Source organism: Ahaetulla prasina, chromosome 4 (assembly GCF_028640845.1).
Source record: "Ahaetulla prasina isolate Xishuangbanna chromosome 4, ASM2864084v1, whole genome shotgun sequence".
NCBI classification, from domain to species: Eukaryota; Metazoa; Chordata; class Lepidosauria; order Squamata; family Colubridae; genus Ahaetulla; species Ahaetulla prasina.
This window is the reverse complement of record NC_080542.1, coordinates 48743637-49031994: the sequence shown is the minus strand read 5'-3', so window position 1 is coordinate 49031994 and position 288358 is coordinate 48743637. Positions and strand designations below refer to the sequence as shown.

The following is a 288358-nucleotide window of genomic DNA, read 5'->3' as shown; positions in this document are numbered from 1 at the left end:
GAATGTTTGTCCAGGGGGTTGTATTGTTTTTTCTGATGGAAAACATCACTCTTGCCAGATCATTTTGACCTGTCACAGTGACTGGCTGGTAATGAAATGGTAACTATACAGTGACAATATATCCTGAACAAACAGCAGTTGCCTTGGCACCATAGCAAGAAAAGTGGATGGATGAAGTTGAAAACACCAATTTAGTTAAGTGATAATAAGGATTTGGTTCAATAACTTAACTTTGGTTCAGTTAAGTGAGAGAGGATTTTATGAACAAGAAAGATGATTGGAGAACCTTTTGTGAGAATTAATGCTGAATAAACTTACTACGGTTGATTCACCTGAGACTCTATGTTTTTAAGTCCTCTCTTAATGCCAGTGAGAATCTGGAATTTTCATTGTTGGGAATTTTAGCATTGGCTTTGCCTATCCAGCTTTTCCTTACCTGACTACCTCTTCTGCGAAATGTTTAAATGTTTCTTAATATCTGAATCTGCTGATGGATTTTCATTGTATGCCTAATAAAGCCGAAGCCCATCTCCTGTTCTCTGGAGATATGCTATTGTGGCTGCCAGCTCTGGATAGTGTCCCACTCACTAACAATGCTGTATTGGCTTAGTGCTGGCACTGTGCCTACTCATGAGGCAGACTGTTGTTTTAATATAATAATCGTCTTGTTGCACAGTGTTTAAGTAACGGTCACCTGCACTAGCTTGCTCAGCTGTTTCTTTCAGAGTTGGCTGCTTTAGCAACAACCCCTAGCCTGAGAGAACTCACTATTTAATTTTAAAGAGAAGTGGTAGAGTTCGATTTTTCTGATTTCTTCTAATCTTTCTTCCAAACCGAAACTGGAAATTGGTATCTTATGTTGTTTTTTATATTTTGATAGCTGCCAAAAGTTGTTTCTCCCTCTTCACTCTTTATCTTATATTTCTTGTAGCGAGGCTGAGACCACCATTTGTGAAAATTGAAGACCATAGCAGGTAAAGGGAGCTTAGTAAAATTTCATCTTCTGGCTTTCTAAAGTTGAATACATCAGAGTTTGGCACACCCTAATGCACATAAGTTTGTCTGTCTTTAGGGAATGCATAGACTGGGCATCTGTTGCAGGTAGAATGGTTGCAGAGATGCAGCCTAAGGCTTTTCATCTTGTCTTTCAAAAGTTTAGAGAGGCCTTTGCTCTTCTCTGGAACCTCATTTCTCATAATTCATTGAATCTCATAATTCATAGTCCATTTTTTACAAGTCTAGAAGGGCACAGAGTAAATTGGTTTTTTTCCAGGAGTGAGTGTGGTGAAAGGTTCTTTCCAGGTTTCAGCAGACTGGATAGGGATGGTTAATGGACCATATCGGACTCACAGGTTGAAATTGTCTACTCCTTTCATCATCTCTTATTTTGAGATAATTATGATAGTCTCCTGTAATTAAAAGCACAGTTCTCTTTAATGACAGTAACTCTGGAATTACAATTGATTTTAGAGCTTTAATTTATTGACAAGTTATATCTATTTTTATCCTGCCTTTTTTTTAAATCTAATAAACCTTCAGACATTTAAAGAGGTGGAAATTTTGTGAAAGATTTTTAAAAGTGATCTTAAGAATTGGGGCAGAAACTGATGAAGGATCTTTAATGCCAAAAACAATCCCTTGAAACAGCTAACGAATAATAATACTGAAGCTTCAGTGAAACATGATCATAAAAACCCAACCCTATTTCATATAGTCATTCTGTTGCTACAGTTTTATTTAGTTATTTATCAAAGATCAAACTACATATAATGCATTATGTAAGGTAATTTAAACTAGAGATTACAGGAGATTTGTTGTTTATTAAATTTTATCCCACCTTTATTACTTTTATAAGTAATTCAAGGTGGTTAACATATATAATATTCCTATCTTTTCCTCTTTATCTCCACAACAAGAACTTTGTGAAAGGGGTTGGGCTGAGAGAGAATGACTGGTCAAAGTTACCCAGTCAGCTTTCATGCTTAAGGCAAGACTAGAATAGAATAGAATTTTTTTTAATTGGCCAAGTGTGATTGGACACACAAGGAATTTGTCTTGGTGCATATGCTCTCAAGTGTACATAAAAGAAAAGATACCTTCATCAAGGTACAACACTTACAAAACTTAACGATAATCATAGGGTACAAATTTAATACTTAATGATACAACACTTAATGATAGTCATAGGCTACAAATAAGCAATCAGGAAACAATCAATATCAATATAAATCATAAGGATACAAATAAGTTACAGTCATACAGTCGTAAGTGGGAGGAGATGGGTGATAGGAATGATGAGAAGATTAATAGTAATGCAGACCTAGTAACTAGTTTAGCAGTGTTGAGGGAATTATTTGTTTAGCGGAGTGATGGCGTTCAGGAAAAAACTGTTCTTGTGTCTAGTTGTTCTGGTGTTCAGTGCTCTATAGCGTTGTTTTGAGGGTAGGAGTTGAAACAGTTTATGTCCAGGATGTGAGAGGTCTGTAAATATTTTCACAGCCCTCTTTTTCACTCATGCAGTATACAGGTCCTCAGTGGAAGGCAGGTTGGTAGCAATTGTTTTTTCTGCGGTTCTAATTATTCTCTGAAGTCTGTGTCTGTCTTGTTGGGTTGCAGAACCAAACAGGACAGTTATAGACAGTCTCCTGATTTGTAGGCCAGCACCTTAACCACTACAAGCTGGCTGTACAAGCAGGCTGTAACATTTATTTTCATAAGTAGCCATAGTCATTTGGACAGATAAACTATACCTATAAACACTTCAAGTTGCCTAGAATGAGTCCCAGTCATTTTGACTTCACCCAGCTAATTCTGTAGCCAGAAACTAATTTAAACCATTTTCTGTCTCGCCTAAATTAGCCAAAAAGTATATTGATGTTTCCTCGTTGTTGATTTCACTCAATGGTTTGTACAACTCTTTATAAATCTTCATAGAGCATGCATGATAAAAGTGAGCCTACAAAATAAATAATAAGAGTTTCAAACAACAATTTCTTAGCTTACCTTCTGGAATTACCATCCAAATAAAATGTAAAAATTATTACATAAAATGTTTAATTTCTGGCTATCTATGCTAGAAATTAAACATTTCATGTGATGATTTAGTTATTTAATTATTTATCTGGAAGAATACCACTTCCAGCATTTTTTTTGTTTTTTATTCTTGTTTTATTTTAAAGCTAAATATTTAGCTAAAAATCTTTAGCTATAAATTTTATTAAAATTTATAATATTTATTTTAAAGCTAAAAATTTAGCTAAAAAATAAGCTAAATGTCTATTCTTTTTCAGGATATTGTAAGCCACAAGACATTCAAGAATTTTAACAGGATTGTGCTGTCCCTGACTGACCTCTGGTTAGTCTTGTATACTGACTCCGAATTGGTCTAATATTTATGGAGTTCACCATGGCTGGGGAAAATGGCTGTTCCTAATTTTCTCCCCAAGATTCAGTTTATTTATTTTATTTATTTTTTATTAATCACATTTATATACCGCCCTATCTCCCAAGGGACTCAGGGCGGTTCACAGGCAAGTAAAAAGCACATATAAATACAGACTAAAATAACAATTAAAAAACTTATTCTAGAAGGCCGAATTATTAAAAAACAATATAAATAATAAAACCCATTTAAAACCAATACAAATTTAAAATCTAATCCAGTCCTGCGCAGATGAATAAATGTGTTTTAAGCTCGCGACGGAAGGTTCGGAGGTCCGGAAGTTGACGAAGTCCTGGGGGGAGTTTGTTCCAGAGGGTGGGAGCCCCCACAGAGAAGACCCTTCCCCTGGGTGTCGCCAGACGACACTGCCTAGCTGACGGCACCCTGAGGAGTCCCTCTCTGTGAGAGCGCACGGGTCGGTGAGAGGTATTCGGTAGCAGTAGGCGGTCCCGTAAGTAACCCGGCCCTATGCCATGGAGCGCTTTAAAGATGGTTACCAAAACCTTGAAGCGCACCCGGAAGGCCACAGGTAGCCAGTGCAGTCTGTGCAGGATAGGTGTCACACGGGAGCCACGAGGGGCTCCCTCTATCCCTCTATTATTTTTCTCCTTTTTATCTAGCCAATTCCAACCATTTCTTAAAGTGTTCAAGAATTTTCCTCAATTATATTTCCCATTATCAAGAACATGTAGCATATTTGAACCCAATTCAAAGTAAGTATACATATTGGAATTGGGGAAGGAATAAAATCTATTTAGGAAAGATTTAAACACAATAAACACAACCCAAACTTCATGTGTGGTTTAGAAGCAAGGAAGAATACTACCTCCAGTAGTATTTCTCCTCACTATGTGCTCAGATTAAAATTTTTAGAAATTTTAATAAGTGGAGCTCCCTATTTTCATATTCAAAAAGTAGCTTGGATCTAGATGAGGATCATAGATTGTGCACACAAAAAACCCCATGAGATTGGTTCATAGTTGTAATGAACAAAAAGCAAGATAGAGATTTGGATTTATATGAGGGAAAATGGGAGTTCTTATATATGACTCTTTCTGTCTCTGCAGAGAATCCAAAACCAGACCCACTAAGCCAAGAACTCTCTTTATCGTTCTCAACACACAGAAAGGCTACTGTGAGTGTTGTGCAGAAGATTTCACAGATTTACAGACGGTAAGAAAACACCCTGTCATCTAGAATTGCTGTAGACATTTTTAGGCTTTATTGATGACAGCATCTGTTATTCCTGGACTGGATGCATAAAACCTGAATTTCATGTAGTTAAAATAGTTGCTATACTGAATGGTGTTGAGATTAGTGGGAGACTATCTCTACATTTATTGCTTCAGAAATTATAAAATCTGGTAGTTTTCTTCGTATCTTCTCACTTTACATTCCTCAAACAGAATGAGTTGCTGGACATCATGGAAACAGAATGGAACTTGAAAACCAGACCCATTTTGAGATGATTTGAATGAATGCCTTTGGGTAATTTAAATAGGCTATTCAATTGTTTTGCTTTGTCAGTTAAGTTCCGGAGCTCAAAGTCTTCTACTTGCCTTTTCACAGAAGAATTTTCCTTTCTTTGTCTGATTGATAGATCTAATGAGACGGAACAAGGTGTTTTTTCATGTTTTGGTTTAATATTATTGTTTTTTCCCCTTTTATACATTTTGCTCATTTTATTAACTTTCTGATGGCATTGTCTTCACAGCATCTTCAAAGCTTGCAACATCAGGAATTTGTCCTGTATTTCACCCAGTATGCTTTCTTAGATAGCATCATCTCCCAATTGAACAGTGACTTTATGCCTTCCTGCACTCCACTGCTGAGGTATAAGTATGATCCACAGGTAGAGAAGAAGAGTATTAAAGATGATACTGCTTCAAAGTATGAGAATTTCTGACTTCCTTTTGCTTACTGAAGATTTTGTTTCCCCCCCACAAAGATTTCCCCCCCCCTACAACTAGCAAAACATGTAGGCAGAAGAGAGAGAGAGAGAAGAATAGATCTTTAGTGAGAAATTATGTCCAGAATTTATCCTGGTTTTGAAAGCAAATTAAGGATTCTTATTCTTCAGATCAATGCAAGATGCCCACACAATAAAGCCAAAATTCTGTGTATGTATCTGGATTAAGCTTCCACCCCCCTCTCTCCCGCTCCCCCCTCCCTCTCTCCCTCTTTCTCTCCCGTGTATGTGTGCGTTAGTGAGCACAAGATTGTATGGAAAGAATAGTAAAACAGGACTAGAGGAATTTGATAATTGATTGATTGATTGATTGATTGATTGAATCAATCAATCAATCACTCACTCACTCACTCAATCACTTGATTATTTGCTATTAAGTCATTTTTGATTCCTAATGACTAAACTGCTAGGTTTACTCCATGATAATGCCTGGTTCGAGCTCATGGAGAAAATCTTGCTGATTTGTGTAGAAGCTAAGTACTATTTTTGTGGCAGCGCAGGACAGTAACATAGGCAGAACACTTGTGATAGTTGAAAGCTTTACATTGATATCTCCCTGTTTTTATTTTCAGTATATGTAATGATATTTCTTCTGAATTTGAAACAGAGGCTGCTGAACGTGTCAAAGTACCATTTTCAGGTCAGGTAGTGGAAAGTCAGATACTATTTATTTATTTATTTATTTATTTAGTCACAACAATATACATAAGCATCACACAAAAAGATTATATAGTATATAAACATATATATGAAGAAATATAAGGAGGTATAAGCATATATATATATATAAGAAGAAAAAAGAAAAACAATAGGATAGGAATGGTAGGCACGTTTGTGCTCTTATGCACACAGATCATCTTGTTAGCTTGGGGGATCCACCATGCTTGCTTAAGGAGCAAAATTTCCTTCACCTGATAGTAACATCCATGGAGATGACCACCACATTGGTACCATTTGCCTCTGACACCCATGAAAAAGGCAGAGTGGTTGCAGACACTTGCCTAAAGACTGCAGTCTCCGTTGAATGCAAATTTGGTGTTTCTCCTCAGGAGGGGAAATTCCCAACACAAGCTGGCATGTTACCTTGCAAACGCAAGCACCCTTATGGGCAATATGGACAGGTGAAAAAAAAGACAAACGTTGTTATCAGATAAAAGCCTGTCTAATAAGAATTTGTTCCCTAAAGACCAACAAATTGAAACAACAGGACACTTACTTCCTACTCAACTCAATTTGCCTGCAATTCCATCATACACCCCCGGCTCTTATTGTGTTCCCCCACAGTTACCTCAGAAAGTCCTGCACTGTCAGTCTTGCAAGCCTGTTGCTATAGACACGAGCTATTTCAAAAATCCAATGCAACAGCTAGACCAGAAGGAGGTGGCTACAATCTCTCCCTGTAAGGAATGGGAAATGCACAATTCTTGCAACTTTTCCAGTATTGATAATACATTGAGCAGCCTACCTAGATTCCATGAGGACAAACAAGTACCCTGAAACTGGTGGACTGTGAGCTGGAGTGCTGCTCATCTTGCATGGATGTATTTGAGCTAGCATGAATATGTTGCCACAGCAACCAGGTTCAGGGCCCGACCTTTCCTTTCTTACCCACTGACTAGTCCTTCAACAGAAGCAAAGGTATCTTCCACCATGTCTGAATGAGATGAAACGCTACTTTGGGTGCTGGCAGGTGCATCCCATCTCTCTTTGGAGAGTCTGAATGATGCTACATTGCCCGGGAACTGATTAGCTTGCAAGATAGTAACTATGAATCCCATCTCTATTCTGTACTCCAGTAGACATCTGAGCAGGGAGAGATGAGCAGAGCAACCTTAAATGAGCAGAGCAACCTTCTGGAGATAGAAAGGACTTCCTTTACTAGAGTTGAGAATTGCCTGAAAAATGGCCCCTAGTTAAGACTTTTCTCATCAGCCTCTGGCTGCCTGTTTTTTTATATGTATTTAAAATTTCCATGTAAAATCCTGAGCTTCTTTACCTATGTTGCAGGAAGAAGCCATCTGCCATTTTGTGTGGGCTGATTTGAGTGCATGCTGCATTTCTCCAAAGACTCCCAAATATCTTTGTGTGTAAGAGAGAGAAGTAGAGATGACACGCTTGAGCATTTTCAGAAATTAAGCAAGAATATTAATCTATGTAGGTGCCTCTATTAGAATTGTTACAACAGTCCTAATTGGATGTCCTAATGGGAGTGTTACTTGTTCATTTATTAGCGAGGAAAGTAGTTAAAGTAATATTCTTCCCTCTCTTCAGCTTTGACACAGCTTAGTGTTGAGGTCAAACCAGCACAAGAATTTGTGAACAGCAATAGAGGATGGCAAGCGCTGAGTGTTCACTTTCACTAATCAACCAGGTTGGAGTAGGGGACATTTATGCTCCCTTCTGTCCCCCTCTCCAGACAGCTTTGTTTCTGGGCCTTTTAATGGAGGGAAGTGGGAGTAGAAAAGCTGCTTGTACATTTTGCAATGATCTAGTTTCAATAGCCCATCCTTTCCAAGTCTCACAACATTTTTGTGTCTGCATATCAAAATGTTTTTTAATTAATGATATTTTTCTTCTTCAGCTTCTTTAAAGATAACTGAACATATTCTCTATTATAAACTAAATTTATGTATATCACTATATCCGATGTGTAGAGTTAAAGAGATTATTAACATTTTTGTTCATTGCTACTTGATCAGTGTATCTACTGCAGCCAGTCTAACTCACAAAAAAAATGTTTATGCACAGAAGACTATGGTAATAAAAGTAATGTTATTAATAAAGCACCTAACATTTTTCAGAAAAACACATCTCCTTGTAGTACTACTACATCAGTTACCAATACCTAAATATTTCTTTTTCCTTTTTTAAACTCCATTTTTTTTATAAGAGGTACAGAATCATAAGTATACAGAACTAGTAGTTTGTATTCTGGAAATCTCTTCTGCAACCAAAGACTCAGGTTGCACAGAAGCTTTGGCATGGCGGAGACATTGCTTTTTGACTCACAGTTGTTTGAAAAATTAACATGGTAATTCCATATTATATATAATGACTGGGTCCACACATCACTCTAAAATGGTAACTTGGTTAAATGAAGGAGTGTAGCGAGGTGAATTTCTTGCCCACTCCTGTGTTTCTTTTTCAACTTAATGATGACATACCGAAACCCATTCTTCTCTCTGTACATAGCAAAAACATACATTTGAGATGCATGTCACTCATATTTCAGTCCCTGGAAATATTTAGCAACTTTTACCAGAAGCTTCTACTGTTTGCATTATAAATAATGCCTTAGTAGTTGCCATGGTCTGTCTTTATTCATTTTTGTTCTTCACAGTAAAGACTTCTTTTCTCTCACAAATTTTAATTTTCTAATGAAATTGGTGGCATAAATAATAAAAACAACAAGAACACAATAGTGCTTTTAATGAATTGAAACTACTGAAAGCTCTTTCACTCTTTTCCAAACACCAGGAATTTACATAGTAAAAGATAATTAAATCTAGTTTTTAAACAAAAACAACTACAGGGAAAAGATTCTAATTAAAATTAGGAGACCTGGACATTCTCTATAGCTTCTTGATTAACCTCAAACAGGTTGATACAGCAAAATACAAATGGAGGAAATTATCCTCAAATGTTTTTTTTTTTAAAATGGGGTGATAATACAGAAATCATTATAATGTAACAGAAGGTCAGTCTTTGTGTCCTTTACAAAATTTGTACTAATAAAAGAACAACTCCAGACTATTGTAGAAGCAATCATATTCTGGTTTTAAGCAGAAGTGAGAAAAAAGTTATAAAGAACACGAGAGTCATGACTTAAAAAAAATGACTGCTATTTTAATTATAGTAATCATAAAACAATCTAGTATGTTTGGGTACTTAGCATTTTATGATAAAAAGGCCTACATGTGGTTATGGAGAGAATTTAGAAAGCTGATAATCCATTAAAGAACAAAAAGATGGTCCCCTTGGTATTTAGATAATAGGTGATCTCAAAAAATGCATCTTGCAGATGTAAATTTGCATCTCTAAGCCTGATCAAAATCCTTGTTCTTAAATATGCCATTCATGTAACTTAAAGGTAGGGCAGGGTACTTGAAACAATGAACAAATAACATAATATAATAACAGAGTTGGAAGGGACCTTGGAGGTCTTCTAGTCCAACCCCCTGCCGAGGCAGGAAACCCTACACCATTTCAGACAAATGGCTGTCCAACATTTTCTTAAAAATTTCCAGTGTTGGAGCATTCACAACTTCTGCAGGCAAGTTGTTCCACTTATTAATTGTTCTAACTGTCTGGAAATTTCTCCTTAGTTCTAAGTTGCTTCTTTCCTTGATCAGTTTCTACCCATTGCTTCTTGTTCCACCCTCAGGTGCTGTGGAGAATAGCTTGACCCCCTCTTCTCTGTGGCAACCCCTGAGATATTGGAACACTGCTATCATGTCTCCCCTAGTCCTTCTTTTCATTAAACTAGACATACCGAGTTCCTGCAACTGTTCTTCATATGTTTTGCAGCAATTACTTTAGAGTTATTAAAAGGTTGGAACACAGTTTGGAACATAGCCACAGTTTATTTGCCTATATCAACTGACTACTAAATCAAGTTTTATAAAAACTGAATTAATTCAGAAAAGAGAAAAAGCAAGAACAAGTTAGTTGAGCTGCTTCGCATCCTTCATTGCCAGTTTCCTCATTGAGTTTGCATATGAGACATGTGGGGAAGGTTACAAATGGCGATCACATCACTATGGCTCTTTGCAGTGTACAGTAATTACACGCGGGACACACAAATGCCCTGATAGTGATCATATGACTGCAGGATGTTACTACAACTGTTACTTGGAAGACCAGTTTTATGTCCATTTTTTTCAGTGATACTGTAACTTCGAATAACCATTCAAATTTATGGTATCACTGAAAAAAATGGACACAAAACTGGTCCTCCAAGTAACAGCTGAGCAAACAGACATAAACTGAGGGCTACCTATAGTTGGTGACTCAGACTTGTGAATGGAAGTGCATGGAGTGCCCTATGCACAATCTTCATGGTGTACCATGTTTGCTGGTCAGTTTGCTTTAATGTTGCCTTCTATATAGAAATGCTATCTGTACAAAATTGCACATTGCTGGCTGGCTTGGTGTGACTTACTAAATAAGATTTAATTTTATCTAAATAGGTCAGGCTTATTCTTCTGACCTGAGTAAAGGGGATGGAATTAAGCATAATCTCCCTGGTAATAGTGGAAGGCACTCTGAGCCTTTTGGAAGACAAAATCTTTGACTTTAAACTCAATAAAATTGAGAATCTGGGCAATCTCCAAAGGTGGCAGCTCTTTATTATATAAATGATCAATGTTTGTGCCTGGGATAAATTTTATTGTGACTTGACTGATTGTCAACAATCAGTTTATGTCTGCTGATATATATATGTATATGACACCCCTCTCCTTTTGTGATTTTTACTGCCTTCTCTCATGCTTGTCCATACAGAAAGTCTGTGTATGGAGCTGGAGAGCAAGCGAGCACCAGAGACGGCTCTTCCATGCTAAAAAGGCAGGAGGAGGGATCTTTGTAGCTCACGTGTCCCTTTTCTCTCTTGCTCCCCCCCACCCCCCCGCAATTCTCCACAGTTCTCCCTCACATCATGTTAGGCTCTTCTATCCATCACTGCATAATCAAGAGGAAGAAATTTTTGTCTTTCTCCTGCCTGTTTCCAACTCTTTGCTGGTTCTGATTTGCCTCTGCAAAAGATTCCCATCGCCTGCCCTGAACTGCTTTTTCTTCCACTCCTCTTCTTCCACCCTTCTCTTTCTCAGAAATAATCCAGAGGGAAGAGCAAAGAGGAAAAGCAAGGAGAGGCAAGGCAAGGACCAGTAAGAATCCCAGACTTTCAATGCAAAGCAAAAGAAAACGAAGAAAGGGCATCACAATCTGCCTCCCTTGCATGCCAGACAGCTGGTGCCAACTCTGGTTCCGATTATGAAGGCATTATGAGCTGCTCGCTCCAGAACTGGGTGTTGACAGCTTTCTGCTGCTTGCTGCTTTGTCATTCAGGTGAGGGAAAAAACTCTCTTTGCTTTGGCCTCCTAACTTTCCCCCCTTACCCCACCCCCCTTCTCTCTTTGTATTGCTTTGGAGTAGTGAGCACTGTATGAGGTAGGAAGCTGGGTACAGGCACTGGAGTACCAATCAAGCAGTGGGAGTTACATTGCATACATTTCTCAAAGTGACAGGGAGCACCATATTCCAATAGTGTCTCCTTTCTCCCCCCCTCCCCTCCAGCAATAGCTTTCGCTACTCACCTTTTGGAATGGGGCACATGGGGAAGGAGATGCTGCAATTTTCTGTTTGTAAATATATCTCTTGTTTAAAATCTATCCCTTTTTTATAGACACATTTTTACATTCTATCAGCGCTGGGACTGCAGTCTTTTCTGCTGCATCAACACATTTTCTGCAGTTCCTTTCTGAGATGGAGATGGTTAAGCAACAGCTGGGGAGGGTGTCTGAAATTGCCTGTCAGGTTTACCTGGTAATGGGGCAGTGGCTGGAGGATTCCTCTGGCATTTGCCGTTCAAGCTTAAACGGGTGACAGCTATGCTCATAGATTTCTTGATAAACATGAATGAATTGGATGAAAGAAGCTGGGAAAATGGGAAAAATACTGAAATGCTTGGAAATGCAGTAACCCAGAGTTCAGCTTAAGTATTTTAGATTTTGGGGCCAGTCGAAAAATACATGTGATTATAACAAACAAAAGGAGACACAGTCCTTGAATACATGCAGAGTGCATTCCCTTCATTGTCCAGTGGCCTGGAGCATATCCAGGATTGAAAGGTAGTAAATGTCGATTCCAGGAAAGGTTTAACCTCAGCACCTGTCATTTTTAGAATGTAAAGTAGTGTGCACGCCCAAAAGAAAGTGAATCAGGCCTAAGGTTGTGTGAAAGGGCACTGAGATGGCCGTTTTCAATATGGACTGGTTTTTCTTTATACTAGCTATGTGCAAGTGTTCCTGCTAAATTGACTTTTAGTATACACCAAGGTTTGGCTTAGCTTAGTTTAACTGAGAATGCATTAGAATTTAGCCCTCAGATGTCTTCTGGAGCTCAGCCTACAATCTAGAACAGCTTATCTGAGTATATTCAGATTTTTGCCTTCTCCACTGATATCAAAATGACCTGTTTCCCTTCCACACCAGAATTTATGCACAAGGACTTTCGCTTCCAAGTAGACTGAACCCCTTTGCTGATATTCCAGCTACTCTTTTCTCTTTGCTTTGATTGCACTTTGCACGACAATTGTTGATTTTGTTCTGTTTTTCATTTTGGAGGTTTTGTGAAGGCAGATCCACAACCTGGTGATTTACGGAGGTGGGTCCCAAATTCCAGTTGGCGCAAAAGATGGGGTATTTCAGAAATCACATATCCCACTAGGCTGGTGAAACACAACTCTGGGGGAGAGATCCAGAAGTATCAGCTGGACACAAGAGTAAGAAAAGAGACTGGTGGCAGCAGAGGAGGCGACAGAAAAGGAGGAAGCCCTGTAAGTGATTCCAAGAAGCTTCTCCCACACACCATTTCATAAGCTGGTTTTGTTTTTCTTCTCACAGCTTTGTACTAAGGTTCCTACCAATAAGGCACAGGTGGCTGTGGGAGGAAAGAGCAGACTCCAAGCTGTTCTTTGAAGCCAGATGGTATACACATGTAATGGCTGGGTAGCAATAGTTACTTCCAACTTTTTAACTGGATACTAATATTCAGTGGTGCAGCACTTTGGCTGGCAGTTTTAGACAACTCAAGCATTTTTTTCAGGACAAGAAGTGAAATGTCTCAGCTGGCATTCCATCTCCTGCCCCCTGTTACTAAAGCCAGTTCTTGCCAGCATTCTGAGTTAGATATGTCCATGGGAAGGGACTTTGGACAAGAAAGGGGAAGGGGAAGGGGAAGGGGAAGGAAGGAAGGAGGAAAAGGGGAAGGAAGGAAAGGGAGGGGGGAGGGGAAGAAGGGGAAGGGGAAGGAAGGAAGGAAGGAAGGAAGGAAGGAAGGAAGGAAGAAAAAGGCGAAGGGAAAGGGAAAGCAAAATATATTTTCATCCCAAAACATCACTTATATTTATCTTTCCTATGGAATCAGTAGCAATAATAGCTAAGTTCATATATTCTGCTAAGCTATGATTTACTGAATCATAACTTATTAAAGTACTATTATTTGGATTTACATGGTACAGTGTACCATAAACCAATGGTTTTCCTTTCTGCAGACCATTAAATTGTCATAAAAAACATTGAGAACTACTACATATGCCAAGGCTGGCAACATACTGACTTTATGCCAGGGGTGAAATCTAAAAATTTTCTCTACCGGTTCTGTGGGCGTGGCTTAATTGGTGGGCATAGCTTGGTGGTCAGATGACTGGGTTGGCATGGCCAATAACAATAAATAATAAAAATAATAAACAAAGTATACAAAACAATAAGAGGTACCAAAAACCAACTTTCACATTTTACACACACATAACACAATTGACTCACACACAATGTAAAAGCAGCTGCACTTCACACTTCACATACTTCACACAGCCACAAAAAGCTCAAAAACCAACTTTCACACTTTACACACACAACACAAAACAACACAACTGACTCATACACAATGTAAAAGCAGCTGCACTTCACACTCCACACACTTCACACAATCACAAAAAGCTCAAAAACCAACTTTCACACTTTACACACACACAACACAACACAACTCACACACTCAGAAACACACATAAAATGCCACATACAGCTTTCTGAGATTTTGTGTGTTTGTGTAGTTAGAGTGAAACACTACAGAAACACACCAAATCTCAGAAAGCTGCACAAATATTTTATTTTATTATTTTATTTATATTTTTTAGATCAGGGATCTAACTTTAAGGTACTAAACTTAGTAACTTTAAGGTTTGTGGACTTCAACTCCTAGAGTTCCTCAGCCAGCAAAGCAGTTGCTGACTGAGCAGATGGATTTCAGGCAAGCGGCTGCTACTGATGCAATAGATCTAAAGCATGGCTTTCGCAGCTGGAAAGGAGCAAATAAGGTAAGTGCTTTATCGCAGCCCAGAATCTCTTAAAAGGAGGTTTTCTACAAGCTCTTAGGCTGAAGATCTTGTAGAAAACATGTTTTTTTACTTTTAAAGGCATGTTTTTGGCTGAAGAAAAACTGCTTTAAAAGTCAAAAAAACCCAAAAACCTCATGCCGTGGCTCGGCAGAGGCAGGGGGCGGGGCCAGGGATTTTTGCTACTGGTCCTCTGAACCATCTGCTGCGATCGCTACCGGATCGGGTGAGCCTGTCCGGACTGGGAGCATTTCACCCCTGCTTTATGCTCTATAGTACATGCATTCTCCAGATGGTACCCCTAAGAGCCCAAATTAAATAAAAAATAATCAAAGAATGGCCATATCTCATGATATTTTGGTGCTCTGACTTAAAGCACTGTAAGAAATTTGCCAAAACTACTACACTCTTGATAATCTCTTGAGACTGATAGTGTATAAATATGTGAAAGATCATGGAGGTGGTGGGGGTGGTAAGTGATATACACTGCAATATTGTGGCACAAATCCTGCCCCTTGTATTTTTTTATGCAATGCAAGTTCAAAAGCCAAAGCTTGTGTCATGATCTCACAACTCAATCATTTTGACATCCTTACTGGTTGCAAATGCTTGTGTGTATTTCTGTAATTTATTAGAATGATCTCAATCTTTTGTTCAGGAACAGTAATGGACGATAATTAATAAACATAATGAGACTTTTAATTATTATGTGCGTGGCCCACCTATGGTCCCTAATTATAGATTGAGATCACTGACAATCAATCATGGTTTAAAAAGCATACTATAGGCAAATTCTAAACCCAAGCTAACCAAAATATACTTGCAAGACTTGCACTGCTCTATTAGAATTTGCTCAACTGATTTGATTGTGTCTGGAAAAGCACCCGATTGTTCCCCAGTTGGATGAGGTCAAGCAGGAAGCATTGCTTTTCCATGGTAGAGACAGCCCTCAGGAAGACTTTTCCCACCCATCTTTTTCCACTTGGCAGAAGATGAAGATGAAATTCTTTTAAGAGGGCATTTAGAAAACAAGCCCACTTGAGAATTGTTAGTAGGTTTTGCAGTATTTTGTTTCTGTATTCTTATATATTCTGTGATTTATTCCTTTTTGTAAGCTGCTATGTATCTGTTTAGATCAGTGTCTCTCAACCTTGGAAACTTGAATATGTGTGGACTTTAACTCCCAGAATTCCCCAGCCAGTATGGTTTAGATTTAGATTGTGGTGAGATATAAATAAATAAACCACAATTGCTATATTCCCACAACAAGCTTTGTCTCCTCCAATAAATTGTATCATAGCTGAAGGCGATGGCTATATTTTTATAACCCTCTGAAGCACAAACTTGCCAACCTGTTTTTATCTAGCCTAATGTGTTATGTGAACTTGAGGTGATGATGCACTGCAGCTAACCTCATTTACCCAAAAGAAAGTAATATTGTGTGAATAATGGGATCTGGGATTTTTTCACCTTTTGGGTAGATGATAGACCATAGGGCCGTGGTGGCTCAGGCTGTAAGATAGCCTGTTATTAAAAAAAACACAGCAGCCTGCAATTACTGCAGGCTCGAATCCCACCAGGCCCAAGGTTGACTCAGCCTTCCATCCTTTATAAGGTAGGTAAAATGAGGACCCAGATTGTTGGGGGGGCAATAAGTTGACTTTGTAAATATACAAATAGAATGAGACTATTGCCTTACACACTGTAAGCCGCCCTGAGTCTTCGGAGAAGGGCGGGATATAAATGTAAATTAAAAAAAAAATAGACACTGCTCTAGAATCCAATCTGAAGAATTCAAATTATGGAGATCATGGAGAGACATCAGAACAGTATAATATCTAAGGAAGTTAAAATTGCAACTCTTTTAAATAGAAAGTATCAGTAGTTTAGGATTACTTCCACTTTCCTATTTTCTTTATTAGTTAATTTCATCTTTGTCAGATTTCCTTGAAGTAGTACTGTTGGTAATTAAAGATGAGCTTTACATACTGAACACAATATAAAAGCAAAATATTTCACAATTAGTTCTCAGTTTGTGTCCATGACAAAAAGAAATGATGAAAGGCTAAAACTGCTAGAAAATAGAAGAATTATTGTACTTGCAAGATGTCTCAGCCACCCTTACTCCTTTTTAAAAATTCTTTAAATCTGAGTTTCCAGATTCCTGGATTCCAAGATTTTAAAAGCAGGGTATTACAAGTTCATCATTTATGTAGGAGCATAGCTGATCAGATATGCAGTATGTAGTTTCTGATTTAGCATTCATGTAGATCAATTAATGCTTAATATTAATACAGCCATCTTGATTGCTGGTTGTGCTTGCAGACGCACTATTCAGTTAACCAAACCATAGTTTACTGAATCCACCCAACTCTCTATGATGGCACAATGCATGGAGTCCAAAGCTAGCCAAACATTTTTTAATATGCAAATCCAGTTTTCGGACTATAGAAAGAAAAAACAGACAGAAATCACAGAACATTTGCAGCAAAGCAATAATATGTTGTGTAGCAGTCTTAAGTCATTATGGACCTTCCACTATCCCACTTTTGATGCTTGCCTCTGAAATGAGAACTTTTTTTTAAATGAAAAATTTAATAATCACATTTACCTTCACTCTCTTGCCCATACCTTTTCTAGCATTGTTGGATTACAACTCTCATCATACCTAGCTAATTATATTGTGCTTCATATCTGGAAAGCAGCAAGTTAGGAAAAATATTATTAATTATTTTCACCCTTTTGTGTTCTGCTATCTCTGCTTTCTGTTCCTTTCTCAAAGGCTGTGCTCACATAGAACCCTGAGCCCCATCTGACCACATTTTAACTTTGCATACATACCTATCCAAGTTGTTGTGTGAACTCATACTGGGTTCACTAAGAACTCATACTGGGTTCACTAAGAAAAAAAGAAAAAGTTGATAAATTGCAATTAATTGTGCCACACAAGCTCAGCCAGTGAGAATTATGACATTGCTGATTTTGAATTCAGAAAGGTGGGAGCCTAGATAAGATTGTAATACCTGCATTATGTTGCTATGATTCAAATGGTGTGATTTACATTTTTGCTTCATGAACGTTTCATTTGTGTATATTGATGTTATGATGCACAAGTCAATATTCTGATGCACAGAGCCTGTTATGGACATGTATGGCTGTCATAGATAGTTTCTTCAGGAAAGATATGCCTGACCTTTGTAAGGATACTTGCATAGCTATTTATAATACAGTGATAGATTTTTATAATGTCTCAAAACATAAAGCATCATTAGTTAAATATTTGTGGGAAATTTGTGCATTCCTATTGGATCTCTTAATCTCATCTGCTCACATTTTCATCTTTCTCTTGTTCTACTGACCTCAGTATGCCAACTACATACTGTAGATAAAATTAGAGATCTTAAAGCAATTGAGGGAAGGCTTATTTGCAGAGCTGCCTTAGTTTTAAAAATGCTGCCAAGCAGAAGAGGCCAGGGGATGAAGCTTCAGGGAGAATTGGATATTTTTGATAGTTTTTCTTCTTTCTAAAAAAATAATTAATTAATTTCAAAATTTTAGATAATAGCTACTTCAACTACTAAGTTCAGAAAGTTGCTACACTCTTAATAATTTCAGAGGGGAAACAAGTTGTTATACATAGGGAATTGTTTTTTTAACTGAACATTCACAATTCAGTAAAGAATTAAAAATTCTTCTTTGTCTCCAGAGTAAAGATATGTTAATGGATATGGTCTGTTTTTAATATATCTTGTTAGATATTCTAGGTAAATGAACGCCGTTGCTGTTATTAATTTATCCAGCCTTTTTAAATATATATATAGGTATATGTCAGACATATTGTGGGTTTGGTTATAGATCATAGAAAATGGATATTTCAATAGAGTAAAAAAAAATTTTTGTTTTTCAAGTGCATATATAATTACACCATACTGTACTGTGCTGTACTATTAAATGTGCAATAGCATTGTATCTGAAAATATACATACCTTAAGTAGAAATGCTTGATTGCTAAAATGCTAATAATCTGAGCTTTAGCAAGTTCTAATCTTTTTCTGATGGAGGGTAAAAAAAGAAATGCAGTATCTGTGAAGTGCAATAAAGCAAAGCATAATATTATGAGGTATGTCTGTATAACTCAAGAAGCTGAACGTATTTAATAGTTCTGCTCCTATATTCCACACAACAACCCTGTGAAGGCTGAGAGAGAATGACTGCTCCAAAATCATCCAGCTGCCTTTCATGCCTAAGGGAGACCTAGAACTCACAGTCTCCTGGTTTTTAACCCCTCACTTTAACTATTACACCAAAGTTAAGTGGATAGGAGAAATTCTCACTCAAATTCACACATTTTAGAAATTGATGCCTGGCCATTTTTCATCTCAAAATACATATTTCCTATTCTGATGACTTCCTATATTTAAAATATTTGCACAATATTATTTCTATGCTGTTGTAGGATCTCAGTGTCTTTTATATCATATCTTCTATGGCAGCATGATAGTTTTGTTAGATAGGATGTAGAATTGTCCCCAAGAATAGAATCTGCAAAAAGACCCACTTGCAAAATTTAGAGAATTTTTGTTTCCTTTGGCTCTGCCTTCCTTAAGCAGGAAGAAATAGAAGAAAAAGCATTGGTCACACAGATTATTTTGCTTTGCTGCATTTTAATTCTGGTTCTAACCACTGTGAAATCCCCTGGAGTTGTGATAGGAATTAACAGTTGGCGGCATTCTGGGAATTTAATTTCAAAGAAGAATATTAGAGATGGACAGTGAAGTATTTTCTGGCAGGACCTGCAGAACTGGCTCACTTCCCTATGCAAAAAGACCCACTTGCAAAATTAGAGTGCTTCCAGATGGACTGCTCAATGTGCTGCTAATCGAAAAACATTGTAGAGGTAGTCTATCTGTGGTAAGAATAAAAAAAGAAGGGTTATACTACAAGAGACAGGAAGATTGTGCAACGAAAGCTTTGTCAAGAAACATTTGTGAGACTGCTGGAGAGGTAGTCTCAGAGTGGGAAAATTATTTCCTTCACCCCATGAATGTAGTGTATTATGTTTTCCATATTTCACTAACTTGAGGCCCTCTTTATAAAGACTTTATTTTTTAAAAAATAAAATAACATTTACCATCCTTCAATATTAAATGCATCATATAGAGTCCAGTTTTCAATTAATTCAGTGTGACAGACTTACCATTGATTTCCTTGTAAAATATATTTAGCTAGCTTAGTTTGTCAGCCAGTTTGGGAGAGTTGTTAAGTTCTAATCCTTCCTGAAGCACAAAGCCAGATGTGTGACTCTAGGCCAGTCAATTTTCTCAGCCCTAGGGAGAAGGCAGTGGCAAATCACTTGGAAAATTGCAGGAACTACACCATTCGCCAGGAGGCAACAGTGACACAAAGGCACAAAATAAACCTATAATAAACAATTACCTTAATTTGGACCTGTCAGTGTAAAAAAGCAAAAACATCCAGGTTTTGAAACAATAGTCCCCAACCTTTCATGGACTGGCAGTGGTGGCAGTTGGGGTTTGTGGGAGGGAGGGGATGGTTTCTCGTGCAAGTCCACTGCTTGTGCACATGGAGATCTGTCATTTGTACGGCTTGCTTCCCAACATGGCAGGGATTGGGGAACCCTGTTTTAGAAGGTACCTATTCTATTTCATTCTGGCATCTCTATCCAAATTTTGGGCATGTCATTGTCATATATCAGTTACAAACTGAACATTCAGATCCTATTAATACAAAATAACTCTAAAGGAGGCAGGGTAGAACAGTAATTCATGCGGCAGCCTCTTTCTTCTGAAGATGAATGTATGGCAATAATAACATGATCACATGTCATTGCATAATAACTGTTCCTGTAGGCATATAACTTGCCAATTACTTAGTGTCAAACTAAATAAGACCACAAAGATTTATTATTGCCTTTCCCAATGTTTCTGGGTATTTAGAGACAAAGTGGAGTAAAGTAGACTACAACTAGAAAGACCCAAGGAAGCTCTACATGTGGCTTTGGACCAATTTCACAGGTTGCTAGGTGGGAAAATAGCTGTTGGGTTAAAAGAATGGTATGAATATTAATAATAATAATAAAATATACTTTACTTAATTGATACTCAAGATTACCATCCTACCAAGTCATTCATTTTAGAAAAATAAACTGAAATAGAACAAGTAGAAGCTAAATAACACAACTTAAAAATTTAGCCTCTCCAAACATTTAAGAGCAGGAAGATTTTATAGAATCATTGAAAAGATGGGAAATTGTCAAAAACTGGCAGAAGAATGTAGTTAAAGTTAGTCACTGGGAGGTCTGTCTCCCCACTGTTTCCATTCTGTTCTGTAAGAAAATTCCAGCTCTAATTTTTTTCTGATCTACTTTTGCCTTCTACACTTTCTTTCATCAAAACCTCTTTAATGGATTCCATTAAACTCTATTGTAGGTGTATGTTAAACTAGATTTAATTGAAGGTGCGCGGAAGATCTCATCCATAATGAATTAGATAATCACTCTGCCACGATGGGAGCAAAGGTAGAATTGCTGCTGCTGCAGCTGGATGTGGGGGTGTCACACAATTTATATAACAATATATGCAGTACATGGCCAATTATAGTGGGTAGGTGATTCAATCTACAGATCCTCCTTTATGTTTTTCATTCTGTCTGTAGTTCCCTCAGAGGATAGTTTATTCCAGAGTTAATCTGTTGTCCAGAGTTAATCTGTTGTCTAGATAAATAAATGGGCAGAGGACAAGTTGGGCAAGGCAGGACAGTATTAAAAATTCTAATTCTGCATAGTGCCCGTTTTATGATAAAGCTTGTGAGATGTTTCATAAGCTTTTCTGGGATTTTCTGGCATTATTTTGTTTTACATTCTGACAGGTTTACATTTCCAAATTTCCAAATTTAAGCAAATCTAGAATTGCTCCCGAACATTTTTTCATTCTACATTTTTATGAAAGTTCACATGATTTCATTGTAGAATGGTTGTATTTCAAAGTTGTATCTGTAGTCTTCTGGTCTTTTTTAGGCCACATTTGTGCAATAAAATGTCATCCTCTGTAAAACCTGGAAAAAAGTACTGATTGTTTTCAATATCAATAGTGTCTTAAATTAAAACTAGTTGCATATTCCTTTGAATCAGCATGGTTGGCTTGATACTGGTGGACAGCTGATTAATTAATCAGGTACTGGTTTTGTATGAACATGGAACTGATCATTAATTTGCTACAAAAGAAATAAAATGAGATCAGTAATTAAAGCCTTCTTCATAGGAACGGGAACTGATCAATTAAGAAGTAATTCAATGTTCTGAACAAAAGCACAAAAAACAAAACAAAACAAAAACAGAAGAGGTGGAAACTGAAGAAAACTGATAATTTCATCAATGTAGGGAAACAAGCTTGTGATTTATTAATTGTTATAGAATAAACTTAATTATGGAAAAAGGGAATTGTAGAATTATATAGCATTATACTGACTATTATATGGATCTATCATTTAATTCCAAATGTGATAAAAGACTGAAATATAGAATGAACAGTATAGTATCTATCCCAGATTATTTTTGTAGTTTATTATAATGAACTGAAAAATTTCTATAGGTAAATATGAATTTCATTTTGAAGTGGAGATTTCAAGGTTTGTAATTTTATTTCATTTTTTTTGTATAGTAAGATTAAAACATAATAAAGATGAATATAGCAAATTAAATGCTATATATATATATATATATATAGCATATATATATATATATATATATATATGAACATGACTTCCCCCTTCAAGTTTAAATAATTTTAATACATCATCTCCTTCTAAAATACAAGAAATATTCCAGGTCACTTTCTTGGTTTATTATTTGTATATCCCTTTTTATTATATGGACATCAGACAGTTTTTTTATGTGTCCTGTGTTGCATCTCTTTTGATTTTATTCTTGTAGCATTTTATTTTTGAATTCTTTTTCAATCAGTCTCAGCCTTGTCTAGTAAACCTGTTCCGTAACATCTTTTAAACACAGACGATCTACAGAGGCAGACACTTTTAAAATTATTGTATATATCCATTGTTCAAAAATACCCTTCAGTATGTCCAATTTTAAAATATTTTGCACCATTCTCTTTTAATAAATCTTTAGTTCCTTCTAGTTCCCTCTAGTGTCCAATCTTCAAAATATCATCCCAAACAACAACATTTACTGATAAAAGAGATTATTGTAATTAATTCCAAAATCATATTTCAAATTTAGCTGGACTCTTAGTCCATTTATAGGTTTTCAAAATCAAAGTTCTAATTACTCTTCTGCTGTTTATTTCTTCCCCATCCTAAACACACATTTTAAGTCCTTAAACTTGTATATTAAAAATTCTTTCTCTAAGAATTGAAGGAAACTGACCTAGTGTTTTCAGACTTATTGATCCAAAGATTCCTAATAACTGAAAACCAGTTATTAAGCAATTCCTGAAAGTGCTTAGAAAAAGAAATATGGAAAACCAATCTCCTTTTAAAGACACCAAGCATGTTTTGAGCAAGATGGCTATTCTTTTGCCTCAGAGCCCTAAACACATTAGAGACTGTTGTCTTGCTGTCTTCCTATGAGAAGCAACTGCCTGTAGCACTTGTGGGCAATCTCAAGGCTTCTTCTTGTCCAGAGATGAATTACAAAGATCCGGTACTTGCCTTTTTTTGTCCATTTCTTCACCATTTCTTTCCTCAGGGTCCAGAGATATCATTGTTTATAATGTATATTCAAAAATGTTGGTTGTAACATGCATGATGAATTTATTTCTAATATTCCTGCCGGACCATATATAACCCAAGTATTAAATTTCTGAACTCAAATGAATCAGTGCAGTGTAGAGAGTTCAGAATTTCTAAAAATCCAGCAAAGCATGCAGGGACACTTTACTACACTTTACTACCAGTTAACAAATAATACATATAAAGTGATACATGTACCACCATGAATACCATTTATACTTGCTTGCAATGACCTATAACTACCATTTGGTACACGTTAATCGGCGAGATACATTTGGATCTCCTTAGGGTTTTTTTGCCTTTTGGTTTTCTTTAATTTTAGTTTTCACTATTTCGATATCATTTGCATGTGATTGCTTCACTGTATATCTTTTTAGAAATACTTTTTTTTATTTACTTCATCGACACCAAGAACCCCAATCTTCTCATCGTGTATAACAGGCTTGCCATTTCTGGGGTGAAATATCTAGCCAAACCTAAATAGTGCCAAAGAGAAATAGAAAATTCTAGATCATATCAGTAGTTGGTAATTTTATTTTTTTTGTAGTAAGATGCGATTAAGCATTTGATATTTTGGAATTTATTGTAAATGAGAAAAATGGGTGTCACATATGTGTTTTACTACAGATGATTGTCAAGAAGTTTTAAAATATTACAAAAGAATTTGGGATTTTTTTTCATGGCAGTATTTTGGAACAAATTGCTATTGGACATGTACAAAATTTAGATTACCAATTGATGGCAGAAAGAAGATGCAAAAAAGACTGGCTTTTTGCAGGCCTGGTTTATAATTGAGTAATAGAATTTATCTTTTCATTAAGACTTCTAGAGTTTGTTATTTTGCTGAGTATGCTACTTTAACATTTAAAATTTTGTAAGCTTCCCAGAATAATCCAGAAGTTGATGGCGTATCAGTTTGTGAAATCAAGTGACAATTAATTAGCAAGAGAACTGTTAATATCAATCCCTGAAATTCTTTTGTGATCCCAATTTACCTTTATTTTTTTTTCCTGAGCAGTAAAATCCTGGCTGTTTTATTTCATTATTTTTGTCTCATGCCTGTGGGATATGCGATACACATAAAAAGTGAGGGGTGGGGCCTTGATTGCACCTTGCAACCGCCCTATTAGCATTCTCGACACCCTCTCCCATGAATGCCCTATCAGCTGGTAATCTATAGTGTTACTCCATGAGTACTAAGGTTCTTCATAAGCTTTGCAGGACAGACTTTTTTCAAATATTTTTGAAAATATTGAATATATTTTAACCATCCAATTTGTTTATATGACTGTATCCTTTGTGGGGAAGAGAAAGGGAGACTTTCAATTTTCTTCTCCTACTGTAGCCTTTAAATCAGCTCCTCACCATGACTCAATGTGAGCAAAAGGAGTCACTATCTAAACTGAAATTTGGAGTGACCTTTTCCTCTGCTTAAATATGTTGTAAATACCAACCAGAAGGAAGCATTACATATGTTCCTTCTCTTTGCAATATATTCTGAACTTATCTTGTCTTTTATGTTGAACCTTCTATAGTGTTTTCTTGGAAATCATGTTTTTCAGCCCTTGAAATATTCTCACCACTTCACGCCACAATTGTCCTGTCTTCTGCAGGAAAAGGAATGAGCAAATCACAAACCAGAACTAACTCTCATGTTTGAGTAAATTTCTTTTTCTTAGCCCTTATTTTTAGCCTTAGCCCTTCCTTCCTCCTCTATTATAAAGCCAAAAATTGCATTAATTCAATATGCCGCAGCAGCATTTTAGCAGGGTTAAATCTGAGCCAGGATTTAGTCCCAGAAGCTTTTAGACTGTTGTCTACATTTCTCCCATTGTTCCAACCACTCTGATGATCCATTTGATTTCACATTCCATTACCAAACCTCCTCCCATTAGCACGCTGTTGCTCTGCTTGTTTATGGGCATTCTCTGATATAATTTAAATCCCAATATTGAAGAAGTTGTCCTCAGAACACATGCAATTGGTGCTAATACACTCTCAACTGAAGGGAAAAAAGCATGTCACAAAATGTATTTTTTGCTTATGGAACTCTTTGCCACAAGCTTTTATTGATCATTGCTGACAGAAGGCTTTATAAAGGAGTGGACTTATTTTTTGAGGACACTAGCAGCGGCCAACTTCCATCCATAGTTGCAGGCTTTTATAAAGCAACTTTTAGTTTTATGTGCAACATTTTAAGACGAATGCTAATTTAAAAAGGTGAGAGAGAAGGAGGAAGCGAGTATGATGCAGCAGCTTAAACTTCCTTCTGACATGCAAGGCCATACCCTGTGAGAAATACAACAGAACATTACAAACTTAAAGTAGTACCATGTTTCTCTGAAAATAAGACCCGGACTTAAGTTTTTTTTGAATCCTGAAATAGGCAGTTGGCCTTATTGCCATGCGCTCAAAAGCCCGATTGGGCTTATTATATCAGGGGATGTCTTATTTTGGGGGAAATGGTATTCCAATTTATGATTTCATGCATTTTATATTGAGCTTTAGTACAGTGAAAACCTTTATACTGCATATAATTGAAACTTTGAAATTCACTGCCACAAACTATTTCTGGCTGTTATTTTATCTGGGTTCAAAACAGGGTTGGAACAATTCACAGAAATCATGACTATTAGCCTTGATGGCCATCCACCTGGCAGACTAGTGGGCTTCCTTGTATAGTTGGTTGGCTGCTGGTTAGCTATTGGTTGGCAACTGTGAGAACAGACTGCGGGACTAAATGGGCCACGGGTCCAATTCAGTGGGCCATACACATTCCTATGTTTCTGAATCCAGACTTTGTGCAGTAGGAACATATGTCTGTTGTTGACTAAAAGTGTTACTTGTTTGTTTCTGCCCAAATTCCTGCCAGTTTCCATTTCCTGACCAAGCTGCGTGAAACTATGTTTATGAACATGAATGTACTCAGGGAATTGTGTGAGAAATATATACACAAAAGTTTGAGGTATATGCAGACTGTAGAAGAAACTTAAGGAAAAAAAAACTAATAAAAGCTGGAAGGAAAGCAAACATCTCCTTTGGCTAGACACTGCTGTTCTAAATACCGCACATATTTGCAAAGTGCAGTTCCCTAAGCCATTACGTTGCAGATCTTACAATTCTAGTACATTCCAATAAGCACATTATATATTGATATTTTGTCTTATTAATGTTCAAGCAAAAGTGAAATCAGAGTGCTAGAGTGCAAAATGGTGCAAAGATTTAGATGCCAAGTAGCTATCCTTATAATCCAGGGTTTCAGTTGTGCTACTGCATAGAATACAGTAAATACTGCTTCATTCTCTGAACTGACACCAGAACTCATATTGGCTCCTGTGTCTTGCAAAAATCTTTTGGAAAAAATAATCATAATATTGACTCTGTGTCAATGTTGGTTTGTGCCTGCTTTAATTAGTCCTTGCAGGTGGTCAGCTGCAGCAGCTCAGTTCAACTTCATTCACTGAGCTTCCTCTTTCCTAAAGATCCACGTGTTGAGGTGTCGTAACAAACGGTCTGTAGTTTCCTGCAGTTCCAGGGAAGGAACGAGGCTGGGTTTGTATATAAATTGGTTGTGGTATCCAGAAATCACTTATGTCCACCATTCTTTAATTTTTAAACGTTAATGAAATTCAGAGTTGTGCAGAAGTTTAATTGTATCAATTATATTGTCATATTTGTATTTTCTATAAAAAAATAACATTATAATTGGAACGGCTTCATTATCTATCTGCAGGTAGTCCTTGGTTAACAGCTAATCATTCAGCAACTGTTCAAAGTTACAGTAGCACTAAACAAGTGGAGTTTATGACTCGTCCCCAAAGTTCTGACCATCCTTCCATCCCTGTGGTCATAAACCGGCCCACATTTATGACAGTTGCAGCTTGATGTAGTCATATGGATTACAATTTGTGACTTTTCCTGCCAGCTTCCCACAAGAAAACTTGGTAGGGAAGCCAACAGGGAAGGTCACAAGTTGCTCTGGTAAGTCTTCCGCATCTTGAATCTTCCCTGAGCCTCGTTATGCTTGTATCATGCTAACTGGGCTACTTGTGCTCTCTCTCCCACTCAGCTGCTTACTTACCTATTGGTCTGCTCGCAAGTCCTCTGGGACTTCAACTTTGGCTGTTAGAAGCTGGCAGGAAGTAGCAAGGAAGTGCTTACCTGATGACATATGATCCTCATTTAACTACAGCAACAGAACTGCAGGGGTTGCTCTTGCTATGCAATGAAGTCATGGACATTGCACTTTATGACCACATCAGTTAGCAATGGAAATTATGGTTCCAATTCCCATAGTAATTCAAAAACTATCTGGGTCTCTTTCTCTAGTCAAAAGTTGCCAAATATCCATTCCCAGAAGCTCATATCATTCTGTTTTTCAAATAGTTTGTCCTCCTTAACAACCACAATTGGGATCAGCAAATCTATCATTAAGTAACATGGTCATTAAACGAGACATCATGTAACTTCAATGCCTCATGATCTCACTTTTGCTGTGGTTATTATATTATTAAGTTAAGCAAATCGCTGCTGTCATTAAGCAAGAAATAACGTGGTCGCAACTTGCAATTTTACTGCTGGCTTTTGCATTGTTTCTGCTTCTTGGAAGCCATCTGTGAAGTGTCCAAGTAATAACCATGTGACCTTGGGATTCTGAGATAGTTGTAAACTCCATCAGTTGTGCGCTGCCCTGATCTCGGATGCATGGACGCTGCAATGGTTTTAAGTGCAAGGACTGTTGTAAAGTTATTTTTCAGCACTGTCATAACTTCAAATAGTTGCTGGATAGGGCATTTGTTAAACATGAACTATCTGTATTGCACTTTCATTTGAGTTTTTATAAGATTCAAGGGGGAAAAAACCCCATGAGATTTACCAGGTGATGATGGGAAGTCCTATTCTCATCTTTTAATATATGATAGGCAGTTTTGAGTTGACTCTTATCCAAGCTGGTTGTAAAAACAGGATTTGAAAGCTGCGGAGTAGTGAATAAGCTACTCATTGGTTAGCCAAGATGGTTGAAGTAAACTTTTATGCAAAAAGATGTGTACTGTTCAAGATCGGAGTCAGAATCACACTCAATTAAAATTCGCTGAAGAAGCTTTGCTTGGCTGCACTAAAACATTGACTTGAGCTCTAAGCCAAGCATAGGGTTTGGTTATTTCCCACCCCCCCCTGCATTGTGGATAGAACTTGCCTGATTACTTAGATCAATAAAAGGCTTTATGAAGGTGATCCCACTGCAAGATGGTTAGATATCCGATATTCAAAAGAAAGTCTTTTTCTATTGGGCTCCCAGTTGTTGAATGCTTTCTTCAGGGAGGAGTGCTGGTTTTACCAAGTTTTAACTGTGAATTAATTTAATTGGATTGATTTCATTACGCTGTTTTATAATTTAACTTTAACTTTTGTTTTAAACATAAAAATTCCTATCAACAGAAGGGGATAGCTTAACAAACAAACAAACAACAAACAAGACATTAATAATTTGGGATGTTTGGCATTGGGGTATAGTATCCTGCAAATAATAAGTCAGAATTAACTGGAACATGTTTAGCAGCATGGAATTCAGGTCCATCAGCACTAAAAGCCAGTTTTTTTGGGGAGGGGCTGCTATTCCCTAACTAGTAAGAAGGAAATGTTTTATCTCACTATTCTGCTATTTCTATTTTGTCCAAGCTTGTTTGGGGTTCCAGAAGCAGGAAGTCAGCACCTAAGAAACCAGAGTTGTGCCTTTTGCTAGTCTTTGGGGTTTTGAGGTCTCCAGATTTTTCCCACTGCAGAGGTAATACAGATGGGAATGCCTTTTTCCCAGGGTCCTGAAGTTTGAAGAACTTGGATCTGTGTACTTTTCTGACTCTCACATGTACTCCCTGAGCCTGTGAAATCAGGGCAACATACAATTAACCAGGGAGAAATGCAATTTCTGACTGTTCTCTCATGCCATCTTTGCCATAAGATAAGGTGTGACCTTAACCAGGAAACAATTCATTTTTCTTTGCTCCATCATGATCCATTTTTCCTACTGTATAGGCACACAAGATCAACCCTTGGGACTGCAGCTACCTCAGAGCAAGTGGTTCCTTGTTCCTAGGACCTAGGTCATTCTCAGGCTAGGGTATGACAGAACTGAAAAAGCATAATGAAGGGCATATCTGAGGAAAACCTGCCCTACGGGATCCTTCCTCCTTTTCTCCCTCACTCCCTCCCTTCAAATTTTTTATATCACGCCCTCATATAGATTCTGGGCAGTTGACAAAGTAAAAACATTGAGCATGAAATGTTCTCCAAACCACAGCTCTTACCCCTCAAAGTAACATCAGGACAAAACCATAAATGGTTCCCAATGACCCTCAGTCAGCAAATCCTGCTGAGAATAATCTTCAGTGCCTTTTCAATGCAAGGAGCACTCATCTCTGTGGGTCACATATTGTACATCAGGGAGGCCACTGCTGTAGAGTCCAGCTTCTTGCCCACCTATCGCACAACAGAACTGGAGCATAAGGAGTCTTTCTTTAGATGACCTCATAGAACAGGCAGAATCATTTTGAGCAAGTAAGGTGGTTGCTCAAAATTAATTTTATATTAATTCTATATTCTTCTCTTTAGTATCAGATGTATTGGATATGGTGGTTGTGAATTCAAATTCAGTGATGAGGTATTCTGTATTTTTATAAAGGGACCTGTGTCTTTTGTCTTATGTATGTGATGATTGCAATAGATTAATTTCTTGCTGGATGCATATGAAGGGAATGGAAGGAAAGGAGAGTTAAGTTTAAGAGGGAATATGTGTGATCAGACACAATTGGTTGCATAAACAGTATTGCAGAACAACTCTGTTACAATAATATGCAATGGATAAGAGCTTATTTGATATTACCATAGGTTCCCCCTCGCACCTATGTGCTAGTCGTTCCCGACTCTAGGGGGCAGTGCTCATCTCTGTTTCAAAGCTGAAGAGGCAGCGCTGTCCGAAGACGTCTCCGTGGTCATATGGCCAGGATGACTAAATGGCAAAGGCGCACGTAACACTGTTACCTTCCCACCAAAGGTGGTGCCTATTTTTCTACTTGCATTTTTTACATTCTTTTGAATGCTAGGTTGGCAAAAGCTGAGACGAGTAATGGGAGCTCACCCCGTAACACAGCACTAAGGATTTGCTGACCTTTCGATTGACAAGCTCATCATCTTAGCCCCTTTTGCTATTACTATAGATGAAGGCAAAAGTCAAAGAAGAATCTGCCTTAATTTGTTTTTGTTCTTTTAGGTTATCCATCTGGCCCAAGTGAGTTTCCTCATCCCTGCCTTTGGTTCAACTTTCACTTTGGATCTTGAGCTGAACCAGTAAGTATTTACTGCCAAAATAATTGTTCTTGTGATTCAAATGTAAGATTCCATTTTTCGATTTGGAGCCTCTCTGATAATTGGAGCCAAGAAATACATTCAGCAAAATTATATATAGAACTGTAAATCTTGAGGAAAATCACAAAGAATAAATAAGGAAGTAGTAAAAGATGTCCACATTTAAAAAAGAAAGAAATCTTGGCCATGTGTGTCATCTCAATGCTAAACTAGGATTCTTCTTTATGATAAACTGCTTCTTATAGTATAATGGAGAACATTTGGGTGTATATTGTCAACATATGTAATAAAATGCATTCATATAAAAGGATGAAGAATATTGAACAGCAGAGTTTTAAAAATACCTGAGATTTGCTATCAAAGTACAATAAATAATGCTGGTTAGATAGTGTATGCGTGTTTTATGTTTTATGTGATAGCAGGACTTATAGGGGACAGAGCCACAGTTTGCTCAGAGTCACATCAGGAAATCTTGTCATTCTGTAAGGTGCATCTTTTCACTGCCATAATGGTCTCAACATCTTTTTTTTTAAAATGGACTCTGATCACAGACAAAATAGACTCCATTATGGAAAACTGAGTAATTTGGGTTAATACACCATGTTAAACCACAAGTTATTTGTTAGGTTTGGGTTTCAAACATAGGTGATCCCAGCTGTTGTGATTTATACATCATGGATTATAGCATAATGTGTGTATCAAGCCATTGTGACATGTTTAGTAAATTGTTATCAAATTCTGATTTAGCATTCCACATGTCCAGTGTAACAATTAGTTAAGTAAGATAACAAAAGGTATACTGTCCTCAATTTTTATCAAATTGAAATAATAAACAATTATTGTAAGTGCTGCAGGTTATGTATTTTTTAATAGTTTAATCTGGTCTATTTATGTCTGTTTATTTATTTTCATGTGGTTTTTTTTTTAATTCTGTAAGCCAAGAAGAATCATGTGAGATATTCAACTATGTGAATTGAATAAACAAAAATAAATAATTATCATTCTGGAAAAGACAATCAAGTATCCAAATTAGTTTATACTTTTACCTGTTATCTTATATGTGATCGACAAAATAAATAAATAAAAATAAATAACACCTAGTGACAAAGCTAACATGGGTTTGTCAAAAACAGATCATGCCAGATAAATCCTATTGCATTCTTTGACAAAGTGACGAAATTAGTGGACCAGAGGAATGCTGTTGATTTAATCAATTTGGACTTCAATAAGGCATTTGATAAAGTTGACCAGAACCTACTACTTGATAAAATAGAAAAATGTGGATTTGACAGCATCACCACCAGATAGATTCGTAATTGGCTGATCAACCACATTCAACATCTAGTCCTCAATGGAACTGCATCTACTTGGAGGGAACTATGCAGTAGGGTACTCCAAGGCTCTGTTTTAGGCCCAGTACTCTTCAAAATCTTCCTCAATGATTCGGACAAGGGGTTAGATGGGGAATTCATCAGATTTGCAGATGACACCAAGCTGGCAGGAATAGCCAATACTCAGGAAGATAGGTTTAAGATACAGAAGGATTTTGACAGACTTGAACATTGGGAGCTATCTAACAAAATAAAATTCTATGATGAAAAAAGTAAGGTTCTACATTTAGGCAAGAAAAACAGAATGCACAGGTACAGTATTGGTAGTACTTTGCTCAATAGTAGTAACTGTGTGAGAGGGATTTTAGAGTCATAGTGGACAACCATTTAAATATGAGCCAGCAGTGTGCTACAGCTGCTAAAAAAGCCAACACAGTTCTAGGCTGCATTAACAGAGGGATAGAATCAAGCTCACATGAAGTGTTAATACCATTTTATAACGCCTTGGTAAGGCCACATTTGGAATACTGAATCAAGTTTTGATCTCCAAGATGTAAAAAAGATGTTGAGACTGTAGAAAGAGTGCAGAGAAGAGCAACAAAGATGATTAGGGACTGGAGGCTAAAACATATAAAGTATGGTTGCTGGAATTGGATATGTTTAGTTTAATGAAAAGAAGGATTAGGGGGTGACATGATCCAATATCTCAGGAGTTGCCACAAAAATGAGGGGGTCAAGCTATTCTCCAAAGCACCTGAGGGCAGAATAAGAAGCAATGGATGGAAGCAACTTAGAACTAAGGAGAAATTTCCTGACAGAACCATTAATCAGTGGAACAACTTGCCTTGTGAGTGCTCCAACACTGGAAGTTTTTAAGAAGAGATTGGACAGCCATTTGTCTGAAATTTGTATAAGCAGGAGGTTGGACTAGAAGACCTCCAAGGTCCCTTCCGGTCTGTTACTCTATTCTATCATTGTACAAATCTAGAGAGTGATCCTATGTAAAATATTTTTTATCCAATCCTTTTTTCATATACAACTTAAGGCAGCAAACATACAATATTCCTTCTTCCTCCTATTTTCCCCACAACAGCAACCCTGTAAAGTAGATTGGGCTGAGAGAGAATGAGTGGCCCAGAGTCACTCAGCTGACTTTCATGACTAAGGCAGGATTAGAACTCATAGTCTCCTAGTTTCTAGGCTAGCATTACACCAAACTGGTTCTCCAGTTATTCAATCATAATACTCTTATTAAACTTTTCATAATATAAAGATCTAGAAAAGAAATAGAAATAAATAAGGATTACTGACAGAAAAAATGAATTGATTTCCATTTAAGCATAGACTATAAAATAAATTTGGTAACAAATTCAGGACAATCAAAGGAAAGCATGTCTTCATACAATACAAATAAATGTGTATAATTCATTGCCACTATATCTAATGCCCATTAAAAGTGATGCCTGATTTATGATGGATAAGTTCATCAACGATTCTTAGTTCCAGTAGCAAAATATTCAGGAGAAGTGTATCTCTGCATAATAGATTCTGGGACAAATTGCAAGAGATTCTTGTGAATGTGTCGTACCCCAAATGTAGAAAGAGAAAGCTGAATTAGGTGGACTTGTACAAAATATGTTTCATTCAAATGATCCTTCAAGCATATAAATAAGCAGAAATTAATAAATTAACCTCTTCGATTACACAGAAAAATATCTATATTAGTGACAGTCTGGTGACCCCTTAGAGACTTTTTGCATGAAACAGAAAAAAGGCAAACATGACTTCTGATTTTGATGAGTAGAAAGAACTGGATAATAGAAAAAAGTTAGCCTTTTTTGGAATCATAGTGTAAGTCAATATTGTTCTTGTATTAGCTGCAGAAGAAATTGGAAGTTTCTTTCTATTTCTTTTGATTTTTTCTTTATGCATTTTTCCTCTTTTTTCTTCTTTTCTTCTTATTATTTTGGGTTAGCTTTTATGTTCTTCGCAAAACTTTTAATGATAGATAGATAATGATAGATAAATGGATGGATGGATGGATGGATAATGGAACAATGGTCATTTGGGCAAGTTTCTGAATATTTTATTCCATGATATCTTAAAGAGGAAATAATATATTAAGGTATAAACTTTCATCAGCTGTAAGATTCTTATGTCAAGTAGCAGATTTATGTATATAAGAGTAGAGAAAATAATAGAAAAATGTAATATATTTTTTGGGCAGGAGATAAAGTCTGTAATTATCTACAAATATGACAAATTATTACAGACTTTATCTCATAGTGACTATTCAGAGTGCAATAATAGATGATAATACAATTATCATAGTTTTAATTTGTTAATTAACAAATTTAATTTGTTCAATCTCAATAATGAGATTGAACAACGCTGTTATCTCAATTCAGGTATTTATTTTAAAAAACTGCATATGGAATAAGCCATGTCTTAGCTTAAATTATACATCATGTTCTTCTCTCCAAAAGAAGAGACCAAGATCTCATGGATGAATTGCAATATGGGAGGTGTGAAATTTTTAACGTGGGAGTCTTCACATATGTCAGCATCTCCCAATTTGGTGACTTCCAGTATGTAGATTTCCAATACTCTTTTAATTCTCAGAATCTTGGCTGGGAGTTGTTAGAACTGAAATTTAAGGCTTCTTTATTGGCAAAATCTGAGGTGGTGGTAGGCAAATTCATAGGCAAGGATGTGGGTGCATACTTTTCCTTAACATATGGTTGTAACAGAGTGTTTGACAGGATAGGAGTTACAATGTGTTGATTTTGTATTTCTGATGGCAAGCCAAGATATGTGGCAGCAAATGTGTAAGAAGGTGTGCTTGTCTTCCTGTTTGTTTATGTAGGTGGGTATGCATATGTTTGCGTGATAAGACTGAATGCTTGTTATGAGTGGAAAGGGCCACTGCAGTTATACGAGCTTTGTCCCATCTGCTTTTATTAAACAATTATGAAACATACTTGTAACTGAACACAGCTAAAAAAAGAAGAAATGGAAATGTCTAGTTCCAGAGAATTTTCTAGATACATTGATTATGTTGATCTATGACTGTATTAAAGATTTGTTTTAATTTATATTTGTTGATAATTCTTGTGCTAATTAAAATATTGAGATATGGAAGGGGAAACACAGTTTTTTATTTCTAAAAAGGAGTTTCAATACTGAAGTATGCATCTCCTGCATATGCTTCATCTGATGAATTTGGAAATGTTATAACTACATAACAATGAGAGAAAGTCACTCTGTACTTGCTTAGTGACACTCTACACTTGTTATTTATAACTTCCAGAGATGTCTTGTCAATGAAAAACAGTTTTACTGCTTTTGTTGTAGTCAAATTTCAGTCCTTCTATCTCAGAAACTATTTTGCAGTATTACATCAGTATTTGTCAGAGGTTTTTTATTTGTGGGTGCATGTGTACAAATGGGAAACAATGCAAGCAAACTATTGACTACGACTGACACCATATTTGCTCATTTTGTGCATGTGATTATAGTCATAATTAATTCCATTCAGATCCCAGTGTTTGTTCATTTATTATTATTCATTTAAATTTACTAACCACCTAACTTCAGGGGACTCGTGAAAATATGATTATGTGCATAATGTATATCAATATATAAACTTCTGTGTACATATTGCAAGTTTAAATAGGATATAAATAGGGGCGTGGCTGTGAGAAACCAGCAATTTTTTTTCATGCAGTGATTTATTATTATATGAGCCATGAAATATTGTAAAGATATTTGGCTTTTTTTGACATTATCTCCTAAATTTGTGTCTAAATATATATCTGGGGTGAATGTAGTTCGAAGCACTATGCTTGAAGGGTGTGATTAGGTGAGTGCCTTTTAATATTTAATAAGGCATCTGGAAACATTTCTGTTCATCTGTCCTTCTGCTCTATCCTGCAAATAAATTAAGTTCAGGGTTAGGCACTGGATTGCTGTAAGATGAGGTTGCTGGTGATGAGTCTTAGTCCGTAACTAGATATGGTGTGGTAAATGAGCAGGTCAGGTAACTGAGTTTCACCCCTGGACTGTGCCTGCTTTTACCCAGGAGTCCAGATGCCCTGAAAAATGACCTGAGCAAAGCTCAATGTTCATTTTCTGTGTTGGAATTTGCTGGGGCTATAGAACTAAAGGAAATATGAAGGGCTATTTGCCAGGGACTAATATCTGCTAATAATAGTGCATCTGGGAAGAATGTTTGTAGAATGCTACAGATATGTGGATTTCAATCATGAAATCAACACATCTGTATTGAGGAAAGGCAAGCTTTGTTATTTGCCAAATTAGATTTGCCAAATAATGAATTCTAGTTCCTTGCTCAGTTAATCCATTTCTTTTTCATCCAAGGAATCTTCTCATGCAAGTCTTTGCAGAGAAGATCTGCATTCAGAAGCTAAGTTGAGAGATCCTAGAAGAAAAACAATGTGGGAATCATTGGAGACCAACAGCAAGAGATTGTTCATGCCAGTCTGGAGAGCTCACAATGTAGCTCATGCTTTGCAAGATAAAGCCCCGGTCACAATAGTGATTCAAGAAATTTCTTATGACATGCACCCATACAAGTGCCATGACTGTCTACTAGAAGATAGTTTAGAGTAGTTATACTGAGCAAAGGAGAGTGGGCAAACAGGGATAGGATCGGTCACACAAAAGAAATGACAAAAGTTTAGTGTCCTCAATCCTGTTAATTTTATAAGAATGGTTTAGGAAAACAGGAGAAAAATGAGGCAGATTTGATCTCAAATATAAGATGAAAGTGTTTATATAACTTTCATCCTTTGTCTTCTCCTATCAGCCATCTCTTGTCCTTAAATTATGTGGAACGTCATTTTGGACAGGATGGAAATGCCAGCCACACCACGGTAAGGAATCTAAAGATCTATATCTGTATTGCTTGACTTAATATTTGAAAATGTGTAGAGTGCCTTTGCATCCAGAGGGAGGGGAGGGAGTGGAGGGAAGAGGGAGAAGGAGAAGACTGCTACAAGACCTTGACCTGAATTTATTTCAGGCTAATTCTCCCATCAGTTAAACATGAAAGAACTAACTGGGTGGGGCAGTGGGAAGATTGTGGATGGGAGGAGTGCTGGTTGTACTTTGCAGCTGCTAGAGCAAAGATGTAGATTGCAGATGCTGAGTCCGAAAAAGAATGAATGGATGATCCAGAAATAGCCCTGCTATCCCGGCAAAAGGAAGCTTCACAAGTAGAGCATCAATAATACTAAGTGCTTGCTAAGTGGTTGGTCACACACAGCCTCCCAAGCAGCTGCAGCCAATCCTTGAGTCCATCCACTTTATTTCCCTGCTTTGCCAGAAGCGATGGCTTCCCCCATTCTTGTCTAAGCTAACCTGAACCATGCTGTTTTCTATAAATAGTCATGAGAGGGAGGTCGTTGCTTGCTCATGCTGCAACAACCTTGAGCACAACAGGCAGTGCAGGGACACTTGTGAACTGTTTCATAGAAAAATGCAAGCAGGCAAAAGAAGGTCAGCAGACAGGCATGCCTTTGCACAGAGGGTATAGCTGGGTATTGGTGTGCCAATGTCATTTCGAGTATCATTTATCGTTCTTCACTGCTGCTGGTATTGTTCAAGGGCAGTATTATCCACACTGATTTTTCATTTTAAACGCCATGCTTCTTTCAGCTGTACGTTCAACATCACCATGTCATACCTGAAAAATAACATTTTGCCCTCTGTCATTCTCCAATAGTGCTGAACTATTGTTGATATTAAATTAAGTAATGCTGAATATGATAGGAGTTATAGGGTAGAAAACCACATCTGGAGGTTACTGGATAGTAGAAAACTAGAACATCAGGAATCCATATTTGGAGAGTGGAAAATAGTGGAAAGTCTTATGAGAGTCTGCCTGTCCACGTATGTTCTGATTTATTCTCTGGTCATCTCTTGCCTTGGTTCCTGTAATCATCTCTTTTTCACCATAATTTCAGAAGACTTTAGCTAATTTCCTTAGTCCTCTGCCTGACGTCTGCATAGTTTATATCTCTACATAGCCATCCTACACTAATCCTTTCCTTATTATCTCCCCAAAAGCTGAAATATCAAGATCTGAATTATACAGGACAGGGAAGACAGTTCCCATTCAAATGAGATGGTCATGCAATCCACACAGAGAGAACATGTAAAAATGTTTTGTTTAACAGATGTCAGGACCAGATTTTTGATATTTTAAAGGCCATGAACATGAAAGGAGTTCAAGGGATTTGAAGTCATCTTTCAACAGTGGACTTGACTGAACAAATATTATGATAATCTGGTAATAGTTTTTCCGCTATGATGAGAAGTATTTTGCTTCCAAATTTGTATTAAGCTTGTAAATTATCATATGCAGGCAGCTCTGAAAAATTTGTTCTCTTTTTGGCTATGCAAAGATGTGTAAGTGTAACTATAACAACAAAGAAATTGAATTTCTTCCACTTTACCTTGCTATTTTTTGTCATTTTTTCATGCCTATTTATTTTTTATATTAGAGCAGTAGTAGTATTTTTTATTTGATTAATGACCAACTAATTTAAAACAATAATAGCAAAATGAAACCATTTTAGTTCAAAGTTTATTTAGCATATACTAAAAGACAAATCACACATTAATTTATATCTCTACTGCTGTAATGTTATATCCAAATAATGATAATGTAATTTAAAAAACCCACCAATTTCTTTTAGCTATTTGCTTTAGAGCAAGTTCTGAAAAAAGAGCTACCTAAAATAGTAACATGCAAAAAAGCAAAGGGTATGATCTTCTAAAAATAATTAAGAAAACAAAACCTAGTGCCAGAAAAATACAACTGAACACTCACACATCTTTGATGTAACAAAGCATAAATCATTAAATTTGTTTACCTTATCCATAGGAGGAGCCATTGTCCAACAGCAAAGTGCACCCATTTTTATTTGGAAGGCCTCAAGATCGGTTTATTGCTTATTTTCATAGCAATTTTATAACAAATTACAGCAACAAAAAACTAAAAAAACTAAAAAAGGGAAAAATTAGATGAAAAGAAAAAAGAAAAGAAAAAAAAAAGACTATAATAAAGAAAAAAGACATATAGAAAGGAATGGCTTCCCTCTTTATCACAAGCATAAATAATTTTAATAACTTATTAAAGGTAAAGGTAAAGATTTCTCCCTGTCTGAGTTGTGCCTGACTCTAGGGTCAGAAATGCTTATTTCCATTTCTTAGCCAAGGGAGTCAGGGTTTTCTGAAGACATTTCCGTGGTCATGTAGCCAGCAGAACTATACATTGAAGTGCACAAAACACTGTTACCTTCCCACCAAAGTGGTACCTATTTATCTACTCATATTTGCATGCTTTCAAATTGCTAGGTCGTGCAGGATTCGAATCTAGGTTGTATATATCCAGCGTCCCCAATAACTTATTACCTTCTCTTAACATAAAGAAATGATCTCTCCTTCCCATATCCCATCTGTTATTTAGAAATAAATTCCTAAAACCTCATCATTTCAACTCCAATCATCAAAAGTGCATGAGTCATTATAGAAATAACAAAATATATGTTTTAACCTTGATCAACAAAACCAACTCTATATTTCTTAGATTTATTTCTAACTTTCTGATGTTTAGTCACTTCAGATAGTGTCATAGATCTAGAAGTTTATTTCTTTTCATTTTTTTTCTTTGTCCCTTCTCATAAATGTTTTCAAATCTTCATAAAATATTTATCTGGGCTTACTCTCTTGATTTGTTATTTGTATATCCCTTTTAATTATGACTATATCATCTAGTTTCTTTTGTATGTTCATGTAACATTGTTTCTTATAGCATGCTATTTTTAAACCCACTTTTAAATTGGTCTCAGTATTGTCTGATAAAAGTTGTTCCTTTTCCATATTATCTTTTAAATAAAGTCTATCTATAGAGGCAGTCATTATTAAAATTACCTTCTGGGTCCATTGTTGAAAAATATGCTTCAGTATATCCAGTATTAAAATATTTTGCTCCATTCTGTATTTGTAAGTCAAATTTAAATATTTGTTTCTTTTAATTGTAACCTTATTTGCTTCTATTTCATTTAGTGTCCAATTTTTAAAATCCTATGGTTAAAAAAAAAGAATGAAAAACAAAAGTATTTTCCTAGGGGAAGGATTTTTTATAATTAATTCCAAACTCATATTTCAAATTTATCTGGACTCTTAGTCCATCCGTAACTTTCTAAATAATATTTTCGCTCTTTGTTTCAAATAGTTTTTAAGTCCTTAAACTTAAACATATTTCTTTATTCCCCCCCTTCCCCCCCAAAAAATATTTCCATTCTTCCTGCTCTGTTGGATACTCTATTTCTCTGATCTCCAATAAACCAACTGCACACACTTTATGCCACCCATCCTTTGAGTGACTGATGACATCAACCACTATGCTTCTGGAGTAGCATAGAGAATCTGAATGGTAGTGCTGTGGTGGAGAGGTTTTATTTGTCCCTTGCTAGTTGGTTGCTTATTTTGCTTCCTGTATTGAAGAACAAGCCAATTCGCATTACAAGAACTTAAGCAGATAAAAGAAAACATGATGTTTTTTACATCTCTTTTAGGGAACAAGTGAGCACTGTTACTATCAAGGCAATCTCCGTGGAGAAGCCAACTCCTTTGTGGCTTTATCTACCTGCCATGGCCTACAGTAAGTAAGGAATGGTAAAATGGGAAAAGGAACCAAGACAAAAAGCCTGGTTTCCATCAAGGCAAAGTCAGTTGTGTTTTTTTTAATTGACTGTTAGATATGGTCATGTTTTGATCTTTTGTAGATAAGTAGAAGTTTAGACATTTAAAAATTAATAACTCTGATAACAGACATTTAAAAAATAATAATTTTGATCAATCAGAAACCTGATTAAAGTTGCTACTTCAATGCTGAGTGGCCTTGGGGGTGATGTCAGCATGGTGCAATTGTGGCTTCTATCATACTGAAAAGGTCAGTTTAGTGCCTGTGAATAATATTTCCTAATCATTCTTAAAGGCATATAATCTGCATATAGACATTTCTTGGTCCAGATTCTAATTTTATTTCCCTGAGTGAGAGGAATAAGTAATGTCAACTATGGAAATGCTTAGAATGCAACTGTTTAGAAACCGTGCAACTTTGTTCTAATGAAGTTACTGATGCCTGCCTGAATATTGTTTATTAATTTTTTCCTCCTAATGTAAATACAGTTGCTTTTGTGTTTTATGTAACCTCTTCATATTTCTTTGCGCTTCTTCAGTGGTGTTTTCTCTGATGGAAAAGATGTGTACCTCCTGAAGCCTCATGATTCACTCGAACATCAAGCGGTAAGGAAAGCTTGGCCCGGGCTGTAATTCCATCACTGCCATGGAGATACTTCACTTGTGTTTCATCCCCAGAGGTGAAAGGAAGTTCGTCTTGGCTCCCTTCCCTCCTGTAAACTGTAAACTTCTGTAGATATTGGAAGTCTGTTCTAAGGCAGGGTCAGTGTCAAAGTGAGGTGTCTGGGCAAAATTACTGGCATTGAATTGCAGAGGCCCGGATTCAAATCTCTCTTCAGCCAGAAAGCTCACTTGAAGGATATCAGCAACCATTGTCTATCAGACCAACCGACATCACTAGGTTGTTCCTAGGATAAATGATAACAATTACAAGGTACACAGTTGCTTTAAGCAATAGTGACATATAAGTATAATACACATAAATTCTATTTAGACTTTCTTGGCATAGTAACAGAAAGAGAAAAAAATGCCAGCTTTAAAACTGTGAAGTCAGACCCATGCAGGGCTAATTAACTCCAACCTTTATCAAGAAATTGTTGCGTGTTTTATTTTTCTCAACACTTTTTGTTGTACACTACAATCAGTGTATTGATTTTAAAATTACCTTTCTTTCTCCCAAAGGGATATTATGGTTGCAAATCCTCCAGAAGTTGCTAAAGTAAATACCATATTCAGATTCTAAAATTTCTGCTCCAATATGAAGCTATATCATATCTGCTTCCAAAGAATTAGGGATTTTCTATAGTGCTAGATGGCTTAGGTAGCTTCTAAATCTGCTCTCCCCACCCCCCTCCACAACTTGGCCTAACGTATTTCCAGAAGCCACTCTTCTGTAAAAGCCATGATAAGAAGTTTTCCAAGGTGCTTTCCTTGAATGTTGTTACCATAGCAGCAAAGGGAAGGAGATTGCATTTCCCACCCACCCCTCCGGATAACCTGCTTCCTCTACCTTCTTACTTCTCATCTACCTCAATTTGCAGACATGTTTTACTTTATTCCAATTGATCATTTTAGAGATTGCTCGATGAAAAACATGGTAGGGGAACGTTATAATATTTTACCCAAAAAGTATTGGAGAAAAAAGAAATTGCGATAACATAAACACGAACTCCAACTTAACATAAGAAACTGATTTTCAACATTAGGGTGTTTGAATATTGTAATAGGTGAACCATTAAGTAAGAAACAATTTTTAAGCATGAACAGGCTGTTCTTCAGTCTTGAAAAACATAACACCTTAGTATATACGGCACTTCTATACAGAATCTTTTCAACAGTTTAGAAACAGTTCCAAAGCTGTGAGATCTCACAATATTGGCTAACAGAGAACTGACTCATGCTTCTTTTGGCTTTTCACCAGTTTATCTAAAATTGGGGCAAAGCTGATGTTTTTCTTTGCAAAGTTTCAGATATCTAAAACATGTAAATGATTTTATCTCTCATAGATGGAATTCTTGCTTCCACCCTTTGACTATTCTTATCCTATATGTGCATGCTATTAATTCTCAGGTCCTTTAAGAGAAAAGGATAAAAAAGATGTTGAGACTCTAGAAAGAGTGCAGAGAAGAGCAACAAAGATGATTAGGGGACTGGAGGATAAAACATATGAAGAACGGTTGCAGGAACTGGGTATGTCTAGTTTAACAAAAAGAAGGACTAGGGGAGACATGATAGCTGTGTTCCAATATCTTAGGGGCTGCCACAAAGAAGAGGGAGTCAGGCTGTTCACCAAAGCACCTGAGGGTAGAACAAGAAGCAATGGGTGGAAACTGGTCAAAGAAAGAAGCAACTTAGAACTAAGGAGAAATTTCCTGACAGTTAGAACAATTAATAAGTGGAACGACTTGCCTTCAGAAGTTGTGAATGCTCCAACACTGGAAATTTTTAAGAAAATGTTGGATAACCATCTGACTGAGATGGTATAGGGTTTCCTGCCTGGGCAGGGGGTTGGACTAGAAGGCCTCCAAGGTCCCTTCCAACTCTGATGTTATGTTATGTAAAAGATGGCTTAGTAACTTTGTGGCTTTCATAACATCACAGGGGTTGTTTTGCACACAACTGAACATAAAAATGAAAGCAAGAACAGGGGTAGTGATGCTAGCAATTATTTCTTTTTACACATACCCTGTAAAAGTTTTAAAAAATATTTTTTATCATATAAGCTTCTCCAGGTAATATAAAGAGGAATAACAGAAGAATAAAGATACAAAAAGCAAAGTAGAAGAAAAACTACTAATAAAACTTACAGTAGTGGCCAAAACTATGGAAACTTTTTGAGAAAATTGTATTTTTGAGATTTGATGGCTAATAACACCACTTTTTTTTAAAGTAGTACCATAAAATTATATATCAATGGAAAGATAATTTAATCAAGAATGTAATACAACAAAGATTGTTCAATTATCTGTATTCTATGAAACGTTATAGCCACATAACCAGCAAAAGGAAGCACAACTTGCTTAGGTTGATATCTGGTAGCTTTCCTTCATCTGATTGTAGCCAATGAGCATGAGTGTGTAGAGAGCCAATTAGGTGTCATCCTGTTTTGCCAATGGGCCAATCAGATCACAGTAGGATTCAGTTATTGATGTCATCCTGTTGAAGGTGAGAGGAGGACATTTGTCAGTGTGTTATGTGATCGCTATCACGTTGGTTAGGTTTTCTTGTGTTCTTTCATTTAGTGAGCTTGTAAAATGTAATAAAATTAAAGTAATGGTGCAAAGAGTTGACTGGTTGCCCAGAAAGTGATGTAAAAACTTGTTCACTTATTAAGTGAACAAGGCTACAGTTATAAAAAAATTAGAAGAAAAATTGATGGAAACTTAACCAAAGGTGGCATTTCTAAGTTTTGAAGAGGTTTAAGGAGACTCAATCACTACAAACCCACACTGGTAAAGGCAGGAAAAGGTGCACAACAGCAAGTGATAATAGAAGAATTAAGAGACTGTGCCTACGTGACAGAAGAAAATCATCTGGGTGTATACAAGATAAAATGGCGCAATGTAATGTGAAGTTGAGTGCAAGGACTATTCGGTGCAGATGGCAGGAATTTGGCCTAAAATCCAGACTTGCATGAAAAAAGCTGCTATTCTAATAGCATATCCTTCATAAAAGTTATTGCATTACATTCTTGATTAAATTATTTTTCTATTGATATATAGTTTTATGATATGACTCAAAAAAGTGGTGTTACTAGCCATGAAACCTCAAAAATAATGTACACTTTCCCCACTTTTCCCAGAAGGTTTCCACAATTTTGGCCACTAAGTAAAAATATAATAATAATAAACAACTTTTAGCAGTGCCTTTACTCATTCCCTTCCATTTATTTTCCCAACCACTACCTAGATATTTTTTTGCTATGGAAATGCACATCAATAGTTGAAAAATTAATGAGAGAACAATCAAAGAGAGCTTTGTAGCAGAACATCTATTTATATGTGGATATTCCACATTCTTTCCCTGTCACCCATGTTAAAAGGTTTTTGAATGATCAGGAAGACTTAAGACACTGAAGAGCTGTCAGAATATGTGATGGTAGTTGTAATGTTATGTTAGCTCTAGTACAGCAATGGCTGTTTTCCAGACTGAGTGTCCAAAGCACATGTGCGAATGTGCGCCCAACTCCCAAAATGCAATGCATGTGCGCCCCCCGTTCATGCGCCCTACCCCCGCACATTTGTATGCCCCCCCACATGCAGCCTGCCCCCCCCACATCTGTGCATGGCCCCCTGCCTGCCCCTGCACATGTGCACGCATGCACCCCGCCCCCTCCGTGTGCAGCAGAGACTCGAAGACCAGCTGGCCAGCAGGAGGCACATGGGCATGCACGGTAGAGCTGAACTGGGGTGACAGCTTGCGTGCCCACAGAGAGGGCACTGCGTGCCACCCCTGGCACACATGCCATACGTTCGCCATCACAACTTTAGTATGATGCAGTTTGTTGTAAATGGACCTATGAGGCTTTGAAAAATAAAATAATGCTATGTGGTATAGAACTGATGGGGTAGCATGGCAGGCAGAAGCCAATGTATGGGAGGGGGAGGATGAAATTAGCTAAGGGATGGAATCCTGAAAAAGGAAATCTATGCCATACATAGAGGAGAAGTCTGAAAAATGAGATTGTAAAAAAAAAATAAATGAGGAGACGCAGTGGCTCAGGGGCTAGGATGTTGAGCTTGTTGATCGAAAGCTCGGCAGCTCAGTGGTTCGAATCCCTAGTGCTGCCGTGTAATGGAGTGAGCTCCCGTTACTTGTCCCAGCTTCTGCCAACCTAGCAGTTTTGAAAGCACGTAAAAATGCAAATAGAAAAAATAGGGACCACCTTTGGTGGGAAGGTAACAGCTTTCCGTGCGCCTTTGGCGTTGAGTCGTGCCGACCACACGACCACAGAGATGTCTTTGGACAGCGCTGGCTCTTCGGCTTTGAAACGGAGATGAGCACCATCCCCTAGAGTCTGCAACAACTAGCACATATGTGCGAGGGGAACCTTTACCTTTTAAAAAAATGAGGCAGTAGCAATCTTTATTGTACACAGAAAAATTGAAAAAGAAAAAGAAAAGAAAAGCAGTTTTGCATTATGTGATTAAAAAAACAAACAAATGCTGTCTGGTGTGGAGAAATTCAGAGAGGAGAGCTAAAAGGAGACGCCCAGAGAAAGAGGTGGTTAATTGCTAAATAGGGGCCTTTTTACAACACCATGGTTCCATTGCCCAATCCTTCAAAAGCAACCTGAGCTGATTTGCAGTAATTTTCACTTCTACCCGAACTCAAAATGCTGAACACAGCATGAGCCAATCAGTTCTTCCTACCAGTTGTCCGCTAGAAGGCTCGGGTTAATGGCATTCAATCAGTACAATACCAGCAGGTTGCACTCATGCTTGGTGATATAAAGAAAAAAACAGTTGTTGCTGTTTCTCTATGAGAAGCAGGGATAATTTAGTTTGAGCAGGACCTTAGAGTCAAGGTGAGGTACATTCTCACTGATAGAAAATGGCATGCCTGTAAATTCTTCAGAGTTCTATCAGTGCAAATGGAAAATTTGCCTTTGACCGATTCTAGATATGGTAGCAACTGAGCCAAAAATAAATCAGTTTAGCTGCTGCATACAGCATGAGAGTATACACCTGGAGGCATCTTCTGAAACAAGGCAAAGACACTATGTGGAACACAGATTACAAAAAAGTCTTCCATGGTTACTGTGGCTATGTGGGGCACTAGAATTGGCCCTCACATTTGGCTTTTCAGCTCAAGATTATAGTGTAATGAACATCAATGTAGAGACTGGAACTATGGTAGTAACTTACGTTATCTTTTCAAACAATATACATTTGTCTGGAGAACTGAAGGTACTTTAAAAGCAAAGAATCCTTCAGTGTGATTTTAAATTCCTGCTTGTTTGGAGTACAAGTAATATGAATGAATTACACGTAAGCACATTTTCTTTAGGCCTTCAAATTTGTTGTTGTTGTTAGTTACGAAGTCATGTCCGACCCATCGTGACCCCATGGACAACATTCCTCCAGGCCTTCCTGTCCTCTACCATCTTCTGGAGTCCATTTAAGCTCATGCTGACTGCTTCAGTGACTCCATCCAGCCACCTCATATTCTCTATCATCCCTTTCTTCTTTCGCCTTCAATCTTCCCCAGCATTAGGCTCTTCTCCAGTGAGTCCTTCCTTCTCATTAGGTGGCCAAAGTATTTGAGTTTCATCTTCAGGATCTGGCCTTCTAAAGAGCAGTCAGAGTTCAACTCCTCTAGGACTGACCAGTTTGTTCGCCTTGCAGTCCAAAGGATTTGCAAGAGTCTTCTCCAGCACCATAGTTCAAAGGCCTCGATTCTTTCGTGCTCAGCCTTTCTTATGGTCCAATTTCCACAGCCATATATTGCAACTTGGAAAACCATAGCCTTGACTATTCACACTTTTGTTGGCAGGGTGATGTCTCTGCTCTTTAGTAAGCTATCTAGATTTGCCATAGCTTCCTCCTCAGGAGCAAGCGTCTTTTAATTTTTGGCTGCAGTCCCCATCTCTTGGAGCCCAGGAAAATAATATCTGTCACTACCTCCATTTCTTCACCACCTATTTGCCAGTAATTGAGAGGGCTGGATGCCATGATCTTAGTTTTCTTACTGTTGAGTTTCAAGCCAATTTTTGCACTCTCCTCCTTCACCCGTATCAAGAGGCTCTTTAGTTCCTTTTCGCTTTCTGCCATTAGAGTAGTATCATCTGCATATCTGAGGTTGTTGATATTTCTCCCGGCAATCTTAACTTCAACTTTTGATTCATCTAGCCCTGCCTTTCTCATGATGTGTTCTTCATATAAGTTAAATAGGCAGGGTGATAGTATACAGCCTTACTGGACTCCTTTCCCAATTTTGAACCAATCAGTGATTCGCTGTCCAATTCTCACTGTTCTTGACCCACATATAGGTTTCTCAAGAGACAAATAAGATGGTCTGGTACTCCCATCTCTATAAGAACTTACCACAATTTGTTGTGATCCACACAATCAAAGGCTTTATTAGCATAGTCAATGAAGCAGAAGTAGATGTTTTTCTGGAACTCCCTAGCTTTCTCCATGAACCAGCATATGTTGGCAATTTGATCTCTAGTTCCTCTGCCTCTTTGAAATCCTGCCTGTACTTCTGGAAGTTCTCGATCCACATACTGCTGGGCCTAGTTTGTAGAATTTTGAGCATAACTTTACTAGCATGTGATATGAGTGCAATGGTGTGATATTTTGAACATTCTTTGGCATTGCCTTTTTTTGAAATTGGAATGTAAACTGACCTTTTCCAATCCTGTGGCCATTGTTGAGTTTTTCAAATTTGCTGGCAAATTGGGTGTAGCAATTTTGCTGCACTTTTAAGATTTTGAATAGCTCAGCTGGAATACTGTCACCTCCACTACTTTGTTGTTGCTCAGATTTCCTAAGGCCCCTTTGACTTCACATTCTAGGATGTCTGGCTCAAGGTCAGTGACTACCTCATCTTGGTTATCAGGGACATTAAGTTCATTCTTATATAGTTCTGTGTAATTTTTGATCTTCTTAATCTCTTCTGCCTCTGTTAGGTCTTTACCATTTTGCTCTTTTATCATGCCCATCTTTGCATGAAACATTCCCTTCATATCTCCAGTTTTCTTGAAGAGATCTCTGGATTTCCCTATTCTATTGTTTTCTTCTATTTCTTTGCACTGTTCATTTAAGAAGGCATTCTTATCTCTTCTAGCTCTTCTCTGGAATTCTGCATTCAATTGGGTGCATTTTTCTCCCTTGCCTCCCCTTCTTTCCTCAGCTATTTGCAAAGCTTCCTCAGATAGCCGTTTTGGTTTCTTGCATTTCTTTTTCTTTGGGATGGTTTTAGTTTCTACCTCTTGTACAGTGTTGCGAACCTCTGTCCATAGTTCTTCAGGCACTCTGTCTATCAGATCTAATTCCTTAAATCTATTTGTCACTTCTACTGTATATTCATCAGGGATATGATTTAGTTCATACCTGAGTGGCATAGTGCTTCCCCTAGTTTCTTCAATTTAAGCCTAAATTTTGCAACGAGAAGCTCATGATCTGAGCCACAGTCAGTTCCTGGTCTTGTTTTTACTGACTGCATAGAACTTCTCCATCTTTGGCTGCAGAACATATAGTCAATCTGATTTCTGTGTTAACCGTCTGATGATGTCCATGTGTAGAGTCATCTCTTGGGTTGTTAAAAAAGAGTGCTATGACCATCATATTCTCTTGGCAAAATTCTATCAGCCTGTACTCCAAGGCCAAATTTGCCTGTTATTCCGGTTATCTTTTGGCTTCCTACTTTAGCATTCCAATCCTCCATCATTTTTTGGTGTTAATTCTATAAGGTGCTGTAGGGCTTCATAGAACTGATCAGTTTCATTCACTTCAGCACCAGTGGTTGGGGCATAGACTTGGACTACTGCAGTGATGAAATCCAAATTTTTTTACTACTGGTTCTGTGGGCATGGCTTGGAGGACGTGGTGGACTTGGTGGGCGTGGGTTGGTGGGCCTGGCAGGGGAAGGATATTGCAAAATCTCCATTCCCACCCCACTCCAGGGGAAGGATACTGCAAAATCCCCATTCCCACCCCACTGTGGGGCCAGCCAGAAGTGGTATTTGTCTGTTCTCTAAACTACTCAAAAATCTACTGCCAATTCTCCGAACTGCTCAAAATTCCCACTACCAGTTCTCCAGAAACTGTCAGAACCTGCTGGATTTCACCCTTGGACTACTGTGATATTGAATGGTTTGCCTTGGATTCGAACTGAGAGCATTCTGACATTTTGAGGATTGTATCCCAGTATTGCTTTTCCTATTCTTTTATTGACTATGAAGGCTACTCCATTTCTTCTGAGGCATTCTTGCCCGCAGTAGTATATCATCTGAATTAAATTCACCCATTCCTGTCCATTTTAGTTCGCTGATTTCTAAGATGTCGATGTTCAGTCTTGTCATCTCTTGTTTGACCATGTGCAGCTTGCCTTGATTCATGGATCTTACATTCTAGATTCCTATGGAGAAAAGATCTTTGCAGCATCAAACTTTCCTTTCACCATCAGATATATCCACAGCTGAGCGTCCTTTCGGCTTTTTTGCTTCATTCTTTCTGGCGCCACTAGTACTAGCCCTCTGCTCTTCCCCAGTAGCATATTGGACACCTTCTGACCTGAGGGGCTCATCTTCTGGCATCATCTCTTTTCTTCGTTTGGTATTATCCATGGGGTTTTCATAGCAAAGATACTGGAATGGATTGCCATTTCCTTCTCCAGTGGATCACATTTTGTCAGAGCTCTCTGCTATGACCTGTCCCTCTTGAGTTGCCCTGCATGGCATAGCTCATAGCTTCATTGAGCTCCGCAAGCCCCTTCGCCACGACAAGGCAGTAATCCGTGAAAGGGGGGGCTTCAAATAAATATATGTAAAGGAAGAAACTTGCTATCATGATCCTTCCTATTCTGTGATTAATTAATTCAACTCTCACAGATTGTCTGAAAAATTATCTTAATAGAGACCCAAGAGTGAATGAAATTGCAATGAATGGCGTAGTGGCCTAGTGGTGGAGACTTTTGCCTCCCATTTGGAAGGTTGAGAGTTCAGTCCTTGGGAGTTGGCAGATGTTTGTCTCTTAAGGTAGAAGGGGAAAAAAAGTTAATCTCTATCCAGTCGCCCAAACTCTACCTTGAATTAAGGGATTATAGGGTCATAAAAAGGGAGTTTAATGAATGAAATTGCACAATTCTGACATAAGAATGTAGGCAGCCTGGTTTTAGTCTTCCTATCCATTAGTAAAAAAAGGTAAAGGATTTTAAATAAATAACAATACTATGAACATTTTAATTAAACTGAAGTGAATTAAGTATTGCCTGATACCAATGTAAATACATGCTTTTTGTGGCAATATTTTTTTTCTTTTTTTAATCCCCTGCAGCAGGAGCCACTTCCTCACCAGATCAACCAGACACCAGTACCTCACATGTCCCGTGGTTGCACAGAACCAGGTAAACATGCCTTTATATCAAGAGGTTTTGGTGCCTTGTAATTAATTTTGAAATTGGGGTAAATAAGTTTCCAGCTTTTATCTCTGCATTCCTTTAAATTTTTAGAATTCTGTTCTTACCATAGTCCCAATAAATTACATGTATTCTATTGCAAATCTGCTGCATTTAATTTCTTTAATTTGTTGAGTACTGAGATACAAATGTATCCTCAATGAATCTTTCATTACCAATCTTTCCCCCTGACTTATGTGTATTTTATTTTCACCTATTTTCTTTTCCTTTGGGGGTACTTAAGGTGGGTAATTAAAAAAAAACAATTAAAAACCTAGATTAAACTTCCTAATAAAATAGATGGCATAATCGTCTAATAGTTGAAAGCCTGTTTAAAGAAATGATATGATTTTCAAAGGAATATGTTTCATGGTCTGAAAGAAACACAAGAAGTCTTCTCCTGCATTTAAAGTGGAGAATAGATTTGATATTTTATTTTATTATTTTATTTTATTATTTTAATTTTTTATTTTATTTATTTTTTATTTTATTCAATTTATGTAGCCAACCATTTGTGACTGAGTAACACAATATTTCAAAACAACCAATAAACAAAATATAGGAAAACAGTAAAAACAAAATAATCTTTAAAATCAAATAAAAAACTTAAAACTAAAATTATCTCCCCCCCACACATTAAAAAAAAAACCTCCATAAAAGGTAGGCAAGTGCAAGTCGTGGATCAATCATAGCCACTTCTTTGCTATATTTTACTCCAGTTGCAACTGCTAAACAGTCTTCAAAGAATAGCCTGAACCTTTTCTCCCCAATGTCTAATGAAATATGTAACCAGTTGAAAAATTTCCTTTGTGGCTGGATAACCTTGGTTTTAACTCAGAAGTCACAGTATTGGTTCTCAGTATAGACCTTGAGCTATTTGCTATTTTATTAAATTATCTGAAATGCCATTCTCATGCATATAGAATCCAATACTAAGTTTACTTTAACACGTGAAGACTGTCCAGAGTCTTCTATGCTTCTTGCAAACAGGAAATTTCCTATTTAGGTTTCTATCACATATTACCCCAGGATTCTTCAGAATTCAGGCCATTTTCCAGCTGGAGAAAAAAAAATTCTCAATTTTGATGTTCATTTTGGAATGGAGAAACTGCATTTTTTTTCCTGGTAACACCCCAAAGTATAATTGGAGTTTATTGTATCTTACTGGAGATACAGTAAATCTTTTGTTCAGAAAGAAATGGTTTTCCTTTGCCTGATATTGTGAAAAACAAATAGAGTTAAGAATTCCTGGAGACAACTTTCTGAAAATGAACAGTGTGTATGGTGTGTGAAAAGTTATGCAAAATTATAATAAATGGAGATACCACCAACACCTTCCAAATAACCAAAGGTGTACGCCAAGGATGTCCATTGTCGCCACTTCTTTTTATCCTAATATTAGAAGTATTTCTAAATAGCATAAGAGCAAATTGAGGAATAAAAGGAACAAAAGTTAAAGGAGAAGAGTTTAAAATATAGGCCTTCGCGGATGATATAGTATTCATCATTGAAGAGCCTTTGGAATCCGGTCCCACCCTAATACAAGAAATAGAAAGATATGGGGAAGTGTCTGACTTAAAATCAATAAAGGGAAAACTAAAATGATAGTTAAAAATTTAATAACCAAACGGAAGGAAGAATTGGAAATGGAAATGGGTTTACAAATTGTAAAAAAAATCAAATATTTAGGGATATGGCTAACAGCAAAATGTTCATCACTTAAGGAGGACAACTATATGGCTTTAGCTCAAAAATTAAAGATCGATTTGGAAAGATGGGTTAGGTTACAGCTATCACTTTTAGGTAGGATAGCAGTTATTAAGATGAATGTCCTACCTAAATTACTATACTTATTCCAGACAGTCCCCATATTATTAGACAGAAAATTCTTTGGAGAACTTAATAAAATTACCACAAAATTTGTCTGGGCAGGAAAGAAGGCAAGAATTAAATTATCCACTCTTCAAGATAGTAGAGATAAGGTGGCTTTGGACTTCCAGCATGGGAACTTTACCATAAGGGGGCATCTTTGGTTTGGATAAGGGAATGGGTCAATTTAAATAATAGAAGAATTATAGCATTGGAAGGCCATGATTTACAAAAGGGGTGGCACGCCTTCAGGTGTGATAAAGGAAGTTAGACACATTCATATTTTTACAGACATAGAATAAGAAATGCATTGGTACGGAATTGGCAAAACACAAGGAAAAAACACTATATGAAAATTCCTGGCTGGTTATCCACTATGGAGACGATGATCCCCCCCCAATACACTAGACATAAGTAAGATGCCAAGATATTAGGAAATATTAGACAAACAGGGAAAATTTAAAAACATTCAGACATTAAAGGAACAGGGAATATTGATAGATTGGTGGCCATATTTACAATTGCAATCCAGATATAAGAAAGACATGGAAGAATTTGGAATTGATTTGGAACCAAACCAATTAGACAAATTATTGATAGGCCCAGAAGGAAAATTAATATCTAAATTATATAAATACCTACTAGAGTTTGATAGAATGGAAGAGGTGATAAAAGAACTGATGATTGCATGCAAAGAATATAGGGCACAATATAGATTTAGATAATTGGGAATTAATCTGGAATAAAAATTTAAAATTAACCAAATCTACTGCTTATAAAGAAAATCAATATAAAATGCTTCACCGCTGGCACCTAGCACCAGATATGTTGGCCAAAATGTACCCGAATCTAAGTCCAAAGTCTTGGAAATGTAATCAACATCAAGGTACCCTCTTTCATGCCTGGTGGACATGCCCAAGAAAAAGTACTGGATTAAGATACAGGGATGGTTACAGGATATAACAAAATGCCAAATTGAACTGAATCACCTATGAGCAACCCAGGTAGTGTTTCGTAGCCAGAGTGCTCTTGACAATAAATAGGTTTAGTCTGTAATGTCTTTAAGTGTCCAGTGATAGAGATTTATCTATGGAATTTTGAAAACTTCAGGGACAGACTATTCTAGAAGATTTCTGTTAATTGAAATGAAGCTCTGCTTTGCATACACTGAGATTCCATGAAAACATATAGCCAATTATTTTTTGGCAGGATTTTTTCTTACCAAAGAAGGAGATAAGTTGAGATGATTACGTGTCTCAGGTACCCAGCAGACCTGATATAGATAGCTCTGACACTGAGCTGTAATTTCTAAGACATGTTTTCTGAAAGGAGGATGACAACTATCTCTTGTGTTTTGCACGAGTTTGAATAGAAAGCAGCAAAATATTTCTTCCAGTAGGTGGTGAGCATTAAGATGATTTCTTCTCTCAGACATCTCAATTGGTATGCATTGGAAGAAATATCATAAATTGGTAGCAGGTAGTTATGCTAGATATTTTAGTATAATTGTATCAGAATGGTACCATAAGATTATAAATCAGCATATATAGATTACTATACTATACTGTTCCTTGTCTGATCACATCTTTTGTCTCAGTTTAAATATCTGAAAATCTGATTACCTATTTTTCCATATATGATATCCCTCTCCAATAAATAATATGTATTCTTTTCTCCCAGGGTGTTTATTTTCTGCATTGAACTACTACATTCCTCCTGGGCTTCCTAAACTGCGTCGGCGAAGACAGGTAAATTTACTAAATGACAGTAATCATCAGTTTTAAAAGCAGAAGACCCAAGAATGTGAATTTACTATACCTGAAAAACAGCACAATTTTTTAATGCATAGATTCCTAGAATGACCTGTTATGCTGGGATGGCCTTTCTATACAATCTTTATCTGAAATTGAGAATCAAGATCATGTGAAGTATTAGTACCACTTTATAATGCCTTGGTAAGACCATACTTGGAATAGTACATCCAGTTTTGGTTGTCACAATATTAAAAAAATGTTGAGATTCTGGAAGGAGTGCAGAGAAGAGCAACAAAGATAATTAGGGGTCTGAAGGCTAAAACATATGAAGAATAGTTACAGAAATTGGTTATACCTAGACTAGTGAAAAGAAGGACTAGGGATGAGATGAAAGCAAGTCTTCCAATATCTGAGGGCCTGTCACAAAGAAGAGGGGGTCAAGCTATTCTCCAAAGCATCTGAAGGCAGAACAAGAAGTAATCAATGGAAATTAATCAAGGAAAGAATCAATCTAGAACTAAAGAGAAATTTCCTATTTAGGTTTCTATCACATACTACCCCAGGATTCTTCAGAATTCAGGCCATTTTCCAGCTGGAGAAAAAAAAAATTCTCAATTTTGATGAAGTTCATTTTGGAATGGAGAAACTGCATTTTTTTTCCTGGTAACACCCCAAAGTATAATTGGAGTTTATTGTATCTTACTGGAGATACAGTAAATCTTTTGTTCAGAAAGAAATGGTTTTCCTTTGCCTGATATTGTGAAAAACAAATAGAGTTAAGAATTCCTGGAGACAACTTTCTGAAAATGAACAGTGTGTATGGTGTGTGAAAAGTTATGCAAAATTAAAACTAAATATGTAGGTAAATTGAAAAGAAGATCTAATTAAATAATAATTGTTGGCTGTATTTTAAAACTTTAAAGGGAAAAGAATCTAATTCATCAATGCCCACCATGCCTATTCTCACCTCTCAGGAAAATGCTTTTCACCTATGAGCAACCCAGGTAGTGTTTCATAGCCAGAGTGCTCTTGACAATAAATAGGTTTAATCTGTAATGTCTTTAAGTGTCCAGTGATAGAGATTTATCTATGGAATTTTGAAAACTTCAGGGACAGACTATTCTAGAAGATTTATGTTAATTGAAATGAAGCTCTGCTTTGCATACACTGAGATTCCATGAAAACATATAGCCAATTATTTTTTGGCAGGATTTTTTCTTACCAAAGAAGGGAGATAAGTTGAGATGATTACGTGTCTCAGGTACCCAGCAGACCTGATATAGATAGCTCTGACACTGAGCTGTAATTTCTAAGACATGTTTTCTGAAAGGAGGATGACAACTATCTCTTGTGTTTTGCACGAGTTTGAATAGAAAGCAGCAAAATATTTCTTCCAGTAGGTGGTGAGCATTAAGATGATTTCTTCTCAGACATCTCAATTGGTATGCATTGGAAGAAATATCATAAATTGGTAGCAGGTAGTTATGCTAGATATTTTAGTATAATTGTATCAGAATGGTACCATAAGATTATAAATCAGCATATATAGATTACTATACTATACTGTTCCTTGTCTGATCACATCTTTTGTCTCAGTTTAAAATATAGGCCTTCGCGGATGATATAGTATTCATCATTGAAGAGCCTTTGGAATCCGGTCCCACCCTAATACAAGAAATAGAAAGATATGGGGAAGTGTCTGACTTAAAATCAATAAAGGGAAAACTAAAATGATAGTTAAAAATTTAATAACCAAACGGAAGGAAGAATTGGAAATGGAAATGGGTTTACAAATTGTAAAAAAAATCAAATATTTAGGGATATGGCTAACAGCAAAATGTTCATCACTTAAAGAGGACAACTATATAGCTTTAGCTCAAAAATTAAAGATCGATTTGGAAAGATGGGTTAGGTTACAGCTATCACTTTTAGATAGGATAGCAGTTATTAAGATGAATGTCCTACCTAAATTACTATATTATTCTATATAATAGACTATTATTCCAGACAGTCCCCATATTATTAGACAGAAAATTCTTTGGAGAACTTAATAAAATTACCACAAAATTTGTCTGGGCAGGAAAGAAGGCAAGAATTAAATTATCCACTCTTCAAGATAGTAGAGATGGGGTGGCTTTGGACTTCCAGCATGGGAACTTTACCATAAGGGGGCATCTTTGGTTTGGATAAGGGAATGGGTCAATTTAAATAATAGAAGAATTATAGCATTGGAAGACCATGATTTACAAAAGGGGTGGCACGCCTTCAGGTGTGATAAAGGAAGTTAGACACATTCATATTTTTACAGACATAGAATAAGAAATGCATTGGTACGGAATTGGCAAAACACAAGGAAAAAACACTATATGAAAATTCCTGGTTGGTTATCCACTATGGAGACGATGATCCCCCCCCCCAATACACTAGACATAAGTAAGATGCCAAGATATTAGGAAATATTAGACAAACAGGGAAAACTTAAAAACATTCAGACATTAAAGGAACACCAACAATAGATTGGTGGCCATATTTACAATTGCAATCCAGATATAAGAAAGTCATGGAAGAATTTGGAATTAATTTGGAACCAAATCAACTAGACAAATTATTGATAAGCCCAAAAGGAAAATTAATATCTAAATTATATAAATACCTACTAGAGTTTGATAGAATGGAAGAGGTGATAAAAGAACTGATGATTGCATGCAAAGAATATAGGGCACAATATAGATTTAGATAATTGGGAATTAATCTGGAATAAAAATTTAAAATTAACCAAATCTACTGCTTACAAAGAAAATCAATATAAAATGCTTTACCGCTGGCACCTAGCGCCAGATAGATTGGCCAAAGTGTACCCGAACCTAAGTCCAAAGTGCTGGAAATGTAATCAACATCAAGGTACCTTCTTTCATGCCTGGTGGACGTGCTCCGAAGCGAAAAAATACTGGATTAAGATACAGGGATGATTACTGGATATAACAAAATGCCAAATTGAACTGAATCACCTATGAGCAACCCAGGTAGTGTTTCGTAGCCAGAGTGCTCTTGACAATAAATAGGTTTAGTCTGTAATGTCTTTAAGTGTCCAGTGATAGAGATTTATCTATGGAATTTTGAAAACTTCAGGGACAGACTATTCTAGAAGATTTCTGTTAATTGAAATGAAGCTCTGCTTTGCATACACTGAGATTCCATGAAAACATATAGCCAATTATTTTTTGGCAGGATTTTTTCTTACCAAAGAAGGGAGATAAGTTGAGATGATTACGTGTCTCAGGTACCCAGCAGACCTGATATAGATAGCTCTGACACTGAGCTGTAATTTCTAAGACATGTTTTCTGAAAGGAGGATGACAACTATCTCTTGTGTTTTTGCACCGAGTTTGAATAGAAAGCAGCAAAAATATTTCTTCCAGTAGGTGGTGAGCATTAAGATGATTTCTTCTCTCAGACATCTCAACTGGTATGCATTGGAAGAAATATCATAAATTGGTAGCAGGTAGTTATGCTAGATATTTTAGTATAATTGTATCAGAATGGTACCATAAGATTATAAATCAGCATATATAGATTACTATACTATACTGTTCCTTGTCTGATCACATCTTTTGTCTCAGTTTAAATATCTGAAAATCTGATTACCTATTTTTCCATATATGATATCCCTCTCCAATAAATAATATGTATTCTTTTCTCCCAGGGTGTTTATTTTCTGCATTGAACTACTACATTCCTCCTGGGCTTCCTAAACTGCGTCGGCGAAGACAGGTAAATTTACTAAATGACAGTAATCATCAGTTTTAAAAGCAGAAGACCCAAGAATGTGAATTTACTATACCTGAAAAACAGAGCAGAATTTTTTAATGCATAGATTCCTAGCATGACCTGTTATGCTGGGATGGCCTTTCTATACAATCTTTTTCTGAAATTGAGAATCAAGATCATGTGAAGTATTAGTACCACTTTATAATGCCTTGGTAAGACCATACTTGGAATAGTACATCCAGTTTTGGTTGCCACAATATTAAAAAAATGTTGAGATTCTGGAAGGAGTGCAGAGAAGAGCAACAAAGTTAATTAGGGGTCTGAAGGCTAAAACATATGAAGAATAGTTACAGAAATTGGTTATACCTAGACTAGTGAAAAGAAGGACTAGGGATGAGATGAAAGCAAGTCTTCCAATATCTGAGGGCCTGTCACAAAGAAGAGGGGGTCAAGCTATTCTCCAAAGCACCTGAAGGCAGGACAAGAAGCAATGGATGGAAACTAATCAAGGAAAGAATCAATCTAGAACTAAGGAGAAATTTCCTAACAGAACAGAATAGAATTTTTTATTGGCCAAGTGTGATTGGACACACTTTATCCAATTTGTCTTGGTGCATATGCTCTCAGTGTACATAAAAGAAAAGATACCTTCATCAAGGTACAACACTTACAACACTTAATGATAGTCATAGGGTACAAATTTAACATTTAATGATACAACACTTAATGATAGTCATACACTTAAGCAATCAGGAAACAATTAATTACAGTATAAATTGTAAGGATATAAGCAACGAAGTTACAGTCATAAGTGGAAGGAGATGGGTGATGGGAACGATGAGAAGATTAATAGTGCAGATTTAGTAAACAGTTTGACAGTGCTGAGAGAATTATTTGTTTAGCAGAGTGATGGCTTTCGGGGAAAAAACTGTTCTTGTGTCTAGTTGTTCTGGTGTGTAGTGCTCTATAGCATCATTTTGAGGGTAGGAGTTGAAACAGTTTATGTCCAGGATGTGAGGGATCTGTAAATATTTTCACAGCCCTCTTTTTGATTGATGCAGTATACAGGTCCTCAATGGAAGGCAGGTTGGTAGCCATTGTTTTTTCTGCAGTTCTAATTATCCTCTGAAGTCTGTGTCTGTCTTATTGGGTTGCAGAACCAAACCAGACAGTTATAGAGGTGCAGATGACAGACTCAATAATTCCTCCATAGAACTGGATCGGCAGCTCCTTGGGCAGTTTGAGCTTTCTGAGTTGGCAAACAATTAATCAGTGCAACGATTTGCCTCCAGAACTTGTGGTTGTCCCATCACTGAAGGTTTTTAAGAAGAGATTGGATAGCCATTTATCCAAAATTGTATGGTCTTCTGCTTGAGCAGGGGATTGAACTAGAATAGCGGTCCCCAACCTTTCCACCTTCGCAGCCCAGCCTGGCATGAGCAGAAGGTGCTTGTGTTCACGTATGAAGCTCCACTTGTGCAAGCTGAAAGTGCTTGCATGCAAAGCTCTGTTCATATGCAAGTGGAGCTTTGTGTGTACATGCTTGCCCACTGCTCGCGTGAGTGGAGCTTTGTACACATGCTTGCCCATTGCATGTGCAGTCTGGTTTTAAACAGGCCGCCGCCTGGCAATAGGCTGTGGCCTAAGGATTGGGGACCCCTGGAAGACCTCAAAGATCTCTTCCAATTCTGTTATCTTCATGGAGTTTGCTTCCCATTAGTGTAGAGCAGACATAAGCAGCATTAATCTAAAAATCTAAAAATCAATCACACATCAATCTAAAAATCTCAGAGCCCCCATACTCAATGAACTGTCACAAAATTTTCAAAATATAGGGAAGACCCCATGTTTTCATTCTCCCATGGAAGCAATACTATGCTAAGCAATCTGTTACTGGCCACTTACGCTTTTCAAAGAAAGAGGAAATGTTTCATAAGAATAGAAGTTATTTATTTGCATTCATGCTTTATAGGTACTGGTAAACTGCCTATCCAAACTAAGCACTGTTTTTTGGAAAATTTTGAAAGTCTTAAGTTGTCTAACTTGGCCCATTTATTTATTCTTTTAAATCAGGGGTAGTCAATCTTTTTATACCTATCACCCACTTTTGTATCTCTGTTAGTAGTAACATTTTCTAACCGCCCACCAGTTTGGGGGGGAGATGCGTGAGCTATTCTGGGACGAGGCTCTTTTGTTTGCGGTTGCACTATAGCACAATTTAGTTTCACTTACATAATGTGAACTAAACTTATGCACGAGCGATACAAATAGTATATTTTCAGAAATTTAAATTGTCACAGGGAATTTTATGAAAATTTAAATGAAAATGTTTTTAAATAATGCTATGAATTTTTTTTAAAAAGTCTATTAAATTAAAAAAAAGGAAAGTGCTTCAGTATCGGACAAAACCCCTACCGCCCACCATGAAAGCTGGAACGCCCACTTGTGGGCGATAGGGACCAGGTTGACTAAAACTGTTTTAAATATAGGCCTCTGGTGGCTCAACAGACTAATGCAGTCTGTTATTAACAGCAGCTGCTTGCAATTACTGCAGGTTCAAGTCCCACCAGGCCCAAGGTTGACTCAGCCTTCCATCCTTTATAAGGTAGGTAAAATGAGGACCCAGATTGTTGGGGGCAATGTTGACTTTGTATATAATATACAAATGGATGAAGACTATTGCTTGACATAGTGTAAACCGAGTCTGAGTCTTCGGAGAGGGGCGGGATATAAATGCTAATGCTAATGCTAATGCTAATGCTAATGCTAATAATAATAATAATAATAATAATAATAATAATAATAATAATAATAATAATAATAATAATAATAATAATAATAATAATAAAAAAAAAAATGGATCACACAAAGCAGGTTAACTTCTCTTCCCCTACATTTTTGTATATTATTAAGGGTGTTTATCAGAGTTGGTTGCAAAAATAAAATCCAGAAAGCACACACAGGTAACTGATTCAGCAGGATTCATTAACTTCTCTTTATATATAAAATAACACATACAATACCAAGAGCAGATTTTTCCAACGTGGTAGAGAGGTACAGGCAAAAAATATAGGCAGAGGAGAGAAGCAGTTTCAGTTTCAATTCTCAGCATATCACTCAGAGCTACAGAGCCACGCCCAGACTCCCTCCTGTCTCAACTCCTATTGGCTGACCCAGTTGCTATGCCTATTCATTGGCTGACCTTGTTAACATGTCTCCATTCCAGTTCATGAATATTCTGACAGTGCTGGTCTAGAAACCAGGAGACTGTAAATTCTAGTCCTGTTTTAGCCATGAAAACACAGGTGGGTGATTGCCTTGAATTACTTTATAATATTACTTTATTACTTTATAATAAAGGCAAGATAAAAATCTAATAAATAAGATAAACAAATTAGATCTTTGTTTATTTTGGTTGAAAACATTATTGGAAGACATTCCTTTACTACTTTGGGATTGTAGTTAAATTTTTATTTTATTTTATTTTAGAATAATAAATGGCAGCTAGATAAATTCTCACATATCAAGCAGCAAGGCGTGCATGTATCCCAATTAGTGTACTATAGTGTCATGTTTAACGTGTTGGACTAAAACTGGGAAAATCTAGGTTCAAATCCACTCTCAGATCATTAAGTATATGAAGATAATCTCTTACTTAGCTCAACCTATGTCACAGAGTTATTCTAGGGATGGAATATATGCCTGAGTTCCCAGAGGAAAGAGAACAAAAACAATGCAATAATAAAATATTAATTACACTGGCTATTGCATAATTGCTGTTGAAAAGAGAGGTATGAAAATGCTGTGTGATTAAACCAATGTTTTGACTGACTATATACAACACCTTAAAGTTTTATAGCATTTCACAACTTAGAAAGCTTAATGTGTAATATATACTAACTTTCTCCAATTGCTCTTTGGATGTATTGACTTCTCTTAATCCTTAACAACCTGCAGGAATTAAGCTGTGCCTAAGTAGCACTAGGTTATGGAAGATTGGTGGAATCCAATCTTCTGATTGAGCTTCCTTACTATAAAATGCAAGGAGAAAGAATATCGGAACATACAAAGGCCTGTATATGAAATATGTTCCTGGGCACAAATGGGGAGATCCTTCTTAGAACAGGAGAGTTACCAATGTAAATGTGTCTTCTTCCCATCCCAGGTTCACCGAGGTCATCGGACTGTCCACAGTGAGACCAAGTTCATTGAATTGATAATTGTTAATGACCACCAACTGGTGAGTACTGATAATAGCTTAGAAAGACAAATATGGGTGGGTTTGTTATTGCAGATCCTTTAAAATGCTTTGTGGAGAAAAGCAAATGAATTGCCTGCCAGGCCTGTTTCTTTGAGCAATTTGGCAAAGAATCATCAGAAAATTTTTCCTTTCAGTGTCTTAAGTCTGATTTCTTTTCTTTTTCTTGTTTTTAAATTGGTCATATATCCTCTGTTAGGATTTCTTCCATAATGCCATTTGCAATTCAGATAAACTGTCCATCAGCTGAGCTTGCTGGATCAATATAATTGTCAGTATGACCAGTGTAGATTGATAAAGTACACTCAGAGCTTTCCAAACTCTATTGTGTCTTCCATTGATAATTTGTTTATTTTGTTGCAGTTCTTACATCGGAGTTCAGTGCTATGCATTCAGAGCAGTTACCAATGAATCCATGATAATTGCTGTTAAATAGACAATTATTCCAAATTGTGATAGGGGCCTTTAATTTATGATTTTATGATTTTCTTTTCATTTTTAAAATGCAAAATGATGTTATTCTTCGCTATCCTGTTCAAATAACAATGATGAAATAACATGTATAATGAAAAGTTATTTCTCAATATTGAACAGAAACTGGCAAATTGAAGACTACTAAGAGATGATTCATCAATAATGTTGCTATTAATCTGAGTTCTTAATGACATTATGGATTCCTCCATAAGGGGCAACTATGAAATATTTATTAATTAAATGTATATACCTCCATTTCATTATCAAAGCGATTCAGTTCAAATGGTTTGACCCTGCCTTCTTTCAAGTTATTATTATGACATCCCAATCCAGTCTATATCCTTGGCCTATCTTACTGAATTAATTAGTAATTAATTAAATAATTATACTACCAGGAAATACTTGAGTTGAAGACCAGACTGAGACATTTAAAAATATCTGATATGTCCCCAAAGTTATCAACATTCAAGCAGGAGTTGGCTTTTTATCAACAGCAGTTGAGCTTGATTCAAATGAAACTTCTTTATTCCAAGCAAAAACTGGATCAGTGCTTGAACACTTGCTCAGCTAAAGATGTGATCAAAGAGTACTGCTTTGGTTAGAGAAGGTGCTTTGGCTAGAAAATCTTGGAATTATTAAGTTAAAGAGAATCAATAACCTGATTCTCTATAGGAGGCTGCCATTTAAATATATTCAGAAGCTACAATTGATACTGAATACAGCGGCATAGGCAGTCCTGGAGCCTCTTTGATGGACCATCTCACAGCACTATTTGCAAGCTGCACTGATTGCAATCTTCTTCTGGATCTAGTTTAAGGAGTCAGTTATCATCTTCAAAGGCCTTTGTATCTAAGATGATGACTCTTCCAATGGGGTTGGCCTATCCTACTTATTCCAGCAGAAGATGCCTTTTGAATCCTATGTATGGTTGTTGGGGTCCAGAAGAAAAGAGAAGAAAGAGCCTTTGGGGTTTTTTAGACAGGGTATTTTTAAGGGGTGGGAGGGTTAGGGCGGGTGATGGGGGTAGCCCGTCGGGAAACCAGTTCCAGCGCATGCTCGTGGCGACTATCAAATGGGTTCGGAGGTTATGGGGGGGGTATGTTCCTTTGTGTGAGGGTGAGTCTATTTGCACGGTAAGTGGGAGGGGCAGATATGGCGGAAGGGGGGGATCATATCGACGTAGGGGGTCACGCGTTCGATGTATGCAGGTGATCGCGTGCCCCGATCCCCCTGACTTTTCCCGTTCCCTGGAGGGTCAAGACCCTCAGAGCCTGGGCCTTCGTCTGATGTTATGCAACGCACGGTCCGTGGCCAATAAGGCCCCCCTAATACATGATCTGATTCAGGGGGGTGCCGCGGATATTATAGGCGTTACGGAGACCTGGTTGAGCACTGAAGGGGGTGTGCCCCTGGTTGAGATGTGCCCACCGGGTTTCCGCGCATTCCATCAGCCGAGGGCCCAGGGTAGGGGTGGAGGGGTGGCGGTTGTTATTAAAGAGAGTCTAGAGCTGAGGGAGACCACTGTACCTCAGATTGCCGGGTGTGAATCCCTCTTTGTGAGGTGGGGTCATAGATGTCAGATGGGCTTGCTGGTCGCGTACCTGGCTCCTTGCTGCGTGACAGCCGCCCTGCCCGAGCTCCTGGAGGTGCTTGCCGGGGTGGCAGTGGAGACCCCCAGACTTTTAGTCATGGGGGACTTTAACTTGCCATCTGCCGGCTCATCATCGACAGTAGCTCGGGAGTTCTTGGCCTCCATGACGGCCTTGGACCTGACTCAAGTAGTGGATGGCCCCACTCACATCGGGGGAGGCACACTGGACCTGATTTTGTCTCTGGTCAGTGGTTGAGAGATCTGGACTTAAAGGAAATAGTCATTGAACCTTTGTCATGGTCAGATCACTCTCTCCTTCGCCTGGACTTTCTGACCGCTACCCAACACCGCAGGGAGACGGAACCATTACGTTGGTACCGTCCCAGGCGCCTGATGGACCCAGAGAGGTTTCGGACGGAGCTTGGGCCACTTCCTGAGGGTCTGGCTCACGGCACGGCAGAGGAACTAGCTGCAGCCTGGGAACGGGCTGCGGCTGGGGCTTTAGACCGTGTCGTGCCTTTGCAGCCTCTGACCCGGCGCAGATCCCAACCGCCCTTGGTTCTCCGAGGAGCTGAGGGGATGAAACGCCGGAGAAGACGCCTAGAGAGTTCCTGGAGGTCCAGCCGCTCAGAGGTTGATCGGACACTAGTTAGATCCTATACTAGGACCTACCTAGTGGCACTGAGGAAGCGGCGTTGCTCGCCTCCTCCCTCATTGCGCCGGCAGATAACCGCCCAGCTGCCCTGTTGGTGACCCGCCTCCTTCACCAGGGGAGCGGGATGACCCGCTGCAGGGACGTGCTGAGGAGTTTAACGTTATCTATACGATAAAATCGCTCAGCTTAGGGACGGTCTGGACCAAAATTGTGGCGATTCGGACGGGGCATCTGAGGCGGTCTTGGTGATGTTGTCTGGGATGAGTTTGACCCTGTGACTCCGAGGACATGGACAGGTTGCTGGGTAGATTGAATGCCACCACGTGTTTACTGGACCCGTGCCCCTCCTGGCTGGTGCTGGCCACTCAGGAGGTGACACGAGGCTGGCTCCAGGGATTACGAGTGCTTCCTTGTTGGAGGAGTCTTTCCGGCCGCCTTGAAAGAGGCGGTGGTGAGGCCCTCCTCAAGAAGCCTTCCTGACCCGCTGTTTTAGGTAATTATCGTCTCCAACCCGCCTGGCGAAGGTTGTAGAGAGTATGGTGGCATATCAGTTTCCCCTGCACCTGGAGGAAACTGTCTATCTGGACCTGCTCCAGTCCGGCTTCGGCCCGGTTACAGCACTGAGGCGGCTTTGGTCGCGTTGGTGGATGATCTCTGGAGGGCCAGGGATAGGGGTTGTTCCTCTGCCCTGGTCCTATTAGACCTCTCAGCGGCTTTTGATACCATCGACCATGGTATCCTGCTGCGCCGGTTGGAGGATTGGGAGTGGGAGGCACCGTTTATCGGTGGTTCTCCTCCTATCTCTCCGACCGTCGCAGACGGTGTTGACGGGCAGAGGTCGGCCCCGAGGCGCCTCACTTGTGGGTGCCGCAGGGCCGATTCTCTCGCCTTCTGTTCAACATCTATATGAAGCCGCTGGGTGAGATCATCAGTGGCTTCGTGTGAGGTACCAGCTGTACGCTGATGACACCCAGCTGTACTTTTCCACACGGGCCACCCCAATGAAGCTATCAAGTGCTGTCCCGGTGTTTGGAAGCCGACGGGTCTGGATGGGGAGAAACAGGCTCAAGCTCAATCCTCCAAGACGGAGTGGCTGTGGATGCGGCATCCCGGTACAGTCAGCTGAGTCCGCGCTGACTGTCGGGAGCGAGTCATTGGCCCCGATGGAGAGGGTGCGCAATTTGGGCGTTCTCCTGGATGAACGGCTGTCTTTTGAAGACCATTTGACGGCCGCCTCCAGGAGAGCTTTCCACCAGGTTCGCCTGGTGCGCCAGTTGCGCCTTTCTAGACCGGGATGCCTTGTGCACAGTCACTCACGCCCTTGTGACGCCTCGCCTGGATTACTGCAATGCTCTCTACATGGGGCTCCCTTGAGGGGCATCCGGAGGCTACAGTTAGTCCAGAATGCAGCTGCGCGGGTGATAGAGGGAGCCCCTCGTGGCTCCCGAGTGACACCTATCCTGCGCAGGCTGCACTGGCTACCTGTGGCCTTCCGGGTGCGCTTCAAGGTGTTGGTGAACGTCTTTAAAGCGCTCCATGGCATAGGGCCGGGTTATTTACGGGACCGCCTGCTGCTACCGAATACCTCTCACCGACCCGTGCGCTCTCACAGAGAGGGACTCCTCAGGGTGCCGTCGGCGCGACAGTGTCGTCTGGCGGCGCCCAGGGGAAGGGCCTTCTCTGTGGGGGCCCCCGCCCTCTGGAACGAACTCCCCCCAGGACTCCGTCAACTTCCGGACCTCCGAACCTTTCGCCGCGAGCTTAAAACTCACTTATTCATCTGCGCTGGACTGGGTTAGTTTTTTAAGTCTATGGGTTTTTAATGGGTTTTTATCTTAAATTTTTAATTGTGGCCAATTTAATAAGTTTTTTAATTGTATTTTAATCGTATTTATAGTATTGGGTATTTTTTACCTGGCTGTGAACCGCCCTGAGTCCTTCGGGAGAAGGGCGGTATACAAATTTAAATAATAAAATAAAATAAATAAATAAATAAAAGCCTTTTGTGGCCCCTGTCCTTTGGAATATTCTCCTGCCAGAGTTGAGGTGGCCTACATCCTCTTGGCCTTTTAAGAAAAGCTTTAAAACCTGGCTCTGCTGGGGGACCGAATGCCTTATACTGGGGATGGCTGGCAGGGTAGAGAGAAAATATCCACCCCTGTTTTGCCTATCCACTCGATTTTTAACCTCCAATTATTTGTTCTTAATTTTAATCATTTAATATTATCTTTTTTACATTTTTAAAGTTTCCTGGGGTTACTGCAACAGTAAGATGAGTGGCATATGAAATAAAACAAACAAACAAACAATTCAGTGCAAGTTTCAGGAAATTATTTACATGGACTTATTCCTGTGCAAACATGATAAAAGTTCATGCCTAAAAAAATAATCATTTCCAAGAATGTATAGATGTGTTAAGAGTGGAATTGACCTTATGGCTGCTTTTTTAAGTTGGGGAAAGTCACTTCATGAAGAAAGAGGTGGAGAAGGGGAAGACCCTCACTAGACTGCTTCAGCTTCAAGTTTCATCAGATGACAAGTGAGTTTCCTGAAACTATTTATTCTATATCTATTCTCTTCCAGTTTGAGCAAATGCGTCGCTCTGTCAGCCTTACCAGCAACTTTGCAAAATCTGTGGTAAACCTTGCTGATGTGGTAAGTGTGGAGTACATTGTAGTTTTTTTCCAAAAATTACATGTAAAAATAAATTGAGAATGAAAGAAAGAAAAATCTGGCCCGATGCAAAGGTTTCCATGGTGGGCCCCTTCTATAGGTCACTATCAGGTACAACTAAGTGACTCAGTCTATTGAGTTCTAGATCACTCTCACATATATGTAGTCTTAAATCCTAGCATCTCATTTCCACAACACACTGCAGCTAAACGTGTAAGCACATATAACCATTGGCTTTTAAGTATCCATAATAATTTTTAGACAATGTTTCCCTGACACAGATGTTTTCATACTTAGTACATGCCAATATATACTTGTGAAACGTGGAAATGTACAATCAGAATGATTAAACAGTTAAATATTTTCCAATAACGCTGCTTGAGAAAAATCCTCTGTGCCTCATATTGTGACCACATTTCTAATAAAGAGGTACTACAAAGATTAGTTTTAAAACATCTATTGAGAACTGTGAATGAACGCCAAATGCAACTTATTGTTGATGTCTTATGTATGCCTAAAGACCAGCATCCAAAAATTGTACTATGTTGGATATCTCCTGGAAGAAAGACGGAACAAAACTGGCCTCAGGGTTTTAAGAAGATTTTAAGATTATTACTGTCCCTAGGGATGATGCCAAAGATGCGGCAAATGATTGAAAACCTTTGGAAAACTCTTACTGTCCAGTGTGTTCTACACAGGACCTAATGATGATGATGATGATGATGACATGCCAAAGGACAACTATTTTAATTCTCATAATTAGCTTAAGAAATGTAGATTTAGTATTCTACACTCACTCATCTTGTTTTTCTTTTTAAATCAGTAAGTTTAAAGGAAGACTCATAGACAAGAAAAGATAAAATATGTGTTAAATGGGTAAAGGGTAGGTAAGCAAAATACTAATAGCAAGATACAAATAAGTAAATGACATCTAAATTGCATTGGAGACTACAATTCTTACATAAAATACTTATTTATAAAATTACAAAATGTATCAGTTTTTAAAGAAAAAATTAAGAATAACTATTAAGCTTGTATAAGCTTAATAGTAGATTGTAAACTGTAGTAAACTATAGGCTATAGTAGATTGAATTTAATTTCCCAAATATAGACTCTCTCCATAAAAAACCCTCACATTTTATATGCCTTTGATTCCTTGAGTGAAAGAATGGCTAGCCAAATTGTGAGAGAGTGCTTTGATGTCTAGAATAGATTTGTTTTTTTAAAAAAATAATTTTATTAAAATTTATTTCTTACATTTAAATATTTAGACTTAATCTTAAACAATATTATTCAAGATTTCTTCTTTCTTTGTTTCCAATGAGAAGAATATAATTTCCTCGTATCAGCTGACACATACAAAACTAATTCAGTATGCTTTGAAGGATTGAATGTATTGGTAAAATTTAATACAAATGTCTCAAATTGCAACTACGAATTCAACTTTTATAATTTGTGTAATTTTAATGGGAATTATTTCCTCAAAATGCTGAGTTTTCAGTATTACTGAATATTAGTATGTCAATATGTCAAATATGAAACAATCATCTTCACAACAGAAATCATCTTATTTTCAACATTTTAGTAAATGAGAGAAATATGTCAATAATAAAACAACAATTATAATATTACAATATTCAAAGTAATTTTAATCCCCCCCACTAAAAATAAATATGAAAATAAATTGTGCAAAGGAAATAAATTGCTTTAATCTTCATTTGACTTCAAGGGTATATTTGGAAAATTATGGCTGCTTTGGAAAATGGGAAGGATACCAAATATATGGAAGGGGGAAAGTCCCCACCTTTAAAAAAAAATCTATGTTGGGTCACAGATTTTTAAGGAGCAGTTGAACACTCGTATCGTGTTGGTTGCCATGGAAACATGGGCATCAGGGGATAAGATCCAGACTGATGAAGATTCCCTAGAGACACTGAGAGAGTTTATGAAGTATCGTCAAGAATCTCTTCCTGAACACAGTGATGCTGCCCATCTCTTCTCGTGAGTTTTAAATGGGAATGTGATCCCTTTTATGCTAGAAAGATGCAAAATTAACTATTATAGTTCTGATAGTAAGAATAGGCTGAAATAATTTGTAAGGGATGTTAAGAAAATCTATGCACATAATGAAACTTTTCTTTTGCTGAACAAATTGGCCAGAAGACTGCTCTGCTGGTAAGCATACATAATATACCTCCTGGTATAATAGCAGATGCAATATGGTTTCTATTTTATATGTTCTCTTCTATTTATATTCCGTTTTAGACCTTTAGAATAAAATAAGAGACATTCTTTGCTGGTGAAGAGTATTAACTAATATAGTAGAAATAAAATGTTGGCAAAAAAAGAAAACTTTTTATACAGATAGTCTTCATTCAGCAACTGTTTCATTTAGCAATTGTTCAAAGTTAAAATAGCACTTAGCACTTAGACTTATATACTGCTTCATAATGCTTTATAGTCCTCTCTAAGCAGTTTACAGAGTCAGCATATTGGCCCCAACAATCTGGGACCTCATTTTACTGGAGAATGGTAATGAAAAAATGACTTTATGACCCATAATCACATTTACAGCCTTTACAGGTAGGTAAAGCAAGGGAAAGCTGAAGTAAGATTACAAACTCAGGTGTGCTTTCACTTAACAATTGCTTCACTTAATGTCTGAGTTGCTGGTCACTAAACAAGGACTACATGTACTAGATAAAAACAGTATTACATGTTAAAATTATATAAGAGGCTCCCTGATATCTCTAATTAGTATACCACTAAAGTTAATGCCAGTTCTAGAAAGCATGGTTTTTAAAATAACAATTGCTTCTGACTCGTGATTAAAATAAATAAATTCATTTTATCAAATCTCAACAAAACAACAAGTTTGAATTAATGTAGATCATTAAAATATGGCACAGCAGTGTCCATTTGGACTTAGTGCTAAAGTCAGAATTTCTAACTGAAATAGAAATAGCTTTTGTCCTGGAATATTGCTAGGAATAGCTTTTGTCCTGGAATATACAAACATGCCTTCTCTCTCCTCTGTAGTTCACTAGAACTAATGAGCCCACAACTATCATAGTGAGGAACAAAGGTAACGGGCTGATGCAAAGAAATGAATTCCCTGATCAATTCATACTCTTGTCCTATTTTGATAGTTTTCATTGTTCTAGATTTACTAAGTGAATGCCAAGAGGACAAAAAAATCTAACAGGTCAAGGTTTTTAGCTTGTCCTTTACCTGCATAGTAAATCTTCCTTCTTACTCTCCCAGAGGGCACACTTTTAGAAGCAGCCGCAGTGGTACAGCTTATGTTGGAGGAATCTGCTCAGTTGCTAGAGGCGGAGGTGTGAATGAGGTGAGTTGGATTATGATGACTGGGGAGTTTAAAGGTACAGAATTAAAGCCTGCATGCTCTTCCAGCCGTATCAAATTTGTCTATTCAAAGATCTCAAGATCATTTAGATTTCTTCTCTCATCTTGCAACTCCTGAGGCTTTGAAGGTCTCTTTGAAGGCAGAAGAGATACTACTCTTCTGCCCTTTAAAACCCTTTCAGAATCTCTTACTTTCTGTGAAGTCTTGTCTCCACACACTAACTGAAATAATATCTATGGTTTTTGCCACTGCATTTGCTGACATACATCCCTTATGCGTCCGCCTCTTTTTCCCCCCTTCAGTCAACTAAATTTATATTAGAATGCCTCTCTTGTTTCTTTGCATGATTCTACAAAGTAGCTGATGTACTTGTCATTTGTCTGAAGTGGTGTAGGGTTTCCTGCCTAAACAGGGTTGGACTAGAAGACCTCCAAGGTCCCTTCCAATTCTGTTATTCTGTTCTGTGTGGGTGACTGAAACATTGACATGTTTATCAAGGTTGATTAAACACAGTTTTTTCCCCAAAGAAAAATCTATAGCTGATTCTGTGTTCTATCCATACCATTTCTAGAGACTTCTTCAACCAAGAAGAATGGCAAGTGGGCTGCTCTCTGTTGCACATCTTCCAGCATTTGTTGCTCTGAAGCAACCATCTCATTCTAGTTTCACATGAACTGAAATGGTATAGGGTTCCCTGCTTGAGAGGGAGTTGGACTAGAAGACCTCCAAGGTCCCTTCTAACTCTGATATTCTATGAACTGATAGGGCTTTTTACATGTCAATCATAGCCAGGAATTCATTATTCTTTGCAGGGTGAGGATATGTCAACAGAGTGAAAGGGCGGGGTGGGTTAACTTCCATGGGACCTATGAATAATCTGGGAAAGATCTGCCCTCAGAAATGTAACATTTTTATGATAGTTGACTCCATATCACTCCATACTCAGCCTACCCAATAATTTGTTGTCCTCCTTCCCAAAGTATGGTACCGTTGGAGCGATGGCAGTAACATTAGCCCAGACCTTGGGGCAAAACATTGGCATGATGTGGAACAAACACCGTGCTTCTGCAGGTAAGTAACTGTGTGATGGGCCAAGTGTTTTCCTAATCTCAAGGCATAATGAGAACCTGAGAATTGCTTAGACCAGTAGTTCTCAATCTTTTCTTCACCACAGCCCCCCTTTAAATACCTTTTGTAGCTATGAACTATGGCCACAGACCTCCAAGATTTCACTCAAGATTTAAATTATAACATTTCTTCAAGCCTTCGTGGACTTCATATGATAATATTGCGGCTCCCTAGCGGTCCACAGACCATAGATTGAGAACCACTGGCTTAGTCCAACAATAATTTTGAGACTATGTTTTGCCTAAAGATCTTGTTTCAAAGAGATCTGTAGCCCAACAGGCACTTTTATTCCAATAAATTTAAGAACTATTCCATTCTCAAGCTTTATCTCCTGTTCTGGAGAAACTTGAAAAAGTAATTCTTAGGCTTCTAATTTAGTACTCCATTATTTATGTTGGGCTTGATATTTTTCATGCATCATGAACATTTTAGTATAGGCTGAGATTGTTTCTTTCAGATCAGGGGTTACTTTATTCTGGTTTCCAATTTGGAAATCTGTACTTTAAAAGATTCTAAGTGGATAAGCCAAAACTGATGTTGGAGCCTGAATGGAGCCTGAGTTCACTATGGCTGTGATTTATGTTGTCAATCCTCCCGATCTAATTTGCTTTTCTTCCACATTCTCTTTGTCAGTGTTTTGGCTGCTTCTTAAGGTCATGGTCATGATAGTAGAATGGGTGAGCAAGGGCAGTTCTTTTAAGGTTAATAAGATGAACTTGGCTAAAGAATAAAATGTAACTGCAAAAAATTGCAGATGATCATCCTGGAGATTAGTAGTAAAATTTTTCAACTAATTAACAGGTTTTGCATATGCATGTGATATGTGATAGATTATAAGTACCTTATCAATTATCAATTTACATTTTTGGGGATCTCCTGAGATTGCCTGAAACATTCTCTAATCTGTCTGGTATGTAACCTTCATCTGCATATTGAACCTGCCTTCCCCCCCTTCTCTTCATTTCAGTTTAAAACTACATTGGACTATCTATTAATAAATACTATTAAGTCACCTGCAGCATTTTTTTTTACTCAACATTATAAGCAATTAATAATAATAGCTGGATATTGGAGGAAGTATATTTGTGAAATAATACATAGAGACCAACAGGTTACATTCTCATGAGGAAAATGAAGAACAATATATTAAAAATAAATGCACTAGAATACACCATTACTTAAAAAAGGAGAGCATTAATATTTGTACATGCAGAAAAAGCCTTTGATAAGTTGGAGTGGGCTTTTTATTAGCCGTTTTAAAACAAAATGAATGCAAGACAAGAATTTAAAAAGTTGGACAGATAACAAACCAACAACAAGAGCAAGGATTATTGCATATGGAACATTTTCCACAAGTTTTCTAGTAAGGAAACCCACTGGGTTAGGGTGTTTACTTTCTCCATTTGTAATTGGTTTAGAAGTTTTGGGAGACAAAAGTTGGCAAGACAAACAAGCACTTGAAATTAAAATTCAGGGAGAGGAATACAAGTTGAAATGCTATGTAGGTGATGTAGTATCAACCATTATGCAACCATCAGAAGAGAACTGTCAACGTTTGTTAGGAAAGACTATCTGACTCTTCTTGATATTTTTGCCAACAAAGATTAACATGGCCATCTTCCAACAACATCTAGTTCAGATTTTATAGAAATATAACGGTTTAAGGCTTAATCTTAGAATAGGATATTTTATCAAGGACAGTGAGAAAATAAATAGTACTTGATTATTTCAGCTTTAGGAATATACAATTCTGGGTTATAATTTGAAATAGGGGATTTGGACACAATAAATGTGAACTAGGAATAGAGAATGTACATTTCCCATAATTCTTTGAGAAGATATTTCTATTTTTTTTATTGCTCCTTTTCTCTATAGGAGATTGTCGCTGTCCTGACTTATGGCTGGGTTGTATTATGGAAGATACTGGGTAAGTTGTAGAAGTGAGGATCATATAAGGCCAAGGCATTGGGTTAATATTTGAGATCAGGAACCAAGGATTTATTAAAGTATCCCCAAACTGTTTAGATCTTAAATTTACATCTTTCTGGCAACAGAAAACTCTCTTTGATTGATTATTGTTAAGTTCATCTATTTCCCTCTCTAGTTGACTTCAGAAGAAAGCAGGTAGCATTTTATGTATAGGGAAAAAAAAGATGCATCTGTTCAATTTTCCTTTTTTAGTAATCTGACATCCGCTACATCTGGTTATCTTGTCAGTTTTTAAATTCAGTTTTCAATCAACCTTCCCCCTACCCTCCACCCGATGTCTTTTTCAAAGAAAGGAAAGGGAATTTAATGTGTCACTAATAGACCCTTTCATGGGTCAAAGAACAACTCAGCTTAAGCCTCTGGCATCAACTGAAAACAAATTCAAGATGCAGATGTGTGGTTATATTAATGATTTTACATCTAGCCATATTGAGCTTACAAAAATTTTAAAATAATCTTTATTAGTGATTACAACCATACAGATAAAAATTAATAGAAACTATAAAAATTAAGATCAAAAAATAAAAAAAATAAAGTGCAAGAGAAAAGAAAAAATGTAATTATAGCAGGAAAAAAATAATAAAGAAATAGCTTCATCCCTTGACACAACAACTATAAAAAATATTTCTAACAGATCATCATTTTCTCTTAACAATAACCAACTGTAAGTGGACACTAGGATTCCTAGTGCCCAACCATTGAAATATAAACCAGCATTGCTGCAGCTGCCAAAAAACCCCAATGCAGTCTTAGACTGCATCAACAGATCAAAATCACAGAAGTATTAGTACTGTTTTATAATGCCTTGGTAAGACCACACTTGGACTAATGTATCCTGTTTTAATCACCACGATGCAAAAAAGATGTTTTTCGTATATATGTTGTGACTCTAGAAAAAATGGTGAGAAAAGCAACAAAGATGATTAAGGGACTGGAAGCTAAATTTATGGTGTATGGTTGCAAGATTTAGGTTTGTCTAATCTAATGAAGAGAATGACATGCTAGCAGTCTTCAATATTTGAATGGTTGTCACAGAATAGGAGGTCAACCTATTTTCCTAAGCACTTGAAAGCAGGACAAGAAGCAATGGATGAAAACTAATCAAGAAGAGATCAAACCTAGAACTAAGGGGAAATTTCCTATCAGTGAGAGCAATTCATCAGTGGAATGGCTTGTCTCCAGAAGTTGTGGGTGCTCCATCGCTTTTTAAGAGATTGGACAGCCATTTATCCAGAATGGTATCACTTCATATCTTCAAAATCTCTTCAAAAAGTTTTTTTTCTGAGTCTTTTGTATTTAATTTTTTTTTTGCTATGGATTGAAGGTGACTCACCCTGTGTGATATTCCAAGGGTTCTTAATATTTAAAAAAACAGTAAAAATAATTTCAGAAATTATTAAGAGATGAGGATTCTAATCAGCAAAAGACAATTGAAGGTTACCAGAAAGACCAATGTATCTATTTTAAATAATCCAAAAACACACTTTATAACACCCCTTTTCCTTCTGTATCTCATGCTTTATCTATAAAGAAATCCCCCCAATCCTTATTATCCAATCACAATAAATGAAAACCCATTAGTTTTATTTTATCTTGCTTTTATTATTTTTATAAATAACTCAAGGTGACAAAGATATAATATTCCTTTCTCATATTTTCCCACAACCACCCTGAGAGGAAAGTTGAATTAAGAGAGAATAACTGACCCAAATATACCCACACTTAAGACTGGGTGAAGGAAAAGACCACATACTTATATTAACATTACTTAAAATAAATAAAATACAAAATAAATTATTTTCCCCTATCTGTCATCTAGAATAGAAACTTAAAATCTCTTTATGCAGTCCTAATTAGCAACAGTCAATTAATGATTTTCAGACAATGCATTTGTTTTAACCCTGATCAATAAACCTACTTTATATTTGTTCTGTTTCAGTTTAGCTTACAAACACAGGCAGGCCGTTGCTATGGAGATAAGCAGTTAATAGCAGACCAGATTGTAAATCAGGGTCTGTGCAAAGAGACCTTGCCTGAATAAATTGCTTTGAAGTTTAAGAAGCAATAGAGTGATCCAAATTCATTCCAGTCAGGTAGACAACCGGTCCAAAAGTCAAAAGTTCAAGAATAAGTTACATGGGAATTTTTTTCACAAACTAAAAATTCAAATTGTTGTTTCCAATGAAGACTAAAGGGAAAGCAGTTACATAAATCTATATACAGTTGGCTGCAATTACTCAGGCTTTGTCCTTTACTTAGTGAAAAGCCTAATCGAGTGGCTTTGATCTACTGGGGCTTGAAGATCATGTCTCATCATCTGACTGCTCCGTCTGATCAGGAGATTCCTATGATTGCTCAGCCTCTTCAAATGAATCCTGGTTTGAAGAATCTTGAGGCTAACAACCCAAAAGACTCAGCTGGACCAACAGTATCAGTTTGAATCTGAATCGTGGCCCATGACAATGTTCCTTCCCCTTATTCTGTACAATTTTAGTTTTTAGTCCCCTCAAATAATGTCCTAGAACATTTTTTCCCCTCTCCTCAGAAAACATTGAAACTTTAATAGCTCTCTTTCTTAAGGGTTTGATTCCCCCCCCCATTTTTGCTTTGTCCTTTATCACAGAATTTATATATTCGATATTTCATCTCCTTCCCTTTCATTCTTGTAACATTTCATTTCCAGATCCAGATCCAAATTTAAATCAGTTTCAGTTTTATCTAGCAAAACTCATTCCTCTTCCACAATATCATTTATATAAAAACGAAAACTACTCACACCGCAGTTACAAAATCTCCAGAACCGTAAAATCTACAAACTTGAAATTTGTCACATATGTTCCTCTTGGCTTCTATTATTATTATTATTATTATTAATCAAATTTATATACCGCCCTATCTCCCGAAGGACTCAGGGCGGTTCACAGGCAAATAAAAACACAGATTAAAACCACAATTAAAAAACTTATTTTACAAGGCCGAATATTTAAAAACAATATAAATAATAAAACCCATTTAAAACCAATAAATTTAAAATCTAATCCAGTCCTGCGCAGATGAATAAGTGTGTTTTAAGCTCGCGACGGAAGGTTCGGAGGTCCGGAAGTTGACGAAGTCCTGGGGGTAGTTCGTTCCAGAGGTGGGAGCCCCCACAGAGAAGGCCCTTCCTGGCCGCCAGACGACACTGCCACGCTGACGGTACCCTGAGGAGTCCCTGTCTGTGAGAGCGCACGGGACGGTGAGAGGTATTCGGTAGCAGTAGGCGGTCCCGTAAATAACCCGGCCCTATGCCATGGAGCGCTTTAAAGGTGGTTACCAAGACCTTGAAGCGCACCCGAAGGCCACAGGTAGCCAGTGCAGTCTGCGCAGGATAGGTGTCATCACGGGAGCCACGAGGGCTCCTCTATCACCCGCAGCCGCATTCTGACTAACTGCAGCCTCCAGATGCCCTTCAAGGAGCCCCATGTAGAGAGCATTGCAATAATCCAGGCGAAACATCACGAGGCGTGAGTGACTGTGCATAGGGCATCCCGGTTCAGAAAGGCGCAACTGGCGCACCAGGCGAACCTGGTAAACGCTCTCCTGGAGACGGCCGTCAAATGATCTTCCAGAGACAGCCGTTCATCCAGAGGTGGGAGCCCCCACAGAGAAGGCCCTTCCTGGCCGCCAGACGACACTGCCTCGCTGACGGTACCCTGAGGAGTCCCTCTCTGTGAGAGCGCACGGGTCGGTGAGAGGTATTCGGTAGCAGTAGGCGGTCCCGTAAATAACCCGGCCCTATGCCATGGAGCGCTTTAAAGGTGGTTACCAAGACCTTGAAGCGCACCCGGAAGGCCACAGGTAGCCAGTGCAGTCTGCGCAGGATAGGTGTCATACGGGAGCCACGAGGGGCTCCCTCTATCACCCGCGCAGCCGCATTCTGGACTAACTGCAGCCTCCGGATGCCCTTCAAGGGGAGCCCCATGTAGAGAGCATTGCAATAATCCAGGCGAAACATCACGAGGGCGTGAGTGACTGTGCATAGGGCATCCCGGTCTAGAAAGGGGCGCAACTGGCGCACCAGGCGAACCTGGTAAAACGCTCTCCTGGAGACGGCCGTCAAATGATCTTCCAGAGACAGCCGTTCATCCAGGAGGACGCCCAAGTTGCGCACCCTCTCCATCGGGGCCAATGACTCGCCTCCAACAGTCAGCTGTGGACTCAGCTGACTGTACCGGGATGCCGGCATCCACAGCCACTCTGTCTTGGAGGGATTGAGCTTGAGCCTGTTTCTCCCCATCCAGACCCGTACGGCTTCCAGACACCGGGACAGCACTTCGATTGCTTCGTTGGGGTGGCCCGGTGTGGAAAAGTACAGCTGGGTGTCATCCACGTACAGCTGGTACCTCACACCGAAGCCACTGATGATCTCACCCAGCGGCTTCATATAGATGTTGAACAGAAGGGGCGAGAGAATCGACCCCTGCGGCACCCCACAAGTGAGGCGCCTCGGAGCCGACCTCTTCCCCCCTGTCAACACCGTCTGCGACCGATCGGAGAGATAGGAGGAGAACCACCGATAAACGGTGCCTCCCACTCCCAATCCCTCCAACCGGCGCAGCAGGATACCATGGTCGATGGTATCGAAAGCCGCTGAGAGGTCTAATAGGACCAGGGCAGAGGAACAACCCCTATCCCTGGCCCTCCAGAGATCATCCACCAACGCGACCAAAGCCGTCTCCGTGCTGTAACCGGGCCGGAAACCAGACTGGAACGGGTCTAGATAGACAGTTTCATCCAGGTGTAAGGGAAACTGATATGCCACCATACTCTCTACAACCTTCGCTGCGAAGCGAAGGTTGGAGACCGGACGATAATTACCTAAAACAGCCGGGTCCAGGGAAGGCTTCTTGAGGAGGGGCCTCACCACCGCCTCTTTCAAGGCTGCCGGAAAGACACCCTCCACCAAAGAAGCACTCGTAATCGCCTGGAGCCAGCCTCGTGTCACCTCCTGAGTGGCCAGCACCAGCCAGGAGGGGCACGGGTCCAGTAAACACGTGGTGGCATTCAACCTACCCAACAACCTGTTCATGTCCTAGGTGCTCGCTAAGAAAGGATTTTTCAAAATGACAATCAGATCATTAGTATTTCTTATATTATTATTATTATTAACACGCTCTGGTGCTAAGGAGTTCTACTCCCCCTCCACACCTGAAAATAACTGGAGAGAATGGGATAGTATAAGAAAGGCTTTTGTGGGGCAAGCCTAAAGGAGAGAAGGGAATAGGCTAGGGAGACTTCTGTGGGGCAAGGCTGAGGGAGAGAAGGGAGGCTTCTGTGGGGCAAGCCTGAGGGAGACAAGGGGATAGAATAGGAGAGGCTTCTGTGGGGCAAGGCTGAGGGAGAGAAGGGAGGCTTCTGTGGGGCAAGCCTGAGGGAGACAAGGGGATAGAATAGGAGAGGCTTCTGTGGGGCAAGGCTGAGGGAGAGAAGAGAATAGGTGAGAGAGGCTTCTGTGGGGCAAGGCTGAGGGAAAGAAGGGAGGCTTCTGTGGGGCAAGCCTGAGGGAAACAAGGGGATAGGATAGGGGAGGCTTCTGTGGGATAAGGCTGAGGGAGAGGAGGGGAGAGGAGAGGCTGATCATAACTATTCATTAATTTTCAAGCTGTAAGTGTCAATTCTGATCACATAGTTTCGTAGCGGAGCACGGGTATTCAGCTAGTCTGTTTATAATAGTCAATATTTTTAAATTAATTTGAGTTCATTATTCCCAAATATCTTAAATTCATCTATGTTAAAATATTTTGTTTCATTCTTGGCAAGTAATTTAGATATTCTCCTTTATGTGTAATTTTTAGTACCTTCTGTTTTGCGCTATGATTTGTCCAATAAAAGGTTACAGACACGAGCTTTAGTAGTATATACAATTAGAAATCTTATTTTACATCTATCTGGACTTTCAAGCTGTTTATAACTTTCCAAAATAAACACTCTAATCCCTCTTTTGCTATTTACTCCAAAACAGAATTTTTAAATTTATATTTTAAAATTCTTTGAATTGAAAGAGACCAACCGGTGAATTCCATGAAATTTCTGTACCATTCCAAGAGTTATAAATATTTAAAAAAATAGTAAAAAAAAATTCCACAACTGGTTAAGAAAGGAAGATCGGTCAAACTTAAAAGTCCTTAAAGACAATATTACATTTGTGAGCCTGATGAACTCCCTTGACTCCCAGTTGCATTATACATAAGTGACCATACAAACATTGATTCCTGCTGTCTATACACCAGTAACAGCTATCTGGAGTATGTATGGGCAATCTCACAATCTCTTCTTTCTCCAGAGAGATTTCAGTCGCTCAGATCCAGCAGTAAGCTCCCAATTCAGCTGTAATATTGTCCCCCTGTTCAGGAACATCCATTTCTCACTGGAAGTCTCTGGACCAAGGAAAACGTTTTACCTCCTTTGACATTTCATTGGCTTTTAATCTTCTATTGGCTCTCTTCCTGATACACAGATACTACCTGCCACGGAAATTTTCACGCTGCAGTGTTGATGAATACAATCAATTTCTGGCTGAAGGAGGAGGAAGCTGTCTCTTTAACAAGCCTTTGAAGGTAACATTAAAACACTTTCATTTGATCACAATTATAAATAAGAATTATTTCCAGACAATATTTTCCATCTTTTATCTTATATCTTGGCAATTCATAGGACTATAGTGAAACCAAATTCTTGTTTTGTGATTAAAATATCAGCCAAAGATCTAGGTAAGGTAAGACCATATCTTTCTTATGGTACTTTAATAGGTGGTACTATCTCTCAGCTAACCTCACAGTATTGTTGAAAAGATCAGTTTCAATTTTTAGAAAAAAGACAACAATTAACTCATGCTGCATTTCATAACTGTTTTCTTGTCAACAATATGAAAGTAATTTGCAATTTGGAGTTTTTTTCATTTTCCTAATCTGCTCTGCAGTTATATGATTTTTGGGAGGGGGGCAATCTAAGCCCCATTTATTTTTTTGAAGACTTGTCATCAACATGTGTTGCATAGACTTCAGTCAATGCATTTTACATGTGTCTGCTTTAGGCAAGCTTGAGTGACTTGCATAAAAATACAGGATTGACTACTGTAAAGTAGATGCACTAAGGCATCCTATAGAGAATATTCTCTTGAACATACTTTAATTAAGTTAATATTTTCAGTATTTCAGTTGGTTTTAAGTTTATGAATATATAATATTGAAAGTCATTACTAAAATTCAAGCAATATTTGTGCCAATATCAATAGTCTGTTCTATATGAATCATAATATATGTTTAAAAGTTACAATAAATTCTATCCAAGATAATAATAATAATAATAATAATAATAATAATAATTATTATTATTATTATTATTATTATTATTATTATTATTATTATTATTATTATTATTATTATTATTATTTAATTTGTATACCGCCCTTCTCCCGAAGGACTCAGGGCAGTTTACAGCCAGATAAAAATAGCATTCATAAATACAATACAATAAAATCAGAATTAAAAAACTTATTCAAATTGGCTGATAATTCAAATATAAAATAGATAACAACATAAAAACCCCATTAAAATCCTAATAAAACCCATTTTATGCCAGTCCCGCGTGGAAGAATAGATACGTCTTCAGCTCACGGCGGAAGGTCCGGAGGTCAGGAAGTTGACGAAGTCCTGGAAGAAGCTCATTCCAGAGAGCAGGTGCCCCCACAGAGAAGGCTCTCGCCCTGGGGGTCGCCAGCCAGCATTGTTTGGCTGATATTGTTTGGCTGATATTTAGATATTGACGAACTATTCTGATTTAATACACCTTGTACAATATTAAATCTTTGCTAACAAGAAAACCCAAATTTTGAATATTCTTGAGGTCTATTGTATGTATAGAACTCTAGTTCAAAAATCTTTCAAAGTAGAATTAGGTTTTGTATGAGATTTACTTCTGAGATGCAAAGTTATTTGGAACGTCAAGGCATACTCCCACCAATTAATTAGCCAGTCTTTGGCTTAATTAGCTGTGTATTTTCTTTCCAGCAGGATGTATAAAGAATCTTTGCTGCACTTACCAATATTAGCTTCATATATTTTGTGGGAATATAAATTTAACAATATTTAATAAGAAAATAGATTGGAAAGACATTAGTTTCATTCTAGTTTAAATAGTTTTCCAATTGCTAAACTTTATAACAATGCCACAAAATATGAAAAAAAAATTGACCTGGTCATTAAAATTTCTAAAAAGTGTTAGAGAATAAGATTTTGTTTTAGTAATCAGTATTGGAATAATATATCAACAATAAACATCTTACATCATGTATATGGTATTTGATGTAAATATAACGCTTTTGTTTAATTGAAATTCCCATGATTATTTATTAAAGATTGATGTATTCAACTATATCACCATTTTAGTTGTATTAACAAAGCTTAACATAGATGATCTTTATCTATACTAACGTCATGCGGCTATTTAAATAGTGCATTATGTTGTTTTTAATTATTTATTTTGTTTTAATTCTATTTTTACTTTGATTGTTAGTGTCCCAGAGTAAATTTATTACATTAATAAATAAGTGTTAGTAAACTATTAATTTTACATTCTCTAGCATATAGAAACAAATATTGAACACACACACACACACTCCCAAGTTTGCTGTCTTTCCCTGTCAATTTTATACATACCTTCTTCAGTAAGAAAGCAATTAAAAAACTTTAAGTTTCTTAGTCACAGTGCTTAAGTTGGGCGATGTAAACGGAATAAATAACTGGAGCTAGCAAGTAATCTAAACCTTATTCAAGGCTCTCTCTCTCTCTCTCTTTTTTAAAATAAAAAAAAGTAACATATCCTATACATCTCAATGATCCCTGCCTCACCCAGAAGCCTCAAGATTTTAAAATGACATTCAAAGCAAACTCATACACAGTTTGGTACCCAACCTGGGGAAATAAGAAAATCCTTTCCATCCCAGAGAGACATAGGACATTTTTTCCTTCCCAGACATAATCAGTGTAATTCAAGTATTTTTATTTATTTATTTTTTGTTCTATAAAGAGCTTTAAATTAGGACAATCTTTTTTCTACATTAAAAAATACTAGATTCATAATGAAGGCATGACCTTTTTCTTGACTGGTCAAAGACCCCGGAATTCCAAGTTATTTTGGTACCTTTTTCTGTTCCTTAGATGCAAATAGATTGTACTATTTCAGGGGTCTCCAACCTTGGCAACTTTATGACTTGTGGACTTCAACTCCCAGAATTCCTCAGCCAGCGCAGAGACCCCTGGGATAGAATAATCAAGGTTGTAAATTAAGATCAAGGTTGTAACATAACTAAATAGGTGAAATGTTGACAGTTTTATATTCCAAAGATCAAGATCCCCAACTTTTAAAACCTCATTGGTATAATAGCTTTGCTTGAATGGTATTGTGCCTACTTTGCCCTGAATAAGCCAATAAATTGATACATCTATGGGAAGGGAACCATCCAGCATATATAGATATTGGAGAAGAAGCAATTTCTCTTAACTGCTACTCTACTTTAGGAAAGATATCATAATTTTAGGCATTTATGAAGTACTATATAACAAATTGGTTTCCTAATAGATACATGGCATATTAAATCCCAAAATTTCTATTATAAGTTTGAATAGCATTTTATCATAAATAGTATAGTGTCATTCTGAGTTCCGTTTATTTAAATTATGGTCCTGTATCAGGTGCCAATTGGTAAAACAATGGAGGAACTTACCTCGAAATTATTGTTTACCTTTAAAAAATTGCTTTCACTTTCATTGTTGATTCCTTAAATCTACCCCCTCCCAAAATGGAACATAAAAAGATGAAATTTCAAGAAGGTTTCTTCATTTCTATTGTCAAGTGCCAGTGAGTGATGTAGATGAAAATGTTATTAGGCGATGACATGAAACCTTCTAATGATTCCATTTCGTTCACCACTATCTCCTTAACACAGCTCCTTGACCCTCCTGAATGCGGTAATGGATTTGTTGAAGCAGGAGAAGAATGTGACTGTGGGTCCTTTGCGGTAAGCAACAACTGGGGCTTAAAAAAGGTGCCATCTGACTAAAAATAATATTACTAGTGTGTGATTGGAATGCTATTGCCAGTCTTTGACTTCTGACTTCTGTTTTATGCATGCTGAAGAATATCTGTTATTTTATCAGAGCCTCGAGTAGTTTAGAATCAGAACCCCAACAGAACCCTCTTATCAAAGGACAAATTTCTCTTTCTTCAGAATGTTTTTTTCAGATCCATAAATGTTGGGATAACCCGTCATTAATGCTGGATAAGATCAACCAGCATCTTTTTGTTTTGCTTTGGTGGTGTTCAAAATCCACGAAAACAAGTACCGTCTGTTTATGAGATATGTGTCCCCCCCAAAAAAAATGTTAGTAAAAATTAGCAACAAACATTATGGAAATTGATGTTATAAACAATATAGTTATCTCAATTGGTAAAAGGAAAAAAGAGCTTTTTTGAGACTTGATTACATATGCAACATTTGTAAAATAAAGCAACATATATTAGGAAAACTTTCAAATTCAAGTTTTCATATTGGAAACTTCATATTCCTAATGTATTCAAATGGTAGGTGGTGGTGAGTTTGAAAATAAAACCCAAATCTCTAAAACAATGTTAGGTAAAGGTAAAGGTTCCCCTCGCACATACATGCTAGTTGTTGCCGACTCTAGGGGGCGGTGCTCATCTCCGTTTCAAAGCCGAAGAGCCAGCGCTGTCCGAAGACGTCTCCGTGGTCATGTGGCCGGCATGACTCAACGCCAAAGGCGCACGGAACACTGTTACCTTCCCACCAAGGTGGTCCCTATTTTTTCTACTTGCATTTTTACGGACTTTCGAAACTGTTAGGTTGGCAGAAGCTGGGACAAGTAACGGGAGCTCACCCCGTTACACGGCAACACTAGGGATTCGAACCGCTGAGCTGCCGACCTTTCGATCGACAAGCTCAACGTCCTAGCCCCTAAGCCACCGCGTCCCTATTGTTAACTTGTAGTTAGCGCTTATTAGGGAAGTGCTAGGAGTGGGGAGTTGTTCAGGAAAAGACAGAACTCAAAAAGTAAACAGGGCAATATTTGATTTTAAGGCTATGCCTGCCAGATAGAGGAACAAAAGAAGAACACGTCCTCCTTTTATTAGAGATCTGGTAACACTAAAACTACATCAATCCTAGTTATTTTCATAAATTGAAATTGAGCTGAGCTGCTGACCTTTCAATCAACAAGATGAACGTCCTAGCCCCTGAGCCACCGCGTCCCTCAAAACAATGTCAGTTAAGGTCTAAAAAAACCTGAAGCTGTACTTTTCTTGTTCCAACTTTGACCTAATCAAAATTAAATATATTGGGGTTTTTTTTCTCAAAGGAGTGTTCCAAAAGTGGGGGAAACTGCTGCAAGAAATGTACCCTTACGCATGATGCCATGTGCAGTGATGGGTTGTGTTGTCGAGAGTGCAAGGTAAACAAGTTGGAATGGGACGTCTGTCATTTGATTCTGTGCCCATCTCTCACCAGTTTTAAGCAAAGCTATCTTTCTTGGAAGTTACACAGCAGGGCATCATCTGTGCTTCCATGTCAATACTGCCCACAGAAAACAAATTGTAGTCAGGCCAAACCGCAATTGGGTACTAGGTGTCAGCTCACATATTTTGAGGTGGCTCAGATATGCATGGTTTTCTACAAAATATTTGTGAACAGTTCAGAGCATTATAGTTTGCATAAATCGTGGGAGTGAAGGGGTGAATGGGATTCAGCAGTCTCCCCCTTGAGTAAATCTTCACCTGCTTAATTCCTGCAGCTTTACAGTGTCAGGTATCCCCAACTCATGGATGGAGCCCTGTGCATCTATGTCTGTGCATGTTTAATATTTACAGCACAAATCTGTGGATGGATTTAATAAAATGCTGAGACATGCTTTTTCTCTTTTGTTGCAAGGATGAAGTTGAGGAAACTAGGATTATATAGAGCAGTAAGCCCTGTTGCTCCTTGCATGTTGCTAGAGATAATTTGGTTCTCCTCTTTTCCTGCACTGACAGTGGAAAAAAAGGAGAAAGTTAGAGAAAGACCTCACCCGACACATTCTTTGTTTTAGTTTTTCCTTGCCAGCTTAATATTAAAGTCCACTTTTATTTTTCTCCCATTTTCTCCCATGAAGTATGAGCCACGGGGTGTAACTTGTCGAGAAGCTGTGAATGAATGTGATGTCCCAGAAACTTGTACTGGGGACTCCAGTCAGGTGAGTTGGGGGAATTATAAGGAATATGATTTACGAGTAGATGGGGGTGGAGTGGGGGATAGCACTGTAACCTACTGGTCAAAACACCCATGTTTTGGTGGCTTCTCTGTACAACAGCCAACATAGATTGTCTTTATTACTGAAAAGTTCATCCAGAATTTTAATCTCTAAAAAAGAGATGTTGTGAATAAAATTGAAAGCATATTCCTTTAAAATGGGTCCCTACTTTTTCTAGCCTTCTGCATTTGGAGTGTACTAGGCTGGGGAAAAGAGCCTTTTACCAGTTTTCCTGAGTTGTATTTATCTATATTTTGTCCTTCCTGATACAATTCTCTTTTTGTCTCTCCATAGTGTCCACCTAATGTACACAAGCAGGACGGCTATTTTTGTGAGAATGAACAGGTATAGTTGGTATCTCAGTTTCATAACTAGGATTCCTGGAACTGCAGGAAATATGGGGGGAAAGGTTAATTGCAGTTGGATCCATCTGTCAATCTCAGTAAAAGGAGTATCCTTGGAAAATTCTAATTAAATCAGATTGAACAAGGAATGAGTTTCTCAATGGTTATTTAAACAAACAAACAAACAAACAAACAAACAAACAAATAAAGGTTAAGCCAGATCTGGATTCTCAAATCCCATAAACTGGGTATATTACACTTCTCTGTAAAACATGCAAGCTGAGAGGTTCTTGCATGACCCTCTAACAAGTCCCATTTTTTGCTTTGTAGGGCCGGTGTTATGGAGGCCGTTGTAAAACCAGGGATCACCAGTGCAATGCATTGTGGGGGCGAGGTAAGTAGCTATTCACTCTTAAAAAAGAATCATCATAACTAATGATTGCAAAATCTAAATAGCCAGTATGCCATATAGAAGTTTTTTTTAATCTCTTTGCTGCCATCTAGTGGTAATGCAAACCTTTGTAGATGTGCTTATAACTTAGCTGTAATATTTGAATGACATCCAGTAACATTCGTACTGGAGATGGAATTGTCCTCAGGTTAGGGAAAACATATTAATTCTATTGTTACTTAATTTAGGTACAGTTTTATTCTCTTCTTTTATATATAGCAGTTTGCAAAGCAGACTGCTTGAACTCTGTTCTGGAGGTTTTTTGGTAGCAGCTTTTTCTGGAGATAGTTAATTGCTTAAATTAGTGAGGGGAACAGGAGATGCCCCTATAACCATTTTTAGGGCTGATTGTAATCACCCATTATTAGCAAATCACTTACCAGCAAACACCAGCATTTTGTTTGTTTTTCCATCATTGTTTTCAAACAACGCAAACTATTTAATCTAGAGAAAGAGGTGGGTTTGAGATGAAAAAAACAACAACGTTTTCTTCAAAACTCATCCAGACCTAGTTTTTAGTAACGCCAGGCAATTTCATTCTGAATAGTTATGCTTGGCTTTTGTTCTTTCTTGCATTCATCTTCTGATTTTTCCAGTGCCAAATGAAGAAACCAGAGGCGTGAACTTTGCATTATTTCAAGGAATTAGAAAATCATAGTGTGGGAAGGACCACTAAGGCCAATTCTCTACTTGGGTCAGGAATTCAAATTAAAATATCTCTACCAGATGACTCACTTTCAGACAAGCAGATGGAATGAATGGGAACTCTCTGGATAATTGGCTTCACTATCAAACTGCTTCTTACTGTTAAGTTTTTAATCATCTGGTTTTCCATTACTTTTAATTCATTATTTCATGTCCTGCATTCTGAAAGAACAGAGAACAAGTTTTCACCTTCTGCTGACATACTTTCAAATATTTGAAAGGAGATATCTTATGCTGTCTCACCTCCACTTCTCAAGGTTAAGCATGTATAGTTCCTTCAATTTCACTTCATAGGAGTTAATTTTAGTCTCCTTTTAATCCTCTTTGTGCTTTTATGAACCTGTTTCTGTTTTATCTGAAGTCTTCTTAAAGTGTGGTATCCAGAACTGAACACAATATGTAAACATTGGGGTTTGGCCAATGTTTCAGAATGAAGTGGAGCTTTGATTGTTATTACTTGGAAACTATACTTTAATAAATGCAACCTAAAACTGCATTTACTTTTCCTTTTTGGTGGGCTGCACTAACATTATGCTGCATATTCATATTTGGATTACAATCAATTATCACTGAAGTGTATACTAAGATCAAGCAGGTATCCAACATTCTATAGCTATGCTTCCTAACTTAAAGAAGTTCTGTTTCCTAACTTAATATACATTAAGTTTCATATTCTTATTTTTAGTCATTTCTTTAAACTATCAATATTATTTTTGAATTTTATTTCTGTGTTTTAGGGCATTATTTCCCAGTTTTATGCAAATTTGATCAGTATTTCTTCATCCCTTGATAAATAAAAATATAATACAGGGCCTAAGACTGGTCTTACAACATATGTCTTGCTATTTTGGTGAGGTATCATTGATGAGCACTCTTCGAGCAATCTATGTACTTAATTGCCATGTCATCCATACTGTGGTTTACCAGTTTGTTAATTAAATATAGTACTTTGTCAAGTACTTTGTTGAAATAATGTACATTAACTCTGCAATATTCCCAAAACCACTTATGAATTTATCCAATAAAAGTGAGATTTATCTGGCAAGAAAAATAAGTAATTATCACACGGTTTTGAAGTGCTCACAGATTCATTATTTCATTGTCTGCTTTAAATTCTCCTATATTAGTGTCAGAATGACTTTTATGTAATCCTTTCCCTCCTTCTTGAAGGAAGCAAAACATGTTCTTTTCCAGCCATATGGCACTTCACCTGTTTTCCAAGATCTCTCAAAGATAATGGATTGGCCAGACTTTCAGTAAGTTCCTTTAATATCCTAGGATGCAATTTATCTGGTCCTGGAGACTTAATGCAAAGTAATAAATAATGCCAGACTGTGCTTTCATTAGTCTCATGCCTCGGTCCTCCCTCTGCATTCTGCTCTTCACAATTTTCTGGGTCAAAATATACCTTCTTGCTGGAGAAGATGAAGACAAATGAGCAACTGGTCTGTTGATTCTTCTTTTCTTATTATGGCTATAGAAACATATTTTTTTTTGTTCTCAGACTTCTTCATTCACCTCAGCATGTTCTGAGTTTTAGCTTTCCTAACCCACTTTCTTGAGTTCCAGACTACTAGAATTGTTTGCAGTTGTGCATTGAGTACATCCCTTTTTAAGGAAAATCTGTTCAATTTGTGCTTTTCCCATTAATTTCTCTTACGGTAGAGTTCTATTTATAATTTATTTGAGTGTATTATTTTGTTCTTTTGCACCTAGTGTTTACAGGAAAAGAGGGTGGTCTGAAAGATACTGACTTTCCAATTGCCCAGACCAGAATAGCCCTAGAGGACAATGTCCATGGATGGGGATTTTGTGTGTTTGTGTGCGTGTGCATATGTTGTATGTGCATGTTCCTGAAGTGACCCATAGAAACTTGACTGATTCCACACATTAAAGATCACCTGGTTTTGCCCATAAGAGAATGGTCAGTGAAGTATGTCATTTATATATGTGGCCAAAAAATAAAAAAAGTATCAGGATATGATGGAAAGCATAGCTTAAATACCAGAAGATTGAATGTTGCTGGGGATTGACCAGACCTTCAGTATGTTCCTTTAAGGAAGATTGCATGTTGCCTGGAATAGGGGCTGGGGATCAAATGAAGACCATGCCATGATTACAAAGTAATAACAAGAATTGTCAGAGCTTATTTGTATTGCAGTTACATAAAGGGAAAAACGCCCTAAGTCTTCCCTACCGCTTAATGAATCTTATGGAAGTAATTCAGTAGAAAAAAAATGAAAGAAAAAGTCCATAACCATGCCACAGCTGTAGATATAATGCTAATGGACTAAATTTGAAGCTAACAATTTGGGTCCCTCAATTTGGCTACTAATTGAAATTGGCACTTGCTATGCACTGTTGCTTTATTCTAAATTAACACAGAAATTCCCAACTGAACTGTAATCTTGCAAGAGCCTAGCCCTGTTCTTTGCCTGTGCCAGAGATATTCACCATTATTCACTTTGTCTATTTCAACTTCTGCCAACCATTTTAACTACCAACAGAAATTAAAGCCAACAGCCAAAAACACCAATTAATCTGACTGTTTGTGTATTTACCATATTTAACATCATGTACATATGCTCTGCTTTATAGAAAACTGGAATTTCTGTTCCAGCAGTAATCTAATCTAATTTAATTTAAAACACCCATGCACATTCAGGGAAAGGACTGGAAAAGGCAGGGGAAGAACAGGCAATTATTTCAGTGACATCAACTTTGTCTTGATAAGGCTTCTTTCAGAACCCAATAACTTCCACGTGAGTTGGATACCAATTCCTACCATTTATCAGGAGAGGACAGGAACTAGTTTTAATTTACAGTATCTGGAGATCTCAGATTATGACAGGTTGAATAAAATATAGCAGTTAGAGATTCTGCAAATGTTGAAGATGCATTTAAACAGAAGAGGATACGTACCATGAACCCAAAAGCAGTAGAAGAGAAGAACAGGAAGAAAAAGATGGGGGAGAAAAAGAGGCAAAACAAAAACCAACCATATCAGTGCCAATCCTTAAGGATCACGGGATAATCTGCCTTCTTATCCCCCTGAATTTGGCTCATGACTCCCGACAATCCAGACTCTTCTTCTGGCTGTTGCTAAAAAATTTTTTTTTAATTTGCATTTATATCCCGCCCTTCTCCGAAGACTCAGGGCGGCTTACACTATGTCAAGCAATAGTCTTCATCCATTTGTATATTATATACAAAGTCAACTTTTATTGCCCCCAACAATCTGGGTCCTCATTTTACCTACCTTATAAAGGAGGGAAGGCTGAGTCAACCTTGGGCCTGGTGGGACTTGAACCTGCAGTAATTGCAAGCAGCTGCTGTTAATAACAGACTGCATTAGTCTGTTGAGCCACCATAGGCCCTATGCAAATGAGGAGAGAAGGATAGGAACTTGATTTGGCACCACAGAAGTATTATTTGTCCATTATTTACTGAAGCAATTTTTACTCATTCTTTCAAACTGAAAAGACTTGGTGAGGTTTGAAGCTCAATAAAAAGCAAAATGTTTTCATCTTAGATAGCAAAATGAACCTTATAAATAATTCCAACTAAGGAATCTGGCCTTTCAATTCTGAAAGTTTAAACCTTCAAATGTTAACACAAAGCCCCACAGATCAGGTTTGCATATGGCATAGCTTGAACGTTCTATTATTTTCTTGGCATTGTTTGCACATTTCCCTTTTTAAGGATAGAAATCTTTTACTTGAAAATATTGTTTTTAAAATCTTAAGCACTTTTGGAGTTGGCCAAACCTTATACATCAAAAGCTAGGTCAGTAGAAGACTTCCGGATGTATAGTAAATAAATTATTTAATTAACTGAATTCCTTCCTAAGCTTCTCCATGCACCGGCATCACTGCTGACCTAGGGATAGAATTTATTCTCTTCATTGTCAAATATAGGATATTCTTCAGTATTCAATATGTGAAATCTATGGTTGTTATGCTCTTTGGCTTGCTCTTATTCTCTTTCTCACTTTTCTTCCTGAAAAATCAAGCTTCAGCTGAAAGGTTTTGCTACGAGAAACTCAATGTTGAAGGCACTGAGCGTGGGAACTGTGGGCATGAGGGGAGCCGCTGGGTGCCCTGTATCAAGCAGTGAGTAATATGAGATTTCTCCTTTTTCCATAATATCCTTTCCCATAGTGATGCTGAATCAAACCACACAGAGGGAAGTCACTAGAATGCCACAACCAGTAAGTTGAGGCAGAAGCCAGTCTTTTTAAAAGTATGTTATGTTCCTCTCCTCCCATTCCAATTAGGGATGTGTTGTGTGGATATCTTCTCTGTGCCAATGCGACAGGATCTCCACGTATTGGTGAACTACTAGGCGAGATCACAACAATGACATTCTATCACCAGAAGAGATATATCGATTGCCGGTAAGTCTGGCGCTCTAAGATCCACCTTCTTCATTCATGCCAACTTGCTGGAGAATTTGAGAGATGAAAATAGGAATGTTCTGGGCTGCAGATTGATCCCCTCCCACCATAGAATAAGTTTCCAAATAATTTTGGGGAATGTCTGCCTGCCAGCCCCAATCCTGAAGGCACAGAATCACAGATTCCTTAGGGATGTGATGTAATGCAATATAATGAAGGGGGCTATGAAAAAAAAAAGTGCCTATTGTCCTTTCTTCCTCAAACTTTTCATCGTTGTCGGCATGAACAAAGAGATTTTAAAGGGCATTGAAATATTCCTTCACTCAATGGAGCTTTTTTTCCTCCCCCCACGCAGGGGTGGCCATGTGCAGTTGGTGGATGGCACAGATCTGAGCTACGTAGAAGATGGGACACCCTGTGGGCCCAACATGTTGTGTCTTGATCACAAATGCCTTCCCGTCTCTGCCTTTAACTTCAGTATCTGCCCTGGCAGCTGGGGTGGCCAGATCTGCTTTGACCATGGGGTAAAAATTATAAATAAAAAAGTTGTGTTTTCTGTTTTCATTAAATAATAATGCAAAAAAGAGAAAGAAATGTATTATTTAGCAACTACCTTGCCAGGTATGAACTATATAAATGCCAATATTGTGCCATCTGCATTTTTTTCTTGGCTTTCTTGTGGATTAAATATTAAAGATAAAATAGGAACATTCAAAATAGGAGCATGTCTATCTTAAATATTCCTGAAGTGTATTAATTTATTAAATTTGTTAGCCTCCCATCTTTTCACAAGTTGGCAAGTAATGATGGGCCATAGAAAAAGCTGATTATGATTTAGTAATTACATATAGTGAACATGACCTACCTACATTATGGGGTGCCAACAAAAAATGATTATTGCATTGAGAAACAGTCATTCTTCAGCATTATTAAATAATATAGAATTATTTTTGGTGTATTGTAGGAATTTCTACTTTTCTCTTGAAAGCTTTAATTTTTGTCAATTCATTGTGTAATGGTGCCTGTTGAAGAAAGAAATGTAGCTCAAGTGAAAACATACAAGTTTCTGGAAAAATGTCACTGGAATGGGTTTGAGGAGCCCCACAAAAATAATCTTGCTTAATTACAGGTCTGCAGCAATGAGGGCCAGTGCATCTGCTATTCAGACTGGACAGGAAAAGACTGCAGTGTCTATGATCCTATCCCAGACCCTAAACCTACTGGAGAAACAGAAAAATACAAGGGTAAGTTGCGGGAGGCCCAGAACACTTTGCAGACAGCCAAAACACTCAATTAATTAATTAAGTAAAGGTTTCTTGCAGAAATCTTATTCTGTCTGAAAAGCCCTTCAGGCATTTTCCATTTTGGATCAACTCCTGCATGCCTTTTATCTGTCCTGGTATTTCCTGATTTTTCTGAGAAAGGGAATAAGGAATGCAAGAATCTTCCAGGACTGGAGAAACTTGCAATATATATTGCAAGACGAGTGACGTGGCAATCTACTGTTCGAATAGCCTTCTTTTCACCCTTCTTCTTTACTTCGTGGAAACTCTTCTAATATTTTCCTGTTCCTTTTTTCCTATTTAAAAACAATCTCTTTTTCTGATTGCCAGAAGTTTCATGTTATATATTCTTACTGTAATTATTAAAACATTCCTGTTGTACAGCTAGGTTCTGCCCATTGTGCTGCATATCAAGAACACACATAATTGTGTGTTCCTTTTTTTGTCTCCTCTTTCTCCACAGGTCCCAGTGGTACCAACATCATTATTGGTTCCATTGCTGGAGCCATCTTGGTGGCTGCTATTGTTCTTGGTGGCACTGGATGGGGATTTAAGTAAGCAGCGTCAACATGCGCATACTGTGCTTCTCAAATCGCTAGATTGCCTTGAGGACTTCCTCTCTGTTGCATGTATTCCAGGTGCCTTTTGCAGTGGCACTTATTTGGGGAAAGGGGAATTGAGCCCAGGTATGGCCCATCCATCCCAACTTAGTTTTGGGCTGAAGGGGAGGATCCTCTTCAGGGTGGAGTCATATGAGATATTCCACAGGTAGTCCTTGACTTACAATATTTCACTTAATGACCATTTTGAAGTTACAGTGGGCTTTCCCAGAGCTACGTACGAGCCATTTTAAAGTTACAAAGTTGCACTCAACCCCATGGTCATTGTGATTGCAGTTTTGAGTGCACAATAAGTGGTTCAACTTTTTAATTGTTTGCACTGATCACATGACCATGATTTCTGAGTTGTTGTTTTTTTTGGTGTGTGTGTGTGTGTTTTTTTAGCTGGTTTCTTGCATTTACTTTTGGTTCCCAGCAAAAAAAGTGCCAGTTGAGGAAAATGGATTTGCTTAGTGACAGCCACATTTGCTTAATGACTGCAGTGTTCTATGAATGACCAATACCAAAAGAGTAGAAAAAAATCAGAGCTGGTCATATAATGCCTTGAGTTGCTAATGCAGTGACCTCTGGCTGAAATTCCAGGCTCAATTATAATTATAAGTCAAGGACTAGCTGTACTGAAGGTGTCATGCAACAAAAACGGTATTTGCAAGCTTGTTTCTATGATGCAAAACCTTCTTATGATAGTACAGCAAAAGCATGGATATTTTTGAACTAGCTATGTCTGACTACATGCCTGGACTGGAAACAGGGAGCAGGCTTGGATGATGGGTTGAGTCTTTGCTGCATTTTAAGCTGAAGTTGGTATTAAGAATCACTGGAAGGAACCATCATTGGATAGAGAGTGGTGGCAAAGGAAGATGTATGCAAATAAGATGTTGGTCAATAGTCTGAATAGATTTCAGCAAAACAAGGATTGGCTGCTATAGGAAAATGTGACAAGTTGAGCTATAGGTCTGAAAAAGGTGAAGAGAGACAGAAGGTGTACAGTATTCTGGAGACACAAACTAATACTTAGTTGTATTTCCAGGCATGTATGATACTTGATAGACAGACCAAAGCCACCCTCTTGTGGTGAGAGTTCATATTTACATATCTGAGGATAGAACTGGGGAAAATACAAAAATGGTTTTTGCTTAAATGTGGTAAATTTCAGTTATTATCACAAGATGTTATAGTGGAACAAAAAGTTCCAAGAAGCGTGATGTGTTAAAATTGCATTCTGGTGTTTTTCCTCTAATAAAAATAATATATGGTAAGTTTTAGGATACTTCCTAGTGGCATTAGAGAGAGCAACAGTAAACTGAACTGGAAGAATTTCATAGTGATCTACTTGCAAATATTGGCTGGTATTGTTGTAATTTTGTCATAAAATTTCTTCTCCTCTTAAGATGCTAACTTGCTGGTCTCACAACAATTAAAGCAGGATTTCTCCTTCTTCTTATCTGGAACATAATAAGAGAAGTATTAACTGGAAGGGGACTACAAAGTGTTCTCATTACTTCTCTCCCCCACCCCCCACCAGTTTCCTAGATATTAATGTTGCTGGTTTATGAAAGTTCAGCCAGAACCTTTTCTATTCTGGTTGTATGTATAATTGGTTTTGGATTTTTTGTTTGCCTTGGGTAAAAGTGCCATTTGGTTTTTAGTACATCAAGTTGGGTTAATACTGTTGGCTTAGTGAGGGGAAGAACTATTTGGCAGGAGAAACTATTCAGATTGGGAAAGAGAAGCAGGGCTGAGACAGAAATGGAGGGACCTGCAGACCGATTGTGGGGTAGCTGTTGTTTCTCTCTGATCCACACCAGGCTTCCTGTTATGTTTTGCATGGATTGACACTCGCATGAATGAAGGAGCGCCTGACCTGGGATTGCATGAATCAGATACTGATGGTGATGGGGACATTGGCATGGAGGTGGAGTGGGGAACAACAGGCCTTAAATATCTATTCCATCCCCCAAAGCAGCTTTGTAAAACCCAGTCTTAAACTACACTTCCACTATTCTCAGCTTATTGGTAGGAGATGATATGAGTGTCATCCAATATATCAATATATATTAGTGCATAAGAAGCTGCTTTGGGTACTCTGCTCATAACAAAAGCTTGAGTACATCCTGTAAAATTAACTGTATCCCACTTGGACCCCCCACCCAAGATCTCTTGCTTCCCTGCAGGGTTTATTGCTGATATGACACGTTGTATGGGTTGGTCTGTTTGCACTATTGCACTGAGGGGTGAGAGAATATAAATTCCACAGCACCTCTCTTTGGGAGGCTGGAAGGAAGGAGATGCTTGAGGAATGAAGATGAGGAAAGCACCTTCAATTTGTAGCAAAGACAGAATAATCACTTTGGTTTCTTAGGTCTATAACAATTCTGGAATCACAAACAACTTTTCTTGCTTCCCCAATCACATGAGCCCTAGGCATTTGGAATGTTGTTTTGGTTGCAAAATTTGAGTTCTTTCGTCATTGGTTTATTTTTACCATCTGTTGGGAAAGGTGATACAAGGAACGAAAAAAATAGCAGAGGGAACTTAATGGAAGGATAAGGAAAATGGAGGACCTCTGCCCTGCAGAAAACCCCTTTTCCCTGGCAGCTTCTTCTACATTCCCTTTAGTTCTACATGTGGTATTCTTGGTGTGCAATTACAAGTAAACTTTCTTTAATACAAGCAAACAACATTGACATGTAGTGTTTCCAGAAGAAACGCAGGCTAACACAGACTAAGAACATCAGGCCCACTTGCCTTGGAGAATGTGCTGCAGGGGAGAGTGAAATGAAGGTGCTCTTCTTTGCGATATTTCCAGCCTCCCTTTAAGTTCTGACAGAAGCTACATGATCTAATGGAGTTCTCCAAGAATGATGGTAATTGGATCTCTGCAAAAAAGTTGTCCTGGATGGTAAGAAGAAATTGCATGTTAGGCTAGTTTGCATTACCAACCATAGCATGTGGCACGAAGACTGGAAGCAGTCAGGCCAAGATGTACAGCTGAAGTTATCTGCTAACCCCTGCTCCCCCTTCTCTCTTTCCTTTTCTCTCTTCGGCTTGCAAAGGAACATTCGCAGAGGAAGGTACGACCCAGCTCAGCAGAGCATGTAGCAGCTTCCCTCAGCACGTCTCTCCATCACCTACCGCCTCCATCCCATCCTCCTCATCGCCTTCTCCCCACTCTTGCTGCTTGCAATGATCATTGGTGCAGAAGGGCCAGAGCTCTCATGGAGGCCTGTCTCGGCAGAGAGAATTTCGTCTGTCCATGCATCCATCAGTATCAGCCTCATTCTCCACTTCTTCAGTTGTTATCATGAGGGGATAGCTAGTGAATAAGTAAATGGCCACAGGTGTTCTATCCAGGCATCTAATGAACCCCTGGTTCTGCTCACTGGATGACAGGGATGGGAATTGATCTTTCCCCAGTTTAAGGCCCAAGTAACAATCCTTTATTTCATGTTATGGTAAAGTGAACACAGGATTTTACTGTATCATTTTCACGGTGGGATTTTTCCGCAAATGGAAACCGTTTGCAGTGAACTGTGTTGATTTCGAGATACAAAAGATTTCCACACATCCCTGCAAGGACCGTTCCACCTATATTTGTATACCGGGGTGAAATCTAAAATTTTTTCCTACCAGTTCTGCGGGCGTGGCTTAATTGGTGGGCATGGCTTGGTGGTCAGGTGACTGAATGGGTATGGCCAATAATAATGAATAATAAAAATAATAAAGTATACAAAACTTGGGAGCGCACCGATCTACTAATTGCCTTTTTTTGGGAGCGCACCGTCTACCTTCTTTAAAAATAGATGCACTACAGCGCTGATCAGCTGTAGTGCGGCCCTTTGAAGCACCGCAGTAGTCATTTAAGGCCATTTGCAGCTATATCACCACCGAGAACTTTTAAGGACAGAGAAGAGGAACAGTGAGGTATGGGCGGTGTGGGGAGCAGGGATTTTTGGTACCGGTTCTCCGAACTACCTGCCCCCATCGCTACCGGATCATGTGATCCGGTCTGAACCAGGAGCATTTCACCCCGATATATACAATATAATATACACTTATATTGCCAAGGAGAAGGTGTGTTTTAATTGGGCCCATACCCATTCTATTATAGAAGAGGGTAGGTATGGTGCTGAATAATAAAGCATCAAACTATATTATAAAACAGCCTTCTAAAACCTGAAGAATTCAGGAGAGTTTTAATTCTAACTCTTAGATTTCCCAGCCAGCTGTGGAATCTATAGTTCAAAGACATCAGGAATTTGCCATGTTGGGGAATTGTTGCAGTCCTGAGGTATAACTAATACTCCCAAGAATCTGAAAGGAGATATATTTGAATGAATCTGTTTCTAAGTTGAAATGGAGGCACAAGGCCTGTAACTGTTGAACTTTCCCGGAGTGCATACATAGACTCACAAACATTTACTTAACATTTCCTGTGTTCTTTAAAAGTTCCAAAACACATGTTTATGTGGTGGTATTTAAAAATTAGGGGCTCCCCACCGCCAATGAAGCACATGCTGCTCATTTGCAATTTTGAATGGAAAAGTGGCCAATAGGGAAAGAATTAAACAGCATAATTCTATGATTACAAAAATAATAACAATAATGATCCTTTTGCATAGATTTAGCCTGAGTTCTGTAGAATAGAAAAGGCCCATTTAATGACACTAATAGGTTTGGGCTACTTGTTTTGGTTTATGTACATTCACTGGCTGCAGTTTACCCAATGGGATTTTTATGAGGTGGGGACTAAAATATTTATATTGTTCATGTGGAAACAGAGCATATAAAAGCCTACTTAAGTAGAGAAAGCATCACTCAAATCATCAGAAGATTGACTAGAGCCATTCCGATGTGTCTACATGTAGGGTGATTATATCTTTATCATTCTAATTAATAAGTGAAGATCTTGAATCTTGCCTTAGGAAGATTCCCAGGGCCTTATTCAAAACTTGGGGAAGATATTTAGCCCCATTATATGCTATATGATATACACCCATGCTTTTCTGCTGCTCTCTGTGTATTATGCATTACTTTCTTGACTGTGATTTGGTTGCTTGCTCGCTTGGCATTTGTTCCCATTTCATGGTGTTATTTTTCCTTGAAAGTTTAAAAGAGCCAGAGTATTGGGGACGCAAAAGAGATTGTCATCTACATTTAATTGCTTTAAACACTAGATACTTATATAATTAAAAGGTTTGTATTACTGACATACTACCAAGTTAGGTTTCTGGAGGAGAAAACATCTAAAAACCACTTCCTTTTCTATACTGGGGTAATATGGCTTCTGTTTCAATTGTTAATCATGGACTGTATCCTACAGTAAATAAGTGCCTTTCAGTATGAATTAAATCTTTACAACATAATAAAAGTATTCATGTATTAACCATAATAAAAATATTCATGTATTAAAGGTAGATCTTCCAAGGTTCATTTTAGCAAATAAATATATTTCTTTTTAAAGAAGAACTGCAGATATTGATTTTTTTCCAATATCTGCATACAATAAATATTAAAAGGACACAGCCCTACGAAATACAGAACCTAAGGCATTTAGATGTTTAAATAAATCCTTTTAACTTTAAGTTGGAAAGGATTGAAAATTAATTATTCTTTTATTTTTCGTAAGTTAACAAGTTTTCACTGTATAAGATCCTTCAACTTCTCCCAAAGTATATTTCAATTGTTCATTCTATAATTGTACCAGTAACTCAAAATTCATTCTTCTGCCAGAAAATAATAAGATTCAATTTTAAAGAGATTTATGCTATTTATATTGGGAGATATGGAATCAATAAATAAAAATCTGGAACCAAGACTTGGATAATTTTGTATCAAGTATATTTAAATGTTAGCTTTAGAAAGTGTTTTTTAAAATAAGCCAATTCATTCTTAAATGTATCACCAGTGGTAACTGGCTTGTGGAACATCAGCTTAATAATACCTGTGGAACAAAATAATAATAATGAAAAACATGATGATCATAAGCTGAGCTCTTTATATCTTGAGAAATATTTGGCGGCTTGAAGCAAATTTGAGTTACATTTTTAAAATATTTTTATTTTATTTACAGTACACAGTAGCTTTTGTTAACAATCCTGTATAAACAGAGCAAGCAATTTGGTACAAATTCAGTTTGGGTTTTTTCTGACAAAGCTGCAGTTAATCAGTGAAGGTTTTGATGTAACAATGAGAAAGGCTAAGAAAAAAGAAAACTAAAATCACTGATAAAACCAGTCAGGCACACCATCCGGCAAGGAAACCCCCCTCCCTTTAAATGGTGCAAGGCCAAATTCCAGTGAAATGTTAAAATCTGATGGTGCAATGGAGACAGAGACCCTAAGATCCAGGCGAGGGCGAAATGCAGCCTTGGACCCTTGCCCTCGTTTAGCAATGGATATTCAACTCAAAAGATGTGCGAACAGGTTATATCTGGTCTTCATTTTTTAAAAAATAAAGATTTGAGGTTCATGGGTTTCCATTACATTTGTTTTATTTTGCAACTTTAGAATTTCTAGAAACTTAAAGTTCTGAAATGGCTGCTATATGTCTGACCAGGGGTGGGATTCAAAAATTTTAACACCCGGTTCTCTGCCCGGTTGCTGGGTGGGCGTGGCAATGGTGGGCGTGGCCTACTTGGCCTCCTCTACCACAGTGGGGGAAATAATTTTACCCTCCCCAGGCTCCAGAGGCTTTCCTCAAGCCTTTGGGAGGGCGAAAACGGCCTCCTGGGCCCCGGAGGCCCTCTGGAGGCCGGAAACGGCCCATTTCCAGACTTCCAGAACTTCCGGGAGGCCCATTTTTCACCCTCCCAGAGCCTCTGTGCAAGCCCTGCACTTACCTGGCATCCAAAATGGGCCCCGTGGAGACTCCTGGGAGGGGTGGGGCAGGGTGAGTGGGGCCAGCCATTCCTTGCAACTACCTTTTCAGCAAACCAGATGTAAAATTAGCATTCAGTTCGTCCGAACCGGCTGAATCCAACCCCTGTATCTGGCCTAAGATCTGGAGTAAGAAGAGGAATCATGTATGTCCTTTCAAAATATAAAATGGGCAGTGTTTATTTTGTTCCTACACTGGGAAAATAGAGGGTTAACTAACACTCACCATATTGGTATTCATAATAAAAGACTGCTTTTGTTGGGTTGGGTTGTTATAAAGCAGTGGCACAATTTTGAGGATGACAACAATTAAGCTTCTAATGATGCTATACAACTGCCAGTAGAGTTCCAAAACACTATTTTTCATCATCTATAGCTGTGCTTTTCTCCCCTGGAAACTTTTAAGATAAATGGACTTCAATTTCAAGAATTCACTAGCCAACCATATTCTCTGGAGAACTCTGAAAGTTGAAGTCCACACATGTTAAAGTCTTCAAGGCTAAAAAAACACTGATCTATAGCACCGATTTCAGGTTTTGCTTTGGATTTAGTGAGCTCACAAGAGAAGGAGGAAAGTGATATTCATCTGGCTCTTTTAACCAGACTAGGGAATCATCAAAACAGCCCCATCCTCTCCCGTATGCTCCCCCACACAACATCTTGCATTCTTCTTAGTACTCTGAACCTAAACAACCCCCTTGCTTCTGTGTTGCAGGTCTGGAGGGGCTTAGCCCCAAATAATAGCTTGATCTTTGTGCTTCTGGGTCAGTATTCTCACCATAGGGTGGAAAAGAAGGTAACAGCACCTTCTTCCTTTTCCTTTTCTGGCCAGCAAATATCCAACACCCTAATCTACCAAGTGTTCCATTGCTTCCTGGATAGACAAGGGCAGGAATGAAGCCCTCCTTTGAACAGGTACCACATTGCTCTGCTTCACTGTATGGAAAAAGATCTTCATGAAGGACCTCCTGCTCTTCTATATCTTGTCAGATGCACCTTTTCCTCTCCTTTCAACATTTTCTGGGAAAAAAAGAGAATTTCTTCTACCTGTGCAGGTCTTCATATGTGCCTCACTTTACTAATCCCATCAACAAATGTATCAAGTTGGAACCACCAAAATACTACACGCAACTCAGGGGTATAACAACACTCTTCAGCTTCTGGAAGATGCCACTTGGAAGACATGCAAGCGTGTTCCTTCCCATGAAATAGTTTGAGCAAAAGTGGATATTTGGGATATGTTTGAATTCTGCTAAAATGTTGCTATGATTTCAAATCAGGGAATCGTGAATTCATGGCTAATGCTTATAAAATTATTGGGAGTGAAGAAATGACATGTATTCATTAATTAAATCCAAGCCCCTTACTTCCATATTTTTGTTACTAAAAGTTTGAGCTATAAGCCTTTCTATCATGCTGACTGCACCAGCCTAAATGCAAGAGCATGCCATTATTTAAGGGAAAATAACAAAGACATAATAGTATGCTAAGGTAATACTCTAAATAGACCAGACTTATTATCTTTGCCCTCTTCCCCCCCCACTTCCAACAGTTATATTTTCTGTTTTGAATGTGATGGCTAATTGTGCCACAGTGGCAAACCAGGGTTGGGAATAGTGACAGCTCATAGCCAAATGCAGCAAGTGGCTTCTTGGTCGGGGAGTGAGGGCAGATCTAATATAACAAGTTTCATAAGTGTATCAGAGTCCTCCTGCCAAAAATGAGAATGGACACGTTTAATTTATTTATGGTTCATCTATTCCATCTCATCCCCATTTTATTTCTTTCATTTTAAACATTTTTTCCCATCAGCACGAATGGAGAGGAATTATGCCAGCTTCTGAGTTCCAAAACTCGAATTAAATTTTCTTTTTGAAAGGGAATCCATGGATATATATTTTTCTTTGTAGAGATTTGCAAAAGTAATTATATAAGCTACGTGCTTTTAATGTATTGTATACAATATACCATTCTTAAAAGTGGAGTGATCAGTCAACCAGAAGCCAATCATTCATAAAACTGGGATTTTAAAGACTCCCTTCTCCCCCGTCCCCCCATCCCTATTCTCTACCAGGAAATTTCTGTATTCAAGGAAGCAGCTTTTAAATTCATTTTCAGTCTTTCAGAACAATTAGATGTATATGGGAACTAATTCCATGCTGAACCAAACAGATGAAATAATTCAGAGAGTGGTATAAGAAGAAATCTTAATAGCAATGGCTAAAAAAAAGGGGTGGGAAATTCTATCTCCCATACAATATGTACTTGGTCATTCTTTTTAAGTGTTGTGTGTGATGGGGTAAGATTTCTTTTAGTAAATTCTCTTAGTAATGTTTCAATGCAGTAGGGAAAATGGCTAAGAGGCCACACCTTAATAGCATGGCAGGTGTTTGCTGGCAGGTATTTTGTTTTAAAGAGTTTGAGAACCAAGGAAAGCCATATGGGTTATAAGAATTTTGTTGCCCCTTTTTTCCTTAGTAGGAGAAAGTCCACTATACTGAATGGATGGTACATTTCATGGACCAGCTATTCAACATAAAACCAGCCCACCTCAGAAGGTGCTATTTTTCAAGTAGATATTTTAAACCAAAAATTTGAAGTCCACTTTGGATCATAATAGATCTCCTATACTAGCAGAGGACAGGATCAGATGATATTCCATCTCTTGGGTCAAAAGCTTTTCTCCCTAAATGAAGGCTATCCCACCATCACCATGGAAAGTTGGTAATGGCCTTCTCAAAGATTCTTTTCCCAGGATAGGTTGCAGGAAAGTTCTCAGCAAGCAGATTCTACAGAGGGAAGAGTTACATAACCATTTAGCTATACACAGTAAACTGGGATTAAATTCAGATTATTTCATTTCAGCTCTAAACAATGATAAGAATTACAAATCAAGAGAGCCCTGCTAAACTGTCACATCTATTTTGACCCTCAGCATTTCTTAAAACAACTATAGTTTGAATTCTGCCAGGACATCTACCACCACCACCACCCTGCCCCCGGGCACATTCTACATGGAATAGCTTCTAGAACAGGGGTGTCAAACACCTACCCCCAATTTTAGCTAAGGGGGAAAAATTGCGATACATTATGTGATGACAACGTGACCACGGAAGGGATGACAACCCCTGTTCTAGAACTATACATTGCTGCTTTTTTGTGCCTTTACAAAATGCTACATTTGAAGTGACTTGTGTTCTCTGCCCTCACCCCGCAGTGCCACCGAAGCAGAATTTCCACCTTCAGTGAGTCCTGTCAATTGTCTCCTTGGGTTTGCCTTCTTCCAATAAAGAAGCATGACCACATTGATAATTCAAACAGTAATACAAGAGGGAGGATTCTTGAAAATTTCATCCTTTAAGTTTCTCAGGAACGGGTGAAAAGTTACAATAAAGTGTGTTTCCGTTCTCAAAAAATTGGGAAATTCTTAAAATTTTCTCAACATATAACATGAATAGATGTAGGTTCAGAACTGCTTATAGAGTAATCAATAAGCTCTTGGAGATTTGATTATGAGCAACTGTGCTTGGTCCAAGATGTTTCTCGAGGAAAATTGCAAAATTTTGTGCAAATTACCATTTGCAAGCATTGAGCTTGCCTGAAAATGTGGATTGAAACCTTATCTAAGAATTCGAAAATGTTCCAATCCAGTTCCGCAAGATTTTCTGCAAGCTTCTCATTTGGTAGGATCCCTAACATGATATTTATTTGTTTATTTAAAACATGTATATAGCTGCCCATCTTGAACTTAGATTAAGTATTTGAAGATAGGCAACTATTCTGTTTCCCTTACCATGGCAATATAAGAGGGCCAATTCATGCCATAGGATATGACAAACTTGTAGTTTCTTCTGTTTTGTTGGGAATAGGGCAAGGGATTGTGTTTTGATAGGAAATTGAGGTCCTTCTTAGTGAAAATTGACTAAAATATCTTACTTTATCAATTGGCCGGGAAGGAATAGACTTGACAATAGTCTTTTTTAAGCACTGCAAAGAAGTGCAAATCCCAATATCATCATATCTTGGTATTCCAAAATGTCAAAATTTGCTTAAGATCAGTTTTGTGAGATCATATTGCTTTGATTAGCTGGTTGTTGACATTGAATGTCTTTAATGTCTCCCAGATGTATGAGATTATAATTCCTCACACCACAGGTATTTTGGGCAAGCAGGAAAATATAAGCATAGCGGTGCCATGTAACACTTTCCCATGATTCCTCATTTATAAAACTAAAGAGGAAGTAAGTTTAAATCTTCAGAGTATTACAGCTTCATTAAGTATAAATTAGCATCTTAGCATGGCTAATAATCAGTTGCAGAGGCTTCTCTCAAAACATCCCTCTCCAACATTTGCAGGCAAAGTACCAAACAGTTCTTCTACCCACTCCCTCCATACTTTAAATCGGTGGTCACCAACCGGTGGTCCGTGGACCACTAGTGGTCCACGAGAAAATTTTGGTGGTCCATGGAGAAATCTTCATATTTTTGCTGGTGCACCCTGGTGGAGGAGCTGTGGCGCAAGCAGGCCGAAGCAGCGATTGCAATGGCTGGAAGCTGTGGGAGTGAAGCACTACTTGCACTTGCACAGCATTAGCATTCCGCCTCGGTATATTTGCCAAGCCGGTGGTGCAAAACAGCCCTCGTCTCCTGTTGCTTTGGACTCGGAGCGGTAAACAGCGACTGATCCAGGGAGCAGCCAGATTTTGCTCTCTATTGCAGACGCCAGATCGGCCCTCTGCAAGCTCTCATCCCTCGAGCGCTTACTGAAGCGGCGCAGGAAATTTCGGCTGGGCTCCTTGAGAGCTGAGAGCTTGCAGGGGGCTGATCTGGCATCTGCAATGGAGAGAAAAATCCGGCTGCTCCCCTGACCAGATGCCATTTACTGCTCTGAGTCCCAAGTGGCAGGAGACAAGGGCTGCTTTGCTCCACCAGCTGGTGCAAATATACCGAGAAGGAATGCTGATGCCGCGCAAAATGAAATAGAGAAAAAGAGACAGAATGAAAGAGAGAGAATGAGAAAGCGAATGAGAGAGAGAGAGAGAATCAGAGAGAGAATCAGAGTGAGAGAGAATGAGAGAGAATCAGAATGAGAGAGACTGAGAGACAGAGAGACAGAGAATCAGAGAATGAGAGAGACAGAATGAAAAAGAATCGGAGAGAGAATCAGAATGAGAGTGTGGGGGAGAAAGAGAGAAAGAGTGGGAGAGATAGAGAGAAAGGGAGGGGGAGAGAGAAAGAGAGATGAGAGAGAATGAGAAAGAGGGAGAGAGAATGAGAGAAAGAGTGGGAGAGAGAATGGGTGGGAGGGGGGGAGAGAGAGAGAATGAGAGAGTGGGAGAGAGAGAGAGAGAGAGAAAGAGATGAGAGAATGAGAGAATGAGTGGGAGAGAGAAGGGAGAGGGGGGAGAAAGAGAGAGGAGGGAGAGTGCCTGAAGGACCCCATCCCATTATTGGGACTCCAGGCGCTTCAGCAAGCGGCGCATTGGATTTGTATTAGTGGTTCGCTGGATTTAAAATTATGAACTTGGTGGTCCCTGAGGTCCAAAAGGTTGGGGATCCCTGCTTTAAATCATATGAAAGTGAGGATCTCAAATACAAGAAACCATAAACCTTCTCTCTCACATGCTACAGCCCCCACCAATCAGTTCTCCTGCTTTTAATAAGAAAAGAAAAATGTAGAAGTAATGGCATATTAATATATAATATTTTTCTTTCCACTTGGTAAAATAAAAAAAAAGAAATTCTAGGTCGGTTGAGAAGTAGGATTGGGAGATGGAATTTATTCACTTTAGATTTGCATCTCCCAACTTGGAAAACAAAATGTATGCAATGATGCTTCAGAATCTGCACTTTTACAAAAATCTGTAATAGCTTGTAAATTGAACAATTTTGTTTATGTTAAATGTACATGTATTAGGAGAAAGAGCACATTGAGTGAAACAGGAAAAAAATATTACAGAAATAAGACAGAGCAAACAACAGTAGAAAAAATAGGAAATGAGTCAAATCAAAATTATTCAACCTGACTATAATGTTCATTATGTTAGCTTAACTATACCATTTCACATTACTGATACCTATTCATATGAGTGAAAACTATTCTAGAAATAATCTTTGGATATGCAGAACTCACAGGTGCAAGATAACACTGTTCTACTCTTTGGAATTTCCATTGTTCTGCTATAGCTCTTTAGGGTCTACATTCATAGGAAACCCTCTCAATAAGATGCTGGAAAATTTCTAATAGACATGTTTTAGGGGAATTTCAAAGGAGAGGAAAGAAATGGTTTAAATTCAAAGAACTGCTTTTTGTTTCAAGTTGCTCTTTTAAAATTATTTTTTGTGTAAAGAAATTTACAAGTCTCCACAAGTATTTGTATGTTTTTTGAGATGGGATAATTTTACATTTGGGAGACTACGTACATTAGATTGGAGAAATATGGGAAAAATAAATGATCTATTTATTCAGTGATACTTTAAAATTAGAATAAGGACCCCATGAAAAGGTAGAAGTTTCAATGATTTTTTTAATGTTCTCAACTTACTTGATTCCAAGAGGAGTTCCCTTTTGTGTGGAAAGCTATCTAATGTATTTACCTATCAAGTTTTCCAATCAGGTAAATTAGGCCTTTATTGTTCAATCATGCAGTTTCATTACAGAGCATCTTGCCTTTGTCATGATGAATTATAGCCATCCCTTATCTTTCCCTTTCCCTTTCCTTTCTTGTATTTTCCTTGCATAGTGGACTGACAGCGCTAGGGGTATTCCACAAGAGTATCATTTCATTTTTCAAAGAGGGTGGACATTAATTATTTTCCCACTTTATTATTCTTAAAAATAACTTAAAGTGATTAATGTAATACTAAGGGGAGGCTGAAATTCCAGTAGTTCAAATCCTGTCTTAAATACATGATACAAAGTTCAATTGATAAGAAATAAGAAATTATATTTAGTAGTACATTTCTGTCAGCAAAATAGAAAACAATCATTTTCCTATCTGAAAGTAGCTCCCAGGGCAACTCTGCAAAGGGAAAGTGGATCGGAAACTCTCGCTCAATAAGCAGAAGTTCAGTTGCACAATGCTGGATTCGTTCATTCATTCATTCATTCATTCATTCATTCATTCATTCATTCATTCATTCATTCATAACTAATAGTGAGCAGAGACTTTTAAATATTATTTTCAGACAAAAAAGCAATGTATTTCATTTCATGCTTTCTCAACCATTTGTCTGAACTGCTCTTTCTATTCCACCTTTTTTTTTTGAGTGCCACATATAATAAGCCTCCTGGGCAAGTAAGAACCAAATGGATTACACTGCAACCTTTCTTACCTTCCTATTTTTGCTGCAAGTCTTTTCTTCCTCCCTTATCCTTAAGATTACAACTAGAGAAATGATTTGGGGATGTGTAGTTTCTTTTGGCTCCAGTGAGGACAGGCAGTTGGCAAACTGAAATTTGAAACAGGTAAGATGATTTTCTTATGGCACCAAAGGTCGTTTATTTCAGAAAAATCAAGTTTTTACATCATCCAGAAAGTTTGGTGACTTTAGCCCCATTTGAATGATGTAACTTAAGGGTGACAGTATCTGCCTTTGCAGTATGTGCACATACTGCTGTCAATGCAACTTTATGTCTGTGTTTGCAGTCAGTGTGAGTGAATGTGTGCAAACTCTGCGGTCTTGGTGCAATGGGCAACCAGAATCTTTTCTTTTTCTTTTAACATTCACACAGTAGCAAGGATCAAGGCTCCTAAGAGTTCAAGGCAAACCAGTGAAGAAGAGCAAGGCAACATTGCAACGAAGAGCACAACTACAGAAGACGCTTACATTATAACATGCTCACTTTGGACTTGGCCATCTCCTAGCACTCCAGCTTGTGGGCACCTAGAACTCAGAATGCTATTGCTTATGGATTGTATATATATATATAGGCTTTCTTCCCAGAGACTTGTCTATGTATTGTAATGTGCCCAAAGACTAATTCAAATGCCACTTCTGGGCATTCTTGTAGAAATATCTTGTACTTTCACTGCACATGCTTCATGCTGAAGGCTAAGAAAGGGAATTGCCAATCAAGGAACACTTCTTGGTCTTTGGTTTGGGAAAATGGTAACAGCTGAATGCTAGGCCTTCTTGTTTTGTGTTTTTGCTATGCCACACACATATCTACCTACCAATATTTGCTAAAATGAAAAGACTAATTTAGACTTTCTCCTGAACCTGGAATCCTGGTCATCAGTACAATAGGGGCCAATGTTTTAAATTCCTACAAAATTCTGCAAATCCTAGTGTATACTATAAGAAAAGAATAGTAAAACACATCCAACTGCCATGTCTTAAGAATAAACAATAAATATTCTTCTCCTTTATTTGGGATTTATTGTCACTATCTTACAACTGTTGTCTGGCAAGGCATAAAACATTCTACTCCATTGGTGGACTGAAATACTTTCACGTGTCTTTCAGTATATGGTACAGCTGTAAAAGTTATTGTGCTTATTTGTCAATCCCTATTTGGCTTCCATTGCCTCTGTTCTGCCTCACTGCATAAGGATGATGTCCTGATTTTGCAATTGTAAGACATGTTAGAGAGCCAGAGTGGCACAGTGGCGAAGCATTGGAGTAGAAGCTGGGAGACCATAAATTCTAGGCCCATCTTATGGACAAGGCCAGCTTGATGATCTAGGACCAGTCAAATTTTACCACCCAAGCTACAAATATTCACTATCATTCCAGTCAATCTCTCTCAGAGAGAAACAGATGAGGGCAAACCATTTCTGAAATCTTGCCAAGAAAACTGTAGGGACTTGTCTAGGCAATTGCCTGGAGTCAAAATGGATTCAAAGAGGGGTGTGTGTGTGTGTGTGCATGCGTGTATATACACACACAAAAACCAGCCCAAAGAAACATTTTATCTTGTAGAATCTCAATTTAACTCTATTTTTAGAGTCAGTTTGTTGTTGTGGTTAAGGCACCAGGAAATTTTAGTTCCGCCTTAGACATGACATCAGCTGGGCCAGACTTTGGGCCAGTCACACTCTCTCAGCCTGAGGAAGAAAAAAAGTCTTCAAAGAGTTTCTTGCCAAGAAAGCTGCAGGGACTTGTCCAGGCTGTCTCCAGAAATCAACAATGACTCAAAGGTGCACAGAGACACACAGAGATAAAAACACATACACACACACACACACACTGGTTAAGAAAAGTTATTAGTGTAGTTTAAACTCTCTAGCTTTGGTACACTCTCCTTTTCTGATCAAGTGGTAAAGCAAGTAATAAAAAATCCAGCCAGTCAGGACCATAGTACAGGAATGGATTTGGAAGATGGTGTTTTGACAGACAACCACATCTCTGGCTTTAGCATGTGTGGCAAAGCAACATGACACATCTGTCAAAGCTCACCAACTCCGTGTGTTCACTGAACAGTTGTTCAGCAGAAGGCAAAAGGGTAAGTTTGGACAGGTGCCTGTTCCTGTTTTATTACACATAAGTCCACTTACCAGCTTTACAAATTTGCTGGACAGCTGCTCAGTGGCTACTTTAGAATCTGCTTATGTTCTGAAATGAAATAACCTCATTCTCAAAACTCAGCAAAGAATGCCAGGTAAAGTGTAGTTCTTTGGGTTTTCTCACTTTACCTGGCTGTTCAGCATGTTGAAGGAACTGCAAGGTGTCATGCAGCTAAGCCCAGCTTATTCAACCAGGAAAGTAAAATTCGTGGCAGAGGTGACATCATGAGAATTTAGCAGAAAAGGGTTGCCATACATATTTATTCTATGTTTAGATACAAGGTTGTTTCAGTCATAGGCTGGGGATCAAGGCACAGCATGCAAATACAACAAGACATTGTCAGGGCATACTTGTGCCTTGGTTAGGAATAAGGCCTTCTGGAAAAAGGCATTCTTTCTCAGCACTTTCACATGATACTGTTTCTGTTCCCCAATCTATCCAAACCATAAGGTTGACTGTTTAATCAATTTCATTGATGCAGATGTCAGAATACAGAGAACAGGCAGGGAACACCTAAAATCATTCAGTGATTACTCCCCAACTGAGAGGGGAATGCAAAAAACATGATCCAGATACTACTCTGATCCAAACTTAGTGGATCCACTTTCTCCATGCACAATGGATTTTTTAAAATGCTGCTCTTCCTCCAATCCATGTTTCATTGGCTATTTGCAAAAAGTCCAAATGATTACTGTAAAGTGTAACTGTGAACTGTGAACAACTGTGAACAACTTATCATTCCTATATGCTATTTAAAAGTCTATTGCTAATTATGAAATGAAAATGCAACCTGCCAACATTTTTTGCAAGGTTTTCTCAGTAGCTGAAGGCTATTGAGGTCGCATATTGCTAGAGACGAGGAGAAAACAGTATAATAATGTTTATATGCAACCATCATGAGGTCTAAAACCTGCAAAAGACAGAGAGGTGGCCATAGAGCTAAAATATACACCTCCACCTGTGCAAAAAGGAAAGATAAAGGTCATAGTTCTCTTTCTATCCACAAAGCAGACCTTGAAACCATAGTTTTAAGTGGCAATGTAATGTTTTGCAAAGAAGGAGGAAACAGAACTTTTATCAGCTTCATTTCTATTCCCTTTGCTTGAGCTATTTTACTAGGAAACAGTTTCAACACTGTACAAAAAGTCTGAACAGCCTACATATGGTAGATAGCTACCAGATAGCTGAAAGGGGGAAGAAGGACAAATGAGGGAGGAGGAAGGAGAGTGTTTAACATTCTTAGCATCCACAATAAAAATTGCAGTGAGAAACAGCAAAAAAATGTATTTAAACCTACTTATATATTAAATTACTTTTACCAACATCGGAAAGATTGGTTTTTCAGACAGAAGAATGTGGTTAGGTTTGCCTTCTCTGTGTAATTGATAAGATTTATTCAATTTCAGGTAGCAGGGTGAGACAAGGGTACTAATCAACTAATTAAGGTCATAGATCTAAGCTTGTTAACTTGTAGTTAGCGCTTATTAGGGAAGTGCTAGGAGTGGGGAGTTGTTCAGGAAGAGACAGAACTCAAAAAGTAAACAGGGCAATATTTGATTTTAAAGCTATGCCTGCCAGATAGAGGAACAAAAGAAGAACACGTCCTCCTTTTGCCAGAGATCTGGTAACACTAAAACTACATCAATCCTAGTTATTTTCATAAATTGAAATTACCAGCATGGATACATTTGTCAGATTGTATGGAAGAAATGATGTTATCCATTCAGTTGTGTCAAACTCTTGGTGATTCTATGGGCCAGGTATCTCCACCTCTTCCAATCTTGCACTCCTTCTTTGAGTTTTTCTGTGCTCTGGCTGGTGTCAGCTTTGAGGGTGGTATGCAAGAAAGAAAGAAAAAACAGTGCTGTGAATGCTCAAAAGCTTGTGAAACAATCAAGCTACTTTGCCTCTTTAAGGATTTGCAAATACTTTTCTAAGTAGATTATATTGAGAGGAGATATAGATTGTGACAGGAAGATTGTATTGAGTTAACCTGAGATGAGACAAAACAGTTGATGCTGAATTTCAATGTTGGAAACACACACACACACACACACACACACACACACCTCATTGGAAGAAATGTCTATATTTCAGTTCCAAGTGGGGAAAAAGACACTGGAAACATGGAGACTGCTTGGAAAGATGGTTTAATGGTGGACAGGATCACATGGTCTGAGTTCCTGAACAGAAAAGGGCCGAGATGCTGAGTGTGCCTTGGTTTTATGCCCTCTCTGAGCTTTGAACTTCCTGGTGCACAGGAAGAGTATCCTGATTGGTTGTCAGACTCCCAGGGGGTGGGGTCTTAGCTACCCTTTCTGGCTGATGTAATCTCCCCATGTGGTGAGTTTCTGTTGCTAGATGGGTTCTATTGTGTTGCAGATGATGGTCCATTGACAAGGTGCGGGGGAGATTGGGTTTCTGCCTCTGGCCCATTGACAAAAGGTTGGGTGGGGAAGGCAGGAAGGCAAGAGCTGCCTTTGTCTTTGTCTTTGTTTCTCCATTTCTCTCTTTTTTTTATTCAAAAAGTTTTACAAAATTTTTTTTTCCCCTTTCCCCCATCCCCCATCCCCCCTCCCTTCACAAACCCCCCTCCCCCCTCCCCCCTGACTTCCCGGAACAAACACAAGGTATAGTTAAAAATAAAACAAACACATGCTAAAAAAAAATTGCCCCCAAAACTATTATACCAATTTTCTCTCTCTAGCTCTGACTTCCTCTTTACATAACCAAAATCTTCCAAAAAAAATATTAACAATAATAAAATATATAAATCAGTAGAACAAATTAATCCTAAAGTATTTAAAACCAGCTAATGCGTAAAAGTCCAATCCAGTTCAGAGAATATCTCCCTTATAGCTTCTATAACCATATAATTTCCCCCCCAAATCTTTCTTACATTAAGATCTTTCAAGAATATTCTATTTGCAATTCAGTAGAACACATTATATAATTTGAATACAAGAAATTACAGTATCTCAACTTTATATTCAAAATCCAATATAAATCCAAATATTTAGTCTTTTATGATAGATGTGGAACATATAATCAACCCATTTCTTCCAGATCTTTCTCACATAAAGTCTTTCAGGGATGCTAATATTTTTATCTGTTAATATTTCAAAAAAAGCTTCTTTCAAGGATAATACTTTTATCTCTTGCCATTTTATTTGATGCATTAGTCTCTGTCTTTCCTTCATTACTCCTTTTAAAAAGTCAATCACAATATTTCCTAATAATTCCTTATGTCCAACAATCCACAAGTTACTGCCATATATTCCATCAGTCCGGAAAGAGAACTCTTGGAAAGCATTAATCCTGTGAATTTTTCCAATTTGGGAGCCTCTTGTAACACAGATTCAGGCATTTCATCTAAACTTTTTAAAAAGAGCCTTGTTAGATCATCTTGTTTATTCACGATCATATCTTCATTTTTATCCATTTTTGTTTGCACCTCCATTCCATCCAAGTACTGATTACACTGGTTAATTTCCTCCAAGCTCTCATCCAAAACATCCCCATTTTTTATCAATTCGTATTTTTGAATAATTAAATACATTCTTTCTGTATAATCCTGTATAAAGTCACGAATCCATTCTTCTGAAAAAATCTTCATGGCGAAGTTCTTATGGAGAATCCCCTTATGAAATACTTAAACAAACTAATATAATCCAACAGTCCACAGTCCAACACAATAATATAAAATCTCCATTCACTTTCACTTTCTCAGCAAATAAACGCCTTTTTTCCTTCAAGTATAGGAGAGCTCAATTCGTTACAATCCACAAATAGTGTTTCTCAACTTCTTAATTATGCAGCTTGCTCCTCCTTAGGTACTTGCAGGTTTACTTCCCTTTACTTTCACTTCCTCTCAAACGCCATTTTAAACAGTCAGTTAAAGCAAGGGGAAAAAAAAGTTTCTCTTTTTAAAAGGTGAAAGTCAGGAAATCAAAAATACTTGCAATCCAATAATTGTTCACTCGTGCTTCTTCCATCTGCATATAGGAATCCACAAAAAGAAATCATGTGAGCAGAGGTGGACACCTTCCTCTTTTCCTGCTTTTGCAGGAGTGCACTGAAGACCGGAGATAGCAGGATTTCAATGGGATTCAAACCCTTTGGGACTCTGCATAAGAAAAACAAAGCCCCTAGGGGAATCTACCACTCCCCCCTGCAGCTCTATTCTCTCTCTTTCACCCAGAGAGGGAAATCGAAGCCAGGAACAGCTGTTTTTCGCTGTTTTCACCGGTTTTTATGATAGCCAGTGCGGAGTGCCTTAAGTTAGGCACCCAGCGAGAAAAGTGGGGCCAACCGGAAGTCTTTGTTTCTTCATTTCTCATCCAGGGAAATATATTCTGCCTTTTTAATATTTCCTAAAATATTTCATTCTTCTAGGATATGGGTGGATGCTAAATTCCTACACACACACACACACACAATGTTACATACACTGCAAAAGACTTGGCTCCTGACTACAGATAATATTGTAAAAAATCATAGCTTTGGAATTAATTCTGGAATAGTAAAAGATGAGTGTGTGATTGCAGTTTTTTTGCTTAGAGAAAAGGGGAGACACGATAAAGATATATCTGATAAAAATTATGCCCGATACAGAAACTATGGACAGAGAAAAATATTTCCTCCTTTCACAAAGTATTAGAATTTTGGATCATCCATTGTTTGGGGACCTTCAGTACCTATAGAAAAACTTCTTTGCATAATTGCATTGTTAATTAACAGTATTCATTGTTATCAGATGTGGTAATGGCCATACATTTATAACAAGAAAACTGAATAAATACATGGAGGACAAAGATATAAATAACAGTGTTCTGTGCACCTCAGCTTATAGTCATGCTGGCCACATGGCCACAGAAGCATCTTTGGACAATGCTGGCTCCCTCAGCTAAGAAACGTAGATGAGCCCCACCCCTTAGAGTCGGACACAACTGAACTGGTGAAAACTTTACCTTTATCTTTATTATCTCCTTAGGTACTTGCAGGTTTCCAGATCTATCTAATTAGATATTAAAGGCAACAATGCAGAACCAGATTTTTTTCGCCCTTTCATTTCGTCTTAAGTCTGATGGCAACTGTGGTGGATATCATTGGGCCTGTGGTAATTTCAGTCTTTATTCCCAAGCCCTGTCTTGGCCTTTTATGAAGATAACAAATTTCTGTTGCCTTTAAAAGGGAAACCACAAAAAATACTCATAACATTATGTTTCATACAGTGTATTTTTCCTGGAGAAATGAATTTCTAACTCCTATTATCAGATATGGATTTATAAATAAGACTGGAATATAAAAATATGATGACTCATTACTATCCCTGGCATTAAATCTCTGTGCTTTTGTCCCTAGTTAACAATTATATTTCTCAGGAATATCACCTTAACATTTGTTCCTTTAACTTAAATTATTTACAGTTTTATAATCTCTTCTCATACAAGACAACTATTTTTTTTTCTTTTAATAGAATATAGAATAGAATAGAATGTTTTATTGGCCAAATGTGATTGGACACACAATGAATTTGTCTTGGTGCATATGCTCTCAGTGTACATAAAAGAAAAGATACCTTCATCAAGGTACAACACTTACAACACTTAATGATAGTCATAGGGTACAAATTTAACACTTAATGATACAACACTTAATGATAGTCACAGGCTACAAATAAGCAATCAGGAAACAATATCAGTATAAATCATAAGGATACAAGCAAAAGAGTTAACTAGTGAATGATTAACTTTCTGCACTCCAGCACTATTTTATTTTTAAGATTATATGCCATCAAGTTAATTTCAACTCTTAACAATCACATAGACAGAATTCTCCATGATAAGGTGCCCTCAACCTGGCCCTTCAGGTCTTCCAGCTATATATCCATCACTGCTGCAATCAAATCCATCTACAATTCCACTAGATATTTCTTTCTTTCCCAGGATTGTAGATTTCTCAAGATTGCTACATATTTGCACAGTATGTCCAAACTATGATAATTTGCCACTCATCATTTCTGCCCAAAGTAAGAACTCTGGACTGATTTATTCCATGAATAATTTGTTCTGTGATTCATTTTAATTATGTTAAAAATAACTCTTAAACTGGATTATTTAACCATGATTTACCAAATCAACATAGGTCAAAAATAATCATTTCTACTATTGTAAACTAATATTTTGCAAAAATAAAAATGATATTTAATTGATTTTAAAATTTACTGCTGAGTAAATTACTAAACATATATTACCCTATTTTTCAAAAAAACCTCCCAAACTAGTGTCCTATTTTAATAATGGAAAGAATAAGATTAAAATACATGCCTATATGATAAACCAATTAAACTACTCTGGTTACTGGTCTTTGTCCTTAACATTTCAGATATCCAGCTTGATTAGGATACAATCATTTGATTTCTTAGCTTTTCAAGTGTGATTGTTACTAGATTGGACTACACGGTGACACATTTGGAAAGAAGAAAAATGTAATATTTGGTAAAGTTGGGGGATGCCTGAGGATGGCAGTGTGATCCCATGTCTTTTTGTTGGCACTGTCATTGGATACAGTAGCAGAAAGCTGAACAAGAGTACTGAAGAAGATTCTTGGATGAGAGGTGAAATATTTTCAAAGGAAAAACAAACCCAAGAAAGTTCAGTTGTCTTTTGGAAAATCAATTTTGGGACGGGCATGATCTGGATGATTGAGAATTTCCATAGACAGAAAGTTGAACAGACATTGCCCCTAAGAAACGATCAGCAGAAACTGAAAAATGTCTTTGCCTTTTGCACAAGAGTCACAAGAGTTTTCTCCTGTATGTTTAGGGTTAGATCATCATGTAGAAAATCTGTCTATGTGGGGGCTATGAGGCAATAGTGATTTGATGACACGTAATCACATACCCAAATCATTCCTAAATCTCATGCCCAATGCCCAATTCCTTAAAGCCAAATTGGAATAATGCTGGAATAATTAGGGTATGATTATGTGCCATTTACTTACCCCATGTTCAAATATCAAGATGATCTAAAGAATTCCGCCCTCATTCTGTGGAGCTGGGAAGGGGATGGTAGGTCTGAAAGACACAGAAAAACATTCTTCCCACTGAAACTGAAAACTATTCTCTGAAGTGATTAGCAATAACACTGAATGTGGTAGAGTTTAACAGAATAACAGTTGTTGTTCCAGTGATGAAGCACTCACAACTTCTGAAGGCAAGCTGTTCCACTGGTTAATTGTTCTCATTGTTAGGAAGTTTCCCCTTAATTATAGGTTGCTTCTCTCCTTGATTAGTGTCCATCCATTATTTCCTGTCTTGCCTTCTGGTGCTTTGAAAAATAATTTGACCCCCTCTTCTTTGTGGCAGCCCCTCAAATACTGGAATACTGCTATCATGTCACCTCTAGCCCTTTTTTTCTCTAGGCTGGCTATGTCTAATTCCTGCAACCATTCTTCATATGTTTTTGTCTGCAAGCCTTTAATCCAGGGGTGAAATCTAAACATTTCCCCTACCGGTTCTGTGGGTGGGGCTTAATTGGTGGGTGGGGCTTGGTGGTCAGGTGACTAGGTGGGTTTGACCAATACCAATAAATAATAAAAATAATAAACAAAGTACGCAAAACAATAAGAGGCACCAAAAACCAACTTTCACACTTTACATACACACACACACAACACAACACAACTGACTCAGACACAATGTAAAAGCAGCTGCACTTCACCCAAAATGGCCCCTGCAACAAGGAAGAACCTCACACAGCCACAAAAAGCCCCAAAACCAACTTTCACACTTTACACACACACAACACAACTGACTCAGACACAATGTCAAAGCAGCTGCACTTCATCCAAAATGGCCCCTGCAACATGCAGGAACCTCACACAGCCACAAAAAGCCCAAAAACCAACTTTCACACTTTACACACACACAACACAACACAACTCACACACACACACACACACACACACACAAATGCCACATAAAGCTTTGTGAGATTTTGTGTGTTTATGTAGTTAGAGTGAAATACTAAAGAAACACACCAAATCTCAGAAAGCTGCACAAATATTTTATTATTTTATTTTATTTATATTTTTAGATAAAAGCAGCTAAATTTAAAACTTCCTTAAATTTAAAACTTCATTAAATTGCTATGTCTGAAAAAAATAAATAAAACTCCTAAAAAAAAACCCAATTAACTATTTTTTTAAAGCTCCCACCCCCTCCCCTTTACTTACCCAATTCAATTTATTTTATTTTATTTTTTTTATTTTTATTTACATTTATATCCCGCCCTTCTCCGAAGACTCAGGGCGGCTTACAGTGTATAAGGCAATAGTCTCATTCTATTTGTATATTTTACAAAGTCAACTTATTGCCCCCCCCCAACAATCTGGGTCCTCATTTTACCTACCTTATAAAGGATGGAAGGCTGAGTCAACCTTGGGCCGGGCTTGAACCTGCAGTAATTGCAGGCTACTGTGTTCTAATAACAGGCTTCTTACAGTCTGAGCTATTATGGCCCAAGGGAAAAGGCAGGCAGATTGAGTTGCTCACCGATGAGATGGATTGCAGGCAGGCAGATTCAGTTGTTAGCTGATGCAATTGATTGCAGCAGCTGAAGCAAGGCCAGAATTGTGAGCGAGACCGAAAGAAGCAGGAAGCTGCCAAGTAGGCAAGTTGGGACCGGGTGATTGGGTGGTATGGGCAGTGGGGGGGGCAGGGATTTTTGCTACCGGTTCTCCAAACTACCTGCCCCCATCGCTACCGGATCACCTGATCCCTCCGAACCAGGAGCATTTTACCCCTGCTTTAATCATCTTAATTGCTCTTCTTTGCACTTTTTCCAAAGTCTCAACATCTTTTTTGTAATGTGGTTACCAAAACTGGATGCAGTATTCCAGGTGCATCCTTACTAAAGACTTATAAAGCGATATTAATACTTCATGTGAATTTGATTCTGTGCCTCTGTTTACCCAACCAAGGATTTATTAGCTTTTTTGGCTGCTTCCATACACTACTGGCTCATGTTTAAGTGATTTTCCACTAGAACTCCAAGATCCCTCTCACAGCTACTGTTTTTGAGCCAGGTTTCACCCACTCTGTACTTGTACTTTTAGTTTTTTCTACCTAGGTATAAAACATTGCTTTTCTTCACATTAAATTTCATGTTTTTGGATAGGGCCTTTTGTTCAAGTCTGGCAAAATCTTTTTGGATCCTGAGCTTATCTTCTGGATATTGGATATTCTTGCCATTTTAGTGTAATCTGCATTCTCTAATTTCTCTAATTTGAAATACCCATACATTTCTTTATGCATAAGTGTATCTTACTAATAAATCATATACTATATATGCCACAATTCTATGGACTTGATTCTTATTTCCCCCCCAAAAGTCTTTGTGTTTCTCTCTCACTCTTTCACTGACTCTCTGTTTTTCCATCCGTCTATCATCATCATCACCATCATCATCACCATCATCATCACCATCATCATCATTATTATTATTCATTAAACATAAAACTCAGTCAACTGAACATTCAAAAATGCATCACAAATACCATTGACTGGTGCTAATGGTTGAATCAGGTTACTGCCAGCATCCTAGGTATCAACCAAGTACCTTCTTAAGATTTCGATGTTCCAAGTAGTGCAGTTTTTTGCAGTTCCACTGGTGTTATTGCAGGAAGCTGCAATTTCTTGATGTGTTCTGTAAAATTCTTGGACATGGTACAAAGTGCCCTGATGACAAAGGGTATCACTATTCCATGTTTCATCCATAGCCGTGTAGTTTTGATGGCCAGGTTGCAATATTTCGTGATTTTTTTCCAGTTCTTTCTCTTTGATTCTGGCATCTCCTGGTACAGCGATGTCAATAAACTGCACACTTTGGCCATCAACAACCGTGATATCTGGCGTGTTGTTGTTATTATTATTATTGTTTTCTATCTATCTATCTATCTATCTATCTATCTATCTATCTATCTATCTATCTATCTATCTATCTATCTATCTATGTTATTATATTCTGCCTATATAATATATAAAATCTTCCCATATCACTTGCCTTACCTTGGGAATAGATAGAATAACAGAATAAAAGAATAACAGAGTTGGAAGGTAACTTTCAGGTCTTCTAGTCTAACCTCCGGCACAGGCAGGAGACTCCATAACATTCTGGACAAACGACTGTTGAATCTTTTCTTAAAAACCTCCAGTGATGGAGCACCCACAACTTCTGAAGGCAAGCCTTCCACCGATTAATTGTTCTCACTGTCAGGAAATTTCTTCTTAGTTCTAGATTGGTTCTCTCCTTGATTAATTTCCATCTGTTGCTTCTTGTCCTACCTTCAAGTGTTTGAAAAATAAGTTGATCCCCATCTTCTTTGTGGCAGCTCCTCAAATATTGGAACACTGCTATCATGTCACCCCTAGTCCTTGTTTTCATTAAACTAGACACACCCGATTCTATATGAGTGAGGTTCATCAGCCAATTATGAATTCATTTAGTGATGATGCTGTCTATCCCACATTTTTCTAACTTGCTGAGAAGTAGGTTGTGGGCTACTTTGTTAAATGCTTGCTGAAATCCAGGTATACTTTGTCAAACGCCTCACTGGAATTCAAGTATACTATTTGCACCCTGCTAGTACTATCTATAGTATTATGTCCACTATATTATTTATACTATAGATAAGGTTCTATACAATCTAGGTGGTATCATTCCTGGATCTCTTGCAGCCATACAATGACTCCAGGCTAATTTCCCACTTGAGACCTCCTCCCTACCTGGGAAACACCTCTTTTCTTTAAAAAAAAATTATACAACACATGTATCTCAGTACTTTAATAGGAGGAGAGAGAGAGAGAAATTGCAAAGTTGCTTCAGCTACAGTGAACAAAGAAATGGTCCACTGGTAGGAAATAAAAATTGAGTGGAGAGACATTGAAGAATAGCATGATTATGAGTAGATAAAATACAGGTAGTCTGTGACTTACAACAATTCATTCAGTGATCAAAGTTTACAATGGCACTGAAAAAAGTGGCTTGTAAGTGTTTTTGACACAACCATTACAGCATCTCCATAGTCATGTGATCAAAATTCAAATGCTTGACAAATGATTCATATTTATGACATTTGCAATCTCCTGGGGATCATGTGATCACCTTTTGTGACCTGTCAAGCAAAATCAATGGGGAAGCCACATTCCCTTAACAACCATTTTACTAACTTAATAACTGCAGTGGTTCATTTAATAGCTGTGTCAAGAAAAGTCATAAAACCGGCCAAAATTCATTTAACAACTTTCTCACAAAGCAACACTTTGGGTTCAGCTATAGTTGTAAGTCAAGAATTACCTGTATGCTAATATAAGAGCAATAACTAGACAAAGGGATTGATTTTGACTTTGACTAGGATTTACTCCTGAAAAACATAAATCTTACCCACCAGAATGGATTTTGTAGAATAATTATAAGAAATACATAATTAATTGTAACTACCCTATTGCACCACTTAAGCAGCAGTAAGAGATATAATGGGGAAGCACCTAGGAAGATCAGAGCAGTTAGAAGACTGTCTTTCTCAATTGCCTCCTTAGTTTTAAAAGAGCAAGTGAGAGTGGAGAAGGTAGAAAGTACTTGGTTTTAAAGGGGAACAAAATCCACCACCCCCAAGTATTTCCTCCTTTTTGATGGGGTAGAGAAACATATTCCTACTGGGAGCCTTCGTGGAAGGCTGTGCCATCCAGCCACATTGCAAAGTAGAGCAGCCGAGTTACAGGACTATCTGATACTTGACTGGCTGCCCAGAGGAGTGAGTGCCAAAGCTGAGAGAGAGGAGGATGCTACCTGAAGAAGCCTGAGGGCCTCAGGTTTCACCATGACCATTTGAAGGCAACAGCAGCTGTTCTGCCAACAGGCACAGCTCGTCTCCGAGCTCCCACTCCTGAAGCCAGTTAGAAGGGAGAGAAAATTGGACCCTAAAAGGGTCTTTGGTGGGATATTGCTCACACCGTCAAACAGTAAGTAGGCAACAAAATCCCAGTTGCTAGCTGGGAGCTTTCATGCCTCACAAATCGTCTACTGCTCTTTTCTCTCCCTGGTACAGGATGAGTTCCTTAGCTTCCATATCTTCTTGCATGGCTGATTATTCATGTCTAGCTTTGACTGCCCTGGGGTAAATTATATGTTGCTACTGCTGCTGCTGTTGCTATCACATCTTTGGCAGAAGGAATGTTTGGCTATGTGTGTCCTGTCCCCCGTCCCCCCCCCCCAAAAAAAAGCATAGCAAAAAGATACCTTCCTTCTTTAAATCCTCAGTGGTTATAACGGGTCACTCACAATGTTACAATGTGGAAAGGAAAAGAAAGGCCTGAGAGGAGAAGTGGGAAGTGGGCAAAATAGAAGAGCGTTTGGGAGCGAAAAGGGGTGTCTGTGGACCAACTCCGTGTGCAAGAAGAGGTAAAGGACACGGCTGAGAGTTCAAAGAAGCTGCTTAGGACTTACAAAGCTCTAAGACTCCATCCTCTTCATGCTTCACGGGATGACTTGAATCTTGGCTTTAAAAGCAGAAATACCCCAGCTCTGGGCGTCTTCATTTATCACTCTAAATATAAATACAGGCCACACAGGGGGTTACATGGAAGGACGTATAAGTGCTATTTGCTAAGGCAGCATTTAGAAAGTAGGATATATTCTGAATCTGGATTTCATCCATGAAAGCATCAAGTAAGAATTCAAGCCTTCAGGTATCCTCTTGACCTGGAAGTCTCAGAAATCAACTAGGTTGCCCAGTAACTGCTACTCAAATAATGGACGAAAGAGACATCTGTCCACGTTCAGAGACGTTCTTCTCTGCATTGTTTACTATATGTTTGAAAGATGAGTTTAAGATTGAGATCAATATCAGTCTGAAATCCTGGGGGAAGAGGGAAAGTAAGCAAACTGTTCTTATATTGGGTGAATGTTATTTCTTGCTTGGATATTACTGATATTCCCTGTATGTAATTTGATACGATTGGATCCAAAGTGCAAGAACATTACTCAAATGTTGTGGTGCATGTGAGGTCTCCACTAAAAAAAAAGGGATCTTTGTGCCCAGTTATGGCATGATTTGATTCATTCAAGTGCTTAACGGAGAACAAGTGAACTTATTTTCTGTTTCTGAACTGTGGTGTCTCTATGGCAGTGCCTTGACACGTTTCAACCCAGCCCTTTGGCCTGTTAATGGAGGAAGGATACAGTTTATGTATGTTTCCCAAGAAGTTCACATCCATTCTGTATTGGAAGCTGAAATAAGCAAACTGCTCTTCAACTATCCCCCTTCAGGAGCCTGTCAAAGTGGGAGGGGAAGCAGTAGCAGATACTTTTTTTTGCCTTGATGGAGAATTTTGTGCTTACATGACTTACCACGTTCCCACATAGAACATTCAGAATATCCAGCATCCAAAAATATTTATGAATAAAACAATTTTTAAAAAATATCCAGAAAAGAAAAGAATTGTTTATGTGATAGCCTTCTTAAATAACAACTGTAATTCTTATTTTCCTGAAATAACAAGTGCTGGGATTAGGGATCAAGCCAGTGTGGAATTAGGTGACAAAAGTAATCAGCATAAGATCAAAGGTACTTTAAAATTTGCACATTATTCAGTTACACTTGGCTCTTGCTGGAGTCTGCTAGCAAATCATTGTTTTAGTTAGGACTCATTTAGGTACCCTGATTGGTAAAAGCAGAAGGGGTGGGGGACAGATGATATAGGAAGTCTTTAATTTATGACCACAGTTAAACCCAGAATTCTGTTGCTAAGCAAGACAGTTAAGTGAATTTTGCCCCATTTTACAATCTTTCTAGCCATGGTTGTTAAGTGAATCATAACTTGGGTGTTAAGTGATTCTAGCTTCCCCATTTACTTTGCTTGTCAGAAGGTTGCAAAAGGTAATCATATCATGACCCTGGGACACTGTAACCGTCATAAATTACAGTCAATTTCCAAGCATTCATCATGTGACCGTGGAGATGCTGCAAGTTTGAAAAATGGTCATAAGTCACTTTTTTCAGTGCCATTCTAACTTCGAACAGGCACAAAATAAATTGTTGTAACTCAAGAAGTACCTGTATATTAATCTGTTCATTTAACTACCATACTTCATGCTGATATTTCCTGTATCCTTTCAAAGAACTTTGAGAATTATTATATAGGGAAATACTAAGAATCTATATATTACTAAAGCTCTACTGCTCACTTGTAACTGTCAATTATTGCTTCATAGGACAAGAATTTTTGAATGAATTGTAGCTCAGATGAGTTATCCTAAAAAATCCAACCAAAATCTGGGAATCGTTATTGCCATAGGATTGCAAATTCGCAAAGTTGTTAATGTGATCATCATTTCCAATACTCCTTCCAGCTTCCCACAAGGAAAGTACATGTGAAAGCTCGCAGGAAGTTGGAAGTCACTCCTACTCACACAGATGTTTTGCTCATATCAGTTCTTAGTTTAGCTAAGGAAATATCTTTGAAACAATGACCCAACAGATCACATTTGTCTAGTTTTCTATTAAAGACCATCAGACCGTCAGATCCTACATTCAGACAATATGCTAAAGTAAGCCAAAGTGTGGTTTATATGTTAATTATGAGAATCTAGACATTTCTAAAAATGGAACATATTATACATATACTATAATTGTATGTTACTAACCAATGTTTGAAGTTCAACACATTGCATAAACTCAGCTTAAGTGCTATAGTTCAGAAGGAGCTTTTCTTATAGTTCCAGAGTGCTTCTCAAGGTTTCCTTAAACCCAATGTCAAGGTTCCAATGACGAATCCAACCAAACCAGCAAGTTGAGAGGATCAGATCTCTTTAAGCATAACTTTACTGAGTACATCATTTCGGCATGCATGAAGCAAAACCAACTCTAGCTAGTTCCCGTGGTTTTTGCCTAATTAAAGAATGAATTCTTTCCTCCCTTCCTTTGTCCAGGTCACATTGTCCAGTTAGGTGTTCTGGTGTCTCTATGGCAGTGCCTTCAAATCCTTGCCAAACATCTATTGATATGACATTAGCTCCCATGGGATGATTTCTTGTTTTCATCTGGGCTAGCATTCCAAACCTTTCCCTCCCCTCATAATCTGTGGCAAACTGATAAATGAAAAAATGCCTGTGACAGCATAGGCATATTTCGAAGTTGACAGTCGGACCCCCTAGAAAGTAAGTAGCACCTGAAAAATAATAAGCATATATCTTAGTTATTTCAGGGGGGGGGGTTGGTCTCTAGGAAGGGCCTCTTGGCTTCTGGGGTTATTTTTCATGAAATTTCTCTAGTAATCTATCTATCCTCATGTTCTGCACTTTTACTATCTGGCCTCTAACATTGGGGACCCCTTTCACTGGACAAGGTATTGGAGTTTCCCCTTGTATAGTCTTAACTCCATTGTGTTTCTCCTCCTCACCCCATACACTATAATCAGACCTGGGGCAATCTTAGCCACTGGTCTTTGTTCAGATCTAACCACTGACTTAAGCAGACTCGATGGAACACAGGATGCCCTTTTCCTAACAGGCGAGGTACTTTTAACTATGACACGGTTTGTGACTTTTACTATGGGGAAAGGTCTTATGTACTTTGGACCCAGCTTTTTGCAAGGTAATTTCAGTTTAAGATACTAATCTTAAGTAGACTAATATACTTTCTCCCCTATGTGGGACTATTTCTGGGGCAACCACTTCTTGTCTGCCTGAACCTTTTGACTTTTGGTCACTTTAGCTAGTGTCTCCTTTACATTTCCCCAGGCATTTTGAAGGGAACCCACTCACTCGGTCAAGCTTACTAAGGAAGGGGACTCCCTAGGGTACTCTGGCATAGATACAAATTCCACCCCTGCAGCTACTTTAAAAGGGGTGAGTCCTGTGCTGCTATGCAGTGTGTTATTGTAGGCAACAAATGGCAGGAAGTCTGCCCAGTTAGATTGTTGATAGTTGACATAGCAATGTAGGTATTGTTCTATCATTTATTTTATTTATTTTTTTATTTTTATTTATTTACATTTATATCCCGCCCTTCTCCAAAGACTCAGGGCGGCTTACAGTGTATAAGGCAATAGTCTCATTCTATTTGTATATTTACAAAGTCAACTTATTGCCCCCCCAACAATCTGGGTCCTCATTTTACCTACCTTATAAAGGATGGAAGGCTGAGTCAACCTTGGGCCGGGCTTGAACCTGCAGTAATTGCAGGCTGCTGTGTTCTAATAACAGGCTTCTAAGAGCCTGAGCTATCCTGGCCCTATCATGGTGTTTGCTCATTTGGCATTCCCATCCATACTCGGATGAAACACTGAACTAAGCCCTTGGGAGGATCCTATCAGTTTTACAAATTCCTTCCAGAACTTATCAGTGAATTGGACCTCCCGGTCTGAGATGATTCACTTCGGCACCTCGTGCAATTGGTAAATATGTTGAAGAAACATCTTAGCCAGTCTCTGGGTGGATGGGAGGCTCGAGCAGGCGGTGAAGTGCTTGGGAAATAAGTCTTAGTGTCCAAATCATAGTATTCCCTCCACTCTCTGGGAGCTCAATATAAAGTCCATTGCAATCTCTTCCCAGGGCAAAGGGCTCCGCCACTTGATGCAGCAACCCTGAGCTCTTCCCTGGTCTTTTTTTCATTGCTGCACACACAGCACAACTTTTCATGTAGCTCTCTATATCTTTCTTCATCCCTGGTCACCAGAACTGTCTCTTAACTAAATGCAAAGTCTTTAAGAATCCAAAATGGCCAGTTTGCTTGGTGTCATAGCTCCACTGCAAGTCTTGGACTCACAGGCTTTTGGGAACATATAGCTTGTCCCCCTTCCATGCCAGCCATAGGTGATATTCAGCCGGTTCGGACTGGTTTGGGTAAACTGGTAGCTCTGACGATCAGCTGGCCCTACCACCTGCCCCCGTCCTATCCTGTCCTTTACTTCCTTCTTTCTGGCTCAGCTGTTTCATACAACACAGCTGATTTCCACACCTCCGCTGTTCTACTTACCAGGGCTGCCTAAGAAGGTAAGCAGCTGAGCTTCAAATTGCTGTATTTTGAACACTGCACACAAGTGTGTTAGGTGCGCACGCGTGCAAAGTGCCGCTCACCTGAACTGGTTGTTAAACTGGTTGCATCCCACCACTGATGCCAGCCCTTCTCTCGATGTTAGTTTATTCCCATAGGCTCCGAACCAGATATCAGATACCAGACTGTAATTCCTTTTGCATCTGTTGAGTCAGCTCATGCTGGGATCTGGCCACATCTTCCTCATCTATTGCCTTGTGCTACCTGCTGCTTTGGGGGGGATGATTGCATTTACAGCTTCTTCTTGGTTAGTTTTGTACTGTGGCATGTGGGATAGAGCAGGGGTCACCAATCTTTCGGACCTCAGGGACCACTAAATTCACAATTTTAAATCCCGCGGACCACTAATATGAACTGCCTAATGACTGGCTGGGTGGGGGTGCCTAGGTGGTCATGTGACTGGGTGGCATGGCCAACTCGATGTCACTCATGTCAAGGGATGCCTTACTGGCCTCCACTCACCCCTCCCTTCCCAGCCACTCATTGCCTGCCCGCCCAGGTTCCTTGGGGCCCCAACAGGAAGCAGTTGTTGGAACTAAGCAGCCACCATGAGAAAGAGTTGGCAAAACAGCTGGCTCAGATCAAATTGGATCTGGCCGAGAAGGAGGCTCAGCAGAAGCACCTCATCGAGGACTAGGGGCATAGGCTTTCCAAGTAGAGGGAAGACCTGTGGGAGTACAAGGCCAGGAAGTGAGAACCTGGAGGCTCAGCGGGCTTAGATGGTCAGTTAGTTCCAAGCCATGAGGCAGTCCCACTGGAACAAGGCCGTCCAGCTCTTTGCCACCAGCAGTGCTTCCCTCCAGCCCTTGTCCAAAGCCCCGCACCAGGAAGCTGAAGAAGACCCTGAGTTGGAATTTCTGCCCTCCTCCAACCCAGACAAAAAGACTCTGAAGGGGGAGACTCTCTGCAGCAACACAAACGTTCATTGCACATATCCAGCCCAGGGACCATAGTTTGAGAACCTCTGATTTAGTGCAATATAAAAAAGGCAAATAATTTGTCTGCAGACCATCAGAATTTTCTCACGGACCAGCAGTGGTCCATGGACCACCAGTTGGTGACTGCTGGGATAGAGCATCAGCTAGGAAGTTTCCCCCCTCCCCTGGGATGTACTTCAATTTGAAGTGAAATTGATTAAAGTACTGTGCCCATCAGACTTGTTTCAGGGAGAGCTTTTTTTTTGGGGGGGGGTTCCTCAGTGCTTCCAAATTTTTATGGTCAGTCCACACCTCAAAGGCACTTTACTTCCTTTGAGAAATTGCCACCAATGCCCACCTCACAGCAAAAGCTTCCTTCTCCCACATTGCATAGGGCCCCTCAGTCTCTGTGAGTTTTTGGGAGTTTTTGGGCGCATGGCTGAAACTTTCCATCTGTTTTTCTGGAGGAGCACTGCCCCCACAGCAGCATTGCTGGCATCAGCTTGGATGACAAAAGGTTCCTGAGGGTTAGGGTGCTTTAGGATAAGGTCCTTTGTGAACAGTCTTTTCAGTTCCTTGAAAGCTGCTTGGCATTTAGTGTCCAGTTTAGCGGCTAACTCAGTCGGGGCTTTCCTCCCACTCCTCCTGTTTTTAACAGTTCTGTGATCGGCAGAGTGTTCTTCGTGAAGGAGGGGATAAATTGCCTGTAAAAGTTTGCATACCCCAGGAGGCTCTGTAGTTGCTTGTGAGTCCAAGGGGTTTGCCACTCTAATATGGCTTTCACTTTCCCAGGATCCATTTCTATTCTATCGACGGTAGTCCAGGCTGTCTTGTGGAATCACATTTGGATAGTTTGGTGTACAGGTTTGCCTTCAAAAATTTCTTCAGGACCTGGCACACTAATTTTATGTGTTCCTCCATTTTCTCTGTGTAAATGAGGATGTCATTAAGGTACACTAGGACCCCTTTGTACAAGTGGTAATGTAGCACCTCATTAATTAGCTGCATGAATACTGTGGGAGTTCCCTGGAGCCCCAATGGCATTACTTTAAATTGGTAGCTTCCTAATATGCAATTGAAGGATATTTTCCACTTGTCGCCCTCTTTGATCTTCAGTCTATAGTACATCTTTCTCATGTCTAGTTTGGTAAAGATCTTCCCCTTGGCCAAATGGCCCAACATGTCCTTCATAAGGGGAAGGGGATATATGTCCTCTATGCACACCCCATTTACTCCCCTAAAGTCCATGCATAGCCTCAGTGACCCATCCTTCTTCTCTTAAATAGCACCAGGGTTGCCACATGGGATTTGGATGGCTGGATAAAACCCCAGGCTAGGTTTTTGTCAATGTAACTCCTCAGTTCCTCCATTTATTTTGGGGTCATGGAGTTCATCTTTGGCCTGGGGAGTTTTGCTCCTGCCAGGATCTCAATGGCACAGTCAGTGGGGCGGTGGGAGGGTACAGTGTAAGCCGCCCTGAGTCTTCGGAGAAGGGCGGGATATAAATGTAAAAAAAAAAAGGATGTCACATACCTTCTCCTCCAGGTCTCTGTACTCTTTGGGGATGGGCAGAGTCCCTGGTAGCTGCTCAGAGGCAGTCTTCAAGTGCTCAGGCTCCCCCTCCCCAACTCTCCATCACTTCAACTTTCCACTAGTGTTAAGTTGTGGGTTAAGTGAAGAGTCAGAGAACAAAGGGTAACTTCAGCTCTTTATTGCAACAATGTAAATCCAGCAATCCCTGACTGGCAGCCTGCCTTTTATAGGAACTGCCAGGTGGCTCGACCAATCAATTTAAATTATTCTTCCCACATGGGCAGAGGACCTGAGTGAAGCCTTTACTTTTTGGGCTTCACTCAGTGTTTACTGAGTATCCAACACTCTCTCCACCCAGATAGGACATTGACCAATTGGGAGCTAGCTAGCTAATGTATTCGTGCAAGCGGGGCCTTGGGAAACTCGCTCTGACCTGTGCAATTCAGTTGGTGTATCGGCAACGGTCAGGTCAATTGGACCTGTTGCTGTTCCCTGGCTATCCAACAGATCTTTCTGGATTATGGCCCTGGGCATGGTTGTTTCTTCTGGTGCTGGTCCATCAATGACTCCCTGCTGGATTCCCAGTTCTCCAGGTGTGTGTATCCATTGGTTATCTGGGTTTGTGTTAATTGTAACCATGGGGCATTTATTATTCCTGAAGAGAGTGTTGTTTTTGTTTTGAATTGTTTCTGGTTGACAATGTACTGATATACACCTATTTGGCCCTGAAGTTGGTCAATGTGCCTTCTCCACATTCAACTGTCCTCTAACTCCTCTCTATACGAGTGGGGCCCTGTATTGTTTATTACCTTGGCAGGGATCCAAAGAGTACCCTGGGCATAATTATGGGCATACACCATGTCTCCTACATTAAAAGATCAGAGCTGACTGGTAGAGTCGGTGGGTGCTTCTGGTGTGTAATTAGGGTGTAGCTGGCCTAATTTTGTTTTGAGTCTGCAGCCCATTAATATTTTAGATGGGCTTCTGTTTGTGGTGGCATTAGGGGTTACGTGTTGTATCAATAGGAATTTATTGATTCGCATTTGCCAGTCCCCTTGGCCCATTCGGGATAGTGCTTCTTTGGTTGATCATACCATTCTTTTTGTCTGTCCATTACTGGTGGGGTGAAATGTGATCACATATCAGGGCATGGGGTATTTCCCACTCTGCTAAAAATATTTTGAATTGGGTGGCCATAAACTGTGGGCTGTTGCCGTAGACTAGAATGTCTGGTAGGCCATGTGTAGTGAATAATTTGCTTAGCACTTTGATGACTGCCTCCACTGTTGTGGAGGTCATTAGGACAATTTCTAACCATTTTGAGTATTCATCAACTATTACCAGAAATGTTTGCCCATGGAATGGCCCACCAATGGTACACCCTTGACCAGAGGCCCTTGGTATTTCCCATTTGTGCACCGGAGCAGAGTGGGGTGCTGTTCTGGGCTCCTGGCACTGTGCACATGTGGCTACCCACTTGGTAATATCCCAGTCCATGTTTGGCTACCAAACGTAGTTTCTGGCCAATGCTTTCATCTTTACTATACCCAAATGACCTACATGTAGGACTTCTAATATTGCTCTCCTTAGCTTAGGGGCACTATTACCCGATCCCCCCACAATAGACAACCTTTTGAGCTGAAAGCTCATGCTGCCAAGTGTAATATGGCTGAAAGTCTGCACCCTTCAGCCACCCCCTCCAGACCCACTCAAGCACTCATGACAATGTTCTGTCCTTGGCTGAGTTTGCAGCTATGTTGGCTGCTGTAATTGGCCTGGTTGGTACTTCCTCAGTTAGGAGTACTGGTGTGATGGGGGCTGGAACTTCCACAAAGGCTGGCAGTGGGCACCGGCTGAGGGCATCTGTGTTGTCCAGGAGCTTGCCAGATCAGTGAAGTAGATGGTAATCGTAGGCAGCCAGGAAAATTGTCCATCTTGCCATTCACGGTGACAATATGGTTGGTGTGGGGCAGTCTCCAGCAAGTAGGCTGAGGAGCAGTTTATGGTCAGTCACTAGTTCAAAATGTCTATCATACAGGTATTCATGAAACCACTTCACCCCGCAACTGCAGCCAGTGCCTCTTTGTCCAGCTAGGGTTCTTGAATAAAAGGAGATTGACACCTCAGTCCCATTTGGCATTTGGTGCCTGAGAACTGCCCCGATGCCAAACAGGGAAGCGTCACAAGTGAGGATGACAGGGAGGTTCTCGCAAAATTGCACCAAAACACTTTTGGACGGTAAAAGTTTTTTAACCATTGTGAATGGAGTCGCTTCTTTTTGGCCCCAGATCCTTTTAACTTTTCTATCCAGAAGTCGGTGCAGTGGTTCGGCCTCTGTTGCCTTCTGTGGTAGAGAAACACTGTAAAAGTTTAATAGTCCCAGGAATGCCTGTAGTTCCATTTGGTTCCTGGGGATGGGGCCTTCTTGTATTGCTCTGACCTTATCATTTGTGGGGAGTAGCCCAGAGCCATCTATCAGGTAACCTATGAATTCTACTCAGCGTACAGCTATTTTACACCTTTCCCTTTTAACCTTAAGACCCACCTCCTGGAATCTACTAAGGACTACCTTTAGGTGGTCAAAGAGTTCCTTGTTGTCATTGGCAGAAATTAAGACATCATCAAAAATATGGTATTACCCCTGGAATGCCCTGTAACAGGCGTTCCATGAGACTTTGGTATAGTCCCAGTGCCACACTCACACTGAATTGAAGTTTGTGGCATTTAAAGACTCCCCGGATGGTGACTATTGTTTGAGCTTCCATGGTGGCACCATCCATCAGTAGCTGTTGGTAAGCTTGTGCCAAATCTAATTTTGCAAATGTCTTTTCTTTTCCGAGGGAATGTAAAAGGTGCTGCATGACAGGCACTGGATAGGAATTCTGCTATAATTGTGCATTTGTAGTCTGCGCAGATGCAGACTGAGCTGTCTGGCTTGATTGGCATGACTATGGGTGGTCAACTGGGCCCTTGGGCAATCAGTATCTAATTGGCTCTCAATTTTTGGGCCTAAGGCAAATGAGACCCTGCTTCATTCTTATGGGGGCAATTTGGGGATCAAGGTTAAAAGAGATAGGTGTTCCATTATACTTGCCCAGACTTCCATCGAACATGTCCACGACTTTCTTTTATTATTATTATTTTTTATTATTTATTAAATTTTTATACTGCCCTTCTCCCGAGGGACTCAGGGCAGTTCACAGCCATAGTAAAAATAGACAATATACAAATAAAACAAAGATTAAAAAACTTATTATATATCGGCTAAAATTTAAAACAATATGCCATTAAAATTCTTGGGAGATTTAGGTCTCTTACCCCACAAATTATTCAGTCCAGGAGCATTTCACTGAGTTCTTGGAACTTGCAGTACAAAGCAGTCATTCGCAATGCTGTGACATGTTCATTCATTGATTCACTTCCTTTTGGTTCCAGCGATTTAATTTGTGCCTCCTGATGATCTTGGATGGCACAGGCAGGTAGTATATCTGGAGAATATTCTGCAGCATCGTCCATGGTATGATCTGCACAACTGCAGATGCCATGAGTGCTTTGGCTACCTCGAATATTTTCATTCCACAGTAGCTCCGAAAGTCCCAAGATGTCGTTAGCCTCTAGGAAACATTTGAATCAGGTCATGTAAGAGTCTCAGTTTTTTGTGGCTGGACTGAAATGCTTGGGTGGTGCGTGCATAGTCATCTCAAGAGGACTGATGCAGGTTAGGCTGCATTGATTGTCGGTGAGATTTCAGTACACAGTAGCCCGTCTTTGTTCATTGTATTTGTTTACTCCTGGCTGAAATCACAATCAGTTCATTTGCTTCTCCTCTCCAAATCCCATCCTCATTGCCAGTGTTAAGTTGTGGGTTGAGTGAAGATTCAGAGAACAAAGGGTGACTTCAGCTCTTTATTGCAACAATGTAACTTCAGCAATCCCTGCCTGGCAACTTGCCCTTTTATAGGAAATGCCCAGGCAGATTGACCAATCAATTTAAACTATTCTTCCCGCCTGGGTGGCAGACCTGAGTGAAGCCTTCACATTTTTGGCTTCACTCAGTTTTTACTGAGTATACAACAATTAGGTTTCCTTGCTGAAGGGGGGGCAGGACCACCCGCCTCTCTCCTTTTCACAACCATGTAGTAGGGACCCACTTGTCTAACCAAGACACCCTGATATTATTGCCTCTGTCATCTTTGGCACCATCATGAACCGGATAGTCTCTTGATGCTGCTCTATCCCTAACTACATGGGCTGTGTTAGGTGCATTGCCAGGGAGCCCCCTATCAGGGAACCATCCACCTGCTCGAATTTCATAGACTGGGATAGCCTCTTCACTCACATCCCATTTCAGCACGCTCTGCAAACTCATTAAACACTGAATGCAACCTGAGTCTATGAGTGCTTTCATCTCTCTCTGGACTCCCGACTTTGGCACTACAATCCTCACTGGGATTGACCAGGGGCTGATTGTCTCATTTACCATCGGAATGTCTTTTCTTTTGCCTTCGCTCTCGTAGAGGCTTGGCTGCTGTTCCTCCTTGGTCACAGTTCCCTGCCCTTCACCACTATGACCTGATGCACCACATTCGACTTCTCTCATCCCTTCTTCTGTGACTTCTTCAGCTTGGCAGGGGCAGAAACCCACACTGCAGTTTAGGGTGCCAGGGACTCAGCTGCCCTGTGGACCTGTTGGCCACACCAGAAGCCCAAGCCAACTTCAGACCACAGGGTTCCTAGCAGGTGCCGCTCTTGGCTCCTCTTCAGCTTGGCTTTGGATCCCCTGTGCTTCTTCTGGGGGGAGGCAGGTTGGACTGCAACCTTGGCCAGCGGTTCCATCCTCTGTGCTGGTTCAGCTCCATGTACATCCAGGTAGAGAAACTTCTCCCTCAGCTGCTCCAGCAATGGCTATGGCAGGCAGTCAGGTATCTCCACTCCATGGGTTCTTCCCACTCTGCTGCTGTCTTCATTCTCCACTTTGGTGCTCAAGTGAACAAAGTCAGAAAGGAAATCAATGGGAACTTGGCCTTGGCTGTTTTCGGTGCTCTTCTCTGCCAGTCCTCTTCTGCCTGGTAGAAGTTCCCAGTTGCCATGGCTTCTTCCTACACCACCTGTCACTCGGCCTTTTCCTCTCAGGGTTTTTATTTTTTATTATTATTATTATTATTATTATTATTATTATTATTATTATTATTATTATTATTATTATTATTATTATTATTATTTTATATTTTATATTATTTTATTTTATTAATTTATATTGCTGCCTATTTGCCCGTGGCGATTCAAGGTGGCTTACAGAATATAAAACCAGCACCTTGAACTGCATCCAGAAGCAAATTGGCATCCAATGCAGCTCCCACAGGAGAGGTGATACATGTGCACACCAGGGTCTGCACAAAACCATGTGGGCTGCTGCATTTTGCACCAACTGGAACTTCCAGATGCTCTTCAAGGGCAGCCCTATGTAGAGTGCATTGCAATAGTCAAGGCGGGAAGTGACTAGGGCACAAGTGACTGTGAGTAGGGATTGTTGGTCCAGGAAAGGGCATAACTGATGCACAACCTGCAGTTGCTCAAAGGCCCTCCTGCCACGACCATCACCTGCTCTTCGAGCAGGAGTCATGAGTCCAGGAGAACCCCCATATTACACACAGGGTCTGTTTGGGGTAGTGTCACCCCATCCAAGACCAGAGGTGGCAATTCTCCCTGAACCAATGAGCGGGCTGCCATCACCTAGGCTCTGAAATCGGCTTGGACCATCCCAGGACTTCCTTCATTGAGCCCACTCTGCAGGCTCCCCCTTGTGCTCCATCTCAGTGCTCTTCCCTAAGTTTTTGCAGTCCTCCCAAAGATGACCAGGTAGGCTGCCAGGGTTCAGGACCCTGAAGAGGTAACTTGATATTAAAGTTTAAAGAGGGAGAGTTGATTTAATGTCAAGGTTCCAACTGATGACCCCACCAAGTCAGCAAGTTGAGACACATGAAGCAAAACCAACTCTAGTTATTTCCCTTGGTTTTTGCCTAATTAAAAAACTAATTCTTTTCTCCCCTTCTTCGTTAAGGTCACATTGCCCAATTAGGCATTCTGGTGTCTCTATGGCAACTCCTTCATGTCCTTGCCAAATATCTGTTGAGAGGACCTTGGCTTCCACTGGATGATTTCATCTGGGCTAGCATTCCAAACCTTTCCCTCCCCCCATAGTCTGTGGCAAGCTGAGAAACGAAAAGATGGCTGTGACATCATAGGCACATTTCAAAGTTGATACCCTGCACACTACAAATGCGGAGAACCAGTTCATACAAGTATCAGAGCAGGGCTTCTCTGGACCATTAAGTTATTATTATTATTTCCCCAAATTTAAATGAGACAAATGCCTCTATATTTTAAGTTTTAAATGCTTCATTTTCAAGGCAGCCCTAGAGAAGAGAAAGATTTATGCATTACTGTTGTAATGTCCAGATATAAATTAAATATAAGCATATTCTTGCTGTTCCTTGAGACTCCTGTCTAAGAAGCAATTCCAAGTCACATACAGTTAATTCCTTATGAAAATTTCCAAAACTGAGAAAACGGTTTATAGGAAGAAAAGCTTCCCTTTATTTGAACACTTATACATTACCTGAAATGAGAAGATTTGATGTGGATCTTCTTTTTGATGAAATTTGGAAATCAATTCCAAAATTTGGAAGTAATTACTGTAATTTAACTAGCACATTACATCACAGTATGAATAAGTTATTTGACAACAATCCTGCTCCTAACTGTTTATGGGCAACTTTAGAGTTCCTCCTCTTCTTATTCAGATTTGGGCTGGACATCTGCATGACCTCTGTGTTGGGCAGATGCCATTTCAATGTAAGTTTTTTACTGGCTATTTAGCACTTTATAAAAGCAATTTCTAGCATCAAGTCTGGAAACTTTAAATAGAATATGCGCCATCAATTCTAAATTAAACCATATGATACAAAGCAGGCTAACGGCTTTTTTATGAGCATAGGGCAAACACACTGGGAAGCTACAAATATGCCAAATGGGTTTATAGATAGAGGGCCTTTTTGGAAACAATTAATTAGTTTTTATTTGTGTGTAATGTATTAATTCCAAACATGGCTTCTTACCTGCCAAAAAGAGGAGCAAAGTAGAAGACTTAAGCTGTACAAAACCGTGTGCAGCATCTCCAATATTCCAGAATTTATAAGAATAAGGCAGATGCAAACTTAAAAACTGATTTTCTAATAATAAAATAAATTCAGTGAATTGTAATAATAGCATACTGTTGCAGGAATAACGAGACTCAGACCTCGGAATCAAAGGAGTTGTATTTATTTGCACAAAAGGTTTAGAGCAATTTAGCCCTAGCGACAACTGAACAACTTCCTTATGGAAAAACAAGCAGTTACATACTTTACAAAAGTAGAAAAAACACACAAATACAGCATATCAGCATTAATTGGTTATAGCTTCCTTTGCTATGCTAAAGCAGCTAAATATCTCGCTCCCCCCTCTTCTCCAGGATGCAGTTACAGGTTTCCTGCAAGAAATGTCTACGTTTTCAACAGCTAATCTTGTAGCTATCTCAATGCTCGTACAACTTGCAAAATTGAAGTTTGACATTTTTCCATTCTCTTCACACATTTCAGTTATTTAAAAAGCAATCTTTTATAATCTACATTTGTACCCTGCTATAATACAATATAGCAGATAACAAGTGAACTTTTAAAAAGTGAGTTTTTTAAATGGCAGAATAATTGATAGATATAAGAATAGGAAAAGTGGACCAACGATTTAACTTTTGTGAGAATCAGCTTCATTGTATTTTTCATTCTACTCTCACATCTACTAGAGGTATAGTTTCTGTCCTGACAGGAGGGTGAGGCTTATGCTCCTGATATGGTTGGTTTTAACATTTCCTTCTTTCACCTGGTGAATGCAGAATGTTCCATTTTGGGAAACTATGATGTGCAATGTTTGTATTTTAATTTTCTCTAAAAGTTCAAAGACAGAGAACTATAATTAAACATTATACCAAATAAAATCAGTTGGAAAGGTATTAGGTAAGAGATCAAGGGATTAAATCCTTGGTATTAAGAGAGGAAATATTAAGGTTATAGGAGTCAATAAAACTTTTGAGTACATTTTCAGAAAAACAGATTCACCATCAGATCCATTCATTTGCATAACCTACAAATGGAGCTGGTCATTTTTTCTGTTGCAGGGTAAAATAGCAATCCTTGAAAGACAAGTTTCATGAACTTGGAATGCTGATAATGTATTCGGCTTGGTTTTCACCAATCTTAGTACACACTAGGTAAACACCTGAAATACATCTATATGAGTAAGAATGCTCCTTCTGAAAGACCCATAGCTCTTTTTTAAAAAATATATTTTTTATTTTTTAATATAATATACACCATACATATTTTGTGGACAGTATAACTGAATCAAATCTTTTTAAAAAAATGTTAACAGTAATAATACAAATAAGTGTGCACAATCATGATCTTCCAACTTCAACAGTACCATTCTCTCTTTATAATTCTTTATCATTTTTTCCATTAATTCGTTTAAACATAAGTAACATTTCTTTGTGACATGTATTTGTTATCCCTTACTATCAGAACAGAACAGAACAGAACAGAACAGAACAGAACAGAACAGAACAGAACAGAACAGAACAGAACAGAACAACAGAGTCGGAAGGGACTTTGGAGGTCTTTTAGTCTAACCCCCTGCTTAGGCAGGAAACCCTACACCACTTCAGACAAATGGTTATCCAACATCTTCTTAAAAACTTCCAACGTTGGAGCATTCACAACTTCATGAGGCAAGTTGTCCCACTGATTAATTGTTCTAACTATCAGAAAATTTCTCCTTAGCTCTAGGTTGCTTCTCTTCTTGATTAGTTTCCATCCATTGCTTCTTGTTCTACCCTCAGGTGCTGTGGAGAATAGCTTGATTCCCTCTTCTTTGTGGCAGCCCCTGAGATATTGGAACACTGCTATCATGTCTCCTCTAGTCCTCCTTCTCATTAAACTAGACATACTCAGTTCCTGCAACCGTTCTTCAAATGTTTTAGCCTCTAGTCCCTTAATCATCTTTGTTGCTTTTCCAAAACTGGATGCAGTTTTCTAAGTGTGGCCTTACCAAGGTATTATAAAGTGGTATTAACACTTCATGTGATCTTGATTCTATCCTTCTGTTTATGCTGCCTAGAACTGTGTTGACTTTTTTGGCAACTGCTCCTCACTGCTGGCTCATATTTAGATGGTTGTCTACTAGGATTCCAAGATCCCTCTCACAATTACTACTGTTGAGCAAGGTAGCACATATATTTCACCTGTGCATTTTGTTTTTCTTGCCTAAATGTAGAACCTTACTTTTTCCACAATTGAATTTCATTTTGTTAGATAGCGCCTGATGTTCAAGTCTGTTAAGATCCTTCTGTATTTTAAGCTTATCTTCTGGAGTGTTGGCTATTCCTGCTAGCTTGGTGTCATCTGCAAATTTGATGAGTTTCCCATCTATCCCCTTGTCCAAATAATTGATGAAGATGTTGAATACATCTTAGTAACTAACTTACTAATATTTAATATTTTGAAAATTGTTCATTATTCCAACATAATTTCAATATTCCAAATGTCTAGGACTAATAATATGACCATCATTTATGTTGTAAATGTTGTACCTTGATGAACGTATCTTTTTTTTATATACACTGAGAGCATATGCACCAAGACAAATTCCTTGTGTGTCCAATCACACTTGGCCAATAAAAATTCTATTCTATTCTATTCTATTCTATTCTATTCTATTCTATTCTATTCTATTCTATTCTATTCTATTCTATTCTAATATTAACAAAATTTAATCTCTCAAAATATATCTCAAAATCCCCATAGTTAAGGATCCCCATCCTTAAAAGTTTAAGTTCACAATATACTTTAACACGCTATTAATATTAATAATACAATTAGATTACCTAATGCTAAACTTCCACCTATTAAGCTTAGCTTATTTTTATTTATAATAGATTCTATTATCTGTTAATATATATGCTACTATTTTCCCTATTTGCATTTGCTATTTTTTCTTTTTATTAACAAATTTTATCATTATCCATCTTTTCTTAACGTTTTTGGAGTTCCAACATTTATTGACTTTTTAATCAGCTTTTTATTTCTCTCTCTTGGAGTCTTATAACTCTTTTTGATATTTTTATACCTACTGAACATACTCTTCTGGTTGCCCTTTGTCTTTTTCTGCTGTATTATTTTAACACCCATCAATAATTTTTTTTAAAGAGATTTTTCTCTTTTTTTCTAAACCTTTCTCTTTTTTGAAGAGATTTCCCTTTTCTCTCTCTATTCTAATGTAAGCTTTTAAGGAATTATCTGATTGATTCCTATTTATTAATCCTTTCTCTCGTTATCTTTATCTTCTTGCATCTCATTTTGATTTTTTCCTTCTATTGCTTCTTCTATTTTCTCATCTATTTCTTGAATATTATGTTCATCTTTTTCTCCCAATTGTTGAGTGGCTTCTACACTCATTTCTTTATCTTTAGACAATCCCCTTGTCTCCTTATTGTTCTTTATAGTTTCAGGCATGTTTTTGAGCATCAAAAGACCCATAGTTCTTGATTGCCGTCATAGTTCTCAGTTGTTATGATGATTCCTATGTAGCACGTTTTTTCAGAATCAGAAGAAAAATGATAGTTTTTAGCACTCTCAACAAATCTTATTGCATTCTTTGATAAAGTGACAAAATTAGTAGAGTAGAAAAATGCTGTGGATATAATTTACTTGGACTTCAGTAAGGCATTTGATAAAGTAAACTACAACCTACTACTTGATAAGATAGAAAAATGTGTAATAGACTTGTGGTTTGACGTTGCAGCGATACATTCACAGAGGAACGGGTCTCCACATTCCCTGTGCTGAATTCTTCCTGTTTGTGGGCTCTGGAGGGAGCCTAAGCCACCCTGAAGGATGGTGAAGCAGAGAGGAGTACCCTGTGAGGTCAGGGAGAGTTGCAATTCTCCTGTCCAGTCCAGGGTTTTTCTTTCCTCTCAGCCACAGCAAGAAGAAGAAGCCTAAAAATGGTCACTACAAAGCTGGGACAAACTGAAGAATAACAGCTAAGACTGGTGCTGGAGAGAAGAAGGTGAGCCGTGGTGGAACTAGGGGAGAGGATTTTACATACACACACACACACACACACACACACACATAAAACTTACTCTGCTTGGATATCTACTGTATACCCCAAACAACAGTGGATTAGTAAACTACCAAACTGAAATTTAAATGGAGAGTGCTACCTGCTGGCAAAAGAGGAAACTACAAGGAAATGATTAAAGTAAAGAGATATTTGAACACCATATTAGAGGATTGAATTTGCAAAAAGGATATAAAAGGTTTTGTGGTAACCTCTGAGGACTACTTGAATAGAACTGAGTGTTAACTTATGAGATATAAAGAATTGGGACTAGTGTACTCCTTGAAGGGTAGTTTAAAGACTAAATAAGTAAGTCTTGGACTGTTGAATAAAAATCAACCTTCTTTAAAAAAAAAGTTACTGAAGGAGAAATGAATGGAATTGTCCAAGAGATGGATCTTCTTTTTCAAAATAAAAAAGACATTATGGACAAACAATTTAAGGATATTATGAAAAAAATGGAAAACACTATACAAGGGATGATGACTACAAACCATGACGCCCAGGAAAGGGAGGAGCCAAAAGAAGAAATAAAGAAGGAAGAAGACAGGGAGGAGATTATAATGAAAATATGATTGATGAATTGAGCCAGGGGAAAAACATATTAAGAGAGTGGGAAGATATGTTTGAAATGGAGGGAGGGGCCTCAGTAACAATTTTAGAAAATAGGCAATAGAAGAGGGTAGAGGTAGAAGGAATACTTAGATGGGACATCCAAGAAATAGATTTAGATGAAGACTTAAGAGAGGAATGGGGGAGACAAGTTTTTAAAAAAGCATAACAGTTGAAGTATTGAAGCGGGCAAGAGATGATGGGTAGATTATTTCTCCCCCCCCCCTTATTGTTGCTTTTCCTTCTACCCCTCTTTATTTAAAGTATAGCAATTAAAGTATAAAGCATGCAAGAGATGATTGATGGATGATTCCTGTTCCCGGTTGCTGTTTTGAATTGTCTTTTCCTATCTTTCCTTTTCTATTCTTTTCCCCTTTTTGTAGGCAGGTGACATGATTAAAAGTTAGGCAGGAAAGAAAGAGAAAGCTTTTTAATATAGGGTGATATGATTGAAAGCTAGAGATAGAAATAAAGGGAATATTAATGTATTACAATTTTTATTTGATAAAATGAAAGTAATAATGAGAAATAGCTGGAATAATTGAATAATGATAGACCGTAACCTAATATAGATGTGTATTGTTATGGGAATTTAATAATAAAAACAACAACAACAACAATAACAATAACAGCAATACAGACTGACAAAGTTTTGGAGCACAATACTCCGGATATTACAATTGTGGAGAAGAAAAAAGTGTGGATCATCGACATTGCCAAACCTGGTGACAGCAAAATCGACAAGAAACAACTTGAAAAACTCACCAGATATCAGGACTTGAGAATCAAACTGCAGAGACTCTGGCATAAACCAGTGCAGGTGGTTCCAGTGGTACTCGGCACACTGGGAGCTGTGCCTAAAGACCTAGGCAAGCACTTAAAAACAATTGGTGCTGAGAAGATCACCATTGGTCAGCAGCAGAAGGCCATCTTACTGGGATCTGCTCGCATAATTCGCTGATACATCACGCAGTCCTAAACGCTTGGGAAGTGTTTGACTAGTGATCTGTGATATGAAATCCAGCATAATTATCTTATTTGCTGTGTATACTGTCATTTTGTGAATAATAATAATAACAACAATAACAATAACAATAATAATAATAACAATAATAATAATAACAATAATAACAACAACAATAATAATAATAATAATAATAATAATAATAATAATAATAATAATAATAATAATAATAATAATAATGTTTAATCTGATCAGTTTTGTTTCTACTGGAATGTATGGCGCCCAGGTGTCACACTGTTCATGCATTGATTTGACATTTTTATAAAAAATAAAAAAATAAAAAAACTTTTTTTAAAAAAAGATAATGTATGATAGACAGCATCATCATCAAATCAATCACCTTCAACCCTCAATGGAATTGCATCTACATGGAGGGAAGTATGCAGTGGGGTACAGGGGTGAAATGCTCCCGGTTCAGACTGGATTGCCCAATCCGGTAGCGATGGTGGCGGGTGGTTTGGCGAACTGGTAACAAAAATCCCTGTCCCCCACCACCACAGCTGAGCCACGCGATCATCAGAGGGTTTTTTTTATTTTTAAAAGCATTTTTTTTGGCCGAAAAAATGTTTTTAAAAGTAAAAAAAAAAAGCTCTGATGATCGCGTGGCTCAACTTGGATCATCAAAACCCTTTAAAAGCATTTTTTAAATGTAAAAAAAGCTTTTAAAAAGTTCTGGCGATCAGGCAACTCATCTGGGATCGTCAGAATTCTTTAAAAGCATTTTTTCCTCTGGCAATCCCAGCTGAGTTGCCTGATCACCACAGGCTTTTAAAAGCATGTTTTTTACAACCTCTTCAGCTGAAGAGGTTGTAGAAAAAATGCTTTTAAAAGTAAAAAAAAAAAAAGTTGGCCAAGCCCACCCAGTCACATAAACACCACCACCACCAAGCCACGCCCACAGAACCAATAGTAACAAATTTTACATTTCACCCCGGTTGGGTACCACAAACCTTTGTCTTAGGCCACTAGTCTTCAATATAGAATAGAATAGAATAGAATAGAATAGAATAGAATAGAATAGAATAACAGAGTTGGAAGGGTCCTTGGAGGTCTTCTAGTCCAACCCCCTGCTTAGGCAGGAAACCCTACACCACTTCAGACAAATGGTTATCCAACATCTTCTTAAAAACTTCCAGTGTTGGAGCATTCACAACTTCATGAGGTAAGTTGATTAATTGTTCTAACTATCAGAAAATTTCTCCTTAGGTCTAGGTTGCTTCTCTTCTTGATTAGTTTCCACCCGTTGCATCTTGTTCTGCCTTCAGGCACTTTGGAGAATAGCTTGACTCCCTCTTCTTTGTAGCAGCCCCTGAGATATTGGAACACTACTATCATGTCTCCCCTAGTCCGACTTTTCATTAAACTAGACATACCCAGTTCCTGCAACTGTTTTAGACTCAAGTAATCATCTTTGTTGCTTTTCTCTGCACTCTTTCTAGAGTCTCAACATCTTTTTTACAATGTGGTGACCAAAACTGGATGCAGTATTCCAAGTGTGGCCTTACCAAGGCATTATAAAGTGGTATTAACACTTCACATGATCTTGAGTCTATCTCTCTATGCAGCCTAGAACTGTGTTGGTTTTTTTGGCAGCTGGTGCACACTGCTGGCTCATATTTAGATAGTTGTCCACTAGGGTTCAAAGATCCCTCTCACAGTTACTACTGTATCTTCATCAATAATTTAGACGAGGGGATAGATGAGGAACTCATCAAATTTGCAGATGACACCAAGCTGGCAGGAATAGCCAACACTTCAGAAGATAGGCTTAAGATACAGAAGGATCTTGACAGACTTGAACATTGGGGGCTATCTAACAAAATGACATTCAATAGTGAAAAAAGTAAGGTCCTACAATTAGGTAAGAAAAACAAAATGCACAGCTATAGAATAGGGGTTACCTGGCTCAATAGCAGTAACTGCGAGAGGGATCTAGGACTCTTGAGACAATAACTTAAATACGAGCCAGCACTGTGCTGCAGCTAGCAAGAATGTCAATGAAATCCTAGGCTGCATTAACAGAGATATAGAATCAAGATCACCTGAAGTTTTAATACCACTTTATAATGCCTTGAAGACCATGCTTGGAATATTGCATCCAGTTTTGGTCACCATGTATAAAAACATGTTGAGGCTCTAGAAAGAGTGCAGAGAAGAACAACAAAGATGATTAGGAAACTGGAGGTTAAAACATATGTAGAGTAGTTGCAGGAATTGGGTATGCTTATTTTAATGAAAAGGGGGACTCAGGTGATATGATAGCAGCGTTCCAATATCTAAGGGACTGTCACAAAGAAGAAGGGTCAAGCTATTCTACAAAGCACCTATGAGATGCTTCTTTAAATACAAAAGACCTTATCTTCTTATCATATTGCCCACCATAATGCTCAGTGTTAAATTGGTAGCTGTGAATAGACTGTCTTCTCTACTCTGGGCCTGAGCTGTGCAGGTAGCTATTGTATCAATTATCAGAACTTTCTGTTTTCAAATTAGTGGTAATTTCCAGGAAATTTTATTTCTGATCATTTGCATTAATCGTTTACATACTTGCAGCCATTGTTTTGCAAAGATGCAAAGATGTTATGGAAAAGTGGAACAGAAAATGAATAAGATATAGAAATTATGGCTTTGTTAAATGCCTGCTCCAAACCAAACATTCATTAACAGTATCTGCTTCTTAATTAAGCATCCTTGGTACTGTGGGTTTAACATTCTTTTATCATGTATTTATTTCAGTACAATTTCTTCTGCAATGAGAAGCTTGCAAGATCAGTCAGGTTATGTCCTGGTGTTACTTTTTAAACTGTACTCCGGAAGGGTATTTTAATACTGTCTCTTGTTTCACCTCTAAGATTCTCATCCGTTAGGAGTTAAGTCCGCTTCCTTCAAGGCGTCACATGATTTCAGAAAGTAAAGGAACATTCTTTGTGCAGGTTTTAGAACAGGAAGTTTAATGTCTGCCCACAGAACCATAGCAGGAAATAGAAACAGCCAACCCACATTGGATTACAGGGACATTTTAGGTTTGGTGGAAGTCTGCTTTTTAGAGTTGCCCTTCAATGCTTGAAGTTTCTTCCAAACTTCTGGCTTCTTCCTTACTGATTTTCTTACTTATTTCCATACTGACCACTCTGTGATTGTTCCCAGATGTGTGATCTGGTTATACTGTACATACAAGTTATACAAGAAACTCAAATAGAGTTCACAGGGAAAGATATTTCCAAGATTGCTTGATTAAACCCAACAGTGGTGGTTCCCCTATCTGTTCAACACTCCTTTTGTTTCAATCAGCTAGAAACAGAATTCAATACAGACAGTCCTCAACTTATGAGCACTGGTTTAATGAACTTTTTTGCCATAATTGTCAAATCGATGCAGTTATTAAGTGAGTCACACACATTTTGATCATGTATCTCTGTGGATGCTGTGATGGTCATAAGTGTGAGGACTGGTTGTAATTCACTTTTTTGGTGCCATTATAACTTCATACAGTTGCTAAACAAATGGTTGTAAGCTGAGGACTACTTGGTAATGATTTCATGTAACAGAATATTGCCATGCTATTTTGCAATGTCCATCCCTTGATTAAGATCTGTCTAAAAGATTTTCAGAATTTCAGCTCAGAGAGCTGCCATGTTAATTAGTAGCTATCTACTTATAGCTGTGATGCCTTTTATTTCTTTCTAGATGAATGGTTCCTGATTAATTAGCAAATAATAGTTTTAGAAAGACAATTTTATCTCTTTTATTTTCCAAACTGCCCAAAACATAGTGACTGAAAGTATTTACCTCTTGCCGCGCTGCCAGTGTTGGGATGCCCCGCCTCCTGCTGGCCAGCTGGTCTTTGGGTCTCTGCTGTTCACGTGCGCATGTCCACGCATGCATACGTGCATGTCCATGCATGCAAACGTGCATGTCTGTGCATGTCCACGCATGTGCATTTTTGCGCACACTTGCACTTTCAGTTTGGGCATGCGCAGGTGCACAATTTGGGCACTCGGTGTCTAAAAGGTTCGCCGTCACTGGTGTATCAAAACAGATATAGTTGAAGGGTCTGACCTCCCTTATACTACTTGGAGGATCTTGAATAGATTGAGAGTTGGAGTGCCAATAAGCTCAATTGAAGGCTCTTAACAGATAACAACATGCTGTGTGAAAGACATAGAACCTGGCCCATCTGCTGGTATGTCAGCTATTGCCAGATACCTAGATACAGAAATTGTTTTTTAAATGCCTGTTCCAGTGCAAACATTTATTAAAAGTATCTGCTTTTAATTAAGCATATTTAATGCTGTGGATTTAACCTTTTTTTACTAATAATGTAATGATGTACATTATCTGTACTGATGACTTATTTTTGGCCAAGAATATGGCTTTGTTCTGGCAGTTTAAAGTGTGAGCTAGACATGGAAGAAGAATCAGAATCAGATACTTATCAATTTCTCAAGCTCTGAATCAGAGAGGAGGAGTAAATTCTATGTCACAAACTGAGATTGGGAAAAGGTTAAATCATGAATTTAATACAACATGCCATTTTAACCATTTGGCTTGTAACAACAATATTTAGAAGAACAAAACATATAAAACAGTTTTTCTATTGTGAATATAATATAGGCTAAAATACATAATACAGACTGAGAATACATACATTACACAGGCTGAAATAGGGAGAAAGTATTTGCTGTTTGTCCAAGAACCATGGGCTGAATTATTATGGTCTGAAATAATGTTTGCACATGCTCAGTTTTCTAAAGGAGAAAATTCAGTTTCAGAATGATGCCAATGGGGAATTTCCTTCTAATGTAAATATAAAGTGTTTCTATCTAGATCTCCTGGAACTAATGTAATGTGTTGCACTATAGGTCCAAATATCCAAAAATATTTAATATATACTTTGTTAATATGTCTATTTAGCCTACATTTAATTTTTTTAAAAAGCGAACAAAGCTAGGTTACTGATATTTTAAAGAAATGCTAAGCTCTAAATATTTAATTTCAAGTACATAATTAACTTGGAAAATGAAAGCCATATAAATAGTTAAAAAAACCATGAAAGTTATACAAAATAAATTAAAATATAGCTACAAATGAATTAAATATCAGAAAAGTTTTTCCAGTAAAAATATTTGCACCTAGTGCCAAAGTAGTAACAAACCTCCTTAAAGAGAGAGTTTCTGATGTTGGAAGCCACAATAAATGAGGGACAACCTCCATTTATAACCCACCTTACTTTAGAACATCAGAAAGATCCATATAGATTTAGAAACTATTAACATTTCAAATACCCTGGACAGAAATTCAGCAGCTATTACTTCTAGCCAGGAAGGCTAACTCTGGATGTTGTGTAATCTATTCCATGGGGAAATGTTATCGGCTTGGGAAAGGCAGGTTTTGCATTCATAAGTAAAAAAAACAAAAAACCTTTGTTCTTGAAAAAGACCTGATCAAAATAGAATACAATAGAATTTTTTATTGGCCAAGTGTGATTGGACACACAAGGAATTTGTCTTGGTGCACATGCTCTCAGTGTACATAAAAGAAAAGATACCTTCATCAAGAATCATAAGGTACAACACTTAATGATAGTCATAGGGTACAAATAAGCAATCAGGAAACAATATCAATATAAATCATAAGAATACAAGCAACAAAGTTACAGTCATACGGTCATAAGTGGAAGGAGATGGGCATAGATACAATATATATATTGTATTTATCACTTCATTTTGAGTATGTATCTGTTGAGATGAACTTGAGAGTGCAATGACCTTAGAAAGAGCAAATAGGGAGGAACAACATAATATAGATGTGAAAAATCAAATGGTTAGCATGTATGAAAAGTTAAAAAGTTAGAGAATTTATACCACAAGCATCTGGATATCATGGTTATTATTGATTCTGCATGGAAGTTATAAAATGAGATGGCAAATTTATGGTTTAAAAGCGATTTTGATCTGAAATATTTAAAGGGAAATTCTTGCTTAGTATAGGCAAATAGTTGCCTATTTTTTATTTCTGAAATGGCTGCAAGCAATTCTGTTGCAGATCTTAGTTATCTGTGACCAAGGCTGAATGCTTGTGTAGCAATAAGGGCTTAAATCCTGTTCTTGTGTTACAAATGCTGAAGTCACTGCATTGACATCCTTTTGACCAGGGATGGTCTTGCTTTCAGTCTGAATCTATGCAGCAAGGACACTTGAACAACCACACTCATTTTGGCTTCTAACTGCATCTGGATCCTTGTAGCTAAGACCCTACCCATAACTTGATAGGTCTCCTTGAGCCTTCTTTATACAGTATTGCCCAACATTCATGGCATCTATTTGCTTAGGAATTATTTATCCTCCACTTTTTTAAAAAATGAAGCTGTTCTTTTTAGCTAAGGAAGATTTGAAAGGACGTGACTGGCTAATAAGCTATGGCATGCAATAGCTGTGGTTTGTGAACGGACTCCACATTATATGGAAAGACCACAGGCAGCTGGGTAAAGCAGGATATGAGTAAAAGGGAGAAGGGGAAAGCAGCCTAGGAAATGGACCGCAGGTGGGGCTGTCAAGAGCCTAGCCTTGTTTTTCTTGTCTATGGCTCCTCCTGCTTCTGTCCTTTCCTCCTCTTCCTTAGGAGGAATGGCCTGAGTCATCTTGTTGCTGAAACCCAACACTACCTATGATGGCTCACAACAGCTGGAGAAACAGCAAAGTGCAAAACTCTCTCCAAGGCTGACTGCCTTGAGAAGGCAAGACACATACCATCAACTCCCCTCCTCCATAGAGTTTACTTTGTCATGTCTAAAGGAGGGAGAATTCCCTCTGCTATTGGAGGCTCCGTCTCTCTTACAAACTGCCCTAGATAGGTCAGGTTCATAAATTTAGCATCGATACAACATAATATTCACAAATATATAGTTGTTTATGTCTTTAAAGAGCTTTATGACCTTTACTGACTTCAGACACAGACAATTTTCTTATGTGATAGGTCACTATTACTCTGATTTCTTAAGTTGGGTGATGAAAAGCCTTTTTCTTTCTACATAATTTTTATTTTTTATTTTTTTTATTTATTTACATTTATATCCCGCCCTTCTCCAAAGACTCAGGGCGGCTTACACTATGTTAGCAATAGTCTTCATTCTATTTGTATATTTATATACAATACCTTTTGTAAATACCTTTTGTAAAATAAAATTTTTTTGTAAAATACCTTTTGTAAAAGGTAATAATACCTTTTGCTTGGTTTTCTTTTGCACAAACAAAAGGCACAGTTACTTGTTTCTTGTCCGTTGTACATATTTCACATGAGAACTGGAGATGGCATAAAGTTACGCCAAATGTTTGAACTACGGTATGAATAAATTTCTTCTGACACGAGGTTAGCTAAAACTTGGTTCTCTCTGCCTCATTTCTACAATGGTATCTATAGGAGTAGTTGTTATGTATTGATGTTATGTACCTTTAAATATTTGGGCGGGAAACAAGTACGTTGCTGATTGGTTGAAGCCGCCAGTTGAACTGTATAAAAGGAGAGGTTTTTCCCCAGCCACGCTGCTGGGTTCACCCTATATTAAAGAGCTGTTGTCACTACCCTGGTCTCCAGCCTCGTTACTTCCCGAACTTAACATTGGCGACGAAGGTGGGATCTCGAGGCTAAGGAGCACCAGAACCGAGCTGAAACACGAGAGACCCGAACCCAGCAAACCAGGGCAGAAACGCGGAGATGGCCAGTTACACTCCGCCCGCACTGCTTGACCCAGCCAGAGAGAAATGGGGAACGACATGACCCGCTTCAAAGCTTAGAAGCCAACGAACTGCAAGGAGTTCCAGACAACCAAAAGGGCATTATTTCTTGAGCCACTGCGGTCCCGAGGTCATCGACATCGCGAAGCTCTGGCAGAGCCAACGCCGTACAATCGGTATCGTGGCAAACTCTGCAAACCCTGCTTAAAAACCATTTGGCCAACGCCCGTCCCAAATACGCGGCGTTTTGAATTTGGAGAGCGAGACAGATGGAGGGCGAATCCATCGCGACTACATGGCCGCCCTGAAAGCCTCCAAAGACTGTGGGTACCGAGACCTGACGAGGCGCTGCTGAGCAACTCATCCGTGGGGTCAGAGACATGCGTTTGCGGAGGCGGCTGCTATCAAAGAGCAACCTAACGCTGGCAAACGCCTGGACGAAGCCAGAGCCCATGAAATGTCCAAGGCGCAGCACAAAAACCAACCCCAGTACACCCAGAAGAGATCCAGACCGAATCAGACGGTGAGGATGAGGAAGGGGTTTGTCGAACCGAAAGACGTGGCAAAGAAGACCGGAGGATGCGGAAGCTGCGGAGGGCAACACCAGCGCCAACATTGCAAGTTTAAGGACGCTATATGTCGGCGTGCGAGAAGAAGGGCACCTGGCTCAAGTCTGTCGAGCCCCCAACCTTCCCGCCGAAAATTCAAACCAGCCAATCAGAGCGCTGGATCGCAAGGCGACCCGTGATTGGCTCAAACAAAAGGCGCGATTGAATCAAACGACTGTGATCATAGGTCACCAAACCAAGGTGGAGAAGAAGATCTTCACCAAACCCAAAATAGAAGGAGTGCCGTGCGACTAGAAGTGACACCGGTCAGCGATCACCATCATGTCCTGGGACACTTTAAAGTCACTGCCATCAGTCGCAAGCGCCACCTGCAAACACAACGGCTACGAGTCCACGACTACCAAGGGAATCGCATCCCTGTTCGAGGGACCACCTCCGTCCGAGTCGAGCACGGACCACACAAGAAGACCCTGCCCATCACGATTGCCGAAGGGACCCTGCCAGTTTGTTGGGACTAGACTGGTTCCGTGCATTGGGCATGGGAGTGACTGGCATCTACAGAAGTGACTGTAACCTGAAAGACATGCACTCATGAACGAGTTCAAGATGTCTTCAAGGACTGCCTGGGCAAGTACAAGGGGACCCCTATTTCCTTCAACTTAGACCCCAGGTAGCCCCTATTAGGTTAAAAGCAAGGAGAGTCCTTTGCCCTAAAACCCAAGATTGACAAGGAGATAGACAAGCTCATAAATCAGGGATTTTGGTGCCAGTCGATCATGCAAATGGGAGACGCCAATCGTCACCCCAGTAAAACCAGATGGGTCAATTAGAATCTGCGCTGACTACAAGGCGACGTTAAACAAAGCCTTGCAAAAGCGCTTACCCAGTTCCTGTGGTGCAACACTTGCTGCACTCTTGGGGCAAGGGCAGGTTTTGCATTCATAAGTAAAAAAAACAAAAAACCTTTGTTCTTGAAAAAGACCTGATCAAAATAGAATACAATAGAATTTTTTATTGGCCAAGTGTGATTGGACACACAAGGAATTTGTCTTGGTGCACATGCTCTCAGTGTACATAAAAGAAAAGATACCTTCATCAAGAATCATAAGGTACAACACTTAATGATAGTCATAGGGTACAAATAAGCAATCAGGAAACAATATCAATATAAATCATAAGAATACAAGCAACAAAGTTACAGTCATACGGTCATAAGTGGAAGGAGATGGGCATAGATACAATATATATATTGTATTTATCACTTCATTTTTGAGTATGTATCTGTTGAGATGAACTTGAGAGTGCAATGACCTTAGAAAGAGCAAATAGGGAGGAACAACATAATATAGATGTGAAAAATCAAGTGGTTAGCATGTATGAAAAGTTAAGAAGTTAGAGAATTTATACCACAAGCATCTGGATATCATGGTTATTATTGATTCTGCATGGAAGTTATAAAATGAGATGGCAAATTTATGGTTTAAAAGCGATTTTGGTCTGAAATATTTAAAGGGAAATTCTTGCTTAGTATAGGCAAATAGTTGCCTATTTTTTATTTCTGAAATGGCTGCAAGCAATTCTGTTGCAGATCTTAGTTATCTGTGACCAAGGCTGAATGCTTGTGTAGCAATAAGGGCTTAAATCCTGTTCTTGTGTTACAAATGCTGAAGTCACTGCATTGACATCCTTTTGACCAGGGATGGTCTTGCTTTCAGTCTGAATCTATGCAGCAAGGACACTTGAACAACCACACTCATTTTGGCTTCTAACTGCATCTGAATCCTTGTAGCTAAGACCCTACCCATAACTTGATAGGTCTCCTTGAGCCTTCTTTATACAGTATTGCCCAACATTCATGGCATCTATTTGCTTAGGAATTATTTATCCTCCACTTTTTAAAAATAAGGCAACCGTTGCTGAACCGCTGCATAAGTTCTAGGAAAATACTGTTTGGTCTTGGGGAAAGTCGAAGTAGGGCTTTCAAGCAGTAAAAACCTACTCTCGAGTGATAGCCTGCTAATCAGTACCACAGCAAATGCCTTGCTGGTTTAGTATGCCTCCTTACGGGGTGGGGCTGTGCTCAGCCACAGACTTCAAACGGCACAGAAGCCCCAATAGCCTTCTACTCCAGAACGATGTCCTCCCAGAGAGGAACTATAGCCAGTTGGATAGGAAGCCCTAGCTATAGTGTCAGGGTAAAAAGTTTCATGAATATGTTTTGGCAGAGACTTTGAAATTGTGACTGACCACAGACCACTGTTAGGATTGGCTGGCGACCGCCAACGCCTGTGGCACTTTCACCACGATTGACCCGATGGACTATCTTTTTTAGCCGCTTACTCCTACAAGCTGCAGCATCGACCAGGAAAAGAAGGGGCATGCGGACGCATTAAGCAGATGCCCACTACCAGGGGCGATCAAGACCCCACCCGGGACGCCCATCCTGCTGATTGACTCTTGACTCTGGCCCAGTCACATCTAAGGAAGTGGCTCGGCATCATACCGACATTATGTTAAGGACTGTACCGGTTGGGTACAAGAGGGTGGCCGCGCCGGGCAGCTTTAAGGAATTTGTAAAAAAGGGGAACTCTCGGCTCAAGGGGTGCCTGCTATGGGGCGATCGAGTGGTGATCCCGGAGAAATTGAGGAAAGGTATTGGACCTCCTCCACGAGGGTCACCCAGGGATCGTAAGGATGAAGGGCCAGCAGAAGCTATGTGTGGTGGCCTTAATGGACTCAGAAATTGCTGAGAGGGTAGGAAATGCCAGGCCTGCCAAGAGTCCAGACCACTACCCCAACGGCCCCAGTCAGGAATGGGAAAAACCCCAAGGGCCCTGGTCAAGAATCCACATTGATTTTGCTGGCCCTTCCACGGCCAAACCTTCCTAGTGGTTGTCGGCGCTTCTCTAAATGGTTGGAAATCATTCTCATGAGATCCATGACAGCCGAGGCAGTAATCGCAGCCCTGCGGCACCTATTTGCAACCCACGGGTTGCCCGACACGCTGGTATCCGACAACGGCCCGCAATTCACGGCAGCAGTTTGAGAATACTTGGCAGATGAGGGCATCCGACATGCCCTCTCTGCGCCTTTCCACCCTGCGTCGAATGGCCTTGCAGAGCGCCCGTCCGAGCGCTAAGGAGGCATTGTCCAGACTCAAGCCAGGCGACTGGCAAACAAAGATAGATTTCTTTCTGGCCGTTCAGCATAGAACCCCAGCACTGCTACAGGCGAAGCCCAGCCGAATTATTGATGGGACGGAAGCTCCGGTGCCCACTGACCTGCTAAATCCCATTACACACCAGAGGGTTACAAGGGGAACTGGGAAAAACTAGAGGAATGGAAATAGGCGACCGAGTGTGGGCACGCAACTATGGGGACGGCCCAAGTTGGCTAGCAGGGCACATCATAAAAGCAACCGGTCCAAAGTCATACTTAGTTGAGTTAAAAGACAACCGAGTATGGAGGCGACACATCGATCAAATACGAAAACGAATAGCCGAACAATCCGAGCTAAATGAGACAGACCCTGACCACACATTATTTGAACCCACAGCTGACCTTAACCCGGGAGAGGCGCAAGACTTAGCTGAGTCCCCGGAGGTCCAGCGACGCCATCAGGGTCCCGTTGGAAACAGCAGGGACGACTCTGCAAGTAATCCAAGGCCGGATGGCCTAGTAAAAGAGTCTGCAAGTAATCCAGGGCCGGATGGCCTAGAGAAAGAGCTGGGAGGAGCAAACAGCAAAGTGCAAAACTCTCTCCAAGGCTGACTGCCTTGAGAAGGCAAGACACATACCATCAACTCCCCTCCTCCATAGAGTTTACTTTGTCATGTCTAAAGGAGGAGAATTCTCTGCTATTGGGCTCCGTCTCTCTTACAAACTGCCCTAGATAGGTCAGGTTCATAAATTTAGCATCGATACAACATAATATTCACAAATATATAGTTGTTTATGTCTTTAAAGAGCTTTATGACCTTTACTGACTTCAGACACAGACAATTTTCTTATGTGATAGGTCACTATTACTCTGATTTCTTAAGTTGGGTGATGAAAAGCCTTTTTCTTTCTACATAATTTTTATTTTTTATTTTTTTTATTTATTTACATTTATATCCCGCCCTTCTCCGAAGACTCAGGGCGGCTTACACTATGTTAGCAATAGTCTTTTTGTATATTTATAATACAAAATATATAAGCAATAGTCTATTTGTATATTTATATTCAATACCTTTTGTAAATACCTTTTGTAAAATAAATTTTTTTTGTAAAATACCTTTTGTAAAAGGTAATAATACCTTTTGCTTGGTTTTCTTTTGCACAAACAAAAGGCACAGTTACTTGTTTCTTGTCCGTTGTACATATTTCACATGAGAACTGGAGATGGCATAAAGTTACGCCAAATGTTTGAACTACGGTATGAATAAATTTCTTCTGACACGAGGTTAGCTAAAACTTGGTTCTCTCTGTCTCATTTCTACAATGGTATCTATAGGAGTAGTGACTGCAGCCACCTAACATTATTATTTGAATAAAGATTCGAACGATGCATTGAATACTTGTAAGCACTTTATAAAAGCTTATTATTTTTATAGTATTTTATTCAGGAATTAAGACTAAACCATTTTATGTTTTTCCCCCTTACATGCGTATATCTTTCACTGGATTTCATTTGCAGATTAGGGATAGCATTCTATGTATCATTAAATTACTTTGAGCTGCGAGTAGAATAAAATTGCCTTTCAGGTTTTGTAAATCCAAAGACTTCTAGAAAAATTTGGAGACATTTTTAAAATAATATGTGTGCAATTTCTGTAGAAGAAATTGTTTTTTTATAATCTTTGCTGCCGTTCATAGCAATATAGTTTATAGTACTCCAACAGTATTCTTTGCAAGAATAGTCCAGTGGGGACAGGGGGTGTACCTGTGTAGGGCTACCCCTGTAAGGGCCGCTGAGTTCGGGTTTGCCTGGCCGTGGTATGGTCGCTGGTCCACACTGGTTCCTTGCTCAGGCATCTCTACTCACCTGGGTCATGTAGTGGAGTGGTGGTCAATCTCCTCTCAGCAGGCAGGTCACGTGATGAGATGCTATTCAGGTGGCTGGTCGGCCATTCTTTCTCTCTCCCCCTTGTCTCTCTCTCTCTCTCTCCCCACTCCCCCACTGCTGGGCTCTCCTTCTACTGGCTCTGTTCCTTTGCGCATTCCTCTGCTTGCCCCCAGAAGCCTCTCCTATCTCTTTCTGTCCATCAGGCTCGCCCCACAGAAGCCTCTCCTATCTTATTGCCTTCTCTCCCTCACAGGCTTACTTCACAAAAGCCTCTCCTATCCTTCCTTTTCCCAGGCCTCTTTCTCCATTTGCCCCTTAAGCCTCTTTTCATATCCTGTCAGACCTCTTTTTCTCCCTTTGTCTAGGCCTCTTTTCCTATCCTCTCAGGCCTCCTTTTCCACAGGCATCCCTTCCTATCTTACCTTTTGGCTTTCCCCACAGAAAACCCCCGCCTTCCTCCTTCCTCCTCCCACATTCCCCCTTCTCTCCTCCTTCCCACCAAAACCTCCTTTTTTTCTTCCCTTCTCTCCCCCACCCCACTACACCAGGAAAGACTGATGCTTTAAAACAAAGGACAGTGAGAAATGCCAAATGCACACAAATGCAGGGGTGTCAAACTCAATTTCACTGAAGGCCGCATCAGGATTGTGTTGACCTTGGGGGGCTGGGATGGGCGTGGCCAGGCTGGGTGTGGCCACATGTCAGAGTGCCTGTAGCGGTCCAAGTGCTCTGCCAGTGAAAATGGGCTTCCGAATTCCGTTTTCAGCTGTGACGGCCTCCTGCAACCCTCTGCCAGTGAAAATGGAGCTCCCAAGCTCTGTTTTCACTGGCAGAAGCACCATGGGCCAGTCCTTCACTGTTTCCAGGGTGGCCCCGAAGGCCAGATCTAAGCACCCCCAGGCCAGATCTGGCCCCCGAGCCTTGAGTTTGACACCTCTGATCTATTGGCTGTGTTGATAGATTCAGTTAAAATACATAGAAATGAAATGATAAAAGCCTAACAGATTGTACCACTTTGGCTTATACATAGAGGTTCCTTAGGACTTGTTTTCTTTGGTGCACCCTATAAATGAAAAATTAGTACGACAAGGAGAACATTGTAGTAGAATATTGTGCTTACTGTCTATTGGCAAAAAAGCTTTCAGATGAGGAAAAAATAAAAATTGTATTCCTTTTTATAGACTGAAATGCTACTGCTATTTTTCTGCCTGTACATTGGAAGTTAAAAACTCCAAGAAGAAAGCTTTTTAAGAGTTACATGTAACTGAATGCATTCAGTGCTATCACATAAGTAAGTTTGCTAATGGTGTGCAAAATTCAACTTTTTCTCTTTTTTCTCATTAGTCTTCCCTCCATTGTTTTGTGACTCTGCATAGAATTGATCCAGGAGCAGAATGCAAAGATGGCAGCCGCGCCCTACATCCCAGGTCCGGACTGCCTACGCCCTTTTACCCGTGAGTCCCTTAAGGCTATAGAGAAACGGATTGCAGAGCGGGAAGCTGAGAAATTGAAGAACCCACATGAGGAGGTTCTTGATGAAGATAAGCAGCCGAAGCCCCGCAGTGACTTGGAACAAGGAAAAGGCCTCCCACTCATTTACGGGGACCCTCCTCCAGAACTCATTGGAGTTCCTCTGGAAGACTTGGATACATTTTACAGTGATCAGAAAGTAAGTAGGAAATGTTAAATGGAAAGATAGAGTTCAGTAATAATAATTACAGAAAGCACCTTTATTCGGGACAGCTTCCATTCTGCAGCAGTATCTGTAATACCATCAAACATCCCAGGTTCTTGGTAAGGACTCAATGAGTAGACAAAAATGCCCAACCCAGTCTGAACATCTGGCTGACTGTGTGATGATCAATACCACCACCATTACTACTACTACTACTATTACTACTACTACTAAATTGTAGGTTTCAGTTTTTTCAAAAACCGAAACGTACAATTTATTGACATCGTGGTACCAGGAGATGCCAGAATCGAAGAAAAAGAACTGGAAAAAAAGTCATGAAATATCACAACCTGGCCATCAAAACTACACGGCTATGGATGAAACATGTAACAGTGATACCCATTGTCATCGGGGCGCTTGGTACCATGTCCAAGAATTTTACAAAACACATCAAGAAATTGCAGCTTCTTGCAATAACACCAATGGAACTGCAAAAAACTGCATTACTTGGAACATCGTACATGTTAAGAAGGTACTTGGTTGATACCTAGGATGCTGGCAGCAACCCGTACCAACCATTAGCACCAGTCAATGGTATTTGTGACATTTTTGAATGTTCAGTTGACTGAGTTTCATGTTTAATGAATAAAGTAAATAATAATAATAAAGTAAATGATTATGATGATATTATTATTATTATTATTATTATTATTATTATTATTATTATTATTATTATTATTAATAATAATAATAATAATAATAATAATAATAATAATAATGTGAAGTGGTATTATAGAATAGAATAGAATCAAATTTTTTATTGGTCAAATGTGATTGGACACACAAGGAATTTGTCTTGGTGTGTGCGTGTATATATATATATATATATATATATATATATATATATATATATATATATATATATATATATATATATATGTAGGTCTTTGGTTGTTCGGGTTTTCTCCCGTGTAAAATTGGAAGTGTCTTGGCGACGTTTCGACGAAGTCTCATTCGTCACCTTCAGGCTTCAGCTTCGTGCTTCTGGGAGCAATGTGTGATCGCAGCTGTTTCTTCCTTTTAAACAAAGTTACAGTCATACAGTCATAAGTTGTAAGTGGAAGGAGATGGGTGATGGGAACAATGAGAAGATTAATAGTAGTACAGACTTAGTAAATAGTTTGACAGTGTTGAGGGACTGCATTATCTTGCAAATAATACCTTCATTTTGCTGTTCTCAAATTATAAACTGGATTGATATTTTAAAGCATTTAAAACTGACAGCTATTAAACCAAAGTAGGCAAGAATGTAACAAGTTCATATCATATGAGTAAATGTTTCCTCCCCATTTTACACTCAAGCAAAATGAGGTTCAGCTAAAAATTTTAAAAATTCTTTGGTATTTTTTTTTTTTTTGGTCAAACTAGTCTTTTAAGATCACAAGAAAACTGATAGGAGTTTAAAACTCTGGGAAAACACCTAGACCAGATTCCAACATCAAGAAATATTTCAATTGAATGTACTGCTATATTTGCCCTTTTATGTGATTGAGATCCTTCTTGTAATAACGCAAATTATTAAAAAACTTGATTTGGCAATCAACTGATTTAAGTGATTTAACACCCTACTTGTTCAGTATTCAAAATTAAAAACAAAGGATTTACCTTTATTTGAGAGTGAGATTATTTAGAATGAAATTTTATTATATAATTTAAAAGTGAAACTATACTTCCATCCCAAAGTCTTCCAGTTGTGCCTTGCAATTTTTAATAAAGCCATAGAGGTATGGCTAAAAATGGAGCCAAGCTACTACTATCGCATAATGAATTTTTACCTATGCTCATATGGTATTGTTTCTTTTTAATGTTCCACAAAGGTACTGAATTCAAAATATATATCCTTTAATAAAGCTGAAAGCCAGGAAGGGCCCAAAGCTGTTTTGAATCATGAGATGGATGGCATATAAATGTAATTAATAAATACATTAAAAAGTTAAAATCTACATCGTTATGTAGTAATTACAACTAAATACAGGAAATAGCAATAATAATAGTGTAATTAAAGCACTATGAAGTGCTTTAAAGGCCTCTCTAAGCAGTTTACAGAATCAGCAATCCCCAACAATCTGGGCCCTTATATTACCAACTTCAGAAGGATGAAAGGCTGAGTCAACCTTAGGCCTGTCAATTGAACGCCTGGCAGTGGGCAGAGTTAGCCTGGCAATACTGCATATTTCTAACCACTATGCCACCACAGCTCTTATGTATAATGGTTTATTGTATTCATAATATATTTTTTGTATTCATAAAAATCCTTTCAATCTGATTAAAATAAAAATATTAGCATATTTTTAATACGGGTATTGATGTTTTAAGTAATTTATTTTAATAAATTTTTTATAATAACAATTAGTATTAATAGCTCTACATGACTCTCTCATTCAAGAGTGGTACTCTTCTGCAAATCTCATCAGAAGAGGTGGATGCTTCTTATGAGATCTTATGAGATTTGCAGATTAACAAAATTGGGAAGTCTGGCTAAAATGAGAGAGACAAACAAGATTGCAACCTAATCTGAACAGATTCAAGATTGAACTGAGAGAAACAAGGTGTCCTTCAACAGGAAAAGGGAGAAAAAAACAGGGCACATACAGTATACATTGGAAAAGCATTAGCGATGTACTTGGATGTGAACATTTGGGAAAAGCTAAACACAGGGCAGCTGATAGACCTGATAAACTGGACTGCATTGGAAAAAGTATTAAAGGGACATGAAATCCTTATTTCTTGTACTATGTTTTGGTGAAACCCGGTAGGACCATTGCAGAAGGATATTGATAGTCAATCAAGTTCAGAGGAGGGTAATAGATATAGGTAATTGATATAGGGACTTGAGGATAGTGTAAAGGAAGTAAAAGGTATTTATTTTGAGGTAAAGAAAATTGAAGGAAGGCATGATATCAGAGGAAGGAAGGCAAGCACATCAAAGATTGCTATAGGGAAAACAGGAGCAATTTTCTATTGCCACAATAACTAGGACCAGAAATAACAGGTACAAGTTGCAGATACTTTGATTTCACTTAAATATAAGAACACACTTGTAGATTTTTCCCTCACTGGAGAAGCAGGACAACCTCTTCTTGAGAATAAATCTGGTTTTCCTCCATAGTTCAGAAGGTTAAACAAAATGTTCCTTGTGGTTCCTTCCAGTTCCACAGTTCTACAATTCTACTTTCCCCCTTCTAATTCAATGAGATTTTATTGAGATTTTTTTAAAAATGGTGTTTATATCTACAAATGAAAAAAGTATCTCTGAGTTAATTATTTAAAAGAATTCAAGCATGAAAAACAACTGAATGCAAAATTCCATAGAAACATTACACATTTGAACCTTTAGGAAGTTTAAAAGTTAATTCAATAACCTGATACTTTTCCATGTTACTACTATTTTTTTATATTGTCACCAATAATAAGTTTATTTTTTACTGATATTTCTATGCCACTTTACTTCAAATGTTTGTATTTCAAAATGCTGATCAATGCTTATTGCCCTCTTTGATATTACCGTACTTGTATCCATTGACTATCACTTTGGAAACTTAACCGTCTACTTTTATCTCATTTGAATGTATGAATATATTTCTTACTTTCTACTCTAACGTGCACTGCCATTACATGTTTCAGACTGCATACTTCCATTTACAATTACTAAAAATTGTGGCATTTATTGGTGGCATACTTTGATCATAACAGCAATATTTTTCTGTATTTTACTATCCAATATTCTGCTAATGTTACTGCTAATTATTCATGGCTGCTTATTAGATAAAATTATGCCACATCTAACTATTATTTCTTAGAGATTCCACCAGCTACAATCTAGTAAATACATTTAGTAATATTAAACCTCAGTCCAGGACATTACCAAAATGTTGAACTCTATTAATAGCTGTTCATATACAATATATATAATTGTCAATAAGACTCTTTTTGATAATTATGTATATTGTATATGAACATCTATTTGTATACATAATGAGAGTATTCCGTTTGTAATATACAGTTTCAAAAATGTCCATTGCAGCTTAATAAAGACATTTTGTCACAAAATAGTCATCATGATTTTAATTTTTATGAATTTATAATAACCAGTGTTGTCATATGGTTGGTGATCTCTTATAAAATTTGACTGGATAGAAAAGATGATTGAAAGTAATAGAGTCAATGTCAATATTTTGTGTCATCATTTAACAAGAAAATCAGCCGACATCTGCATAACCAGCAAGAACCCGTCGCAGCCCTCTAAATCAAACTTGTGTTGTTTTTTTCAGTTACAGATGATTTGGTATTATACAATTAAAAGCAATAATTAATTATGATTATTCTTCTGGGTTGAATCACTGAATTTTGCGTCTGCAGTGGCTTTAATAGTAGAAATAATGTCACTCTGTCATTTGATTGATGTTTTTCTTTTTTTCTTCAGACGTACATTATCCTCAACAAAGGAAAAACCATATTCCGGTTCACTGCCACTCCGGCTCTCTACATGTTGGATCCATTCCACCCTATCCGGAATGGTGCTATCAAAGTGCTTATACATTCATATCCCTCAGAATGCTTGAGCTAGATGTGGAATGGGTCCACTTTGGGTGGAGGTTTTGGGGGCTTGTGGTCAGTAAAAAATGTAAAATACCTTTACTGCTGACAAAGCTGGCTAGATTTGTTGGAAACTGTTGTTCATCAACACCTGTTTTGACATATGTTCTCTCCTGTGGCATATTCAAGTACCTAACTCAAGGAAAGCAGTTGCCAAAGTTATAGGATTTTAGGGAAAGCAGATGACTCAACAGAAGATTAAATACAAATTAAAATATTATTATTATTATTAAGATGACAAATAGGCAAAAAGGGGGGAAATGCTATAAGGCAGGGGTCTCCAACCTTGGTCCCTTTCAGACTTGTGGACTTCAACTCCCAGAGTTCCTCAGCCAGCTTTGAAGTCCACAAGTCTGAAAGGGACCAAGGTTGGAGACCCTTGCTTTAAGGAATCAATACAATGGCATATACATGACCTGTGTATAAAAAGGAAAAGCAGAGGAAGGTGTGTGGGTGTGGGTGGTGGTGTTATAGCAGATGTTGCAGAACATGTTGCTGAATAAAATATCACCTGGTAAACAAGTGAAGTATAGTTTGCAAACCCAATGATTCAGTCCTAGAGAAGAAGGAAAACTAGGAAGAATATATTAGAGCACTTTGTTAACACGTGAAGAGACCAAGAGATCAGAGTGTGTCCTATTTAAGGAGTTTTAAATATTAGTAAAACTGAGTAAAAGGCAGAGGTGGGATTCAGCCGGTTCTGTCTGGTTCGGATGAACTGGTAGCGACGACTGTGGGAGGCTCCACCCACCTGCCCAGATGTAATGCTGTCCTATTTAGCCACGTTTTCGAGGCCAGGCACATGCATGGATGGCACTTGCTCGAGCAAAGAGCATCCACGGAAGGTCGATGTGCATGCGCTCACATTTGCGAACTGATAGGGAAGGTAAGTGAATCCCACCTCTGATTAAAGGCTTAAAGGTTTTGTTTAATAGTCAGGAGAATCCACAGATATTCCATTATCAGCCATTGATATCACTAAAAAAAGTAAAAAAGAAGCCAAAATACAGCACAAGCCAAAGTAAGAAAGAATTGAGAATTAAGAAGTATGAGCACACATGCGTATGCATGCACACTCCCTCCCAACACATTTAATATACCTACTACATTTTATAAATATATTTCACTTGTCTATTTAGCTCATACTATTGTATTTGTATAGTTATCTTAGTGGTTAGAATAAATTCCCTCATTTGTTTAAGTCAGAAGTGGGGAGCTATCACACGTTTATGACTTGTGGACTTCAACTCCAACCACCATGTCTGGCTCAGGAATTCTGGGAGTTTAAGTCATAAAAGGGCCATAGTTCCCCATCCCTGGTTTAAGTGCTGTCTGTGTGTATGAGCTCCCATCGAAACTCTCCCTCTGACATCTACCTTTATATAGAACAGGCAATACATTTTATGCCTATAATTGACAAGGATTTCTTTTAATATTAACTTTATTATATCATTTCCTTATCTGACCCTGAATACCAGCTATGATGTGCAGAAGTGGTCTAAAAGTCATAATTTCCAATATCTAAAACCCAATAAATTGGTTAGATTATTTCCTTTTCTTTAATTCACCACCATTTCCATCTCATATTCCTACATCACTTTTCACCATCCTTGTTGGCTCACATTTTTCAAGATACTTATATTTTTAGGGTTACTAATAACTTAACAGCTGTCTCCATCATCCTCTATAACATTACAAAGGACAGTTGTATTTTGGGGCTCTGCTATGTGCAGCTACCAGGGAAAGCAAGAGGGGGAAATTCAAATAGCATGCTCAAGATTTCTTTCACTGAACATAGCCATGAGCTACATTTCTGAACAACTTTTCTTTAATTTGAAAAACTGTTTTGCTATCAGAAAGGTATTTTTTTAAAAAACAAGCACAAGCCCAAAGCTCTGTTTACAGCCTTAGTTTAATTCATTGAACTGTGACTTTTTGGACTCTGGTTCTACTGTCCACAAAGAACGTAGTTCTTAAGAAATAAGTATTTTGTGGGGAAGGGGTATTTTCATTAGAGGTCTGAGGCATTTCCTTGACTTTGCATTCAAATTATTCAGCATGTTTATCATGATAACCATCTTAGCCAACTGTGTCTTCATGACTCTGAGTAACCCTCCAATATGGGCCAAAGATGTGGAGTAAGTATTCTCCTTTTTCCCCTCTATCTTTAATGATTTTATGCCTGGTCCTTACTGCTTATAATGGATGATGAAGAAAACTAATTCAGAAGGGCAAGAATTCATAAGAGAACGCAAGACTCAAGTGATCTGAATTCTAATCACTTTAACTTTTACCAACATTTGCCCACATTTCAGATATTCAGTATGTGAACAGTTTGCATGAGGGAAAAGATGATAAAACAGATTTTTTTCCCAAACCTAGAATATCTTTGTATTTTTATGAAATATGAATTTGGACAGAGTATTGGAAAGGGAACCACTTTCTTGGAAAAGAGGCAGATATAATCTTTTACAAAGGCTTACAGTGCATTTTTAATGATAAAACTTTCTAGGTGAAACACATGTGTGCTATCAAATTGATTGCAAATTTCAGTATCAGGTCCACTACTTTTTCAATGCTCCAAGTGGCTCTCAAGTTTTCTATATTATATCTATTGATTCATCACCTTATTAATATTTTAAAATATATCATCAATATAATTAAGCTACCCAGTGTTGCAAAGGAGAGTTTACACACATAGCATCAGCTACTCAGTTTTTGTGCAACCGGTTTCTGATGCACTTTAGGAAAGATATGATGACATCAGCAGGGGAGGTAGGATAAATATTTTGACCCTTTTTAGGCCTTTTTCGGGGTGGATAGTTAATCAAAGTAATTGTATGAAGAAAGTCTATTTTGCTGATTGTTTCAATTTTAACAAGTTTGAAAAAATTATTGTTAAATTTCAGTTGTCTTTTTAGCTTGTAGAAAAGGTATAGTGGAAAGCCATGAAGTCCTACTTTGTCTATTTTTTAATAGAAATTCTTTAGGTTTGATATTTAAATATCTGCAAATTAGAAGGCTTTTGAAAGTGAAATTTTAACTGTGAAGTGGAATTACATCTAGGAAATAAATATCAATCAACTTTCTTCTGCTGTAAATTATTTGTAATTTTATCTTATTTTTCTGCTTTTACTAAAATAGACTGCAAAAGTTTTGTTATGTCACTTAAAAAAAAATCAAACCTTGCTTATTCACAGATATACCTTTACTGGCATTTATACTTTTGAGGCTATGATCAAGGTACTTGCTCGGGGATTCTGTATTGACAGCTTTACATTCCTGCGAGATCCTTGGAATTGGCTGGATTTCAGTGTCATCGTCATGGCGTATGTTGCATTCTGCAAGTGTTTTATGAAAATCAGCCGTGGGAAATTGAATGGGGGTCAGCATGGAAAAAATAATTCCCTGTAATATCATATGGTTATAGCAATCCATGAAACCACAACTCTTTAATCTCATCCCCAAAGTGTATTTTTTTAAGGAAGTATATCCTGTTTTCTGAATTTCCAAGCAGAATTAAAGGGAAGTTGCTCTCTAGATGACTGGCTAGGACAGCTTTACTTAGCTGATGCCATTTTTTAAATACTGTTTTGTTTTTGTAAGTTTGTAACTTGTTTGTTCCCTTAGAGTTTTTAATTAAAAATTGAATTTTTGACAGCTTATTAAATTGAAGGAGAACTCAGTGAATAAGAAATATACACTAAATTAACAAAGCCAATTAAAAAACCTTAGTAAGTTGACCCCTCCCATTATTCTTATACATTGCAACCCAATCTGATAAATAATGATGAAGGCTGGTCCCTGGGTGATGTGGCTGGTCTCTATCTAAATTAGGTCAAAATATATTTTAATATAATTTAAATCATAGCCACAGTTTAGGTGATGTCTGTAATCAAGTTGGCCTGGTAGAGTGTGCTTTATAGCAATGTATTTAATTTGGGATGGATGGAGGGAACTAAATAGATATAACAGAAGATGGCAGCAGATGGCATTGTCTCCTTTCTGTTGTCGTGCTATCCAGCATTTCTTCAGCTTCCCTTTAATTTACTGCCTATGATTATCAAGATGATGTGAAAAACAAATTTATTTCAAAATTGAATTATCATTTTTTCTAGCATATAAAAAGCAAAAATGATACATACAACCTTATATCAATAAAAAAAGAATATTTGTAGTCAGGGTTGAAATGAGGCATCCTTGGTGCTCTCTGAGTTGTTTTCTTGCATATGTTTCATTATCATAAACCTGATATTTTCTCTCTATATTCCCATACCTACCAGCTAGCTAGCATTAAGTAAATGGGACCAGCATGTCATAGTTTTCTGCTCACACAAGGATGGATAGATGGCATGTTAATCCTGACTGTTAGATAGCTAGCTATTCGATTTTCAAGTATTGGCCCTAAACATATAAGGATTCCAACAGGATTTCAGCAGAGCCAGTGTGAGATTGAACAAATAGTAGTTTTCAAGTTGAACCTAAAGAATAGGTGAATTTTGAAATTCTTTATTCCAACCAGTGACCAAACCTAAAATAAATGCCCTAAGAATGTATAAAATTAAACCCACATTTCCCACAGGCAATTGTAAAATGGACACCCTACATATAAAGCTCAAATGTGATTTAAATTTGAATAAAATATGTCAATCCAGTATATATAACTGCAAATATATATAAAATATTTCAAAAACTTTCATACAATAAAAATCCAGACAGGTTGGATTTTGCCTAATTAACACAATTATATAATGTTAAATAACCAAAATATGCACTTGTAAGTATCAGTAAAAGTAAATAAACGTTTAAAGAGATATTCACATGTTTAGTTAAACTTAGCCTATAATTGTAGTAAGCAAGAATGAATCCTTGAATTGTTTTACATTTGTTGAATGCAATACTTGTACTTAATACAGGTCTATATGATTTCTTCAAAATAAATGATCAATAAAGAGTATTGTTCTGACTTTTAAAAATTTTATACATTCTGAAATTTCTTCTGTAAATTGTCTTTATATTAACAGCTTTCTGCCCTTTTTGTTCTAGTTATGTCACAGAGTTCGTAGACTTGGGCAATGTCTCTGCTCTACGGACATTCCGTGTTCTTCGAGCGCTAAAAACTATCACTGTCATTCCAGGTACATCATGGGGATGACAAAGCTAAAGATAGTTTTAGGGATTTTGCTTTTTTATACAAATCAACTAGACAAGTAGAAAAGTGAGGTAGGCGTACCTCTTTACTGGACCAGGAAATCTGTAATTAATATTATAGTAAAAAGAAGAATGTTGGCTTCCTGGTACTGAAGGCAAATTTTATATGGTCATCATCTGGAACTATGAGAATTAAATGAATTTAAAGCACAGCAAAAATGGCATAATTTTGTAACTAGCCTTTCAATTCTTTTCAAAATATTTTTTCTTGAAATATTTCTGCTAACAAATATAATTCATAAAAGATTTCTTTAAAAAATGAAATTGGAAGATTGCCTATACAAATGGAAATTTCTGTTCTCTCTCTTCTCTGACTCCCCCCTCCCTGCCCCAAAAGGTCTAAAAACAATTGTGGGTGCTTTGATCCAGTCTGTGAAGAAGCTCGCTGATGTGATGATCCTCACTGTGTTCTGTTTGGCGGTCTTTGCCCTCATTGGCCTGCAACTGTTCATGGGGAACTTGAGACACAAGTGCGTTCGATGGCCACCTTTTCCCAATAACACCCTGCAGGATGCCTTAGGCCCATCCTTCACCAATGACTCCCTGCAGGATGTCTTATGGAGGGATCCATTTGACAACAGCACTCTGAATGACAATTTTACTTTCACTGGGAATGGTACCTTTGACTGGGATGAGTACATTCACAATGAAGGTAAGACTACTATCATTCAAAAACTGGACAATTTTAATGAATTTTTAAAAAATGAAATAAATTCAGTTATCAAAACTAAAAATGAAAAACCAAAGCAGTGAGGAAAAAGAGGGAAATAACATCATAACTATGTAGTATGATGGACTTGCAGGGCCGGCACAAGGTGTAACATGTTCACACTGGTGCAATAGGACTGGGTGTTTTGTTAATATGATTTATTGGGTTAGGGATTTTCTAACTTCACTGTGAGTTGTATTGTGTTGGGGGGGTTGCACTGAGGGAGCTCAACCAATCTCATTGTACATATGTTGTGCACTGACAATAAAGATTTGGATTTGAATTTGAATTTGGGAGAAAAAATTAAAGCAAACAACGTGTGTGTGTGTGTGTGTGAGAGAGAGAGAGAGAGAGAGAGAGAGAATGTGTGTGTGTGTGTGTGAAAGAGAGAGAGAGAGAGAGAGAGAGAGAGAGAGATGTATATAGACATATATATGAATATATATTTTAAGAAGATTTATTTAACTGAGTCCCTTGGGAAATAGGGCGGTATAAAAATGTGATTAAATAAATAAATAAATAAATAAATAAATAAACTGCTCTGAAAAATAATCAGGAAAACCATAGCTAAGTAATAAAGATCAAATCTGAATAATTAGTTAATAATTTAGCTAATGCTAAAATATATTAATATAATTTGGTTCAGTGTTTTACAAGAGCAAATTTGGCAGCTGACAACAAAAATTAAATTATTTCCCATGCTGAACAAATTTGCAATATTTGTGAAACAAGGACAATATTTCAACACAAGTTATTAGGAGTTATTAAGTTGTTAAAAGTTATTTATTTATTTATAAATAAAATTTATAGGTGGGCCTAATCATAACCCTTTCTGATATTCTTCAATATAACATTTGACCAAAATGACCAAATGGACATTGCCATTAGGATGATCATTCAGTATGATCCATTTCAATTAATACCCCCTGAGACAATCTTAAACAGTTGTAATTAATATAATGTAATTGTAGAGGTCTATAGTACAATTTATGGGTTTTTATAAATCACTTCTTGATGACCTCCTTGATGACCTTGATGAAAGATTTGTGAATTTGTTCAGGCATCTCAAAAAATTCCAATATGAATTTAATCTCTAAGTATTTAATCTCTAATTAGGTACATTTTCTAAAGAACATGGATTTAACAAAATTCAGGAATATCCCTAATTATTAAATACAAACTTAATTTGTTTACAAATATAGACAGTAAAATATCCCTATGTTATCAGTGACATGCTCTGCCTTTAATACCAGTTTTGGAATGGGAGGATAGATGTACAGTTCTATTCTTTAATATTTCCCTACCACTACCACCCCATCTTTTCAGTGTTAGCATCTAAGTTGGCAATCTAACTTTGCCCTCTGTGTGAAACACCAGGATCAGAATTTTCATGGAAATTCTTTTCACCAATCCCTAAATCCACAAAAATCAAGTTAAAGTATTCTCTTAAGACTGATTTTTGTTTTTACTTCTCTTTTTCTATGTACTCACAAATACTCATATATAGTCCCAATTTTCTAATATATGAACATTTTCTTTGTTTTTGAAGAAAGAAGTCGCTAAATTACTTTAGATTTTCATTTTTGATTTTATTCAATTCTTTTGCACTCAATTTCTGATCTTTCTCCAAGGCAGTTAGATTGCTATGGCCAAATAACTCTCCATTTTAAAAGAATCCTATGAAACGGATAAAACAGGGAAAAAAAGAAGACAATTTACTCAAAGTAGTGACTTTCATGATTATGGGGGAAAGGAAATATGATGGATACTATATCAGAGATTCCCATTAAGTATCTTACTGTAGATGCAACTATATGAGACCCACGAGATGCTTGGTTAGAATTTTGAATGAAAGTTTATTTTTGCTTTTAGTTAAAAGAAGCTATAAGGAGGGGATTCATTTGAGATAATACAGTACTATGTACAGTACAGTACTGTACTATATGTTTAACCTCAAGGTCAAAATAAATATATACTCCCATTTTTCAGTGTCATGGCTATAGTTCAATTGGATTAATTCCTACTCATAGCATCTGCATAGCTGTTTTACTTCCTGCTTATAAGTCTGGCTCTCCTTCTAATTCATAATTTCTTTGGTATTCTTCTGGCCATTTTTAAATGAAGTTGAAAGTCAAAGTCAATTCTTATTGCTGCTTTTTAAAATGTTATTTTATTTTTATTTTATTTTTTGTATGCTCATGAAGACAATTTCTATTTCCTCGATGGTGCACTTGATGCTCTGCTCTGTGGGAACAGCTCTGATGCTGGGTAAGTGAGGTCTCTCTCAATGGTTGAATCTTTTTTGGAGTGAGGAGGGGGCTTCATGTCTGAGAAAAGAATATGAGATCCAGTTTGGTTCAGTGAAAAGGTGCTGGCCTAGAAATCAGGAGAATGTGAGTTCTAAGCCTCACTTAGGCATGAAAGCCTGATGAGTAACTTTGGGTTAGTCATTCTCTCTCAGCCCAACTTTCCTCATAGGATTGTTGCTGTGAGAAAAAGAGCAGGCAGGAGCATTAGGAATGTTCACCTTCCTGAGTTATATATAAAAAGGTAGAATAAAAACTAGTGCTAATGATAACGGTTCCTAGCAACTCTTTAATTTCTGTTCCTCTTGAATATATATATATGTATATATATATATATATGAAATTCCTGGTTTCCCAAGAATCCATAAACCGACAACAACATATTGCAAAAATAATTTCAAACAGTTGGGTTTTGGATTAATTGCTAGGAAAAGCTACATACAATATGATAATTGTCAGGTCATTTACGATATTAGAAGGCAGAAATATATAATAATGCGCCTAATCTATAACATGGGACAAGAGTGGTTATAGTAACTATCTAGATTATGCCTTAGATTTAGAAAGAAAATGCTTCTCTTAGAATATGATGTTATATTGGAATTTTTGTATAATCCACTGTAGACAATGTCCAGAAGGATTTGTCTGCATGAAAGCTGGCCGAAACCCAAATTACGGCTATACAAGCTACGACACCTTCAGCTGGGCTTTCCTTTCACTCTTTCGCCTCATGACTCAGGACTATTGGGAGAATCTCTTCCAATTGGTAAGTTTATATATTGTTATTGTTGCAGGAACTTCCTTTAATTTTTTCCCCTTTTATTTGTTCCCCTGCATTTTTGCCAGTGTTTATGAAAGTTTTTGATCGTGTGCTGGGATTGCTTTTATTTCACCAGATAGAATAAACCCCAACTAGGGAAGAGACTGAAGACATTGGTCCAGATATTCTGAGTTTTAAACTTTTTAAAACATGCATGAGATGCATGCAGGTGTAAGGGTAGAAAGACTTCTTCCTCCCATGCTATTTGTCCAGTTAAAATTTCTCCCACATGGAGTTGTATGCGGATCCCTCTTAATTTTCCTTAATAGAAGAAATAATGGGAACCACGTAAGGAAAACAGGATGCAGGGACCCAGCATCAGTCCAGATTCCTCGCCTTTGTTTGTTTTACAAAAAGATGAAGAGGTAGGAGTTCCACCGACAGATAAGAATGTAAGGATCCAGTTGGGTCAATTCAAAGTCTGTTGAAATCTTTTCCATAATGACCATCAACCATCATTTTATTTAGTTTGATCCTAAGTCTGAGAATTGTATTTCAAATACCAAGCAATTTATGAAGTATAGCACAATATCTTCAAACTACATTGCTTAGACTAATGACTATCTAGAAAGGGTATATATATATCTATATCTATATCTATATCTATATCTATATCTATATCTATATCTATTTATATGAGGATGGAATTCTGGATTTCCAGGTACCAAGGAGGATGAAATTCTTCTTTTTTTCTAGACCTTGCGAGCAGCTGGGAAAACATACATGATTTTTTTTGTTGTGATCATATTCTTGGGCTCTTTCTATCTCATCAATTTAATCCTGGCTGTGGTGGCAATGGCCTATGCAGAGCAGAATGAGGCCACTGTACAGGAAGAAAAAGAAAAAGAAGAAGAGTTCCAGCAGATGGTGGAACAGCTGAAAAAGCATCAGGAAGAGCAACAAAGACTGGTCAGTTTTTTTTCTTTATGTCTATTTATTTTAATTTATCCAGTTCTAGAAGGTTTAAGTATATATATATAGTTTTCCTTCCTCAAGGGATTCAAGGCAACTTTGATAATTTGACTTCATTCTGGATGTCAGGGAGAGGATACTTCACATAAAAGGTGTTATATATGGATGTATGGAGCACCCATTTGCATGCCTGCTGCTGATTGGCTAATCTAGCGGTGGGAAAAATAAACCACTGTCAGTGGCTGGCAAGACTGCCAGAGCTCTTTAAAAAGAGAGCTCTGGAAGCCTGCCGGTCTCTTGCTCCTGATCGCGGCTGGAAATAAAGTGCTGAACAGACTACTGTGTCTACCCACCTCTTCATTTGCACCCTGTATCTAACACTGGTGACGAGGATGGGATCTTGAAGAGGACAAGGAAAGGGGACAAAGGGCATTGACCTTCACCTTGAGGCATCCGCAGCCATTTTTCTAGGGAGGAACGATCTCATCCCACAAATAAAAGGAAAATGATGACCAACCAAACCTCTGCTCACCAGCTATATACGATCCACAGACGGAAGAATGGCACACATATATGGGATGATTCCGAATGTACCTAGAAGCCAACAACTATTAAGACCTCCAAGACAACAGAAAAAGAGCCTCACCTACTGCGGACCAAAAATTTACAAGATGGCTCAGACCCTCACATCACCAGTAGACAGCGAATCAATGACCTGGTCCATGCTGCAAAATATCCTAAGGGACCATTATGCCCCAACAGCAATGCCAATGGTGAGGCGAAGTGAATTTTACCACCAGGGGCAAAGAGAGAGTAAGACCATCAGCGATTTTGTGGCCAAATTGTGAGAAATTTCAACAAGTGCAAATTCGTCAATCCAGAGGAGATGATGAAAGATAGAATCATCTTGGGAATGAGGAACTTGATCTGACAAAAGAAGCTCCTGATCTGGAGAGGAGCCACCTTCAAAGATGTGGTCAAAGAAGACTGAGCCAAAGAAGCGTCTGATAATTCTGCCGCCGACATCTGAAAGACTAGCGGAGTGCATCGCACCCAACGGGAGCCCGATTGGGCCACTGAGGTCCCTGAGAACGATGAAGACTGGGAGGAGGAAGAGGCAGTGAACCGAATATACCTGGAAAGAAGAGTAAGCCAAAGAAACAATGATTTTAAACAACCCCGTTGCCTGGGGTGTATGGGTTTCCATGCTAGAACAGTTTGCCAGTTCAAAGATGCCATATGCTGGCAGTCCCAGTGAAAGGGCCACATAGCCTATACCATATCAAATCGGACCCCAGGCTGGTCCAGGGAGGCAGAGACATGTGAGACTGGGGGGCCCAAGAAACAAGCGCAGAGAAGAAACCCACCCAGAAGCAAAAGGAATCAATCAAACAGCTGTGGGCCACTCAGAAGCATGTGATGCTGATAAATACCACATCACCATCCTTATAGAGGGGACCCCTTGCAGCATGGAAGTAGACATGGGGTCCTTCTTCACCATTGTGTCATGGCAGACACTGAAGAGCCTCATCCCGACAATGAAGAAAAAACAACTCAAACCGCAAAACATCACATTAAATGATTTCCAGGGAAATAACATCCCTGTGCTAGGCAGAGCATCATTGCAAGTCAAGTTCAATGACTTTAGGGGACAACTGCCCCTGACTATCATCAACAATGACAGACCGACTCTTCTAGGCCTGGAGTGGTTCAAAGCCCTAGGCTTAGGGGTGACCGGCATCAACAAAATCAGCGGGTGTGAACTAGATCAGCTGCTGGTAAAGTTTGGGGACATTTTCGATGGGAGCCTAGGCAAGTATACAGGAAAACCTATATCTTTTAACTTAGACCCTAGTGTTACCCCAATGAGGCTAAAACCCCACAGGATTCCTTTTGCTCTTCGGCCCAAGGTAGATGAGCAATTAGATAAGCTAATTGCCCATGGGGTCCTGGAGCCAGTTGACCATGCCATGTGGGAGACCTTAATAGTCACTCCAATTAAATCAGATGGGTCGGTGCACATCTGTGGGGACTTTAAATGCACAGTAAATAAAGCATTACAACAGAGCTTGTATTCTGTGCTAGTAGTGCTACATTCACTGGGAAACAGGAAAATATTTGCCAAATTAGATTTAGCCCAAGCATAACAACAATTGCCAGGAGATGACGCAACCACAGAAGCCCAAACCATTGTTGTTACTGAGGCCCAAGTAGTGATTATTAAACACAATTCAGTTCTGAACAAATTTATTTTATTAGAACAGCTGAGAATTAATTCATTTTCAGCTTAGTCCAAAACAAATTCTTCATAAACAGTCCTTCAGCTTTATCACCAACCTTTGTTGTCTTTGGCGACCTGCCAAAGGCTTTTCTTGGCAAAACCACCACAAAGTTCAAGAGATGCTGACAAGAAGCAATGGAATCAACGTTGCTTTTCCACAAAGAACCCAACGGCTCGTTGTTGCTCTTTTAAACTTATGGAAGTGGCCAATCATCTTTTGGCCTTACTCCCAAGTTGTCCTTTCTGCTTCAGCTGCTCTTGCCTTCTGGCAGCTCTTCACATGCGTGCACTAGGAACAGGCCCCTCCTGTTCCTGTGCCTCTCTGCTGTCCGCCAGTGGAGGTTCTGGAGTTCACACATTGCTCCCAGAAGGCCCTGGCCCCATTTCTGCCTCCGATGCAGGGCCCTCCTCCTGACCTTCCCCTGACTCCAGGACTGGCCCATTGTCCTCCCCAGCCTCCTTACTGTCTGACTCCACTGCCAGGTCCGCAGGCTGCTGGCGGATCACAACAACCATTGTGACACACCGCGAGGCATTTAAATGCAACCGATTGCAGTTTGGGGTAAGTGTTGCCTTGGGGCTATTCCAGAGCATGATGGAACACCTTCTACAGGGCATTCCAGGGGTAGTCCCCTATTTTGATGATGTCTTCATGTCAGGGAAGAACAAAGAACAATTGATCAACGGATTGGAAGAAACATTGGGCCGATTTCAAAAGAAGGGACTGAAAGTCAAAAAGAAAAAATGCCAAATTGGGGTGAAGAAAGTTGAATTACTGGGGTATTTAATTGATGGTTCAGGGATCCATCCTCATCTGCTGAAAGGAATTACAGCCAATTGGATAGGAAGCCCTGGATGCAGTGGCAGATATTAAATAGTTCCATGAATATGTGTATGGGAGGAAATACGAACTCATAACTGACCACAAGTCACTGTTGGGTCTCATTGCTGGGGACCGACAAACACTGAACTACATGCCCCCCAGGATGGCCCAGTGGACAATTTTCCTGATGGGGTATGACTACAAGCTGGTGCACAGCCCAGGGAAGAACATTACCAACACAATGTTCTCAGTAGGTGCCCCTTACCAGAGCTTGTTGAGGACCCGGCTCCAGCCACACAAGTACTACTTATAGACTAAATGACCCAGTCACCTCCAACAGAATTGCAGAGTACACAAGGAAGGATAAATTATTGTCCAAAGTTTTAAACTGGGTGTTGAGGGGGTAGCTGCAAGAGAAACTGGGTGAAGAATTCAGAACATTCCAAACTAAACAATTAGACTTGTCAGCACTAAAAGGGTGCCTGTTATGGGGGGAGAGAGTGATTGTGCCACAGGGGTTAAGGAAACAAGTCCTGGAAACAGTACATGTGGGTCATCCAGGGATTGTACAAATGAAAGCGCTGGCCCGGAGCTGTATTTGATGGCCAAACTTGGACAGAGACATTGCAAAATGGATGGCAACATATACGCCATGCCAGAAAAACCAGCCCGCTCCACCTCAGGCACTAATCAGGAAGTGGGAAATCCCTAAGAGTTCTTGGTCATCAATACATACTGACTTTGCTGGGCCAATGGGGGAACAAACATTTCTAATTGTTGTTGATGTGTATTCCAATTGGCTAGAGGTAGCGATAATGCCCAATCTGACCACAGAAGCAAGAATAAGGGCATTAAGGAAATTGTTTGCAACCAATGGGTTACTGGATGTCCTTGTCTCTGACAATGAGCCACAGTTAATTGCAAAAACAATTGAGTTGTTCCTAGCAGAGCAAGGAATCAGACATGCCCTGGTTGCCCCATTTAACCTGGCGAGTAATGGTCAGGCAGAACAAATGGTGAGACTGACTAAAGAAACACTCACCAGAATGGGCCTGGATAACTGGCAAGAAAACATAGACAAATTCCTCTTATCCCAACATATCACCCCCAGCGCAATCACTAATGAAAGTCCAGCTGAGCTAATAATGGGCCAGGGACTAAGTTCACCGTTGGACAGGTTGCATCCCCCATTACCACCCGGAAATACCCCTGGACTCAAACAGACAACTCTGAAGATGGGGATTTGGTATTTGCCCATAATTACATGAGCTACTCCACCTGGGTACAAGCAAGGGTAATAGCCATAATGGGGCCCAAGTCATACCAGGCGGAACTTGAGGATGGCAGGGTTTGGAGGAGGCATATTGACCAACTCTGAAATAGACTAGGGGAGACCTGGTTAAGGCAACCCAAAAAAAAATCCGCCATCCAACAAGACCAAAATCCCGAGAGACCATTAACTGAGCCTCCGTCCCAAGGAGTGTACAAAGCAACAAGTGGGAACCAGCACAATAAAAAACTGTTCCTAGCTCCAAACAACACTGAGACCCTAGACTCAACCCCAAGGGAGGACCACGAACACTTAGCTGAGGAATCAGGAGTCCAGCGACAAGATCCAGGAACTGAAGAAGGAAGGGCTGGGACAGAATCCTCCATGCCATGGGAGTGTTCCAGGAGGTTCTGTCTGAGGACGCAGGAGCAACAGCAGGCCTGACTGCACAGGCTGCCACCGCTGAGGCAAGTGCAGGTCCAGTCGTGCCCTGAAATGCCCTGCCTACCTGCGTGACTACATTATCTAATATGATTGGGTGTGTTCTATTCAGGAGGGGAGGGGTGTTACATACGGCTGTCTGGAGCACCCATTTGCATGCCTGCTGCTGATTGGCTAATCTAGCGGCGGAAAAAATAAACTGCTGTCAGTAGTCGGCAAGACTGCCGGAGCTCTTTAAAAAGAGAGCTCTGGCAGTCTGCAAATCTCTTGCTCCTGATCGCGGCTGGAAATAAAATGCTAAACGGACTACTGTGTCCCACCTCTTCATTTGCGCCCCCTATCTAACAAAAGGTTTGCACCAACTCTGAATCAGTTTAGGTCTCTCAGAATATTCCCTACTTTGGAGACTTGACAATAGTGCAAGTGCTGCAGTTCCAATTTATATGAAACCATAGCAAAGGTTTTTTTCCTTTCTTTTTGAATCATTGAGTCTCTGTAGCTCTAGTAGTGGGAGAGGAGGTGATAAACTTTTCTTTTCCTCACAGTTTTCAGCAACTATTTCATTTTGAAAAACTATCCAACATAGGCCACTTTAGATGTGGCAATTGCAGGAATGCAGTTAACATGCCTTGTTATGTAGATAGTAGATCCAGAGGAGGTGGACTTAACACTTTCTCAGTCTGCTTTCCTCCAACAAAAATTTAACATGGTTATTTATTTTTTAAGGAAAACCTCAGCAACAAATCGGAGCTCCTTTTAACCTCCAGCTCTACCTTCAAATAATCCCATCCCTGCAAATAGCAACTTCAGGAATTTATTTCTATCAGAATCCTATCAGAGGCGAATTTGAAAAACTTCTTTTTAGCCTCATGTTGATCCCTGAGAGGGCTCATCCTATTAAAACTGGCAGGCCAAGCTACTGTATATAAACAGGAAGCAAATCCCACACTCACTTGTGCTGATGTTGCTTACTTAAGTAATAAAATGTCTGCAGGCAAAGAATCAAGCTCAGAGGGTACCAAGAATTCCACAGGGTTTACTGGTATTTTTGACCAAATTCTAATCCAACCAATTATTAGCTGAATTCTCCATTTTTAAAAGTGATTTAATCACTTTTGTTGGCTTGAACAAGTGTGTGTGTATGTTTGTGTATGTGTGTGTATTTATTGAACTATTATTTTGTGTAATGTGGATAGATTAGTTTTAAAAAGAAGAGTCAGTCCTTCTGGAATTCTTAATTATCTTAACAGTAACAAAGTTGGAAGAGTCCTTGGAGGTCATCTAGTCCAACCCCCTGCTCATACAGGAGACCTGTACTAGGGATTCAAACCACTGAACTGCCGACCTTTCTGATCAACAAGCTCAGTGTCTTAGTCACCTAGTTAGGTTTTACATTATTATTTGGCTTGCTGATTATTTCGAGTCATTGTAGTTGGTTTTACAGTCAATCAGGTATTTAGACTGAATCTGGCATTTTTATCCACCTATCAAGTCCTGGAATAGGCAGATGTCGTTATTTGATGGTGTTATAGATATTGTCACAGGATGTAACTATTCCAAGTAAAGCTGGGTTTAGCAATTGATTGATGGTGATTCTGTCAATGCCAGTGGTATTCAAGGGCTGCTCCAGATGTTTTGGGATTACACACAGGGTACCTATCACTATTGGTACTGTCTTTGCTTTCTTTTTTGCCATAGTCATTCTGCTTTTATTTGCAAGTTTTTGTACTCTGTTATTTTCTCCAGTTCTTTGAAGAGCACTCATGGCACAATGATTAGAATGCAGGCTAACTCTGCCCATAGTCTGGAATTCAACCCTGATGGGCTCAAGGTTGACTCAGTCTTCCATCCTTCTGAGGTTGGTAAAATGAGGCCCCAGATTGTTGGGGGACAATATGCTGACTCTGTAAACTGCTCAGAGAGGGCTGAAAAGCGGTATGGAGTGATATATAAATCTAAGTGCTATTTCTATTGTTTTCTATACTATTCTGCTGTCTCCAGGTATTGCCATGTCCATTTTAAGACTTTTTTGTCTTCCTTATTGATAGTTGTTAAGTCTTGGATGTTATGCGGTAGGTGCTTGTTTGTCTGAATTCTAAAATCCCAGAGCACTTTAGCTTCTTCGACTATTTTGTAGTCCCACCAGTTCTTGCTTGTAAGAAAATTTCATTTCTTGCAGATATTCCAGTGCACCATTGTTACTATTTTGTCATGCCATTTTTGGTATTTATTATTATTTTAGTACAGACTGTGAGAAATTGATATTTATATCACAGAGAGGGAGGGAGGGAGGGAGGGAGGAAGAGAGAGAGAGAGAGGAGGATTGCACACTCCCTCTCCCACTGTTGCTACCTTAGACTTTTAAACATCAACTCTGAGCCAGCAATCTGCTTGCTATTTCATTCCTGAGCAATGACATAGCTTCTCAGACTCCTTGCCAGGTTTACTGACAGGATTGCCAACAGGATTGGCTTCCTGGAGTTGCTTAAATAGAACACTTATAGGTAACATCTTTATCCCTTCAATAAATTCCCTGCATAAATATTCAATGTAACGTTCTAAAGAACACAGAATGGAGTGCTGGTAATCCTCATTTAGCAACTGCCTTGCACAGCAACTGTTCTCAATTATAACAATCATGACCAGTCCTTGCATTTACAATCTTCACAAAAATCATAAAGCGAAGGAAAACTGGAGATAAGCTTTCATGATTTTACTTGCAACTGCTCTGTTTAACAACCGAGTTGCTGGTACCAAAAATCATGAACTACCAGCCATTTTCTGATATCCATGACAACAAAGCACTGCAGTCTTAGTCCAAATTACCAATATAACTCATACCAAACTATCAACATCAGACATTGAATGATTGCTGGCATGTCACTCTTCCTCTAACAAAAGAGAAACACTTATTTATCTATTTATTACTTAAAAAAAAACAGTCTGATCATGTGTGTGATTTCCAGGATCTGTCATATGCTGCTGCTTATCTTCAGGCAATTTTTGTTGACAGGCCCCTGAAGCCTGTCCAAGGCAGCTCCCTATTGCACGAGGCCTTCGTTCTTGAGCAGCTTTGGAGAATGCTCTTCCATAGCTTCTACAGTCTCCAAAACCTCATGAAAGTACACCCCATTTTTGCATGATTTTCAGAGACTCTGGAGACTGTGCAAGAGCACAGCTTTCTCATTATCTTCCGGTGGGTCCAGAGGACACAGAAAAACACACCCCATTTTTGTGTGGTCTCTGAAAATTGCATAAGAACAGGATGTGCTTTCAATAATAGTTGTCGTTGGGTGTTGATGAAGGCTGGCATATCAGCTTTGATAATATGTGTCATAGGTTTACTATCATTACCTTAGAGTGTAGAAGGCCTTTGCACAAATCTATCTGGTTGCCAGTTGTACTCTTTCCTAGAGTGGAAAACCCTTCAGACAATCACTCATGCTGTGGTCACCTCACTCTACATGCGGTGTCCTTGAAGACACTCAGAAAATTCAACTGGTCCAAATGAGGTGGTATGAATGGTAATAGGTATGCATGTGTATGCGTAATATGCTTTTGTGTCACTGTTTTGACACACTATTTTGCCTATGTACATAATACTCCTGCTTTACAAGCTGCACTAGTTGCCAATTTGGCAGCTGGGTGCTTTTTGTTATCGATAAAGCTCCACATGGCGTAGGGTCTCATTATTTGAGGGTCTGCTTATTTCCCATAGCATCTCCCTGCCTAATTTGATCTGCTGGGTTGGCATATCCAGGTTCTTTTGAACAATTTCATCTATAGGGGCCCTGAAAGTGGGCATTCTCTATAGTAGCTCTGGGCCACTGGAACAAGATTCCCCCACAAGATCTGGATCACCTGACTTTGCTGCTGTTGTTGAAGAGTGGTGAAGATATGAGTCTTCATCCAGGCCTTTGGTGAGGGAGGGTGAGACCCCATGCATCATTCTATCTTGCATTTGTCATGCTTGCAATCTTTTATGTTTAATTGATTTGATTGTAATTTCTTCGATTATTGTGAACCATTGAGATTTGGGCAATTTACAAGTTTAATAAATTATTATTATTTATTATTTGATGCTGTTTAATGCACCAACAGATTGCACTTGAACAGTAGAAAGTTGGCCTATGGGAAATTAATATATAGATAACTATTAAATGGCAAATGATCTAGATTTGTTGGAATCATGTATATTAACAAGGAAATATACAAAAACATATTGAAAAATATCTTGTTTTACCATTAGAAATCAAATAATTTAAACAAATAATTATATGTTACACTATTTTATAAATACTGAGTTGATAATTACAGAATTCTTTGAATATTTTAGAATGCTGTACTGTATGGATTTGTAGCATCATATTTGTTACTTCAGCTCATTTTCTCCAACAATAATTTTCATAGAAACAGACATTTCTACTTGTCTGTCTTGCATCCTTGAGATTTGTGGGATCACTACTTCCACCGGTCTTAGTAACTTGGCTATCCTGTTGGCTGGAGACAAATGGAAATTGCTGACCAGCATAACTGAAGGGACCAAATAGTACCATGTTTTTCTGAAAATAAGACCCATCCTGAAAATAAGCCCTAGTCTGATTTTTTTGGGGTGGGCCTAATATAAGCCTGGGGGGATGGGCGCAGCCAGTATGAGAGATGGTGAGCATGTGGGGGGCTGATGATGTCTGGCAGCAGCCACAGCCCGCTGGCCCCTTGGCACAATGCAAATACCAGTAAGTCCGAGCATGGAGGCAGAGTGGGAGGTGGGAGGAGAAGACAGGTGATCCAGACATGCTACGTGGCTGCCTGACTCAAAAGAGGCTCATAGGAGGCTTGCGCAGTGGTACTGCCAGCAGGTGGAGGCAGAGACATGGGGAATGGGGGAGGCAGGTGATCCCGACATGCTGCACGGGTGTCTTGTTGGTGTGGCTGCATGCAAGTTGAGAGATGGTGGGACGGAGTGGGCAATACGTTGGGGTCTCCTCTGCCTCTGCCTCATTCTGCTGTACACTTTTCACCCAGAGGTAGCTAAAGCTTTGTCTGCTTGCAAAGGGGACAGAGAGTGATTAACTCCATTTCAAAGCATCCCCTTTGCAAACAGAGGAAATTTTGCCTCCCTCTGGATGATAATGTTTCGGTAGCTACCACCGGCCAGCACCCTCTCCATCCCACTGTCTGTTTACCCACGGCCTCAATTGGGGCCAAGTCCTCAGCATACCCCAGCCTCCACCCTACCTGCCAGAAGGGTGAAGAGCTCCCACAAGGCCAGCAGCAGCATGGGCAGCCGTTTAGTGGCCAGCACAGTGCCTGCTGTGGCTGAGAAGTGTCCCAGCAGCAGCTGGACCAGCAGGCAGGGCGGGTGGAGGTTGATACATGCTGGGAGCTTGGCCTGGTGCAGCCGAGAGGGCAGAGCCAGAGGTAGCTACGCGCCCACTCCCATTGGGCTTGCTGCCTCCTGCACTTATAAAAAATAAGACCTTATTGAAAATAAGAGTGCTTATTTTCAAACCCAAAAAAACTAAGACCAGATCTTATTTTTGGGTAATCATGGTAGAAGACTTGAAAAACTTTACATAAGTAACATAAATACATACCATATGATTTCAAAATTCAAGGGAAAAGTTAGCAAATCACCCTTTCAGTGATGTCAACAGCCTTTTCCTGGTTTTCTTATGCTAAATCTGTTATATTTTTGTAGCTTCAAGCACAGACAGCAAATTACAGCTCTGCAGAAAGCATAATAGTGGAAAAAAAGCAAGAAGGAGAATTAGACGAAAAGGCTCAGAGTGATCAAGAGGGACCAAAAGATTGCAATGGTCGAGTCATCCCACGTTTGGTGTTGGAGAGATCAGCTACAGTACGTGAGGTATGTTCTCCATGGACCAGGAACCAAAGATAAAAACATAATCCATACTGCTTGCTGCCCATTCAATAGAATTGTATTGATACAAGTTAATGTGTGGATGCTTCTAGAAAAGATTAGCGATTGACTGTAAGTAGCCCACTTCATGGGCTTTCGCAACAGGCTCAGACAGCAAATGTTTATGACACTGCTGGACTAAAAATGAAGGCTGATCTGAATTAGAGTCAGACTGCATTGCTGAACTCAAAAGATGGACAGTCCCTCCCAGTTACAGACTTCCACATGGGTTTGAAAGGATTAAAACCTTGGCCTATTGGACCTGCTCCCTCTCCTCTCTTCATATTTCTGCATGGGATGTCTTCCAGTCATCTGCACCCTGATGCTAGAGAAAATTATATGCACAGATTAATCTAACATATGAGGAGGGTTAGCCAATTGTCCAGATGTATGAGGAGCGCATCAAACAGCACCTTTTTATTTTCTGTACTTCTATCCCAGTGTAACTGGAAATCGGCAAGAAACACTGATTACCAAACATAGTTGTAAAAGCAGAAGGATGTTGTAGGGGAGTAAAGTTTGTAGTAAAGATACTCCATCCTCTGGTTTGAGGCATCTAGCACTGAAAATATAGCAATAATAAATTTAATAATTGATAATTAACTAACTGAATGTGTAGTTACTTGATACGGTTTAATCCTAGCAAACCCTGATAGTGAAATTCAAGGCGTATCAACAATAATTTTTTTGCTGGTACAAAGTGACTTCCTTGGTTGTATTTACTTTTGAACTCTAACTCTAACCTTTCCTTTAAATAGTGTCATATCATAGCAAACAGCTTGAATTACTTCCTCATTACTTCTCTAATTCAAGTGCCACTTCAGATTCTAATGCTAATGGCCATAGAGGCTTTTTTAATTTAAAAACTTACATTTTTGTCAATGTTTTTTTAATCTTGGATCTCATTTTTTTATTACAGTCAAATCCAAGGGAAGAACATGAGAAATCTGATCAAAACCATTTGTATGTGGATGGTGTTGAGGGGAAGGGTTTGGAGAAGCGAGTAGGGAGTGCAGTCAGTGTGGTCTCCAGTACTCTTGAAGGTAAATGCCTAGGTAGAAACTAGATTATTTTTGAATTAAAAACATATTTTAATAGTATTTTCATGTTTAGTGTATTGTAGATTGCTCTGAAACATAGTATAAGACAGGGGTCTCCAACCTTGGTCCCTTTAAGACTTGTGGACTTCAACTTCCAGAGTTCCTCAGCCAGCTTTAACAAGTCTTAAACGGACCAAGGTTGGAGACCCCTGGTATAAGATATTTAGCCAGAAATTTTACAAATGGCCAACCTGCCAGTTTTTTTCCAGTAACCAATGAAAAAGTAGCTTCAGAAACATTGGACATGCTGATGAAAGAGTTTTGAAAGAGAATAGCTCTCTGCCATAAGTCTTATGCTTTTTACAACATCCTTCTATAATAGAAGAATGTGTCCCTCTTATATATTATACACTATCCACACATGATAGTACAGTATTAAAGTATAAAATGGTTGTAGTTCTACTGGCTGTTTTGTGCAAAAATCCAACAACCTCAACTCAGCATAATGAGATTAAAAAATTTCTTTCCAGCAGACTTGATAAGCAAATTCCAATAATTTCCACAGTACAGTAGTTGTAATCCTATACTGTTTTAAGTGTCAGTCTGAGGAACAATGCATCAATCAACCAATCTCACTGATTAGTTGGCTAAAATCAGCACTCTTAGTAATTCATGATTTACCTCTAGTGGAAATGATTTTGTTGTAGATATCTCTTTTGATTTTTGTTTTTAGAACTGGAAGAGGCCCATCAGAAGTGCCCACCATGGTGGTATAAGTTTGCCCACGCTGTATTAATATGGAACTGTTGCCCGTTTTGGGTGAAGCTAAAGCACATTGTTAAGCTCATTGTTATGGACCCTTTTGTTGATTTGGGGATCACCATCTGCATTGTCCTCAATACTGTCTTCATGGCCATGGAACACTACCCAATGACCGAAGAGTTCAACAATGTATTGAATGTGGGCAATCTGGTAGGAGAACTGCTCTTCATTCTTTGATTTGATAGTGTGACAACTCTGAGGTGCTTGCAAGAAAGAAATAACCACTATTACCACAATAATCTAACAATTGGCAAGATTGTTTGCAACAATAAACAATCAGATATTTCAGATATATATCTTTGATGCCTAAAACAATTGGTACACCTGTATCCTCCATGATGCTTGCTTGTTTGTCAGCCTTACTATTGATCATTTTCAGTAGTAAGCAAATTGCATAGATATCTTATTAAAAAGCATTTTGTCTTTATTTTGATATTAATCAGTTGGCTGACAATGACTATTATTTCTTTGAGAGGAAGTAAGAACTTTCATTACATTAATCACACTTTTATTAATCTACTGCAGCACTATTTTCTCAGTTTTTTCCAGCTATAGTTAGAGCCCAACTCTATCTTAAAGTTGCCAAGTTTGAGAAATACTGGTGTACAATTTTCCCCAATGTTCAGACAAAGACAGATGTACAGTATTTTAAGGAAACCAATTCATGCCAGTGTTCAAAGTGGTTAGGTAAAAAATGTTTTTTAATACTGATTTGGTCCTTCACCTGCCTGGACAATTTGCCAGGTCAGTGGGCCTTAGGTCTGCAGTTACTGCTACTTAATTCCTGGTTGCCTCATTTGTGGATGAGAGACCTTAATAGGTATTGTTGAGACCTGGTGGACAGTGCAGGAAGTGCTTCTCTAGGAAATGTGGCTACTCAGGTTTTGGGTGTAAAATGAGTCACAATCTAAGGGCAGGGGTGACGGGGTAGCTTTGGTTTCCAAGAGACTCTCTGCAGATAGCCAGATGCAAGTCCCTATATTCTGAAGTTGGATTCTAAGGATGAGATGTTGTAACTGTGTCAACCTCATTGCAGTGTAACTATGTTCCTAATATGAGCTGAATGCCTTAGTTAGGATGTTGGTGGAGTTTCCCAGGCTTACAAACTTGGGAGACTTTAATTTGTCTTATTTGGGCACAGAAACAAAAATGGCTCAGGAGTTCATGGCTGCTATAGCCTTGATCAAGGTCACTGAGATCTTGGTATACATGGAAAGACAAGGAGTCACAAACTAGATTTGGAATTGGTGAGCATGAATATTTTCTCTTATTCTAGTCCGATCACTTTGTATTAGTCTTGGAGTTTTACGTGCCTATCCCCTGTTGTAATGGTACATGAGAATGATCTTGGGAAACAAGGGTAAGAGACAGTGGTGGAATTCAGCTGGTTCAGGCCAGTTCAGGTGAACCAGTTGTTAAAATTCCGTTCTGCCCCCCCCCCGCCCCATCTTGCCCAGTCACTCCTCATCTTATGCCCTTGCCTGGCATAGCTGCTGCAGCTCTCCGTCTGGCTCCCTCACTTGCCTCGATCATATGGTCTCTGAGGGTTAGCCAGCTTTCCTGCCTTTGGCTGCATCCCACACAGTGCTCTCCACGCAGGCCAGCTGAGCTGCCCTGATCTGCCTGGGTGAGTGACTGTAAGAGCAAGGCCCGAATCCCGGCCTAGCTGCCTCCCACGTGCCCAACCAGCTTGCCTGCCTTCCGTGCTCATGCAGCACTCTCAGCGCAACCCAGCTGAGCACCCAGATTGGCCTTGGTGAGCCTGCAAGCAGCAAGGCCTGAATCCTGGCCTAGCTGCCTCCCACGTCACCCAGCCAGCTTGCCTGCCTTCCCCTCAATCCCCGAGGCTCAGAACACTTGCCTGCCGCCTCCTCCTCATTGCCTGCCGACTGGCAAGTAATGGATGCTGCAGAGACAGGTTTCCTACATACCATTCCGAGCCTCTTCCCCTCATCTCTACCTTTGGGCTGACAAAATAAAAGCCCATCTATAGATCGCAACTGCTGCTGAGCCTGCCTGCCGAATGCTGGCAAAAGGAGGCTAGGGAGAAAAAAAGAGAAGGGCCAATGGAAACGCCTCCATTGGGCTGTCTGCGCTGTGCTGGATTGGGATGGGAAGCTGGGGGGAAAAAGCAAAAAGCCTACTCAATCCATATGTACTCACCAGCACAATGGCAAATCTCTCTTCTAGCTTGCCAATTCAAGCATTGGGAGTTTGAGGAGTAGATTGTTTACCCTGAAGACAGTCTGCTGCTCTTCCAAGCCTGGCTCTGGCTGCATCGGCCAATTTTCTTCCAACACTCATGCAGGGAATCCCAGGAGCGGCAGCATATTGCATGCTTTTCACTCCAAGCAGCCTGGACTGGAAAATGCATGGCTGGGGTGGAGGAGCAGTCTTCCTTAACAAGCTCCAAACTGTTGCTGCTGCTGCAAGTTTGGAAGAGCAGCAGACAGACTTCAGGGCAAACAATCTACTCCTCAAACACCCAATGCTTGAACCGGTGAGCTGGAAGAGAGATTCGCCATTGTGCTGGTGAGTACATACGGACCAAGTAGGCTTTTTGCTTTTACCGCCACCTTCCCATCCTGATCCAGTGCGGTGCAGACAGCCCAATGGAGGCATTTCCATCGGCCCTTCTCTTTTTTTCTCCCTAGCCTCCTTTTGCCAGCATTTGGCAGGCAGACTTGGCAGGCAGTCACAATTTTTAGATGGGCTTTTATTTTATCAGCTCAAGGGTGGAAGGGGGGGGAGGGAGGTGCATAGGAAATCTTCTCTGAAGCATCGGTCATGTGACTGAGTGGGCGTGGCCAACTCTATGTCACTCAGAGCAAGGTGCTGGCCCACCTTGTCATGATGATGTCGAGTTGGCCATGCCCACTCAGTCACATGACCCCCCCTCCAAGCCATGCCTACCCAACCAGTCACTAAGAGAACATGTTGTTAAATTACTTGAATCCCACTCACTGGTAAGAAATGCTGCCTAGAGAAGAATCAAATAAAAGATGAAGGGCACCCAGAGCTGAATAACAGCAGATAAAGAAACTTAGAAAGGAACCACATATTTTATCAGGTGGTAAAAAGAGATGGCGGGAGATCTATATTTTCAGTTTGCAAGATTATATTAATGTAGCCCTACAATAAAGCAGAATTAAACATCTTGTTGAGTTTCCTGTCTGATCTATTTAGGAAGCTGTCACCTGTTGAAAGATGCTAGGATATGTTTGATGGATCCAACCCAGGCACCTAATGGACACAAATGGGATTCAGAGGGAGCTTTGGGTTATACCTATACGTAGTATCTTGGTGAATAATTTGGGGGAGGAGGAGAGGGGAGGGAAAACCTCTGCAGTGTTCTGTAGTAGCTGCCTCCCTGGAAAACTATCAAAATGTTGCCTGTCATCCACTGAAAATATATGAAGTGTCTCAGGGGTGGGTTCTACTTACCTTTACTACCAGTTTGCAGTGAGACCGCACGTGCGTGCTTGCTTCGTTCATGCGCACATGTGCTTCTGCACATGCGCAGAAGCTTCTACACACACGCATGTGTGCTTCTGCACATGCACAGAAACTTCCTGGTGACGTCTGGGTCAATAGGCGGAGCATCCTGCCGGTTTTACTACTGGTTCTTGCGAACCGGGGGCAACCCACCACTGAAGTGTCTGCTATTGTTAGTTGCAGTGTATAGAGCAGGGGACGCGGTGGCTCAGGGGCTAAGACAGCTGAGCTTGTCAATCGAAAGGTCGACAGTTCGGCGGTTCGAATCCTTAGTGCTGCTGTGTAACGGGGTGAGCTCCCGTTACTAGTCCCAGCTTCTGGCAACCTAGCAGTTTCGAAAGCACGTAAAAATGCAAGTAGAAAAATAGGGACCACCTTTGGTGGGAAGGTAACAGCGTTCTGTGCGCCTTAGACGTTGAGTCATGCCGGCCACATGACCACAGAGACGTCTTCGGACAGCGCTGGCTCTTCGGCTTTGAAATGGAGATGAGCACCGCCCCCTAGAGTCGGCAACGACTAGCACGTATGTGCAAGGGGAACCTTTACCTTTACCTTAGAGCTGGGGTCTCCAATCTTGGCAACTTTAAGACTTGTGGACTTCAACTCTCACTTTGCTGGCTGGGGAATTCTGGGAGTTGAAGGCCACAAGTCTTAAAGTTGCCAAGGTTGGAGACCCCTGGTATAGAGGATGATTCAGGACAACATTTTGAATTTAATATTTTTCATTGGCATGCTTTTAAAGAAAATAAATTCTTTCTTTCTTCCCATATTTATAAGTCAAGTTTATTCCCTTTTTCTGCAGGTATTTACAGGGATATTCACAGCTGAGATGGTGCTTAAATTGATTGCTCTTGATCCTTATGAGTACTTCCAGCAAGGATGGAACATCTTTGATAGCATTATTGTTACTCTCAGCTTAGTTGAGCTTGGTCTTGCCAACGTTCAAGGTCTGTCTGTACTACGATCCTTCCGTCTGGTAAGTGACCTTATGGGAAGTTTTCTGCAACTTCAATATTTGATACCACACCTCTGAGAGCAAAAGCCCTTCTTGGCATAGGATCAGATCATCTGAAAGACCACTTCTCCTGGTTACATCAGCCATCTCCACTATATTTGGCAAAGTATGCATGTTATGGGTACCATCAGCCAAGGAGCTTCATTCTTCCCTCTACCCCTTTAGGTATTCTGAAAGGCTCTCAGGTATTGGCCATGTTGTGGGGCCTGGGGTTCTCAGATGACTAGATACCTGCTCAGATGGTTTCCATTATTGAGGTGGTCAGTTTTATTCTCCCTTTCCTATGATTTATATTTTCACCTTTATGATATTTATTAATAAGGTTTTATATATTGTACGTGTTTGTTGTTTTTATTTATTGTTCCTACTGATTCTTGTTCACTGCCAGACTCATCTTCTGTGAAGCAGGTAGCGATATAAATTTGATTGATGATAAAGTAAAATAAATGTTTTTTCCACCCCATACTAGATTAGATAGAGTTATGATGTTTGCTGCAAATTGGGAAGCAATGCAGAGAATTAAAAATTAAATTGTTAGTGTGAAAACTAGGAAATGCTTGCCTGAAGATAGTCCCTTGGCTTGAATTACACTAGCTGCATGATTGCTGTTACTGGCACATTGCTGGAAATAGCAAAGCATCTGCCATTACAACAATAACAGCTTAACAACAGTTCTCCAAGTATTGTCTGGGGACCCCTGCCACAACCCTTTCAAGGAGTTCACAAAGTCAAACAAATAAATAAATGAATGAATTCAACAAATAAATTCAATAAATAAATAAACAAAAATTTCTCAGTTCTAAATTTTAATATAGTAAATATCAGTACATATAGTCCACACAAACCAAAAATCTCAGTCATTTTTAAATATGTAAAGTGAGGGGAGGCTGGGACCAAAATATTTGAGAATTGTTGGCTTAATATATTTTAATATTGCCATACGAATTCAGCCTTCTAAATTTCTTGATTATATTTTGTTCAACAGAAAACAATTTCTAACCCTTGTGGAGCTAGCATAACCAAAAAAAAAAAAAAAAGGGCAGCACAAATAATTGTGCATCATGTTCTTCTACCTCTTCCTTCTTCATAGCAATCCAGTTTACATCATTGCAATTTTTGCTGACATTTTAACAAATACAGTTTCTAGCTTTTTCTCAGTGAGCCTTTTTAAGATGCAGTGATTTGGGGAGGAAGTGGAAAGCCACCTAGGTAGCCTATGACAATTACGTGTATACACAAATATATACACCTTCTGTGTTATATATTGAAACAAGAAAAAAAAATAGCAAAATGCTGTTATGTGTGGAAAAAACTCAAGTCTAAAATGGAAACAGATGTTTGTGATTTCAAAATATGTAACTTTAATGTATTAGAGATGCCTGTATTACTTTGGCTAAAAGCATAATTCTATAAGTTAATCATGATCCATCTTCCTTTTTCAGATGAGAGTTTTCAAGCTTGCCAAATCTTGGCCAACTCTCAATATGTTAATCAAGATCATTGGGAACTCAGTAGGTGCCTTGGGAAACCTCACTCTAGTCCTGGCCATCATAGTTTTCATCTTCGCTGTGGTGGGCATGCAGCTATTTGGGAAGAGCTACAAAGAATGTGTCTGTAAAATTGCCAGCGACTGTGAGCTGCCACGCTGGCACATGCACGACTTCTTTCACTCTTTTCTTATTGTCTTCCGCATCCTCTGTGGAGAATGGATTGAGACCATGTGGGATTGCATGGAAGTGGCTGGTCAGCCCATGTGCCTCGTTGTCTTTCTAATGGTCATGGTCATCGGGAATTTAGTGGTGAGTACAGGGATATAAGACTGAGGAAATAGTCTTATGGGTGATGAACTTTTTTTTTACTTTTAATTTAGGTTTATGAAAGTTACAGAGAAAGTCACAGAGAAAGATTCACTAATGTTACTTAGAAAAGGTTCAGTCCTGTGTGTGTTGCGGTAAAAGATTTGGGATGTTGTTTAGAGGCAGAAAGGTGTGCCTTAATCTGTTTTTGTCCTTATATTTCCTATTTTAGAAAAGACAAAATAATCCTGCTGAAAATTAGTTATTTCTTATTGGATTGCTTTGTTATGCTCTCCTTGATGGAAACTTCAAGAGACTGTACAAATAGACCACAAGTTTCCAACTGCTGCACCTTTAAAAAAAAAAAATGATAGGTTTTTTTTCAGTTTTGTTTGTAAAATACAATATTTGTTTAAACTTGATATGACATAAAAACTCCCTTTTTAGATTTTATACATATATGTTTGCATGTATGTATGTATGTTTGTGTGTATATATGTGTGTGTGTGTGTGTGTGTGTGTGTATGTTTGTATGTATATACAAACATATATATTTGTTTTCGTAGGTTTTCATGGGTATAGGTATGTAGGTCTTGGCATATTCAGGATTTTTCCTGTGTAAGGTTGAGGGTATCTTGGCGACGTTTCGACGAGGTCTCACTCATCATCTTCAGGCTGGTGCTTTCGGCTTCGTGCCCGTGTGAGCAAAGCTTTGCAAGAAGCCGAAAGCACCAGCCTGAAGATGATGAGTGGGACCTCGTCAAAACGTCGCGAACATACCTTCAACCTTACACGGGAAAAGACCCGAATATGCCAAGACCTACAAATATATATATATATATATATATATATATATATATATATATATATATATATATATATAGGTCTTTGGTTGTTCGGGTTTTCTCCGTGTAAAATTGGAAGTGTCTATGATGCTTCGACGAAACCCGAACAACCAAAGACCTATATACAAACACCCGTGAAAACCTCAGAAAACATATATATATATATATATAGGTCTTTGGTTGTTCGGGTTTTCTCCCGTGTAAAATTGGAAGTGTCTTGGCGACGTTTCGACGAAGTCTCATTCGTCATCTTCAGGCTTCAGCTTCGTGCTTCTGGGAGCAATGTGTGATCGCAGCTATTTCTTCCTTTTAACTGCTAGTGGGGGTTTGAACTGATTGGGTGGGAGCTTGGCTGTGCTCTGATTGGCTGGGGTTTTTCTGTGCTCTGGTTGGCGTGTGGTGTGTCCTGTGTGGGTGGGGGCTTGGTTGTGCTCAGTCTAATCTGTGCTGCAGGGGGATTTGAGCTGGTGAGCTGCACTGCTGCTGTTTGGCTTCGTGTTCGTGGTCGTGCTACATCTTCGTAGTGGGTGTCAGTCTGCTGCATGTATGGATTGGAGGGGTTTGAAGTGGCTAATGTTGCAGCTGCGGTCTGGCTTCTGGTCCTTGGTCGTGCTTCCTGATCAGTGTGGGTTTGGGTGTGCTTTCTGGGTGGATGTGTGGTGGTGACATCCTGTGTGGACCTCGTGAGTGTGGGTCTGGTGTCATTCCTCGTGTTAGGGACACGCTTGTCAATAAGGGCAGGTTTCAAATGGCTGGTAGGCGGAGGTATCATCTCGTTTGTTCATGCTGTGTGGGCGTTTATCTCGATGGCTTCTCTGATTATTCTGTTGTTAAAGTGTTCAGTTTTGGCGATAGTTCTGGTCTTTTAAAGTCAATATCATGTCCTGTGACTTTAAAGTGTTGGACCAGGGAAGAAGTTGGTTCCTCTTTTGAATGAGTTCTTGTGTTCTTCAATGCGCACTTATTCTTCTGTTGGTTTGTCCAATGTATGTGGTGGGGCAGGCGGTGCATGGGATTTCATATACTCCTTGATTTTCTAACTCAATTTTGTCTTTGGGGTTTCTTAGGATGGTGGATATTTTTGGTTTGTGCAGAATGCTGTCTTGATGTTATGTTTGTGGAGGATCTTGCTGATTCTGTCTGTGGTGCCTTTTATATATGGGAGGAGGGCTGTGCCATTTTCTTGCTCTCTGTCTTGGGTTTTAGTGGGGGTTCTTTTGGATTAGTTTGGTAATCTTATTTCTCTGGAATCCATTGGATGTTAGTACGTTTGTGAGAGTGTGTAGTTCGGTTTTAGGTGTTGTTCGTCAGCTAAGCATTTTGTTCTAGAGATGAGTGTCTTGGCTACGGAGTTGATCTGTGCTGGGTGGTGGTGTGAGAGTGCATGCAGATAGCGGTTTGTGTGTGTTTTCTTCTGGTAGATGGTGTGTCCTAGGGAGCCATTGGGTTTCTTGTAGACTAAGACATCTAGGAAGGAAGTTGGTTGTTAACTTCTGTTTCCATGGTGAACTGTATTTTGGGGTGTAGGCTATTGAGGTGTGTGAGGAAGTTTTCAAGTTTTTCTTTCCCGTGTGGCCAGATTATGAAGGTGTCGTCACGATCTGAGCCAGAGTTTGGGTTTGTGATCAGATTTTTCTAGTGCTTGGGTTTCAAAGTGTTCCATGTAGAGGTTGGCAATGACAGGTGAGAGGGTGATCCCATGGGTGCGCCTTCTATTTGTTTGTATTTTTGTCCGTTATAGATGAAGTATGTGTTGATAGGCAGTGGTTGGTCAGATCTAGTATGTGCTTGGGGGTTATATTTGTTTTGGATAGCTGTCAAGGCTTCTTTGATTGGCACTTGGGTGAAGAGGATATGACATCAAAGCTCACGAGTAGGTCGCTGGGCTGTAAGTTTTGTTTCTTTATGATCTCTATGAACTGGAATGAGTTTTTACGTGTGAGGCGATGGATTCTGCATAGGGCTGTAGTTGTTTGGCGAGAAATTTGGCTAGGTTTTGTAGAGGTGAGCCTATGGAGCTGACTATGGGTCTGAGTGGGGTTCCTTCTTTGTGTATCTTGGGAGGCCGAGAGCTTAGGGCATCTGGATGATTTCTCTGGGAATGATTCTTTGTTGGATTTCTTCGCTGATGGGGAGGCTTTTATTTTGGATCTAGTGGTTTTTCTAGGTAGGTGGTGGGGTCTGTTTTAGGGGCTTGTATGCAGGGTCTTGGAGTAGGTTGGTTAATTTGGTTTGGTAGTCAGATGTGTTCATAACCACCGTGGCGCTGCCCTTGTCTGCTGGTAGGATTATTATGCTGGTATCTTTTTCAGGTTAAGTAGTGCTGTCTGTTCCTCTTGGGTAAGTTGCTTTTGGGTGGCTTGCTGCTGCAGAGGATGTTGGTGATTTCGAGTCTGATTTTGTTAGCGCCATCGGGGTTGATTTTGGTCAGGCTGGTTTCAACTCCGCATATAATGGTCTCAGTGGGGATGTATTTGGGAGTGACTGCAAAGTTGAACTTTGGAAAGGACATCGGTTTCAGCTTTGGTGAGGATCCTATCTGAGATGTTATGCACTGTTTGTTTCATGTGTTGCTGTGAGGGTGGAGGGTTTGTTTCTGGCGTTCTTGTAGTCTTCGGAGTTTGTTGGTGTGCGTGTCTGTCTTGAGGGTGGTCTGTGTTTCGCCTCCAGACGGCAAGTTGTTTTGGATTTGTCCCAAAGTGCCGGGTGCATCTTGTTGCTGAGTTTGAGGTGAAGTGTGAGGAGATCTTTGTTGATTTGATCTAGGAGGAATCTTTTGTGTGAAGTTCATTTCTGATTAAGGCCAATTCTGTTCTTTTTAGGATGCGTTTGGTGGCTGCAGAGTTGGAGTGGAATTTCAATTGGAAGCATTTGGGGATTAAATTTTCATCGCGCAGTTTCAGAGGAATGCGAGGTCACATAAAATGGAAGCTCTTGGACTTCTAGTTTTCATAGGTCCTGGTCAGATGGTGGATTTCTCCCGTAGAGGTGCAATATTTGTTTTCTGAGGTTTTCACGGTGTTTGTATATAGGTCTTTGGTTGTTCGGGTTTTCTCCCGTAAAATTGGAAGTGTCTTGGCGACGCTTCGACGAAGTCTCATTCGTCATCTTCAGGCTTCAGCTTCGTGCTTCTGGGAGCAATGTGTGATCGCAGCTATTTCTTCCTTTTAACTGCTAGTGGGGTTTGAACTGATTGGGTGGGAGCTTGGCTGTGCTCTGATTGGCTGGGGTTTTCTGTGCTCTGATTGGCTGGGGTGTGTCCTGTGTTGGTGGGGGCTTGGTTGTGCTCAGTCTAATCTGTGCTGCAGGGGATTTGAGCTGGTGAGCTGCACTGCTGCTGTTTGGCTTCGTGTTCGTGGTCGCTACATCTTCGTAGTGGGTGTCAGTCTGCTGCATGTATGGATTGGAGGGGTTTGAAGTGGCTAATGTTGCAGCTGCGGTCTGGCTTCTGGTCCTTGGTCGTGCTTCCTGATCAGTGTGGGTTTGGGTGTGCTTTCTGGGTGGATGTGTGGTGGTGACATCCTGTGTGGACCTCGTGAGTGTGGGTCTGGGGTCATTCCTCGTGTTAGGGACACGCTTGTCAATAAGGGCAGGTTTCAAATGGCTGGTAGGCGGAGGTATCATCTCGCTTGTTCATGCTGTGTGGGCGTTTATCTCGATGGCTTCTCTGATTATTCTGTTGTTAAAGTGTTCAGTTTTGGCGATAGTTCTGGTCTTTTAAAGTCAATATCGTGTCCTGTGACTTTAAAGTGTTGGACCAGGGAAGAAGTTGGTTCCTCTTTTGAATGAGTTCTTGTGTTCTTCAATGCGTGCACTTATTCTTCTGTTGGTTTGTCCAATGTATGTGGTGGGGCAGGCGGTGCATGGGATTTCATATACTCCTTGATTTTCTAACTCAATTTTGTCTTTGGGGTTTCTTAGGATGGTGGATATTTTTGGTTTGTGCAGAATGCTGTCTTGATGTTATGTTTGTGGAGGATCTTGCTGATTCTGTCTGTGGTGCCTTTTATATATGGGAGGAGGGCTGTGCCATTTTCTTGCTCTCTGTCTTGGGTTTTAGTGGGGGTTCTTTTGGATTAGTTTGGTAATTTTATTTCTCTGGAATCCATTGGATGTTAGTACGCTTGTGAGAGTGTGTAGTTCGGTTTTAGGTGTTGTTCGTCAGCTAAGCATTTTGTTCTAGAGATGAGTGTCTTGGCTACGGAGTTGATCTGTGCTCGGTGGTGGTGTGAGAGTGCATGCAGATAGCGGTTTGTGTGTGTTTTCTTCTGGTAGATGGTGTGTCCTAGGGAGGCATTGGGTTTCTTGTAGACTAAGACATCTAGGAAGGAAGTTGGTTGTTAACTTCTGTTTCCATGGTGAACTGTATTTTGGGGTGTAGGCTATTGAGGTGTGTGAGGAAGTTTTCAAGTTTTTCTTTCCGTGTGGCCAGATTATGAAGGTGTCGCTCACGATCTGAGCCAGAGTTTGGGTTTGTGATCAGATTTTTCTAGTGCTTGGGTTTCAAAGTGTTCCATGTAGAGGTTGGCAATGACAGGTGAGAGGGTGATCCCATGGGTGCTCCTTCTATTTGTTTGTATTTTTGTCCGTTATAGATGAAGTATGTGTTGGATAGGCAGTGGTTGGTCAGATCTAGTATGTGCTTGGGGGTTATATTTGTTTTGGATAGCTGTCAAGGCTTCTTTGATTGGCACTTGGGTGAAGAGGATATGACATCAAAGCTCACGAGTAGGTCGCTGGGCTGTAAGTTTTGTTTCTTTATGATCTCTATGAACTGGAATGAGTTTTTACGTGTGAGGCGATGGATTCTGCATAGGGCTGTAGTTGTTTGGCGAGAAATTTGGCTAGGTTTTGTAGAGGTGAGCCTATGGAGCTGACTATGGGTCTGAGTGGGGTTCCTTCTTTGTGTATCTTGGGAGGCCAGAGCTTAGGGCATCTGGATGATTTCTCTGGGAATGATTCTTTGTTGGATTTCTTCGCTGATGGGGAGGCTTTTATTTTGGATCTAGTGGTTTTTCTAGGTAGGTGGTGGGGTCTGTTTTAGGGGCTTGTATGCAGGGTCTTGGAGTAGGTTGGTTAATTTGGTTTGGTAGTCAGATGTGTTCATAACCACCGTGGCGCTGCCCTTGTCTGCTGGTAGGATTATTATGCTGGTATCTTTTTCAGGTTAAGTAGTGCTGTCTGTTCCTCTTGGGTAAGTTGCTTTTGGGTGGCTTGCTGCTGCAGAGGATGTTGGTGATTTCGAGTCTGATTTTGTTAGCGCCATCGGGTTGATTTTGGTCAGGCTGGTTTCAACTCCGCATATAATGGTCTCAGTGGGGATGTATTTGGGAGTGACTGCAAAGTTGAACTTTGGAAAGGACATCGGTTTCAGCTTTGGTGAGGATCCTATCTGAGATGTTATGCACTGTTTGTTTCATGTGTTGCTGTGAGGGTGGAGGGGTTTGTTTCATGCGTTCTTGTAGTCTTCGGAGTTTGTTGGTGTGCGTGTCTGTCTTGAGGGTGGTCTGTGTTTCGCTCTCCAGACGGCAAGTTGTTTTGGATTTGTCCCAAAGTGCCGGTGCATCTTGTTGCTGAGTTTGAGGTGAAGTGTGAGGAGATCTTTGTTGATTTGATCTAGGAGGAATCTTTTGTGTGAAGTTCATTTCTGATTAAGGCCAATTCTGTTCTTTTAGGATGCGCTTGGTGGCTGCAGAGTTGGAGTGGAATTTCAATTGGAAGCATTTGGGGATTAAATTTTCATCGCGCAGTTTCAGAGGAATGCGAGGTCACATAAAATGGAAGCTCTTTGGACTTCTAGTTTTCATAGGTCCTGGTCAGATGGTGGATTTCCTCCCGTAGAGGTGCAATATTTGTTTTCTGAGGTTTTCACGGTGTTTGTATATAGGTCTTTGGTTGTTCGGGTTTTCTCCCGTGTAAAATTGGAAGTGTCTTGATGCTTCACTAAGTCTCATTCGTCATCTTCAGGCTTCAGCTCGTGCTTCTGGGAGCAATGTGTGATCGCAGCTATTTCTTCCTTTAACTGCTAGTGGGGTTTGAACTGATTGGGTGGGAGCTTGGCTGTGCTCTGATTGGCTGGGGTTTTTCTGTGCTCTGATTGGCTGGCGGTGTGTCCTGTGTTGGTGGGGGCTTGGTTGTGCTCAGTCTAATCTGTGCTGCAGGGGGATTTGAGCTGGTGAGCTGCACTGCTGCTGTTTGGCTTCGTGTTCGTGGTCGTGCTACATCTTCGTAGTGGGTGTCAGTCTGCTGCATGTATGGATTGGAGGGGTTTGAAGTGGCTAATGTTGCAGCTGCGGTCTGGCTTCTGGTCCTTGGTCGTGCTTCCTGATCAGTGTGGGTTTGGGTGTGCTTTCTGGGTGGATGTGTGGTGGTGACATCCTGTGTGGACCTCGTGAGTGTGGGTCTGGTGTCATTCCTCGTGTTAGGGACTCGCTTGTCAATAAGGGTGGGTTTCCAAATGGCTTGTAGGCGGAGGTATCATCTCGTTTGTTCATGCTGTGTGGGCGTTTTCTATCTCGATGGCTTCTCTGATTATTCTGTTGTTAAAGTGTTCAGTTTTGGCGATAGTTCTGGTCTTTTAAAGTCAATATCATGTCCTGTGACTTTAAAGTGTTGGACCAGGAAGAAGTTGGTTCCTCTTTTGAATGAGTTCTTGTGTTCTTCAATGCGTGCACTTATTCTTCTGTTGGTTTGTCCAATGTATGTGGTGGGGCAGGCGGTGCATGGGATTTCATATACTCCTTGATTTTCTAACTCAATTTTGTCTTTGGGGTTTCTTAGGATGGTGGATATTTTTTGGTTTGTGCAGAATGCTGTCTTGATGTTATGTTTGTGGAGGATCTTGCTGATTCTGTCTGTGGTGCCTTTTATATATGGGAGGAGGGCTGTGCCATTTTCTTGCTCTCTGTCTTGGGTTTTAGTGGGGGGTTCTTTTTGGATTAGTTTGGTAATTTTATTTCTCTGCAATCCATTGGATGTTAGTACGTTTGTGAGAGTGTGTAGTTCGGTTTTTAGGTGTTGTTCGTCAGCTAAGCGTTTTGTTCTAGAGATGAGTGTCTTGGCTACGGAGTTGATCTGTGCTGGGTGGTGGTGTGAGAGTGCATGCAGATAGCGGTTTGTGTGTGTTTTCTTCTGGTAGATGGTGTGTCCTAGGGAGCCATTGGGTTTCTTGTAGACTAAGACATCTAGGAAGGGAAGTTGGTTGTTAACTTCTGTTTCCATGGTGAACTGTATTTTGGGGTGTAGGCTATTGAGGTGTGTGAGGAAGTTTTCAAGTTTTTCTTTCCCGTGGCCAGATTATGAAGGTGTCGCCACGATCTGAGCCAGAGTTTGGGTTTGTGATCAGATTTTTCTAGTGCTTGGGTTTCAAAGTGTTCCATGTAGAGGTTGGCAATGACAGGTGAGAGGGGTGATCCCATGGGTGCGCCTTCTATTTGTTTGTATTTTTGTCCGTTATAGATGAAGTATGTGTTGGATAGGCAGTGGTTGGTCAGATCTAGTATGTGCTTGGGGGGGTTATATTTGTTTTGGATAGCTGTCAAGGCTTCTTTGATTGGCACTTGGGTGAAGAGGGATATGACATCAAAGCTCACGAGTAGGTCGCTGGGCTGTAAGTTTTGTTTCTTTATGATCTCTATGAACTGGAATGAGTTTTTACGTGAGGCGATGGATTCTGCATAGGGCTGTAGTTGTTTCAGAAATTTGGCTAGGTTTTGTAGAGGTGAGCCTATGGAGCTGACTATGGGTCTGAGTGGGGGTTCCTTCTTTGTGTATCTTGGGAGGCCGTAGAGCTTAGGGCTACAACGCCAGAAACAAACCCTCCACCCTCACAGCAACACATGAAACAAACAGTGCATAACATCTCAGATAGGATCCTCACCAAAGCTGAAACCGATGTCCTTTCCAAAGGATTCAACTTGCAGTCACTCCCAAAATACATCCCCACTGAGACCATTATATGCGGAGTTGAAACCAGCCTGACCAAAACCACCCCGGATGACGCAAACAAAACCACCCCCGAAACCACCAACATCCCCTGCAGCAGCAAGCCACACAAAAGCAACTTACCCAAAGAGGAACAGACAGCACTACTTAACCTGAAAAAAGACACCAGCATAATAATCCTACCAGCAGACAAGGGCAACGCCACGGTGGTTATGAACACATATGACTACCAAACCAAATTAACCAACCTACTCCAAGACCCTGCATACAAGCCCCTAAAACAGACCCCACCACCTACCTAGAAAAACCACTAGATCCAAAATAAAAGCCTCCCCATCAGCGAAGAAATCCAACAAAGAATCATTCCCAGAGAGAAATCATCCAGATGCCCTAAGCTCACGGCCTCCCAAGATACACAAAGAAGGAACCCCACTCAGACCCATAGTCAGCTCCATAGGCTCACCTCTACAAAACCTAGCCAAATTTCTCGCCAAACAACTACAGCCCTATGCAGAATCCATCGCCTCACACGTAAAAACTCATTCCAGTTCATAGAGATCATAAAGAAACAAAACTTACAGCCCAGCGACCTACTCGTGAGCTTTGATGTCATATCCTCTTCACCCAAGTGCCAATCAAAGAAGCCTTGACAGCTATCCAAAACAAATATAACCCCCAAGCACATACTAGATCTGACCAACCACTGCCTATCCAACACATACTTCATCTATAACGGACAAAAATACAAACAAATAGAAGGCGCACCCATGGGATCACCCTCTCACCTGTCATTGCCAACCTCTACATGGAACACTTTGAAACCCAAGCACTAGAAAATCTGATCACAAACCCAAACTCTGGCTCAGATACGTGACGACACCTTCATAATCTGGCCACACGGGAAAGAAAAACTTGAAAACTTCCTCACACACCTCAATAGCCTACACCCCAAAATACAGTTCACCATGGAAACAGAAGTTAACAATCTTCCTTCCTAGATGTCTTAGTCTACAAGAAACCCAATGGCCCCTAGGACACACCATCTACCAGAAGAAAACACACACAAACCGCTATCTGCATGCACTCTCACACCACCACCCAGCACAGATCAACTCAGCCAAGACACTCATCTCTAGAACAAAATGCTTAGCTGACGAACAACACCTAAAACCAACTACACACTCTCACAAACGTATTTAACATCCAATGGATTCCAGAGAAATAAAATTACCAAACTAATCCAAAAAGAACCCCCACTAAAACCCAAGACAGGGAACAAGAAAATGACACAGCCCTCCTCCCATATATATAAAAGGCACCACAGACAGAATCAGCAAGATCCTCCACAAACATAACATCAAGACAGCATTCTGCACAAACCAAAAAATATCCACCATCCTAAGAAACCCCAAAGACAAAATTGAGTTAGAAAATCAAGGAGTATATGAACCCATGCACCGCCTGCCCCACCACATACATCGGACAAACCAACAGAAGAATAAGTGCACGATTGAAGAACACAAGAACTCATTCAAAAGAGGAACCAACTTCTTCCCTGGTCCAACACTTTAAAGTCACAGGACACGATATTGACTTTAAAAAGACCAGAACTATCGCCAAAACTGAACACTTTAACAACAGAATAATCAGAGAAGCCATCGATAGAAAACGCCTACACAGCATGAACAAACGAGATGATACCTCCCGCCTACCAGCCATTTGGAAACCTGCCTTATTGACAAACGTGTCCCTAACACGAGGAATGACACCAGACCCACACTCACGAGGTCCACACAGGATGTCACCACCACACATCCACCCAGAAAGCACACCCAAACCCACACTGATCAGGAAGCACGACCAAGGACCAGAAGCCAGACCGCAGCTGCAACATTAGCCACTTCAAACCCTCCAATCCATACATGCAGCAGACTGACACCCACCACGTAAGATGTAGCACCACCACGAACACGGCCAAACAGCAGCAGTGCAGCTCACCAGCTCAAATCCCCTGCAGCACAGATTAGACTGAGCACAACCAAGCCCCCACCAACACAGGACACACCCCAGCCAATCAGAGCACAGAAAACCCCCAGCCAATCAGAGCACAGCCAAGCTCCCACCCAATCAGTTCAAACCCCACTAGCAGTTAAAAGGAAGAAATAGCTGCATCACACATTGCTCCCAGAAGCACGGCTGAAGCCTGAAGATGACGAATGAGACTTCGTCGAAACGCCGCCAAGACACTTCCAATTTTACACGGAGAAAACCCAACAACCAAAGACCTATATACAAACACCGTGAAAACCTCAGAAAACAAATATTGCACCTCCACGGGAGGAAATCCACCATCTGACCAGGACCTATGAAAACTAGAAGTCCAAAGAGCTTCCATTTTATGTGACCTCGCATTCTCGAAACTGCCGATGAAAATTTAATCCCAAATGCTTCCAATTGAAATTCCACTCCAACTCTGCAGCCACCAAACGCATCCTAAAAGAACAGAATTGGCCTTAATCAGAAATGAACTTCACACAAAAGATTCCTCCTAGATCAAATCAACAAAGATCTCCTCACACTTCACCTCAAACTCAGCAACAAGATGCACCCGCACTTTGGGACAAATCCAAACAACTTGCCGCCTGAGAGCAAACACAGACCAAACTAAAAAGAACCCCCCACTAAAACCCAAGACAGAGAGCAAGAAAATGGCACAGCCCTCCTCCCATATATAAAAGGCACCACAGACAGAATCAGCAAGATCCTCCACAAACATAACATCAAGACAGCATTCTGCACAAACCAAAAAATATCCACCATCCTAAGAAACCCCAAAGACAAAATTGAGTTAGAAAATCAAGGAGTATATGAAATCCCATGCACCGCCTGCCCCACCACATACATTGGACAAACCAACAGAAGAATAAGTGCACGATTGAAGAACACAAGAACTCATTCAAAAAGAGGAACCAACTTCTTCCCTGGTCCAACACCTTAAAGCCACAGGACACGATATTGACTTTAAAAAGACCAGAACTATCGCCAAAACTGAACACTTTAACAACAGAATAATCAGAGATAGAAAAACGCGAGATAGAAAAACGCCCACACAGCATGAACAAACGAGATGATACCTCCCGCCTACCAGCCATTTGGAAACCTGCCCTTATTGACAAACGTGTCCCTAACACGAGGAATGACACCAGACCCACACTCACGAGGTCCACACAGGATGTCACCACCACACATCCACCCAGAAAGCACACCCAAACCCACACTGATCAGGAAGCACGACCAAGGACCAGAAGCCAGACCGCAGCTGCAACATTAGCCACTTCAAACCCCTCCAATCCATACATGCAGCAGACTGACACCCACTACGAAGATGTAGCACGACCACGAACACGAAGCCAAACAGCAGCAGTGCAGCTCACCAGCTCAAATCCCCCTGCAGCACAGATTAGACTGAGCACAACCAAGCCCCCACCAACACAGGACACACCCCCAGCCAATCAGAGCACAGAAAAAACCCCAGCCAATCAGAACACAGCCAAGCTCCCACCCAATCAGATCAAACCCCCACTCGCAGTTAAAAGGAAGAAACAGCTGCAATCACACATTGCTCCCAGAAGCACGGTTGAAGCCTGAAGATGACGAATGAGACTTCAATAAAACGCCGCCAAGACACTTCCAATTTTACACGGGAGAAAACCCGAACAACCAAAGACCTATATACAAACACCCGTGAAAACCTCAGAAAACAAATATTGCACCTCTACGGGGAGGAAATCCACCATCTGACCAGGACCTATGAAAAACTAGAAGTCCAAAGAGCTTCCATTTTATGTGACCTCGCATTCCTACGAAACTGCCGCGATGAAAATTTAATCCCCAAATGCTTCCAATTGAAATTCCACTCCAACTCTGCAGCCACCAAACGCATCCTAAAAAGAACAGAATTGGCCTTAATCAGAAATGAACTTCACACAAAAAGATTCCTCCTAGATCAAATCAACAAAGATCTCCTCACACTTCACCTCAAACTCAGCAACAAGATGCACCCGGCACTTTGGGACAAATCCAAACAACTTGCCGCCTGAGAGCCAAACACAGACCACCCTCAAGACAGACACGCACACCAACAAACTCAAGACTACAAGAACGCCAGAAACAAACCCCTCCACCCTCACAGCAACACATGAAACAAACAGTGCATAACATCTCAGATAGGATCCTCACCAAAGCTGAAACCGATGTCCTTTCCAAAGGATTCAACTTTGCAGTCACTCCCAAATACATCCCCACTGAGACCATTATATGCGGAGTTGAAACCAGCCTGACCAAAATCAACCCCGATGACGCTAACAAAATCAGACTCGAAATCACCAACATCCTCTGCAGCAGCAAGCCACCCAAAAGCAACTTACCCAAAGAGGAACAGACAGCACTACTTAACCTGAAAAAAGATACCAGCATAATAATCCTACCAGCAGACAAGGGCAACGCCACGGTGGTTATGAACACATCTGACTACCAAACCAAATTAACCAACCTACTCCAAGACCCTGCATACAAGCCCCTAAAACAGACCCCACCACCTACCTAGAAAAACCACTAGATCCAAAATAAAAGCCTCCCCATCAGCGAAGAAATCCAACAAAGAATCATTCCCAGAGAGAAATCATCCAGATGCCCTAAGCTCTACGGCCTCCCAAGATACACAAAGAAGGAACCCCACTCAGACCCATAGTCAGCTCCATAGGCTCACCTCTACAAAACCTAGCCAAATTTCTCGCCAAACAACTACAGCCCTATGCAGAATCCATCGCCTCACACGTAAAAACTCATTCCAGTTCATAGAGATCATAAAGAAACAAAACTTACAGCCCAGCGACCTACTCGTGAGCTTTGATGTCATATCCTCTTCACCCAAGTGCCAATCAAAGAAGCCTTGACAGCTATCCAAAACAAATATAACCCCCAAGCACATACTAGATCTGACCAACCACTGCCTATCCAACACATACTTCATCTATAACGGACAAAAATACAAACAAATAGAAGGCGCACCCATGGGATCACCCTCTCACCTGTCATTGCCAACCTCTACATGGAACACTTTGAAACCCAAGCACTAGAAAAATCTGATCACAAACCCAAACTCTGGCTCAGATACGAGACGACACCTTCATAATCTGGCCACACGGGAAAGAAAAACTTGAAAACTTCCTCACACACCTCAATAGCCTACACCCCAAAATACAGTTCACCATGGAAACAGAAGTTAACAACCAACTTCCTTCCTAGATGTCTTAGTCTACAAGAAACCCAATGGCTCCCTAGGACACACCATCTACCAGAAGAAAACACACACAAACCGCTATCTGCATGCACTCTCACACCACCACCCAGCACAGATCAACTCAGAGCCAAGACACTCATCTCTAGAACAAAATGCTTAGCTGACGAACAACACCTAAAACCGAACTACACACTCTCACAAACGTACTAACATCCAATGGATTCCAGAGAAATAAGATTACCAAACTAATCCAAAAGAACCCCCACTAAAACCCAAGACAGAGAGCAAGAAAATGGCACAGCCCTCCTCCCATATATAAAAGGCACCACAGACAGAATCAGCAAGATCCTCCACAAACATAACATCAAGACAGCATTCTGCACAAACCAAAAATATCCACCATCCTAAGAAACCCCAAAGACAAAATTGAGTTAGAAAATCAAGGAGTATATGAAATCCCATGCACCGCCTGCCCCACCACATACATTGGACAAACCAACAGAAGAATAAGTGCACGATTGAAGAACACAAGAACTCATTCAAAAAGAGGAACTAACTTCTTCCCTGGTCCAACACTTTAAAGTCACAGGACACGATATTGACTTTAAAAAGACCAGAACTATCGCCAAAACTGAACACTTTAACAACAGAATAATCAGAGAAGCCATCGAGATAGAAAAACGCCCACACAGCATGAACAAACGAGATGATACCTCCCGCCTACCAGCCATTTGGAAACCTGCCCTTATTGACAAACGTGTCCCTAACACGAGGAATGACACCAGACCCACACTCACGAGGTCCACACAGGATGTCACCACCACACATCCACCCAGAAAGCACACCCAAACCCACACTGATCAGGAAGCACGACCAAGGACCAGAAGCCAGACCGCAGCTGCAACATTAGCCACTTCAAACCCCTCCAATCCATACATGCAGCAGACTGACACCCACTACGAAGATGTAGCACGACCACGAACACGAAGCCAAACAGCAGCAGTGCAGCTCACCAGCTCAAATCCCCCTGCAGCACAGATTAGACTGAGCACAACCAAGCCCCCACCAACACAGGACACACCCGCAGCCAATCAGAGCACAGAAAACCCCATCCAATCAGAGCACAGCCAAGCTCCCACCCAATCAGTTCAAACCCCACTAGCAGTTAAAAGGAAGAAATAGCTGCGATCACACATTGCTCCCAGAAGCACGGTTGAAGCCTGAAGATGACGAATGAGACTTCAGAAACGTCGCCAAGACACTTCCAATTTTACACGGAGAAAACCCGAACAACCAAAGACCTATATACAAACACCCGTGAAAACCTCAGAAAACATATATATATATATATATATATATATATATATATATATATATACACACATACACACATATACACACATGCTTTTATATATATATATATTCCTTCAACATAATGAAGAGAAAGTTGCTATCACAACTGGAGCAGTCTGTCTCCATTACACATTACATCCAATAGTTAAGAAGATCTGGAAAACCAAGTGGATGTGCAACCAAGGCCTGAAGCTGGAATATCTTTATCACCCCTCCATTACAGAGCGCAACTGCTGATGTGAGGCATAAGATCATGGATAAACTAGCTATAATCAACCCTCAAGACCGATTACCATAGCTCAGCAGAAATGTACCATCAGATAGTATGCTAGAAAATGCCAATAGAGCCCTCAGAATAATCCCTACTACCACAATAACTCAAACCAATGGACTGATATATGCTACAGCCACTGCAATCCTGGAGATGCTTAGCTACACAATCAAGAAGATTCCAAGCTTCCCTGGAAAATAAGGTTAGATTTTCCAAGGTTCCCTGGAAAATAAGGTTACAGTGCAATAACATAGTAACAGCAGAGCCACCAAGAGCAAAAATTGAAAAATAATCAAAGGAAAATATGAGTAGTACCAGGCTAAGGCAGAGAAGCAGAGGCCAAGATGATAAACGCCCTCTTCTCCAAAGAACCATCAAAGGTGTACTCCCAACTGCAGTGCAGTGGAGTAGCAGAGCCACCAACAGCACAAACTAAACAGTGCTAGAAGGACATATGGGAGAAAGAGAAGACACCTAACACCAGTGCAAAATGGCTGTAGGACCTGAGAGCAGATCACAGCAATATCCCAGAATAGGGACAGTACAGTAGCAAACATCCAACAGCCGGTTAAGAACATGAAAAGTTAGACAGTACCTGGACCAGACATGATTCACATGTACTGGCTAAAGAAACTAACAACAATACATGAACTTCTAGCAGCACAGATGAACCATCAATTAGTAGCAGGTTCCCACCAAACTGGCTACCCCAAAGAAGGACAGTATTGATCATGAAAGATGATCAACCAGGGAACTGCACTATCTAACTACCAGCTGATATTTACCTTCTCGCAACATAGAAAGTCCTATCAGGCATCAGAGCTGTCAAGCTACAGAACCACAGTTGGCCAGTATATGAGTACAGTATCAGGAACTACACCAGAAGTTCAAAACATAAATTTCTCATACATAGAGCAGTCACCCTAAACTTAAGGTCTAGACAGATCAATCTGAGCATAGTTTGGATTGGCTACAATCTATGACTCAATGTTATACACACATGGTCTGTTAATAGCTGAAACTATACAAAATCAACAGGACAATAAGAACATTCCTCAATAAGTCAATGGGACTGTGGAAAAACAACATGAGAAGTCACTTCAAGACAGTTCACACAAGTGGCCATCAATTGCAGCATATACCAAAATGATATGCTGTTCTGCATAACCTTGAACCCTCTCAGTCAGATCATCACAAAAAATGAATATGGATACAAATTGAAGAATGGGACTACCATCAGCCCTCTCTTTTACCTGGATGACAGCAAGTTGTATGAAAAGAATGAACAAGATATCAACTCACTGATCCATCTGACACTGATCCACAGTAAAGGCATTGGCAGTTCATTCAGACTAGAGAATTGTAGTCAGATGATAGTCAAGAGAGGGAAAATAGTTAAGAATGATGTGATGGAACCAACGGGGATGTGTGTCATATAGCAGACATATGGACCATTACAAGTACCTTGGTATCCCATAGTCATATGGGAACCACTTTGAGGAGGCAAAGAAAACAGCAGCATCCAAATACCACTGAAGGAACAGACAGGTCCTGAAAAGTCAGCTCAATGGGAAGAACCAGATCAACATGTATGCTTTGCCAGTTATCAGATATCCTGCTAGTATAGTGAACTGGCCAAAGAAAGACAAGGGAGCTGCCAGTGTGAAGACCCAGAAACTCCTCATAATGTGTGAAGGTTTCCACCCTAAGTCCAACACCTAGAGACCATATACTAGGCAGAAAGAGAATGCTGAGGGTTTGATAAGTATCAAAAGCAGGGATGAAATCCAGCAGGTTCTGATATGTTCTGGAGAACCGGTAGCGGAAATTTTGATTAGCCCCAGTGGGAATGGAGATTTTGCAATATCCTTCCCCCAGTAGTGGGGAGGGAATGGGGATTTTGCAGTATCCTTCCCCCAGGAGTAGGGTGGGAATGGAGATTTTGCAGTATCCTTCCCCTGCCACGCCCACCAAGCCACACCCACAGAACTGGTAGGAAAAAAATTTGGATTTCATCACTGAGCAAAAGCCACTTGCATGGATGAAACTCAGAACATCCAGGAGTTCATCAGTAAGATGGCATCGAAAGAGAAAGTATCCTGAGAGAGTACCTGAGGCAGTAGCAGATGTGAGAGAAAGATCAAGTAGAGGAAGTGCCATGGCAAAACAGATAGCTGAGGTGGCTGACATTGGGAAATTCTGCTTATAGTTAGAAAGGGCTACACTAAAAGACAGCACAGAGGCACTTGTCAAAACGGCACAAGAATACGCACTAAACACCAGATCCATAGAAGCAGGAATCTACCACACTAGACAAGACCTAAAGTGCAGACTATGTAGAGATGCATATGTATGTTTGTGCACACACACAGAGATGTGCAGGTGCACATACAGGCATACCACATGTGTTTGAATCAATTTTGACTCCTGGCAACTGCCTCAATGTTTGTGCAGTTTTCTTGGCAAGATTTCAAAAGTGTTTTGCCTTAGTTTGTCTGCTTCCTAGGGCTGAGAGAGAGAGGAACTGGCCCAAGATCTAACAGCTAACTTCAAGTGTATGGCAAAGTCTCCCAGTTTTTAGCCTGACGTCTTAAGCACTTTGCTAAATTGGCTCTAATATTAGATTAAAGCTACATGTTAAAGTATACTGCATTGTATTAAGAATTTTAAAATGAAGCAAATTTGCAGCAGTAGCTATAATAAACAGTATAATATGAATCAGAGTAAAGCTTTGTGTTAATAGAAACCTAAACTTTGGATGTGATACAAGCCCATGTATTATTATTATTGTCCATGGATGGTTTCTAACTTGAATTTTGTATTGGATTTGTGTTTCAAATACGAAGCTATTTTTGATATTATTTGTATATCCCATTGATTCCCACTGCTGCATCTAATTGATACTTCTGACTTTAAATCAAGTTTAAATTAAATTTGCAAAAAAAAATTAAAATTCCACTGATTTGCCTCTTGGTCTTCCCATCTTATTGGAAGCAGAAAAGTAAAGATATATTTTAGATCCTGAATTACCTCTCAGTTTGCAAAAGAAAGATGTCATTTTTGCCAATTTTTCAATCTACTTGCACTTTCTTATAATCAAAAACAATCCACTTCCAGTCCTATGAGCAGATTTTGTAAGAAAAAGGAGTGTAAGGAAAGGTGATTTTGGTGTTCTTTGAGCATGATTATTTACTTGTAGATGTTTTATTACCCAATTAGGTAAGATCATCAGTGTATGGGGTCTACTCTCTGTTTATATATGATAGCTTGCCCTACCATTGTTAGTGATCTTGTGTTTTCTCCTTGATAGTTCTTGACTGGATTTTTATCTTTTGCTTGATTTGTCTTGAACTCCCTGCTTACCTGGGTGTTGGCAATGCCCCACTCCCAGTCTCTTTACCATGAGCATGGATTTCACTTTTAATACACCAGTGGGTACAATTCTAAGCAAACTATTTTATTACAGGAACTTCCGCTTTTAGTTTCTAACAATGCTTATAGGGTTTTGGGTGCAGCCTAGAGGCAGTACTGTAAGATAAGCTGATCCTAGAGAATGATGCTTTGCTTTGTAGCTTAATAGCTTTCTATTTAGCTTTAATACAAAGTATCTCAAAAAAAAAAAAAAAGAGACAGGTGGATATCAATGGAGGCATGTATTCTATACACATAGGCAAATATAGAGACAAATATTTCAGAGATGAACACAAAAAGTTCTTCCCCTAAAAATAATTTTTGTACAAATCAAGATCTTGCAGCAAAATCTTGAATTTGCTGTTCTAGGTATTGGCCAATAGTTGCTGTTGATAAAGATTATTCTCATGAATGTGCATCAGTCTCATCCTCTGTGGAACATGAAAAAATCTCTGGGAAGACTGTGAAAAGGAATGAAGATTATTCAACACAAATTCCCAAAGTGATAGACTCATCATACACAACTCAATGTATGAATGAGAAGCATTTATCTGGAAAAAAAAATCTGTGATCTGCATGCATTCATTGAAGAAGCAGAAAGGGATATGTTCCATAATAAATCCTCTTCCATCCAGATTAAGTTGGAGAAACCCTGAAAAGAAGGAAAATATACCCTACAATCTCCCTAATTTTAATGCTAGAAGTGAAAGTAATCAGGTATCAGTGTTGCTGCCCAACATCCCACCAATTCCTAGGTTCAGATTCTTTTTCTGCGAAGAGTTTTTTCCCCACAATTTATTGCTAGATTCAAATATGGCTGACTTATTTTAAAACACATTATCTCTATGGGAAAATAAGCAAATGGAAATGCAATTAGGCAAAGACGCTAACAAACAGAAAGCCTCTCCACAATGCTAAATAATTTCATTTGTATGCATGTGACTTCCAATCTCCATTCTGTTATCTCTCAGCTCAAGCCAATAATTTTTCATGTTAAGAATGTTGTAGTTTGACCTAAGAAACTTAATATATTTTTGGAGTCTCTTAAACTAGCTATCCTTTTTCATGATTATCAAGTTATCATGATTTATGAGATTTATAAGAGTGAAAAACCCCTAATTTGAGTCAATGTTACAGTTATTAGTGATTGCCAGCTATAAGTAGTATTTAAAAGAAGCCTCCAAGAGCTTAAAGGAAACCAAAGGAGTTTATATAAAAGTCCTAGTTAAGTCATGAGGCATAAGACATGTGTAAATAGCCATGACCTTGAATATCAGCAAAATCCCTTCTCAAATGTATTCCTGGCAGGATTGAAGCACAAACATCAACAGCTGTGAGTGGGCAGGAAGCAGGCTTTTCACAGCAAACACATTCCACTTTTTTGCTGATGTTACTGTACCGGCATACCAGTCCTAAGGGTTGTTTTTTTTTTTGATGAGAAAATTGTGAGAATGCACAGGATTTTCCTTTCAGCCAAACATGGCAGACCAAAAGCAAGATCCCAAATTCAAAATTTTTTACTGGAGCAAATAGATTCAGCATCTTGTTTCCATCAGGAGTCAGTCAGATGACTACAAGAAATCCTAAAGTAGATCATGCAGGGTCTTCCTAAGGGCTGTTTGCTCTTAAGAGTGGGTATTCATGGAATATGGCTTGTGAATATTGGAGGATCTGCTTATCCATCATGGCTAAAAGTAGCTGAATCACCAGAAATTTGTCTAATCCTATTATGAACCCATATATAATCATGGGTATCACTCACTTTTTGGAAATAACTCTTGTAAATTAATGATATATTGTGTGATGAAGGTCTTCCCTTTTTCCTGGTATGAATTGTTGCTGCTATTGTCTATACCACAGTTACTAAATCTTGAAGTCCAAAACTGCCTATTGCTCATCAGATTTATTTCATGAGAGAAGAACTTTCTCTCCTTTACCTACTTTCTTCTTTGGTCTCTCCCAGATCATCAGGTTGCCACCATTCTAAAAATATTAGGAACACATAAGCCATCTAAGTTTCTCTCCAGATGACCAATTGCAACATGCAAAATAGTGCAAATAATATGTCTTTCATATAAGTATAGGTCTTCTGTGTCATTGTGATTTAGCAATCACTACATTGTGTTATCTCCTAATACTGTTTGCCAAACTGAGCAAGTGCTTTTCTATCATTTTTTTTAAAAAAATGAACAAATATTTTAATATTATTTTGCTTTTTGAATGTACTAGTCTTGAATCAAGCAAGAGTAAATCAAGTTAGATTTTATATTCTTATTATATATAACTGAAAAAAATAATGGTTAACTTGGGGAGATATTTGCTATAATTTTCTTTCCATCTTCCTCTGGAAATTGTCTAAGAAGCAGATCATTAGGAAGGGAATTATTTTATTTATTTTAAATATACCTTATCCATGATTTATATATTTCATTGGCTTTTACTGTACTGTATATTCTTCACAATTATCAGAAAGTAGTTCATAGAGAAGTTGATGTAATAGTGTAATACAAATGAATTATGACTCAAGACCTGGCTGTGTTTCAATGTTTTAATGTAATCAACCTGCCACAAAGTTCCTGGCTGACAAATTGATAAATAAAATAAGGATCAGACGTTGTGCTTATATGCAAGGAATAGCATCCTGTTAAAATTGCAGGAAATGCTTGGATAAACTAGAGGTTTGAGGCAACAACATCACTTTGAAAACCAAACAAATTGTGTTGTATTCAATTTATATTTACCAACAAAGAAATAGGAGAGTAGTATAGATCTATTTCAAGCTATTTAGTTCTCGTCAGCTAGCCATATCCTTCTGGGATTCGAATGGCTAGCTGACAAGAGCTAAATAGCTTGAAATAGATCTATATTACTCTCCCTTTATTTCTTTGTCAGTAAATATAAATTTAACACAAAAATAGTTCGTTGTGAAAGTGACTACCTGCAAAGGCCCCTGGATTGGGGCTGAAAGGCAAAAGCGGAAACAGTATGTGTCCCATATTTGGGTAGACCAGGTTGCCCTGATAGACCAGTCTCACCAGAAAACATGTAAACTGTGTTGTAATACAGCATATACTTATTTTGCATGATTTATATAAAATTTGGATTTTCTTAAATAAGAACAGATTATTTGGCAATGTAAGATATTTTCTTACATTTCTTTCCATTATATTTATTTTTCTTAAAACTTGTGAATTGTTGGCAGAACCTATCCTTGGTTAATTTCCTCCTGTTGTCTTGTGGTCACATCAGCACTAGGGACAAAGTCCCCATTTCGGAACATGTGAAAGCATTCTGAATAATTTTTTTAAATGATATTTGCTTTTGTCCTTTTAGGTACTCAACCTGTTTTTAGCTTTGCTGCTTAGCTCCTTCAGTGCCGATAGCCTGGCAGGATCTGATGATGATAGTGAGATGAACAATTTGCAAATTGCAATTGGCAGAATCAACCGAGGGATTGATTTTGTAAAGAAACATGTCCTCCTCCTGCTTCACAGAGAACTGAAAGAGAAAACAGAGCTATCATCTGAGGAACCAGATGATAGTAAAAAAGAAAACTTTGTTCTCAACCACATGGACACTCTCAACCATGTGGACACAGGCCAGGATTTCAAGTCTGAATACATGGATGAGATAATAAAAAAAGAGCAACTCATTGATGAACTGGGCCAAATGAACTTTATTAATAATCCCAACCTGACCATAAATGTGCCTATAGCATCTGAGGAGTCTGATCTTTATGATGAAACTGATACAGGTGAAGAAACTGCTGATGACATCAAGGTGAGTTTTCTCCCAAAGAGGTTAGTGCAGCTGGCTGGAGGTTTTTTTTTTTTTTTGAAACATATTCACATACAGGATCTTTTGACGAGACTATTCTCAAAAATGTTTCTTCAAAAGGTATGTTGTCTATTATTACCAATTGCATTATGCATTGAAGAGGATTCTAGAACAATTCCTGCTCACAAGTTATGTTTCTTTATGGAGTGAGTGAAACTAGATAGAAGAAAAATTGAATGAGTAGCACTTGAGAGAAAAAATGGCAACAACTTCAAACATACAGGACATTTCCATAATGCCATAACTTCTCTTACACGCCTTTAAAATATGTGTTGTTTTTCAAATGCGTCATGTGATGATGATGATGATGATGATGATGATGATGATGATGATGATGATGATGATGATTATCTTCATATATCAGTATGCTGCCTCCATGGAGAAAATCTATTTATGTAGTCACTAGGACTCAAAAATGACTAGATGGCACATAATCTCATTACTGGTGTCTCCTAGTTGGTGGTTTATATGCAACAGTATGATGAACAAGTTACAAGGAAACTTCTAGTTGAGAAATTATTCTTTGGTCGCAATTGAAATACATTGTCCAAAATGGGCCAAAATCTGGTTTGTATTGCGTCCTTGATCTTAGTAGGAAATGCTGAACACAATGTGGGAGCTGTTCTTTTTTTTATAAAAACATATTTTTTAAAAAACAAACAAAAATACAAATGAACAGTACATTTTTTATGAATAGAATAGGATGACCGAGTCAAAATTTATTGCTTATAACATAAATATTTGCTTATTACAGCTTATAACATAAATATTTCCCAAATATAATTCATATATTTCAATTTCTGCCATAATATTCTTTTTTTCCTACTTTTTTATTTTCCATCTCTACTTAATATTTAATATATAATCAATATTACCATCCGCCCTAACCTCCAATCTTAATCTTATTTCATTTCATTAACTTATTTCTCCATTTATCACATATATTTCTCAAAATCACCACATTTGTAAATCATCATCAATTTGTTTTCTCTTATTTCCTTTATTCTATCAAAACCCTTTAATTTAAAAATAGTCATTTCCATCCTTAATTTCTATTTTTTATAGCTGAAGGTCACTGTAATTTTTTCTGGATTTGTTTGCTGTAGTGCTTTTTTTCCGCCAGCAGATATCTCTCTCCAATCCACAAGTTTCAAATCAACAGTCACAAAATATCCAATTTGTGTATTAAATCCGCTTATCAAATGCTTTTCAAATTTCTTCTTTCTCTTCTTAATTTTATATATTCCAAATTCCAGTTAAAATCCAATTTCAAATCCAATTGAAAAATTTCCTTTACAGGGCATTTCTATTTTGAATTTTTCTTTATTCTTCCTTCAAAGTTCAAAACTTTTAAAATTATGTCCAATCTTGTTCAGAAACTATTTTCTTTTGGGTTTCTTTTTCTTATAATAATTTTAATACTTCCAAATCCAATTTCCAATCCAAATATCAAGCTCCATTCTGGGCTTTAGTGCTTTAACTTCCATTTGGTTGTTCTCCCACCATTAACATTCCCCATTGCCAATTAGCTGATATTTCCTCACCGAGACTTCTTTTAAATTTTTTAAAATACTTTTTTTTTACCTGTGAGTTGGCCAATCACTCACCCGGTACCAATACTTCGTCCCAAACACCTCTCCTGCACAAATCTTATTCCGGTTGCCCCAGCTTCATGACGGTCATAATGGCTGCCACCCTTGCTGCCGGATTGAAGAGTTTCCTCCGACCTCCGAGGAACTTGCCTATTCCTCTTGGTCGTCTGAGGTGCCCCTCCTTCTTCACTGACCCTACAAGATGGATCTGGTCTGAAGACCCCCCGACAGCGGTTTGTCTGGCTGGATTTTTGCAAGGCTTGTTGGAGCCTGCTATTTTCCAGTCAGTCTCGCTGTGACACTTCTGGTTCTCCCATGTGGGAGTTGTTAAAGTAACCTAATGTGCTCTTTTTTTCCTCCTAGTAAAATGTGTTATGTGAATGTCATGATTAAATAATATCACGATGGGCAGCAAAAGTCAATATAAAGGAGTTCATTTAATCATGATATAAAGTAGATTGGGAACATAAGAGAGAAATATAGGAAAGAGTATGAATTAAATGAAATGGAAGAAAAATTGATATGTTTTATGTCTGAAGCTAAGAGAAAGGGGAGTAGTGTAGATCTGAATGAAGATGGATAGATCTTGAAAAGTGGAGTTGATGGATACATGATGGAAATGAAGGTGAGGCTTTAATTATGAATGAAGGGTGAAGATGAGGGCAAAACCAGATCTAACTATTTCTTGCACAATCCCATATATTTAAAATTCAAGATCTCCCTCCCCCCTATTAGGCCAGGTCACTTGTCCAATGGAAACTTCTGGTATTGTTGTGAGAAAGTCTTTTTAGCTCTGGTAGATACCTGCTGAAATGTCCTTGGTTCCCATGGCTGGCATCATGATGTCTGGAGCTCCATTTTATCTCTCTCTTCCCGCCCCCCATAATCTGTGGGCAAGCTGAGAAGCGATAATAATTGTAACAGCAAAAATGCCATTTGAAGCTTGACATCTCATTCATAAAAGGTAAAAAGTCAGCCTAAATGAAATGGTCAGTACACCATTTACAATACAATAAGAGTGGAGAAATAAACATGTTTTACCATCTTTTATCATCCTGCTATAGCTTGAGCTCAAGAGCTCATGCCCATCTTCAATCAAGCACACTCCAATCTTTTTCATTAGCAGTACTAAGCATCTGTTCTGTCACTCTGTATTGGAGAGCTGAATCAGGCACTTAGTGGAACTGTCACCAGGCTGTTGAGGAAAAACCTGAAGTGGCCATTAATCCACACATTTTAGTAAAAGTCCTGCTTTTTCATGACCTGTATCTCACTTCACCAAATGCATAGAGTTGCTAGAATGAAGTAGGATGAATGAAGTAGGATTTAAATTGGGGTGAGGCAGGAGGGGAGAAGGGAGAGGAATATAATCTAATATTTAATTTAATCTTCATATGCAGATTAAATATGAAATAGATATAATTTTAAATTGTAAGTTATTCAGAGTCAAGCATGTGAGATAAGCAGCTATATAAATTAAATAAATGGATAAATGAATGAATGAATAAATAAATAATTGCAAGTATCTTATCAATTAACAATTGTACTTTGTTAAAAACCCATTGTGTTTGTTGAGACCCTCAGAAATGGCTGAAAACTCTTGATGTTTATGAGTTTAGGAATTTATCACCCAATGGTGTTGTAAATGATGTCACTTTTCCAAAAACATCTCTTTGCTCTTTGCTGTTAAGTGAAGTCCATTTTTCCAAAATAGTCATATAAGGTGTTCTGAGAACCTGAAATCTGTTGTTACTATTTTGTTGTTGTTTTGAGTCCTGATTTCAAATTTGTACTCATCTATTATTTTATTTAAGATTTGTCTCATATGTCCTAGGTAGAATCCAGAGGGGCATTGCTGGCAGATTATGGCATATGTCACATTAGAAGAAAAGTATATGAAAGTACCTCAAACCTCATTAGTGTCCTCCTAATGTTCTTCATGTAGCTATTGGAACAAGATAAATACTGTCAGTTTATTCATGACTGGCAGAGACATGGTAACAAGGTCAGCCAATGAATAGGGCTTAGTAACAAGGTCAGCCAATGGGAGCTGAAACAGCAAGGAGTCTAGGCGTGGCTTAGCTCTGAGGTCTGCTGCTGGAACTGAAATAATCTCTCCTCTTTACCATGTTGGAAGAACCACTCTTGGTTCTTCCAAGTATATATGGTATATATGTCTCGTGTTATTATGTATATAAAGAGAACTTAATGAATCCTGCTGCTTTAGTTATCTGTGTGTGCTTTCTGGATTTGATTGTTGCAACAAACTCTGGCAAATACCATACCTGGATCTGTTGCCAGAGTGGTTTGTTTGTTTGTTTCCATCAGATTTTCCAAATTGGCCATTCCTATTTCTAGCCAGCAGAGCTGTCTCTATATCCAATTCTGATATCCTAGACTTCTTTCCTTCCCACTTCTTCTTTCTGCCTTTAATCTGCATCTATCCAAACAAACTAGTCTTCTAACTAACACACATTCCCATTACATTTTTGCAATTTCATACCAATATCCATTCCCTAAGCTTTTCCCTGTTTTCTCAGTCCAGTCTTATTAGGCTGATGAAGGCAGGAATCTTCCTCTCCTGTCCTCATTCCAGGACTTTTGGAATGAAGTCCTGGAGTGAAGACTCAATCTGAGTTTCAGTCAGATTACCCTGATACTGGGTGTTGGTACTTTCTCAGTGATGGTGCTCTCAGTTTCAATCTGGTCAATTACTTTTAAGCTACCACTGAGTCAATATATTTTTGTGCCCCAGCTTAGATGTTAATGAATCCCATTCTTCTTTCTTCCTGACAGTTTGTTACTTCCTTTTTCTTTCCCATAATTGACATTTTTACTTTTTGTCTGTTTGTCTGTCTGTCTGTATGTCTGCCCGTCCCTCCCTCCCAAACATCCTTAATCCAGCTCTGCTCTCTCTTCATTTTCTTGCCATGCCACAACTCCATAAACTCTTCAATAATTCCAAAATTCCTATCAACAGCACCCATTCAACCACCTTTTTTCGTCATCTCTTTCTTCTAACCATTGTATTTTCCTAGTTGTTGTTTTTTTAACAGCTAGCTGACAACTTCCAATCTGCTTCACTGTTGTTTTGTGCTTTATGCCTACTCTACGGTGTGCTAATATAGACACTTGCCAGTTTTGGTGGAAAGTCATAATGTTTAGAATTCCCTCCTTTTCTCCCTGACTTTTCTATCTCCCAGCAACTATCTCTGTTACATTACTCTACACAAAGAGAGTCAAAAAATAGGTAGGGGTGAGGGGCTAGGTATTCGTTCCTTGGCCAAAGGAAAACCGTAGTGGGCTACTAGGCAGTGACATCTTCAGGTTGCCATAATAGTAGATAGCATATTAAGGACACTTTCCAGGTTCCAGTGTAAGATGCTAATTGGATCCAGTGTAAGATGCTAATTCAGTGCAATTGAAATATGCACTGAAAGAGGCTCATATAGTAAATATTAAAGAGAGCACTGCTTTGAATAGAAATATGCTTCTTATGAAATGGACTTTCAATAAGAGTGGTCTGTATAAATGGAATATGTGAATGAATATAGGATCTAAAATTAATTAAATAAGTTCCTAAACGTTTTATCTCTTAAAATGCCTGTAATCCATCAAAATCTGGAGCAGGTTTTAGGCCCGGACACTCAAGAGGGCTCAGAACAACCATAATATTGGTATTGATTGATGTTGTGAGTTTTAGATGTCCATGATTAAAATTAGAATATGTACAAAAGAATCCTTTTCAGCCCAGGTAAATTATAATCCAGCTGTCAGATATAAATGCCCTCCCAACATCTGGAGCATTTAAATAAAAATGATGGGAATTTTAGGAGATACCAAGTTGAGGATGCTGTGTTTAATATGTGTCCCTTTTTTCAATGTCATTGTTTACAATAAATGATGATAAATAAAACAAAATCATGAACATTTATAGACTGTTTTCCCTGAGCTACTAAGAGCCTACAATCAGTTTCCTGCACATGTAGGAATTAGTGCTTGAAATTTAAGTGATAGGTGTTATGTACCATAAAAGGAGCGTGCTATAGTTTTCACTCAGGTCCTCCAAAAAGGCAGGAAAATACTTAAAGCTCATTGGTTAAGCCGTCTGGCAGCCCTCTATAAAAGAGGATGCTGCCAGACTAGCACTCTGTTGGGTTATACTGGTTTACTAATAAAGAGGTGTGGTTACTGAAAGAGCTGTGCCCGTCTCTTCTATCATCGGATCTAACAATAAGATTTCCAAATCTGAGATCCAGCATATCCTGAAGCCTCAGTATTCTCCAAAGTTAGAAATAAAGCTCAGTTTGGAAGCCTCTTTCCTAATGTCAAGGCTCAGGAGCAGCAGAGCAAACTTCCTAAATATAAAGAGAAGCTAAAAGCTTTTTAAGAAGCAATAATTCATAGATGGCCAAAGATTTCCCATACACAGTAATGTTTATGGGAATAGGACCATATTAAAGTGACACCTAGTGGCACATTCTAGGTATACAACCATTTTTCTCAAATAAGAAATATATGCACAATTACTTATAGTTTATCTCTCATATATCCTCCTCCCCTTAAAACATATATACTTAAACATTAGTTTAAGTATAGCTCTGTAATTAGCTCTGTAATTAAAGTGACACTTTTTCTACCACATTATTTGGTCTGGGAATTGCATATATTGTAAACTGAAAATGCCAGATTCAGTAAATACATAATTTCATAGATACTAAAAATCAATTAAAAGGAGATATAAATGTAGCAGAATTTCAGAGAAATATGCAAAACATTACTAAGCAGCTGCATTGTTATGAACGAATCATCACACTATTTGTAGTCTTATTTGTATCTGCCAAAATTTCCTTCCCTGCCTCCCTCCTTCTTATTCCCATCTCCTCCCTCCCTCCCTCCCAGGATATTTATTCATTTTATAGATTTTTATTGTGCCACAATTTTCCCTCCAATTATTGCATGCTGATTATAGTTCCACAATAAACACAATAGAATTAAAAGAATATGCAAGCAAAAACAACAAAACAGTCAGATTGTACAGTATGTGAAAGCTCTTTGAAAAACTTCAATTTTTAATAACTCCCCAAAATTCCAGGGAGAGGGCCATGCTAATTTCAGTGAAGAGACCATTCCGTAGTCTCAGTGCTACTGCAGAGAAACAATATCTATATTATCTAATACATTTGGCTGGATCTGATTGGAGGACATAGCCCTATGAGTATCCAGGTCTCAAGCCATATAAGATTTTTACATTATAAATTAACATATGCACTTAAAATTATATTTGGAACAGAACTGGTAATCTGTGCTGGTCTTACAATGTAAGTGTAATATTCTTCCAATGCCAGGGACCAGTTAAGAATGGGCCACCATATCCTGAATTAATTATAATTTTCAAATAGTTTTAGAAGCCGTCCAGGCAAAGCACATTGTTGCTAGGTCCTCTTGAAACAGATAAGGATGCAATTGGTACACCAAAGAAAACCTCACCAAGTCCAAATAGGTTCCAGTTATTATCCACTCATCAGGGTAGAATATAAACAGCACATGATCTAATGGTGTAGATCATACCCAATGATACTGTATCACAGTCTCAGAAGCCACTGAGAGGCAAACGGACAAAAAAAATTACCCCAATTCTGGTGCAATCACAAATCACCCAGGAGAGCAACCATACCCTCAGAGTCATATCCAGAAATAGAATAGAATAGAATAGAATTTTATTGGCCAAGTGTGATTGGACACACAAGGAATTTGTATTGGTGCATATGCTCTCAGTGTACATAAAAGAAAAGATACGTTCATCAAGGTACAACATTTACAACACAATTGATGGTCAATATATCAATATCGATCAATATAAATCATAAGGATTGCCAACAACAAGTTATAGTCATACAGTCATAAGTGGAAAGAGATTGGTGGTGGGAACTATGAAACGATTATTTGTATCTGCCAAAATTTCCTTCCCTGCCTCCCTCCTTCTTATTCCCATCTCCTCCCTCCCTCCCTCCCTCCCTCCCTCCCTCCCTCCCTCCCTCCCTCCCTCCCTCCCAGGATATTTATTCATTTTATAGATTTTTATTGTGCCACAATTTTCCCTCCCAGGATATTGCAGATTCAGTAAATAGTCTGACAGTGTTGAGGGAATTATTTGTTTAGCAGAGTGATGGCCTTTGGGAAAAAACTGTTCTTGTGCCTAGTTGTTCTGGTGTGCAGTGCTCTATAGCGTCGTTTTGAGGGTAGGAGTTGAAACAGTTTATGTCCAGGATGAGAGGGATCTGCAAATATTTTCACGGCCCTCTTCTTGATTTGTGCAGTATACAGGTCCTCAATGGAAGGCAGGTTGGTAGCAATTATTTTTTCTGCAGTTTTAATTATCCTCTGAAGTCTGTGTTTTTCTTGTTGGGTTGCAGAACCGAACCAGACAGTTATAGAGGTGCAAATGACAGACTCAATAATTCCTCTGTAGAATTGGATCAGCAGCTCCTTGGGCAGTTTGAGCTTACTGAGTTGGCGCAGAAAGAACATTCTTTGTTGTCCTTTTTTAATGATGTTTTTGATGTTAGCTGTCCATTTGAGATCTTGCGATATGATAGAACCCAGAAATTTGAAGGTTTCTACTGTTGATACTGTGTTGTCAAGTATTGTGAGAGGTGGAAGTATGGAAGGGTTTCTCCTAAAGTCTACCACCATTTCTACGGTTTTGAGTGTGTTCAGTTCCAGATTGTTTTGGTTGCACCACAAGGCTAGTCGTTCGACCTCTTGTCTATATGCGGATTCGTCATTATATTGAATTATATTGAATATTGAATCCAGACTGAAAAGCTTCAAGATATTTGGATGCTTTTGAGAGCACCATAGTGAGCTGGTGTCTTGCTGGCAATGGAACTTTGTTTACAGGAAAATTGTGGCTGGACACCAGATCTGGAGCAGCAAAATGTCCCTGAAGGAGGGAGAAATCATCAATGGATAGCCATTCCTCATGGGTACAATTTAGAAAATAGGGTTTTGCAATCTGCTTCTGAATTGAATGGCTGGGAGTTAAGGGATACCATCAAGCTTACCCTCATAATGCAGTCTTTTAAGAGCATAAAGTTCATCTAAGCCTTATTTCTTAAGCTTAGTTTAATTAAATAAATAATCAGTTTTGGGGATTTTTTTTTACTATATTGGAAATATTAAGACTTTTGAATTGGCAAGATTTTACTGTAGTCATTGGGTGAATTGCCTTCTTTGCTTTGGAAAATATTTTTTGGATTAAACAGCAAAAGGGTGCTTAGAATATGAATTTGGGAAAGCTAATAACTGATTAAGGATCCAGATGGACTACGGTTTTGAATTAATTAGAAGAATCTTTCCCAGGGAAAATGACAGTTGTTTGGGTTTTTTTCAAAGAAGAAATATAATAATGGGGCCTTGAAGTTTGACACTAAAAGGAATTATAGGATAATTAATTTATTAACAACAGAGAAAGAGAGAGAGAGAGAGAGAGAGGAGAGCAGAGCAAAAGAACCCCTTAGTGGATGTTTTTGAATATTAGTCTTCAAAAGTATGATATGATAGACAAACTGTGTGTCAATGCAGTTACAGAAGGTGAATGGGATACAGCAGATAACACTGAAATTAATTTGAATGTGGATTTAAATGTGCCAAGCAATGAGAAGGATATGGGGAACCATGTACTGGATACACAGATGAAAGATATACAATTATTAAACCAGAAGAATTTCTCATTTTTATTTATTTATTTATGTTCTGTCTTTATTATTTTTACAATTAACTCGAGGAAATGAACATATCTGCCTCCTCTTATTTTCCAAACAATAACCTTCTGAGGTGGGCTGAGAGAGAGTGACTGGCCCAAAATCACTCACCTGGCTTTCATGGCTAAGATGGGAAGGTGGAACAGTTTCCCAGTTTTTAGACTTATCCTTTAACCACTACTGGACAAAATAATATCCTCAGAAAATTAATGAGCTCTACCCAATGTGCCAAACCGAGTGTTCTGTCCTCCTCCGCCTCCGTCTGAATGATGGCTTAAGTAGCCGGCACTATCAACTCTGGTGGCAAAAGAGCCAGCGTCTGCCAAGAGCCCTCATTATCTTCCACGACGCTGGTGAGTCACAAACTTCAGCTCTAGTCAATCAGTGGATTTGCCTGTTACAAAGAGACACACCAGCTCTTGCTGCCTTTTATATCCTGTGGGGTGTGGCTCCATGACTCAGCACTTCCTAGGCCTGCCCCACCCTTGCTTCTCTTGTTCCCTCCTTTCCTGCCTACGAAACCTAGGATTCAACCAAGCCTGATTGCTGTCAGCTGGGTCTGCAGGTGTGGCTTGGCGGGGGGGGGAGAGTCAGGAGATGGAGGCCTCATTATTTCTTCCACCTGGCCTGCTTCTGGCTCCTGGAGCTGAGCCAGGGGAGCCGGTACTCCTGAGGTAAGTCCTGACGACCCTTCCCCCTCACTTTCCAAGTCACTTTCTGGCAGCAGGGCTGGCTCCAATTCACTTTCTGGCCGCAGGGCCAACACCGAGGGTCCTCAAGACAACAGCTTTAGTCTTTGTCACTCAGAAGCTGCCTTCCTAGTCTGGTATAAATCATCACATGCTGGAAAAGTAGATGTTGCTCTGAATGAAGCTAGCACAGTTATTACTGGCTCAGTTGGCATTGTCCCACCTGCTGTTTGCAGAGCAGCAGCAGCATACAGAGAGGCATAAATCATCAAAATCTAGAGAACACTCTCTCTATGGCTTACAACCAGTTCATCAGAGATTAAAATCTAGGAAAAGTTTCCTTAGGTTGGTGGAATATTTCAAAGAATTTAAATGCAGAGTGGACCTATGGAAAGCTTCAACACTGGAGGGAGAAATCAGAAGCATCATGGCAATACTGGCTGGGAAATAGCGAAGCTCCGACAAGCTTTGCGAAAACCCAACCAGACAAATGGCTGTCGGGGGATCTTTGAACTGGAACCATCTTGGAGGGATGGGGGAGAGAGAGAGGCACCTTGGAAGACCAAGAGGAACAGGCAAGTTCCTCGAAAGATTGGAGGCATCTCTTTGACCCGGTAGCAGGGACAGCGGCCATTGAAACAGCCGCTACAAGCTTGGGCACCCAGGCTAGGATTTGAGCAGGAGCAGTGATTGAACAGAGTATTGTTACTGGGTGAGTGATTGGCCAACTCACAGGTAAGAAGCAAATATTTTTAAAGCTTGAAAGAAGTCCCAACCCGAAATTAATGGCTAATTGGCATGTGGCAATTCAAAATGAAGGAGAACAAAAAACAAAGAGGAACTTTAAGATTAAATCCCTAAAAGGAAAACTTTCCACCTGGATTTAAAATCGGACTTGGAAGAAACTAAAAATAATTAAAAGAAAAAGACAACTGAGGAAAAGCATTCTTTAACAACAAAAGGTTTTAACTGAAGAAGAGGAAGTAATTATTTTTGTGGATTAACAATTGACATTTGCTGGAGGATTTGTGAATTGGAGAGAGACATTTGCCGGTGGAAAGAAAATATTGCATTACTTAGACCATCATGGGAAACTATTGGAGGAGTATTTGTTTAAAAAGCTGGAGCACAATTTCAAAAAGGAGTGGAAAGAATAAAGATGCAAATTGGAATGGTTTAAATGAACATTTGAATTGGACATTATTTGGAAAGAAAAAAGAAAAAAGACATTATATGGACTTGAATTTGAATAATAAATTCAAATATTTAAATTTATTTAAATTTAATAAATTAAAAAAATTATTTAAAATTTATTTAAAATTCAAATATTTAAATTTATTAAATAATAAATTTAAAAATCCTTTCTCTTTAAATTATAACATGGAAACTTGGGAGCATGAGTATGAGGAACTAAGGGAGATGCTTCAAAAGATGTGAGAAGTGTTTAAGGGAAATAAAGAAGCGGAGGATTGATTAGAATGCAAAAAAAGAAAAAAGAAAATATAGTGAGAAGCAAGAGGAACAAGAATACACATTTTTCCTTTGTTGTGTTTCATGTCGAGATTGACTGTGGTTTTCCTCTATGGTTTTTTATAAAATGGAAGAGTCTTCCAAATGGAAGAGTAAGTGGATCTCCATCATCCAGAAATTTAAGAGACTGCAATCACACAGCTATCAATCAATATGGTTGGCAAGAATTAACACAGGATTAGTCCTTTATGTGTAATATATAAATATCTTTTGAACTGAGCATTGGTGTTTTTTAAGAAAAATGGTATTTGTGTAATCTATCTATGAGAAAGTATTTAAAAGCATGATATTATTGACCTACATATCTTTCCATGTAATTCTAAATCCAAATCAGTAAATATTGCTGCCAATGCTTACCTTGTTGACTATTATTCTACACAATTTGTGCCTGGAGCAATATGATAAGCCTAGGGCACAGTATCTGGTGGGGCAGATATTGGAAGCAAATTCCAAAATGCAATTTTGGCAGAATCAATTAAAATTACAACTGTTTTATTTAGGAATGTAATATTAAGAATGCTTAAATCAACCTAATCATCTCCTTGCAAAGAATTTAGGAAGAAAAGCCTATAATATTCCTACAAATATTTAAGTAAGTTAATTCAAAGAGAAGGAGCCTAGTAGATGCTGCCTTAGATCTTGAACAAAAGGTGTGATATAAATCCTCTTATTCTTACTCTGGTTTGTTGCACAGATGTTTAGACTGGCTTTGGCATTTTTGTCTACCTATTGAATTTTTCCCAAGGACTTGGGATAGACAGATAATGGATTTTTAATGGTCTTAAAGGTATTGTCTTAGTACACAAGCTGTTCCAAGCAAAGCTGTCTTTTGCACTTGATTAATGATCATTTTGTTACTGCCTGTGCTGTTCAAGTGGTGCTCTAATTGTTTTCAGATTGTACCCAAGGCACCCTTTGGGTGCAATCTTTGCATCTGTACTACCTTTGCTTTCTTTTGCCACTGTTATCAGTACTACCTTTGCTTTTTTTTTGCCACTGTTTCTATTTCTATTTGCAGGCTTTTGTATTTTTTTATCTTCTCCAGTGTTTCTTTTCTATTCTGCTGTCTCCAGGTACTACCACATCCACTATCCACACTTTTTCTGTCTTTTTTATCAACAATTGTTAAGTCTAGAGTATTATGTGACAGTTGCCTGTCTGTTTGAATTTTAAAGTCTAGAGCAGTGATGACTAACCTTTTTGTCCTTGCGTGCCAAAAGCATGCGCGCACAAGAGTGCGCGTGCCCACACTCATAATACGATGCGCCCACGACACTCCCCTTGTGCATGCGTGTGCCACCCCATGCGAGCTCACTTGCCCCCTGCACATGCACGCATGACCCCCTCACATGCCCTGTTTTGGGCCAAAAACAGGAGGCCCGGGGAGGCTGCACCGCTCCCCCCCAGCCCTCTGCATGTCTATGCTGTTACAGGTGTTATGTCTGCCTTGTATGCAGCTTTATTTCTCTCTAGCATTCATCTCCATTGTTCAGTGATGCATTTCCTACCTCTCTAGGATTTACCTCTATCTGCTCTTGTGAGGCCCTTCCTGTTCCTGTTGGATGTTTACACAGCTCAGCTGGGGCGAGGGTTTGTGTACCATCAAAGAGGTCTATGCGTGCCATCTGTGGCATGCATGCCATAGGTTCACCATCACGAGTATAGAGCTTTTCCATCTTTGGCTGCAGAGCACATAGTCAATCTGATTTCTGTGTTAACCATCTGGTGATATCCATGTGAAGAGTCATCTCTTGGGTTGTTGGAAAAGAGTGTTTGCTATGACCATTGTATTCTCTTGACAGAATTCTATCAGCCTGTGCCCTGCTTCATTTTGTATTCCAAGGCCAAATTTGCCTGTTATTCCAGTTATCATTTGACTTCCTACTTTAGTATTCCAATCCACCATGATGATAAGGACATCATTTTTGGTGTTAATTCTATAAAGTGCTGTAGAGCTTCATAGAACTGGTCAATTTCTCCTCTTCAGCACCAGTGGTTGCGGCATAGACTTGGACTACTGTAATATTGATTGGTTTGCTTTGGATTCAAACTGAGATCATTCTGTCATTTTGGGGATTGTATTGCTTTCCTAACTCTTTTATTGATTATGAAGGCTGCTCCATTTCTTCTGAGGGATTCTTGCCCGCAGTAGTATATCTGATAGTCATCTGAATTAAATTTAACTATTCCTGTCCATTTTAATTCGCTGATTCCTAAGATGTCGATGTTCAGTCTTGTCATCTCTTGTTTGACCATGTCCAGCTTGTCTTGATTCATGGATCTTACATTCCAGATTCCTTTTGAGAGAAAATTTTTACAGCATTGGACTTTCCTTTCACCACCAGATGCATCCACAGCTGGCGTCCATTTGGTTTTGGCCCAGTCGCTTCATTCTTTCTGGTGATATTATTACTAGCCCTCTGCTCTTCCCCAATAGCATATTGGACACCTTCCGACCTGAGGGACTCATCTTCTGGTGTCATATCTTTTTTCCTTTTGGTACTGTCCCTGGGGTTTTCATGGCAAAGATACTGGAGTAGGTTGCCCTTTCCTTCTCCAGTGGATCACATTTTGTCAGAACTCTCTGCTACGATCTGTCAATCTTGGGTGTCCCTGCATGGCATAGCTCATAACTTCATTGAGCTACATAAACCAGCCCTTCGCCATGACAAGGCAGTAATCCATGAGTATTGGGTTACCAGAGGTTAAAGATAAAATTTTACCATACGTCAGCCAATCTGGCTTTGCCACCATTTCTTTTCTTAAAAAAGCTTCCTGGGGTGACACTCAAAGGGGCAGCTTCATAGAGAGACTTGTTTTATATTTATTCCAAACTCTTAGTATGGCTCTTTTAACAAAATGCTTATTAAAATTAACATTAACTTTGATTTTGTCATACAATAAGTACCATGACATCAAAACCTTAATTCATGGTCCTCTAACTCAAGTAGTCTCTTGTTCTGGAGGCTCACCCATTCTTTTGCCCAGGACAAACAGCATGCATCAAAATACAGGGGTGAAACACTCCCGGTTCGGACCGGATCGCCTGATCCAGTAGCGATGGTGGCTGGTGGTTTGGAGAACTGGTAGCAAAAATCCCTGGCCCAGCCCCCTGCCCCTGCTGAGCCATGTGATCATCAGAGATTTTTTTTCTTTTTTTTTCTTTTAAAAGCTGGGCAGAGGCAGACAGATTAGAGGATGCTGGCAGGTCGCTGGCTTACTCGCTTGGCTGCTATCTGCCTGGAGCATGCAGGCAGCAGAGAAAACCTGTGTCATGCCGCCTCCTGCCTCCGCACATTGAGGAGGCCAAGCAGCATAAGGAAGAGTATAGACTTCATGAGCCATAGGAAGCAGCTGCCAGTGATGCCCTCATGCGAAGATGGGGAGGTTCAACCCTCCTCAGGAGCTGTAAAGTGCTCACTGCCCCTCTGACACCCGCTGAGCCTCCTTTCACCATGAGCGCCTCTTTTCCTCTTTCTCGCCAGAAGCGCTTGCATACCCAGCGGGAAGGGGGAGGATGGTGAGACTGGCTCGGTCTGTTTTAATGGAGAGGAGTCCTCACCCATCCAGCGTGGCATGGAGGTCCAGCTGGCCAATTTCTAGCTTCAATGGACAGCAAAGCTAGGGTTGACCCCAGCTGCTTCTCTCCACACAGTGTTTTCTGGAGGCAGCTTGAGTCTTCAAGTTTCAAGCGACAAGAGATGTGTTACTTTTGGGGAGACTGCAGGATTGCCCCGCCTCCCGCCAGCCAACTGGTCTTCAGCACGCGGCTCAGTGGCCTCCAGACATCAGATTCCCACCACCCATCACCAATTCAGGGGTTCCTGAGCATGTCCACCCAGTCACATGACCACCTAGTTTTAATTCAGCAATACAACTATATTGTAAGGTTTTATAATGTATTGGAATTTTTACAATGTTTATAATGTTTTATTATGTGTTAGTTTATGATGTTTTATGAAAAGGGAAGATGTTACGGTGGTTATGTCTGCTGTATTGGCAGAATTATTCTGAGATGCATTTCCTGCCTTTTTAGGAATTGCCTTCAGTTGCTCCTGTGAGGTATTTTCTGGTTCCTGTCTTATGTACAGTAGATATATACTTGTAATGATGGCTTATCAGGGCTTTTCGATTAAACTTCTTGAAACAACCACCCAGCTAATCCGGTCCCCCAACAATCTGAGCGACTGTGAAGTGGTTTGAGGACCCTGCTTTATTTCATATTACAAATTAATATTGATCTGCTAGCCCCATGATGGCGAAACTATGGCACATGTGCCACAGGTGGCACGCAGCTCCCTCTCTGTGGGCACATGAGCAATCACCTAGTTCAGCTCTGCCGCGCATGCGTGTGCGCCTCCCGCTGGCCAGCTGGTTGTCGAGGCTCATAAGCCCTGAAGTTATTTCGTATTATATGGAACAATTAGAAAGCAGATAGCAAGAAGATATGGATTACAGAGTTATGAATGGTAGGCTAACTTTTCTGTAGGTAGTGTTTTTCAAGTGTTGAACCTCATAGTAATCATATTGATTTGGTTAATGGCTATGATGGCTGTAGGACCAGGGGTGGGTTCCACTTACTTTCATTACCGGTTCGCTCTCATGAATGGGTGGGAGCTTCATTTGCGTGCATCACTTCTGCACATGCGCAGAACATTTTTGATGATGTCTGGGCAGGTGGGGGGGAGCCTTCTGTCACCCCTATTACCGGTTCACCCAAACTGGGGTAAACCGGGAGCAACCCACCACTGTGTAGAGACTGCAAAAGTAATACTTTAATCTAGATTGCACCCAATTTGGAAAAGGTAACACTTTAACCCGTGTTCTGAACCAAGATAAACTTTTGACCTACACATTCATACAGATAAGCCAAGATAGATGTATGAGGAAACCAAGCTTAACTGTATTAATTATAACTTTAGTTTGTCACAGCCAACAGTAAGCTAAATGAGAAAACAGCAAAGATTTTGAAATTTGATGAAAAAAAAAACACAGAAGAAGTCTGAAATACTAGTGTACAATTTACAAAAGATGAAATCACATTCGGTCTGTAAAGCAAATTGTAGCAAATCTAGTTTAAAATGATTCACAATGGCTTTGTGTGGAGCTATTCCACACTGTAGTTTAAGCTGTTTCTCTCTGCTGTTCTCCTGGTGGTTTTTTTAAGCCAGCTTCAGAAAATTCAGTCCTTATTGTGCTACACTGACAATGGAACTGGGCTGGGCTCATTTTGGATTATAGACCTGATTGTTGTACCCTTGCTTTTTGCAACTTTTGTACAAGCTAATCTACCTTTTTCCTATTTCCTTTCCCAAACTGCAGGAAATAAAAAGCAATGCTCAAGCACTTCTTTCCTGCAATGTAAGGCTGTTTGTAAAATCCAAATATATAAACTCTTATACGTATACTTAGTTTGCAAATCCTTTCTTTATTAGATAATTTTATTAGCATTAAACAGGAGCATTAATTATGTTGACAATCTCACAAATTATTATTGCTTCTTAGCTTTAAACCAGGGGTGTCAAACTTGATCCCGTCACTGGCCGCATCAGGAGTTTGTTTGCTCTTGGGGGGCTGGGTGGGCATGGCCTGGTCATTGCGGCCGACTGGGTGAGCGTGGCTGGGCTCAGGGGGGCAGGGACTGGTTCCTTGCCATCTCCAGGATGCCCCTATGGGCCAACTCTGCGGCCTATTGCAGACTGGATCTGGCCCAGGGGCCACAAGTTTGACACATCTGCTTTAGACCATCTGGGACAAGGAGACACATTCCAGGCCACAATATTCCCTACCTTCCTTCCCCAGTGGTCTTTCCAAATTCAGGAATATTTCCGTGGTCTTATCCTGAGTCATTTTAGAATGAGCAAATCTTTAAGAGCTAAAGCTGTGTAACATTCATTCTGGTTCACTAGCTATCCATATTTAATACCAAATAAACTTCCTGCCAGCACATTAGTCCCATTTATGCATCCCTTCTCTCCAGGAGGCTTCTATGCAATTGCAATTGCTTATCTCTTTAACTGAACACTTTTCTCAGTTCAAAAAAACACTTTTCCGACCTTTGTCAAAATATAAGAATAAAGCATATGTCTGGACAACCACAAGACAGAGTGTTCTATTTCTTTATTTTGTCACAAGTATTGAAACTCTGATAGAGTTTCATTGTTTCTAGATTTTTCCATATCTTAACTGCAAAATCATGTTCTTTAATTCCAATAATAAACTATTTACTGAGATGAATAGGAATAAATAATTATACTTCTTTTATTAACACACATCTGTAAAAGAAGTTTATCTCGCCTTTCTCTTTAATGTTAACTTCCTCTGGGTTAGAAACATGGCCCAATTCTGTGCCCTAACGGTGATAAAAACATAAAATAATTTCCAATCTAATCTGCACACACACACACACACACACACACACACACACACACACACACACACCATCTCAGATATTCAGGATACGCTGAATTATCTTGTTATTAGTTTCCCAACTATTCAGTACAACCATTCTTAAATTTAGGGTGAATACTATGGACAGATTTACTGTTGCTTCCTAAAATGAACCAAAGGTTTAATCTGCTATTCTCTTGTTGTCTTCAGAAGCCACTGTCGGATGGAACAGATTCATCCATATGCAGCACTGTGGATTACAAGCCTCCAGATCCTTCAGAGGAGAAAGCAGAAGTTGAAGAAAATATGGAGAATGACGATCCAGAGGAGTGCTTCACTGAAGGTATCATGGTCAGAAAACTAGCTCCATTGATCAAATTGGCAGATGACACCAAGTTGGAGGAGAATAGTTAACACTTTAGATAATAGATTAAAAAATGGAGCATTTCTGCAAGTGGGGGCGGTGGTGGGAAATCCACCCCTTGTCTTTCAAATTTTGCTGCTTTCCTGCTTCCCATTTGCCAGCACATCTCCGGGTGATTTTTCTTCTGGTAGGGCACTGAGTTGGCTTCACATCTAGTTGCCCAGGACAACTTATTCTGCATCCAAATGGCCATGCTCCCCCCTACCCACCCCATCTGGTGCATCCACCCAGCTATGCTGACCCAGCCATCTTGAGTCAGCTGCCCAGAGTCAGCTACATCAAGCTGGCTACACCTAATCCTCCCTGTCAATCTGGCCACGCCCACTCAGCCATGCCCACCTGGCAGTGCTCAGATGGCTATGCCCACCCAATCATGCCCATCTGACTACAATGAGTTGTCATAGACCCCCTACTGACTTGGACAGGGGGTTGAACAGAGGAGTTCCAAGATCATGTCCAACCCTATTATTCTGATTGATTGGTTGATTGATTGATTTATTTTAAATTTGTTTATCACCCATCTTGCAGCAAGGTGATTCTTCTGTGCTTTTCAAGTATTCTCTTCCAGCACATGTGAAAAAAGAGTGCTCCAACATGTACATAATGATAATTTTGTGTTAATTATTAAGGCTAATTACTGTTAGCCTCCTCATATTTTCTACTATCTTCTCCTATTGGTATTTTAGGATTAAATTACTTTGTTGTTTGTATGTGTTTATGTACTGGAGATAAATTCCCCATGTATCCAATCATACTTGGCAATAAAGTGCTCTGTTCTGATTCTATTCTATTCTATTCTACTCTACTCTACTCTACTCTACTCCACTCCACTCCACTCCACTCCACTCCACTCCACTCCACTCCACTCCACTCCACTCCATTCTAAATTCCTTTGCTGATATGATAAGGGAGTTCCAAATTGTGTGGTCGGCATCAAGAGCATATGAGGAAATAACAAAATGCCTGTGTAGTTTGCTGTGAAGGAAAATTTCAAGTTCACATGATAGATTTAGAACAAGTTAGAGCAGCTGCAATGTTAAATGATTCACTCTTTCTTCCCTTGCAGCCTGTGTTCAAAGGTGTCCTTTCCTGTACGTTGATATCAAAACAGAAAAGGGAGCAAAATGGTGGAATCTTCGAAAAACATGTTTCAAAATCGTAGAACACAATTGGTTTGAGACCTTCATTATCTTCATGATTCTTCTCAGCAGTGGTGCCCTGGTGAGTGTTTCTCTTTCGCATTATGTTTTCCCCTACAATAATACAAGTTAGAATAAGAGTGATTTTAAATTACTCTCATAATATGCTTCTTCTAAGAATTTGGGTTAATCTTCCTAGTTTTTTAGATTCCATAAGTATCATTATGTATTCAGTTTGAGGGCTAATAACACAAGTCAATTGGATTCAGCAGATTATGTTTATGATCATATTGGTGATCCAGTCTCTTCCAGAAAGGCAGTTTCAGTGCAACTGAAAGGGTGCTGCCCCCAGATAGGTCCAGTGCCTCTATGTTCCCAGAATAAATAAACTCTTTGAACTATTTATTCTAGCTAAGTGCCATCCCTTAAAATAGCTTACAAGAATTAAAATAGCTATACAATAATGCAATGCATGAAAGCAAGAGCACATTACTCTCTACATTACACTTGAAGAGAAAGAGAAATTATTAGTTTTACTGCAGTTACCTGTTATCACATTCTACAGATTGTTTTGGAAAATTTTGTTAAACTGTGGGTCCAAAGTAAAAAAGTCACTTGATTGAGAGAGATTTATGAAAAAGTTCTAATAAAACTTTGTGTCAATCATTATAAAATTTTATTATATCTATATGTTCTTATCATTATATCTACATGTTCTTATCATCCTGAGTCACATAGACTGTCTTCCTCATATAGTTGTCTTTGAATGGAGCAGATGGAAGAATGTTAAACTGAGACTGTGACAAAGTTCGGTGATTTGGCATTTCCAAGATGATAACATATTCAATGAACTGTAGAGTCAGATTTCATCTCCAAAACCTAGCATGACTAGGAATAGACTTAAGTCACTTTACCATTTAGCATCATGGACTCTGCTTGAGAAGCACCCAGTAATCTAAAGATAGCAAGCAGCAACTCTGGAGAGAGACTTGGGTTAGCAGTTCATGTCATAATGTCCTCTTCCAGGTCAAATTAAATTTACTCAATTCCAAAGATTACTGAAACAAGCAGGTCCATTGGACTGCAATTAAACTTAAAAAATTAATCATTACCGAGCCTTCATCATGAGTAAGTCAGACTATCCCCAAGACATTGTTCAGAATGCAGTACTTGCTCTGCAATCCTCCTTGATAAATGTAGCACCAATTAACTGCAAATAATATCCAACAAGATATATCTTGTTGACGATTTAGATTTCTTATAGGAACAAACTGTTATGGCTAATAAAACAGTTGGGTAGAATTTTATCAGCCCAACCAGTAGTAAGAAATAAAGAAGAGGTCATTTTGAAGTTCCTTGTGGCTATTTGCAACAAGCAACCGTTTGCCTCTAGATCAATTGTAGCATAGTCAAAATATAATGGACATGAGAGATCTCTGGATGCAGCAAAAACTATTCACCTGAGGGGAAACGGTTCATCAATCTATCGACAAAATATTTAAGTTCACTAAAATGTACTATTGATCAGTAGTTTTATAAATTGCTAAATTATTTTTAAACGGTAGAATATGTTTTATGGAAAATATGCACATGGGAATTAGGAAGTAAACAAGTTGTTAAAATGGTAATTTGAAAAGTTACATTAAAATATTTTATATAGTTCTCATGCTCATTTAATATACTGCTGATTTAAATTTTACAAGCCTATATTTTAACATATCAAGTAAAAGAAAACAAATTAGCATTAAACCTGATTAAAATAGATCACATTGAAAGATGTTGTATTAATTAGAGTAGTAATAAGAAGATATACCAAAGTAGGAATAAACTCACAATGCCTGATATTATTATACAAAAGAAAAACTTTTTTAAAAAAATAGAAAAATAGCACACAGAAAGAGCTTGTGGTAAACTTCCATTCTTTCAACAGAAGATCTCCCAGATCTGATAAGATGTACATAAAAACCCTCAGGGCAATGAAATGTTTAAGGTATTATCTAGATCAAAATTTGGTGTTAGGCTTTTAATACTATTGTTTTCTGCTGAAATCTTGAAATCTCACCACCAATAACCTAAATAATGATGTAGGAAAATAAGTATAACATTGTGGAAAACAAGTCTCAGAGCACATACTTATTGCAAACTTAAGTATTAAACATTGAAGATGGGATTCCCAGGAATTTTCTACATATTTCCACACCTATCTTTACAATGTCCAAATCCTTGTGTATATTTGTTCAGTAATACAATGTTCCTCTTCAGTAATATAAAGTTATGCCCCGAAAGGTAAAGGCCACTCATGCTGTGGCTGCTTTTATTGCTTTTATATCTTGTCAAGAGGTCTCAAACACTGCTCTGCCTTAATTCCCCTTTCAGGCTTTTGAAGATATCTACATAGAACGCAGACATACAATTCGTACCATCTTGGAGTTTGCTGATAAGGTCTTCACATATGTTTTTATTCTTGAGATGCTGCTTAAATGGGTAGCCTATGGGTTCAAGGTCTACTTCACCAATGCTTGGTGCTGGCTGGACTTCCTCATTGTTGATGTAAGTTGCAGCTTTCTGGAAGTAAGCAATCTGGGAAAGATTCCCAAAGATTCCTTTGGTTTTGCATTAAATCTGATTAATCATGTGATTCTGTTAGGCTCCATTTCAAATTTTAGCCCTCTAAATAAGAGAAAACAACTTCCTTCTGATAAATATTTAAGGACACTTGACATGAATTCAGGAACCAGATTCTTTCCCCATAGCTAAATTAAAATGCTATTGACCCCCCACTAAGTTGGCAGGAATCTATGCTACCTTGTAATTTGATGTTCCTATTGATGATCCATATACTCACTCTATTGAATCTGTTCTGACTGGCTGCTGAATAATATTGTCTTGTTTATGATTTTCAGCGTATGATCAGCCAATCACTTATTTAATTCTACTGGCTTTGCCACTTTCTTTAGGATCTTTTTTGCTGGCAGGAAATCTTCCACTAATCATTGGACTTCAGTAGAGATGGTGTGGGTTTTATTGCAAGGCATCATCTGGTGGAATAGAATAACCAGTAGAAGGCTAAATATATATATATATATCTTATTTCTTCTTGCACAGAACTGAAAGACTTTGGTTCAATACTGCTTTTCTTCCCAGCTATTAAGGGAGGCAACAGAAAAATTGCAGACATAGCTAACCTGGAAGAGAGGCAATGTGTATAAATGAATCTGAACATAAGGATGCATCCTTATGAAAGAGTCTACTCCTGATTATTGACTCTCCATCCATCAGTGTAGTGGATGGCAAACTGTATATATACAGTCTTGTAACACTGAATGTTGTCTATTTAAAGCAGTACAATATTTTAAAACTGGAACAACTAAAGATAACTATCTCTTTCAAGAGCTGGGCACAAGATAAAGACAATATCATGGGAAAATGGCATAAAACAGTATATTGCCAGGACATGTTTGTATCATGGTTACATTAAAGTAGCATATAGCTCAGAGGATTCAGGAAATCTGACCCAGATGCTCCTATGTGCAAGATATGGGACTATAGTCCTTCTTCTATAATTCTATCATTTGTTACTACTAATCATTTCATTTTCTTTTTAATCAGGTCTCCATAATTAGTTTAACAGCAAACTGGCTAGGCTATTCAGAGCTGGGAGCTATCAAATCCCTAAGGACACTCCGAGCATTGAGGCCGCTTCGGGCTTTATCCAGATTTGAAGGCATGAGAGTAAGTGTGGTGTGACAATCCATGATTTTATTTCTCCAGTTTTCTTCCATGCCATGGGAATTTCAGAGGGTATGAATATAATTCCTATAGCAAATAGCAATAAAAGCCAAGCCTACCTTGAAAGCATTTACAGTATTTTGACTGGCAGTATAGGTTACCATTTTTTTCTCCACAGTATTTACATTTTGCTTTCTTTGAATGAAGTTATAATAATAAACATGGAATAGTTCCATTTTGTTCTGAGAGATGATCACATTCCAAGACTATTCTAAATACTATAAGATGGAGATGAAAATTGGAGACATTTACTCCTGGGAAATACAGTAAGATGATGATGAGGATTATGATGATGAAGATAATAATGAGGAGGAAGGTCTGGTAATAGTGATGATGATGATGCCCAACTCTCAGTGACTCTAAACAGCTCAAAACATTAAACAAAGAAGTTACAAAAAACCCCATATAAAATAAAAAACCATGGCAAGTGACCTGAGTGAAAAGTCAGGTCTGTCCTGTCCCTTGCCTTTACTTTCCAAAGAACAAGGAAGGGTTCCTCCTGAAATGATTCCTCCATCCTTATTCCTTCTGTGGCTAACATAATTCTTGTCATTGCTCTGGCTGCATTTCTTCCTGCTGTCTCCCATTCTCATAGCCCATTACACCCCCAGGCAGATCCTTGAGAGTTTCACTTGTTTTTTTAAAAAAAATTTATAACATTATTTTAAATTAGATTATAAAATATGCTATTATTTATTTATTATGATTATGATCTTTTAGGAACCAGTTCTCTTGATTCTTGCTTTACATAAATGTATAGACTACTCGTATCTCAGAATTATCTATAGCAAATGAACCCACAGATTGCTAATAATTGTGAAATGTCTATAGTTATGTTAATGTTGTATCTTAGTGCCTTTTCCACACTAGTATAAATTTAACTTGAAATCTCCAATCTAATTAAGAATATAAACCAAAAACACTTTTTTAACAGGCCACATTCTGAATTTGTGAAAAGTTTTGAAGTTGATTTACTTTTATTAAATCCTGAGTAGATTCTTTCTCCTGATACTAGGTGGTTGTAAATGCCCTTTTGGGGGCCATCCCCTCCATCATGAACGTTCTCTTGGTATGCCTGATCTTCTGGCTCATCTTCAGCATTATGGGGGTGAACCTCTTTGCAGGGAAGTACTATCGCTGTGTCAATACCACCACAGGTGATCTCTTTGAAATCCAACATGTAAACAACAAAAGTGACTGCATCGATCTTATCAATGTTGAGAATGCCACTGATGTCCGTTGGGTCAATGTCAAAGTCAATTTTGACAATGTGGGCTTAGGCTATCTCTCCCTTTTGCAAGTGGTAAGTAAGCATGCTTTCCCTTAAGAAATCTTCTATTTTAGCTGGAACCTCTCCTTTCTTATATAGAGGCTCATATGAGAAACTGCCAACTAAAGCACTGGCTAAAACTATCCGTCTCAGCTGGTCCTTTGACCTATTTAATCCTAGCCAATAAATTGATTTCTTCCAGGAAGAAAAACATAGTTTGAATTCAAATTATTTTGACCCATTTGTAGTCCAGTTCAATGTTTAGAACACCTGGGCCTAAGAGAGACGCTCCAGAGGAGAAAGAGCAAGTTGAATTGGATGTGCAGAGAGGGGACCAAAGTCTCTTTTTATTGCAATGGCATTCTTTTTAGTAGATTGTGGCTATCTCTCCCTAATTTGTATTTTTTCCTATTAATGTCCTATGTTTTCTCCTGATTTAAACTATCTTCCCCTAATTTTCCTTGAACCAAACCAATTTTTTTCTGCTTGTATGATCAGGGCAAAGCCAGCCTTCAAAATATGTTTTTATTTCTACATACTGGAATTCTATACTGCTTGGGGAGGGGGAGTCTCCTGTTCCTTCAGAATTATCTCTATTTCCCCCTCTAAAATAGGAATGATGGTGTTTACTCTTTACCCTCATTGAAACTACCAGTATTCAAAACACTTTGATCGTATATTCCCACCACCACCACCACCATGAAGGGTTCACATCAGAGGTGGGTTTCAGCAGGTTCTGACCAGTTCTGGAGAACCAGTAGTGGAAATTTTGAGTACTTCAGAGAACCGGTAGTAAAAATTCTGACTTGCCCCATCCCCATCTATTCTCTGCCTCCCAAGTCCCAGCTGATCAGGAGGAAATGGGGATTTTGCAGTATCCTTCCCCCAGGAGTGGGGTGGGAGTGGAGATTTTACAGTATCCTTCCCCTGCCACTCCCACCAAGCCATGCCATACCCACCAAGCCACACCCACAGAACTGGTAGTAAAAATTTTTGAAACCCACCACTGGTTCACATTCAGAAATGAGTTCCAGCCAGTTATACTGTACAGGAAAGATAATTCTAATCCAATGAAGGTGAGTTTCTACTTTTATTTGTTTTTATGAAAAAAATACATGCTGATGTAAGCATATACTATTCTATTCTATTTCCTCTTCTCCATTTGTTCTTTAGAAACTAAACCAAATTATTCAGAACAAACGTATTTGTTCCTTCTGTACCTGCTCAATCACTATATATTAGCAGATGGTTCTAATTTTCATTAAAAGGAACATCCTAATAAAATAATATAATCTCCTTTCTCTCACTGTTTTAACAAAGCCAGTTGTGTGATTAAATAAACATGGCTGTCCTCATCCTTTCTTATTCTCTCTTCACGAGGCAATTCTATTTTTTATTTTTTCCCCCTAAAAAGTTAAAAAATGAGAAGGAAAGATGTAACTTCCAACCTGAGATGCCCATTCTGAGCTATAAATTTATATATGTTTTTACGAAGTCAGAGTCCTCTATTCTCAATTAAAATGAATATGTCCTGCATTATTCTTCCTTGTAGGCCACTTTCAAGGGCTGGATGGACATCATGTATGCAGCTGTTGACTCCCGTGAGGTAATTTGAAAAGACAGTGTTGTTTTGCCTTTTCTGAAGCTTTCATGGAGTAATTAACAAGGGGTTCATTACTTCCTTTGCTTTTCCAGCAGGAGGAACAGCCTCAGTATGAAGTGAATCTCTACATGTATATCTATTTTGTCATCTTTATTATCTTTGGGGCATTCTTCACTCTCAATCTCTTTATTGGTGTAATCATTGACAATTTCAACCAGCAAAAGAAAAAGATAAGTATCTTTAATTTGTTTTATTTATTTATTTTTTGTTCAAAAGGCATATGCTCTCTTTCAAATAAGTAGTTCTGGAGAGTTTTTTACCAATAGTACAGACAATCAAATAGAATAGAATAGAATAGAATTTTTTTTATTGGCCAAGTGTGATTGGACACACAAGGAATTTGTCTTGGTGCATATGCTCTCAGTGTACATAAAAGAAAAGATACGTTCATCAAGGTACCCAATTACCCAAATTGCATGGTCCCTGCAACTATTCAATGTGGCCAGTCTATTTTCCTTTTGGCTGTTCTTCATATGAGAAAAAATGGTACAGTGTGCAGCCTTCTAGTGGTTCAGGTTATCCATGGCAGAGGCCAGTTCTGGAACCTTATGACAATTGATGGTTCTGATTTTCCATAAAGATTGTTATCTACTTTCCACGTATTTGAATTACATACACTAGAGCTGATCAAGGCAGAAGCATGGGATAATCTTATAAACATTACTTAAACTGATTCACAGATTGCTGTGAATAATCTGTGAGCCTGTAACTGCAAATTGAACTGAATTATAACTTAACTGAATTATAGTTAAGTTTCAGGGATCAGCTTGAAGCGCACCTTGAGTTCCCAGAGCCTAAGAACCTGTCCTGAAAACCAGAGCTGTGGTGTAGGACATGCAGCATAATAATCCATGAACACATGCAGAGTGGAGAGTTAAACTGATTGAGAGCTCATTCCTTCCTGAGAAGCATATTTAACTTACAAGGAAGAGAAACTTCCCCTGCAAATGTCTTCAAAGAAAAAACAGAAAGTCCAGTTGCCTCTTGAAAAAAACACCTTTGAGTTCCCCAGCAAATACACATTAAAAAATCCTTTTATTAAAGCATTCCTACAAATTTGGGGTGAGACAACAAATACATATTACCAATAACAGCATGCTTTGGGACTTTGATGCATGGTCTCTGGTACTAACAATACTACTATTAACTATTAGTAGTAGTATTGTTCATTGCACAGTCAGCCAGATGTTCAGACTGGTTTGGCATTTTTGTCTATCTATCAAGCCCTTACCAAGGACCTGGAATAGGCAGATCTGGATGTTTGATGGTGTTACAGCTATCATAGCAGGACGAAAGCTGTTTCAAGTAAAGCTATCTTTTGCAATTGATTGATGGTGAATTTGTCAATGCCAATGGTGTTCAAGTGGTGCTCCAAGGGTTTTGGGATTGCTCCCTAGGCACCTATTACTATTGGTACTACCCTTGCTTGCCTTTCCCATAGTTGTTCTATTTCTGCTTATAGGTCTTTGTATTTTGTTATCTGCTTTAGTTCTTTCTTTTCTATTCTGCGATCTCCAGGCACTGCCATATCCATCATCTAGACTTTTTTTTTGTCTTTCGTATCAACAATTGTTAAGTCTGAAGTGTTATGTGGCAAGTGCCTGTCTCTTTGAATTCTAAAGTCCCAGAGCAATTTAATTTTCTAATTTTCTACGACTTTCTCTATTTTATGGTCCCACCAGTTCTTGCTTGCAGGCAATGATATCTCTTTCAGATCTTCCAATGCACCATTGTTGGTACTTTGTCATACCATTGCTTGTAATCAGTCTGTGCAATCTTCTTGTTCTTGCAATAGCTTACCAAATGGTCCACTGTTTCTTCAACTTCTTTGCATAGGCAACACTTACTGTCTGTTGCTGTCTTCTCAATTCTGGCTTTGTATGCATTTGTCCTTATGGCTTGATCTTGGTTTCTATCTTCAACTTTCCTGCTCTTAGTCATTGTCAGGTCTAGTTATTAGCTGCTTTCCGTGCTATTTTTTTTAAATGTATTGGCTATGTAGAGCTTTGTCTTCCCATACCTCCATTCTGTTTTTCATTTGGTCTTTCTTGTAGGTCAGTTTGGTCTCTCCAGTAGTTAGTAAGCATTCCTGGCATACTAACTTCAGTGCATCTTCTTCATTGTCCTTCAGATATTCTTCCAAAGCCCTTTTTTCTTCTTCAGTTATCTGATGTACTTGCAGCATTCCACTTCTACTTATTTCCTTGATAGGTAGCATCTGTCAAATGTCATTGCAAGGATGAAGAGCATGATTCATGGTCATTATTTTTCTGGTCTTCCTATCCATTGTTTTTAGTTCTGATTGAGTCCAGTCCACTATTCCTGCTGTGTATCTAATGAATGGAATTACCCTGGTGTTGATTGCCTTGATGGTATTTCCTCCATTGAATTTAGACTTTAAGATCTTCTTCCCTCTCTTGATGTACTCACTACTATTCTTTTTCTTGACTTCAGTGTGCTTGATGTTATCAGCTTGAAGGATACCCAGGTATTTGTAGTAATCGTCTTCCTCCAGACTCTTAATGTTGTTTTCATGGGGCATCTTGATTCCTTCAGTTTTCACTCTTTTTCCTTGTTTGATAGTGAGTGTGGCACATTTGCCCAATCCAAACTCCAAAATTCTCTAAAATTCTTTTTTATTCTTATTCACCTCTTTTAACTAAGTGGCATTCTTGTTGTATTTCTTTGGTTTATCCCATATCTGCGCCCAAAACTGCACTCTTTCTTCCTTGTCAGTTATTAACTGATTTACTGCAGTTTTTCCATTGATGGATTGGTAGAAATGTTTCTAATTGGATTGAAATTGAAGATTCTGCTTATAATTTGCAATTCGAGCTTCATATCTATTGATCTTCTTGGCTATAGCTGTTAGTTGCTGCTTTATTATTTGATCTCCCTTGTTTCTAAGTGATATTTCTTAATTAGGTATTCTTTGGTCTTCCTGTTCTTCAGCTTCTTCTTTTTCATCTTTTCTAGCATGCTTGTGTCTGATCTCAACTTGTTGATCTAATTTTCCAGTCTAATCAACCATTTTTGTTGATTTTGCATCAGTTACAACTGCAGCTGTGCTGTACTTTAGTTGTTTCTTGCAGTGGGTGGTTATACTTGCTTTTGCAGTATTTGCATCTTTTAATGGTTGTGCTAGATGTTTCTTTCGAATAAGCTTCAATGCAGGCAGCCTTATTCCTATGTTTTTATGCTTTCTAGATGCTCAGTTATTCTTTGTTTCAATTCCTTTATTTCCTTACTTAGAGGGCTTTCTTCTTCCTGAGGAAGAGGAGAGGGTTCCTCATGTCCAAATGAAAACAGTTGTATATCTCTGCTGGATTCCTCTGCTGCCTATTCCCCCTGGTTTGCCTCTACATTCTGAGTTATTTCTGGCAAGACTTTGATGTCTTTGCCCTGGGTAAACCTTTGCAGTTCTTCCAACTCTGCTTCTGTGAATACTTTATTTCAAATTATAAATTGCCGTTGATCAGCTAGCATCTGTTCTGTTATTTCTGATTCTGGATGTTGTTCTTTCCAGAACTGGTGCATTCATTTCAAATATCATCTTCTTGTTCAATTTGATCTGTAATAACAGATCATTATTCCCAATCACTGTATCTTTGCAATGGGTAAACACATTTTCCTCTAGAAGTTCTGCAGCTGCTAACCCTGGTTGCTCAGCCAACAGCCCTAAGTCATGTAGCTCATTTTTCATCAAATATCCAGGAACTCCAACATCTAGTGTTGACCTTGTTAACCCAGGTGACATCCAAGCTAATATGGCTCTCTGAAATGAATGTCTCACCATATTTTTTATGGGAGAGACACCCTTTGTCTGACTCCTCTGATGAAATCTGTCCAGCTTGGTTGAACCTCTAGCATAGCTCTCATCTTCCTTAGAGCACCCAAGCCCCACAACCACATCAAGGTAGTGCCTCACTACTATTATTATCACTAGGATGATGATGATGATGATGATGATGATGATGATGATGATAATACACCCACTCCAAGGATCTTTACCTTATAGTGGTGCAGGGGCTTGTGTGCTCTGTTGAAGAGTCAGTCTAAGTTTGCTACAAGTCAGTCTAAGTTTGCTACAAACCCATTCAACTATGATGAAAACATGTCAAGTGAATTCTATGCCAGATCAAATGTTGCCTGGATCAACAAAACTCACATTGTTTACTATGGCTCCTGGGTGTTTAGCAAAAAATATGACAGAGCACTCAGCTCCCTCTGCTAGGGATGGAGTTGATAGGCAACTGGAAGATGAATGAAAAAAGCAGAAAATCTGGACAAATAAAGAAATTATTCAATTATGGAAGCTTATTATCGATTTGAACTCACAAAAAATGGATTTAAAAATTGTCTGCTCAAGATTTGGAAGGAGATTTCCACCTAGATGTGGAAATCAATGAACAAGGACTTATGGACCAGAGTCACATTATTTTGAAGCACAAGTTCTTCTCTAATGCAGAATTACAAGCAGAGATTGCAAGCAGAGCAGTTCAAAATCACGACTCAAGTGTAACTGATAATAAAGATAATTAAGAATTGGAGCAACAAGTAGTGGGGAAAAGGAAGGAAATCCGAGAACCGGATGAGGAACAAGAAGCAAGAGTTGGATTAGATCTTGAACCAACAGGTAGAGCCAAATTAGCTGAGAAGATTAAGACTCAGATCAAAAACATGGAAATAATTTGGTTCCCAAAACTTATCAAGTTAGCAAGAGAAATTTGGCTAAATTATTGAAGAATGGGAATGAAGCTGTCCAGACTATTCCAACAGAAACATTAGCTGAAATAAATCAGCTAATATATGCAGCACCTTATGTTACAGCTGAAGAACTGAGCTTGAAAATTGGAAAGAATAAAGCAATTAAGAAGGGGAAACAATTTGGCTCTGATAAAGGTGCAACAATTGGTGTAAAGACAGGAAAAATCATTGAAAATGATGGATTCAAACTTGATAATGAAGAGTTGATAAAAGAAGGGCCTCTGGTGGCGCAACAGGCTAATGCAGCCTATTATTAACAGCAACTGCTTGCAATATTGCAGGTTCAAGTCCCACCAGGCCCAAGGTTGACTCAGCCTTCCATCCTTTATAAGGTAGGTAAAATGAGGACCCAGATTGTTGGGGGGCAATAAGTTGACTTTGTATATAGTATACAAATGGACATAGTTTGACATAGTGTAAGCCGCCCTGAGTCTTCGGAGAAAGGCGGGATATAAATGCAAAACAAAAAAAAGTAACACCTGAAGAAGGATGCAAGTACTTAGGAGCTTGAAAGCTTCTAATCTGTTGCACAACCAACAGGAAGGAAGCTACTTCAACAAAATACATAAAGCGAGTCTGGAAAATCTTGAGATCAAAGCTGAGTGAAGGAAATATCATAAAGGCAATTAACACCTGGGCAGTGCCTGTAATACGATACTCAAATGGCATAATTGATTGGACTCAGCTAGAACTTGATAACTTGGATCAAAAGACAAGAAACTAATGGCAATGCACTATGCTTTGTATCCAAAAAATGATATTGATCAATTGTACTGCAGGAGGACTCTTACAAAGGAAACAAACTGTAGAAAAGGAAAAATACACCTTAAATGACTACATTAACAAAAGCCAAAGAGCATCTGTTAAAGACGAATAATGGAAACTCTTGAAAACAGCGAGATTGAAAGCAGAATATCGAAAGAAAACAATTGAGTATCGTGTTTCTAACTGGAAAAAGAAGCCTATCTACAGTCAATATCTGAAGGACATTGAAGGAAAAGTAGATACCAAGCTAAAATGGAGCTGGTTGAATTCAGGGATGCTGAAGTAAGAAACTGAAGGTTTATTTTGGCTACTCAAGAACAAGCCCTGCAAACCAATTCCACGGAAGCAGAAATTCAATGTGTCAGTAACAACAGCAAATGGCGCTTATGCAACGAGAAAAATGAAACTCTGGATAACCTTATTAGTGGCTGCAGCAAAATCTCATATTTCGATCATGTCATGATCAAGTTGCCAAAATCATTCATCACTTCATTGGAAGCTTTGACAAAAGTTTGGGTTTGAATGCAGCAAAAATTACTGGGAACACCAAATAGACAAAGTTCTTTAAAATGGGCAAGTCAAGCTCTGCCTGGTAAGGCCTGTTATTAAGAACACAAAGCCTGCAATTACTGCAGGTTCGAGCCCGGCCCAAGGTTGACTCAGCCTTCCATCCTTTATAAGGTAGGTAAAATGAGGACCCAGATTGTTGGGGGGGCAATAAGTTGACTTTGTAAATATATACAAATAGAATGAGACTATTGCCCTATACATTGTAAGCCGCCCTGAGTCTTCGGAGAAGGGCGGGGTATAAATGTAAACAAAAAAAAAAAAAAAAAAAAGATCTTGTGAGACTTTTGGATCCAAACAGATGGACATCTGGCCCACAACAAGCCTGACTGATATCAATATTGTGGAAAGAAAAAAGTCTGGTTTCTTGGTATTGCAATACCAGGGGATGCACAAATTGAAGAGAAACAACTAGAAAAAAATAACAAAATACTGAGATTTGCAAATTGAAATTGAGCCAATTGTGGAGGAAGAAATCAATGGTTGTACAATAGTAATAGAAGCACTTGGAGCAATACCCAAAAGGTTGCCTAGGTACATGGAAATTTTGAACTTACCAGATCTGAATATTCTGACATTGCAAAAAACCCACTAAACTTGGAACTGCCTATATACTCAGACGTTACCTTATCAGCTCTTAGGTCCTTGGTTAGGACTGTTGTAAAAACTGTTAAGTTTTTACAAGTCCCAGACTATGAATCAAATTGAAGATTAAATCTTAAATAATAATAACAATAATGTTGATGATAATAATACTACTACATGATTTCTCATCATGTCTAATAAGGTTGATTCTTTTTTTACTTTGGAGGCAAAGATATCTTCATGACAGAGGAACAAAAAAAATACTACAACGCCATGAAGAAACTAGGTTCAAAAAAACCAGTGAAGCCCATTCCAAGGCCCCAGGTATGCCATTCTCAGGATCCAAGTCTATGGTCCGTGTCCATGGGAAAAAAATTCTCAGAACACCCCCCCACACACACACACTTGTATTTAGATACAAAAGCTAATCTAACTAGTCAGAATATTAATTGCCTTACTAAATGATAATATATTATTTCCACAGTTTAGTGACTTTTCTTAACTATAAAGAAATAAACAGAATAAGAGTTGCATGCAAAACTAAGTTAGTTTGCAAAGGTCAGTCATTTCTTTTCAGATACATACATGTAGACAAAATATTTTTAATTTAAGACAAGATTTCTACAGGAAATAAAGGAGCACAGTCAATTTTGATTTAATGAACTTTGGCTGGACAGATTTTGGACACAACTGGCAAAAGCTCTCGTACCATGTGTTTCTGCATGTGCATAAGATCCCATTTGGATTTAAAGGAGATTTTGTTTTAACAGTCACTTTCCCGCTCTTTGGTAAATTGAGAATTTACTGTACAAGACCCTTGGGATCATAAAAATAAAAAATACATCTGTCAATACATAACCCTTTAGAATTATGACAACTGCTATGAAGTCTATTTTTCAGAACGTAAACATGAAGAAAAAAAAAGAATTGAGGTCAGGTTCCTAACAAGTTTTCATATACCCTTAATTGATTACTATCTTTTTCTACCAACTTTTTCTATGTCTTTCTTTCCTTTGCATCCAAGTTTCTTTTTCCTGGATTCCAAGTTCTTCATTTCCTACTGTTTTCTAATACCAACACCTGACTTTTTTCTGCCCATGGTATCTACTGCAGTGATTTTTATAGAAGCATTATCATTAGCTTTTATAGCAGTTGTGAAAATGAATACTGTATATTAATTGTCCCTACAGAGGTAAACTGATATCATAAGTGACTTCAGGTAATTCCTTAGATCAATATCTGTCCCTCCTATGGCTTAGTTCTTAGAGGATAGTGATATCACCACAAATTGTGAGATTAAAATATTTCAGTTTACTTCGTAGAGGTTAGGAAATATTAAGGGTGACATTGGATGAATTAGACTTTACAGAAAGTATCACAACTCAACATTAGCCATTTTCTTATTAAAATTCAACAGCATTAACTCAACAAGTTCCCTCTCTTAGGAAATCTCACAAATCACAGGGATCAGGTGTCTTAGCATAATGATGAGATTCAGGACAATACAATGACCTTGTTTTTTCTCAAAACATTAGGGATTTTTATTATTTTTTTCAAAAAAACAACAACTCAGAGTCAAGAGACTTATTTCTTCTTTTAAAAAGTAATGTTTGCTACTTTTTGTGACTTCAAAGTAGCTTCAAGACAGTAAAAATTGGAAAAATTTACTTTTGGGTGGCTTTCTGAATGATTTAGATTTAGCCCTTCAGCACTTCAACATTTTTCTTTGAGTTTTTCTCCATTTCTCTTCCCTTTCTTTCGTTTCCATGTTTGTCATTGTCCATGTGTCTTGCACCCTTCCTGTCTTTCTGTCATACACACATGCATATCTACCAATTATTGAAGAACAAGTATCAAGGGATGATCTTTGACTTTGTGACTCAGCAAGCTTTTGATATAGTCATCATGATCCTCATTTGTCTTAACATGGTAACAATGATGGTGGAAACAGATGACCAAAGCCAAACCAAGATAAATATCCTTGCTCAAATCAACTTGGTCTTCATTATCATCTTCACATCTGAATGTTTTCTCAAGATGATTGCCCTGAGGCACTACTTTTTCACTAATGGCTGGAACATTTTTGATTTTGTTGTGGTCATTCTCTCCATTGTAGGTAAGAAAAAAATAATAAGCATAACTGATTTGTTTCTAAAATACAATATGTACAATTTGTTTCAATCAACGGTATGTACAATGGAAATAGTAAGGCATGAATAAAGGGATAACTACAATTAACTAAAAGCTATTATGTAACCAACATACTCAAACCCAACTCCTGGAGCAGATCTGTGCATATAAATAATCATGTAATCAAAACCTTTTTCAAAACAATATTAAACATGAAGGCATGCATAAATAAACAATTTAAAATATTTTTTAAAGTGCCTAAAAATGAAGAGAAAATCAAATGATAAAATAGATTTATATTTAATGGCCATGTATAAAGGAAATTGAAATTGAAATTGAAATTGAGCTGACAAATTGTACCAAGTAACAATTGTGATCATTATTGCTAAAATGGTATTCTCACTTTCTCCTTAACAAATCTTGAATGTACTATCAATGGTTGGAGTTTGTGATAAGATATTCCTGTTCTACAAAACAAGCAAAATAATCTTTGAAAATTATTCCAGAGTTTATCTGTTGCTTTCATTACTTGGCAGGGGAGTTTTCCATTCTTTCTCCTACTTCATCCATCCTCTAGAAGATAATCCATTTGATTTCTTACCTAGACACTTCCAGGAATATTGCCAAATCTCCCCAATTGAATCTACATTCTGTTTTTGTCTTTTAAAAAGGGATGTTTTGGATCATTCTTTTTATATCCTGCTACTGTATTTACCATGTCTGTACAACACTCTGAGAGCTATTCCTTACCTTCTCCTAAACAAATGGCAAACTTGACCAAGTAATCATTTTTTCTTGCCTTATCTTCATATTATTGCCTTCATCTAATGCCCAATGCAGAGCTGACCACTTAAAATTATTTTTAGCAATTCTAATTTTAAACAGAGGTGGCATGCGAAAAAAAAGAGCCTTTGGGGGTTTTTAGATAGGGTTTTTTTAAGGGGAGGGAGGGTTAGGGCGGGCGTTGGGGGTAGCCCGTCGGGTGGGGAGCCAGTCCTTGCGCGTGCTCGTGACGGTTTTTTAACGGGTTCGGAGGTTAGGGGGGAAGATTGCGTTCCTGCTGGTGAGGGTGGTCTGATTTGCACGGTAAGTGGGAGGGGCAGATATGGCGGAAGGGGGATCATATCGCCCTAGGGGACGCGCCGATGTTTGCAGGCGATCGCGCCCGATCCTCGCCCTTTTCCTGCTCCCGGATGGTCAAGACCCTCAGAGCCTGGGCCTTCGGCTGATGTTATGCAACGCACGGTCCAGAGTCAATAAGGCCCCTAATATACGATCTTATTCAGGGGCGCCATGGACCTTATAGGCGCATGGAAACCTGGCTGGGCACGGAAGGGGGTGTGCCCCTTGTTGAGATGTGCCCGCCGGGTTTCCGTGCATTCCATCAGCCGAGGGCTCAGGGTAGGGGTGGGGGGGTGGCGGTTGTGATTAGAGAGAGTCTAGAGCCGAGGGAGACCACTGTACCTCAGATTGCCGGGTGTGAATCCCTTTTGTGAGATGGGGCCATAGGTGTCAGATGGGTTTGCTGATCACGTACCTGGCTCCTTGCTGCGTGTCAGCTGCCCTGCCCGAGCTCCTGGAGGTGCTGGCTGGAGTGGCAGTTGAGACCCCCAGACTTTTAGTCATGGGGGATTTTAACTTGCCATCTTCCGGCTCGTCATCAACGGCAGCTCGGGAGTTCATGGCTTCCATGACGGCCTTGGACCTGACCCAAGTAGTTGATGGCCCTACTCACATCGGGGGTGGCACTCTGGACCTGGTTTTTGTCTCTGGTCAGTGGTTGAGAGATCTGGACTTAAAGGAAATAGTCATTGAACCTTTGTCATGGTCAGATCACTCTCTTCTTCGCCTGGACTTTCTGACCGCCATTCACCACCGCAGGGAGACGGAGCCGATACGTTGGTTCCGTCCCAGGCGCCTGATGGACCCGGAGGGGTTCCGGACGGAGCTTGGGCCATTTCCTGACGGTCTGGCTCACGGCTCGGCTGAGGAACTTGTTGCGGCCTGGGAACGGGCCGCGGCGGGGGCCTTAGACCGTGTCGTGCCTTTGCGGCCTCTGACCCGGCGCAGGTCCCAACCGGCTCCTTGGTTCTCCGAGGAGTTGAGAGGGATGAAGCGCCGGAGAAGACGCCTAGAGAGTTCTTGGAGGTCTAGCCGTTCGGAGGCTGATCGGACACTAGTGAAGTCCTATACTAGGGCTTACCTAGTGGCAATGAGGGAAGCGAGGCGTAGCTACGCCTCCTCCCTCATTGCATCGGCAGATAACCGCCCAGCCGCCCTGTTTCGGGTGACTCGCTCCCTCTTACATCAGGGGGAGCGGGATGACCCGTTGCAGGGACGTGCTGAGGAGTTTAACGGTTATCTATACGATAAAATCGTTCAGCTTCGGGAGGGCCTAGACCAAGATTGCAGTGACGTGGGTGAGACGGCTGAGGGTGGTCTTGGGGACATTTTATGGGATGAGTTTGACCCTGTCGCTCCCGAGGACATGGACAGGTTGCTGGGGAGGTTGAATGCCACCACATGTTTACTGGACCCGTGCCCCTCCTGGCTGGTACTGGCCACTCAGGAGGTGACACGAGGCTGGCTCCAGGCTATTACGAGCGCTTCCTTGGTGGAGGGAGTCTTTCCAACCGCCTTGAAAGAGGCGGTGGTGAGACCCCTCCTCAAGAAGCCTTCCCTGGACCCGGCTGTTTTAGGTAATTATCGTCCGGTCTCCAACCTTCCTTCGTGGCGAAGGTTGTAGAAATATGGTGGCATATCAGTTTCCTTGCACCTGGATGAAACTGTCTATCTAGACCCGTTCCAGTCTGGCTTCCGCCCGGTTACAGCACTGAGGCGGCTTTGGTCGCGTTGGTGGATGATCTCTGGAGGGCCAGGGATGAGGATGCTCCTCTGCCCTGGTCCTATTAGACCTCTCAGCGGCTTTTGATACCATCGACCATGGTATCCTGCTGCGCCCGGTTGGAGGGATTGGGAGTGGGAGGCACCGTTTATCGGTGGTTCTCCTCCTATCTCTCCGATCGGTCGCAGACGGTGTTGACAGGGGGCAGAGGTCGGCCCGAGACACCTCACTTGTGGGGTGCCGCGGGGTCGATCCTCTCGCCTTCTGTTCAACATCTATATGAAGCCGCTGGGTGAGATCATCAGTGGCTTCGTGTGAGGTACCAGCTGTACGCTGATGACACCCAGCTGTACTTTTCCACACGGGCCACCCCAGCGAAGCTATCAAGTGTTGTCCCGGTGCTTGGAAGCCGACGGGTCTGGATGGGGAGAAACAGGCTCAGGCTCAATCCCTCCAAGACAGAGTGGCTGTGGATGCCGGCATCTCGGTACAGTCAGCTGAGTCCTCGGGTGACTGTCGGGGCGAGTCATTGGCCCCGATGGAGCAGTGCGCAACCTGGGCGTCCTCCTGGATGAGCGGCTGTCTTTGAAGATCCCTTGAGGGCCGTCTCCAGGAGAGCTTTTTACCAGGTTCGCCTGGTGCGCCAGTTGCGCCCCTTTCTAGACCGGGATGCCCTGTGCACGGTCACTCACGCCCTCGTGACGTCTCGCCTGGATTACTGCAATGCTCTCTACATGGGGCTCCCCTTGAAGGGCATCCGGAGGCTTCAGTTAGTCAGAATGCAGCTGCGCTGGTGATAGAGGAGCCCTCGTGCCTCCGTTGTCACACCTATCCTGCGCAGACTGCACTGGCTGCCTGTGGCCTTCCGGGTGCGCTTCAAGGTTTTGGTGAACATCTTCAAAGCGCTCCATGGCATAGGGCCGGGTTACTTACGGGACCGCCTACTGCTACCGGATACCTCTCACCGGCCCGTGCGCTCTCACAGAGGGACTCCTCAGGGTGCCGCCAGCGAGACAGTGTCATCTGGCGACACCCAGGGAAGGGCCTTCTGTGGGGCTCCCACCCTCTGGAACGAACTCCCCAGGACTTCGCCAACTTCCGGACCTCCGAACCTTCCGTCGCGAGCTTAAAACACATTTATTCATCTGCGCAGGACTGGATTAGTTTTTAAATTCGTGGGTTTTTAAGGGGTTTTAAATGGGTTTTTAATGGGTTTTTAATGGGTTTTATTATTTGCTAAATTTTAATTGTGGCCAAATTGAATAAGTTTTTTAGTGGTATTTTAATAGTATTTATTTTGTAATAGTACTGTTTATTTTATCTGCCTGTAAACCGCCCTGAGTCCTTCGGGAGAAGGGCGGTATAAAAATTTAAATAATAAATAAATAAATAAATAAATAAATAAATAAATAAATAAATAAACCAGAATCACCAAGTGGGAGGTCTTCTTGTCCAACCCCCTGCTTAAGCAGGATACCTATACTATTCTGGATAAAGGATCATCTGATCTCTTCTTAAAACCTCCAGTGATAGAGCACTTACCACTTCTGGAGGCAAGCCATCCCACTGATTCATTGTTCTCACTGCAGGAAATTTATCATCTTTATTGATCTCAGCACTCTTTCTAGTCTCAACATCTTTTTTTTTATTGTGAGGACCAAAACTGGACACAGTATTCCAAATGTGGTCTTACCATTGCGGTACAAAAGCTACCAACACTTCACATAATCTTTATACTGTTCCTTTGTTAATGCAACCTAAGGTTGTATTGGCCTTTTTTGACTGCTGTTGCACATTGCTGGCTCATATTTAATTGGTTGTCCACCAGGTCTCCTAGATCTGTTTTGCAGTTACTGCTGTTCAGCCAGGTACCATCTATTCTATACCAGTGTATTTGGTTTTTCTTGCCTAAATATAAAACCTTATTTTTCTCACCACTGAATAGTATTTCATTGGATAGGGCCCAGTGTTCAATTCTCTCAAGATCCTTCTGGATCTTGAGCCTATCTTCTAAAGTTGGCATGTTGTTGGCAATTCCCCCAAATTTGGTGTTATCTGGCGTTTATGAATTCCTATCCTTTCATTTAATCATGTTGAAGAGTATTGGGCCTAAGACAGAACCTTGAGATACCCCACTGCATACTTCCTTCCATGAGAAATAGTTCCATTAAAAACTACACAATGAGTGTGGTTGATCAGCCACTAACATATCCATCTGGTGGTGATACTGTCTATTCCATATTTTTCTGTCTTACCAAGAGGTAGGCTATGATCTGTTTTATCAAATTCCTGAGTGAAGTCCAAATATACTATGTCCACCTCATTTCACTGGTCCACTAATTTAATCATTTTGTCAAAGAATGCAATAAGTTTTGTCTGACATGACCTGTTTTGAACAAACCCACAATGGCTTCTAATAACAGTTTTGCTTGTTTCTAAATGTTAGCAGATCCATTGCTTATTTTTTCCTGGATCGTTCTTGCTATTGATGTTGGACTGATAGATCTGTAGTTTTCTGGATCCATTTTATTTCCTTTTTGGAAGATTGGAATTACATTCACTCCTTTTCGGTATTCCCCCAGTGCTCTAAGATTCTTGAAAGATTTGGTTCATTTGCCAGCTCCTTCAGAACCCATAATAATCCATCCGGTCCTAATGATTTGAATTCACATTCAAGTGGATAGATGTTGCCATATCATTTTCTTGCCTACAAATCAAATTTTGATTTGTATTCTCAATCTGCCTTTTATAATACTGTTTTTGTTTGGTTGAACTGTTTCTTCTTTTTGTAAAGACAGAAGCAAAGAATGAATTAAACAGTTCTTCTTTCTCCCTGCTGCCTATTATCTTCTTGCCATCTTGTACCAATAGTGAACCAATAGTTTTTCAGTGCGCTGCTTGGATAATCCATGAATGGGTTGTTCAATTAGCTTTAGCTGAGTGCTAAAGCTAAGTTTACTGAGTGCTATTTCTTTAAATTTTTTCTCTGACCCCACCTTCCCTGCTCTTGCCTGTCAGTTTGTTTTCACTCAGTTGTGCTAGCTGAAGTGTTTTTGTTCACTCTGAGAGTTGACGGAGTTACTTTTAGGGCCGAATAGTTTTTTTAAAATTTATTTTTCATTAATTTTTATTTCGTGAATTAAGGGAGCTGTAGAATTGCAAGTTCAATTTTTTTGTTATTATTTTACTGTTGACAGGGCAGCTATGGCTGTGGCTTGCCCTCAGCTGCTGTCAGTCCTCTACTGGTTCCTGGGGCTCTAGGACAATAGGACCTGTCCAGAAAGACAACAGCCTTCAGAGTTTCGTCCCTTTTGAGCAGCTCCGACCAGCATCCATTGATGGATTGCCGCCAGTGGTTGAGCTGGTTGTCCGGTGAGCCGGCAAAGCCACCACCACCTTACAGCTCCCACTTCTTCTAGCGGCTCCGGAGTCACTGCCCAGGTGTACTGTGGCAAACTCTGACGACTTGGAAGCTTTTGTGGTGCTGGGAGAGTGTTTCACTTTCGCGCCTCAGCCCTTGCTGGCCACAGACTGAGGAGAAAGTTTTGTGAGTGTGGCTTGGCGGTGGCGCTTAACGGCTTGACAGCGCCACTATTTTATGTGAATAAAAAGAAGGGGCTTGTCAGCTGTGGTCTGGAAAACAAGAAATTGCTTCCAAAGTAGCGCTGAGGGAGTTGGGGATCCACTCCCACGCTTTTTTTTGCCTGCTGCCAGGATTTGCTGAGGCGCTCGGAGGAGTATTGGTTCGCGCGCCTTTTTCAGCACTGGACAGCTCCCCGCCATTTTAAACTGCACAAGGTTTTTTCCTTTTGCTTTCTGGCATTGGACTTTCTCAGCCCTCAAAATATAATTGTGCCATTTCTCTTGGTTGGCCAAATTAATTGTACATTACCTATATTTAATCACCTTTTGAACAGAGGTGAAACCTGCCTGAACTATTCCTAAGTATTCTGTTCTATTCAATTTCACTGATTGTGTCTGGAAATGGCAGACCCAGCATTGTCACCAGACTCTGCTCAGGCTATTGAGCAGGGTAAAGGCAGTAAAAGTCATAAGTCCCACAAAAAGGGCTCTCAGCCAAATTCAAAGACTGCAACAGGTAGCAGTAAGCCACCTACAGCTCTGACTCACTGGACCTCACACACTGACACAGAGGCCAAAAGGCATCATGATGCTTTGGAAGGCCAAAATTCCAAGGCACAACAACAGGCCCACACTATACCTCCTCAGTCTGTCCCTACAGCCAACTCCATGATGCCAGGGCCCATAATACTGCCTCCCTTTTTTCAGGAAAGTGGACAAAGTCAGGTTTGTACAATGGCTGACATACGTCCCCAACATCAATTTCCATTGATGGGTCCAAGAGGGGAGGTTTTTTCTGTCCCAAGTAGGCCTCAGTCTGCACCATCTAGGGCCTTTCAGGTTCCTCATGCAGCTCCAGAGGTGACATATACTCCTACAGCAGTGGAGCTCCGGGCACAGGAAGGTCAGGGTACAGGATTGACTATTGATTTTCAGGCTATGCTTACAAACGCCTTTGCAAAGGCTATAGCGACAGGCTTTTCTCAAGGCAATAACCTGGCTAATATCCCCATTCCTTTGCAGCAGCCTCAAATTTGGGTGCAAGCTTCAAAGGATATGGAACCAGATTTGCAGTCTCAACTTAGTTCCTTGGAGGATGCAGAATCCTGGGCAGGTGAGGAGGACCAGGCAGAGCCTGAGTTCTCAGAGGATGAGGGGGTAATGCCCAATAAACAAGCCATTACAGGTCTGTTTAGACCTACTGTATTCAAGTCATATGGCAAATATCACAACGAATATAGGCGTTAAGGAAATTCAGTGGAGCAATCCAATACAGATTCTCACCCACATGAGGGGCTTTTTGCTTTACCCACTCCTGACCAGGACTTTATTCCCTGCCCTCAGCTGTTTAATGATGTTATTCTACAGCAATGGAATCGTCAGGGTTCCTTGGCAGCACCCAGTAGTCATGATAGACGACTTTACTGTGCAGTGCCTGATCTAGATAGTCTTTTACAACTACCAACAGTAGATGCACCAGTATTCAGTTTAATTTCTTCCACAGTTCTCTCTAATGATGTTCTGGAACTGTTAAAAACAGAAGATAGGAAGGCAGAGGTTGCCCTTAGAAAGACGCACCAGGCATCAGCCTGGGCTATTAGGGCAGCTACAGCCACGTCTTTCTTTACCCGGGCTTCTTTAATTTTGCTCCATCAGTTGCAGGAGAGACTGCCCTTAGATGATACGAGGGTTTATCAAGATATAAACAAATTGGTGGCTGCTGCGGAATATGCTGCGGATGTTTCATTACATGCGGCAAAATTTGCATCGAGAGCCCTACTTCACGCTGTCTTTTATGGCTCTGCAATTGGGGGTGGATAGCAAAGCAAAATGGAAGCATCAGCGCCTTATAAGGGATCCCTCCTTTTTGGGGACGCATTGGGACCTATCTTAGTTGAAAGAAAGGACAAGAGAAAGGTCTTGCCTTCTTCATATAGGAGACCAGAGTGTAGGTTTACCACATATGCACAGAGGCAGCCCTTTCGGATTGACTCGGAACCAAGTGGGTCCTATTTTCCAAGGCCCTATACCCAGGGATTTGACCGTACTACCGATAGACAGCCTTAGAGGGACAGAGGTAGACATCAACAACAAGGAAGGCAAACCTTTAGGGGAGCTGCTACCAGATCATTTAGAAGGGACAAGTGACTCCCAAGGGGTTCATCCTATTGGCGGTCGTCTTCAACATTTTTATCATCAGTGGGAAAGGTCTACAATGGATGCTTGGGTTCGCCATAAGGGGGGCCTGGGTCTCACTTTAGAATTCCAAGCCAGTCCTCCCACTTGTTATCTGGCCTGTCCAATATCTCGGCATCCACAAAAGTCTTCCCTTATGAAAGCCGAGATACAACACTTGTTAGCCATAAGAGCTATAGAACCAGTTCCAATAGGCCAGGAAAAACAGGGATTTTATTCAATTCTATTCCTAATCCCAAAGAGTTCGGGAGACTGGAGGGGGATTTTAAATCTCAAGCCCCTCAACAAATTTATCCTTTATCGTCAGTTCAAGATGCAATCCCTAAAATCAATCCTGGCTTGCATCTGAGAGGGTGATTTCTTGACTTTAGTGGATTTGAAAGAGGCTTATTTACATGTGCCAATTCATCCTATGCATAGCCAATTCCTATGCTTCGAATATGCGCACTGCCACTTCCAATACCGGGAGATGCCGTTTGGCCTGTCATCGGCCCCCAGGACATTTACCAAGTTGCTGGTGGCAGTTGTAGTCACAGCCCATCTACTCTCTCTACGAGTCCTTTGCTACCTGAATGACATATTAATTTTGTCTTCCACCAAGGACCAAGCCATCAGAGATTAAGAGACTGTCATCCAAATTCTCCAATCCCATGGGTTTTCATTGAACTTCAAAAAGAGTCATCTACAGCCTACCAATCGTATTCTGTTTCTGGGGGTGGTGATAGACTCACTTCAAGGGCAGGTGTACCTGTCTCCAGACCACCAACAAAGTATCAAGGACTTGGTGTTGCAGGTAATTTCCCAGAGGTCAGTTCCCTTGATTCTTTTATCACAGTTACTTGGGAAAATGATCTCATGCATCTCGATAGTGCCTTGGGCACGCAGACACGCGAGACCCCTTCAATGGTTTCTGCTACCATTTCAGAGGACAGGTCGCAGCAACTCCAGAGCCAGGGTACAACTTCCCTCATGAGTATGTCTGTCTTTCCACTGGTGGACATCGGTGGCGATTCAGAAAGGCTGCGTATTCCAGGAACCACAAAGCGTCACAGGAATGATGGATATGAGTCTTTCCAGCTGGGGGGCTCATGTACTTTCCCAAGTAACACAAGGTCAGTGGTCACCAGCAGAACAAAAACACAGTATCAATTTGTTGGAGCTGTGGGCAGTACACCTCAGTCTCGGACAATTTCAATCAATAGTGCAGGACCAGCATGTGCTGATTTTAACGGACAATGTGGCTACAAAAGCCCATATAAATCGAGAGTAGGGGGGAATCGTTCCAAGATTCCCATGGACGAGTCAGAGAAATTGTTAAACTGGGCAGAGAGACACCTGCTCTCCCTCAGAGCAGAGCACATATCTGGCACTTCCAACATTCAGGCAGACTGGCTGAGTTGTTGTCAATTTGATCCATCTGAATGGCGGCTGCATCCCCAAGTTTTCAAGGAACTATCTCTCAAATTTGGTCAGCTGATCGTAGATTTGTTTGCAACACTGGAGAACACACAGCTCCAGCAGTTCTTCTCTCGATTTCTGAGTCCAAGGGCAGAAGGGTAAGACACTCTCTGATTGCCATGGCCACAAGGCCTGCTATATGCATTCCCTCCATTTGCATTCATTCCGAGGGTCATTTGGAGACTGTTAGCGGAACAAGCAGAGGTGCTCCTTGGTTGCTCCATTTTGGCCTCACTGGCCTTGGTTCACCAATCTGAGATCTCTATCCATGTCCCAATGCTGGAGGATTCCTCGGGACAGGATTTCTCTCAGCCAGGGCGTCATACTCCACCCAGACGCCCAATGGCTCCAGTTGACCGTCTGGCATTTGAAAGGATCCTCCTGAGGAAAGATAACCTTTCAGGGAAGGTGATACACACCATCCAGGCATCTAGGCGAGAGTCAACGAGCCGCATTTATAATGCCTCATGGCGTTCTTTTTGCTGCTGGCGTTCAAGGTTTGAATTGATCCTACCTTGGCATCTGTGTCTGAGGTACTGGAATTCCTGCAATCAGGATTGGACAAGGGATTAGCACCAAGTACATTACACAGACAAGTTGCAGCTCTCTCTATGGTCCGGTCTGTGATTCCCACAGAACACTTGCACAACATCCTAGGGTGCAGTAATTTCTCTGGGGAGCTACTAACCTGCCCCCTCCAGTGGTTCAACATTATCCTACCTGGGAGCTCCCCTTGGTTCTTCAAACCCATACAGATTTGCCCTTCAAACCATTGGACTCTACAAACCTCCATTTTCTGACGCTCAAGGTCTCGTTTCTCCTGGCCATTACATCTGCCAGAAGGATATCGGAATTGGCGGCGTTATCCATTCGAGGGGACCTCTGCATATTTCATTCAGACAGAGTGGTACTGTGGTTGGATCCCGCCTTTCTGCCTAAGGTTAATTCTTATTTTCACCATGCCCAGGAGCTCATTTTGCCAGATTTTTGTCCAGGTCCATCCCATCCGCTGGAAGAAAAATGGCATACCTTGGATGTTAGGAGGGCTCTCAGTACCTACATTAAATGTACTGCATCATTTTGACAGACTGAGGTTCTCTTAGTGTCCTTTCATCCTTCGTCGATGGGCAGGAAATTCTCATCTTCAACAGTGGGACGTTGGTTGAAGGCCTACATCGCAAAAGCATATGAGCTCCGGGCCAAGCCTTTGCCTAGATAACTCTTCGTGCATTCAACTCGAAGTGCAGCAACGACAGCAGCTTGGTCAACACAAGCTTCCATAGAGGACATTTGTAGGGCGGCCACTTGATCATTCTTGTCGCCGTTTATACGGTATTACAAACTGGACACTTATGCCTCGGCTGAGGCGTCATTTGGTAGATGGGTATTGCAGACTGTATATTCCATGTGGGGCCCAGAGGTCGGTCAGCCTCCTGCCCATCAGGAGTAAGCTTGGGTATATCCCATCCATGGATTATCCAAGCAGTGCACTGGAAAAGGGACATTGTCTTGTCTGAATGTCCATTTTTTGGGCACTGCGAGGATAATTCAGCCCACCCACTAGGCTTCCTGTTTCAGGGCCCAGGGTGGTCTTTATTACATTCTTACAAGTTTAGTGACCTACGCCTTCGTGAAACAAACTGACAGGCAAGAGCAGGGAAGGCGGGGCCAGAGAAAAAAATTTAAAGACACAGCACTCAGTATCTAGCTAAAGCTAAGTGAACAACCCATCCATGGATTATCCTCGCAGCACCCAGAAAATGGAAGTTCAGACAAGACAACGTCCGTTTCCTTGAGTTTTTCTTGTTTTTTACATGTTGAAAGAAACTTTTTAATTATATTTTTAAACATTTGTTAGAAGGCTTACTTAATTCTGGGCCTTAGTTTTCCTGACTTCATCTTTGCAGATATAGACAGATGGATGATAGAGAGATGATAGATGATAGGTAGGTAGGTAGGTAGGTAGGTAGGTAGGTAGGTAGGTAGGTAGATAGATAGATAGATAGATAGATAGATAGATAGATAGATAGATAGATAGATAGATAGATAGATAGATAGATTCTGCCCAGTGTATATTGCTAATTCTGCCACTTTATAGGATTTTCAGCCAAGGACTTTCATACTTTTTACTATTTATTTCATTGAGGGGGAGCTGCGCTATTTTTCCTATTCCATTCTGGTTTTGAGAGCAATGATGCCCCCCCCAAAAAAAATTGAGCTGGACTCCTTGGACTTCTGCTATCAGCACCACCATTCTCTGGCAGCACTGGCTGACCTCCTTAGCATTACCTCCTGCTTCATTCCATGACCATCTTTAACAGGCCTTAATCTTTAACCAGGATATTTTTTTAAGACAGATTTATTGGTATTCTAGAAGAAGGCTAGATCTGATTTCAGAAATAGCTCAACTGACGTGTCACAGGCATAGAGGAGGAGGAATGGGATGATCACAGCAGTTAGATTGACATAGATGGATGGGTGTGGCCAGTTGGATGCAGAAGACTGAGCATGACTGACTCGGTGCTGCTGACTCAGCACTGCCAACCTGGCACAGACAAGTGGCAGGGACAAGTGGGCATGGCCAAGTAGATGTGGCTGAGTGGGCATAGATGGGTGGGCAAGGCTGGATTGGCATAGAACAAATCACAGCAAGATGTGGGGACAACAGCAGCTCTTCGAACAGCAGCTCTTCGCTTCCCCAAACTGCTGCAGCCAAGCATGAGCATGCGTGTGCATGCACACACATAAATCACATCCTCAGTTTGGGAACTTTTGTATTCATCTGTGCTTGGAAGCTGCCAGTCGTGCCTGGGCTTGGGGAGAAGGGCCTGTCTTTTGGCATGCTGGGTGTTCATTGTTCCCAGGCTTGAGGAGAAGGACCTGTCCTTTGGCATGCTGGGTGCTCACATGTGCATGTGCACATGCACACAGACACACACACATCATTCCAAGCTTGGGGACTTGCCTCATTCTGGCATCACAAGTTGGCAGTAAGATGCAGATCATGGACCAGCAGGGAGTAGCGTAGAGCCATTACAGGATACTTAAAGTCTGGAGAAAGTTTGCAAAGGGAAGTACTGCAAAAGGAACATTAACAAGAAAAATGAACAATAGAGTCCCTTTGTTGTTGTTAGTTGCAAAGTCGTGTCCGACCCATCGCAACCCCATGGACAACGTTCCTCCAGGCCTTCCTGTCCTCTACCATCCTCTGGAGTTCATTTAAGCCTACTGCTTTAGTGACTCCATCCAGCCACCTCATTCTCTGTCGTCCCCTTCTTCTTTTGCCCGTAAACTTTCTCAGCATTGGGTTTTTCTCCAGTGAGTCCTTCCTTCTCATTAGGTGGCCAAAGTGTTTGAGTTTCATCTTCAGGATCTGGCCTTCTAAAGAGCAGTCAGGGTTAATATCCTCTAGGACTGACCGGTTTGATCGCCTTGTAGTCCAAGGGACTTGCAGGAGTCCCTAAGTGTCTTCTTTTGCAGAATTGAAAATTTGTGTTCCAAAAGGGAGCCTCCAGCTTGCTAATCAAGGTGGGGAAGTGCAACAGTTTATAAGTCCCCAAACTTCAAATGGGATGCATGTGCGCACATGAGCACCCAGCACACTAATGGGGAGATCTTTTTCTCCAAGCATGGACATGATCGGCAATTTCCCAATATGGATGTGGATAAAAGTCCCCAAATGGAGAATGGAGTTTTTGTGTGTGTTTGTGTGTGCATGCTTGGCTGCCAGCAGTTCTGGGAGTTGAGGAACTGGTGAGGTGCTGAGTTATCCCCAAATCCAGTTACTTTGTAGGACTTGTTCTGTGCTAATCCAGCCACATTCAGCCATCTAATATAACTATAATGCAACATCAATTGCACATTATTCTAATTTGTGTTTTTGTATTGATAATTTGATTCCTAAAAATTTATTTTCTTATCATATGTTGTTAGTTTTTGTGATAACATGCGTAGTCCTCACTTAGCAGCAGTAATTGGGACCAGAATTTCCCTTGCCAAGCAATGTGGACAGAAACCACAATGACTAGTGATTATACCCCTTGCCATCGTTAAGCAAATCCCATAAGGTCATTAAGCGTGACGTCACATGGTCACTATTTGGGACTCCCTGCCGGCTTCCCCAGAACTTTTCTCGTAGGAAGCCAGCAGGTTTCAATTACATGATCATGTGACTGTGGGTGCTTCAATATCATGATTGCAAGCCAGTTACCAAGAACCCGGATCGTGACTGCAGGATGCAACCATTGGCACAATGGGCTGCAACTACTGAAGTACAAAGACCCATCATAAGTGCCACTTATTCAACACAGTTGTAAATTTGAACAGTCACTGACTGAGTGGTTGTTAGGAAGGAGGAATCACCTTTAAAATATTTATTATCTTGCTTGTTTCTTCTTTATAAATATTCTATATCTATGTAAGAAAGTTCTTGCCACAATTCACCTTGTTTCATACTCATGAACATATTTTTTTTCCCAAATTATCAAATGTTTCTTTACATCCAAAAATATCATGGCCCTTTTCTTACCTTTCTGGATTAATTATCAATAGCATTCAAAATATATCTGATATTATCTCTTTAATATCACTTCAAAACAAATCCAGCTTGATTTAGATATATCACTTCAGTTAAAGGCCATTTTCTCTCTTTGCAATTATTGCTATAAAAGGTCTATAATCTATATTGTGTAATTAAATATAACAACACATAAAACTCTATATAACTAAAGATAACTTCCGTAATTTCCCTCTTTATAAATCGAAGAAATTAAAGTTTTTTTTCAGGAACAAGGCATTGCTTGACATTGTCAAATTTCATTCATTTCCTGAATTAATGATTTAATCAATATTTTCTGGAAGATCTTGTAGTGCACTTCCAAAAATCTGTTTGATCCTGAAGAGTTTTCCAATTCCATTTTTTAATTATGTTTTTGTTTCCTCCTTACTAATTGGCTCATTAAAAGTTTCCTTTTGTTGTTGAATCCATTTTATAAGTTGTATTGTCTAAATCAGGGGTCTCCAACCTTGGCAACTTTAAGACTTATGGACTTCAACTCCCAGAATTCCTCAGACAGCTTTGCTGGCTAAGGAATTCCGGGAGTTGAAGTCCACAAGTCTTAAAGTTGCCAAGGTTGGAGACCCCTGGTCTAAATACTCTTCAATCTGTTTTAATATGTGTTTGCTATATAATAATTTAATATGATTCCATGTCATTTTCTTTCACATTTTCTGCACCTTTTTGTATCTTTTCTGCATCTAAAATATTTCACAAATATTTAGAAGCCACTCTTATTTTTAGGTGACCTGTTTTTGTTTCGGATTGGTAGTCTCTCAATAGTTGAATTTGATATTATGGGGAATTTTGTATGTACAATGTTTATGTGATTACAATGAATTATTAATAACGATTTTTGAAAATTGGTGTGGTGTTTTGTTATATTCTGAGAAAAATGTTTTCCTGTCTTTTAGGACTTGTCCTCTCGGATATTATCGAAAAGTACTTTGTATCACCTACTCTCTTCAGGGTCATCCGATTGGCTAGAATTGGGCGTGTTCTTCGGTTGATCAGGGGAGCAAAAGGCATCCGAACTCTGCTCTTTGCCTTGATGATGTCTCTGCCAGCATTATTCAATATCGGCCTCCTCCTATTTCTGGTTATGTTCATTTATTCCATTTTTGGAATGTCAAACTTTGCTTATGTAAAGAAGGAATCTGGCATTGATGACATTTTCAACTTTGAGACGTTTGGTAACAGCATCATCTGTCTTTTTGAGATCACCACATCAGCTGGTTGGGATGGCTTATTGAACCCCATCTTGAACAGTAGTCCCCCAGATTGTGATCCTCATCTGGAGAACCCTGGCAGTCATGTGAAAGGTGACTGTGGCAATCCTTCTATAGGCATCTGCTTTTTTTGCAGTTATATCATTGTCTCTTTCTTGATTGTAGTTAACATGTACATTGCCATCATTTTGGAGAATTTTAATGTAGCCACAGAGGAGAGCAGTGAGCCTCTCTGTGAAGATGATTTTGAAATGTTCTATGAAACATGGGAGAAGTTTGACCCTGATGCCACACAATTTATTGCATACAGCACACTTTCTGATTTTGTGGATACCCTGCAAGAGCCACTGCGAATTGCTAAACCCAATAAAATCAAACTGATCACTATGGACTTGCCTATGGTTCCTGGAGATAAAATACATTGCTTGGACATTCTCTTTGCCCTGACAAAAGAAGTTTTGGGAGACTCTGGAGAAATGGATGCCCTAAAGGAATCTATGGAGGAGAAATTTATGGCTGCAAATCCCTCCAAAGTATCTTACGAGCCCATTACCACAACACTAAAACGAAAACAGGAGGAGGTCTGTGCCATCAAAATCCAAAGAGCATTCCGCCGATATTTATTAAAACGGTCAGTGAAACAGGCCTCATATCTGTACAGGCAGAGTCAAGATATGGATGCACCGAAAGAAAATGCCCCAGAGAAAGAAGGAATGATTGCGGACAAAATGAATGCAATGTATGGCTCACAAGCAGAAGTGGAAAAGTCCCCAGAAACATCTCCACCTCTTGTACTTGAACCAATAAGCAGCCCCGAGATTAAGAAGGATTCTGGTGAAATGAAAGAGCAGGACGATAATGGCAAGAAGGGAGATGACTCTGGAAAAACTAAAAAGAGTGAGAATGCCAAACATGGTGTAAAAGAGTCATCTGTATAATGAACACATATATAGACAACAAATGTTGGTGTATGGTTCCAAATGACCTTTTTCACAAAATTATTTTGGCATCTTTTATTTTAGTACATAAACAAAGTTCTTTTGCCAGATTTCAGGTACTTCAATGTTGAAAGCAGAACCCGGTCTGATTTCCGGCTTGTTTGCTTGTTTTTAAAATTCACTACAAATTGCAAAGTGTTTCCCACCCCCCTTTTTTTTTCTCATAATGTAAATGTGAATTATCTCCTCTTCTGGTGAAAATACATCCTCAGTTTCAAGTTAGTTCTTATGTTCCATAGAATGCTCCAGAATCAATTTTGATTATTATAAGTACTGAATCATATTGAATGAGTTGAGAATCAACTCTTTATTAGTAGAATGATTAAACAGTGCTAGAAAAAAAGGGGAAAAGAAAGAAGTCTTTAATTCACTATAATCAGGTTTAAGCTTTGAATGAAAACAGATCATTTATGTAGAATTTCACCAGAATCTCTTAAGCTTCATGTGCTAAAAAATGTGCCAAGAATAGCTGTTATTTAGTTATTGCTCTGATCAATTATGCAATTTTTCAGAAGGCTGAATATTTTACTAATTTATTCTGCTAATGCTGGGGAAATTTCATTGGGTATGAAAGCCTTCAATTGAATTCCTGAACAATATATGTATGGTATGTTTGTATATATATATATATATATATGTACGTATGTATGTATGTACAGTATATGGCTTCTGAGAATTCATTTACTTGTATTCTTTCACTTCTTTTTCAGCCATAAGAACTAGAAATATGCTTGCTTTTTCAGTCAGAACTGAAGTTTCCAGTTGGCTGAAATTAATGCCCATTGCCAAATTCTGCCTATATGCAGAAACTTGATATGATTGTGGAAAGCCTGAGCTTAGTGATTAGTACTTCTTAAATCCAGTTTGAAATGGTTGAAAAATACTCATCTTTAGCAATTTCCTCTCTTCTTTGTATGTCTTTCTTGAAGATGCTAGCAGTGAAAGTTAGGATCTCTACTTGTCCTCAGACATTAACAACTAGTGAGGGTCTCTGACTTCTTTAAAAATAATAATATTAATAGACATAAATTTTGGGCTTAGGATTCTTTCCAGCATGTGTGGGTGCAAAATGAATGGCATTGACTAATAGTTGAGATAACAGCACAATTTAGGAACACAAAACTGCAATGTCTTAAATATGATTCAATTTTTTATTTAAATAATTTGAGCAGGCTTAAAAAAGATTTTTGTTAGAAGTGGCTGAAAGTCCAATTAAGTCTTAATTAGACACTGCCAAGATCGTTTGTTTCTTTTCAACAACAACAAAAAAAAATCAAAGGTGATGTGCTAATCTGTTCTCATCTGTCAACTTCATAATTTTTCTAATTCTCAAGTCCACAGATAATCTTGGAATGTAAGCTGCATTTTTTATTATCAATCCACTTTTTTCTTCTTTAAAGAGTTCTGCTTTAGAATGCGGCATGCATTACATTCTGAGTCCAAAGTACAATTTGCATCAGTTTGCATCTTCCCCTTCTCTCCTCCATTAACTAGTCAGGAGGAGCAGATTTTCCATGCACAGAGAGGAAAGGGTGATCCGGAGGAAAAGATACATTTTCCGGGAGATAATTTGTTGCCCAAAAGTTGAACAGGGAGGAAATCTGGTAGCTAGATATGCCATCAAAAATTTCCCAATACATTCTGCTGAGAATATCTGTATCTGTTAAGCATAATAGTGCAGTATTGTGAATGTTTTATTCATTTTTAAAGCATTTACACAAGAAGAGTTTCTCAGCAGTTTGTATCAGCTTAAAAAAAAAAACAGGAGAGAGATTATTCCTTAACTTTATTCTCCTACCTGTCCCTTAATCAGACAGGATTCCTTTTTACTTATCCCATTATTCAAAGTCTGCCTTAATGGCAGCCACTGCTGCCTTCTGTTGGTAGCAGAATATTGATCCCAGTTCTACGTATTCTCTAGGATTTATGTGAATGTAATCAAACTTAATGGGTGTATGTTAGAAATCAACAATTAAATTAGCCATAATGTCATTACCTATAAATAAGTAACCTGTAGTACATCCAAATGGAAAATCGTAGTGGTCGCAAAATCTCTGCTACAGATATATGTACTATGAAAATAATAAAGATGTAAATAAAGAAAATAAAGCTGTATCTTTAGATGTATCTTGGCTGTGTCTTAAGTCTGCTGTTGTTCACCCTGTTGACCATGACTGTTGTGCAAGGTTTGCTTCAAGCCATATTATGAAGTATGCAGATGATACAACAGTATTGGTCTTATTCTGGAAGACAGTGAGGATGCTTACCAGGATGAGGTAAAAGGTTTGATCAACTGGTGAAATAAAAACAACCTGGTTTTAGATGTAGGAAAAGCAAAAGAGATCATTGCTGATTTCAGAAAAGGCAGGCTCAGCCATACATCTCTGTGTACAAAAGAGTCAACTATGGAGAGTGTTAATAGTATTAAGTTTCTGAGTGTGCAGCTGACAAGGAGGTTATTTAGTCTCTCAACAGTGAAACACTGGTGAAGCAGGCATAGAAGCACCTGCATTTTTTGGGTTATATGAGAAAAGCACATCTTCCTTACCATATCCTTACCACTTTCTATAGAGGGACAATTGAAAGCATCCTTTCATATTGTATTACTGCGTGGTTTGAAAGCATTACTCTTTCAGATATGAAGGTTCTGCAGAAAGGGATGATGTTAAATTCGGGCAATAACGAGGCAGGAGACCAGGATAGTGGCAACAGCTCTTTACTATATGGTGAACCCAGCAACTCGGGCTGGGAAAAACCTCTCCTTAAATACAGTTTAGCCGGAGGCTTCAACCAATCAGCAACGTGCTTTTTTCCCGCCAAAACATTTAAAGATACATTACACTCCTTCCCTCCCAGAAAACACTTTACCATTATTTACATGAGATTTACATATTACTTTTCAACGTAATCACGCAAGTAGACTGGGCGTCTCCTGACTCTTTCGGACCTGCGCAATTCATTCTCTGGGAGTGAGTCGAGCTGACCGGAGGGACTGTCTGTTCCTCTCAGCTCCTCCTCTAGGCCATCCGGCCCTGGATTATTTGCAGAGTCGTCCCTGCTGTTTTCTGACTGAACCTGTTGGCGTCGCTGGACCTCCTGGAATTCAGATAAGTCCCGCGTTTGCCCCGGGTTTGAGTCAGCTGTGGATTCAAACATTGAATAGTCAGGGCCTGTTTCATCTAATTTGGATTGTTCGGTTATGCGTTTTCTTATTTGGTCTATGTGGCGCTTCCATACCCGGCCATCCTTTATCTCCACTAAATATGATTTGGGACCTGTTATTTCTAGGATTTTTCCTGCTAACCAGGTCGGGCCTTCGCTATAGTTGTATGCCCACACTCGGTCGCCTATTGCCATCCCTCTTGTTTTATCGAGTGCCCCCTTGTAACCGTCTGGTGTGTAGTTCGGGTTTAAACGGTCTAGTGGGCACCTGAGCTTCCGACCCATTAATAACTCTGCTGGGCTTCTGCCAGTTGTGACACAGGGGGTTCTGTGTTGGACGGCCAGGAAGGTATCGATTTTTGTTTGCCAGTCGCCTGGCTTGATTCTGGACAATGCCTCTTTTGCGCTCCGGACGGAACGTTCTGCAAGGCCATTCGTCGCAGGGTGAAAAGGCGCCGAGAGGACATGCCGGATGCCCTCTTCTGCCAAGTACCCCTCAAACTGGGTTGCCGTGAATTGCGGGCCGTTATCGGATACTAGCGTGTTGGGCAACCCATGGGTTACAAATAGGTGCCGTAGGACTGAGATCACCGCCTCGGCTGTCATGGATCTTATGAGAATGATTTCCAGCCATTTGGAGTAGGCATCGACTACCATCAGAAAGGTTTGGCCGTGGAAGGGGCCGGCAAAATCGATGTGGATCCTAGACCAGGGCCGATGGGGTGTCTCCCATTTCCCGATCGGGGCTGTTGGGGGGAGCGGTCTGGGCTGCTGGGAGGCCTGGCATTTCCCTACCCTCTCAGCAATTTCCGAGTCCATTAAGGGCCACCACACATAGCTTCTCGCTAGACCCTTCATCCTCACGATCCCTGGGTGACCTTCGTGAAGGAGATCCAACACCCTTTTCCTCAATCTCTCTGGGATCACCACTCGATCCCCCCATAGCAGGCACCCCCCTTGAGCCGAAAGTTCCCCTCGTTTTTTACAAACTCTTTAAACGCCGCCCGCAGCGGCCACCCTCTTTGTACCCAACCAAGTACAGTTCGTATTGTAATGTCCTTATACGAAGCCCGAGCCACCTCTTTGGATGTGACTGGGCCAGAGTCCAAAGAGTCAATTAGCAGAACTGGTATTCCTGGAGTGGGGTCTTCAATAGTCTCTGGTAACGGGCATCTGCTCAGTGCGTCTGCGTGCCCTAAATCCTTTCCTGGCCGGTGTAGCAATTTGTAAGAATACGCTGCCAGGAAGATAGTCCATCGGGTCAGTCTTGGCGAAAGTGCCACGGGCGTTGGGCGGTCGCCTGCCAGCAGACCTAGCAAAGGTCTATGGTCCGTGATGATTTCAAAATCACGACCAAATACATACTCATGGAATTTCTTTACCCCTGCGACTATAGCCAAGGCTTCCTTATCAAGCTGGCTATAATTCCTCTCAGTTGATGACATGGTTCGGGAGTAGTATGCAATGGGGGCTTCCGTGCCATTAGGTAACCTGTGGCTAAGCACAGCCCCCACCCCATAGGGAGATGCATTGCAGCTTAACACTAGAGGTAGTGTGCCATTGTACTGGATAAGGAGGCTATCACTCGTTAGGAAATTTTTTACCCCCTCGAATGCCCTAGCTTCCGCCTTTCCCCAAGACCATGCAGCCGTCTTAGCTAATAATTTATGCAGCGGCTCTGCTACTGTTGCCTTATTCCTTAAGAATACTGCGTAGAAGTTGACCAGACCCAAGAATGCCTGTAACTCCGTTTTGTTCTTGGGCACCGGGGCCTTCCTGATGGCCCGTACCTTGCTCTCAGTGGGGTGAATCCCTTCCCTGTCTATCCGGTAGCCCAGGAATTCCACAGACTCAACCCCGATCTGGCATTTGTTTAGTTTAACCGTGAGACCGGCAGACCGGAAAATGCCCAAAACTTTTCGCAGCCTCGCCCCTAATTCCTCTAGGTTTTCAGCGGATACCAGTACATCGTCAAAGTATGGTACCACCCCTGGTAAGCCCTGCAATAGCCGCTCCATCAGGTTCTGAAATAACCCTGGAGCCACACTAACCCCAAACTGTAATCGGGTACACTTAAAAGCCCCTCTGTGAGTCACAATTGTCTGCGCTTCGGCTGTGCTGCTGTCTACGGGCAGCTGTTGATAGGCTTGGGCCAGGTCTAGCTTGGCAAAAACTTGCCCTTGCCCCATTGAGTGCAGTAAGTGCTGTACCACCGAACGGGTAAGACTCTTTTGCAACGCTTTGTTAAGCGTTGCCTTGTAGTCAGCACAAATCCGGACCGATCCGTCCGGTTTGACTGGGGTGACTATAGGGGTCTCCCACTTAGCATGGTCAACTGGCACTAGAATTCCCTGGTTTACTAGTTTGTCCAGTTCCCGGTCAATCCTGGGCTTTAGGGCGAACGGTACCCTCCTAGCCTTTAGGCGGATAGGGGCAACTTGGGGGTCTAAGTTAAAGGATATAGGGGTCCCCTTGTACTTGCCCAGGCAGTCTTTGAAAACGTCCCCAAACTCCTTCGTGAGTGCGTCTTTGAGGTCGACTTCGTTTCTGAAGATTCCGGTCACTCCCATGCCCAATGCTCGGAACCAGTCCAGTCCCAACAAGCTTGGCAGGGTCCCATCGACGATGGTGATGGGCAGAGTTTTCTTGTAGTGTCCATACTCGACGTGGACAGACGTTACCCCTCGAACAGGGATGCGATTCCCCTGGTAGTCCTGTACTTTTAGTCTTTGTGGTTGCAGCTTGCGCTTTGCGATGGCGGGTAAGGCTCTCACGAGGTTGTCCCAGGACATGATCGTGATCGATGAGCCGGTGTCCACCTCCAGTCGGCACGGCACCCCCTCAATCTTTGCTTTTGTGAAGATTTTCTTTTCTAGGCGTGTTGATGCGTGACCCACTCTCATGACAGTTTGGTTTAATTTCGCGCCTTTTTTAAACTGACCACTCGCGGGCCCCTTCGTCGTCCCCGCGCTCTGATTGGCCGGTTTGAATTTTTGGCGGGAAGGTTGGGGAGCTCGACAGACCTGTGCTAGGTGCCCCTTCCTTTCGCATCGCCGACATGTTGCATCTTTAAATCTGCATTGTTGTCGTTGGTGTTGCCCTCCGCAACTCGCGCAGTCGCCCCGGTCGTCTTTCTCCGGCCTCCTGGTGTGGAAGACTCCTTCCTCGTCCTCCCCCTCCGATTCGGCCTGGACCTCTTCATTGTGGACCGGGGTTGATTTCGCACCAGCCGTTGGTGTGACCTGCTTTTGTAAGGTTTCCGCTGCTTGGGTGGACATTTCGTGAGCCCTGGCTTCGTCCAGGGCGTTTGCCAGCGTTAGGTTGCTTTTAGCCAGCAGCCGCCTCCGCAAACGGATGTCCCTGACCCCGCAGATGAGTTGCTCCAGCAATGCCTCGTCCAAGTCTCGATACTCGCAATGTTTTGAGGCTTTTCTTAGGGCGGCCATGTATGCACTGATGGACTCGCCTTCTTGCTGTCTGCGCTCCCCGAATTCAAACCGTTGCACATACTTGGATGGCATCGGTGCAAAATGTGCTTTCAGCAGAGTCTGCAGAGTTTGCCACGGTACCGACTGTACCGGCGTTGGCTCAGCCAGGGATTCTGCGGTGTCGAAAACTTCTGGACCGCAGTGGCTCAGGAAATAGGCTCGTTTCCTGTTGTCGGAAACCCCTTGAAGTTCGTTTGCTTCGAGGAAACACTCGAAGCGAGCCATGTATGACCCCCATTTCTCCTTAGCTGGGTCGAATGGCGCTGGCGGTGTGTAGCCGGACATCGCTGCTTTCCGCCCTTGTTTTGCTGGGTTCGCGTCTTCCTGGTGAGTTCAGCTCTTTTCCTGGCGCTCTTAGCCTCGAGATCCCATCCTCGTCGCCAGTGTTAAATTCGGGCAATAACAAGGCAGGAGACCAGGATAGTGACAACAGCTCTTTACTATATGGTGAACCCAGCAACTCGGGCTGGGAAAAACCTCTCCTTAAATACAGTTTAGTCGGAGGCTTCAACCAATCAGCAACGTGCTTTTTTCCCGCCAAAACATTTAAAGATACATTACAGATGAGGACAGCAGAAAAGATTATTGTATGTTCACTTACTTCTATTCAATAGATCCCTGGGTCTTTTAAGTACACAAAGTAATAATAGCTTTGTACACTAGGAAAATTTCCTCATGTTAACCACTGAGATTCTGTTTTGGTAAGTCACCAAATAAATACACACCTAATGTCAGACCTGCGAAACACATCAGCCACTAAGTAGAAATAATCCTTGGCTCCATTTGTTGAGAAAGGCATAGTTTTATTAGAAATCAAGTGAATTGCAATATTGTAAAGCCAGAACTGAGAATCGTATGCCAAAATCCCTAAATTCAATTTTTCCCCTCCCTTAATGTCTTCCTCTCACTGATCCTCCCATGACCAATCTGGTTTTAGCAAGATGTTTTCAGAATAGTCACTTCAAAAGTAGGTTGGTAAGCAGTTGCATTCTCCTAACCAGATGACCTTGAAACAGCATCTTGGGGGAGATGCAGCAGTTAGTTTCACTTTCTCCCAAGCATTTCCCCTTCTAGCCACATACATTAGTTAGTTTTGTTTTCCCACAAGCATTCTCCCTTCTATCCATCTTCACCATAGTTCATGGCAGATTGTCACATCATGGTAACGAAGCATATAAGCAAGCAAATGATGGTAGCTAACGTTCTGCCCCACCTTGAATAAAGGATCTAACAGGGATCCTAATCGTTCCTTCAACCCTGACAAATCCACTTTTAGTTCCCCTCCCCCATCATCACCAGTCTTGAGAGGCCACTTACCAGTGGGTCATCATTGCTACTACCACTTTCTGTGGTTAGACCTTGGTTCTTCCCCAAGGCCTCCTTCCCTTCACTGGACAGTGCAGAAATCTCCTGTTTGGGACAGCGGTTTTGGGTTTGGTAGCTAATTTCTCTTGCTTCATTGGGGTGATCTGGACCACTGGTGCTGATCATGAGCTTGCACAGTTGTTTGCCTGGTGATATTCTTGGCTCTACTGGAAGCAGCTCACTGGGCATTGTCTCGGCTGGTTTCTTTCTTGCCCATCTTTTGGGGGTCCTTCCTCTCTGATGTTTTTATGGGCTGTGGTTCCCTCTCTGGTGTTTTGTGGATAATGGTGAGGTTGATGTCCACCTCCCTGGCCAGGATGTACCATTCCTGCAGGATTCTGGGCAACTCCTGGAGTAAGCAAGTGACTAAATCTTCTCGATTAAGGCCCGGTTAGATATATTCCAGGAATATTTTCTGGGGCTCCGTCCAGGAGCTTAATGGCCAGACTTTGGAATTCCTGGATATAGGCCATGGCTAATTGTTGGCCTTGCCTGATGGTTCTGATCCTCCTTTTCACCTTCTGGTCTGCTAGCAGGTCCTCAAACTATTTCTCAGATGTCAGACCTGCCAAACATTTAATCCTCTAAGTAGAAATGATCCTTGGCTCCATTTGTTGAAAAAGACATAGTTTTATAAGAAGTCAAGTGCACTGCACTAGTATAAAGCCAGAACTGAAAATTGTGTGCCAAAATCCCTAAACTCAATTTTTCCTTCCCTTAATTCCCTCCATTTACTGACCCCCAATGACCAATCAGCTTTCAGCAAGATGTTTTCAGAACAGTCACTTCAGGCATAGGTAGGCAAACAGCTGCATTCTTCTCTCAGCCAGATGACCTTGAAACAATGTCTCGGGAAACACAGCAGTTAGTTTCATTTTCTTCCAAGCATTCGCCCTCCCATCCACGTACAGCAAGTTTCATCCCTCCCAAGCATTCCCACTCCCCAGAGTTCATGGCAGAGTTCATGGCAGATTGTCCCTCCAAGGTAATGAAGTATACAAGCACACACACAGTGACAGCTGACATATAATGCGCTATATGAAGTAGAATGGAAATACTAGCTATTTTTCTGTTTTAAGTGAAGGTTGGCGGAGGATTTTTTTTATTTATTTCAGGCACTCGCTGGGCAACTTTTTAAACAGAAGAAAGAGCACGAGCGCTAGTTGCTCTAAATTTTGAATTTATAAATGAAATCACTTGTGAATTGGTTTTAGATTGGTTTGTGAGAAATTGGGAACGTGAATACTGATTGTGCCTTAATTGTGCACAGTGCTGATTGGCTGTTACTGTAATAATGTGATTATATCTCCTTACCTTCCTGAGAATTTTTCAATTTTATAAACAGTTCATTATAGCTCCCTAGAACTTATTTTTATATATATTGCAATTGTTGAATCAGAATGTGTACTTAGTTCTTTTTACTTGACTAAGTTGATTCTAGGAAGTAGAATTAGGTTCCAGGGCTAAACCCTGATGAGCTCTGCTTCAAGTCTTAATTCTTTCAATCCAGAGAGCTCTATTATCGGAAATACCAGCTATATGAGATTAATTAAATGAGATTGACAATTTTTTTATGTACACTATTGAATTTTTGGAAATCCAATTTCTTCTTCAGCTTATCAGCAATTCAAAACCCCTTTGGGGATGAGAAAAATGTTGCTAAGGGATACTTGGCTCAGTTAAGCTAAAATTTCTCTGTATTAAAGGCAATTTCTGACAGATACACCCAAAAATCAGTCTGTCATTTAGCTCCGATTTCCTCCATCAGAAAGCACAATTCTTTAGGATAGCCTTGCTCAGTCTGTTACCCCTTGGTGTTTGTCTTCCCAGGCATGGGGTGGGGGGGAATCAGATATATAAATGAAACTTATTCCATGCCAAATGAATACTGAAATGATTATTCTGAGGTAAGCATACTCAGTAAACTTTCTCAGTAGCACCAAATTTTTCTGACAATTGTTTTTTAACCTCTATTCTTTTTTTTTTGAAAGTTTTTTTTATTTTATGGACAAACAAACATAAAAATATCTTCAATACAAATACAGTGTGTCATTTGGTTGATTACAAGTCTTTTGTGCAATTCCAGGGTATACATAACATATGATTTATCTAGTTTTACATTTTATCAATCTGATATATATCCAAATATTTTGGTCAGTTAATCATTTAATTAACAATAAGTATTTCTTCTCTCATTTCATGTAAAGTGTTCTAAATTTTATGTTAATCATCTTAAATTAGTATGTATTTCAACCGTTCTTCCATTATAAAAACCTCTCTTAAAACTTCATTAACATACTTTTTCTCTAACCATTGATAAAATAAGTCCCTTATCTTATAATATTATCTTCCTGCTCTCTAATTTCAAATGTCAATTTGCTCATTTCTGCACATTCCATTATTTTCTTAATAATTTCATCTTGCGTTGGTCTTTTTTCATTTTTCCAGTTTTTAGCAAATATAATCCTGGCCGCTGTTACAACATTCACAATCAAATATCTCAATTCTCTATTATAGGTTTCAGGTATGATCCCCAATAAAAAAAACCCTCTGGTTTGAAATCTATGTTTTTTTTAATCATTTTTTCCAACCATATGTGGATTCTAGTCCAGTATCTTTTCGTTTATATGCACGTCCGCCACATATGGTAATATGAACAAGGTATCTGATGCCATTTCCAACATTTTTCGGATTTATTCTTGAACATTCTGGCTATTCTTGTCGGGGGTAGGTGCCACCTGTAAAACATCTTATACAAATTCTCTTTATACGCAGTTGACATTGTCATTTTATAATTTTGCGACCAGTTTTTGCCATACCTTTAAATCAATCCCATGTCCAAGGTTTTCCCCCCAAGCAATCATTGTTTCATTAACTTGTTCTTCTTCAATTTAACCTCTATAATTTTCTAATTAAATTTTTATCAGTACCTGTTAAAATGTTATCTAAATTAGTCAGATTGTTATAAAAACCTTCTGTCTTGGAATCTTTATCATATCTGGAGTGTATTTGCAAGTAAGAAAACCTGTTTATTTTTATACCTTGTGCTTCTAATTCTTGCATATTTTTAAGTTCACCCTTTTCATTCATTATATCTAATAATTCACTATATCTAACAATTTGTTCCTTTCTAAATGTTATTGAGTATGAGAATGCCTCAGTGGTTGATAACCAGACTGGAATTTTTAAGTAGTGATTTCTCTTAATCTTTTCCCAATTTAATAACAAAGCCTCTCTTATAAAATGTCTTCTAAAATACTCCTGCGTGTTTGCTTCCTTATACCATAAAAAGGCATGTCATCCGAATAACAAATCGTGTTCTTCTAAAATCAATATTCTAATATTTGTTAATGTTATCCATTCCTTGATCCACATCAAATTTGTTGCTTGATAGTATAATTCCCAATAAGTCAATCCAAATACTCCTCGTATTCTAGCATCTTGTAACAGTTTTAATTTTATCCTTGCTTTTTTACCCTGCCAAATATATTTCAACACTATTTTATTCAATTCTTCAAAGTATTCTTTCCCCAGTCTAATTGGAATTATCTGGAACAAATATAAGATTCTAGGCAATATATTCATCTTGATTGTTGATATTCTCCCTATCAATGATAGTTGTAAATTCTCCCATTTTGCCAAATCTGTCATGATCTGTTGTTTGAGTTTACTATAATTGTTCTCTTTAAGTGATATTCTTGAGAAGAAATTTTGTTTTAAAGTGCAAAGAATCTGGAATGAATTTCATTTATTTTTTTGAGAATAGTACCATCATGGTTTTAAATGTAGCCTTGTTCTTTATGTGATCGTTCCCACACTTTCATACCATCCAGTATTTCTGAAGTGGAATTAGGTTGATAAAGTCTACATCATAGACTGAATTAAATTGTATTATTATTATTGATTTATCATACTTAGTATTAAATAAGTGTTAAAGCAATATGTTGTTATTACTTTACAGAATAGATTGATGTGGATTAAATGACCAGCTCTCTAATCCTGGAAATGCTATAAACTGGATTTTCTTGGGGGGTGGGGTTGTTCTTGCAGGTTTCTTTCTTTAAAAAACGTTTGCTTCTCATTCAAGAAGCTTCTTCTGTTCAGTTCAGAATTCTTCTGTCATCTTTCCTATTTCCTTGAAATGGACAGAGAAAGGGATGAATGGAGGGGAAAAGATTACTGATCTTGAAAATTCCAGATCTTGGAACACTAATAAATCTGTTGGATTTCACAAGACAAAAAAGTCATATATTAGGTTTCTTATCAGTAATTTAGAAGCTTGTTTTGTATATTTTGTTATTTGATTTTGATTACCATATATACTCGAGTATAAGCCGAGTTTTTCAGCACGTTTTTTGTGCTGAAAAACGTCCCCTCGGCTTATACTCGAGTATATACGGCTTATACTCGAGGTTTTTTTTTCTTTTTCACATTATACGGATGGCGCAAACTTGGCGGGCTTTTGCATTAGCGGGGAAGCCCTGCCGGTGCAGTGAGAGGGCGGGGGCCGCCAGCCTTCTCGGCTGAGGGAGGAGGTTTCCCGACCGGTGGCTGCCTCATTTCCCACCTCGGCTTATACTGAGTCCCCAGTTTACCCCAGTTTTTGGGGTAAAATTGGGGACCTCGGCTCTCTCGGATCGGCTTATATTTTGTTATTTGATTTTGATTAGTTTGTCTAAAGTGCTGGCTTTCTTGGATTTTTAATCTTGTTTAACAAATGTTGTTATTGTTGTTGTTAGTTGTGAAGTTGTGTCTGACCCATCGCAACCCCATGGACAACATTCCTAATGAGAAGGAAGGACTCACTGGAGAAGAGCCTAATGCTAAGCAAGATTGAGGGAAAAAGAAGAAAGGGATGACAGAGAACGAGGTGGCTGGATGGAGTCACTGAAGCAGTAGGCATGAGCTTAAATGGACTCCAGAGGATGGTAGAGGATAAGAAGGTCTGGAGGAACGTTGTCCATGGGGTTGTGATGGGTCGGGCATGACTTCATAACAACAAACATTAGTATTAAACTTTTTTTATTATTTTGAAAAGTTCAGCATATATATTTGACATTTTTTGATAAGGATGCTAGAAACATTTTTTCTAACATGAGCTAAGGAAGGAAAATCCTAACTGCAAAACAGTAAATCTCAGTAGGAAACACTGTGTCCTGCAGCTAATATATTCCAGATATTCTCCGTATTGGTGAAGACAGCGGCCAGGATGGGTGATGCTCTTCCGTTCAGATTGGTGGACTGAGTCTGACAAAGTTGTTAGGTCCCGCCTCTGTTGCCGGGGAATCCAGCTTTTGGCTCAGTCCGTCAGTCTGGACTGACACGTCGAGAGTTTCTCCTCATTCTAACTGCTATTTTCACCAATTAATTCCGGTTTTGACTTTGGACTGTATTTTGACTAATCTTTGGACTTCTGACTGATTCTGTGGACTTGTGAGCTGTGTTTTATTTCCTTGTCAAAGTCCACACAGGTGACAGCTTTGTTGTCCTGGGCTGGGGCCCCGCGGCTACAAGAAAAGTGCTCTTTACTTAATTACCATTCAAAGAGCCTTTCCTTTTGTTCCCTTTCTGTCATCCATCTGACAGAGACTGGTGGTGGAGTTTAATGCTCAGGGCTAGCCACGGGTGGGCGGGAGAGCTTTCACGCTCCCACGGCCAGAGGGAAGCCGCTTTTAAACTTTTTAGGACTTTGACAGCTTCTTGATTGACAGCGGCAAAGTGGCAATCGCACTTTCTGCCCAGAGGCTTTTCGCAGAGCTAATTTGAGCTCCCTCACTGTTTTTTAGCGTTGCCCTTTACTGGCAACACTCTTCCCTCCTTGTTTCTGACCGTGATCGCCCTAAATTGGCCAGCAAGCCGGCGCCTTTTTGGTTGCAGCTTCGCGCCTTTTTTCCTGTCACTGCAACCACCATTTTCAAACGGCTGCTCTTTTCGCGCCCTTTTTTCTCAGCGGCTGAGCCAATTTCACAGGAACGCTGAGTTCCAACCTTCAGCAGGCTTTTCCCCCTGACAATTTGGCTGCATTACTTCTAGCCTACCAATTGCAATCTCAACTATTGTGGCAGCACCCTTTCAGTACTGGGCTGAAATTACAACTGCCTTGAGATTAATAACTGCCTGGGGCTGGCTGCCTGCTAATAGGAGCGCTGAGCTCCAACCTTTTCAAGCAAAAGGAAGTGTTGGAAGAAATATCCATCTGGGTTCAGTTCCAAGTGGGGACAAAGACACTGGAAACATGGAGGCTGCTTGGAAAGATGGTTTAATGGTGGTCAGGATCACATGGCTTGAGTTCCTGAACAGAAAAGGGATGATATCCTGTGTGCTCCCTGGCTTTACGCTTTTTCTGAGCGTTGAACTTTCTGGGGCACAGGAAGAGTATCCTGATTGGTTGTCAAACTCCCAGGTGGTCTAGGGGTCTTAGCTAACTTTGTAGGTTGTCTCTCAAGCTTGCTTGAGCCTTGCCATGTGGTGAGTTTCTGTTGCTAGATGAGTCCTATTGTGTTGCAAATGATGGTCCATTGACAAAGGTGGGGGGATTGAGTGAGCTTGGCTGAAGCCTTAGTTGCCCATTGACAAAGGTGGGGAGAATGAGTTTCTATCTTTGACCCATTGACAAAGATGGGGGGGAAATGAGTGAGCTTGCTGAGGCTTTAATGGCCCATTGACACAGGTGGGGGAGGTCAGGAAGCTGCTTTGTCTTTAAAACATGTTTCTCCATTTCTCATCCAGGGAAATATATTCTGCCTTTTTAAATATTTTCTAAAATATTTCATTCTTCTAGGAAGGGGGTGGTTGCTAACTTCCTACAATCCTTACTTTTTTTTTTTTCTAAAACCTGAGTTTTGAAACGTGCTCTTGGCAAAAAATTAAAATTGATCAAATCAGGGGGGCTTGATGGGTGCTTTTAATTTTTCTGATGCAAAGGAAGCCATTGATAGAGACAACAGAAAAAAGATTCCTTCAGTGGCTCCCAAAAGCTTTCAACCATGAAGGTTGAGCAGCCAGGGCAAAAATTCTGGTAAGAATTTTACAGTATCCAATTTTCTATGCCAATTATTTCAGCTGTTAGATACCACTTTCTGTGAGCTTCCATTCAGGTTTCAAGCAAGCACACATCCCAAAATTTTCACAGCCATGGTTTTCTTTTAAATTACAGGCTGCCCATTTCAAAGGGTTGGTTACTGAACCTGCCCTAGCTCTTATTTTAGTGCATCCAGATTTATTTTAGTCCAAATTGAGGTTAATCAGTGTGCAAGCCAGGCTTTTTCCGTTCTTTTTTTTTTTTAAATTACACACAATGAGCCCTGGGACTTCTACTCATGAGACCACCAGTGCAACATATCTTGCTTTACTGGGCAACTGGGCAGCATCATTTGTGAATCATAGTCAGGGCTTGGGTTTTGGATATCACTTTTTCTGCTATCTCTTCAAGTGAGGAATTGCCTAAGGGGGATGCCCCACCCCCATGGAATTAGCAGGGAGATTTGACTCCTTGTGCTTTTAGTGCCACAGAGCAAAAATCAACCTAGGAGAAGTCTTGTGTGGAGGTAAGTGAAGGGAATAGTTTCAGTCTAATTCTGAATGGTGTCTCTCTCTGTGTGTGCCTGTGTATGCAGCTACCTTTACAATTAAGGCAATACAAACAATACAAACATGCTGGACAAATTTCCCTACCATTAGACAGAAATCTCAAGTGTTCAGAACTTACTGTGGCAGCTACTTTCAAATACAATCCTTACATGAATATTTTAGACTGATTACAATATAAAGGAGACAAGACAGAAAACCTTACAATGAATTTCCACCCTCCCCCATAGTCTTTCCAGCTGTCTTCTGGGAATTGAAAAGAGTCTTTTAGTCTTTACTGGTACAACTCAGGTTCCTTTCTTTCATGTCTTTTGGGTGGCATGCTTGGTGGTCAGTCAGGTTTGGAAAGTCTGCTCCAATCTGGTTGCTGTGATGACTTTCAGTGGGGGCTGGATTCAAACTCAATTCCTGGCTCAAACAAATGGAAGGTCTCCTCTGGGGGCAGCATCTGGAACCATGTGCTCTGCTTCCACAGTTGCAGAGTCATCTTTTCAGGGCTGAAAGACATTAGAACAGGATCTCCTCCCCACTTTTGTGGGTTATCTTCCCAGGAAAGGCATTGTAACAGAATTAGAGAGGGGATGGTGGTAGATATCTTTCAGGCAGAGTTTGAAAAGAAACAACACATCAATATTGCAGTTACTAAAAGATAATGCAGTTTCAACAAAATGCAGTTTCAACAACTGCTGAGAAAGAAAAAACTGGATTCACATGCTTCAGGAAGAGGATGAACAGGTAAAATCATTTAAACACACAGTAAATGCAAGACTGAATTTTTTTTTCTCTTGTAAGTGAACTTAAAACGTTTCCTCATAAACCTGAGTTGTTACTTTAAGATAAAGAGAGGGAAGGAGGAAAAAAAAAACAGAAATAGGATGAAAAATCCTTTTTACTCTGTTTTGTGGGCCGGACAAAGACAGAGCAAAGGCTCTTTCCTTTTTTTTTCTCTCTCTTCCCCATTTTCATTGCTTCAAACTTTTGTTTTTCTTTTTCCCTAACAATTTAAAATTCTTGTCTCTAGAGATCAGATACATTTTACAGTTACAATTACCTCCAGGGCCCACAACGACAGACATACACACATAAAAAAACGAGGACAAAGAGAAAAACAAAACTCTGAGATTTACACACACACTGATCATTCCCGCCATAAATCTCAGTTAAATTAGGGAAGGCACAAATCTTAACAGACATACCACGTGGTTCCATAGAAGACAAAGAAAGAGACAAACAAACAAACAAAACAAACAAAAACCCAAACATTCCTATTTATATTTTTCTTTTCTTTTAAGTACCTTTATTTAGCCAAATTTGTCTTCCTGGTGTTATCTCTTAGCAAAGCCCATTTTTTTTACACAATTTCTTCAATTTCTTTTCTCGCATGCCAGTCAACACTGGCACCTGCCTGGCGTCCCAGGCCCCAAGCATGTCTCTCAGGGGATTTCCCTCTACCCTCGAGCTTACGCTTCCCATGATCCTCGGAATGTGAGGCTCACTTTGTCATAGCCGGGTACTCCCGCAGTTTCGGAAAAAAAGGTATCCGCGAAGGACTCCAACTCCCTTCTGTCGAAGTATGGGCCCCTTCCTTAAGGGAACTCTTATTTGAAGATCACCAATAAAAAAAATAGTGATCCCGGAGGACCTTGCTGCCCCTACAGCAGGTACGAGCACCTCCTCTCACTCTACATGCACCACTTTAGGCTTTGCTTTCTTTTTTAGATACACCGATAGTTCCTATATATTTCTTTTTTTCCCCCTTCACACTTCTTTTCCTTTCACTCAGCTTCCATTCCTTGAAAACACAAAGTTCCACATTTGGCTTCCCCCCCTTGCTTTCTCTAGCCTACTGGTCACGGCTTGGTGGAGCTAGCAGTAGGCAGAGGTGCGGCTAGAGGTTGCTCAAAGAGGTGGAATCAGACTGTTTCCTTAGGTGGAATCCCACACACACACTTCCTCCTTCCCTAACAGAAGGTCCTGTGCTCTGGCAAAACCCCCATGCTCTCCAGACTGTTGGTCTTTCTTTGGTTAGGAAATGCACAGAGGAAGCAAGATCCAGCTGTGATTGGGAGAAGGGCTCTCTCATTCACAGACATGCAGGCATACACATATTTCCCATGCTTTTCCATGCTTTAAAATTAAAATTTAGAGGTATTCACCTTCTTTCCAAGCAGCCTTTGAGCTCAACACTCAAAACCCCTTTAAAACCTAGTTCCAAATGGCCAAGGTCCAGGAAAACTTACCCACAGACTCAATGGGTCTGCTGCTAGCAAGGGAGGCTTACCTGGGCCAGGTCCATTGATTAGGTTACCTTGGAGTCCCATCTGCGGGTGCCAATTGTTGGAAGAAATATCCATCTGGGTTCAGTTCCAAGTGGGGACAAAGACACTGGAAACATGGAGGCTGCTTGGAAAGATGGTTTAATGGTGATCAGGATCACATGGCTTGAGTTCCTGAACAGAAAAGGGATGATATCCTGTGTGCTCCCTGGCTTTATGCTTTTTCTGAGCTTTGAACTTTCTGGGGCACAGGAAGAGTATCCTGATTGGTTGTCAAACTCCCAGGTGGTCTAGGGGTCTTAGCTAACTTTGTAGGTTGTCTCTCAAGCTTGCTTGAGCCTTGCCATGTGGTGAGTTTCTGATGCTATATGAGTCCTATTGTGTTGCAAATGATGGTCCATTGACAAAGGTGGGGGGATTGAGTGAGCTTGGCTGAAGCCTTAATTGCCCATTGACAAAGGTGGGGAGAATGAGTTTCTACCTTTGACCCATTGACAAAGGTGGGGGGGAAATGAGTGAGCTTGGCTGAGGCTTTAATGGCCCATTGACACAGGTGGGGGGGGGTCAGGAAGCTGCTTTGTCTTTAAAACATGTTTCTCCATTTCTCATCCAGAGAAATATATTCTGCCTTTTTAAATATTTTCTAAAATATTTCATTCTTCTAGGAGGGGGGTGGTTGCTAACTTCCTACAGAAGGAAAAAATTTCCTGCTTGCTATTTAAGGCTGACCTAGTCAAGGCTTCTCCTGACTCATTTATATTGCCCTTTTATTTGACCATCCTGCATTATACACTGAGCCTCTATACCAAGCATGCCCAAAGCCTTACTTACTTATTTACTTAAGTAAGTCTTGAAGGGCTGATGCTCTGACTCTCCCAGCAGGGGGGTATCATCTCAGCAAGAGCATGACCCAGCACTGCCAGCTGACCATACACAGAGCGTTTCCACTATTAAGCCACGATCAAGTAAATCTGGTTCAAGGGCTGTCAGCAGACATGAAAAGCAGCACAATCTTGCCCTGCGCAAAATCTGTGACAAGGCAGCAGCTAAGTGCTCTGCTCATGTTCGTTCCACCAAGCAGAACCACGCTCCAGCCAGTTCTCCCAGCACTGTCTCTATTGATCAGGTGTCATTGCAAGGTGACCTTTTGCCCATATCTACTGCTAATCTCTGGGGTGGAGCCTCAAAGTTACCTCCTGAACAGCCAACTCGTGGCGACAATCTGGTGGAACCAGCGGCAGTACGAAGGGACCGTGATCCAGTGCCCCTTAGCACTAACCAAACGGGGCAGCACTGCTCCCTTCTCTGGCGACATACAAGCCATGATTGCCCAGGCCATACAACAAGGGATTCAAGCGGGTCTACGCCATTCCTCCAGAGCGACTTCGGACTGCTCCGCAATTTCTAGCCGCAACCCTGATCAGGAGGATGATTCTCGATCCTATGATGACCCGGCCTCGCCCAATAACTCTATTCTTACTGAACCTTCTGTATTGGAGGATACTGAACGCCGTGAGTTGGACCACTCTGACGATGAAGGCCTGGCACCTGACCAGCCGGCATTTACAGGCCTTTTTCCACCTAATTTATTTAAATCTCTGCTCTTCAAAGCTATCAAGGTGACTCAGCTTCATGCACCAGCAGGCGAGGTATCATCTACTCCATCGCAGGGACCCGCAGCTTCTCTTTTTTCCGAACCTGATCGGGCCTTGGACACTATTCCAGCTCCTCGTTTATTCGTGGACATTGTTAAGAGACAGTGGTCAACTCCAACCGCAGCTCCACTTCCTTCCTCAGCAGACCGACGCCACTTCAACGTGGCTTTGAACTTGGCTTCCTTGATGCAACCACTTGTGGTTGACGCCCCAATAGTTGCCTCCTTCGCAGTGTCTGCTATCCCTGGACAACCTGAGGAGGCTTTGCGACCTGATGACAGGTGCACGGATCAGGTGTTACAAAGGGCCCACCAAGGGTCCGCTTGGGCCATTCGATCTGCGGCCACTGCCTCCTTTTTTAATAGGGCCACTTTGCTCTGGCTCAAGGAATTACAAGAGAAATTGCCACCTGACGATACCAGGATCCAACAGGACCTCAACAAGGTCGTAGCAGCTGTACAGTTCTCAGCGGATGCCACTTTACATTCCGCCAGGTTTGCCTCTCGGGCAATGTCATCTGCTGTTGCGGCTTGCCGCATGATCTGGTTATGAAATTGGCAGGCGGACACCCGTCATAAGTGGCACCTGGCATCCAGCCCTTTGGAGGGGACAAGTTGTTTGGTGATGGTCTGGAGCCGCTGCTAATTGAAACCAAGGATAAGAGAAAGATTTTGCCGATGGTCCAGCGTCGAGGGGAGTCCAGATTCACCCCACTTTCCCATCGCCCTTCCATTCGGGGGTCTGATTGGGGGGCTGGATATTCCCGCTTTCAGGGGTCATGTGTCTCCAGACAACACGATAGGCGTTCCGCGGTAGACTGTATATGAGTAAACAGCCCTTTCGAGGGGGAGGAAGCCGTCCTATCCGACGACGCCGTTAACTACCATAGTAGCTCTCTCATTGGCGGCAGATTGGCTCTTTATACCGACCATTGGGATGAGACTACATCTGACCGCTGGGTTAGGGAGACTGTAAGATCTGGTCTATCCCTGGAATTTCTTTCTCCACCCCCACAATTCTTCATTTGCTGCCCGGTGTCTCGTGACGTAACTAAGAAGGCCCTCATGGAGGCTGCCATACAACACCTTCTACTCATAAATGCTATCCAGGAGGTGCCTGAAGACCAACACGGCCTGGGGTTTTATTCTCTTTTGTTTCTTGTTCCAAAATCATCGGGTGGGTGGAGACCTATTCTCAACCTCAAACGTTTGAACCAATACGTAATCTATAAGAGGTTCAAAATGCAGTCTTTACAATCTATTTTAGACGGCATCAGGAAGGGCGACTTCCTCACTTCAATAGATATTACTGAGGCGTATTTACATGTCCCTATTTTCCCCGCTCATAGACAGTTTTTGTGGTTTTGCTATGCAGGGGTGCATTACCAGTATACGGCCTTGCCCTTTGGGCTGTCTTCAGCCCCGAGGTGTTTCACAAAACTTCTAGCAGCATTAGCAGCCTCTCTCCGATCCCACGCAATTCGTCTCCAGTGTTATCTGGACGACATCCTTATTTTGTCAACCTCGGTCCAAGGGGCCCTTAGGGATTTGCAGATGACTCTGCACTGTCTGGCGGACCACGGGTTCACTGTCAATAGAGAAAAGAGTCAATTGACTCCGATAACCCACATACTTCATTTGGCGGCTGTGATTGACTTGATTGAAGGCAGGGTATATCTCTCCCAGGAGCATCAGGATAGTTTGCGGGAGCTTGCCTGCAAGGTTCAACGGGAGCGTAAGGTTTCTTTATTTTTACTCTCCCAACTCCTAGGAAAGATGATTTCCACCATTTCTATCACCCCTTGGGCCCGGCTGCACACTAGGGACTGTCAATGGTTTCTTTTGCCATTCCAGAAGGCAGACAGAGGGTCTTCTTCGACCAAGGTCTGGGTTCCACAAGACATCCTCAGGTCTCTCAACTGGTGGCGGTCACTGGCTCTGACCAAGGGGGTTCTCTTCCACGCTCCGCAACGCTTGGTGATAACAACAGATGCCAGTCTCTCTGGCTGGGGAGCCCACTTTGAGTTGGACTTGGCTCAGGGCATGTGGACAGCCCACAATCTACGGCACAACATCAG

General features: G+C 39.7%; 2 protein-coding genes across 24 annotated transcripts in view; both read left to right on the top strand.

The window, feature by feature from the left end:
* The window catches only part of ADAM11 (ADAM metallopeptidase domain 11), a 154841-nt gene extending 54522 nt beyond the window's left edge, over positions 1-100319 (top strand). For 2 of the 14 annotated variants that reach the window (XM_058184097.1, XM_058184096.1), the window contains exons 2-30: positions 4510-4615; positions 5157-5275; positions 7419-7565; positions 11240-11477; positions 12755-12966; positions 30560-30636; positions 36814-36880; positions 40592-40677; positions 41258-41324; positions 50720-50789; positions 54390-54457; positions 62397-62471; positions 67793-67864; positions 69717-69883; positions 71147-71231; positions 72230-72320; positions 74253-74304; positions 80863-80962; positions 84352-84423; positions 85778-85870; positions 86567-86647; positions 86999-87049; positions 87379-87442; positions 92217-92316; positions 92481-92600; positions 92956-93124; positions 93730-93844; positions 94347-94437; positions 97560-100319. In XM_058184097.1, coding sequence (XP_058040080.1) covers positions 11414-11477; positions 12755-12966; positions 30560-30636; positions 36814-36880; positions 40592-40677; positions 41258-41324; positions 50720-50789; positions 54390-54457; positions 62397-62471; positions 67793-67864; positions 69717-69883; positions 71147-71231; positions 72230-72320; positions 74253-74304; positions 80863-80962; positions 84352-84423; positions 85778-85870; positions 86567-86647; positions 86999-87049; positions 87379-87442; positions 92217-92316; positions 92481-92600; positions 92956-93124; positions 93730-93844; positions 94347-94437; positions 97560-97605 — 2355 coding nt within the window. In that variant the 5' untranslated portion in view covers positions 4510-4615; positions 5157-5275; positions 7419-7565; positions 11240-11413 and the 3' untranslated portion in view covers positions 97606-100319. Of the gene's footprint in view, positions 1-931; positions 975-3290; positions 3356-4509; positions 4616-4848; positions 5276-7418; positions 7566-11239; positions 11478-12754; positions 12967-30559; positions 30637-36813; positions 36881-40591; positions 40678-41257; positions 41325-50719; positions 50790-54389; positions 54458-58166; positions 58235-62396; positions 62472-67792; positions 67865-69716; positions 69884-71146; positions 71232-72229; positions 72321-74252; positions 74305-80862; positions 80963-84351; positions 84424-85777; positions 85871-86566; positions 86648-86998; positions 87050-87378; positions 87443-92216; positions 92317-92480; positions 92601-92955; positions 93125-93729; positions 93845-94346; positions 94438-97559 lie in introns of those variants that run through there. The other 12 variants (XM_058184099.1, XM_058184101.1, XM_058184100.1 and 9 more) reach the window with 9 other exon arrangements.
* Positions 100320-122792: 22473 nt separating this feature from the next.
* SCN4A (sodium voltage-gated channel alpha subunit 4) lies at positions 122793-268875 on the top strand. 10 transcript variants are annotated; one of them, XM_058184081.1, is made up of 26 exons: positions 122793-122916; positions 158038-158330; positions 162820-162940; positions 165043-165130; positions 166193-166321; positions 168039-168130; positions 168541-168855; positions 171117-171180; positions 171843-171984; positions 172735-172947; positions 183467-183634; positions 184608-184731; positions 185462-185700; positions 189848-190021; positions 191503-191859; positions 214316-214762; positions 232997-233129; positions 234277-234431; positions 236726-236899; positions 237959-238081; positions 239154-239441; positions 240961-241014; positions 241104-241241; positions 247975-248079; positions 249601-249871; positions 265436-268875. In XM_058184081.1, the coding sequence occupies exons 2-26, from the start codon at positions 158064-158066 to the stop codon at positions 266686-266688; spliced, it is 5634 nt and encodes a 1877-aa protein (XP_058040064.1). In that variant the 5' UTR covers positions 122793-122916; positions 158038-158063; the 3' UTR covers positions 266689-268875. The 10 variants fall into 10 exon arrangements, with proteins under 10 accessions (XP_058040064.1, XP_058040067.1, XP_058040063.1 ...); XM_058184084.1 differs by having other exon boundaries at positions 122804-122916; positions 158006-158330; positions 241107-241241; XM_058184080.1 differs by having other exon boundaries at positions 122804-122916; positions 158006-158330.
* The last annotated feature ends 19483 nt before the right edge of the window (positions 268876-288358 follow it).

What these genes read in the sequence shown, in the direction of transcription:
- SCN4A (XM_058184081.1), top strand. Translation starts at nt 158,064, where the DNA reads ATGGCAGCCGCGCCCTACATCCCAGGTCCGGACTGCCTACGCCCTTTT. An exon ending in ATCTCTCCCTTTTGCAAGTG is followed by an intron (nt 239,442 to 240,960) that starts GTAAGTAAGCAT and finishes TCTTCCTTGTAG; the next exon opens with GCCACTTTCAAGGGCTGGAT. An exon ending in TCAACCAGCAAAAGAAAAAG is followed by an intron (nt 241,242 to 247,974) that starts ATAAGTATCTTT and finishes TTCTTTTTTTAC; the next exon opens with TTTGGAGGCAAAGATATCTT.